Source organism: Geotrypetes seraphini, chromosome 10 (genome assembly GCF_902459505.1).
Source record: "Geotrypetes seraphini chromosome 10, aGeoSer1.1, whole genome shotgun sequence".
NCBI classification, from domain to species: Eukaryota; Metazoa; Chordata; class Amphibia; order Gymnophiona; family Dermophiidae; genus Geotrypetes; species Geotrypetes seraphini.
The window spans coordinates 140,062,707-140,302,145 of record NC_047093.1 but is presented as its reverse complement, the minus strand read 5'-3'; the positions used below and the strand labels follow the sequence as shown (position 1 = coordinate 140,302,145).

The 239,439-nt window shown below is 45.8% G+C and overlaps 7 protein-coding genes across 15 annotated transcripts; 5 read left to right on the top strand and 2 right to left on the bottom strand.

The window, feature by feature from the left end:
- The first annotated feature begins 27,324 nt into the window (after positions 1-27,324).
- Positions 27,325-52,415, top strand: SPHK2 (sphingosine kinase 2). Of its 5 annotated transcripts, none has more exons than XM_033959992.1 (7): positions 27,325-27,343; positions 32,612-32,691; positions 46,296-47,043; positions 49,145-49,294; positions 50,080-50,174; positions 50,752-50,867; positions 51,061-52,415. In XM_033959992.1, exons 3-7 carry the CDS (start codon positions 46,608-46,610, stop codon positions 52,052-52,054), a joined length of 1,791 nt encoding a protein of 596 aa, XP_033815883.1. In that variant the 5' UTR covers positions 27,325-27,343; positions 32,612-32,691; positions 46,296-46,607; the 3' UTR covers positions 52,055-52,415. The 5 variants fall into 5 exon arrangements, with proteins under 5 accessions (XP_033815883.1, XP_033815882.1, XP_033815884.1 ...); XM_033959991.1 differs by lacking the exon at positions 27,325-27,343 and adding an exon at positions 31,140-31,347; XM_033959990.1 differs by lacking the exon at positions 27,325-27,343 and adding an exon at positions 31,370-31,435.
- A 5,687-nt stretch (positions 52,416-58,102) lies between these two features.
- Positions 58,103-81,169, bottom strand: DBP (D-box binding PAR bZIP transcription factor). The gene is made up of 4 exons (XM_033959988.1): positions 80,749-81,169; positions 77,836-78,162; positions 68,620-68,840; positions 58,103-60,351 (listed from the first exon to the last, which is right to left on the bottom strand). The coding sequence occupies exons 1-4, from the start codon at positions 80,879-80,881 to the stop codon at positions 60,136-60,138; spliced, it is 897 nt and encodes a 298-aa protein (XP_033815879.1). The 5' UTR covers positions 80,882-81,169; the 3' UTR covers positions 58,103-60,135.
- A 5,925-nt stretch (positions 81,170-87,094) lies between these two features.
- CA11 (carbonic anhydrase 11) lies at positions 87,095-126,818 on the bottom strand. 3 transcript variants are annotated; one of them, XM_033962093.1, is made up of 9 exons: positions 126,715-126,818; positions 116,507-116,581; positions 107,230-107,372; positions 106,966-107,151; positions 106,511-106,606; positions 106,282-106,354; positions 105,539-105,693; positions 98,110-98,275; positions 87,095-88,586 (listed from the first exon to the last, which is right to left on the bottom strand). In XM_033962093.1, exons 1-9 carry the CDS (start codon positions 126,779-126,781, stop codon positions 88,552-88,554), a joined length of 996 nt encoding a protein of 331 aa, XP_033817984.1. In that variant the 5' UTR covers positions 126,782-126,818; the 3' UTR covers positions 87,095-88,551. The 3 variants fall into 3 exon arrangements, with proteins under 3 accessions (XP_033817984.1, XP_033817982.1, XP_033817983.1); XM_033962091.1 differs by lacking the exon at positions 87,095-88,586 and adding an exon at positions 94,711-94,899; XM_033962092.1 differs by lacking the exons at positions 87,095-88,586; positions 106,511-106,606 and adding an exon at positions 94,711-94,899.
- On the top strand, positions 119,033-157,591 carry LOC117368437 (sulfotransferase 2B1-like). 3 transcript variants are annotated; one of them, XM_033962094.1, is made up of 7 exons: positions 119,033-119,135; positions 150,468-150,606; positions 150,897-151,105; positions 155,949-156,075; positions 156,175-156,269; positions 156,386-156,566; positions 157,087-157,591. In XM_033962094.1, exons 1-7 carry the CDS (start codon positions 119,034-119,036, stop codon positions 157,200-157,202), a joined length of 969 nt encoding a protein of 322 aa, XP_033817985.1. In that variant the 5' UTR covers position 119,033; the 3' UTR covers positions 157,203-157,591. The 3 variants fall into 3 exon arrangements, with proteins under 3 accessions (XP_033817985.1, XP_033817987.1, XP_033817986.1); XM_033962096.1 differs by having other exon boundaries at positions 119,035-119,126; XM_033962095.1 differs by lacking the exon at positions 119,033-119,135 and adding an exon at positions 131,816-131,938.
- A 22,770-nt stretch (positions 157,592-180,361) lies between these two features.
- Positions 180,362-187,360, top strand: LOC117368669 (sulfotransferase 2B1-like). Its single transcript, XM_033962393.1, has 6 exons — positions 180,362-180,500; positions 180,795-181,003; positions 185,834-185,960; positions 186,060-186,154; positions 186,271-186,451; positions 186,972-187,360. Exons 1-6 carry the CDS (start codon positions 180,362-180,364, stop codon positions 187,085-187,087), a joined length of 867 nt encoding a protein of 288 aa, XP_033818284.1. The 3' UTR covers positions 187,088-187,360.
- Positions 187,361-207,418: 20,058 nt separating this feature from the next.
- Positions 207,419-208,450, top strand: LOC117368667 (galactoside 2-alpha-L-fucosyltransferase 2-like). Its single transcript, XM_033962392.1, has one exon. It carries the CDS (start codon positions 207,419-207,421, stop codon positions 208,448-208,450), a length of 1,032 nt encoding a protein of 343 aa, XP_033818283.1.
- Positions 208,451-224,973: 16,523 nt separating this feature from the next.
- Positions 224,974-239,239, top strand: LOC117368057 (sulfotransferase 2B1-like). The gene is made up of 7 exons (XM_033961324.1): positions 224,974-225,249; positions 231,660-231,798; positions 232,092-232,300; positions 237,534-237,660; positions 237,760-237,854; positions 237,971-238,151; positions 238,889-239,239. Exons 2-7 carry the CDS (start codon positions 231,660-231,662, stop codon positions 239,002-239,004), a joined length of 867 nt encoding a protein of 288 aa, XP_033817215.1. The 5' UTR covers positions 224,974-225,249; the 3' UTR covers positions 239,005-239,239.
- Positions 239,240-239,439: the final 200 nt, after the last annotated feature.

Here is a 239,439-nt window from a genome sequence, read left to right as displayed (position 1 = left end):
TGCAGGGAACAACACAAGGGGAATTTCTCCTTTTAAAAGAACCAGCGTCCGGGACAACTGTGCTTAAGGGACAGCAAGGCACAGGGGAGGTAAAGCATTCAACTGAACAAAATAGTATTGCACAAGTACCTTCTTTTGTTCCTATTAGGCCCCCAGAGGTTACACTGGATTCGCTTTGGGATTTGGTTTCCAGTTTGGGAAATTCCCTCAATCCTCAGATAAAGGATTTAGAAAAGGAAATAGAAGTCCAGAAAGAAGAAATTAAAACCGTGAAACAAGACATTGTAGTAATAAAAACTGAAATGCAGGAAGAAAAGGACTTAAAAATGGTTAAGAGCAACCAAGATTTAATTGTGAAAGATAACCTGATTATGAGAAGAAAATTGGAAGTACTTGAAAATAATAGTCGATTTAACTACTTGCGTTTGATTAATTTTCCAAAGGTATTGTCAATTTCTCCAGGAGAAATGATAAAACGTTACTTTCTGGAAATCCTAAAAATTCCTGAGAACTCTTTGCCACCATTGTCAAGAGTGTATTATTTGCCTAAAAAAAAATCAGGATTCTCAAAAAAAAGATGAGGATGGAAAACCACAGGAAAATTCTTTGGATGTTATAGCTTTATTGGAACAATCTGATAGAGAGGTGGCTAGTCCAGCCACTCTCTTACTGACTGTGGCTTTGGCTCCGGACTAGAGAGTTGCGCGGGGACAGAAATCCCACCCGTCCCCGCCAAAGTCCCACCCATCCCCACCCATTCCCGTGAGGAATCCCACCCGTCCCCACCCGTCCCCGTGAGGAATCCCTCCGTCCCCACCCATCCCCGCGAGGAATCCCACCCGTCCCCATGAGGAATCCCTTCCGTCCCCGCCCGTCCCTATAAACTTCAGAAATAGTTATTTCATTTAATTATGCTACTGAATTAAAGGCTCTGGTAGAAACCCATTTACAAATAAGCAAAAAGACTTTATTAATTTGAAAATATTAATTGGGAAGAATACATACTTTGTAAACGGGTTTCTACCAGAGCCTCTAATGTTTATAAATTTTTATCAACACAACTAATATACTACTTTATCCTGAAGCAAAAAAAAAAAGAAATAGAATTATTTTCCTACCTTTGTTGCCTGGTTTCTGCTTTCCTCATGTTCTCATTCAATTCCTTCCATCCATTGTCTCTCTTCCTTCTGCATCTTCCATTTGCTCTGTTACTGTGCCTCTCCCTTTCTTCCCCCTTCCAAATTGGTCCGGCACCCATCTTCTTCTCTCCGCTCCCCCCATAGTCTGGCATCTGTCTTCTTCCCTGCCAGCGTCTTCTCCCTACTCTCTCTTCCCCATTTCCTTTCAGCGTCCTTCTCCCCCCCAATCTTCCCCATGTCCTGTCAGCGTCCTTCTCCCCCCTCTGTCTTCCACATGTGCTTTCAGTGTCCTTCTCCCCCCCTGCTTCCCCATGTCCTTTCAGCATCCTTCTCCCCCCCCATGTTCCCCATGTCCTTTCAGCATCCTTCTCCCCCCTCTGTCTTCCACAAGTGCTTTCAGAGTCCTTCCCCCCCGCCCTTCCCATGGCCTTTCAGCATCCTTCTCCACCCCTTTGTCTTCCCCATGTGCTTTCAGCATCCTTCTCCTTCCTCTGTCTTCAAGTGCTTTCAGAGTCCTTCCCCCCCCCACTCCGCCCGTCTTCCCCATGGCCTTTCAGCGTCCTTCTCCACCCCTTTGTCTTCAGTGCTTTCAGCGTCCTTCTCCCCCCTCCTTCTCTACCGCCCCGGGTGCAGCACAGCCGGCCAGGTCCCCTTACTTTTGTGGCACTTCCCCGACCGACCGACAACAGCCCCGGTCCGACAAACCTCCCTGCCCTTAACCGCGAATCTAAATTACCTTCTTACAGCTGCTATAAGAAGGTAATTTAGATTCGCGGCTACAGGGCAGGGAGGATTGTCGGACCGGGGCTGTTGTCGGTCGGTCGGGGAAGTGCCACAAAAGTAAGGGGACCTGGCCGGCTGTGCTGCAACCAGGGTGGACCGCCCCCTCCCTTGGTAGCCACTCGAACCGCGAGGCTACTCTCCTTCTCCTTACCTGCCCTGCCTGCAGCACAGAGCCGAACAGAAGTCTTCCCGACGTCAGCGCTGACGTCGGGAAGACTTCCTTTCGGCTCTGTGCTGCAAGCAGAGCAGGTAGGGAGAAGAAGAGCCGCGCGACTGAGTACATCCAGCCCCGCAGGAACCCCGCGACCCTCGGAGGCGTCCCCACGGGATCCCCGTGACCCTAGGGGGCGTCCCCACGGGATCCCCGTGACCCGAAGGGGGAACCCGCGGGATGCCAGCGGGTCCCGCGGGATTCCCGTCGTCCCCGTTCCCGTGCAGCTCTCTACTCCGGACAGAGATTGGATCCTCAAACTTTTCTTTCAAAATAAATCTAGAGACTTCCTTGGCTTCCATATTCAAGTTTTTCCTGATGTTTCAAGAGAAACTCAAAAGAGAAGGAGGGAATTTTTATTATTGAAATCAGGTGTGACCCAGATAGGGGGTTTATTTTTTCTTAGATATCCCTGTAAGTGTGTAATCAGATATAATACCTTTAAATACGTTTTCTTTGAACCGTCTCATTTGACGGCTTTCTTCTCTATGAAGCGCCTTGAAAAAGGAGGAACATCAGTGTCTTAATAATTAATTTAAGCTCTCTTTCAGCAACAGATAATGTGATTTGGTTTAATTTGTTATTGTATTATATTCACTCCTAATTTTTTAATCTTGGATCCAATGTTGAGGACTAGTGTGGGATTAAGTTGGAAATTTTATTACCTTCTATGTAATATTGGTTTATTTTCAAGTTTGGAAATAATTAATGATATGTTTTCTTGATCGCACTTTTCTGTACAAGATTATATGCTTGTTAAATAACTTGAAAAAGTTATAAATAAATAAATTAAAAAAATACAGAATAAATTAATAATTTTACAATATAGATCACTTAAAATTTTCAAATATTCATGCTTATTAATACCCTCCCCTCCCCCCACCAAAACTTTTCCAACAATTTCTCCAACCTTATTTACTTCCCATCCCTCCCCCCTCCCTGGATGTGCATATTATCTAATAACAAACCATAAGTATAGAGATTCTACAAAGGACGTCAATGGGCCCCATATGTTTTTAATAATCTTCAATGTTACAAGAGTGCCATCTACTGGATGCCATTTGTGACCCCTGAGGCAGGCTTTTTAAGCCGAAACATGAACCGTGTTAGGTGTGTTACCTAGATAATTTTGATGTTTTAATTTCCCACACAGAATACAACCTCCCCCCCTTATACTAAACTGCGATAGTGGGTATTAACGCAGAGAGCTGCGCTGAATGCTCCGTGCTGCTCCCGACACTCATAGAGTTCCTATAAGCGTTGGGAGCAGCGTGGAGCATTCAGCACAGCCCCCTGCGCTAATAACCGCTATCGCAGCTTAGTAAAAAAGGGAGTGTTTTATTTGTTGGAATAAATTTTCATTGTTTTATCTCTGGTTGATGTGTACAGTTCCTTCCCCACTTATTTTCTTTATTTTTACATTACAATTTGAGCATTTTAATAGACAACATAGGGTGTAAGCAAAGGAATATATAGAGAGGATTGTCCTGGTTTTTTAAATTTTTATTTTAACCTAATTTTTAACTAAATGTAAATCGCATTGGATTTGGATTTTGCGATCAAATCAAATATTCTAAATAAACTTGAAACTTAAACTTGAAGATAAAGTAACAGAGGTAAGAAAATAAGGGCCCAATTCTAAAAATGGCGCCTTAAGTTAGACGGTGGTAGGCGCGCTACTGCCACTTAACTTAATTCTTTTTAATTGGTTTAATTAGCGCACTAATTGGCTGTGCCAATTACAAACCAATTAAGCTATTTTAAAAATGGAGGCACCTCCAAAAAAGGCACCATATCATGTTTATGCTGTCACCTTAAGAACATAAGAACATAAGCAGTGCCTCCGCCGGGTCAGACCATAGGTCCATCCTGCCCGGCAGTCTGCTCCCGCGGCGGCCCAAACAGGTCACGACCTGTCTGAATCACCAGAAGGGGCCCCCTTGCCACCTTGGTTTCTCATTGAAGTCCTATCTTCTCATCAAAGTCCTAACCCTCCAGTCTTGCACATGCACAACCTGGTTGGCTTTCTATTCTTATTACCTGGTTAGCTTTCTATACTTGTGTTACATCCCAGCTCCTCCCTCAGTATCCCACGATCCCTTTATCCCTCAGGAATCCGTCCAATCCCTGTTTGAATCCCTGTACCGTACTCTGCCTGATCACTTCCTCCAGTAGCGCATTCCAAGTGTCCACGACCCTTTGGGTGAAAAAAAACTTCCTTGCATTTGTTTTGAACCTATCTCCCTTCAGTTTCTCCGAATGCCCCCTCGTACTTGTTGTCCCCTTCAGTCTGAAGAATCTGTCCCTATCCACCCTCTCTATGCCCCTCATGATCTTGAAGGTCTCTATCATATCTCCCCTGAGCCTCCTTTTTTCCAGAGAGAAGAGCCCCAGCCTATCCAACCTCTCGGCGTATGGGCAGTGTTCCAGCCCTTGTACCAGTTTCGTTGCTCTCCTTTGGACTCTCTCAAGTACCGCCATGTCCTTCTTGAGGTGCGGCGACCAATACTGAACGCAGTATTCCAGATGTGGACGCATCATCGCTCGATACAATGGCATGATGACTTCCCGCGTCCTGGTTGTTATGCCCCTCTTTATGATGCCCAGCATCCTGTTGGCTTTTTTCGAGGCTGCTGCGCACTGTGCAGATGGCTTCAGTGATGCATCCACCAACACACCCAAGTCTCTCTCAAGTCTGCTGTCTCCCAACAATGCCCCCCCCAATTTGTAGTTGAACAACGGGTTCTTTTTCCCTATATGCATGACCTTGCATTTTTCCACGTTAAAGCGCATTTGCCATTTGTTTGCCCAGTCTTCCATCTTGTCCAGGTCCCTTTGCAGGTCCTCACACTCCTCCCTGGACCTAACTCTGCCGCACAGTTTGGTATCATCTGCACATTTTATAACCTCGCACTTTGCCTCCTTTTCCAGGTCATTGATAAATATGTTGAAGAGTAACGGCCCCAGCACCGATCCCTGTGGCACACCGCTTGTGACTCCCCGCCAGTCAGAATATTGGCCCTTCACTCCGACCCTCTGCAGACTACCCGACAACCAGTGCTTGATCCATCTGTGCACATCCCCTCCCACCCCGTGCACATCCCCTCCCACCTTATGAAGCCTAACGCTACTGTAGGCGTGGTTTATGCCGGAAGTGAAGTTAGGCGTTGTAAGGTATCTCTGTGGATGCTATTCTGATGAAAAGTAGGCACCGGAATGGTAGATCTTGAAAACCTTGGCATACATTTCCAGCGCCCGCCTTTCATGTAGCCACGCGTCTGTAAACGGCACTGTTGCGTGATTGACATGTGATCGGCGCCCGTTTTTTAGGCAGCCACCGATAACAATGTCGTTTACAGAATCCAGCCCCAAGGACTAATCTGAAGAAAGTTGCACATGAGGCCAGACAGGTGCTTGAAAATTATCTAGGGTAAGAGTTAATAAACATGTCCTGCTATAGTATATGTAGCCGGTGTCACTTGTGTGTGTGTGTGTTTTCTGCATTTGTTCTATTAGCTCTGTTTTGGATTTCTGTTCTGTTCATGATTTCTTGCATCGATTATTGCAATTCTGTTTGCTGTGGAATCACTACATCTCTACTTCGACATCTACAAACTCTATAGAACTCAGCTGCTCGTTTTCTGTGTAAGGCCAAATGTCATGATTATGTTACTCCACTTCTGATCCAATTGCATTGATTACCGGTTCAATACAGATGTCTGTTTAAAATCCTTTGTTTAGCTTTTAAGGCCATCCTATTTGTACACTGTCACTATTCCTTACAAACCTTTACACAGTTTACGTTCAATGGATTCCTATAGCTTGGTCCGTCCTTCCTCAAGATGGCTCATTATGAATCTACCTGTTCTGCAGCCTATCTTTTTCTTGTCCCCTTCTCTAGAATGATCTCCTACCATAACTTTGTTCTAAATTGGCTTTCCCTAAATTTAAAGCAGTTAAAATCTTAATTTTTGTAACAGGCATTTAAAAGTACCTTGCCTTGAGCTGTTCCCTTCTTTATATGGAGCCAGTGGCTGGTGAGGGCCAGTTGCTTGCAGTGTATGCCATCCTATGCTTCGGTCTTTTATCCTGTCAAATCTTCCTAGAATAGAACTCTAGGCGGTTTACATATATTTTGTGTTACATATGGCTTTGCATATAGATAAAATCTCGATCAGATTGTTGCTTTCACAAACTTGTAACATGTTAGGTTGCTTATATTATTTCATAAAAGGAACATAATTTTCAAGATCCTACATGGCATTCTTCCGCCTCTAATCCCACTATCCTGAAATTCTTCGAGACCTGACACTAGATCCGCCCACATATTCAAACTTATCTTTCCTCTCATTAAAAGGTGTCATGTCACTGAGCTTTGGAACAACCTCCCTGCCCCGCTGCGGAACCTAGGCTCATTCCAATTATTCCGAAAGCATCTGAAAACCTGGCTTTTCACCAAAATGTAAAGCTATCTATTTAAAATGTAAAGCTAGCTATCCTCTTCATAACCTCTAATTTCTTATTATGTCCTGCCCTCATTGAATTTACCTGTAAATCGTGCCGAGCTCTATCTTTATGGAGATGATGCGGTATACAAACTTAAGGTTTAGTTTAGTTTCTGTTCCTCTTTTTTTTTCTCTCTCTTTCTCTTCCTCTCTCTTTTTGTCTCTTTTTTTTTTCTCTCCTTCTCTCTCTTCTCTTTTTTCTCTCTCTCTCTTTTTCCTCTCTCCCTCTCTTTTTTTTTTTTTTTTTCTCTCTCTCTTCCTCTCTTTTTGTCTCTCCTCTCTTTTTCTCTTTTCTTTCTTCTCTGCTCTTTTCTTTTTCTCTCTATCTTCTCTCCTCTCTTTTTCTCTTTCCTTTCTTCTCTGTCCTTTTCTTCTTTTTTTTCTCTCTCTCCTCTCTTTTTCTCTTTTCTTTCTTCTCTGTTTTTTCTCTCTCTTCTCCTCTCTTTTTCTATTTTTCTGACACTACCCGTTACGCCCACATACTCAAACTATCTTTCCCCTCGTTAAAAGGCGTCATGCATGCAGGTAAATTAGGGAAATCCCCTTTCTTCACATTCACTGAGCTTTGGAATAACCTCCCTGCCCTGCTGCGGAACCTAGGCTCATTCCAATTATTCCGAAAGCATCTGAAAACCTGGCTTTTCTTCAAAACGTAAAGCTATCTATTTAAAATGTAAAGCTAGAGAAGGATCACGTGACGCCATGCTGCGGGACAGACGCTAGTCTGTGTCTCTCCCGCGGCCCTCCGCAGATTCCCCTCCCTCTTCGGGCACTCTTCGGATTTTGAGGCGCCGGCCCGGACCCTCCGATACCTCCCCTCCTCCGGACGCGGTGGGCGAGTTTCGGGCCGATTTCGTCGTGGCGTGTAGCAGGAATCGGCCCGCAAAGAAACGGACCGCGGCAAGCAGGGGGAGGTCAAGATGGCGGCGCTGCCGTGCCCTGGAACGGCTACGGAATCCTGTCTGCGGCTGGCTGTAAGGAAGCATGTCCGTCCCTGAACCGAGGGGAACTTAGGAGAGGGGAGGTTTGCAGCTGCATCCAGCTTTACTAAAACGAAAATAACAGGAGCCACGTGGAGAAGGGTGCTGCACTGGGGTTGGACTCGCTGGTAAGGATTTCCCAGTGTACTTCTGAGAGAGATCGTGCTTGGTCACAGAGAGCTAGGATCACAGAATTTAATCGCCTCTCCAGTGAGCAGTCTTGGATCCGTGAAGTTGTGCAGCGAGACGGACGCTAGTCTGTGTCTCTCTCTCCCGCGGCCCTACGCAGCTTCCCCTCCCTTTTTGGGCATTCTCCGGCTCTTGAGCCTTTGGACCGGACCCTCCGATATCTCCCCCCCTTCGGACTCTGTGAGTGAGTCTCGGGCCGCTTTTGCGGTGGTATGTCGCTGAAGTCGGCCCGCAGGGAAAAGGACCGCGGCAAGCAAGGGGAACTCAAGATGGCGGCGCCGCCGAGTCCTGGAGCAGCTACGGGGGGGCCGGCTTGGATAGCTGAAATCACGGCCGGAGTTACGGCGGCGATGGAGCTCGTGTTGGAACAAAAGCTCCTGCCGTTGGATCACAAGCTGGCGGTGGTCCAGGCTTCGCTGGATGCTATGGGCCAGGAGACGGCGGCGTTCCGGCAGCGGGTGAGCGATGTGGAGGATAGCCTGCAGCACGTGGAGGATGTCCAGACAACACAGCAGCGCCTTATTTCTGCTCTCGAGGATCGCATTGAGGACCTGGAAAATAGATCACGCCGGTCCAATTTGCGTTTTATCGGATTTCCAGAGGCTGTAGCGGAGCGGGACTTGAGAGGCACGCTGGAAGCCTGGTTAGCTGCCTCCGTTACCTTTCCTGCGGATCTCGGCCCGCTTCGTATCGAGAGGGCGCATCGCCTGGGTCTCAGTTCAGCTCATCAGGCCCGGCCACGGGTGGTAATAGCAAAGATCTTGAACTATGCTCACAAACAGTCTATTCTTCAGGCGGCTCGGGGCGAGCGCGTTCTCACCTATCAAAACGGCAGGGTGCTCTGTTTTCAGGACTATTCTACGAAAGTGGCTCAGCAACGGCGGGCATTTGCTCCGGTGTGCTCTACACTGGCGGCTCGCCATGTTCGCTTCGCCCTCCTCTACCCGGCGAGGTTGAGGGTCCATCACAATGGCACTACTCAGTTTTGTTCTACCGTAGCGGAGGCGCAGAGCATGTTGGATGCGTGGAATGTGGACCTGCCTTCTACTAGTGCCGCTGGTGTGATCTCCTCTACTGCTGGTCCGGCTTGATGGCTGCCGGTCTTCAGAGACTCTCTTTCTTCTGGAGTTGGTGCAACTCTGGTCTCCTTCTTGGATCTTTGTCAGTCCTTGGATGGCCCTGTGCGGCTATGTCTTTGATGGTGGCGCCGCTCGGATTTTGTGCTTCCAGATGCCACGGTGTCCCTGGACTTTTGCTGGATTTCTCTCTTCGGAGCTCCTCATTCTTCTGGCTCGACTACAACTTGGGACTCCTTCTTGGATTTGGCTGGGACCTTGGTTGGACTTCGGTCTTTGACTGGGGCGCTGCTCAGCTTCTGTGCTTTTGACTTTCAGCGGTCTCCAGGCCCTTGGATGTGTGGGGCTTTCTTGTTTATTACGGGTGGCCGGGGCCTCTCTCTACCCCTACGCGGCCCAGGCTGTGTTGGGTGGACGGTGGCCTGGATTCATCTTTTGGAGCGGGTGTTGTTGAGCTTGTTGACTGGGGTGAGGGGCGTGCATGGGGACGAGTGGTTGGCGGCGTGTCTGATGCGATGGGTGCGGAGGGGGGGAGGAGAGTTAGAGTGGGGGTCTTGGGGTTCCTGTTGAGTATGAGTTTTGGGGTTCTTGGTTTTCATTCTCAAGGGATATTAGGGGGTGGATAGGGTCTGGGATTAGGTTCCTTTGGGTCGGGGGGCCCTTCCTGGGGCACTGAGGCATTATATGAGGCTGTCTTGAGATTGGGAGATGGGTTCTAATTCTGCAAGGTTGCTCTTGGGGGTTTGTCCAGTTCTCTTCGCTATTTTGGGGGGGGTTTCTGTGGAGGGGGCGTCTGTAGTGATTGGGTTCCTGTGGGGACCAGAAGGGTTGGGGTGGATGGGATGGGAGGAGTTTAGTGGGGTAGGATTGGTCTGGTTGGGTTTGGGGGTTGGGTTGGGGTGGGTGGTGGGTGGGGGTGGGTTGGTGTTGGGGGGGAGGGGAGGGTGGGGAGGGGAGGGTTGTTGTTCTTGTTCCATGGTGACCGCAGGCACTGGCTTCCGCAGGACTGTGGCCTTAGGAGGGGGGCTTGCTGGGACGCCTCTTCCTAGGCTTTTGAATTTTTTGATTCCTTGTTGGGTATTTTTGTTTCATTTTTATGTCCCTTAAGTTATTATCTTGGAATGTGGGGGGCATTCATTCCCCAATAAAGCGACAGAAGGTGCTTCGACAGCTGCGGAGGAGCCGGGCGGACGTGGCCTTTTTGCAGGAGACGCATTTGACAGCTGCGGAGCATGCCAAACTGCGAACCTGGTGGGTGGGGGATGTCCTGGATTCCCCGGCGTTGGGTAAGAGGGCTGGAGTGGCTATTTTGGTGGGTAAACATCTTCATTTGGAGGTACAGACTGTCCTTAGGGACCCGGAGGGTAGGTATGTGATAGCCTCGGTTAGTTTGAACTCTAAACCTTACATTCTCTGCAACCTTTATGCTCCCAATAGCCCGGGCGTGGGTTTTTTTCATCATTTAGCAGACCTTTTGTCGGTCTATGGAGATGTTCCTCTGTTGGTGGGGGGGGATTTCAATGAGGTGGCGGATCCTCTTTGGGATAGATCGTCGGGGGTGGGGAGGGAATCTCGGAAATCTGCTACTGGAATTGAGATTTTTTGTGCTTCCCTTGACTTGGTGGACGCCTGGAGGGTCTTGCATCCCTTGGAGAAGGATTTCACTCACGTTTCTCGGGCCCATGCTTCCTTATCTCGTATAGACTATATTCTCTGTTCCCGCTCTGTGTTTGCAGAGATCGTAGAGTCTACGCTGGGGCCTATTGAGGTATCGGACCATGCTTGGGTGGCGTTGGTATGGCAGTTATCTCGGACGCCGGGGACCCCTCGGGGTTGGCGCTTTCCTTGCCACCTTTATCGTGATAGTAAATTTCACGAACATCTGGTAGCCCGGTGGCGCTCTTTTCAGGATACCAATGCAGCTCATTTTGGTACTCCTTCGTTGGCTTGGGAGACGGCAAAGGCGGTCCTTCGGGGTGAGATTATTTCCTATGCTAGTTTTCAGCGGAAAGCGCGCACGCGAGAGCTGCTTCGGCTGGAGAGACTGGTTTCTTCTCTCCGTCGACGCTACGGCACCACTCGGGCACTCCCGGATAGGGCTAGATTGCTGGAGGCTCAGTGTTCGCTTAATTCTCTGTTACACCAATACGCTCGTCGGTCTATGGAGCATTATAGGTATCATCTTTATCGCTTTGCGAATAAGAGTAGTACGTTTCTTGCAAAGCTAGTTCGACAGCAGCGGGGTAGTTCGCGTATTGCTTCTCTGCAGACGCGGAACTCGGAGATAGTGCATACTGATGGAGACATCAACCGGGAGTTGCGGGATTTCTTTGAGAACTTGTATTCTGCTCCCTCTGACCCTCTGCTAGATGGGGAGGTATATTTGGCTGGTCGGGATCTCCCGACTCTTTCAGCTTCCTCTCGGGAGCAGTTGGAGGCGGAGGTTACTGCAGGGGAGATTGAGCGGGAGATCCAGGCTAGCGCTTTGGGTAAGTCTCCTGGCCCGGACGGGCTACGTAGCGAGTTTTATAAGATATTGCGAGCTGAGGTGGCGCCTTTGTTGGCTTCGGTGTTTAACGAGGCGGTCGGCTTGGGGGAGCTCCCTCGCCATTTGAATGTAGCGCAGATTATTGTTCTGTTGAAACCGGGGAAGGATTCGACAAGACCCGAGTCGTACAGACCGATCTCTTTATTGAATTTTGAGGCTAAGCTTTTTGCTAAAGTTTTGGCCACCCGTCTTGCCTTGGTACTCCCGAGTCTTATTTCTGATCAGCAAGTGGGTTTTGTGAAGGGCCGTGCGATTGCTAAAAATGTCCGCCGTATATTGGCGGCTTTGGAGCGGACGGCACAGGATCAGGTGCCTTCTTTGATGATCAGCTTTGACGCCGAGAAGGCCTTTGACCAGGTAGATTGGGGCTTTATGTTTGAGGTCCTGCGAGTGTACGGTCTCGGCCCCTGGTTCATTCAGGCGGTGCGGACTCTTTATGAAAACCCGGTGGCCCGTGTGTGGGCCAATGATACCCTTTCTGATCCTTTTCCAATTTGTAGGGGTACTCGCCAGGGATGCCCCCTTTCACCTTTGTTGTTTATCCTGACTCTGGATCCTCTCATTCGGGATGTGCAGGGTAACCCGGACATTATGGGAATGGTCGTGGGGGCTCATCATTTTAAACTGGCGGCTTTTGCCGATGACCTCTTGGTTTATTTGACGGATCCTCGGGCCTCCCTCCCTGCTCTTTTGGAGTGTTTTCGTGAATATGGGGATTTTTCTGGTTTCCGTTTAAATAAGCAGAAGTCGGAGGCTATGGCGTCTCCGGAATCTTTGCGGGTGGAATGGGGGCCGGATTTTCCTTTGCGCTGGGCGGGATCCTCTTTTCGATACCTTGGTATTTTGTTGTCTATGGATGTCTCCGTGCTTTACCGTTTGAATGTTGATCATTTGTTGCAGGGAACTAAGGGGCTTTTACGGCGCTGGTTGAATCTCCCTCTTTCCTTGATGGGCCGTGTTCATCTTTTTCGCATGATTATCTTCCCGAAATGGTTATTTGTCATGCAAACGCTTCCATTCTTTCTTTTGGAAAAAGATATCTTGGGTCTTCAGAGACTGGTGATTTCATTTTGCTGGGGGGGTAAGAAAGGTAAAATGCATCGTTCTTTCCTTCAGGGGTCCTGGGCACAGGGAGGATTGGGTCTTCCCTCGATTCGTTTGTATAATTTGGCATGCTTGCTTCGGCATGTCCAGGATTGGCTTTTTCTTGGCTCTCAGCATACTGATCGGGAGTTGGAGGTTGATTATTTCTTTCCGTGGGCTCTGCCTTATCTTTTACAGTGGGACGGGAAGGTGCGATTGGGGCCGGGGGCCCGTAGCTGCTTGGTGGAGCCGCTTCGTCGGGCTTGGAGATGTGTTTCGCGGATGTGGGGTCACTCGCCTTTTAGTTCTGTTCTGCTGCCCATAGTGGGCAATGCGGCCTTCAGTCCGGGTCAGGACAATGTTGTTTTCAAACGGTGGGCGAGGAAGGGACTCCGAACTTTGGAGCAGTTTCTACAGATGGATGGTAGCGCTGTTCCTTTTTTGACTCTCCAGGCGTCCTGGTCTTTGGGGGCGACGGATCGGTTTGCTTATATGCAGCTCTCCCATTATGCAGCCTCCTTGCCCAGGGACTCATTGACCCAGTCTTTTGCTATCACTGTACGCGATTTTTTCTTTGATGCTCAGTGGGATTGGCTTTCTATCTCTCAATATCATCGCAGATTGGTGGCTCTGCAGCCTCGGCGGGATTATCAGCGGCTTTTGGCATCTTGGGCCCTGGACCTGGGATGTCGCCCGCGGGTGGCGTCCTTGGCTCCTCTGGTGCGCCGGATCCCTCGGGTGGTGCAGAGCGCCGAGCTCCGGGAATGTCACTTTCGGGTTTTACATCGGGGATATGTCTCTCAGCAGCGGGCCTTTCATTTCGGATGTGCCCCTACGGCTATTTGTCTGAAATGTCACCGGGTTGATAATTCTTTGGTACATGGGGTGTGGCTGTGTATTTCAATTTCTGCTTTTTGGATGGAGGTACGCTGTTATTTGGAATCTTTGGTTGGTTATCGGCTCCCCTCCTCGGTGGAAGGGACTATTTTTTTGGCGGAGGGCTATTTAGGCGGCCTTTCTGCAGGGGATAGCCAGCTCATTCGTAAGGGATATATTGTGGGAATGAAATGTATTCTTACTCATTGGCTTCAGGACTCCCCGCCCACCATCTGGTATTGGCGCAATAAATTGCATCTTTTAATGGTCTGGGAGTCTATGTCCGCTCGGTTCTCTGGATCTCGGAGCAAGCTTTTTCTGTCTGTTTGGGCTTCTTATTTGGATACTCTGCCCCCTGTGATAAAGAGCCAGGTGGTCAATCGCTTGCGGAAGCCAGTTGCCCCCGTCTTGCCAGTGGGTTGAGGGTGGGGTTTTGGGGGTGGGGGGTGTTGGGATGGAGCGGTTGGGGGGTTGTGTCTAGTATAGATTTGGAGGGCTCCAGGCTATCAGAGTACAGGCCTGGACTCTCGCTGATATCTGAGATTTCTAGTTGGGTGTTACCTTGTTAATCTGTATTGTGGCATTGTACTGAGAAAATAATTGTGTTCTCTCTGTTCTGTGTATATCTTTCATGTTGGTGAATAAAAAAGTTTATACTAAAATGTAAAGCTAGCTATCCTCTCCATAACCTCTAAGTTCTTATTATGTCCTTCACTCATGTATTGAATGACCTGTAAACCGTGTAAAGCTCTATCTTTATGGAGATGATGTGGTATACAAACTTAAGGCTTAGTTTAATTTAGCAACACAGGTTCCACACAAAACTGTGATTCGCTAAACAAGAGGAAAAGACCTCAGAAGCCTGCTCCACCTAGAATATGAAATTCACACCGTGGTTAACAGCAGGACAGGTTCTCTATCATAGGTCTGAAAAACCTCTTGTGGCCGATTGAAAAAAAATATTTTAACTCGTGTATTTAAGCACTTAAACTATAAACATAACAATCAGCATAAAGTGCACTTATCTCGAAAGTAGATCAGAGCCCGACGGGACCCGTTTTGCCAGAGTTTTGGCTTCGTCGGGGGACTTTTTTGAAAAACTGTGAAACAGAACAGATAAGTGACACAGGATGTATTAAAAATATTTGCATGCATTTTTTAAATACAGTTGTTAACACATTCAACCGAAGTAGTACTCACTGCATTCAGTATAAACTCCCATGCATATCAAAAATGGCGCTGGTGGTTGTAAAAACGCCACGCATGCGTATTAGTAGTGGAGCAAAATGACGTCACACTTACTATTAACTTTATTTAAACAAAATGTCAAGGTTGGCAAAAGACCAACGTTAGAAAAAAGAATGGCAACCTACGTTGCTATTTAAGCCAAAGGGTTTTACGGTGTTAAGCTGGAATATCCACCTTGCTTCCCGCTGTAATAACTTCATGTGGCGATCACCACCCCGCTCATGTTTAGTTTCTTTGTCAATGCACAGACATTTCAGCTGTTTAAACTCATGTTGGAATTCAAGACAGTGTTCTACTATTGGAGCGCTCAATTTCTTTAATTTTAGATTGGATTTATGTTCACTCATTCTTATTTTGAAGGGGCGAATTGATTTGCCAACCTACAGTTTTGCACAAGGACAGATGATGACACATATGACAAAATCCGTATTGCATGTCAAAAAATGACGGCTATAGTAAACTTTTTTATCCACCGGGTTTGTGAAAGTATGACCTTGCTGAGTAACTGCACAAATACTGCACGAGCCGCACTTAAAAAAACCTTTAGGTAAAATGGTTTTGTTTGTTGACAAAGTGCGGTACGTGGACGGACGGTCTTTTGCCAACCTTGACATTTTGTTTAAATAAAGTTAATAGTAAGTGTGATGTCATTTTGCTCCACTACTAATATGCATGCGTGGCGTTTTTACAACCACCGGCGTCACTTATCTGTTCTGTTTTACAGTTTTTCAAAAAAAGTCCCCCGACGAAGCCAAAACTCTGGCGAAACAGGTCCCGTCGGGCTCTTATCTACTTTCGAGATAAGTGCACTTTATGCTGATTGTTATGATTATAGTTCAAGTGCTTAAATACACGAGTTAAAATATTTTTTTCAATCGGCTACAAGAGGTTTTTCAGACCTATGATAGAGAACCTGTCCTGCTGTTAACCACGGTGTGAATTTCATATTCTATGTGGAGCAGGCTTCTGAGGTCTTTTCCTCTTATTTAGCGAATCACAGTTGTGTGTGGAACCTGTGTTGTTGATTTGTCATTCACATTTTGGAGGTTTCCTTCCATTTTTGTTGTTTAGTTTAATTTAGAACATGTTACAACAGGTGTTTTCAGTTTTATGGGCTGCGTCTCTCATTGAGGTGTCTGAAGAGGCATGTTTTCAGACGTTTTCTGAACATGGCATATTCAGTAATAATAATAATAATAATTTCAGTTTATATACCGCAATACCGTTAAGTTCTATGCGGTTTACAATAGATTAAGCGAGGTACAAATTGATTGAATTTAAGAGGGGGAAGAGGAGAGTTAATAGGACCGGAAATGCGTTGTTGATGAGAAAGAAATTAATAGGACAGAGGAATCACTATGGAGGAGAAAGAAGATGAGTGGGTCAGTTGTCTAGATATTTTAGGAACAGTACAGTAATGAGGATGAGCTACTGGGGTCAGTAGCATGGAATGTTGCTACTTTTTGGGTTTCTGCCTGGTGGTTGGCCACTATTGGAAACAGGATTCTGGGCTTGATGGACCTTCGGTCTGTCACAGTAAAGCAGCTCTTATGTGAGCCAAGTATAGGACAATCAAACCATTGTGACATCACTGATGAGGTTGGCTCTTAGGCATTGGTGGAATGAGGCATTATGACATCACAATCTCAGCTCTGGATTGTTGATACTCTTTGGGTTTCTGCTAGGTACTAGTGACCTGGATTGGCCACCATGAGGAGGGGCTACTGGGCTAGATGGACCATTTGGTCTGACCCAGTAAGGCTTTTCTTTTTTATATATATTAAATTTTTATTAAAGTTTTGCAAAAACAATACAAGTACCATACTCAATACAACGCAACTGACAAAGCATGATGCTCCAGAACCCCCACAATCACTACCTAGTACAGTAAAGTCCTGACTAGCGAAGGAACATCACCCCAGCACAAACCCCCCCAAAACCAAAACAGGCCCCTACCTGCATATCACAGCAAGGACCACTCCCCCTACCCATTCCCCCAATATTACAAAAAGGGGGCAGATTTTTGGATCAAAGGAAAGCAAAAATTTTTTTCCAAGCCACTCCTGGTATACATAATATCCCAAATGCTGGGCAGCTAATCGCTCCATTTGCGCCAACTTACACAACTGAAGAAGCCAGTCCTTTCCCATCGGCGCTAAGCTGCAGTTCCATGATCTAGCAATCAGACATTTAGCAGCCGCCAATCCCATACGAATCAACTTGGTTCGCCAAAGCATTGATTTTTCACTATGCAGCCCGAAAAGACCAGTAAGGCTATTCTTATGTAGCTTGGGTCTCGTTAGGAAGAGAGTTCCAGACTTTGGCTATTTTATAGTTAAAAGACTTGCTGTGAAAACTCTTATACTTTATATCTTTTAGTGATGGAAATGACTGAGTTAAGTGGTTGGAATTATGACATTTAGCAGAGATACCTAGTCGTGTAGCACTTGCTTATCTTCTTATCTGTTAATTTTAGTTTGAATGAGTGACTCTTTTCTTTCCTGTCATCCAATAGCATTCTTTTCTTTTTATGTTTTTATATTTTCTTTTATTGTAAACTGCTTAGACCTTTTTAGCTTTAGCAGGAAATCAAATATTTTAATGAACATAAACATAATCCAGTGGAAGGGAAGGAGGACAAAAATGTGTCTGAAAGAAGTGTGAAGGAGCAGGGTGCTGGGGGCTTAGGAATATTGAAAAAGGACTGGAAAGAAGTTGAAGAGTGGGCATGAGAATCTGGGTAGGGGATAAGATAAAGAAGAAATGGCCTATGTGCCAAGAAGGGATGGGTAACAAGTGAGGAAATGAGAGTCAGAGAAAGATAGATGAGGGCTTGGGAGGAGTCAATGCAGAGGATGGAAATGGGAGAGACTAGACTGGGAAAGGGGACAGAGGACAGATTCAGAACCAATGCTAGGAAGTTCTTCTTCACCCAATGGGTGGTGGACACCTGGAATTAGAGAATGACACGGTGACAAAATTCATCACCGTTTCCCGCTGATAACCGCGGGAAATAATCCCATGTCATTTTCTAGTGTCTATTTCAACCTCAGTCCTTCTACACCAGCATTCTTCAAAGCAAAGCTTGTGGGTCAGTGGTTGTGGCCATTCATACTCTGATTCTTCCCTCTCTCCTTAAAGAATGACATGAAGATGGTTTCCCGCGGTTATCTGCGGGGACGGGAACGGTGATGAATTTTGTCACCGTGTCATTTTCTACCTGGAATGTGCTTCCAGATGGCGTGATAGGACAGGAAGGGATTGGACAGTTTCATGAAGGAAAAGGGGATAGAAGGGTATAGATAGAGGGTTACTATACAGGTCCTGGACCTGATGGGCCGCCACGTGAGCGGACTGCTGGGCGTGATGGACCCTTGGTCTGACCCAGCTTATGTTCTTATGTTAAAGGAAAAGATACAGAAAAAAAAAATTTAGGAGAAGAATCACACAACAGAAGTAGAAAAGGGAGACTGGAACAAATAATTTAGAGCAGTGAATTGCAAACTGTGTGCATTGGAGGATTCAAGGTGTGTCCCGAGAAGCTTGCAAGGAAGACTGCTTACGGGATGTGCCTTTTGTAATGTAATGTTTGTGGCAAAAGGCATGTCCTGTAGTCAGTCAGCCGGCACCTCTGCTCCTTCTCCTCACCTCTTCTTCTGCAGCAGACCTCCCTCCCTCCCCCAGGCGGTAATAGGAGGCTCACAGCCGCAGCTGGAGAACATCCACGCATGCGTGGATGTCAACAAGATGATGTTATGCAAGTGTGCGATGTCATCGCGTCAACACATTTCCGGGTGCCCTCCAGGTATCTCATTGCACATAGATGTTTCTTCTAGAGCAGACGTGTCAAACTCTGGCCCGCAGTGTAATCAAATTTGACCTGCGAGACAACTGAAAATTCGCAATGAAGCTGGCCCGCCGATGGGGGAAAGCAGAGGAAGGCGCGGTGGGAGCACAGTGTGGAGTCTCAAAGCGTGGCAGCCACGAGACTTCCTCTGCTTTCCCCCATCGACACTCGTGGTCGCCTGCACAACGAGGGCGACTACGGCACCATGTGTGATCACGCCGTGCTCGCCCTCTTTGCCGTGGACTATGTGCTGGTTCCCGGAGACCCGCGGCGGCGTGCACTGCCCATGCGGGCTGATGACCGCCTTCGTTGAGTACGGTAGATCTTGCCATTTGAGGAATACACAGAGATATAAACTATATTTCCCTTCTTTTAGGGGTATTAAATCTATAGGAAAGCTTAGTCAATCTTTGCCTTCAAGCTGGTAGCACTAAATATTAAAAAAACTAAATTAATGCTTTTTACCTGGAAAAAGGACACAATTCTTAGTACCCCTTTTGTCATTAATACCACTATTTTAGAGCTGGTGCCATCTTTAAAAATCTTAGGTGTCATCGTTGATGACAAACTTTCGTACCACGACCAGATTAGTAATATAGTCAAATCATGTTTCTTTAAATTACGTTTGATACGTTCGATATCTAAATTCCTTGAGCCCAAATCCATTAGCATACTAATTCACTCTCTGGTAATAGCCAAAATTGACTATTGCAATTCCCTTTTACTTAACATTTCTCAAAAAGAAAAAAGAAGGCTTCAGTTAATACAAAATACGGCCGTTAAACTGATCCATAATGCTAAAAACTACGAACACGTCATGCCCTTTATGATCAATTCCCATTGGCTCAACCATCGCATCACTTTTAAAATTCTATTTTTAGTTTTTAAATCTTTTAAGTTTTAACGAACCTCAATTTGTCACCAGGATGCTTATCCCTTATAACTCCTCTCGGTCTCTCCGTTCGACTACTCAGAACCTCCTTACTGTTCCATCCCTGAAAATTATAGGCACCAGAAGACACGACATGTTCTCGGTTATGGCCCCTCAACTGTGGAACTCATTACCACAGTATATTAGAGAAGAAAAATACTTTTTATCTTTTTAAAATTTTTTAAAAACTTACCTTTTTAAAGACGCATTCAACCTTTTATCTTCTGTCTAATGATCAGAGGTTTCAAGTCTTGAAACTATTTTACCCTTCCTCTCGTCCATTCCCTATTTTGTGTTTTTCTCTCTAACAACGAATTGTAACTTCCCCCCCCTTTCCTCCACGACTCATGTAAGTTTTTCCCAACAAGTCTGAAGTTACTTTGTTTGTTTTCACACCCTATTTTAATAAGTTGTACATCGCTTAGTAAACTAAATAAGCGATCCATCAAAAACAAATAAAACTTGAAACTCCGTTAGACTGATAAGCCAGCGACAACAATTTCGTAAAGCCCTGAAAACTCTGCTGTTTACACAAAACTTAAATGGCTTAACTATAGAACTGACGATAATCCAGCTTTTTTTCTTCTATGCTCCCTTTCTTTTTTTTTCCTTTCAAAAGTATAACATCACTTAGCTATACAAACTAAGCACCAAGAAATAGAACAATGTAATAGTTATCATTTACAGTCCACAATCTGATAAGAAGAAGCAAGATTAAGGAAAACCCCTCGGGAAAAGGGGATTCATATACAATGAAATAAAAAGAAAAGAAAAAGGGAGCAGCACTAGTTGTTAACCTACCGTACTCTATAAAATAATCACCGCACTACTTAATTTTTCATTCTGGCTGAGTCGATACACCTTTCCCCTCAAGAAAAAACCCTAATTGGGCAGGTTATATTTACTCCCCTGATGGGAAACAACATTTACAAGGAAATCTCAATTGAAACACTGCCCCATGCTCCCTTTCTTATGCACTCTAGTCTTAATTACTTGTGAACCGAGTCGAGCTGTGTTGGGAGATGACCCGATATATAAATTGAAAACTAGATTAGATTAGTATACCGCAGCTTAAAAAGTTTGTGCCACACTGATTTAAAGAAATGAAATTGCCAGGACAACAAAGGTAGAAAATTATAATCGCGTCAGAGGGAACGTGCTCCATGTGGAGAGCGGCCTGCGAGGTTCGCTACAGCCGGCCGCAAACCTCAGCGGGCCGCTTCAAACAGGAGCAGAAGCAGTTGATGCGGGAGGGGGGACTCGTGGACGTGTTTCCTACTGGACACTGCCGCCGCCAGCGCTGCTCCGCATCCCCTTCATCTTGCCCTCTGGTGCGCCAAGCCAGCGCATGCGCGTAAGCCGCTGGCCATCCGCCTCGGGGGGGGAGGAAGAGAGAGAGCGGAGAGGCGGCGACGGCAAAGTTAGTGTAAGAAAGACGCTGCGTCTTTCAACAGGGAGCAGGACAGAGCGTAAGCCATGCATGCGCACTTCCTATGTGTCGCTACAGCTCACGGAAAACCGGCACACACATAGGAAGTGCGCATGGGCGGCCTAGCGTTTTATTATATTAGATATATATATATATATATTTTATATATATATATATATATATATATATACAGTGGTACCTCGGTTTACGAGTGCACCAGTTTGCGAGTGTTTTGCAAAACGAGCAAAACATTTGCAAAATCGGCACCTCTGAAACCGAGCGCGCTTCGATTTGCGAGCGCCCCCCTGCGAACAGGCACCCCCTCCCCGCCGCCATCGGGCACCCCCCCCGCCGCGACCTGAGGTCCCCCCAACCCACCCGAACCCTCTTCTTACTTTTCTGTAGCCTCCGCAGCGGCACCGGCACCAGCATGTCCTGTGCGTGGTGCCGGTGCCTGAAGATCTGCTTCCTGTGCAAGGCCTGAGAGTTCACGTCGAACGTGAACTCTCAAGGCCCAGCACAGGAAGCAGATCTTCGGGCACCAGCACCATGCACAGGACATGCTGGTGCCGGTGCCGCTGCGGAGGCTACAGAAAAGTAAGAAGAGGGTTCGGGTGGGTTGGGGGGACCTCAGGTCGCGGCAGGGGGGTGCCGGATCGCGGGGGGGGGGGTGCTGGTTCGCGGGGGGGGCCTTCGGGGGGAGCAATGCCGGTTCTCGTGGGGGGAGAGCAGCGCTGCTGGCCTCGGGGGGGGGAAGGTGGAGGGTGGAAACATATCAAAGCAAGTTTCCCTTACTTCCTATGGGGAAACTTGCTTTGATATACGAGCATTTTGGATTACGAGCATGCTCCTGAAACGGATTATGCTCGTAATCCAAGGTACCACTGTATATATTTTACATTTTTGGGAACCAGAATGTGCTAGCTTTGGGAAAAGTGCATTGTTTTATTTTTGTGGTGTAGAGAAGGAAATGCAACTTTGTTTCTTTGCATATCAGTATATCACTTTCTGCAATTTTATTCAATCTCTATATGACCACCTTGAATATTTTCAAGCTGTCATTTTGGGAAACTCTATTCACTTATGCGAACGATATTTTTATTTTGATAGAGATAGATCCGGACATTACTGACCTATCATCTAAAGTAAATCTTTGTATTTCAAAACTTCAAGCCTGGGCTCAGATGAAGCTTAATACAACAAAAACCAAATTATTATGGTTAGGCCCAAAATTGGACTGTATTCCTCTTTCTGTAGCTTTAGTTTCTGGATCCTCTCTACAGATTGAGTTCTCTGCCAAGGTATTGGGAGTTTTTATAGACTTCTCTCTCCGTGGTCAAGAAATGTTTTTTTAATCTACATATGCTGAGGAAGGTTAGACATCTCTTTCATCATTGTCACTTTTCCACCTTAGTTCAGTCAATTATTTTATCTCGTCTCGACTATTGCAATGTTATTTACCTTGGTGTTACAAAAACTTGCCTCTACAGCAGGGGTAGGCAACTCCGGTCCTCGAGGGCCGGAATCCAGTCGGCTTTTCAGGATTTTCCCCAATGAATATGCATGAGATCTGTGTGCATGCACTGCTTTCGATGCATATTCATTGGGGAAATCCTGAAAACCCGACTGGATGTTGGCCCTCGAGGACCGGAGTTGCCCACCCCTGCTCTACAGATTGCAATTAATTCAAAACACTGCTGCGAAATTGATTTTGGGCAAACGTAAATCTGATCAGGTGATGACATTGCTTCAGACTCTTCATTGGCTCCCAGTTTGTTTTAGAGTTCAATGTAAACTAAACTAAACTAAACCTTAGGTTTGTATATCGCGCCATCTCCACAAGCGTAGAGCTTGGCACGGTTTACAGGGTTAGGTTGAAAAGGAGCTACAATGAAGGGTTACAGGAAAGTGTGCCTGTGTTGTTTTTAAAATTTTACATGTCTTTTTATGGAGGTTTGGGATCAAGTTTCAAGTTTAATAATAATTTGATGAATCGCTTAATTTAAATTCTAAGCGATGTACATGTTAATAAAATTACAATGTAAGGGGGATAATACAATAAATAAGACTAACAAGATTATTGACAAAATTTGATAAGACTAGGGAGGAGATGGGTAAGAATTACAATTTATATAAAAGTTGAAGAAACAAATAAGGAAAGGGAAAAAGGAAAAAATTAAATTAAATTAAATTAAATAAAATAGAATAGAATAAAAAAAAAATAAGTATGGTTATCAATGATTTATTATGAAAATTAGGTTTAATAATTACATTCCAGTTATTTATTTTAATTCTTTATTTTTGTCAACTTTCATCCAGGGTGAGGGATTTCATTTAGGGGAAGATAGTGGGTAGGGGATGGAATTAAGGGGGGTGTAGATAAGATTGAATTAGTTCATATGGAAATTAAATTTGAAAGAATGATTTAAATTTGTATGAAATATTATTGTAACTCTTATTGCATTGAATGTATTTTTGTATTATCCTATTGTACTGATTATTTGATTCTTTCAATAAAACTTGTTATACAAAAAATTTGACATGGTATTTTTACTCCTCTCCTTCCTCGATCCTGGAATGTTTATAGATTTTCTTTGGCAAGAGGTGATCAACAATTCAACTGATCTCTTCCTTCCAAAAAAGGGATTAAGGGAGTTAAGTTTTTCAGTCACACTCTGATTTTTGAGCTCTCTCAACTGTGGAACGACCTTCCACTTCTTTTAAGACGTTCCGGCTCGCGTCAACCTTTCTGCAAATCCTTAAAAACTACTTTATTTGCTAAACACTTTGGAAAAATGAACTTTACCAAACTTAGGGCTCCTTTTACGAAGGTGTGCTAGCGTTTTTTAGTGCACGCACAAGATTAGCGCGTGCTTGACGAAAAACTACCGCTTGCTTAAAAGGAGGCGGTAGCGGCTAGCGTGAGCTAAAACCGCTAGCGCACCTAAAAGGAGCCCGTTTCTGTTTTTTTCCTTCAATAACAACTATTGTAAACCGAGTCGAGCTTACCTTGAATGATGACTCGGTATTTAAAGTCATAAGAACATAAGCAGTGCCTCTGCCGGGTCAGACCATAGGTCCATCCTGCTCGGCAGTCCGCTCCCGCGGCGGCCCAAACAGGTCACGACCTGTCTGAATCACCAGAAGGGGCTCCCTTGCCACCTTGGTTTCTCATTGAAGTCCTATCTTCCCATCGAAGTCCTAACCCTCCGGTCTTGCACATGCACGACCTGGTTGGGTTTCTATACTTATTACCGGTGACAGGTCAAAAACGCGCAAGACAATTGCGCGCAGACAAAATAGCGCAGACAAATAAGCGCAAAGACAAAAGCTTTCAATACTTGTGTTACATCCCAGCTCCTCCCTCAGTATCCCACGATCCCTTTATCCCTCAGGAATCCATCCAATCCCTGTTTGAATCCCTGTACCGTACTCTGCCTGATCACTTTCTCCGGTAGCGCATTCCAAGTGTCCACGACCCTTTGGGTGAAAAAAAACTTCCTTGCATTTGTTTTGAACCTATCTCCCTTCAGTTTCTCCGAATGCCCCCTCGTACTTGTTGTCCCCTTCAGTCTGAAGAATCTGTCCCTATCCACCCTCTCTATGCCCCTCATGATCTTGAAGGTCTCTATCATATCTCCCCTGAGCCTCCTTTTTTCCAGAGAGAAGAGCCAGAGAGTCAAGCATTAGATTAGTACTGCGCTGCTCGTAGAATCTGGCTTCCTTACAGGTTTCTGTTTTTTTGTTTTGTTTTTTTTTTTAACATCATTTTTATTAAAGAGGCCACAAGAGAAAACAAGCATGGGTCCAAAATAACGCAGTAAAAGTGTAAACACTGGCAAGCAGTACAAAGGCGCAACAGTCGGCAACAAAAGTGCAAGATATTCCAACAAAACCCAAGACTGGTGAAGAGCAAAAACAGCCTGTCTCTCCTGATAGCCTCATAAAGTTTTGATGTTTCATCCCACCCCTAGAATATCCCACACATGAAACCACACACATACCAGGTTTCTGTTTTTATCTGCTTGTTTCTTTCTAACTTATGCTCTTTTATTTTGGGTTGGATGAGGATTTGGCCATATTCTGGGAGTGCAACTGAGACAATGTTGCCAAGCTTGTAGTTCTTGTTTAGGGATCGGAACAATCCTGTTTGTTTTAGTTTCCCAAGAATAGCTGTACTGGAGCTCTAAGGTCTGTGTAATATTTAATGTTGTCCTATTTCCTAAGGCAAGGACAGTGACTGAAAGGGAAGCCAAGTCAAACGAAGAGTTAGAGACCAGGAGAACAACAAATAATCACGAGGGGATAAAATTATTTAGCTACGCAGATGACTTCACGATCATTATCCCATTCACTAAATTTGATGGAGCAATGGATGACAGGATTCAGACTGAAACTTAACTCAGAAAAAAACAAAATTTTTTGTTGCTTTACCACACCCGCTTGATACCAAAACATCACTGTGCATCAATAAACTCAGTTATCCTATTCAATCTACTATGAAGGTATGGGGTGTAACACTGGACCAGAGCCTAACCATGAAAGACCAGGTGGCCTCCATAATCAGAAAGGGTTTCTTCACTCCCTGGAAGCTTCGCTCCATTAGAGCATATTTTGATGTGTCATCATTCAGAATTCTGGTACAATCCCTCATACTGAGTCAACTTGATTACTGTAATATCTGTAATAAGTTACACTGTAATACTTGGCAATTTCCCTGAAGAATATGCGGCGACTACAACTAGTGCAAAATACAGCAATCAGACTGATCTTTGGATTGAAGAAGTTCGATCATTTAACATCTTCCGATGGAGGCACGTGTGAAGTTCAAGTTTGGTTGTTTCTGTTTTGTACTATTCGGTTTAGCCCCTAAATATATAACTGACCTTTTCTCTTTCTCAACCAACAGACATAAGAGAAGCTCACACTTGAATTTTGTTTCCCCTCTGGTTAAAGGATGTAAATTTAAAAAACATCATCAACATCTTATCTCACATAAGGCAGCATTATGAGGTAAAGATCTTTCTAGAACAATTGCTTACGCCTACTACTTATGGGGAATTTAGGAAACACCTAAAAACATATCTGTTCCTGAAGTATTTAGGCAACTAACCTGCACAATCTCATTCCACAATAACTGATCCCTAGAGCTGTTAATCACTAGCTTTTAACTTTGTTAAATCCACTCAATCTGTAGCATCTTTTAATCATTGTAAACCGCATAGAACTTCACGGTCCAGCGGTATATAAACAGTTGTTATTATTAGATAGACATGCCCTCTTTTTGTCCTGGTGTTTGAGGGCATGCAAGCATGCATGGATGTGATGATGTCGTATGCATATCACATCACTGTGTCGCATTCGTGCATACTCAGAGGCCTTCCAGATGTGGCCCAACCTCGGGGAAGAAGAGATGAGGTTTGGGGGGGGGGGGGGGGTGCTGAACGAGGTGGGGCCATTTGTCCTCTTTTTTTTTTCATGAAGAAATCTGGTAACCCTAATTGTCATGTGGGTAAATAAAAGGCTTTTTTTTTTTTTGGAATGGCGCTGGGATAGTGGTGGAGCCAGGAGGCAGATGGGACAGGTCTGGGAGGTGTGTACGAAAAGTCTCCTTCTCAAATATTGGTCCTTTTTGGCAGCTCTGCATACCTAGGACTGCAAGTAATTTCATGTCCAAAAAAGAATGGCTTATCCAATTTCCTAGCTTTATTCTCTTTAATGGACACTTTGCGATTGGAGATGGGCCAACATATGACATTTTGTCTTGTGTCGCTGGACATATCAAGAGCATTTGATTCGGTTGATTTCTATAGATTGTTACTGAGATGTTGTTTTCAAATGTACCTTACTGGACATTTCTTCCAAGTGAGAAATGGACGTAAGATCTCAGGAGAATATTTAGCTAGGACTGGAGTACCATAGGGTTTGGTGCTTTCTGCGCTTGTATTTAATATTTACATGGCTGCTATAGATCAACTATTTGAATCTCTGGGAGTTGAATATCGACTATATGCAGACGATATTATTTTTTTTTTCCAGTGAGTGGATGGGTATAAATCTTGAAGATTTATTGAGCAACTACATGTGCAAAATCGAGGAGTGGATGGGAGAGCAAGGTTTGAAATTAAACGTAGATAAAACGGAAATAATGTTTGTAGGAAAGCCTAATTATCAGAGGCCTGAAGAAGTGAAAGTAATTGATAATATACTTCCAGTAAATGAGTCTATGACCATTTTAGGTGTAAGGCTGGATTCTGATCTTATAATGATTTGCAAGTAACTAAGACAGTGCAAGCATGCTTTGGTCAAATGCATTTGTTGCATCAAATAAAACCTATGCTGTCACCTTTTGTTTTTCACGCAATCGAGACTTGATTACTGCAATGCCCTGTACCTTGGAATAACAAAAGCGAGGTTGCAGGTTGTTCAAAATAATAATAATAATAACTTTATTTTTGTATACCGCAGTACCAGAAATGCAGCGGCAAGACTGATAAGGTGAGATGTGATCATATTTCGATAATCCCATTATCTCCAACCATTGCACTGGCTACCAGTTGTTTTCAGAATCTAATATAATAAAACGGTAAGCCGCGCATGCGCAGTTCCTATGCGTGCATCCATTTTCTGTGAGCTGTAGCTAGGAAGTGTGCATGCGCGGCTTATGGTCTTCTTCCTCCACACACCCCTCCCCCGCCGGAGTGAGGGGCTGAAACTTAGGGGAAGGAGAGCAGGCCCAGGATTCGAACGGACACGGCCAGGCAAGACCCTCCTTCCCCGCTGCACCCAGCCCCCGGCGGTCCCTGTCGGCAGAGAAGGAAAGACAGCTCGGCGGCGGGTTGCCATGACAGCGCTAAGGCGGCTTGAGGCGCCGCCGCGGCTGTCGGCATCACTCTAAACTCCCGTGCAGCTGACCATGGAATTGCGCCCCGCCCGCCTCCTCCAGGCCGACGCTGCGCTCGGGCCTAAGTCAGCCACCCAAACTAAAGGATCCGACACTGCAAAAACGGCCGATCACCCATTGCGCACGGGAGCACCGCCCCGAACGGCTCCTCCAGGCCAACTATGCCTTTAATAAAGGCGGAGGGAATGCTGCTGCACAGGGAAGCGGGGTGGGGGTAGGTAAATGTTGCTTCACAAGGAAGTGGAGTTGGAGGACATGATGCTGCTGCACGGGGGGGGGGGGGGGAGAGACAAAGGGGGCCAGGGAGAAAACGTGCTTTGCTTTGGGGAGAGGGTTGTGCTGGGGGGGGCCAGGGAGCAATCTTGGATTGCTTTGGGGAGGATAAAGAAGGGGGCCATAGAGAAAGACAAAGAAAGGCAGGCAGGCAAGGGGCCACAGAAAGATAGAAAGACAGCGGACAGGGAGAGAGACAGAAAGAAAGAAAGACAAACAGTGGGAGGGAGAGAGATAGAAATAAAGAAAGATAGACAGTGGGAAGGAGAGAGACAGAAATAAAAAAAAGAAAGAGACGGGCAGGGAGAAGCACAGACAGAAAGAAAGACAGACATACATATATTCTAGCATCCGTTAATGTAACGGGCTAAAATACTAGTACAATATAAAGCAGTAATGATTTGCCATCAGTTTTTGTATGGAACCATACCCAAATAGTTTAAGAGCAATATGTCTAATTATTTACCAAATACTGTAGATCATTACGTTCTGAGAACTTAGCTCTACTGAAAACAAATGTTAACCTGAAGCTTGTGGAGACTGTTGTGCAGGAGTTAAAATATGGAACTCGCTTGTGGGCCAAATACGAAAATGCCGTGAAAAGGGTAGTTTTAGAAAATTACGTAAGACGCAATTATTTGTAGATGCCATTTTCTAGTCAATTTTTTTTTATTGTTGTTGATGAATCATTCATGACCTTCGTATAAGCCTTTGGTGTTACTTTGTAGATATGTTCTCTGAGAATTATTTGTTTGTCTAATTGTTTTTTTTTTACAATTTTATGTATGTAAATTACGGTATTTTTCGTGTCATAAGACGCACCTGACCATAAGACGCACCCTAGATTTAGAGGAGGAAAACAAGAAAAAAAACATTCTGAACCAAATTCTCCCTGCCAGGCTCTGCACCCAACCCCACACTCCTTGCCAAGCTCTGCATCCTGATCCCCTCCCTGCCAGGCTCTGTCCCCCCTCCCCCCCCCCCCCCGGTGGTCTAGTGGTAGGCCGGGACAGGGCGGGCAGGCAGGAGCCCTGTACCTGGTTGTTTTTTTTTGTTTGTTTTTAGAGGAAAGTTGATATCTTTATTCCAATATACAACAAAGCAATGGAAGGAGAAGCTTACATCTGAATGACATGGCATTTTCTTTTCTTGTCACCTCCTAGCTCAAAATGCTTGCATCTCTTAATAGCCAGCATCCTTTTAGACCTGCAGTTTGGCTCCACACACTCGAGCTTCAAGACAATCTTTTTGGTGATCTTAGCCTTCTTACGGAAAAGAGGCTTTGTTTGATCAACATAGCCACTTTGCTTATGATCATATCCCCCCTTACCGTTTTAATCACGGCAGAGACTCAGCAACTCGCACAGCACTCCCACCACAAGCCCATTACTGAACCTCCACCCTGCCTTCAATTAAGCTAGGTCCCCTGGAGGAGGTGCCAACCCCAACAGCAGGTGTAAGGACACCCAATAAGATCCTGTGAAAGCCACATGCCGCACCTTTACAGTACCAGCGGTCAGGAAATGGCAGGAACCATACTCCATGAGCCGGACTGTGTTCAACACTCTCCACCCGACTCCAGGGACTTCTCCCTCGAACCCCAGCTCCCCGTCGCTTGATGCACAGCTCCGAACGCTGACCCAGGAGCCGTCACCTACTGGGCTGCCGATCCACTCTGTTACGTTCCCCACCGGCCGCTAACGCAGGCCAGGCAGCCATGGCCCCGTCCAACACACGGCAGCAGAGTCAGGCCCACATGCAGCATGCAACGCCTGTCCGATCCACCCCCGAAGACAGCCCTGACCGCAATTACCCATGGAGGCACCGCGGGCCACACTTTTAGCAGCCGCCCCCACGCCATCCGGCACCCAAACGCACCATAAGCCGCAGCCAAAAGCCGCCTCCGAGGGGAACAGGGCTGCCGGGATTAAAAACAGGTACCGGGGGGGGGGGGGGGTGCATCTTATGGTCCAAAAAAATACAGTATGTAAACTGTTTAGTTTTGAATGGTATAGAAATTTTAAAAATAAATAAAACAGAAAAGAAAATGATATTTTTTATTGGACTAACTTAATACTTTTTGATTAGCTTTTGAAGGCAAAATTTCTTCTTCAGATAAGAAATTAGCCAAAACAAGAAAAAAAATGATGTCATTTTATTTTCAATGTTTTTATTTTACTACCTTTAAAAGTGGACTAACATTGTGCAGCAACCAAAAAAGTTGATCTCCTTTGAATCCACAGAAGAGTAGATGTCCAGAACATCATTCTATAGCAATTAGTCTGAGGAGAACTTTCACTTACGCTGGGCGTAGGTTGACATATCCACCAAAACCTTTGGAGAGACCAGTTTCGGACCCCTGAGGAAGACCTTTTTGGTCAAAACACAGACCATGTTGGGTCTTCTCCAATTTATTTATTTATTCAATTTTCTATATCATTCTCCCAGGGGGAACTCAGAACGGTTTACATTAATTTATTCAGGTACTCAAACATTTTTCCCTGTCTGTTCCAGCAGGCTTACAATCTACCTGGGGTAATGGGGGGATTAAGTGACTTGCCCAGGGTCACAAGGAGCAGCGTGGATTTGAACCCACAACCCCAGGGTGCTGAGGCTGTAGCTTTAACCACTGCGCCACACGCCAAAGTTGTGGATGAACTGTACTATTTTTAAGGTTGAATACACTTCTGAATCCTAATAAAGCCTGTATCGGTAAACTTTGGACTCCCCAACATTGTGCAACCACACTGACTCAGTCACTGTGTGCATGAAATTGCAACAGCAGTGTTCTTAGCAATACTACCACTACCCATGAACTTCCATGCGACAGAACAAAGCCAGAGATTGATGAGTCCCCCATTTCTTCCCTTCTTAGGTGATCATAACCCCTACAGCATGCTGTTTGTGTTCATTCTCTTTAATAAAGTTAAGAAGAGAAAAAAAAAAACATATGGTTGTGGTCCAGCCAATCAGATTTTACTAAGTCACGACGTGCCCTCACTAAAGATGGCCGCCCTCTTAAGCCAGCCGTTCGAACACAGTTCTACTTCCCAACTACTGTCCCGACGAAGCACCCTCAAAAAAGAAGGGGCGCTGTGCCTCTCGGAAGACGCCCCAAACGCCAGTCGCCTTCTGCCCCGCGGCCCCAGGACGCGTCGCCGTGCCCGTAGCAAAGATGGCGATCCTAGGTCTCGTGAGACCCCCCTTCGCACCAAGGCAACGCGGCTAAACAAAGTGCGGGTTGAGGCGGCGCTGCGTGGCCAGCGGAGCGGCTCGAGACGGCTGATGATTGGACGACGCGCTGCGAGGGGCGGAGCCAGAGAAGGTGAGAGAACGTTCACTTCCGGCTTAGACTGGAGGCAGTCCTGAGAGAGCAGAGAAGAGAGAACACGAAAGAAGAGGAAGAGAGGAGGGTGAGCCGGATTCCAACAGAGACAGAGAAGGGAGGTAGGAAAGAGTGGGGATTATATCGGCAAGAGACAGCCAGGGAGAGAGAAAGATGGGCAATCAGACCCAGTACATAAGAATAGCCTTTCTGAATCAGACCAATGGACTTCTAGCCCAGCATCCTGTTTCCAACAGTGGCCAATCCAGGTCCCAAGAACCTGGTAGCAACAGTCCAGAATCTGAAGCACCACAATCCCCAAAAGCAGCAACATTCCGTGTGGAATCCCCAAAGAAAAGCAAGATTCTGGAATCCCAAAGAATAGTGACATTCCATATGAAATCCCCCAAAGTAGTAACATTCCACGCGGAATCCCCAAAGAGTAGTGACATTCCATATGAAATCCCCCAAAGTAGTAACATTCCATGCGGAATCCCCAAAGAGTAGCGACATTCCATTCTACCGATCTCAGGGCAAGTAGTGGCTTTCCCCCACGCCTGGCTCCATAGCAGATTATGGACTTTTCCTCCAGGAATTTGCCCAAACCTTTTTTTTTAAACCAGCTGTTAGCTACTCTTACTGCATACAATTGCTCAGCAGGTAGCTAAGCTTTCCTGTTAAAGAACCTTCGTATGTTAATGTGTTTAAAGCCTTCTGTTTCCCATTCCACTGCCTACAAAGATAATCAGAGAGGGGGGTTGTACAGGGGAGAGATAGCCAGAGAGAAAGAGAGAGGAAAAGCCAAAAAGCAGGTGAGTCCCATTCAAAAAGTACAGAGACAGAGAAGATTGGTAGGAAACAGGGGGATTATACTGGGGAGAGAGAAAGGAAGAGCAAACATGAGATAGGGTGGGGAGAAGAAAGAAAGTAAGAGGCTGAGCCAAGGAAAACCAAAACGGGGAAGAGAGAGAAAGAGGAGGTAGAGCCAGATCCAACAGGTACAGTCAAAGAGGCAAATGAATCTGAAGAGAAACACCCAGAGAAAAGGGGATAGAGAGAGGCGGATGAAAACACAGGAGAGGAGGAGGAAATGTTAAAAACTGGAGAGAGAGAGGAGGGTGGCTCAGACTAACAGGCAGTGAAACACCTGTGCCTCAGGGAGGCAAGAAAGGAAACTTGAACCTGAGAGCAGGCTGAGGAAAAAGGAGGTTACAGCAGGCTCGGCAAATGTATCCAGTTTATTTTTGTGTCTTTTTTTTTTAAGGAAATCATCAACATTATGTCTGTAGAATCTGGGGCCCCTCCCTGGGATGGTGGCATCTGAGTAACGCTTGGGGAAAATTGGTAAGTGGGTCTGTGAGGAGGGAGGCAAAATCTCATCTGTTACTGGAAAAGTCAAGTGCTGATGTTAAGAGCGTTCCCTTTCTCTCTGATCTTATGGGTTACAGTACATCGTTCTGGGATAATGCTTGGCATAAGATGCCATGCTTTTTATCTTGGGAGGACAGGGAAAGAGGTGAGAGCGGGTTGACAAGATGGGCCATTTGGAACTTTCTCAATTGCAACTGACCACCTCCCCATATTCTAAAACTTAGCAAAAAATGGCACGGTAGCGGGTGGTCACTTGTAGACTAATCAGATTATTGAGCTGTGATGTTTCAATTACAATGGTTGCTGTCATGTAATGTTAATCGTAAGCAGGGGTTCCCCACCCATCCACTCTAGAGAAATTCAGAGAAGAGGACACTTCTGTTGTCTTCAGAAACGAACCTTGGTGTAGGACCAGTATCGGAGAGATTCTGGCTTGTGTTAGTTAGAACAGAGGAGGAAGTGGCATACTTTGAAATAGATCATGGCCACTATTACTCAACAGGGCCTGCCCATGATTAACCACGGTGAAAAGGCTTCAGTCAAGTTGCTGAGAAAGTTCTTTTGACCTTAGTGCAAAAGTTTAACTTTAATTCATCACTATCGTAAATGGAGCTCAGAGTGTTCAGTGCTGGGGTATTTATCTCGCAGGGGCATTCGGGAGCCTCAAAATGTTTTATTTAGGTCTCCAAAGTAGAGACCTGCACAGGGACCACGAGAATCCTGTGGGGACCCCTTCTACACTTTGGGGGGGAACGTTTTGTATGAGAATTACAGTAATCTGCCTTTGGAGATGGGTAATTACTGAAAACCTTTTTAATAAAAATGTATTGGTAACATATAAACTTGTTATATCGCTAGTGAATTATGAGGAGTTGCAGGAGTTGTCTGGCTAAACCAGGGGACATCTAAACAGTAGAAACATTAATGTGCAAGATAAGAACATATTATTGCCAACCTGGAACAGACCGAAGTTCAGCAAGCTCAGTATCCTGTTTCCAACCGTGGCCAACTCAAATCATAAGCACCTGGCAAGATCCCAAGCAGTACGACATGTTTTCTTCTGCTTTATCCTAGGAATAAGCAGTGGATTTGTTTTCCTAGCTCCGTCTTAAATAATGATACACACGGGGAAAAATAATCCTAGCTAGGAACACCATACTGGTTTCTGTAGTAAGATTCGCCTCTCCAGGAAAAGGACCTTGGAAGCCACTGTGGATATTATGTTGCAACCCTCAATTCAGTGTACGGTGATGATCAGAAAAGCAAGTAGAATGCGAAGAGTTATTCAGAAAGGAATGTAGGACATTCTCGCGGTGCGAGGGGCCGCTGAAAAGGTCTCAGCCCAACCGAGAAGAGAATGATGTGGAGCCATAAAACTTACAAGAGACTCCCCCACTTTTCTTGATACTTGCCCCCTCTTTTACTAAGGTGCGAATATGCTTTTTAGTGCGCGCTAATCACGCACTAAACACTAACGCGGGCATATTGTCCTATGGATGCGTTAGCGGTTAGCGCACGCGTTGATTTAGTGCAAGCTAAATGTGCATTAAAACGCTTAGCGGGCCTTAGTTTCAAGGAGGCAAATGTATCTAGTAAATGGGCACAAGTATAGGACAATGAAGCCTTTGTGACATCACTGATAAGGTTGGCTCTTAGGCACTGGTCGAATGAGGCATTATGACATCATAATCCGAGGGGGCCACTTGAAAGTTCTTAGCCCAGCCAAGAAGCGAATGATGTGGAGCCATGAAACTTACAAGTTATTCCACACTTTTCAGTGGCCCTTCACATTGTGATGTCATAATGCCTCATTCCACCAATGCCTATGAGCCAATCTTATCAGGACGGGAAAATGAGTTCCCGTGGGGACGGGGGAAAATTTGTCCCCGTGTCATTCTCCAGTATAGACCGGCTCCCGAAGGAAATGTCCACAAATCACCAGCCAGGTGGACTTAGAAAAGCCACTGGGCCCGAGCAGCACGGGCTCGAGGGACTGCATCTCACAGTCTTAGCTAGGCAAAGCAAAGGGTTTCTATTGATGACCTCTTGTTCGAATGCCAGCTATAGCGCTTCGATTTCTTTTCATCTTTTGTGAAAAGGTGTGGTGTGATGTCCGCTCTTCAAAAATAAAAACATAAAAGGGGGGAAAAAAATACCTTTTTTATTGGACTAACTTATCTCCCCCTTTTATGAAGCCACGTTATGCTTTTTTTTATTGCCGGCATAGGAATTCTATAAATGTCAGAGCTAATACCACCACAGCTGGCGATAAAAACACCTAATACAGCTTCGTAAAAAGGGTGGGGGGGGGGGGGTTAATGTCATTTCTGATTAGCTTTCAAAGGTAACCCCTTCTTCCTGATCTGAGGAAGAAGGGGTTACCTTCGAAAGCTAATCAGAAACTACATTGAGTTAATCCAGTAAATAAGGTATTTTTTTTTCTTTTATGGATTTTTTTTATTTTTTTTATTTCTACATACAAATATTACCTTTTCATATTATAACGGTGCCCCTCTCAGGCTTTGCCCCCCTCAGTGGGATTTGAACCCTGGTCTTGCTGGCATCTCTAACCCCCGACCTGTCCCTCCACTGAGGATCTTCTGTCTTCATCTGAGGCTTTACTGCTGGCAGTCAAATTCTGGTTTCCATCCCTTTTGCTGAGAAGTCTGTTAAATGCATCCATCAGCCTCTATGTGAAGAAATATTTTCTTATATAACTCCCTCGAGTCTCGCATCATGGCCTCTTGTTCCAGAAATCTACACTGGAAATTGTTTACTGTGTTTCCCTTAGAAACACTTGAATAGCTGAAAGACATAAATATCACTTCTCCTGTATCTCAGGAACTGGTCCTCCTCCTCCTCCACTGAGAAAACAGGAAGCCATGGACTTAAATCACAGAAGGGAAGATGTTAGGCTAGAAAAGCTAATGAGAGAGTAGGTAGGATCTCCGTCATTGCTGGAGGGATTTTAGAGTGGCTCTGGCATGAATCTGCCCAGAAGCAGGGAATGCACTAGAACAGCGGTTCTCAAACTTGTTCAGGGGGATCACAAGCCAGTTGGGTTTTTAGGATGCATGCAAATCTCTTAGCTCATGAATTTTCATAGTGGATATCCTGAAAACCAGACTCGCTGGGGTTCCCCCAGGACAGGTTTGGAAGTTTCTGTCCTAACGAGTATGCATGAGAGAGTTTTGCATTCCAGTCAGTTCTATTATATGTAAATCTGTCTCATGCATATTCATTAGGGATATCCTGAAAACCCAATTGACTGGTGGTCCCTCAGGACAAGGTTGAAATCTAGACCATTGTTTATCAATTCAGTCCTGGAGTACCCCCTTGCCAGTCAGGTTTACAGGATTTCCACAATGACTATGCGTGAAATAAATTTGCATATAATGGAGGCAGTACAGGTCCTCGTTGACTTACGACCTATGCAACTTACGATGGTTTGACTTTACGACGCGTTTCCCCCATCTCCCATCCTAGCCCATACTATTTTTTACCCCTCACCGCTGGACCACCAGGGAAAAGGTACGTGGGGAGGAGTAAAAAATACTGTAGTTAGTATAGACCGACTTATGTCCAGATCGACTTGCGACCTGTCAATGGAATCAATTGTGGTCGTAAGTCGACGAGGACCTGTATATGCAAACCAAGTTCATGCATAGTCATTGTGGAGATCCTGACAACCTGACTGGCAAGGGGGTACTCCAGGACCGACTTGGGAAATACTAGTCTAGCTGACCCCGAAGGTCCTTCCAGCCCAGGGGTGTCCAACCTCGATCCATGAAGGCCACAACTTAGTTGGGTTTTCAGGATATCCCTAATGAATATCAATGAGAGAGATTTGCATATAACGGAGGCAACAGACATTCAAATCTTTCATGCATATTCATTAGGGATATCCTGAAAAGCTGATGGTTGATGATTACCCAGGACAGGTGTGAGAACCACTGAACTACATAAGAACATAAGAATAGCCTTACTGGGTCAGACCAGTGGTCCATCAAGCCCAGTAGCTCGTTCTCACGATGGCCAATCCAGCTCCCTAGTATCTGGCCCAAACCCAAAGAGTAGTAACATTCCAGAATCCCAAAGAGTATCAAGATTCCAGGGAGATTCTCAAAGAATAGCAAGATTCCAGAACCTCAAATAGTAACAACATGCTACTGATCCAGGGCAAGCAGTGGCTTCCCCATGTCTTTCTCAATAACAGACTATGGACTTTTCCTCCAGGAACTTGTCCAAACCTTTCTTAAAACTAGCTATGCTATCCGCTCTTACCACAACCTCTGGCAATGTGTTCCAGAGCTTAACTATTCTCTGAGTGAAAATAAATTTCCTCCTATTGGTCTTAAAAGTATTTCCTTGTAACTTCGAGTGTCCCCTAGTCTTTGCAATTTTTGACGGAGTGAAAAATCGATCCACTTGTACCTGTTCTAATCCACTCAGGATTTTGTAGACTTCAATCATATCTCCCATCAGCCATCTCTTTTCCAATGACTGCCCAGGTCCTTCCAGCCCCTTCCTCCTTGGATTTAATGCCAGAGGAATTGGTGGATAAGATGCTTCCGAATCAGCTGACCTTGAAAGAGTAGTCAGGTCGAATTTGTACCAGTCAGAGCCTGTATTGGGGTCACTGATAACTAGGTTAAAGTTCAGGACTGATTTTTTACTTGATCTTCCTTGGTTGTTGATCTAGCAGACCATGAGCTGATTCGAATAGAGAACTTGTAATTGGAGTATTGGGGGGGGGGGGAAGACAGTGGATTGGGCCATTTTTAGATGAGAGATCACAGTCATGTATGTGGAGTTTTCGCAAGATTTGTGGCCACTGCTTTTCAGGACACCTCTTTCCCCTTTGGGAGCCTTTGTTTAGGAAGTTTTGAAGTTGAGTCATCTGTTTGTACCAGTGGATCTCCACCCAGAATTCGGGACACACACAGCCAGTTTGAATATGTACGATTTAAATCTGCGTGCAACACCTCCCATTGCGTGCAGGTCTCTGTCTTGCGTATTTATTATGGATATCATGAAAACCTGACTGGCTAGGTGTGTCCCAAGGAATCTCTTGAGAATCCCTGGTTTATAGGGAAAGAAGAGGGACTTGACATACTGCCTTTCACTGGTTACAATCAAAGCAGTTTATATATTATATACTGGTAAGTACCGTATTTTCACGCATATAACGCGCGCGTTGTACACGGTTTTACAAACCGTGCATATCGGTGCGCGTTATACATGTGAGCGCATTTTACAACTTTTTTTTTTTTCATTCCGACCCGGCTTCCCCCCTGTGAACCGGCATCCTTCCCCCCGCTCGCGTCACCCCCCCCCTCCCCCGTGATCCTACAACCCCCCCAGCACCGCAAAACATCTCTTACCCAATTGGGCACCAGCACCAATGCACAGGATGTGCCAGTGCCAGTGCCCGAAGATGCTTCCTCGTTGGGCTGGGCTGTGCGGTGCAGGGAGATCCTCCTTCTTCCCTGTGCCGGGCTGGACTGGGCTTTGAGCATTTGCGCATGCTCAAAGCCTTCTGATCTCGCTCTCTCCGAGATTCTCGAGAGCGAGATCAGAAGGCTTTGAGCATGCGCAAATGCTCAAAGCCCAGTCCAGCCCGGCACAGGGAAGAAGGAGGATCTCCCTGCACCGCACAGCCCAGCCCAGCCCAACGAGGGAGGATCTTCGGGCACTGGCACTGGCACGTCCTGTGCATTGGTGCTGGTGCCGGTGCCCAATCGGGTAAGAGATGTTTTGCGGTGCTGGGGGGGGTTGTAGGATCGCGGGGGAGGGGGGTGACGCGAGCGGGTGGGAGGATGCCGGTTCGAGGTCAGAAGAGTAAACGGGAGTGGTAGGAGGTTATAGCAGCATGCGCGGTATACGCGTGTGCGTGCTATATAAAAAAATTTTTTTAAGACATGCTTTGGACCCGCGCGCTATACGCGTATGCGTGTTATATGCGTGAAAATACAGTACTTATTTTGTACCTGAGGCAATACTGATGGCAGCCAGCTTAGTGGCAGCACTCAGTCCCTCTAGCAGCAATGGCATATCCGAACCTCTGTATCTAGACTGGTGATTAGAAAGTTAAGAATATAAGAATTGCCATACTGGGACAGACCGAAGGTCCATCAAGCCCAGTATCCTGTTTTCAACAGTGGCCAACCCACTGAGGTTGTGATGTCATAATGCCTCATTCCACCAATGCCTAAGAGCCAACCTCATCAATGATGTCACAATGGCTCGATTGTCCTATACTTGGCTCACATAAGAGTTGTACTGGTACAGACCGAAGGTCCATCAAGCCAAGTATCCTGTTTCCAACAGTGGCCAAACTAGGTCCCAAGTACCTGACGGAAAACCAAAGAGTAGCAACATTCCAAAACTGAGATTGTGATGTCATAATGCCTCATTCCACCAATGCCTAAGAGCCAACCTCATCAATGATGTCACAATGGTTCGATTGTCCTATACTTGGCTCACATAAGAGTTGTACTGGTACAGACCGAAGGTCCATCAAGCCCAGTATCCTGTTTTCAACAGTGGCCAACCCAGGTCCCAAGTACCTGACAGAAAACCAAAGAGTAGCAACATTCCAAAACTGAGATTGTGATGTCATAATGCCTCATTCCACCAATGCCTAAGAGCCAACCTCATCAATGATGTCACAATGGCTCGATTGTCCTATACTTGGCTCACATAAGAGTTGTACTGGTACAGACCGAAGGTCCATCAAGCCAAGTATCCTGTTTCCAATAGTGGCCAAACTAGGTCCCAAGTACCTAGCTAGATCCCAAGTTGTGTTTCTTATCCTAGGAATAAGCAGTAGATTTCCCCAAGCCATCTCAATAATGCCCTATGGACTTCTCTTTTAGGAAATTATCCAAGCCTTTTTTAAACCCCATTTAGCTAACTGATTTCACCACATTCTCTGGCAATGAATTCCAGAGTTTAATTTACATGTTGTGTGAAGAAATAGTTTCTGGTTTGTTTTAAATTTACTACTTAATAGCTTTATCATGTGCCACCTAGTCCTAGTATTTTTAGAAAGAGTAAACAAGTGATTCACATTTAATAACCAGCCCTCTGAGATTCTGAAAGTAGGGCCCACTGGCTAAATGTATTAAAACTTGTGAATTCCTTCAGAAGGTTTCTGTGAGAGAAAAGCCCCTGGGCCAGCAGGTTTCCAGATAGTAAAGCCACATTTTCAGAGAATCAAATGAGAGGGGAAATAGGCAGGGAGAACCAAGGCAAGAGATCAGCGGATGGTCTGGACTCCTGGCATTGACACAGGAACAGGCATCAGAGAGCCACACATCTGGCGGTCTTGACTGTCCTTCAACACTGTGACTGCTCTTTAGATGTATTAATGAGCAGTTTTGGGGGACCTTCATGTGAGCTGGTTTTGATTTGTCTAAAGCTAGAGTAGGTAACCACAGTCTTTGAGGGCAAGAACCCCTAACAGCTGAGTGGCAGGAGGCTGCTTTGGGGCATCCCCTGCCGCTCAGCTGTTCGGGCTTCCCCAAACCGGCTCTGGTTTCTAAGCGAGCGATCTGATGGGATTATGACTGCCCTCCGCAAAACTCATTTGCATGGGAAGTCATTTGAACATTGATCACTGTTTAGAAATTGGCCAAAAATCAGCCCACAGCAACCCGCACGCTTTTTTTTTTCTTTTTATTACATTTTTTTATTTCATTTTATTACAATTTTAAGCATTATTATCAGGGGTCCTTGAGCCAGCTTTGCCTTCCAAAAAGAATTGTAGTTGATCTGGTTCATAGCACACACATCTATTATTTTGGTAAAGAACATAATAGCCTTACTGGGTCAGATTAGTGGTCCATCAAGCCCAGTAGCCTGTTCTCATGGTAGCCAATATAACATAGTAACATAGTAGATGACGGCAGATAAAGACCCGAATGGTCCATCCAGTCTGCCCAACCTGATTCAATTTAAATTTTTTTTTTTAATTTAATTTAATTTTTTTTTAATTTTTCTTCTTAGCTATTTCTGGGCAAGAATCCAAAGCTTTACCCGGTACTGTGCTTGGGTTCCAACTGCCGAAATCTCTGTTAAGACTTACTCCAGCCCATCTACACCCTCCGAGCCATTGAAGCCCTCCCCTGCCCATCCTCCACCAAACGGCCATACACAGACACAGACCGTGCAAGTCTGCCCAGTACTGGCCTTAGTTCAATATTTAATATTATTTTCTGATTCTAAATCTTCTGTGTTCATCCCACGCTTCTTTGAACTCAGTCACAGTTTTACTCTCCACCACCTCTCTTGGGAGCGCATTCCAGGCATCCACTACCCTCTCCGTAAAGTAGAATTTCCTAACATTGCCCCTGAATCTACCACCATTCAACCTCAAATTATGTCCTCTGGTTTTACCATTTTCCTTTCTCTGGAAAAGATTTTGTTCTACGTTAATACCCTTCAAGTATTTGAATGTCTGAATCATATCTCCCCTGTCTCTCCTTTCCTCTAGGGTATACATATTCAGGGCTTCCAGTCTCTCCTCATATGTCTTCTGGCGCAAGCCTCCTATCATTTTCGTCGCCCTCCTCTGGACCGCCTCAAGTCTTCTTACGTCTTTCGCCAGATACGGTCTCCAAAACTGAACACAATACTCCAATCTAGGTCACTAGTACCTGGCCAAATCCCAAAGAGTAGCAACAGTCCATGCTACTGATCCAGGACAAGCAGTGGCTTCCCCCTTGTCTTAATAACAGGCTATGGACTTTTCCTCCAGGAATTTGTCCGAACTTTTCTTAAAACCAGCTACGCTATCAGCTTTCACCATAACCTCTGGCAACGCGTTCCAGAGCTTAACTATTCTCTTAGTGAAAAAATATTTCCTTCTATTGCTTTTAAAAGTATTTGCCTGTAGCTTCACCGAGTGTCCCCCTAGTCTTTGTAATTTTTGACAGAGTGAAAAATCGATCCACTTGTACCTGTTCTACTCCTCTCAGGATTTTGTAGACTTCAATCATATCTCCCCTCAGCCATCTCTTTTCCAAGCTGAAGAGCCCTAACCTTTTTAGTCTTTCCTCGTATGAGAAAGCGCAGTTGAAAGGTAGCTCCCAAATTCAAAACAGATTGACGTAAAGGCAAAAGTGTAGTTACTTACCTGTAACGTAGGTTCTCCGTGGACAGCAGGATAGTCAGCCACATATGGGTGTTGTCCCAACAGCTCCCAATTTGCGGATAAGCTCTCCAATAGCTCAGAGAGATATATATATTTTTTTTCTCTCTGAGCACGTGCAGTGCCCGGGCCCCACTGGACATGCCCGAGCCCTACCCATTTCCCCCTGCTTCCCCCTAATCCCCAGTCTTTAGTTTCCGCCCGTTCCCATCGGTCGGATTTTTCTACAGCTCTCCATTACAACTTTTCTACTCATCAACTTGAAGATGCCTGAATCATCTAAAGAAACGACTGGGATGCAGGAGAAGGATGAATACACTGGATCCTCATGAATTGTGCGTCCACTGATTGGATGTCTGGATTTAGAGACGTCAGGAAATATTGCAATTATAAGTCCAAAGAAAATTATAGAATCATAATTTTAAGTCCAAAGAAATAATTATAGAATCAGGACCTGCACGGTCTTAACGATTGCTTTTAGTGCATCTGACTCTTAAGTCGGGTTGTTAATTTCCACGAGGAATATGTGTGTGATTGATTTTTCCATGTACTGCTTCCACTATATGCAAATTGATCTCATACATATTCATTGTGGAAATCTGGGTTTTGGCCCTCGGAGTGTGGCTGCCCACCCCTGGTCTAGAAGTACTCGGCAGAGGCTTAAGGAGTTCTTGGCCCCTTGGCTCAGGACCACGCTCCTGGAGGGAAGGATTTTTTTTGTGTTAATTTCCTTGTAAAAATCTGGATTTCTGTGACCTTAGCTCAAGGAACTGTGATTGTCAGAAGAATTTCAAGGTAGTGTGTCATTTGTGTACGTGAGCGAGTAACATATAGTTTAGTTTATAATTTATTAATTTGTATCCCGCTTTATACAAAGCAGGTCCCAACAAATACATACATAATCTAATCTAATCCTTAGGTTTGTATACCGCATCATCTCCACGTTCGTAGAGCTCGACACGGTTTACAGTAGGAGAAATAGGAAGGAACTACAACAGAGGGTTAGAGGTAGAAGTGTGAAGAAAATTTAGAGGACTTGGGATGTCAGATATAAGAGTTTCCTTGATTCCTAAGTTGAAGGGAGACTTACATTTTTTGAGAAAAGCCAGGTTTTCAGATGTTTACGGAAAACTTGGAGAGAGACTAAACACAAACAGAAGACATGTCCGCGCTCAAATATACCACATAGGGCTCAGTTCTCATACTTCATCTTGCAAAATAAGTGCCTCTTCAATAATCTCTTAAATTTGTGCTAATTTTAATGCTGGCCTATGTACATTGGAATCTCATTCCATTCTCGAAGGCCTATACAGGAAAACATGCTTGTTCTAGACCAGTGTCTCGCAAACTTTTTGGCCGGAAGGCATACTAAACCTAGTGCCCCAGCTGGAAGGCACCCAGAAGTGCGTGGACGTTGATGCGATGATGTCTTGCACATGCATGGAGACCCATCTGGCTGTGACCCCGAGCCCGTCACTTCGGTGGGGAATCCAGAAGGAGGAGAGGCGCGGAGAGATGCCAGCAAGGAGAAGAGTCGTTGGCACGGGCTGACTGCCTACAGGACATGCCTTTCGTTGTAAGAGGCACATCCTATAAGCAGCCAGCGCTTCTCCTCCTTAACAGCGACTCATCGGGGCACACCTGGAGTCTGACGCAGCAAACAATTGCAGCCTCAAGTGCTGACCGGCAGAATATACAGATCAGCACGATTCACAGAACGCAATTTTTTGTAGCGGCATGTAGGACAGAAATACTATCCACCAAACACTTCGGCGATAATCCATGCACACATATTCATAGGGGATCTGACTCAAGGGCTTCAAGGTAAAATAACACTATTCGCCGATGACGCCAAACTATGTAATATAGTAAGTGAATGCAGTTTACAGAATTATATGGCGCAGGACCTGCTTACATTGGAAAGTTGGTCCTCAACCTGGCAGCTAGGCTTCAATGCTAAGAAATGTAAGGTCATGCACCTCGGAAGCGGAAATCCATGCAGGACGTACTTCTTGAACGGAGAAACTTTAACTAGGACTTCAGCAGAACGAGATTTAGGAATAATCATCAGTGCAGACATGAAAACTGCCAATCAAGTGGAGAAGGCTTCATCTAAGGCAAGGCAGATATTGGGTTGTATCAATAGAAGTTTCGTCAGCCGAAAGCCTGAAGTCATAATGCCGTTGTACAGGGCCATGGTGAGACCTCATCTGGAGTACTGTGTGCAATTCTGGAGGCCACATTACAGTAAAGATGTGCGCAGAATTGAATCGGTTCAGCGGACGGCCACCAGGATGATCTCGGGGCTCAAGGGTCTCTCGTATGAAGAGAGACTAAACAAATTGCAGCTCTACACTCGAGGAACATAGGGAGAGGGGAGACATGATCGAAACATTTAAGTACCTCACGGGACATGTCGAAGTGGAAGATGATATTTTCTTTCTCAAGGGACCCTCGGCCACAAGAGGGCACCCGCTCAAACTCAGGAGCGGAAAATTTCATGGCGACACCAGAAAGTATTTCTTCACAGAGAAAGTGGTTGATCATTGGAACAAGCTTCCAGTGCAGGTGATCGAGGCAGACAGTGTGCCAGACTTTAAGAATAAATGGGATACCCATGTGGGATCCCTACGAGGGTCAAGATAAGAATACTGGGTCATTAGGGCATAGACAGGGGGTGGATAAGCAGAGTGGGCAGATTTGATGGGCTGTAGCCCTTTTCTGCCGTCATCTTCTATGTTTCTATGAGATAAACCATCAACAACAGTGCAGTGTGGGGAATGGCCCCTACCTATCTCTTACCACATTTCGAGCTACATATCCCCGCTAGGACAACCAGAAATTGCAATCTTTTTGCCTATCCAAGGATCACTGATTGCAAATACAGGTCCTTTCTGGACAGAACTTTCAAATTTCAAGCTAGCAAACGGCAGACCTGGCTAGGCAATTACATCAACAGAGCCAGGTTGACCTAAGGCGCATTTCGGAAAAGAAATTAAGACAGCACTGTTCGATAGATTTATCTCCTAATCAGACACCATTTTAAAACTATTAACACCCTGCTGATAACTTTGAGAAATATGTGTATTTTTACTAATTGTATTCTATAATTCGCTAACTGTTCAGTGACATCTTCGCTATTTGCATTCTGTAATTCGCTGATTGTCCAGCCCTCTTCACTAGAAGTCGCAAGATTGTGGCGGTATAGAAAAAAATTAAGTTAACGTATCCGATACTCCATTTTCAGCCGATATAATTTTACATAGTATTCTGACACATGTTCACGCTTCCCTAATCTGAAGTGTCCTGACAACTGAATTTTGCGCAACCCACAAAGCACATAGCGTTGACGCAGATATGCCTAAAAGAACCACATTACAATAATCAAGACCTGAAATTTTAAGTCGCTTCTGTTCTATTTTCATTCCTAGTCGTTTAAAACTGAGCGCGTTTCTCTCTCCCTTTCGATTTTGTGATCAGTAACTGTGAAGGGAATCGTTTTGTTTTGCTTAATTTCAACTCTTTCGTCCCCATCGGGCTTCCAAAAGGCAGATGACGTGTAATGTGAGCCGTTCAAAGTGATGCGTAAGGGAAGAGGAACCCAAGCTATAGCTACACGATGTTAGGTTTCACATTTGGAGCCTCTACCCAGAAAAAGGATCTGGGTGTTATCGTTGACGGTATGTTGAAACCCTCAGCTTAGTATGCAGTGGAGGCTAAGAAAGCAAATAGAATGTTAGGAATTATCAGAAAAGGAATTTTAAAAATGTTTATAATGTAGCAGAATTAGAAAAGGTACAGAAAGGGGTGATGAAAATGATAAAAGGGATGGAACCTCCCTATGAGGAAAGGCTAAAGGGGTTAGGGCTCTACAGCCTGGAGAAGAGAAGGCTCAGGGGGTGATATGATAGAGATCTATAAAATACTGACTGGAGTGGAAAAGGGTAGATGTGAATCGCTTGTTTACTCTTTCCAAAAATACTAAGACTAGGGGACATGCGATGAAGATACTAACAAACCGGAGAAAATATTTCTTCACACAATGTGTACTAATTAAACTTTGGAATTCGTTGCCGGACAATGTGGTGAAAGCAGTTAGCTTAGCAGGCTTTAAAAAAAGGTTTGGATAATTTCCTAAAAGAGAAGTCCATAGGCCATTATTGAGAAATCCACTGCTTTTTCCTAGGATAAGCAGCATAAAATCTGTTTTACTTCTTGGGAATTTAGCTAGATACTTGGGACCTGGGTTGGCCACTGTTAGAAGTAGGATACTGGGCCAAATGGACCTTCGGCCTGCCTCAGTACAGCAGTTCTCTTATTTGTATGATATGATATGTTATGTTTTGCCAATGGGGGAAGTTCCCTGCTTCCTCTTCCCAACCCAAAGAAATTAACCCAATTTTTCAATATCTCTGTTCATCAGGTCTCTCCCAACTCTCTGTATCGAAGCTCGACAGCTGAAGACATAACAAGGTCACGTCTGGCCAGGAGGCGGCTCCAAATAGAATCAACAGCCTTAGAGGGGGAAAAAAAAAAAGAAGGTCACGAACAAGATAAGATTAAACAAGAAAATGTCACATAATGGTTTGATGCAGACGCTGAGCCCAGCACAAAAGCAGTTCAGACCTCAAGTTTAGAAACTGCTGTCTGATGAGACTGCTTCTGAGGAAGTGAAAGCTCAGGCATGCCCTCGTTACCTCATTAAGACAGACTGATCGAATTCTGAAAGTGAATCATGTCTGTCAAGCACAGCATGCGCCAGGAGAGGTTGGCGGCGGAGACCCTGCTGCACGACGAGGTGGGGGTCTACCCCTCCAAAGGTGAGCGTTACGCCCTGAGCCTGACCCGCACTGCCTTGCACATCCAGAGATTGATGCCCAAGCCGGAGGGGGAAGACCAGCGTACTGTGGTAGCCCTGCGGGATGTGGCGGGGTGTCACGCCCCGAGGGGCTGCATTACCTCGGACACCCACGCAGCCTATTTCTCCATCTACGCCTACCCACGGAAGAAGAGAAAAGTGGCTGTGGGGTCGAGCCGGACCAGGCAGAGGCTGGTGCGCACGTTCCAGGTTGACGGGGAGGCCGATTACGCGCAGAACCGGGCTGTGGCTGAGAAGTGGGCTGTAGCGATCAAGTGCCTGCTTCTAGGTATCCCCGTTGGCAGCGAGACCGGTAAGGACATAGAAACCAGACATCTGCTGGTCTGAGGCCTATTAATGTAGCAGCATTTAGCCACAGGGAATTTCGAAAATCTTAGGAGTCGATGCAGAAAGTCATAGGAGATGTAACTTCTGCCATGAGTGTGATACCATGGCATGTGAAAAGCCAAGTCCTTGCAAATTCTGTGTGTGCAGAACTTGCATACAAATTGTGAGCCCACCGGACAGGTGTTAAAGCTTTGTGCGCAGCTTCTTGCGCGCGGTGGAACAAAACTGGGAGCTTCTGCACACCCCAGTGCCCCGTTCTGCGTAGAAATATCAGCCTCGCGAGAATTTCTACCACACAGACATTTTGCGAGGCTGATTTAGGCGCACAAAGTTTTCTCCTGTCAGTCTTTTAAACTCGATGGCACTTCTGGCTCCAAATGCAGACAAAATTGGCAGTCAATCATCAAACCTGGTGTTAAATCTTCTCCATAAATCTTTCTATGCTGCCCACGACCTGGCCAAAATACTTGCGCGGTCTGAGCAGCAAAAGCCACTGCTCCCTTCTCTGCCTGTCAAGGAATATTCAGCGCAATGTTCTTCAGCCACACATGCGTCAGGCCCGAGACCGTGTTCTTCGGTGCGATCGATACGGCGTTATCTTCGGGCCGGCTCCCTCTCCGCCTCAGCGCACAAAAGCGCGGGCAGCGGCTCCTCGCGCGCCTGAACCCGAAGCCTCTCTGACATCGCAGCGTCAGAGGGAAGCTTCCAGATGAGGCGCGTGAGGAGCCACTGCCCGCGCTTTTGTGCACTGAGGCGGAGAGGGAGCCGGCCGAAGATAACGCTGGGGGCGGCATGAAACGGCCAGACGGGAGTAGGCCAGAAGGTGAGGCACAGCATGGAGGGAGGGAGACAACAAAGGTAGGGGGAATGGTTTTACTTTTAAATGTAGTGTTTGAATTGTGTCAGTTTTGAGAATTTTGCACTGTTCAGGAAGAAATGCATTTGTTTCTATTTCTCTGGGGTTGTACTGCATGCAGAGTCTTGAATCTTAGGGTTTCCTTTGAGTATTTTAGTTTTTGGTCCCGTATTTACATAGGAGCTATCTGTGTTCTGGTAGGAATGAATGTTGAGAAGCATACAGTGTGCTTTGTGTAGTTTAATTTTGTGGTTATCCATTATGTGTTGTTAATAAGATTATATTGTGTGTATCTATGAAAAATGAATGGAAAAAATGATGTTACAATTAGTACTATCATGGGAGTGGGATCTGGGGCGGAGACTGGGCCACGACTTAGCCCGGTATTCTTCAACCGCCGGTCCGCAAAATAATTCTTTTATTTCTGCCGATCCATAGGTGTCACAAGGTTGAAGAACACTGATTTAGCAGGCTCATTACCAGACAATTTAATGCAACATGTGGCTATGTCTTCTGTACTAAAAGTTACCACTCATACCCAACCTTCTCTGTGCATTGCCTGTTTTTTAACACACATGTACAGGAACCCAAAAGCTAGACCTGCCGCAAGTTTTCTGCATCGACCCCCTTAATGTGTTTGTTTGGGGGTTTTTTTTTTAAATCTGTTTGCGTCTTTCAGAATCCAACTCTTCCCCTTCCTCAGCTTTCTATCTATAATTAGAAAATGATACGGGGACAGATTTTTTCCACGTCTCTTCAGGAACTTAACTTCCCTGTCCCCGCAAGTGTTGACGCTGTCCCATTCCTGTAAGCTCAGCCTTAACCGCACAAATCTCAAACACTTATGGCTTGAGGCTTGTACGCTTGAGGCTTGTACAGATGAGACCGAGCTTCCATGAATAGGGCAGGGACAAGAAAAGAACTTGCCAAGACAGGGAAAATTTGTCCCCGTGTCATTCTCTATATTCAACTTGACCTAAGCAATAAATTATCAATCTCTCCCAGGTGAAACTGTTCTTATCTAGTCAAAGGGCCAAAGGAAGGCTAAAGGGTGACTTAATTTTCTGATAAGATTCTGCTGTGATAGTTTATGGTGGGGGTGGGGGGAGGAATGAGGTGGCAATAGCCCTGCTGCCCTCATTCTGGGATGCTGCGTCATCTTGTTTTTTTCCCCCCAGCATCTACTGATCCTCCCCCTCCTCTGTTCCAGAGATTAGCCCTGGCCTTTTGCCTCGGCCCCGTCGGCTGCTGCTGCTGGTGAACCCCCAGGGTGGCAGGGGCCTGGCGCTGCAGCACACTCACGCCCACATCCTGCCCATGATTTCCGACGCCGACATTAGCTTCAACCTCGTCCAAACAGGTGAGAGCGGGGGGAAGGAGGAGGGGTGGTGTCCTGTGGAACCACAGAAAGGGGATTGGAAGCAGATCACTCGCTCTTTGACTGGCCTGATTTTTAGCAGACCATAAAATCCCTGGCGCCTTTTTAAGACCAAGCTCGTTCCTTCTGTGGGTGGAGTTGCTCTTGTCCCACGCAGCTTTGGCTGCCTTGGACCAGGACTTCTGCTCTGGTAGACACAAAGGGGGTAGTTCTGTAAATGGGTACCGCCACTTTAGTGCCAAAGTGCCAGACGGTGATCTGGAACAGCACCCGGACGCCCATAGTGGTGCAGGGGAGGATGGATAGTCCAGTGGCGTGCACAGGGGGCCTGAGAACCAGGGAATTTGGGTTAGATTCCCACCGCAGCTCCTTGTGACTCTGGGCAAGTCACTTAACCCCTCCATTACCCCCCAGGTACAAAAAGAAGAACCAGCATGTAATATGTCAACCTCTTTGATTGTAACCATCTCCGAGTCCGTTCTGGAATACTAGGCGTAGCCCGGCATTGGCGCCTGTTACGTTTACACGCCCACAGCTCGTCACACCCACCACAGAGCTGCCATAACGTAGCAAAGGCGCACAGAACATACTGTTTTCTGTAAGTTGTGCACACGAGTGGCAGCCCCCTGCATTACGCCACTTAACACATGCTCTTACAGAATGTTGCCTGCCCACATGTGGCAGATAAATGTGGGTCCACTGTTATAGAATGGCTCTTAAAGCACCCCACCCCCGCCGCCTCACTGTAAATCTCTTCTCACCATCAGAGAGACAGAACCATGCCCGGGAGCTGGTGCAAGATCTCAGCTTAGATGAATGGGACGGGATCGTCGTCATCTCCGGAGATGGACTCTTGTATGAGGTGATTACACGCCGCACTGCGTTGCCTCCTCTGCTCTTGTTTCCCCCCCTCCCCTCCCCTCCCCCCCCCACTCGTCCTTGCTCCCATTGTGACTCTGTGCATGGCATACAGCGATAAAACAGCTGTCTATCTCGTCCCTCTGTGAGAACCAGCTATGACCTTCTCTCTCTGATGTCTTCTCAAACCCTGGCCTGCACTCTGACTCTCCGAGGCCCCCAGCTTTTGCTGATAACGGCCTGCTGTCTTCTTGCCTGTCTTCCCTTCTGTGATAGCTTGGCACTTCCAGCCTCTGATCCCTGCTTTGAAGCCAGAGCCAGCCTGATAGGTTGGGGTGATGACCGTGGAAGGAAAAATTATCTGACCCTCGGAAGCCTCTGTTTTTGACGTTTTTGCTGTAGACATATAGAAACATTTGTTTGCCTTTTTATGTGATTTGTTTCTGACTTCTTATGGCACTTTGTACATTGGCAGCATCTCTCTTTCTCTTTCCCCTAGTCTCTCGGTCTTTCACCTGCTGCACTGTCTCTTTCCCCCTCTGTCTGACACGCGTGACCACTTTGTTATCCCCCTGGTGCAGGTCATTAATGGTCTCATGGAGCGTCCGGATTGGAAAGAAGCCATCCAAAAGCCGGTGGGGATCCTTCCATGTGGGTCTGGAAACGCCCTTGCGGGAGCCATCAACTTTAGTGGGGGGTAAGAGAGCTGAAAGTTACTTAAACTCCTGTGTACTCGCTCTGATTCCCAGTAACAGGTTGTGATGGAGGAGGGCAAGCTGGTGCAGGGCTTGGAAGCATGCTGTCATCGTACAGGGAGAGTTCTGGCATGCGGGCATCTATATTGGGGTTTTGGGAGAGTCATCCTAATCCCTTGCATTCTTACTCCCCAGGTTTGAGCAGGCCCTGACGGTGGAGCTCCTCCTTAACTGCACTCTGCTGCTGTGCCACGGCGCCGTGGAGCCCATGGACCTGGTCTCCGTCACCACCTGCTCCGGCACCCGTTCCTTCTCCTTCCTGAGCGTGGCTTGGGGCTTCATCTCCGACGTGGACCTAGAGAGCGAGAAGTACCGCCACATGGGTTCAGCCCGCTTCACCCTAGGCACCGCCGTGAGGCTGGCTTCGCTCCGCACCTACCGCGGCCGCCTCTCCTACCTGCCAGCCACCGATGGCCACCGTCCTATCTCCCGTAGCATCACGCTGGCCGCCAACGGGAGCCTGGCCAACATCCGGCAGCACGCACCATTGCACCGAACCATCTCCGACATGGGCTTGTGCGAGGAGCGGAACGTAGTGACCAAACGCAATTCGCCCACCTCTGTAACTGACACTGGCGAGCTGCCCAGTTTCGAAGCCTCGCCTTCCCCAGCCTTCCTGGACTCAGACAGTTTCACCTTTGACACAGCACCTGGTGCCCCTCCTTCCGCTACACATTCCGCAGAATTCACAAACACCCGGCAGATGTATGGACCTCTGGACAATCTCTTGGTGCCCTTGGATGAACCGGTCCCCCAGGACTGGGTGACTCTAGAGGGGGACTTTGTGTTGGTGTTAGCTATATACCAAACCCACTTGGGTGCTGACCTCTTTATGGCACCCTTCGCCTCTTTTGGCGAGGGTCTGATCCATCTCTTCTTCGTTAAGGCCGGCATCTCACGGGCAGCTATGGTTCGCCTTTTCCTGGCCATGGAGCGCGGGAGCCACTTTGAGTACCCGCACTTCACCCACATGCCCGTGCGGGCATTCCGACTGGAGCCCCTCACCCACAAAGGGGTCATGACAGTAGATGGAGAGCGGGTGGAGTACGGCCCCATCCAAGGACAAATCCACCGCCGGCTGTGCAACCTCATCACAGGGACTCCGAAGGTCAAGATGTCCACAATCTAGAACGTCATCCAGACCTCTCCTCTTGCGTGTTATGATTCCGAGTCATTCCCCCCAGGGGCTGGAGAGTGATAAGGAGAAGGATTCCAGCTCTGCTGTGACCTAAGGCCTGGGATCAGTAGGGAGCGAGGTGTGGGTGGCTCCCAGGTGAGATGATAAAATGTGACATATGAGCTGGATTAGTGGAGAAAAGAGTTTCCATAATCATTGAACTGTGCCTTTACCTCCCTCCCAATGCTTGCAAAGATTTCATTGTCTTGCTTAGAGATTTGGGGGCTCTGGATGCCTCTTCTTTTGTTGTTTTTTCCTCTAATTCGGTAACAGAGCTCTGGGAGAGAATTAAAGCAACAGGTTACCATTTACAGACCTGGGTTTTAGATATAATTACTTGCTTTGTCCAGCTCTTAGCGTAAGATGATCTGCATATTTAGGCCTAAGAGGGCTTAAAAATAAAGTTGTACCTGAGGTAGGGTTACGGTATTTTTCTCTGGGACACCCTGGACATATGACTGCGCTCTGTTCCACCTCACCCCCACAAAGCCTCCTCTCTTCCGGACGAGCTCCAGCTGCATCAGGAGGGCCAGGTGCGTGCACGGCTGTGTGTGACGTCATCCACGCATGCTCAGAGGCCCTCCAGATGCGGCCGGAGCTCGTCGGGGCTTTCCAAAACCTGGACAAATGCCGGGTTTTGGAAAGTCCATCCGGGAGCCTGGACAATCCTCTAAAAAGAGGACATGACTGGGTTTTCTCCGGACACCTGGTAACCTTAATTTGAGGCAAGGAAAGGTAAAAAGCCTTAGCAAATAGCAGAGGTGGTGTTGGTGCATGAAGCAGGATTTGAACCCAGGCTTGCCTACTCTCTGTCCCTGGTCTAAACACTGACATGCTCCTGTTCCCTCTCACCTTCCTCATGGGTTATGTAAGTAAAGAGGTAACGGAGGGCTTCCTGTCGGTTTGGTTCACAGTGTGAAAGCACCCTTTTGAGCCTGGAGCCAGAGCAAGATATCACGGTGGATATTCTACCACTGAAGCATCCATCCTCTCCTCCGCTGACACTGTTCTATGTCCTTAATCGAGATGTTTCGCTCAGCCTCTGGTGGAAATATCAACTTCTCTTTCCCCTGTGTTCTTGGTATGCATTAGAGTGCAATTTGGAATAAAAGCCAAGCTGGGGGGGGAGGCTAACCTGAGGTTCGGGTTGTGTGTTTTTATAGCATGGGGTGAGGAGCAGACCCCGTGTGACCTCAACAAATGACAGATCGCTCCAAAGCAGCCCCCACCCCTTCTCTCCTGCTTGGCTAGGGATGGCTGAAAAATCCAGGAAATGTTTTCTCAAGATTCCTGGAGGTCGGAGAAAGGAGTGATCATGGCCAAATGCCAGAGAGAGGTAGGGGGAGCCCTTCTCATCCTCTCCCGGGCACACCGTCTATCCTGTGTCAGAATAGGGTGCACTGAGAGCCTCGCAGGGTTTTTATGTGGGAGGTGTCCCCCCTCTCATCCTGGAATATAAATACACGTAGCTTCCAGTTTATCCCTGGAAACAGCTGCTTCCCAGAGCGGTGGAGAGGGAACAATGTCCGTGTTCTCAGTTTTTTTAGTACCAGTGAATTTTGGCAGCATTTCAAACATGTAGCCGAGTGCAGGCATTGCCTTTCCCAAACTGCCCGCAGCCGAGATGGGGAAGAGCTAGTGGGCCTAGGTTGTAGGCTGGAAATCGGACAGCTTGGCGTGTGATGTGTTGTGGGGCACTTTGGAGAAGGGAAGGCGAGAGGCCATAGAGCCCCCCCAGCTGCAAAACAAAGGTCTAATATATTAGTTTCCTTTTCCCTTGCCCCCACCCCATCTAAGGCATTTAGGGAGCGCAGTGCCAGTCCAAGGCTGACACAGGGTGAGAGACCAATTCCCTGGGTGTATTTAGGGGACCGGTGCAGAGAGGCAGCCGGCAGCTGAAAAGGGACCAAGGATCCGCTTGAGCCACACCAGCTCCCCGCCTGCTGACTGGCAATTTGCACTACAGCGCTTGGCCTGACATTCCACCTGTGACGAGAAGGGGATTGCACAGGTCCCTAGCCCGACCTTTGAACCCTGCTGCTGATTGTGTAAGGCCGGGGAGGAGAGGACACAGAATTATTTCACATGCTAGGGACTGTGCTCAGGCGGCTTTAAACACATTAATATGTTAGGAAAGCTTAGTTACCTGCTGTGTAATTGTCCACTTCGTGTTTTTACACGTGTGTATTTTTCAATGGAAGGGTTTACACTGGCTCCCCCTCCCCCTAGGCCCTATTGTCCCTCCCTATTGCCTCCCAGCTAACATGTTGCACCACCCACTGATCAGTGAAAGAGGCCCCAAAAGATTTCCCACAAGTCTGCCACATGTACTGATGGCCTCAGCCGCTTCTCTTTTGCTTTTGGCAGGGGGGGGAAGAGGGTTATTTACATGGGAGGTGCTGATGAGCAGCCCAGCAGCACCCTTGTCCAGTGGCATAGCAAGGGTGAGCGGCGCTAGGGGCATGGTCTCTTCCCTGCCCCCCTGCTGCACACACCCTTTTTAGCTTTGGCGCGGTCAGCCGCCAATTTGCTGCATGCATTGGCTTCGGCACGCTCCCTGGCGTGGGTCCTGGAAGTGATGTCAGAGAGAGCACCGAAGCCAAGACGGGGGGGGGGGGGGGGGGGGGGGCTGCTTGCGGCAAGTTAAAAAGGTGCGGGGGAAAGGGAAGGGGCGCGCACACAGCAGGGGGAGGAGTGGGAAGGGTGCTGGCCGCCCTCTCCCCCTTGCTAGGCCACTGCCCTTATCAGTAATGTGCCTGAATCTTTCTGTATGGGCCTGTTTTCGACAAAGAAAATTCCTAGATGCAAAACTGCACGTTTGTTTTCAAATGTTAAACCCAACTCCCCACATCTCCTTGCATGTACCGCCCCCTTCTGGTCTCCCTAGAGAAGGGCGAGCAGGTAGGGGAAGAGAGACGGGTGAGGAGGCTATTGGTTGGTACTTTACCTGCAGTCAAATTTTGTGCATAACTACTGTGTCTCTTCTCTTCCCCCCTCCCCCCCAATACCACATCAGCTACATCCAGTAATGCTTTAGTCTAATTAAAAATGAACAAAACTTACTACTGAAACTTTAAAGGCTCACTGCCAAGACCTGCTGCAGTCCTAGTTCTTTGTAATTTAAAAGAAAATAAATTCTGTCTTTGTAATTTACAAGAACAAAACAATAAACCATTGAGGATGTGTGACTCATGTAACAACAGGTTGGTGTGTGGAGGGGGCAGGGGCATTGGGTGTGTGCTTTTGTCTCTGCACCAATGATGAGGGCGATCTTTGAAGGAAAAGTGCTCGTGTCTGTCTGGCTGCTGCCCCTTTCGTACGCTCCTGGTTCAAGCACTGGATGATGGACCGGCAAATCCAGTTTGACGAAGGGGGTCTTTACAGGTGAGCTGTGTTGATCCCAGTTAAAATTCCACCCTGCTTCCTTGCATGGAGAAGAGTACATTTCCTTAGGGTTACCATATTTTAGTCCACAAAACCTCTAGATGCGTGTCCCTGCCTAGTTCCGCCCCCATAAAACCTCCTCTCTTCTTCCCTGATGAGCTCCAGCCGCGTCTGTCGAACCTGGAGAATGCGCGGAAGTGTGTGATGTCATCCACGCATGCTCAGAGGCCCTCCAGATGCAGCCGGGGCTCTCCAAAACCCGGACAAACTGCCAGGTTTTGGAAAGTCCATCCAAGCAGCTTGAGTCCTTGAGAACATGTCCGGGTTTTCCCAGACATCTGGTAACCCTACATTTCCTGCATAGAAGGAATCAGGACTACAGGTCCCAGCATGCATTGGGGTAAAAGGAGGCCAGGATCCAGTCTCCAGCTACCACCTTATGCACACAGGATCCTCCTAATTCTAGAAACTTGCCTGCCCGGTTTTACTTAGTGTGCATTTGCGGGTGTAGCTTTGGAATAATTAGTATTTGGCACTAATTAGTAGTTGTGTGCCTGTCAATTGTGCACACAACCAACTGCAAAGGGGCGGGGGATATAGGAGGGGTGTGCCCAGAACTTACACCCACGTGACAGAATATTAGCAGATACACATTTAACTGTGTAAACATTTACGCTAGCTGTTGAGCTACTGTAAGCGCTTATGCCCAAAGTGGGTCGCTTAATTGCGTCTTACAACCCTTTTTTTTTTAAACCCTGCTGATCTGTTTTTATCTTGGCCAATGAATGCCAGACATTAATTACAAGTTTGTGAAGACATATTTTCTCAGATTTGCTTTACATTTTTTGCTTTGTAGCTTCATTGTGTGCGCCCCCCCCTCCCCATTGAAAGAGTAAATAAAGCAAGTCACGTCTCCTCGTTCCACTTCCTTAACAGTAACTTAAAATCCCCCCTCCCTGCCACAGAATGGATAAGAATCAGACATGCAGAGTGTAATTCTTTTGTAATTTTATCATATCTCTTTAATAGATATATAATTTTTTTGTCTTTATTTGAACAACTGTAAACAGGATTTTAAAAAAATCTCCATTAGACAGACTGCAAGGTGCCAAACCATACAAACCCGGTGGCGTAACTATGATAGCAAAACAGGCATAACAGAATTGCTTTAAAACAGAGCTGGACTATTTCTTTTTTCAAAAATAAATTTTATTTTCCACAGTACCACACCATCGAGGCGAAGGCTCTGTGTTTGCACAAAATCTAATAACACCAGTCAACAGTGTTAAAACAGGAAAAACACCATGGGGAAAGTATTTTACAAAAAGGAAAACCATAGTGAACCATCCACCTTTTTAGTGCAAAATCCGCTTTAATACAGGTGTCGATAGCACCAGGATGATGAAAATGGCCAATCACCCTATCCTCAACCCCCAAATGAGCATCGCTTCGGACTGATGACGCGTCCCACTGCCTTAGGGAAGGGTGGGGTGGGGAGGGCAGCTTAAGAAAGCAACACCATAAATCATCAAGCCAACGAGGCCTTGCGGCCGAAAGACTTCTCCCCTTGCTTCTTGTACGGGAAAATTATTTAGGCCCGTATTCTCTAAATGGCGTCTTTGTCCAAAACACTGTTTAAAACAGTACTTAAAAAGAAATGTCAAGGCACCTAAAAATATGGCGCCTGCCACTGTATGCATAGCTAATGCTGGAAGTGGCCCTGGTAGATGCCTCCAGAGGCGCGATTCATGGCAAAGGTAAGCTCTGGAAAGGTAGGCCTTGAAAACGCTGGCCTAGATTTCTGGCGCCTATCTTTGGCGGAGGCGTGATTCTCCAAACAGTGCCGTTGCATGATTGACATGCGATCGACGGCTGCAGTCAGCAGCGCCATTTAGAGAATCTAAAGCCATTTGGGGCCAGATTCTCTAAAGGACACGTAAAGTTAGGTGCCTAACTTAGGCCCCCTTTTATGAAGCCGCATGAACTGTTTTTTATTGCCAGTTGCTGTGGTTAAAGCTCCAATGCTCATAGGAATTCTTTGCGCGCTGGAGCTTTTACCGCAGCAGCCGGCGATAAAAAACACTTAACGCGGCTTAATTGGGAAAATCCCTTCAATAGCTTCAATAATTGAAAAAATAAATTTTAATTGGGTGATTCTATAAAAGGTAGGCGCCTCTCGCATAGCACTTGTGGCATTTAGTGCCTAAGTGGGCATTTTTATGGGCAGAGCATGACTTAGGCGCGATTCTCCAAAAACTTAGGCGCCTGAAACGTAGGCCTTTAAAAGCCTGGCCTACATTTCCGGCACCTCTTTACATAGGTGCTGCTAGGCCCGATTCTATAAACGGTGCCAAAACGTGATTGTCGCATAGCTGGTGCCGTTTACAGAATTCGGCCCTTCCTGTTTCCCGCCGTAGCTCACGTCCTTTCGTTAAAGGTGATAACTCCAGCTCCAAAAGGCGGACCCTGCTCTCGCTGGCGGTGGAGGGGCGGGATGGTGGGAGAAAAGAGGTTGAATGGTTTTTACACTTCTGACCAAGTGGATTCACTGTTGGATAAGGGGAAGGTTTGGTGTGGCTCTAGCAACGGAGAATCTCAAAGAAGGAAAACCATAAATATATCTAGAATTTTATTTACATACACTTCTGCTCCATATCTCATATCACCAGAGGGAAAAGAGTTGGGGGAGGATATTAGAAAACCAATTTCCTGTTAGCTAAATACTTCTTTTCCTCTTCAAGGCCGTGGCTGTGCGCTTTTTTACTTTTTACATACCCTGTATCTTCCTTATTGCTGTGTAAAATTACAAAAAAAAAATCAGTAAAGAGGAAATAAATATATATTTATAGTCTAATGTATATTGTACTTTGCTTCCTTATAGAAACCTAACTTTAGCCAAGTATAAAACAAAGCTGTATTCTCACCCCCCACAAGAACAAAATCGTTTCCTCTGCCTGCATCTTTTCTGGTGCACCGCTGGTACTCCCTGAACGGATTCCGTTGTGTCTGAGACTGGTGTAGGAATTCATCCAGCACCTGCTAAAAGTATCTCGGAGGGTCCTTTAATGTTTATACAAGGGCAGAGCCCCTCCTGGTCATTGGGTCAGTACTGAGAGGGGCATGTCCCCTAACACCATGCTAGAGACATAGGGGTCACTGGCCCATTAACACTTCTTCCAAAGGTGCATGACCTATGGTCAAATAAAATGCGTTTATTTTCATCACAGCCACTGGGGGAGGGTGGTGGGGGGGTCTACATTCAGTACAGTTCATTGGCCAAACCTGTGCCTGTCATACTTTGATTGTCCTTAGCCACTGAGACAGCAAGAGTTTGGACAGAATTCTTGTAATGATTCATCCAAGCAGCAACGTTGACCAGGCCACAGAAATATCTAAGTGGAGATAACGTGACTGCTGTCAGTGGCTTGGTCCCTTGTGCCACGCGAATTACAGTCCTGATATCTCACCGTCCTAACTCTGTGCTCGTCACCCGGTTGGACTACTTTCAAACCTTTTTCTGTGGGTAAATACGTGTGATGGAGATCCTAACGGGACTAAGCTCTTCCGCTTTCCATCCTCTGGCTGACTCTTCCTCTCTGGTACCACCAGTCCTTAAGCTGTAGTGTGGACGGGAAGGGTGATGCATTGTAGTTTTCTCAGGAAAGCCGGTGATTGGGGACAGAATCAGAACCAAGAACCTGTCCAGGTGGCAAAACATGAAACACAGGGAGCCCTAGACCTATTCTCCCAGCATAACTCAGGATCCTGTTTCTGGTTTTCCAAATGAATCTGGTACCTCCATCAACACCAGTTTCCCCATCACCACCGGATGACATGTATTAGTCGGTTTCAGATTCTAACTGTCTTGATCCAGTTTACACGCAGAGAAATGTGGCAGTGGGAACCCCAATGATCGAGCAATGTTTGGGGGGGAAAGGATTCAACGTTGAAGCAGTTTAAATCTGTTATGATAGTCCCCATGGAAGTTTGGGTTTCATTGGGGTCAGTCTCCACTGGGAAGGAAAATGCGCTCTGAATTCTTGAGAGACGGTCCAGGAAAATAGCCATCCACTACGTATGGAGGGGGGGAGGGAGGAATTTTGTGGCATATGCTTCCCCTCCCCCACCGACCCATACTATATTCATCATACGTTCTTCCCAAATCCCCCTCTGAAATATCAACCACTCAGTCCCTTGACCCTCCAGCTCTTATGTCTCTCAATAAGCCACTGGGGAGAAGGTAGGTAAGAAAAGCCAAAGAGATGGGCTCCTGCGGGAGTTTCAAACCACCGCAAGTCAACTTTAAAGCCCTTATGATATAGGTACCTGGGGCAATATCCATTTTTGCACAGGTCTGCACCCCTCCCACCACCAGGGAAGATGTATAGATCACAATAAATAGGTGCTGGGTGACTTGAGATGGTATGGAGACGGGGAGTCCTTAAATAGAAACAAATCTTTTCCCCTTTTCATACTCATTCCCCACCGTCGCCGCAATCCCCTTCCTAAATTTTTTGCCAGCCCAGCGGTTGGCACAGTCACCAGAACAATGATGGCAGCTAGGGGTGGAGGGGGTTGTGCGTGTCCTTTCTCCCACCTTACCCTCCAAAGTCACTGGGGCGGCCCCGCCGCACCCCTTTCCCCCCCCCTCACAAGGCGCCATGCTGCGTCTCATATTTGGAAAGGATGGAGCGGTAGCGCAAGAGCTCCTGCCGGATGTGCGCCACCTCCTGCTTCAGGATGGCGTTCTCCTTCTCCAGGAAGGCTGCCCGCACGCTGATCTGGTTCTCCTTCAGGCGCCGGGCATCCCGCGACCTCTTGGCCGCCTCGTTGTTCTTGCTGCGCCGGCTCCAGTACCTTTCATCCTGGAGAAAAGGCAGAAAGAAAAATTGCAGGGAAACTTTTAGCTAGACCCTGCTTCCTATTTCTGTATTTGGTTGTAGAGAATGACACGGGGACAAATTTTCCCCTGTCCCCGCGAGTTTTGTCCCTGTCCCTGCCCCATTCCTGTAAGCTCTGCCTTAACCGCACAAGCCTTGAACACTTAGGATTTTAAAGTGTTTGAGGCTTGTGCAGATGAAGACTGGTTGCCTATTACACATCGCATAACCTATAAAATCATTCTGCTTACGTTTAAAATAAATCTTGCACACCAGCCTTTATATCTTTATAAGAAACTCATCCCCCATTACTCCCCACGTACTCTAAAATCAGCAGACCAAAAACTTTTACAAATTCCTTCAATCAAAGAATTCTATTATACCCGGAAAACAAACTTTACTGTTGTCGCCCCAACACTATGGAATGCTTTACCACAACAACTTAGAGAAGAACAACATCTAGATCAGTGATTCCCAACCCTGTCCTGGAGGAACACCAGGCCAATCGGGTTTTCAGGCTAGCCCTAATGAATATGCATGAGAGAGATTTGCATATGATGGAAGTGATAGGCATGCAAATTTGCTTCATGCATATTCATTAGGGCTAGCCTGAAAACCCGATTGGCCTGGTGTTCCTCCAGGACAGGGTTGGGAACCACTGATCTAGATAATTTCAAGACCAATTTGAAGACATTTTTATTCCGAGATGCTTTTGTCTGTTCTTAGTTCCACCTCTTTCTTTTTCCCTCTTTCTTTTTTTTTTTTTTTTTTTTTTCTTCTCTCTCTCCTAAATTCTCTCTTTTACTTACTCTACTTTTTCAATCTTTGCCTACCTTTTTCTCCTCTATTCCACCCTTTTCCTTATCTTTTTTTTTTTCTTCTTCAACTGATTCGTTTCAACTTATTTAGCCAACCGCTTTAATTAAAGCGATCCTACCCAATATGTTTTTCCCTACCCTCACTATTCCCCTCTCTTCTCCAGAATATGTAACTTCCCCCCCCCCTTCCCCTCATATCCTCACTCTCATGTTAGTCAAATTATGTCTTTAATGTTCACCCACCACATTTAATATTTTAAATTTTATCTTTTTTTTCCTTTGTATAAATTGTATTGTGAACCGGCCAGATACTTGGTGATGGTCGGTATATTAAAAAGTCAATAAACTTGAAACTTGAAGACGGAGCTTGCAGGAATGGGGCAGAGACAGGAAAAGAACGCACGGGGACGGGACGGGAAAATGAGTTCCCGCGGGGACGGGGAAAAATTTGTCCCCGTGTCATTCTCTAAATGGAATCTTCAGTTGGATTCTGAGTGATCTGATTGGTCGGCATCGTCCTTCCACGTTCCCAGGATTGTTCTATTGGTAATTAGAGAATAACACAGGGACAAATTTTTCCCCGTCCCTGCAGGAACTCAATTTTTCCCCGTCCCCACAAGTTTTGTCCCTGCCCCATTCCTGTAAGCTCTGCCCTAACCACAGAAGCCTTGAGCAGTTAGGATTTTAAAGTGTTCGAGTCTTGTGCAGATGAGGACGGAGCTTGCAGGAATGGGGCAGAGACAGGAAAAGAACGCACGGGGACGGGACGGGAAAATGAGTTCCCACGGGGACGGGGAAAAATTTGTCCCCGTGTCGTTCTGCATCTGGTTGCCTCTTTATCCCAGGACAAGCAGGCATGATATTCTCACACATGGGTGACGTCATCTACGGAGCCCCAGCGCGGACAGCTTTTTCAGCAAACTTGCTAGAAGTTTCAAGTTTGCACACTGCACCACGCATGTGCTAGCCTTCTCGCCACTAGAGGGCGCATCCCCACCTCGTGGTCCTCAGTTCTTTTTCATCCGCGGAGCCAGAAGCCCTGTGGATAAAATTGTGCTATTTTTGCCTTCTGTCGCCGCGGCTGTGTTCGGAATTTCGACGCGGTCGCTGCGCTAAAGTTATTTTCTTTCTTTATTTACCCTGTTTTTAAAAAAAAAAAAAAAAAAAAAATTAATCTTTTTTCTTTCGCTCCGGGGGCTCCCGGTAGCCGTGGCCGAGGAACCTCGTTTGTTCCCGGCCTTGTTTTGGGCCCATGTCCCGACCCGTTACGGGTTTTAAGAAGTGTGGTAAGTGTGAGAGGCTTTTGTCCATCACTGACCCTCACAGGTGCTGTATTCGGTGTTTGGGGCCCCATCACCCTACAGCATCGTGCCCTAAGTGTGCCACCTTCCAGAAACGGGCCCTTACTCGGCGCAAAGGCCGCATGGCGGATCTCTTTGCCGTCGATACCCCGACGGGGAAGGCCTCGAGCTCGGCCTCGGCTTCGGCCCCGGCCTCGACCTCGGCCTCGACGTCGGAACCCTCGGCTCCCGCGAAGCCGGTTGCCTCGCAGAAGCAAGCCCCGGGTAAGTCTCCACTTCCTTCCTCAGTTTCATCTGCCAGGAAGCCATCCTCGGGCTCGTCGTCGGCGGGACCGTCGACCTCGACCCAGCCCAAGATGTCGAAGGGGTTAGCCCCGAGGGAATACTCGATACCGAGGTCGCCCTCTGCGGAGCGTCCCCAGGTGTTACCTCAGGGTCTCACCGTCCCGGCGTTCCAGGAGTTGCTTCGCGCTTTGATCTCCTCGGAGCTTTCCGGAGCCATTGAGACCTTACAACAGGCTTCGGCCTCGTCTTCGGTCTCGGGGGCCCCGCAGGTGGTGACCTCGGCCTCGGGCACCGGCCTCTCTGCGGCCGAAGCCCCCTCGGCCTCGGCCTCGACCCTTCCCTCGGACCCGATCCGGGTGAGTCAGCCCGAGGTCAGTGTGCGATCCCGAGACAAGCAGCGCCGGGTACGCCGGATCTCCTCTTCCTCGTCCCCGAGGTCGTCACGGGGATCCTCGCCCTCGAGTAAGCCTCGGGCGAAGCACCGTCTTAAACGGTCGAAGCGGTCTCGAGCCTCGTCTCGGAGGAGTCGTCACTCGACTCCGCCCGAGACCGGAGCCTTGCGGGTCGAGGAACTCCGCCTCGACAACCCAGATCTTTTACGGTCCCCGATCAGGGAGAGTTCCCGTGCCTCCTCACCGAGGCGGAAGGGACGGGCCTCTATACCCCGTACCCCGGGGGGTTCCCCACGGGGGTCTCTTCGCCGGACGGTGTCCCCGACTCCTTCGAGGTCACGGGATCGTGCCTCTTGGGGTTCGGGGTCCGGGGGTCAGGTCGGGTATTCTCGCCAGGCCTCTCCTTTCGGCTCGGTTGAGAAGTCTCGGTCACCCTCCCCGCCTGCACGGACATCTTCTTTTTCCAAGTTTGTCCATGACATGGCGAAGGCTTTGGGGGTGGACCTGACGGCAGGGTCGCACTATACCTCAGACTTTTTGGAGGAACAAGATTCTCCTGTCCCTCAACGGGAATCTCCCCGCCTTCCACTTCACAAGGTCCTCCTTCATACCTTACTGCGGAACCTTGAGACCCCTCTTACAGTGGCGGTAGTGCCCACTAAGATGGAATCCAAATACCGGACCCTTCCCCCTAAGGGGTTTGACAAGGGGCAGCTCTCCCATCAGTCGCTCTTGGTGGAGTCGGCTCTTAAGCGCACGCAGCCTTCTAGAGTCTCGGCTGCTGTCCCCCCGGGGAGAGAGGGTCGGACCCTTGATAAATTCGGCCGTCGGCTGTACGCGAATTCCCAGATGGCCACAAGGGTCCTCAATTATGCTTTCGCCTACTCTTCCTACCTCAGGTCCATGATCAAGGATCTGCCGGATTTTCAGGGGGTGATTCCGGAGTCGCACAAGGTTAAATTTGCCGCCTTTGCGTCAAACCTGTCCCAACTCAGATTCTATCTGTTCCATGCGGTCTATGACGCTTTTGAGCTTGCCTCGAGGGTCTCGGCTTGTGCGGTAGCCATGCGCCGGCTGGCTTGGCTACGGACCCTCGAGATGGACCCCAACTTGCAGGAGCGCTTAGCCAATTTACCCTGCATCGGGTCGGAGTTATTTGACGACTCCCTGGATGCGGCCACCAAAAAGCTTTCGGAGCAGGAACGCTCTCTGGCGTCTCTGGTTCGTCCAAAGCCTAAGCCGCCGGCTCAGAGGCCTTTTAAACAGCCGCCTAGGCGGTACCCGCAAAAATCTACACCGGCCTTTTCCAGGCCTCCACCCCGGCGCCCTACCCAACAGGGTAGAGGGGGACCCGCCAAAGCAGCTGCGCAGGGGGTGTCCAAACCGGCGCCGTCTTTTTGACGGGATGAGCGGCCGGGGGCTGGCCCCCGCCGCGCGGTCGCTCAACCCCCTGCCCATCGGGGGTCGGCTCACGGCTTTTGCCGAGACTTGGTCTGGGATTACGTCAGACGCATGGGTGCTCCGGACCGTCTCAGAGGGCTATTCGTTAAACTTCTCCAAACAGCCTACAGACAGGCCCCCCGGGGCGTGCCCGTCCAATCGAAGCCGGTTGACCCTTCTTCGAGAGGAAGCCGGGGCCTTGTTGAGCCTTCGGGCGGTCGAACGGGTGCCTCCCGACCAGCGAGGCAGGGGATTTTATTCCCGTTACTTTTTGGTCCCCAAAAAGACCGGGGACCTGCGCCCCATTTTGGACCTTCGGAAGCTCAACAAGTTCCTGGTCCGGGAGAAGTTCCGTATGCTGTCGCTTCCGATCCTATATACCCTGTTGGACGAGGGGGACTGGATGTGCTCCCTCGATTTGAAAGAAGCGTACACCCATGTTCCGGTGCATCCCGCCTTTCGGAAGTTTTTGAGATTTCAGGTCGGGGATTTGCACCTTCAATACCGTGTACTACCCTTCGGTCTGGCTTCGTCCCCTCGGGTATTCACGAAATGCATGGTGGTAGTCGCGGCTGCTCTGCGTTCCCGGGGGTTGCAGGTCTTTCCCTATCTGGACGATTGGTTGATCAAGGCCCCGACAAGGGAGGGGGTTATTTCAGCGACCCAACAGACTATCACGATTCTTCAGGGTCTGGGGTTCGAGGTGAACTTTCCCAAGTCTCACTTGCAGCCGACCCAATCCCTACAGTTCATAGGGGCCGTGCTGGACACGGTTCTCCTCCGGGCTTTCCTTCCTTCCCCGCGACTGGAGGCCCTGATTCGCCTGGGCCGACAGGTTTCGCAACTGAAGGTAGTTTCGGCTCGACGCATGATGGTGCTTTTGGGGCACATGGCGTCGACGGTCCAGGTGACCCCCTTTGCTCGGTTGCACCTGAGGATCCCTCAGTGGACCCTGGCTTCCCAATGGCGTCAGGACCGCGACCCGCTGTCTCGACGCTTGACTGTGACTCCGTCTTTCAGACGCTCGCTCCGTTGGTGGACCAGCTCTACCAATCTGTCCGGGGGTTTGCTCTTTCGCGTCCCTCCGCATTGCAAGGTCCTAACCACGGACTCTTCGGAGTATGCGTGGGGGGCTCATCTGGACGGTTTACGAACGCAGGGCCTATGGTCGGCCACAGATCGTCTGTGTCACATCAACGTATTGGAACTTCGTGCCATTTATCTGGCCGCTCGGACCTTCAGTCACCTCCTGCACGATCGAGTAGTTCTCGTTCGAACGGACAACCAGGTGGCCATGTATTACGTCAACAAGCAAGGCGGGACGGGCTCTTGGCCTCTGTGCCAGGAAGCCATTCGGCTTTGGACGTGGGCCGTCTCTCAGAACATTTTCTTGCGGGCGGTTTACATTCAGGGGGAGCTGAATTGTCTGGCAGACAAGCTCAGTCGTCTCCTCCAGCCGCACGAGTGGTCTCTGAACTCCCGAGTTCTACGCGAGGTCTTCGACCGATGGGGGACTCCTCAGGTGGATCTGTTTGCTTCACCCGAGACTTGCAAGCTACCCCTCTACTGCTCTCGGATGTACTCCCAGGACCGTCTCGAGGCCGATGCTTTTCTTCTCGACTGGGAGGGGAGGTTCCTTTATGCATTCCCTCCTTTTCCTCTGATTTTGAGAACGCTGGTTCATCTAAAATCGACCAGAGCCACTATGATTCTCATTGCGCCTCGTTGGCCAAGACAACACTGGTTCTCCCTGCTCCTTCAACTCAGTGTCAGGGAACCTCTGCTTCTACCTGTCTTTCCCTCTCTGCTATCTCAGAGTCGGGGTTCGCTGTTACATCCAAATCTTCAGTCGTTACATCTGACCGCTTGGTTCCTTTCCACTTGACTTCGATTCCGGTGTCTCACTCAGTGCGGGAGATCTTAGAGGCCTCTCGCAAGGTCTCGACTAGGCTTTGTTATTCCCAGAAGTGGACCAGATTTTCTTCTTGGTGTTCCACCAACCACCTGGATCCAGATTCAGTCCCTGTGTCTTCGGTACTGGAATATCTGTTGCATCTGGCGAATTCTGGTCTGAAGACGACTTCTATTCGAGTGCATCTTAGTGCAATTGCTGCATTTCATCATCATCTAGAGGGTCGTTCCCTCTCCTTACATCCTCTGGTTTCTCGTTTCATGAGAGGTCTTGTGAATGTTCATCCCCCTCTCAAGCCTCCCCCTGTGGTATGGGATCTTAATGTGGTCTTGGCTCAACTGATGAAACCTCCTTTTGAGCCTATTGATAAAGCTCTTCTTAAATTTCTCACTTGGAAAGTAGTCTTTTTGATTGCGCTCACGTCCGCTCGTCGGATTAGCGAACTGCAGGCTTTGGTGGCGGACCCTCCTTTCACGGTGTTTCATCATGACAAGGTGGTTCTTCGCACCCATCCTAAATTTTTACCTAAGGTTGTGTCTGATTTCCACCTCAATCAGTCCATTGTTCTTCCGGTATTTTTTCCAAAGCCCCATTCTCATCATGGTGAATCGGCGCTTCACACGCTTGACTGTAAGAGGGCGTTGGCTTTTTATCTCCAACGTACTAAGTCTCATCGGAAGGTTCCTCAATTATTTTTGTCCTTTGATCCTAATCGGTTAGGACATCCGGTTTCCAAGCGTACCTTGTCCAATTGGTTAGCTGCTTGTATCTCTTTTTGCTACGCTCAGGCTGGTCTCCCGCTCTCGGGTCGAGTCACGGGTCATAAGGTCCGGGCGATGGCAGCTTCGGTTGCTTTCCTCCGTTCTACTCCTATGGAGGACATATGTAAGGCTGCCACCTGGTCTTCGGTTCATACGTTCACCTCCCACTACTGTTTGGACTCCTTGTCCAGGAGTGACGGCCGGTTTGGCCAGTCGGTGTTACGTAACTTGTTTTCTTAAATTGCCATCTTCCCACCTGCCCTTTGTCTGGTTGGCTTGGAGGTCACCCATGTGTGAGAATATCATGCCTGCTTGTCCTGGGATAAAGCACAGTTACTTACCGTAACAGGTGTTATCCAGGGACAGCAGGCATATATTCTCACAACCCGCCCACCTCCCCGGGGATGGCTTTTCTTTACTGGAATATGGAACTGAGGACCACGAGGTGGGGATGCGCCCTCTAGTGGCGAGAAGGCTAGCACATGCGTGGTGCAGTGTGCAAACTTGAAACTTCTAGCAAGTTTGCTGAAAAAGCTGTCCGCGCTGGGGCTCCGTAGATGACGTCACCCATGTGTGAGAATATATGCCTGCTGTCCCTGGATAACACCTGTTACGGTAAGTAACTGTGCTTTCTCTCTCATTCACTCTACCTGCCTCTGTGTCTCTCTGTACACCTATTTCCAGCTCTCTGTTTCTGTGCTTGTCTCACTGCCTAAGTGCATTTCTCGTCACTTCTTTCTCTGTCTGGTTTGTGGCGCTCTCTGCATCGCTAATCTCTCCATAATTCTGGGTAGCCTCTGTGTCTTTCTGCTTCTCCTAAAGTTCCAGTAGATTTCTTGGCCGGGTCATGTTTTTGTACTGCCAAAGTAAACCATAAGCTCCCCTGTTCACGAAGATGCACTTTGCCCGTATTTATCACAGGCCCCTTTAATTTCCAGTGGGGTCTCTATGCAGTTTCCGCGTGAAAAAAGTTAACTTGCCTTTGCGGACAAGGGCGGATGTAATTAAAGAATTTTAAAAAGTGAAAGGCATTATAATAAGTGCCAAAAAGGACAATTAAAGGGAGGGCAAGGCTGAGAAGGGCAGTCAGGGATAAAATGACCTGAGCATCTGCACACAGCAGGCATTTGATCTCCAAGTCTTTGATCCCAAGTCCTTTAATTTCTGTCTTGGATAATCTCTGCATGTGCATCTAACATTCAAAGTCAGGAAACTTTCCTGGCCTATTTAATTTGTACATGGGCTGCCATAGTTATAAAGTTGTTAAAATACAACCCCAAAAATTATAAAGTATAAAATACCAATGCAAGTGCCCCCCCCCCCCCTTGCTCCCTCACACCTCACCTTCTGGTTGTCCGGCACATGGATCTTTCGAGCCTTTTTAATGATGGGCTGTGGCTTCAGTTCTTCCTCGGAGAAGCGATGCTTCCTGGGGTCGAAAGTCTCGTGACCTGGAATGCTAGACAAAGCCAGGTCCGCTGGGTCAGGGTTGAAGTTCATCATCACCTCCACGGTGGCAGGGTCAACGGGGCTGGAAGCATCACGAGAGACTGGGGTCACTGGACCTAGAAGAGGCAATAGAACAAAAATCCATATAACCCAGTGTGGACGACAATCCCTCCCACAGCGGGCAAATAAAGAGGTTCTTTATTTCTAGTTATCCCATCGCAAAATCCCAAAATAAATCAATTGCGATCAATAACCCGACGGCTTTGTAAGACACAGGTAGGGACAGGATGATCGCAGGAATGAAAGGTATGTTGAGGAGAGAAGGAGGGAGACACTGGTTTGAGAATATGAGTGCCTGGGGGAGGGTGGAGGACCCAGCTGGAATATGTGGCGGAAGAGCTGGATGGGGGCCCAGCACATTCCTGAGAGAGGCAGGGACCGCATGTGCAGCTAGTAGTCTCGGGTGCCTGCATGCGGCAAGAGGCATGGTCACGCTCATAAGCACGCACACGGGAAAACGCTTCATACACACGCTGCAGGCACATGTAAATATATACACATGAACAGCTGTGTGAGTTTGTGTCTCCAAGATACATGAAGCCACAGGTGCTGGTGCAAAGGAGGACGCAACTAGGCCCTCCCCCCAAACTGATAACATGGTGCCTCGATCCCCTACCCACCCCCTCCTAAGCGTCTGTCATGCCCCCACTAACTACCACATCCGAAAGACTCTGATGCCCATTATTAGTGGGAGGAGTCAGCGTTCTGAAGCAGCTCCAACTTCAAAATTAGCCAGGACCACTGTCCTACAGGAATTAACTGGGCAGGACTAATGGGTCCTTTTCAGGGAAGGAAAGGCCCCTGACAGTAGAAGAGGCCGGGGGGGGGGGGAGGAGGGGTTGTAATGCCCTACAAACACATACACTTCCCAGAACTACACAGAAACACCCCTTTTCCCGCTCGAGATACAAAGAGACCCTATATTTAACCTTACACACATGTAAGAGACTCAAAGATAAGAACATAAGAATAGCCTTACTGGGTCAGGCTAATAGTCCATCAAGCCCAGTAGCCCGTTCTCATGGTGGCCAACCCAGGTCACAAGTACCTGGACAAAACCCAAGGAGTAGCAACATTCTAGAACCCCAAAGAGTAGTACGGTTCTGGAATCCCACTTAGTAGCAACCATGGGGAATCCCCAAAGAGTAGAGACATTCCATGCTACCAATCCAGGGCAAACAGTGGCTTCCCTCATGTCTTTCTCAATAACAGACTTTTCCTCCAGGAAATTATCCAAACCTTTCTGAAAACCAGCTACGCTATCCGCTCCTGGACACACATACTGCCAATACAGGGATACATATAAACTCCACAGGTACACAGACCCCCCCTTACAGAAATACACACCGCTATCACTCCCAAGATACATAAAGACACACAGAGATACCGCCCCCCCCCCCCCCTCCAAGAGACAAACAGATGCATACCAGAAGTGTTAAGCTGTCATCTGAAACAAATGTCTGCCGGTAATGATGTATCCTCTAGAATTTGGGGTGTTATTTTGGATTTGGCTTAAACAATGAAAGCCCAGATTAAACATTTATTTCAGAAAGCTTTCTTCAAGTTGAAACAACTTCAATTACATTGATCTTGTTTTATTCCTGATCATTTCAGGCTGTACCTCGAATTCCGTGTGCAGTTCTGTTCGCCGTATCTCAAAAAAGTAACGTAATTAGAAAAGGTACAGAGAAGGGCAATGAGAATGATAAAAGGGATGGGACGACTTCCCTATGAGTAAACGCTAAAGTGTCTAGGGCTCTCCAGCTTAGAGAAGAGACGGCTCAGGTGGGTGATATGATAGAGCTCTTTAAAATACTGAGTGGAGTGGAAAGGGTAGATGTGAATCGCTTGTTCACTCTTTCCAAAAATACTAGGACTAGGGGACATGCAATGAACCTACTAAACAAACCAGAGAAAATATTTCTTCACACAACAAATAATGAAATTCTGGAACTCATTGCCGAAGAATGTGGTAAAATCAGTTAGCTTAGCAGGGTTTATAAAAGGATTGGCTAATTTCCAAAAATATAAAAACCCATAAACCATTATTAAGATTGACTTAGGGAAATACACTGCTTATTCTTAGGATAAGCAGCATAGAATCTGTTTTATTCCTTGAGATCTTATCAGGTACTTGTGACCTGGGTTGACCACTGTTGGGAACAATATACTGGGCTTGAGGGACCTTCAGTCTGTCCCAGTATGGCAGCTCTTATGTGAGGCAAGTATTGTGACATCACTGATGAGGCTGGCTTTTAGGCATTGGTGGAATGAGGCATTATGACATCACAATCTCAGCTCTGGAATGTTGCTACTCGGGTTTCTTCCTGATACTTGGGACCTGGGTTGGCCACTGTTGAAAGCAGGATACTGGGCTTGATGGACCTTCAGTCTGTCCCAGTATGGCAGCTCTTATGTGAGGCAAGTATTGTGACATCACTGATGAGGCTGGCTTTTAGGCATTGGTGGAATGAGGCATTATGACATCACAATCTCAGCTCTGGAATGTTGCTACTCGGGTTTCTTCCTGGTACTTGGGACCTGGGTTGGCCACTGTTGGAAACAGGATACTGGGCTTGATGGACCTTCAGTCTGTCCCAGTATGGCAGCTCTTATGTTCTTATGTGAGCCAAGTCTAGGACAATGAAGCCATTGTGACATCACTGATGAGGTTGGCTCTTAGGCATTGGTGGAATGAGGCATTATGATATCATAATCACAGCTCTGGAATGTTGCTGCTCTTTGGGTTTCTGCCTGGTACTTGGGACCTGGGTTGGCCACTGTTGAAAGCAGGATACTGGGCTCGATGGACCTTCGGTCTGTCCCTGTACGGCAGCTCTTATGTTCTTAAGTTACATCATGTTTTTCCTACGCTCACTTTCTCAAACAACTGAAATCGTATCTGTCCTCAGAAGTTTTGTTCTGATAAGGAGTTCTTTAGTTGTGAGTTTTAATTTTGTTACAGTTTGTAACTGTTGTCCTTTTTTTCTTTGCCGTTAACTCGCTTCTCAAAGTCCCTCCTTGAGGGCCGCAATCCAGTCGGGTTTTCAGGATTTCCCCAATGAATATGCATTGAAAGCAGTGCATGCACATAGATCTCATGCATATTCATTGGGGAAATCCTGAAAACCCGACTGGATTGCGGCCCTCAAGGAGGGACTTTGAGACACCTGCTGTAAACTTAATTTTAGGGATCGGTGTGGTCTATAAGTATCCACCATCATCATTATCACAGGGTAGGACTCCTCTTCCCCTCGGGCACATCTTGTTGGGAACGAGTGCAAGCAAAGAAAGTAAACGGTATTCAAACTAAAAATTTTCCGGCTGCTCATCCCTGCACACAGGAACACCACACAGAGAGACAGATACCAAGAGACACCCCCCAAAAAATACAGAGACCAACACACATACACAGACACAATATTATAGACAGGAACCCACACAGACAGTGGCGTAGCGAGGGTGAGTGGCGCCTGGGATGGTAGCACCCCCCCCCGCCCTCTTGCCTGCCCCCCCACTCCTTCCCAACCCACCTGCCGCATGTGCAGCCCCTTTCCCTTCCCCATACCTCTTTAATTTTCCCAGTGTGAGCATCACAAACTTGCTGCCCGCGTCGTGTTGGCTGTCTCTGACGTCACTTCCTGGGCGCGAGACCCGGAAGTGACGATAGAGAGAGCCGGCACTGACACAGACAGCAAGTTTGCGATACTGCTCATGCCAGGAAAATTAAAGAGGTACGAGGGAAGGGGTGCACGGCAAGGGGGGTGGAGAGGAGGATGGGTGCCAGCGCCCCCACCAAAACTGCGCCTGGGATGGACCACCCCCCATTAATACGCCACTGTATGCAGACAATATACAAAGCCCAGTAGTAACAGTGATGCGTGCACACGCCCCCTAGGGGCACATAGATATACAGCAGGGGGGTCTCAAAGTCCCTCCTTGAGGCAGCAATTCAGTTGGGTTTTCAGGATTTCCCCAATGAATATGCATGAGATCTATGTGCATGCACTGCTGTCAATGCATATTCATTGGGGAAATCCTGAAAACCCAACTGGATTGCGGCCCTCAAGGAGGGACTTTGAGATCCCTGAAATACAGGGACCACAGATGGACTTACACAGAAACTCCTGAGATAGTCAACCTCCCCCCGACACACACACACATATATCTAAACCCCAGAGACACCCACCAGAAACACACAAATACAGACACACACACCTGCTTCCTGAAATATAAAAAGACGCAGGGCCACAGAGATATGCATGGACCCCCCCCCCCCATTAGCTAGGGTTACCCTATGGTTCCAGGAAAAGGAGGACAGATTGAGACATCCGGGTTTTACTTCCATTGCCTTCATTGGAAGTAAAGCCCAGAGGTCTCTCTATTTGAGTTCATAGTCAGTCGCGCACGAGACACCAGCGCGCCGACAATGGAGGGCAGACAATTCAGCCCAAGACACCAGCGCGCTGCGGGAAAACTTAGTTTTAAAGAGCTCCGAAGCAGGGTGTGAGTGGGGAAACCCTTCCCCCCACTTTACTTCATAGTGTTCGCGCTGCTGTTGGGGGGAGGGGGGTTGGAACCCTCCATTATAGAGAAAACGGAACTTTTTCTGATTTTGGGGGGGAAAAAGTTCCGTTTTCTCTATAATGTGGGGGGTTGCACCCCCCCCCCCAACGGCAGCGCGAACAGTATGCAGTAAAGTGTCTTGCGCCGAATTGTCAGCGCTCGATTGTCGGCGCGCTGGTGTCTGGCGCGCGATTGTTCCGTCGCCCTCTATCTGTCCTCCTTACTTCCATTGCTTTCAGTGGAAGTAAATGTAATGTAATATGGTAACCTTAGAGAAACATATACACATACCCTCTCTTCCTGATATAAACAAGAGACCTACACAGGTCCACATAACCTCCAGAAACAGAGACACACATAGTTATACACCCAGATCCTCACCCCCTTCCTGAAATATATAGGCCCACGAAGATTTACATACTACAGCCAGTCATAGAGCGATACATAAAGACACACAACTGTACCCAAACATCTTCACCCCAGAACACAGCTTTTGGGAAATCTCTGTGACTGGGGCGCCCCTTCTGGCAGGGTCCTTCCGTTACATATCCTCCCAAATGCCGCAATGGCCCCTGGCAGTGACAGGCAGAGTGACGTGCACGAAACTGTCTGTGCGGTTTAGAAATCCACCTGCTTGGGCGGCCCTCAGAAGCGGCACGTGGACTCGAGTGTGCAGCAGAGCATCAGCAGTCTCTACCCCTCCCACGGAGGCCTGGTTCAGCTCAGGAGGGGCCCTGATGTAACCAGTGGCTACATCCCAGAGCAACAAGGTGAGTCAGCCAGGGACTCTCAAGGCACAGAGGTGACTCACAGAAAGGCAAGCCCCCTCCACCCTCTTAATACAGCTGAAACCTCTCCTGATCTTATTCAGAAGTCCCCTATGTTTTTGATCCTAGGACCCCTCCTCCCCTTTAATATGTTTCAGTTCAAGTCTCCTTCCCTGAGGTGCTGAGGGCCTTTACATCAGAAAGGTAAACAGGGTAAGTGCCCTGGGCACCAAGCCTTGAAGGGGGCACGTTACCTATTTGAGTCGGGCAATGTATCTGAGCAAGCAGGAGTGCTCTGTGGTCCAGTGACTGCTATGTGCCTGAGATCTAATCCCCAACTCTGCCTAATTCTGTTTGTGTTCCTCAAGGCCAATTCCCAGCTATTTATATCTCTATAAACACCGCCCCCCCCCCCCCCCCCCATGTAGGGTTACCGTATGGCTCCAGAAAAGGAGGACGGAGCAAGACATCTGGGTTTTATTTCCATTGCTTTCAATGGAAGTAAAATCTGGATGTCTCAATCTGTCCTTTCTGGAGCCATATGGTAAACCCTTAATTTGTTTAGGAGATTTGCCTTCCCCTCTGCAGTTACCCCCTGCCCTCTCCAGTCACCTGTAGGCATGAGACAGGAAAAACATTTACTCCCTCCCCCTCCTGAAATATATACATACAGAGAGACCTGAGAGAGAAGGCCCCCCCCAACTCTCAGAAATACACTGAAACCTGCCCTCCCTACCCCAAGAGATCCAGAGAGACCCTCTATATGGAACACCCAAACCTTCCAAATCAACAGACCTTGTCCAGAGAGAGACCCCTGAGGGCTGGGGGCTATGACAGGAAGAGTGACCTGGTGCCATGTCAGAGAGGAGAAGATGAGATAAAACAGGGTGGGGGAGGCAGTTTGGGCAATGGGTCTGTGCTTCTTGCTTCCGCTGGTCCACTCTGCCCGTCTCAGTCTGGGTGGATGTAAGTCTTCCAGGAGATGAATCTATTTCTAAGGGCCGCAAGGCGTTCTCGCCCCCTTCTCTCGGAGTATGGGAGGGAAGGGCGGGCAAGTGTGTCAGCCAGGCCAGAGAGGGGACAGACAGACAGGAAAGGAGAGAGAGAGAGAAAAGCGAAGAAAACTTAGGGAGAGAGTTAGGGGCAAGAACGAGGTGGTTACTGAGAAGGTGAGAGAAAGAAGAACAGGAGAAGTTCATAGAAGCCCCCCTCCTCCTAATCCCTCTGGAACAACCACCTCTCACTGAACTGTACTGGAAGAGACTGATCCTGCGGGAAGGGGGGGGCAGGATTAATGAAGTCCATAAGCTCCCTTCCCTAGTGACCTAACATCTGACTGCCTCCAAAGCCCTAAGAAGTGCAGCATTCCTGTTCCTCCCACCCTGGGGATTTTCCTGACAGCGCTGCTAAGTCTTTCTGCCATCTGCTGACCAGTAAGATAAAACTGGCAGCAGGTTGGGCTTGACTGGCACGGGTGGACTTGCCCTGGAAGTCCAGGTCTGGACAACGGTGGGTTTGAGGCACTGGCATCTAGTGCAGTTTCCTGTCCCTCCCTCTCTGGACCAGTTAAAGACCCCCATCAACATTACCAGAGGTTGTGGTACGAGCAGATAGCGTAGCTGGTTTTAAGAAAGGTGTGGACAAGTTCCTGGAGGAAAAGTCCATAGTCTGTTATTGAGAAAGACATGGGGGAGGCCTCTGCTTGCCCTGGATCGGTAGCGTGGAATGTTGCTACTCTTTGGGATTCCAGAATCTTCCTATTCCTTGGGTTTCTGTACGCAATGTTTCTACTCTTTGGGTTTTGGCCAGGTACTAGGGACCTGGATTGGCCACCTTGAGGACGGGCTACCGGGCTTGATGGACCATTGGCTATTCTTATGTTCTTATGACACCACCATCGCAACCCTGCTCCGACCATTCCTCTCTCAGCCAAGTCCACACGTCCAGCCAGAACCATTGTAGCTGGGCCTCCAAAAACCATTATACAACACAAGATAGCAACGAAGATGAGGGAATGCAGATGGACAGATCAGCACAAGCAGTGGCGTAGAAAGGGTGAGTGGCGCCTGGGGCGGTGGCACCCCCTTCCTTATCCTCTTTTAAACTTCTCTGGTGCGAGCAGCATGCCCACGTTGATGTCGGCTCACCCTTTGACGTCACTTCCCAGGTGCGGGTCCTGAAAGTGGCATCAGAGAGAGCGCTGATGCCGACGCGGGCAGCAACCTCGCGCCGGAGAAGTAAACAAGGTAAGGGGAATGCAAGGGGCGCGCACAGCAAGGAGCTTGGGGGAGGCAGAGAGGAGGAGGGGTGCCACGCCCTTAGGAATACCACGCCTGCGGCAGACTGCCCCCACCGCACCACGCCATTGAGCACAGGTCAGATTTCAGGGTTCACTAGTATCTTGTGATGCACTAACTGCCCACAAAACCCAAACCCTTCACAGAAGCGGGATTTAAGCATTGGGGAGGCAGGTGAGAAACTCCACCATTGGAATTAGTAGCACATAATTAGAGTTAAAAGATGTCCGGGAAAACCCAGATAAAACGAACGGACGTGTCCTCTTTTTAGAGGACTGTCCTCATGAACTTTCCAAAACCCAGCCACGTCTGGAGGGACTCCGAGCATGTGCGGATGATGTCACAGGCATCCATGCACGCTCGGAAGTCCTCCAGATGCGGCCTGGAATTTGGAGAAGAATAGACAAGGTTTTGTGGGGGTGGGGCTGTGACAGGGCGGGGCCACATGTCTGGGTTTTTACGTCAATCCCTACACATAATGCCTTGGCAATTAAGAAGGGGATAGGTAAGGTCACAAAGGGGTCTACAAATATGGTGTCCTTAGTAACAGGACAGACTGACCATACAGAATGGATGACATGTGCAGGGTGGCGTATTCAGGATGCAAGGAATGAAGAAAACGTTATTTCCCCCACGGCCTACTTTACACTGTGCTCTAAACACTAGCATCCCACTCAGCTGCCATTTTGTTCAGGCCTGTTGGTCATTTTCCTGGAAGCATTAAACAGTGCGCCCTGGTTAACTCTTTACAGCCGGGATCATTTTTTTGCGCTTTCTCTTGGTGATACCAGGAGTTGGGGCCCACAGTTGCATTATCTATCACACTTCAATTTTCTCAGCAAAGCCTAAACAAAAGACCCTCGGCCACAGGCACAGAGAGTCACTGTAACTCAGAAAAGTGAACACGATTCCATAGCTCACCTAGATTAGAATCATAGACAGAGTCCGTACCAGAGGCGGAAATGGATCCCAGACCCTGGCAAGCAGACTTCCTCTGCAGCCCCTCAATATCTATCCACACTTATCTCCACCTATGCTCTCCCCTCTCCAACCATGAACTCTGTTCATCGGGCAAGTCCCTCCTGTCTGTACCCTTCTCCCCCCACTGCCAACTGCAGACTCCATCCCTTCTATCTTACTGCACTGTATGCCTGGAACAGACTGCCTGTGTCATTACGTCAGGCTCCATCTCTAGCAGTATTCAAATCCAAGCTAAAAGCTCACTTTTTCAAGGCTGCATCCTACCATTCCCTATGCAAGAAACTCCCCAACCCCAATGTGTCCTGTCTGTCCAAATTAGATTGCTAGCTCTTCCTAGCAGAGACCGTTTATTGTTTAATTATACATCACTGCGTACACCTTTCAGCACTATAGAAATAATAAATAGTACTAGCAGTTTAACATTCCAAATTGAACCTTACCTCCTTTTCTGCAGGTGGGCTCCGAATCGATTCCTGTCAGACACTGCGCCGGCGAGGAACAGGTCGAGATGGAGGAGGCACAGGATGCCGGCCGGCTAAGCTCCGCCTCCGACTGGTTCGAGCGGGGTGGCGTGAGGTTGGCTGAGGAGAAGGGCTGGTGGGATGGGCTCGGGGGCAGCCCGTTCTCTAGCAGAAATTCGTCCAGGTCCACGTATTCGATCTCATTAAAGGGGAGGGTGCGTTCCCAAAGCAGCGAGCCCAGGAATGCGCACTGTAAGGGTCGCAGGCTCCCTACGTCCTCCTCCAGCTTCCGTTCTTTCATGACACCTGCGGAGGGTGGCAGAAGAGAGAGAGACGCACACAGCGGTGTCAGGGCAGAGCCATACAAGAACTTCTGGGGATGCTGAAACAGGAGGTGTGCATGTGAAACACGAAATTATATTCCAACAATATTATATAAGCGTGTAGAGCTGTGGATCAGGACGGTAGATAAAAACTGTGTTTTTCATTCTTATAAATAATGAATATAACAAGTAGGCTAAGATGAGATTCCTCCCAGCATTTGGAAAGAGATACCTACTTGATATTCCATGAAAAAAAGGGAAAGCACTACATTTCCCAGCATGCACCGGGTGAAAAGCAGGCCTCAGTCTGGGTTCACCTGAGTTTGCAATTGTTGACCTCTCCCTCCCTATGGAAAGTCATGTCTGATGTAAGGACATCTTCCTGGAGGACTGAAATGGTCTAGGCCACTGTCCTTGGGTGGTGCTTAGGATACCTGAAACCCGCTCTCTGCTCTGTAATATTTTGATAAAAACCTTCCTGGCATTGGGCCCTCCCAGTGCCAGCCACACACCACCCTAATTGCATAAGCTAGGCACACGGCAACAGTGGCAGCCACACGTGGTTGATTCTGGAAGCCAGTGAAGCAATGCCTTAGCGTCTGTGAAATCCTGAGATCTGCGGAGTTCCTGTTCCCCCCCACCCTGGGGATTTTTTCTAAGAGACACCAAGGGAAAACTCGCCGAGTATCTTGGCTGGCCTGCAGAGCAAGGCTCCACATTCACTTCCTCCATGGCAGATTTTGGCAAGTGTCTAAATTTCATGTCACTGTACGCATGGGTATGACTCTCCTGTGGCCAAAGGTGATGAGGAAGGGTGCTTCAGCTCGCTCACTATCACAACTGCAGTTTTGCAACTGGCTTTGAAGATATCACAGTGGCACATATAAAGTGTGAATACAGCACAGACAGCTGAAGAAGGACTCTTCATCAGAGCCCCATGAAGGTTTCATATTGACACATGTAAAGTATGAATACAGCACAAACAGCTGAAGAGCAGATCTTCCTCAGAGCCCCATGCAGGAGTCACACTTATACCTGTAAAATATGAATACAGCACAGACAGCTGAAGAGCAGGTCTTCATTACAGCCCATGCAAGTGCCACCCTGATATACCTAAAGTATGAATACATCATAAATAAACTAATAAACAGCCAGCAAGCAGATCTTCATCAGAGCCCCATGCAGTCATCACACTGATACACATAAAGCATGAATACAGCACAGACAGCGGATACCAATATATGTAAAGGATGAATACAGCACGGATGACTGAAGCATGAGTATAGGGAAGGGGAGACTTTAAATCATGAGATATAGCCAACAAAAGCTGCATGCACATATTATCCCCCCCCAACCCCCATATTTATTCAGTCTGTGATAGCTTTCACTTGAGTCAGAGAGGAATTACATCCAAGATACCCAGAGATTCAGCAAAATTAAAATCTTCTCTTGGTCTATCAAAAGGAACTGCGGCCTTCTAAGAATGTGAAACACCACAGGAAGGGGGCGGGAAGCAGACCCAAAGGGGCAGACGCAAGGGCATTTAAGGATTTGAAAACTTGACAGGTCACCCAAAGCCACCCCTCTTCCCCAGTATCCTTTAGGTTTTATAGAACAATCTAAAATAAACCCCAACAAAACAGGGCTGCCATGATGGCATCTGAGGGTAGGGGAGCTCTAATCCCCAGCCCCCTGGCACTCTTTACAAACCCACCAACAGAACTGAAACTGGACAAGAGCTAAGTGAATGCACTCATTTCTGCAGTCTCTCAGCTTCTGTCTCCTTCCTCCCCCCCTTCCCAGCAGAGCATACCCTCAACAAACCATTAGGGAAACCTCTGCAAGTCCCTTTCCCTCCCACACCTCAGAATGAGAGATAGCTGCTGTCACATTAGCAAGAGAGACAGACTCCGTGAAAACCCCCAAGAAGGAGGTAGAGACCTACTGAGCCTGGCTTGGAGAAGAAAAAGCAGATCAGCTTAGAAAAAGCATGGGAGCGAGGCAGCCAGGGAGAGTGGGGGAAAGGAACCGGAGAGACAAATGCAGAAATAGGGAGATAGAAATGAAAGGGACATGCTTACAATGCAGGAAAAGAGACAGAGGGAGACACAAGTGAAATAAGAAGGAAAGAGACAGACACTTAGAACATAGGCAGCTCAGCCCACGCTGTGCCAGCCCCCTCTCCCATGTCACTTATTCCTGCCCTGGATCACCCTCACATGCCAGCCCCCCCTCCCCGGTGTCCCTCCTGTGCCAGCCATATGCCACCCTCATTGCAGTACCCATGTTCCTGCTGTGCCACCCTCTCATTGCAGCCCTGTGTCCCTCCTGTGCCAGCCCTGTGGCCCTCCTGTGCCACCCTCACATAGCCCCCCTGTGTCCCTCCTGTGCCAGCTCTATGCCACCCTCAAATATCACCCCCTTGCCAGCCCTATGCCACCCTCACATGCCAGCCCCTGTCCCTCTTGTGCCAGATCTATGCCACCCTCTCATTGCAGCCCCTCCAAGTCCCTCTTGTGCCACCCTCACATGCCAGCCCCACCACCAGTCGCCTTGCTGTAACACTCACCCACAGCCAGCTCCTTGGTCCTGCGTTCTTGGCCCTTCAGGGGGGGCCCCTGCAGCAGGTTTTTAAAATTCACCAGCCCTGCCCCCTGGGGCCTCTCTGCCCCTCCACTCATCTGGCCCTGCGGCCGGGCCATCTCCGAAACCCCTACCCCCCAAATCCCAAATTAGCGTGCAAAATCCCAGGACTCAGGCCAACAGACGGAGAATGGCCGAACCTGAGCTCGCAGGAGGCTCAGAAGGGGGGCAGCCAGCTGCCCAGATGCTGGCTAGCTCCAGGGCTCTCCATGGTGCTTCTGCAAAGTGGTCCAGGGGCCTGGGATGCTGCTCCCAGCTCCGATCTCAGCCAATCGGTAGCCAGCTGGCCCCCCCACCCCATCTGCATCCACCAGGGCTGAGTGCTGGAGCTGCCCCGCGTGCCACAGTCATGCGGCAGGGCCATGGAAGGAGAGGGGGGTGGGCCCTGACCTAGATTCCACCAGTGGAAGGAGGGCTGGGCGGGGCCTGGCCTGACAGCAGCCAATGGGCCGGCCGGGATTAGGGAGGGCGTAGCCTGGGAGGAGGGCTTGCAGCACATGGCTTGGCATGTGTCACCTGTCTGGGGAGGCTGAGAGGCAGGAAGAGCTGATCATGTGTGTGTGTGAGAGACACTGGGAGCTTTAAAACTGGCTAAAGAGGCTGCAAGACACTCCTCCAGGAGATTCAATCCATAAATCCTCTGGATGTGAGGTCTGGCGTCTGTCATTAACCCCAGGGGAACCCTGCACCCCCAGATCTGCAAGCAGGCACCCCCATATCCCACTCCCCCAGAACTAGCACACTCCCCATGCAAAAAAAAAATGGCCTCAGTAACTACTACTACTATTAATTATTTCTATATCGCAGCCAGACATATGCAGTCACAAAAAAGAAGACAGGAACATGACAAAAAAAACTGTCACACAACAGAAAATCCTACAAAAACTGGAACAGATCTGCCACTCTGTAACAACAGAAACAGCCAGGTCTCACTTAGCGACGACCCTGCCCAGGCAAAAGACAGGACTGGCCCTCAAAACCATCTGTAGGGAAAATGGAACCAGCCAAAAGCGTGACCGATGTAGGGTTACCCTATGGCTCCAGAAAAAAACAGGACGGATTGAAATATCCGGGTTTTACTTCCAAAGTAAGGCCGACACCTGGCTTTTACTTTCCTTGGAAGCAATGGACGTAAAATCCAGATGTCTCAATCCATCCTCCTTTTTCTGGAGCTGTATGTTAACCCTGTCTACACGGAAACTTCACGCCTGCAGTGTCTCCTTACTCAAACGCAGCACAGGGACTTTCGGCCTCTACAGAATGGAGCCACCTATTCGAGACAGAAACGCGCAGACGCAAACTGAGCTGGAAACCCTGAGATGTCAAAAGCCGAGAAAACATAGCAACAACAACAAAAACGTTTAATTTATAACATTTTTATCGAAGAAATCAGTAAATGTACAATAATATAATACAATAAAAGTCATTAAATTAAAATTAATCACATTAATTTCCATCAAATAGCTTTCATTTCTTCAAAATATATTTCCAAAATAACCATTATATCTCTCAATACCCTCCCCTAATTCCTACCCCCTTCCCTTTTCCCTATTCACCTCTCCCCCCCCCCCCCTAATGTTAGTTTACAACATTTTATTGAAGGAATCATACTAAACCCCCCAAACCCAATGAAAGTTGACAAAAATAAAGAATAATAAAAAATAAAGAAAGAACTGGAATTTTAGATAAACAGTCAGTGTAAATCATTAAGAATTAAACTTCTTGCCTTAGTTGAAAGATTCTGAATATGCGGATCCCAAATTACCATAAACATATGAATTTTCCTAGCTGAACTTCCCAAGTCTCAAATAACAATAGACGATGAAACTGATTCCTCCAATGCCAAAAACTAGGTGCTTCTTTTGATAACCAAAATTGCATAATACATTTATGTCCTATTATACACGCCTTTTGAAACAAGAGACATTTCTTTTTACAGAAACGTTTAAAAAGAGCTCCTTTACGCACCTGGGTTTATGTTTATTAAAATATTTGATAATGCTGCAAATACTAAAGCTCTAAGGGCCGGATTCTCAAAACCCGCCGTGCCTTTAAGAATGGTCGCTAATCCATTTCTAGCTGGTTTAGCGTGCCAGTAATTTACCTCCCGATTCTCAGAACGGTTCGCCGTGGCCTTTTCCGAGCTTCCTAGCAGCCTCCGACTCTGCCATGCAAATGTAGTACAAGGAGGTCATTAATATTAAAACGAGTACTCTGGGCGATTCTCCAAACGAAGCACCGGGTTTTAACGACCCAAAATCACTGACTGCTACTTATCACTTATATAGTACTGAAAGGCATACGTAGGGCTGTGCATTTTGACATTTATAGATGGTCTCTGCTTAGAAGAGCTTACAATCTAATTTGGACAGACAGACGTGATATGTAGATGTTGGGGATGCTGGTACTGTGAAAAGCACGTCTCTGGATGTGGCCTCCTGATAAAAATAAAAATAGCACAGACTATTCACATAAATTATAGTAATGGGCAAAAAAATTCAAAAGCACGTGTCTCTGGTGCCTGAATTAGAGGAGCATCTCGAGCACATATATTAAAGGCACGTCTTATGCGTGCGCTCGTTCAAAGTTGACGATTGACCCTGCCCTCCATCCAGTAGCACTGGCATGCCTATGATTGACATAATGATGTAGCATTTGCTGCTAGTTCTACGCCCCTTCTATCCACCCAGGCCTATGACATCTGTCCATAGAGCGCTACTATAAGGCACATGCGCACATTTGCACCTCTTTCCATGGACTATTCGCGTGTGCCAATTGCTAGCACCAATGACCGCTCTCATGGAAATTAGGCGGCCCTCCATGAGCCTCATTCGCTTGCGAGGTTCTTTGAGAATCGCTCTTTTCTGAATCGTTAGATTTACGGCCACTAGACTAGAGTGACCCGTCGGACTCTACCGGTGACTTTTGAGAATCCGGCCCTAAGTGGCTTGCAATCAAACAAGGCAAATCTAATACATGAAAGGAACGCCAGTTAAAATGGGAAAGAACCAATCAAACAAGAAGCAGTGACATGCTACGCTGAGAACGCCTGGCCCCGGCTGAACTAACATGGCAGGATTACAAATATATATATATATTTTTGCATAATATTGCTTGCCTTTACTGTTGTGTGTTTGATTAGGTCTTTCTTGTACATTGTGGGCAGTGGCGTAAATGGGGGGAGGGCAGACTGCCCCGGGTGCAGTCTTGGTGGGGGTGCTGGTTCCTGCTTGCTCTCCCACACCTGCACCCTCTCTTCACCACCCCCTTATACCTCTTTAAAATCTTCGCCAGCATGAGCAACTGCTCTAGCCTGCTGCTCATGCAGGCCTGACTCCCTCGGAAAACACTTCCGGGTCGCGGGGCCAGAAAGTGACGGAGGGAAAGCCAACACAAGCAGCAGGCTGGAGAACCTGCTCGCAACTGGCGAAGATTTAAAAAGGTACGGGGTGGGAAGGGAGGGTCTGAGTGTGGCGTGGCGGCACAGGAAGGACGGAGAGGAGTGCGCGGAGGTGCTGGCGCAGGAGCGGTGGGCAGAGAGGAGGGTGTAGGGGGTGCAGGGGGGAAGGAGCAGGGGGTGGAGAGGAAGGTGCCTCAGGTGCCTCTTACCCTCGCTGCGACACTGATTATGGGGTTCCTTTCTTTTTCAATTATGTTTTTTTGTTTTTTAATGTTAGCCGCTGAGAACTTTCATAAGCTTTGAATAAACATAATTTGAGAAAAAAAAAATGCTTTGAGTAATGATCTAAATTTAGGATAGGCCAATTCAGAACAAAGATAAGGGGAGGGGGGGAATCTATTTCAGAGGAAAGGAGACAAGAACATAGGCTTCAGAGCGAGTGGATTTGTAATGTGCTGTCTTAGGAGACAGAAGGACCAATCTATAAGACTCTGATGAACGTAAGATTCGGGAAGGTGTACATGGAATGGTGACAGAGGCCAAGTGCAGGGGCACACCTAAATGTAAGACCTTGAATGTTAAGCAAAGAATCTTAAGCTGACATTTATAAGGGACAGACAGCCAGTGAAGTCTAATTAAAAGTGATGTGATCATGTGATCGTAACATTTGGCCTTGCGTAGAAGTGTCCATATCCACATGTAAATGTCTACAGTACCCCCAAAGTGGGTGTGCAAAGATAGAAACAAGCCACTGAGAAGCTGATGTGATGTGAAGTGATGACGGTCAACTGCAGAAGGGAATATTTCCTGGAGGCGTCCCTGGAAAAATTAAAGCAAAAAAAAAAAGGCAACCATGAAGCTAGCTGAGTGCCACAATGCCAAAGAAAGAGAGAGCAATAAAGCAGGGACTGTGCATCAGGGCTGAGTGTTCCTGTAACAAGTCCTGACATGAGGCAGCAGGGATTGAGCAGGAGGACCGAGTTTTCCTGTAACACATCCTACTATGGGACAGCAAAATCTATGCAGGAGGATTGAGTGTTTCTATAGTACATCTTGCCATGAGATAGCAAAGACTCTGCAGGAGGACTGAGTGTTCTATTAATACATTTTGCCATGAGACAGCAAGGAATGTGCAGGAGTGCTAAATATTCCTGTAGCACATTCCACTACAAGACACAGAGACTGTGCAGGAAGACTGAGTATCATCGTAATATATCCTGCCATAAGACAGCAGAGACTGTGCAGGAGTACTGAGTGATCCCTAGATCTCTGATGTAAAAAAAAAAAATGTTCCTAGTCTGCTTCTGGAAGTGATTGGAGAGGCTGCCAATCCCTGTGGGATACTAGGACTCTTCCTGCCTCACCCTCCCTAAAACCTGAACATGTCCTCTGACAGGAATCATGTTGCCTGTGGCTCCCTCTGCTGGCCCTGAGATGGTAAAACATGCTTCCTTCGCATGTGGTGCTGGTTTCACACTCGCGTCTCTCCCTGGCATTTTTTTCTGCCTGCTCTCTTCCTTGGCAGACGTGGGCATTGCAGAAAGAGGGAACTGTTTCAGCCCTGCTGGTTCAGCCTCATTTCCTAATGATCCAGACATCTGCAGGTCCACGTGAGCTTGTGGGCTCCACGCCCAGGCAAGGCGGGAGGAGGAGGAGGAGGAGGATCGGCAGCGCCCACATGGCTGGTGAAGCATCTGAGGTCAACATCCCTGGCTGGCATCAGCTTGGCATAGATCCAGCTGCCAGGCCCAATTAAGCTGCTAATTAATGTTGGGAATGTTTTACAGAAGGCTGCCCTTGCTTCTCACCTTACTGAGTTCTTGCAGCTGTTTTGGTGGGCCCCAAGCCCATCTTGAGCACTGAGGTAGTAGAGGATAGTTATCTCATTATACACCCACCAAATAGGCTGATCCAGTCCTGGATTTTGCCACACAGCATGCTGGGAGTTGTAGTTCTAATTTTCATATGTAAAATAAATGAGAAAACATGGTCTGCGCTCTCCACCCCTTCCTGTGCTAGCAGTAGAGATAAGTGACCTGATGACTCCAAGTCATCAGGGACTTACTGAGCCAGGCCTGATTTTGCCCCACTGCATGTTGGAACTTGTAGTTCTGATTTTTTGAGAGGAAAACACAGTCTGCGCTCTCTATCCCTCTCTGCCCAGCTTACAGTAGCATTGGAGATAAACCGTTCATTGGCTCCAGGTCTTGAGGGGCAGGCTGAGGCAGGCCTGGTTTTGCCCCCTGCTGTGGCCTCTTTGGACTTGTCACTCCCAGACTCTGCTCCAGTCTTTGGTTTCCCTGCAAAGCTTCTTGCCAGGTCAGAAAGACTTTGTGATGGTCCTGGTTTATTTCAGCATAGCACCACCACCCCCTCCCCGACACACACACACATGGGATTGCAAACTGACTCCAGATTCACTCAACAGGGCTAATCCAGTCCAGGTTTTCCTCATCGCATGCAGGGAGTTGTAATCTTAATTTTTTTTTTTAAAGGAATAAAATGGAAATCAGAAGTACCAGTGCCTGCATGCACTAAAGTAAAACACAGAACTGAATCAACCCTATCAGGAGAATATGGAGCTAGTTGGCGTCCCTACACATAAGGTGCATTGTGGGATTCTTAGTCTCTGCTTCTGCTATTTTGAAATCAAAGGTGTTAGGTACCAGAGTGCAACAGGAGGGGGGTCATGCTAAATCCAGGACTGGCCTCAAATTTCGCTGCTTTGAACCAGGCCACTTGTCATCTTGACATTTCAGAGCTCTGGTCAAAGGCACAAAGTCCTGGAATGCAGCAGAAGGGCAGGTCTCCTTTGCTGTTACATACACAGATCACCAGGAAGTCCTTTATTATCACACACGGAGACTTATCGGAAAGTACAGGTGTCCTTTATTATCACACAGTGAATAAAGCAGGCCAAGCAGGTCTCCTTGACATAGACCCTTTCATAGGGTTACCATATGTAAGTAAAACATGGATGTCTCATACCATCCTTCTTTTTCCGGAGCCATATGGTAACCCTATGTTTCGGCCCATAATGAGACAATGCCCAGGGACCATGAGTGCACCCTCTGCCCATGAGTTCCAAACACAAATCAAATTCTTTCTTTGTAAAATATTTTGATTGCTTTAGAAAATGTAAAATTCACAAGCTGACTCCCCGCTGGGATGAGAGGGAGGTGTGTAGCTTGCCTACTGGAGCCCCCACACCCAACGCAAGGCCAGACGTGTCCTTGGAAATGTCACAACACTGGGTACTGGCACAGGACAAAGCCCGGGCTGACTCTCTCTCCTGGAAGAGACTTGCAGGGCTGCAGCAGGGTAGGGAAGGCAATGGGGGGGGGGGGGAGGGGGGCTCTGCTATTCGTCTTTTGAGAGACTGCCCCTTATCCAGAGCCCCAAATATTATATCTGAGAGGTTCATCGCTGAGGAAGATTTGGTGTGGATATTTGAAGAGGGGGACTCATCTAATATGCAGCATGGGGGGGTGCTCTGGCCAGTAGGGAGCCCTCTTTATGCTTTGAATGAAAAGTGCTATTTCTAAGATGGATGGAAGGAACATCTGGAATCAGCAGGTCAATAGACAGGATGAGGAAGGACAGTTGGGGGGGGGGTAGAGGATTGGACAGAGAAAGGTTCAGATCAGATGGTCTCTCTAGAGCTCTTTTTGGTGAGGGGAGGAGGTGTAGATGCTCTGTCTGTCCACACCATGGAGATCTTGGGATGCTACTGGTCATAGGATAGGGCTCCAACAGTCTCTAGTGGGAGGGAACACATGGGGTCTCTGCCCTTACAGGATGGAACTCTGAGGGGGTCACAGATAATTTGGGATCTCTTTTCAGCCTCTGAAATGCCTGGCAATAGAGTGGAGGTTAAGAGGTCTCTTTCTGAATTTTCTTTTGGCAGGAAACAGTTCTAACTGTCCTCTCTTAACAGTGTGAGGACCTGTGGTGACTCTCTTTAGAGAGCTGAGAGTCTCTCAGTTGCCAGACAGTGACCCTTTGGGCCCTATTGGTAGGTCAGGGCTCAGGCGAGGAAGTGCAGCAAGAGATGGGGGGGGGGGGAATCACCCAGAAAAACGCAGAGACTGGATGTGGCCCCAGATGCGCCAAAGTCCCTGAGGGCCCATCATGGAGAAATCTGTCTTATTCATCTCAGTAGGAAGACTGATACATCCTATTATTTCTCCCCCTCCCCCAAACCAAAATCCCAGGAGCTCCTCCAGCTGGAGACCACAAAGCATGGAACCACCTCAGAAACTCATCAGCGAGTCCACTCCGAAAGGTCGCCGGCCACATGCGTCTGCCTCCTTCCCCTCCAGAAATCCTTTAGCCTGCCGTCCTGGGTGATGTAGGATCCTCAACTGTAGGATGAGAAAGAGAAAAACCTGTGGTCAGTCTGTGCTGGACGGAGGTCCCTGAGCAAACCTATCCCATGGAATCCCGGGATATTGCCACAATTGCTCTTTCACTGTTAACATAACATAATTCCAGAATGCTGGAGCTGAGAATTCCAAAGGGAAACAAAGGAACTTGAAAAGAGAGATGGGGAGGGGAGGGAGGAAATAGCAAAACAGGATTCACAAGAACCTGGGATATGATTAGATTGCCACTTTATTCTAAACAAAAAAGTGAGGGGTAAAGCCTGGGATGGGCACAGAGGATCCTTAGCAGCATAAGCACTGGCAAGTTAGATGCAAAGCATTGATTAAAAAAAAGGCTAAACCAAGAATATGAAGAGAAAATTGCCACAGAGGCAACAATTCACAGTAACAGAATCTATGGGATTCTTAGATCTTGAAGAAGCAAAAGACGCACAAAACCATAGCGGAGAGACTGAATGAATTCTTTGCTTCGGCCTTTACAGCAGGAGATGTAAGAGATCTGCCTGACCCAGAAACTGTTTTCAAGGGTGATGATGAGGAGGAACTGAAAGTAATCCTGGCGAACCTGGAAGATGTACTGAGCCAATCAACAGATTAAAGAGCGTTAAATCACCTGGACCGGATGGCATTCACCCCAGGGTAATGAAAGAACTCAAACAAGAAATTGCTGACCTGCTGTTAGTGATCTATATATAACCTGTCGCTACATTCATCTTCTGTAGTACCTGAAGATTGGAGGGTGGCCAATGTTACACTGATTTTTAAAAAGGGTTCCAGGGTTGATCTGGGAAATTACAGACCGGTACATAGTCGTACATGGGAAAAGGTCCATTTTCAAAAAATATGTCCAACATTTTTTTTCCCCAAAAATCGTCTAACTGTACATCCAGCCGTCTGATTGTCCAGACCACTAAGTCGTCCATCTTTATACCCCATTTTTGTCCAAAAATTTATCCAAATAAAAAATGCCTAGAAAAAGACCTTTTGGACATGGGCGGGGTCAGCAAAGTGATGGACTGGACACCCAAACATTGCCCCAGAGTAATTGGGTACCTTACAAGGCACTGCTGTGAACTTCACAAAAAGGGGGCCACATACACATCTCACCACAACAACCTTATAGGTCATGTTGAGCCCCCCCAAAACACCCCCCAGAATCAACTAGACCCACCTGTCTACCACCCCAATAGCCCTTATGACTGCAGGTGCCACTTATATGGCAGTACATAAGGGTTAGGGGGGGTTTGGGGGTGCACATGTTTCGCCATGCATGATGTGGTTAGAGTGGCTTATGGGCCTGGGTCCTCCTCTCCATGGTTCACTAACCCATCCCCCCCATACCACTTAAGCCACCTCTGTGCAGCTCTACTAGGCTTTCCTATGCCAGGCTGCCAGGTGCTGATGTTCTGGAGGCAGATATGTAAAGTTGTTATTACAATTTTTATGACTGGGGGGGGGGGGTCAGTGATCACTGGGGGAGTGTGTAGGGGTCTGTACTTTGTCCCTACAGTGGTTATCTGGCCACTTTGGATAACTTCTTGTGACTTAGACCTGGTTTTAGATGGCCTAAGTCACAACATCCAAGTTTCGTCTAGGCAGTGTTGTAAAACATGGTTATACATGCAGTACGACTAAGATGGCCCATGTCCCGCCCAAATCCTGCCCTCACCACTCCTCCTAAAACACCCCTTTTAGCTCTGGGTGTGCTGCAGCACTGTGAAGGCCTAAGTCATTTATAGATACGTCTAAAACCCGGTTCGATTATTGGCACTTGGACGACTTGTCTCACTGATCGTCTATGTGCCGATTTAGGCCAGTTTTTAGACGTATTTACATTTCGATTATGAGCCCCACAGAATCAGCACGGGTTCATCCAAGGTAAATCTTGCCTCATCAATTTGCTTGACTTCTTTGAAGGTGTGAATAAACGTGGTTAAAGGTGAGACGGTTGATGTAGAGTATCTAGATTTTTAGAAAGCTTTGGATAAAGTTCCTCACGAGAAGCTCCAGGGAAAATTAAAGTGTCATGGGATAGGTGGCAAAATTCAGTTGTGGATTAGGAATTGTTTTATTGGACAGAAAACCGAGGGTAGGGTTAAATAGTCATTTTTCTCAAAGGAGAAGAGTAAACAGTGGAGTGCCACAGGGGTCTATACTGGGAATAGTGCTATTTAACTTATTTATAAATGATCTGGAAATTGGAACGATGAATGAGGTGGTTAAATTTGCAGATGACACTAAACTGTTCAAAGTTGCTAAAATGCATTCGGACTGAAAAACTGCAGGCGGACCTTAGGAAATTGGAAGACTGGGCATCCAAATGGTAGATGAAATTCAATGTGGACAAATGCAAAGTGGCGCACATTGGGAGGAATAACCCAAATCACAGTTACTGGATGCTAGGATCCACCTTAGGGGTCCGCGCTCAAGAAAAAGATCTGGGTGTCATCGTAAACAATATGCTGAAACCTTCTGCCCAATGTGCGGTGGCAGCTAAAAGAGCAAACAAGATGCTAGGAATTATTATAAAAGGGATGGTAAACAAGACTAACCCCTCCTTTTACTAAACTGTGATAGCGGTTATTACTGCAGGGAGCCGCGCTGAATGCTCCACGCTGCTCTTGACACTCATAGGAACTCTATGAGCGTCGGGAGCCATACGGAGCATTCAGCGTGGCTCTCTGCGCTAATAGCCGCTATCACGGTTTAGTGATAAGAGTGTTATAAAGCCTCTGTATCGCTCCATGGTGTGATCTCACCTTCAGTACTGCCCTCAATTCTGATTGCTGTATCTTAAAAAATACAGAGGCATATTTTCAAAGCACTGAGATACACAGAGTACCACAGGTTACTATGGTACTTTGTGTGTCTAAGTCAGGGGTAGGGAACTCCGGTCCTCGAGAGCCATATTCCAGTTGGGTTTTCAGGATTTCCCCAATGAATATGCATTGAAAGCAGTGCATGCAAATAGATCTGCCTGTTATCATTCCAGGCAGCTAGGCTGAACACATGGCTTGGAAAGCCCATACTTGAGGCCACTACGTACACGGACTTTAGAAAATCCCTGAAAACTCGACTATTTAACAAATTCTAAATTCCTATACCCAACTCTTCCTTGCCATGACCCTTCTACCTCGCCCCCTAAATCCAAGGCCCAAAACTAATTATACTTTCCACCTTGAATCTCATGTACTGACATAATGTATCTTTATTGTAACCCACCTGCACCCCATGTACTGACAAAACGTATCTTTATTGTAACCCATGTACTGACTAAATGTATCTTTATGGTGACCTACCTGTATCCCTTACACTGACAAAATGCACCTTGATAGTAAACCACTTGTATTGTAACCCACTTGCATCCCATGTACTGACAAAATATATCTTTACTGTAACCCACTTGTATCCCATGTACTGATTAAAGATATCTTTATTGTAAACCGTTTCTATCCCATGTACTGTCAAATGTATCTTTATTGTAAACCGTTTCGAACTTCACGGTATAGCGGTATATAAGAAATAAATTATTAAATTATTATTATCTCATGCATATTCATTGGGGGGAAATCCTGAAAATCCAACTGGAATACGGCTCTCGAGGACCGGAGTTCCCGACCCCTGTGCTGTAGAAATGATTAAAACATCCGCAGAATGCTCTGGATACTAAAGGGTTAAAGAGGGTAGGTGCTTGGACCCTTTAACTCATTGGACAATGGGTGACAGCCCCTTTCAAGAGAGAAGCCAATCAGAAGCAGGCTGGAGAAGTGAAGGGGTGGGCCTTAGAAGAAGGGTACTGGGTCCTTAAGGTGGTATTGCTCAGATCTCAAGTCCCTGTTCCCTAGAGCTGCTTTGAGGCATCCTCTGTGTTGTGGGAAGGTAGGGCTTCCTAAATTCACCCTAGTCGCAGGGGTAGGGAACTCCGGTCCTCGAGAGCCGTATTCCAGTCGGGTTTTCAGGATTTCCCCAATGAATATGCATTGAAAGCAGTGCATGCAAATAGATCTCATGCCCTACCCCTGGGACTCTAAGTGCTTTGAAAATTAGTTCCGTACTGGAATTATAAAAGGGTCAAAGAAGAGCGACCAAAATGATAAAGAGGATGGAACTCCTCTCAAATGAGGAAAGGCTAAAGAGGTTAAGGCTTTTCAACTTGGGAAAGAGATGGCTGAGAGAGGATATGATAGAAGTCTACAAAATCCTGAGTGCTGTAGAGAGCAGGTAAGAGTGAATCGGTTTTTTACTCTTTCAAAAATTACAGGGAAATACTTTTTTAAATAAATAGGAAGAAATATTTTTTCACTCAACAAATAGTTAAGCGCCAGGCACGTATTGCCAGAGGATGTGATAACAGCAGATAGCATAGCAGGTTTTAAAAAAGGTTTGGACAAATTCCTGGAGGAAAGTCCATAGTCTGCTTTGGAGACAAATAGTGGGGAAGTCAATGTTTACCCTGGGATCATTACTCCATTTCAACATGGATCTCGTTCTATTTTCAGCACCGAAACCTTATTGATACCTCTCCTTTCAAAAATTCAACAATTACAATGACAAAACAAATGTTCAATTTTGCTTCAATTCGATATATCTGCGGCATTTGATGTAGTAAATCACGACATTTTGCTTCATTTACTTTCAGACATTGGTCTCAATCAGGTTGTTCTTGATTGGTTTTCTACATTTCTACGGTCTCATTCTTATTTTGTTAACATTGAAGGTGATATTTCCAATTCCTGGCGGGCTCCTTGTGAGGTTCCCCAGGGTTCTCCACTTTCCCCAATTCTATTTAATCTTTATATGACTACATTGAATACTTATAAGTTGTCAACTTGGGAAACACTTTTCACCTATGCGGATGATATACTGATTGAGATTGACTCGGATATTTCCAATTTAGCTTTTTTTAAAAAATTAATCACATTTCAGTTATTTATTTTAATTCTTTATTTTTGTCAACTTTCATCCAGGGTGAGGGATTTCATTTAGGGGAAGATAGTGGGTAGGGGATGGAATTAAGGGGGGTGTAGATAAGATTGAATTAATTTATATGGAAATTAAATTTGAAAGAACGATTTAAATTTGTATGAAATATTATTGTAATTCTTATTGTATTGAATGTATTTTTGTATTATCCTATTGTACTGATTATTTGATTCTTTCAATAAAAATTGTTATACATTAAAAAAAAAAATTTAATCACTGTAAAGTGGTACCTTGGAATCCGAACTTAATCCGTTCCCGAACTCAGTTCGAGTTCCAAAACGTTTGAGTTCCAAGACAATTTTTCCCATTGAAAATAATAGAAATTGGATTAATCCGTTCGTTGGTCCCACAAACTCAGATTGACAGCACAATAGAATCACTTTGATCTTTTATTTTTTTTATTTTTTTACAGTCTAGCAATGAGATTTTGCTACTTTTACATGCCTGTAAAGGCAAGGGCCCCCAATTTTTTTGTTGTGTTTTGCTCTCTCAGATGGGGGAAGGGCAGAAATGAAACGGAGTAGGAAAATCTTGCAATGCGAAAAAGGAAGAGAAATAAGAAGCCCTCCCCTCCAAACAATTTGACAGATTTTCAGTCCAAGAGGTGGAATGAAGGTACAGCCCAAAAAAATAAGGATCGGACATCGGAAGTGCTTCAAAACAAACAGGGAGAACGGAGGGGTGGGTTAGAGATCGCCGGGGCGTTTGGGGGGGTTTCTAGAGACAGGAGGAGGAGGCATGGCGAGAAGGGGCTGGAGGAGCCCAATCGGCAGCTGCAGGGAGGGCCCCAGCCCCAACAGATCCAGTCTCCCTCACCACCCCACCTCCCACAAAACTTTTACCTTCCCCATCTTTCTGGCAGCATGGCTTACATAGGTGATCGGAGGGGTTGACTATTACCGGCGAATTAGCATCTGCAACTTTTTTTTTTTTTAAAGTTTGAAAGCTTTATTATAAATTAAAAATACAAGAGAAAATATACAATAATCCGGAAACAAATACAACCAGAAATCAGAAACCAGAACACATGATGAAAGAGTCTACCGCGTGGTATCTGCGTGGAGACAAATGAACCCAACCAAGAAACCAAGCACCAACCCCCCCACCCCTCTAAGCACTCGCATCTGCCACTTTTAATTTCTCCTTCGCCACCTGTAAAAACAGCACAGAGGAGCTGGCATTTCCCCTTGTGTACAGGTGATCGGGAGCTGCTGAGGAGTTTCGCGGAAAGGAAGCACCGAAATCTGCCGGTTCTCGCTCTGCTGTATTCTGGGTTCTCTCACAAGTTTGGATTCCAAGATAAAATTTACTAAAAAAAAAAAAAAAAAAGTTCGGATTCCAAGTTGTTCGTATTCCGAGGTACCACTGTATTTCTAAACTTCAAGCTTGGGCTATGTCTGTCCAGATGAAGCTAAAAGCGGCAAAAACTAAACTTTTGTGGTTAGGCCCAAAACTGGACTGCCTTCCTCCCATTCTATCTCTGGATTCTGGGGCCTCCCTGCAGATCGAGTTCTCCCCTAAGATATTGGGAGTTCTTTTTGAATCCTCTTACCTTTAAGGATCAAATAAATTCTCTGGTTAAAAAATGCCCTTCAGGCCTAACACCTGTGCAGTGGTCCCTGACTATTCCTATAATCTACTTCAACTCCTATCTGTACCCCTCAATCCCTTTATCCTCTAGGAACCTATCCAAACCTTCTTTGAAGCCCTGTAACGTGCTCTGGCCTATCACGGCCTCCGGAAGCGCGTTCCATGTGTCCACCACCCTCTGGGTAAAAAAGAACTTCCTAGTGTTTGTTCTACAGTTTACAAATGCTGAGGAAGGTTAGATCTCTCTTCCATCAACGACATTTTTCTGTTCTGGTTCAATCAATCATATTATCCCGGCTAGATTAACGCTATTTATTTCGGCATTACAAAGATCTGTCTCCAAAGATTACAATTGATTCAGAATACCGCTGCGAAGTTGATCTTTTGGAAAAAGCATATTTGACCATGTGACTCCTTTGCTTTTGAGCCTTCACTGGCTCCCGGTTCATAGACAACGGCGCGAAAGACAAAAGCGCGTGCCGCCGCGCCGCTCTAAATTACAGTTTTTAGGGGCTCCAACGGGGGGTTTTGTTGGGGAACCCCCCCAGTTTACTTAATAGACATCGCGCCGGCATTATGGGGGGTTTGGGGAGTTGTAACCCTCCACATTTTACTGTAAACTGAACTTTTTCCCTAAAAACAGGGAAAAAGTGAAGTTTTCAGTAAAACGTGGGGGGTTACAACCCCCCCACCCCCCACAACGCCCCCACAACGCGGCGCGATGTCTATTAAGTAAAGTGGGGGGTTCCCCCCCACGTTCCCCCGTCGGAGCGCTAAAAACAGTAACTTAGAGTGGTGCTGCAGCGCGCGCTGCGCTCAATTGTCTGGGCGCACCTTTGTCCCGGCGCGCTTTTGACCTGACACCCTGGCTCCCGGTTATTTTAGGATTCAATCTAAATGTGCATGCATCACTCCTCTTGTTCCTCTGCTATGGAACGTTTACAGATTTTTCCTATGCAAGAGGCATTCAACAATTCAAACTCTCCCTCCCTTCTAGAAAAGGGATGAAAGGAGTCAAGAACTTTAGCAATTCTTTGGTTTTCAAATTTTCTCAACTATGGAATGAACTCCCTCTAATTCTGAGAAGCCCTAGTTCTTTTCAATTCTTCCGCAAATCTTTTAAAAAACTTTTTTTATTTGCTAAACACTTTGAAAATTAACCCTTTGCAATTTCCTGTTGTTTTTCTCTTAGTATTCCTTTACAATTATTGTTAACTGAGTCAGAAACAAGAGGGCACTCAGAAAAGCTGAAAGGAGACAGATTCAAGACGAATGCTTGGAAGTACTTCTTCACTCAGAGGGTGGTGGACACCTGGAATGCACTTCCAGGAGAGGTGATAGGACAGAGTACAATAATGGGTTTCAAAAAGAGCTTGGATGACTTCTTGAAGGAGAAAGGGATTATAGGGTATAGACAGAGGGGTACTATACAAGGTACTTCAGGATTAGGGCATAAACAATTCAGGTGGTGGGAATTTAAAGGTCAAGGACCTGGAGGGATGCCGTGGGAGCGGGCTGCTGGGCGCAATGGACCCCTGGTCTGACCCAGCAGAGGCGATACTTATGTTTTTATTTTCTTAAGTCGAGCTTCCTTTGGTTGATGACCCGGTATATAATGCTAAGTTTTAGATTAGTTTAGTATGGAATGTTGCTACTATTTGGGTTTCTGCCTGGTACTTGGGACCTGGGTTGGCCACTGTTGAAAACAGGATACTAGGCTTGATGGACCTTCAGTCTGTCCCAGTATGGCAGCTCTTATGTTCTTATGTGAGCCAAGTTTAGGACAATGAAGCCATTGTAACATCACTGATAAGGTTGGCTCTTAGGCATTGGTGGAATGAGGCATTATGACATCATAATCACAGCTCTGGAATGTTGCTGCTCTTTGGGTTTCTGCCTGGTACTTGGGACCTGGGTTGGCCACTGTTCGAAACAAGGTACTGGGCTAAATGGATCTTTGATCTGCCCCAGTATGGCAGCTCTTATGTAAAGCCAAGTGTTGTGACATCACTGCTGAGGTTGGCTCTTAGGCATTGGTGGAATGAGGCATTATGACATCATAATCTCAGCTCTGGAATGTTGCTACTCGTTGGGTTTCTTCCTAGTACTTGGGACCTGGGTTGGCCACTGTTGAAAACAGGATACTAGGCTTGATGGACCTTCAGTCTGTCCCAGTATGGCAGCTCTTATGTTCTTATGTGAGCCAAGTTTAGGACAATGAAGCCATTGTAACATCACTGATAAGGTTGGCTCTTAGGCATTGGTGGAATGAGGCATTATGACATCATAATCACAGCTCTGGAATGTTGCTGCTCTTTGGGTTTCTGCCTGGTACTTGGGACCTGGGTTGGCCACTGTTCGAAACAGGGTACTGGGCTAAATGGATCTTTGATCTGCCCCAGTATGGCAGCTCTTATGTAAGCCAAGTGTTGTGACATCACTGCTGAGGTTGGCTCTTAGGCATTGGTGGAATGAGGCATTATGACATCATAATCTCAGCTCTGGAATGTTGCTACTCGTTGGGTTTCTTCCTAGTACTTGGGACCTGGGTTGGCCACTGTTGGAAACAGGATACTGGGCTTGATGGACCTTCGGTCTGTCCCAGTACGGCAGCTCATATGTTCAATGGTGGAGGAGTGCGGGGGTAAAGTTTGGAATGGGGAAAGGTTCTTCAGCTGTCTAGATTCTAATTATATTACACATATCCACTTTTAGTAAGAGCCTATGTTACAGATAAGTAACTGCACTTTATGCTCTCTCCATCCCCACCCCCCACCCCTAGCCTTCAGCAATTAAGGCTAGCTCAGCTAGAGAGGTGCTCTGTTAGCCTAGAAAAGACCCCTGCTGGGGCAGCTGTGAGTCCAGAGACATCCTTTGGGGCTCTAAAAAGATAGAATTTGGGAGTAAAAATCCTCGAGGGAGTACATACCCTGCAGCCTATAGGAGGGCCCTGTACAGCGCCGGCCTGGTCGGCGGTAGTCCAGGTTGCTTCTTAGCCCTCGCTGATAGAGCGGCTGCGCAGGTCGGACATTGTCACTCATGCTCTGGAAGATGTTCCGAGCCGGGTGCCGGCTCAAGAGGCGTAAAGAGTGCATCTGAGGGGGGGGGGGGGGATGAAAAGGGGAAGAAGGAGATAAAATGTTGCAGTGGTGATGGTTATGCACAGAGCAACGATACAGCGCGTGCACAGATACAATTTTTTTTTCTGTTTGCACCTGAGCAGAGAACCGTTACATCCCCCAAACACGGTGGCTACTGTTAACGCTCGCAGTAAAAAGAAGCAAGTGTTAAATCCTCACAGACGCTCCTGAAAAAGACTAGGCTAACATTTCTGCGCCTCGTCCAACATAGTCTTCAAGTTGTTTATTGAGAGCTTCTATACCGCTGCTAATGAATGGGGAGTCAATTCAGAGTGGTTTGCATGAGCCTCTGCAAAGGTGCTACAATACATGAGCTTCTGTAAAGGTGTTAAAAATAGAGGGTATAATTTGAGGTTGCAGGGAGGAAGACTCAGGAGCAATGTTAGGAAATTCTTCTTCACGGAGAGGGTGGTAGATGCCTGGAATGCCCTCCCGAGGGAAGTGGTGGAGAGTAGAGGTCTGCACGGGAACGGGGGATCGCGGGAATCCCGCAGGTCCTGCGGGGGTCCTGCTGGAATCCCCCCCCTAACCCACGGGACTCCCACGGGGACCCCCCTCTAGCCACGGGGATGGAAGACTTTGCAAGCAGGGTTCATCCATATAATATAATGGACACGTCAGCCTTAGTAAAAGAGGGGGGTTTAAAAGTTAATTACCTGAACAGAAAACAAAAAAAGGGTTCCACTAAAGAGATTCCACAAGGAAAACAGCAAAAGAAACTGTGGAATTGATGATCCTGTCAGAAGTAATTGCTGCTTTTTATGGGGACGGGCAGGGATGGAGGTAATTCCTTGCGGGGATGGGTGGGGACGGAGAGGATCCTGACGGGGATGGAGGTAATTCCTTACGGGGATGGGTGAGGACGGAGAGGATCCTGACAGGGACGGGTGGGGACAGAGAGGATACTGGCGGGGATGGGTAGTATTTCTGTCCCCGCGCAACTCTCTAGTGGAGAGGAAAATGGTGATGGAATTCAAAAAAGAATGGGATAAACACAGAGGATCTCTAATTAGAAAACAAATGGTATAAATTAAAGAACTAAGGCCGATATTGGACCGACTTGTACGGTTTGTGTAGGATGGGCTGGGGAGGGCATCAATGGGAACTCCACTAATATAGAACATGAGGATGTTACTGGCCAGACTTTATGGTAGATATCCTGCAAACAACGAGATGGTTGAATAGACTGGAGTGAGCCTGGACAGCAACTTCAGGATTTGGAACCTAGGACAGTGGCATACCAAGGGGGGAGCAGTCATCCCCAGGTGCACGCCCCAAGGGGGTGCACAACTGGCCACCCACAAGGGAATAGGCTGCTGCCGGGGAATAGGCTGCCACTGCCGCCATCGGGAACAAGCCGGCGCCGAGTTCTCCTTGCTTTTCTTCCCCGCAGAGCTGACCAACTCTCGCCACCTGACGTCAATTCTGACGTCGGAGAGGACGTTCTGGGCCAGCCAATCGTTGCCTGGCTGGCCCAGAACGTCCTCTCTGATTTTAGAATTGACGTCGGGCGGCGAGAGTTGGTCGGCCCCGCAGGGAAGAAAAGTAGGGAGGGAGAACTCGGCGCCGGCCTGTTCTTGATGGCAGCCTTTCACCGGCGGCGGTGGCAGCATGTTTTCCAATGGCGGTGGCATGGGGGAGGGCAGGGAGAAAGAAAGAAAGAAAGAAAGAAAGGGGGCAGGGTGAAACAAAGAAAGAAAGAAAAAAATGGGGCACGGAGAGAGAAAGCCAGGCATAGAGAAAGAAAGGGGGCATGGAGAGAGAAAGAAAGAAGGGGGCAGGGTGAAAGAAAGAAATGGGGCATGGAGAGAGAGAGAAAGACAGATATACAGAAAGAAAGGGGGCATGGAGAGAGAAAGAAAGAAGGTGGTAGGGTGAAAGAATGAAAGAAAGAAATGGAGCACGGAGAGAGAGAAAGACAGACAGAGAAAGAAAGGGGGCATGGAGAGAAAAAGAAAGAAGGGGGCAGGGTGAAAGAAAGAAATGGGGCACGGAAAGAGAGAGAAAGCCAGACATACAGAAAGAAAGGGGGCATGGAGTGAGAAAGAAAGAAGGGGGCAGGGTGAAAGAAAGAAATGAGCATGGAGAGAGAGAAAGACAGACAGAGAAAGAAAGAAGGGGGCAGGGTGAAAGAAAGAAAGAAAGAAATGGGGCACGGAGAGAGAGAGAAAGACAGATATACAGAAAGAAAGAGGGCATGGAGAGAGAAAAAGAAGGGAGCAGGATGAAACAAAGAAAAAGTTGGGGGAGGGGATGAGGTCTGGAGGAGAGGAAGCATACAGGAGGCTGAAAGAAGGGAAGAAATATTGGATGCACAGTCAGAAGAATAAAGTTTTGAGAATTTATATATGCTCTCTCTATTTTGCACTATGGCCCCTTTTACTAAACTGCAATAGCAGTTTTTAGCGCAGGGAGCCTATGAGCATCGAGAGGCAGCGTGGGGCATTCAGCGCAGCTCCCTGCGCTAAAAACCATTATCGCGGTTTAGTAAAAAGGGAGGGGGTATATTTGGCGGAGAGTTATTTGAGTGGGCAGACTTGCAGGGCCGAAGGCTCTTTTCTGCCGTCATATTCTATGTTTCTATGTTACTGAGGTGACTGCATAAAGTCATCTGCCTTGACCTCTTTGAAAACCCATGGAATATAAATGATAATTAACATTTTCTATGCATACAGTGTGCTTTGTGTTTTTAAAATTTTATTGTTGGTAGATCATTTTGACTTGGCCACAAAGGTAAGGGGAAGGGAGGGAGGGGAGCTGCTGAAAGACATCTAGTAATCCTTGCAGGCTTGACTGTACAGGGAATTATTTTTGTAGAATCATGTTTCATTATGTGACTGGCATTATTTAGACTTTAATTTCTATGAATGAATAGAATGAAAATGATATAAAATTACTTGCTTGTTTTTATGTGCATGCACTGAAGGAAAGTGGAGAGAGTGGGCTGAGGACGCTGAAGGGAAATGGGGAAGAGAGAGTGGGGTGAAGACGCTGATTTATAAATTGACAATTGTACAGAATATTGTTTCTTTTTATACTTTAATATAATAAGTTCAATATAAAACAATTCAAGGCTTGTGTGGATGGAATCAGGTGGTTTGCGGGGATGGGGACCGAGCTTATGGGGATTAGTCCAATAAAATGGTATTTTCTTATTTCTCATTATTTGTTTTATTTTTATTTGTTAATTTGTAAAGTGGTGATTGTTATGTATCAGTTTTTTCAAATTTACATCTACTGTCTTTATATTTTGCACAGTATTAGAGGACATGTGTTACAGTTTTTGTGGTGTTGCATTGTATGCAGAGTCTGGTTTCTTGGCGGTTCGGTTTAACTTTTGTCTACATATTTCTATTTTTAGTTTGTGATTATTCCATATTGGGCGAGGGTGTATCTCTGTTCTGTGTGTATAAAAAGGACATAGTTTTCAGTTGGCATTGACTGCAGGATCAATTGACTGTGCGGGATCTGGCTTACTTAGTTTTACAATATATGTGTTGGTGTTCTAGTGCTCACTGCATTGTTTAAGATGCTGCCTTTTCCTAGGTACACTCTTGTTGTGCGAAATGTGGATTGTTACTAAAAATCATATTTTTCATATAGATCGGGGAGGGGGTGTCACATATGCTAGGTACGCCACTGACTTAGGACAATACCAGATTTTACAGTCTATGACCCAGAAATATCAAAGAAGAGACAAGTTAATCTAATCATGCATTTTTTAATGAGTATAAATTATGGGCAGACTGGAAGACCGTTCAGGTCTTTATCTGCCGTCATTTACTATGTTACTATGTTATGATACATGAGCTTCTGTAGAGATGTTACCATAAGGAGTTGTGAGGTGTTACAATGCATGGGCTCTATACTGAAATACACATAGCTCTGTGGTGGTGTTACAGAGTTAATACCGGCATGATTATGCCATAATCCATCGTCCTATATATATTACTGGCACATTGATCATCCCACTTATATAACATGTTTATACCAAATCAATTGTCCTACATACATGTAATACTAGATTTACTATTGCAACTAAATATTCTATCCATTATATTTACACACCTCCTAAGGAGGTTAGCCATTTCAATGAAATATAATCTATTTACACGCATCCCTGAAAGTTCTAGTTTCGTCTCAGTTTCCTCTCTCTCAACTTCATAATTTCAGTTGAAGTAGTTTGAGAAAAGTTCCTGCACTGCGCTCGCCTCAGTCTTACTTTGCTCCCTGTGCAACTGCTGTCAGCCTCTGTATAGCGATGCTGCCATCAGCTTCCGCCCTCTGTGGAGCCCATTCGGGCCTAGTTATAGCGTGGGCTCAGTGGGAGACATGGGCTGATGATGCGATTTTATTCTCCGCAGTCTGGTTGTGACCCCAAGACTAGGGGGGGGGGACACTCGATGAAGTTACAGGGAAATACTTTTAAAACCAATTGGAGGAAACTTTTTTCACGCGGAGAATAGTTAAGCTCTGGAACGCGTTGCCAGAGGTTGTGGTAAGAGCGGATAGCTTAGCTGGTGTTAAGGAAGGATTGGACAAGTTCCTGGAGGAAAAGTCCATAGTCTGTTAATGAAAAAGACATGGGGGAAGCCACTGTTTGCCCTGGATTGGCAGCATGGAATGTTGCTACTCCTTGGGTTTTGGCCAGGTACTAGGGACCTGGATTGGCCACCATGAGAACGGGCTACTGGACTTGATGGACCATTGGTCTGACTCAGTAAGGCTATTCTTATGTTCTCATTACCACATAAGCAGTGCCCTGGTGTCTGACATGAGATTTTGCATCTGGTTTGCTCCTTTTGTGCGTATTGCGCCCTGAAAATGCTAAAAGTGTACTGCTGCCTGTGCAAACTTTTGCATTTATATTATAGATTTATATTCTGCGTTATCTAAAACTCTAAAGAGATTACAAAATATACATTTGAAAATCAACATCGTACAATATAATCAGCACAAAAACCATAAATAAATGACAACAATTTTTTTTTTAAAAAATTCAGTTTTCTATCCCGTTCTCCCAGGGGAGCTCAAAACGGTTTACATGAATTTATTCAGGTACTCAAGCACTTTTCCCTATCTGTCCTGGTAGGCTCACAATCTATCTAATGTACCTGGGGCAATGGGGGGATTAAGTGACTTGCCCAGGGTCACAAGACGTAAGAAGACTTGAGGCGGTCCAGAGGAGGGCGACGAAAATGATAGGAGGCTTGCGCCAGAAGACGTATGAGGAGAGACTGGAAGCCCTGAATATGTATACCCTAGAGGAAAGGAGAGACAGGGGAGATATGATTCAGACGTTCAAATACTTGAAGGGTATTAACGTAGAACAAAATCTTTTCCAGAGAAAGGAAAATGGTAAAACCAGAGGACATAATTTGAGGTTGAATGGTGGTAGATTCAGGGGCAATGTTAGGAAATTCTACTTTACGGAGAGGGTGGTGGATGCCTGGAATGCGCTCCCGAGAGAGGTGGTGGAGAGTAAAACTGTGACTGAGTTCAAAGAAGCGTGGGATGAACACAGAAGATTTAGAATCAGAAAATAATATTAAAGATTGAACTAGGCCAGTTACTGGGCAGACTTGCACGGTCTGTATCTGTGCATGGCCGTTTGGAGGAGGATGGGCAGGGGAGGGCTTCAATGGCTGGGAGGGTGTAGATGGGCTGGAGTAAGTCTTAACAGAGATTTCGGCAGTTGGAACCCAAGCACAGTACCGGGTAAAGCTTTGGATTCTTGCCCAGAAATAGCTAAGAAAAAAAAAATAAAAATTTAAATTGAATCAGGTTGGGCAGACTGGATGGACCATTCGGGTCTTTATCTGCCGTCATCTACTATGTTACTATGTTACAAGGAGCAGCGTGGGTTTGAACCCACTCCCGTACAAATAATCATTGAAATCAACTTAAAAATAAAAATCACTCATTTTGTATTTTATTATGCATGTAATCTTGTGGCCTGCCTTGTATAAAGGCGGAATATAAATTATAACCTGTGAAGGCCTGCTTAAAAGAAAATGTTTTAAAGCTATTAGGAAAAGTTAATAAAGAAGGAATAAACTTATCCCCCCTCCCCTTTTGTTTTTTTTTACAAAACTGTAGCATGGTGTTTAACGCGGGCTGCGGCAGTATTAGCTCCAACGCTCATAGAATTCCTATGAGCGCTGGAGCTGTTACTGTCATTGTTGGTGCTACAAACCGCGCTACGGTTTTGTAAAAAGGGGGGGGGGGAGGTTTAATTTTCTGTGGCAGTGAATTCCAGAGGCTTAGGCTGGCGGATTGCTGCCACATCTAACAAATCCTTATTCATTGATCAAAGTTGCCGAGAAGGCGGGTAGGCCTGTAAAGGAGCTTGACAAAATCCTTTTGTGTCGTGCAGTGGCGTAGCGAGGCTGAGAGGCGCACAGGGTAGTGGCACCCCTCCCTCTTCTCCTCCCCCCATCTGCTCCTTCCCTGCCCCCTCCTGTCGTGTCCACACATGCCCGAACCCCTTCCCTTTCCCCGTACCTCTTTAACATCCGGGGCACGCAAGCAGCAACCCTAACCTGCTGCTCGCGCCAGCATGGGCTCTTCCTCTGATGTCACTTCCTAGGCATGGATTCAGGAAGTGATGTCAGAGGAAGAGCTGACACTAGCATGAGCAGCAGGTTTGGGTTGCTGCTCACACCCCAAATGTTAAAGAGGTGCGTGTGCGTGGTAATGGGGGGTGGGGGGGAGGAGCTAGAGAGGCAGAGAGGAGGTGGGTACCAGCGACCCTATCAAGACAGCGCCTGGGGCGTACTGCCCCCTTACTATGCCACTGGTGTTGTGCATCCAGAAGACTGTGGGCACGCTGCCGTCTGCGCTAGCTTTCTGCATTGACCCTTTTGCGAGGAAAGTCCTGAAGAAATAAGTTCATGGCTTTCTTAGAACGGAACAGGTATCTGCTCGAGGAAACCAGTAGTGAAAGGCCACATTTTCTAAGGAGTGAGAAAGGCAACACTAAGTCATTTGGATGACTCAAATCCCGAGAGAGATCTCATGATATGAAAATCTATAATGTATAAGGTGTAGGAAGGGAACTGTGTTGGACTTTGACAAGTTGACATCTCTAGAATTTCTCTCTTGCCTATGGTGCGTCTCTCCTTATACAGTTCCCCCCCCTAACTGAAATTGAATACAGATGTCCAGGCTCCCTTGAGAGTTCCCATAATGCATCTTATTATCCCCTATGGCAAGTACCTGCATGGATGTGATGTTCAGGGGCTGGTCGATGATGATCCAGGTGACGGTCTCGTAACAGGGGGGCGAAGTCGTTGACCCCTGGTAGGTCACAAAAGCAAAGGTGTCTGGGAACAGCTGGTCCAGGGCCAGATCCTGTAGGGAAGTGCTGTCACCTAAAGCAGAAGCAAAGATGTGGAATGTGAGAGAGAGAAAATGCAGAGCCCAAATTACAACCTTTTCAAGATCCTGTGCCCTCCTGGCTTTACCCCTCACTCTCTCACCACTGAGGATCCTCTGTGCCCATCCCAGGCTTTAATCCTCTCTTCCCCACCACTGAGGATCCTCTGTGCCCTTCCCAGGGTTTACCCCTCACTCCCCCACCACTGATGATCTTCTGTGCCCCTTCCAGCCTTTATGCCTTATTACCCCCAACACTTAGATCCATCTAGAAATGTGCCTCATGCGTCCACAAAGCAATATGTTTGACTTGCTACTCCCACATCTATCCCCTCAGTGCCTGACGCATTGACCTTTCTTTTTGAAACAAATGTTTCCAGTGTCTGATTTATTTTTGAGGTGCTTGAATATCTCTCAGATCTCCCCATCTCATGGGGTATATATTCATGTCTGGCTGGAACCTCCTTTGGTGAAGGGAAAACAGATCTAGGATGTCTTCAGAAGCTGATACTCTGCTAGCAACACCTGCCTTCATGTAGACGTTCTCTGTAATTGCCACCTATCCATGACCCCAGACCTCTTACCCTTGAAGGAGATTCTTGTGGTCGTTTCTCTATTCAACATCCGGCTGAGGAAGGAGTTGGAATTATTCGCTACCTGCTCAGGAAGAAAGGAGGCTGTCAGAGGATATGGGGTGGGGACAGAGGGGGGCTGGGGATGTGTCTGTTGTGGATCTAGACGGTATGTCAGGGTTGTGAGGGGCTTGAGTATGAGGAGAATGTGCTTGGGAGAGATGAAGTGGTCTGGACTCACGTTGATGAGTAAGGAGACAATTGCCAGTCCGTTGGGGTTTGAAGCGGCTTCGCTCATGTTTTTGTAAAGTTCCTGGTTATAGTGGATCAGCTGCACCTGGGGGAGGGGGGAATAGAAAGAAGAGCTTCAGAGAGCACCAAGGGGAGAGAGCGAGGAAGGGATGGGATGAGCAGGAGAAGAGATAGAGAGGGGAGAGTGGAAGAGGAGGATGAAAGGGGAGGGAATGAGCAGGAGGAGAGGGAGTAGAGATAGGGGAAGAAAGGAAGAAAGGGCTAGTGGAGGGAGGGGGAAATGGAGACAGTGGGGAGAATGATGGGGAGATGTTGGTTCTGGTGTTTGATGGAAGGGTGGGATAGTGTCTGCCGGTGCCTAGGGAAGGGGAGATACTGGGCTTGACTCTTGAGGGAAGGAGAAAGGACTGTGCCAGAAGGGAGGAGACATTGGACTGCGCTCACTTCTGCAGAGAATGCCCTCTTGTTCATGAAATGCTCGGACCCTGCATCATCTTCACTGCCGAAGTGCAGCCGCACCTCCTCCAGCCGATGGGTGTAGAGGAGAGGACCCCCTGACATGTTCACCGCCCGGTGCCTCTCGGGCAGAAAGGAGACATGCCGGCCTGTGTTACACAGCATCCCACTGACCTGAGAGGGAAGAGAGGTCACCCATGTTACATGCCTTCTCTTTGCTCGCCTGAGTTCACCACCACCTTAGTCACATACCGTCTTGCCTCCCAAGCTGAGTCGGAGGGGGTGCAGGAAGGGATCGAAGACCACCTGGCTGGTGTCAATGTCAACGGGAGACTGACGCTTGCCAATGGCGCAGAGATTCCAGGCAGCATTTACCAGGCCCCAGAATGCCGGACCTAAACCAAAAGAGAGAAACAAAATACAGTGGAGGGGCTATGCAAGCATTTACTATCAGTGCCCCAAGGAGGGAAAGACCTATTCCAAGAACTTATGATGCAGAATGCAGCCTGAACTTCATCTGCCATTTCCACTTTGCAGCAACCAAGTCAAAGAATTCAAATATATGAACGCTTGTTAATTATTCTTTTATTCACTGCTCTCTCCACTATCCTCCACAATTGGAAGGATACCACTAAATTACATGTCACTCAATGGTGGAACTCTATATGTCTCCTTGTGAAATATGAATGTCATTTTGCTGAATGCAATAATTCCATGTCCACTTATGTAAAAATCTGGTCTCCCGTACTAGAATATTGTAAAGCAGATCCTTGACGTCTATGTTTATATATTAATATGTTCTGTATCTTACCTTACCCTTTATCATCTGATTTCAGGCATTTCTCCGGCTGTCACATATCTCATGCTGTATATACCATTTTCTTTTATTTTACATTCTATGTTTGGATCAGCTTGACTGATTACTCTGACTCATTATTAGAACTTATCACCTAATGGGTTTACACCCTTTTTTTTTTTTTTTTTAACAAATGTCTTCTCATCTTTTTCTTTCTTAAGCATTTATTCATTTGTGATTACTCTTTCATTGGGGATTCACTTCACATTTGTTAATGCTATTGTTATTCTGTGTTCCTTATTAGAACACCCATATTGTTGGCTTTGTATTTCTTCTCATATATAAAATCAATAAAACTCTTTGAACTAAAAAAAAAAAAAATATATATATATATATATATATATATATATATATATATATATATATATATATATATATATATATTTTTAAACATTGAACTGAGGCAGGCATGAGCTGGGGTCAGGCAGCAGAGACAGGGACAGGGACACACAAAAGCAAACAGGATGCTAGGAATTATTTAAAAAGGGATGGTTAAAAAGACTAGGAGTGTCATAATGCCCCTGTATCACTCCATTGTGCAACCTCACCTGGAGTATTGCGTTCAATTCTGGTCTCCTTATCTCAAGAAAGATATAGCAGCACTAAAAAAGGTTCAAAGAAGAGCGACCAAGATGGTAAAGGGAATGGAACTCCTCTCATATGAGGAAAGACTGAAACGGGTAGGACTCTTCAGCTTAGAAAAGAGACGGCTGAGGGGAGATATGATTGAAGTCTACAAAATCCTGAATGGAGTAGAACGGGTTTTCACTCCGTCAAAAATTACAAAGACTAGGGGACACTCAAAGAAGTTATAGGGAAATACTTTTAAAACCAATAGGTAGAAATATTTTCCTTTACCCATTGGAGGTCTTCTCCATCATTTTTACCAACGATGGGAGCTAATCACATCTTACCTCTGGGTTCTCTCAATCATCAGGGAAGGCTGATTCCCTCTCTTCATGTGATGGAACAATGGATGACTGAATTTAAACTGAAACTAAACTCAGAAAAAACAAAATTCTTCGTAGCCTCGCTACACCCACTTGATGCTAAAACATCGCTGTGCATCAGTTACCCTATCCAATCTACTATGAAGGTACTGGGTGTAATATTAAACCAGGGCCTAACTATGAAATACCAGGTGGACTCTTTGGTCAGAAAAGGCTTTTTTACTCTCTGGAAGCTTCGGTCCATTAGAGCATATTTTGATGCTTCATCATTCAGAATTCTGGTACAATCTCTTATACTGAACCAACTTGACTACTGTAATATCGCCTATCTGGCAATTTCCCAGAAGAACTTGCAGTGATTACAACTGGTGAAAAATGCGGCGGTCAGGCTGATTCTTGGGCTGAAGAAGTTCGATCATGTAACTCCTTCCTACCGACTCCTGCATTGGCTGCCAATGGAGGCACGTGTGAAGTTTAAGTTTGGGTGTTTCTGCTTTAAGGTATTTTTCGGCCTAGCCCCCAGATATATAACCGACCTTTTCTCTTTCTCAACCAATCGACTTAAGAGAAGCTCAGACTTGAATTTTGTTTCTCCACAGGTTAAAGGATGTAAATTTAAAAGACATCATCAACATCTCTTCTTATATCAGGCAGCATTATGGGGTAAAGATCTGAAACAATTACTCATGCTTGCTAATACTTTGGGGGAATTTAGGAGACATCTAAAAACATATTTGTTCTTAAAGTACTTAGGTAGCTGCACTGCAGAATCTTTCCCCACAATAACTGACCGCTAAACCTTAACTCTGTTAGTACTACTCAAGTCTGTAATATTTTTTAATCATTGTAAATCGCATAGAACTTTACGGACCTGTGGTATATAAACTGTTATTATTATTATTATTCATTTCACCCAGATTCCTTCAGATCTACCTCCAAGAGAGTATCCTTCAAATCCATCGCAAACCACCCTTCTTCTCCAGGAAGCCCAGGCTCTGCTCCATCTCTGTGCCATTGAGGAGGTTCCTCTGGAACAGCAGAGAAGGGTTTTTTACTCCTGTTACTTCCTAGTGCCGAAGAAGACGGGTGATCTGCGACCGATCTTGGACCTCAGAGCACTCAACAAATTTCTTGTCAGAGAGAAATTTTGCATGTTGTCTCTGGCATCCCTTTATCCTCTTCTAAATCAGAATGATTGGTTATGTTCTCTAGATCTCAAAGAGGCTTACACTCACATTCCCATTCATCCAGCCTCTCGCAAGTTCCTCAGATTACGGGTGGGAAATCTTCATTTTCAATACAGAGTGCTACCATTTGGCCTGGCATCATCTCCCAGAGTGTTCACCAAGTGCCTCGTTGTGGTAGAAGCAGCTCTGTGCAACCATGGGCTCCAGGTGTTTCCTACCTGGATGACTGGCTCATCAAAGATTCAACATCTTAGGGGGTTATTGTAGTGACCCAACGAACTACGTGGCTCCTCCAAAGTTTGAGCTTCAAAATCAACTTTCCCAAATTCCAGCTACAACCCTCTCAGACTTTGCATTTCATTGGAGCTGTACTGGATACTGTGCAACTCAGAGCATTTCTTCCTCAACAGCGTCAAGATGCTCTCATTCAACTCTGCTGGAAAGTGTCTTCCCTATCTTCAATATCAGCCAGACACATGATGGTTCTCCTCGGTCACGTGGCCTCTACAGTTCACGTGACTCCTTTTGCCAGATTTCACCTCAGAATTCCTCAGTGGACCCTGGCATCTCAGTGGGCTCAGGCTTTCAACCCACTCTCTCAACACATTACAGTGACTCCTTCATTGAGACAGTCTCTCCACCAGTGGATGCTCTCTTCCAATCTCTTCAGAGGTTTACTGTTTCAAACACCCCTCATCAGAAAGTCCTCACTACAGATTCCTTGACCTAGGCTTGGGAGGCTCATCTCGATAGTCTCTGTACTCAAGGCCATTGGTCCAGCATAGATCATCGCTGTCCCATCAATCTGTTGGAACTCAGAGCGATCTTCAATGCTCTCAAAGCTTTTCAACATCTCCACGGTCAAGTCGTCCTCATTCAGACAGACAATCACGTTGTCATGTACTACGTCAACAAGCAGGGAGGTACAGGATCTCTCCCTCTTTGTCAGGAAGCTCAAAAGGTGTGGAACTGGCAATCAATCACAACACCTTTCTGAAAGCAGTCTAAATTCAAGGGGAGAAAAACTGTTTGGCAGACAAATTGAGTCGTCTTCTCCAACCTCATGAATGGACACTCAATTCTTTGCCTCTACATCACATTTTTTCTCAGTGGGGAACCCCTCAGATAGACCTCTTTGCGTCTCCCCACAACCACAAACTGTCTCTGTTTTGCTCCAGGATCTACTCTCCTCATCGCCTTGAGGCAGATGATTTTCTTCTGGAATGGACGAATCAGTTCCCTCCATTCCCTCTCATTCTCAAGACTCTTGTCAAACTCAAACAAGACCATGCCACCATGATTCTGATAGCTCCTCGATGGCCCAAGCAACCTTGGTTCTCCCTTTTACTTCAACTCAGCAGCAGGGAGCCATTTCTTCTACCAGTTTTTCAGTCTCTGCTTACACAGAGTCAGGGGTCTCTGCTTCATCCCAACCTGCAGTCTCTACACCTAACAGCTTGGTACCTCTCAACCTAACTGCCACTCTACAGTTTTCTCAATCTGTACAGGACATTCTAGAAGCTTCTAGGAAGCCTACTACTCGGCAATGTTATAACCAGAAATGGACTAGATTTTCTGCTTGGTGAATCATTCATCACAAGGAGCCTCAATCTACCTCCTTGTCTTCAATTTTGGATTATCTGTTGCATTTGTCTCAATCTGGCCTCAAAGCCACATCCATTCGAATCCATCTCAGTGCAATTGCTGCTTTTCATCAGCTTATCGAAGGGAAACCCCTCTCTACTCATCCTGTGGTTTACATATTTATGAAATGACTTTTCAATGTCAAACCACCTCTCAAACTGCCTCCAGTGGTTTGAGATCTCAATGCTGTCCTTGCTCAATTGATAAAGCCTCCTTTTGAACCAATGGCTTCGGCTCATCTCAAATATCTCACTTGCTCTCACATCTGCTCACAGAGTCAGTGAGCTTTATTAGCTGACCCACCTTTCACAGTCTTCCATCATGACAAGGTGGTTCTCCGTACTCATAATAAATTCTTACCTAAAGTGGTGTCACCTCAATCAATCCATTGTACTTCCAGTGTTTTTTTCCAAAGCATTCTCACCCTGGAGAATCAGCTCTTCATACTCTGGACTGTAAGCGTGCTTTGGCTTTCTACTTGCAAAGGACTCAACCACATAGATCTGCACCTCATTTTGTCTCCTTTGATCCAAATAAGTTGGGACATCCAATTTCCAAGCGCACCATCTCCAACTGGTTAGCTGCTTGCATTTCTTTCTGCTATGCTCAGGCTGGACTGCATCTACAGAGTCGAGTCACAGCCCATAAAGTCAGAGCTATGGCAGTATCAGTACAGTGGCGTACCAAGGGGGGGCGGTCCACCACGGGTGCACGTTCCAAGGGGGTGCACAGCTGGCCGGATCCGGAACCTCCCGCGCTGCTGCAAACGGCACCTCAGTGTGGCTGCCATACTTAGAGCAAAGTCGGCAGCCGCGCTGAAGTAAACGAAAGTCCCGCAATGACTGCGCCGTCTACCGCCTTCATAATCAAAACAAAAAAAAATCTAAAAAGTAGCCTAAATCTTGGACAATCAAAAAGCCAGATTGTCCAAGTACCGATAATCAAAGCTGGTTTTAGACGTATCTAAAACCAGCTTAGGCGTTTCCCCCACCTCTAAACGCATAGAGCAAAAAGAGGCGTTTTTAGAGGAGGGGAAAGGCCAACCTAGACTTAGTCGTACAGCAGGTATAGCCAAAAGGTTTACCAGGTTGCCTAGTCGGCACTTATACGTTTTGACTTAGACCAAGTCAAAACAGGTATAAGTGCCGAAAAGGGGCCGCTATCTCTCCTGCCGCGATAGCGATTCCCCAAACTGCCACAAACCGTGGCACTTCAGGAGGGAGGATCGCGTCAGGGGAAATGCCTCATCTCTCCTGCCGTGATCCTTACCCTGAAGTGCCGCGGTTGGCGGCAGTTCAGGCGATCGCCATCGTGTCTGGGGAGATGAGCCATCTCTCCTGCCGCGATCGTTGCTGTGGGGGGGGGGGGGGAGTGTGTGGATTCTGTAACTGGGTGTTCTTTTTGACAGATACTGGTTACAGAATCCAGCTTTTAAGCGAAGGACTGGCCCCTTCTTCATCTAAAAGGTCTGGTTTTGGGCGTTTGGGACTTAGGCTGTTTTTTTGGTTGGTAATGTGTTGTAAGTGTAGATGTAGTGGTAGTCTGAGCGTTTAAACAGCTGAGCCTAGAGGTAGGCCATTCTCAAAAAAAACCTCATTTTGGATGTTTTTTTTGAGAAAGGACATTTTCCCTGTTTCTACTTTCAGCGTTTAGGGCCTAGGACTAAAGGGGACTTAGATGGGTTTTTTTATTATCCCCCCTCCACGTCTCTTTAAACCTGCATTGTGAGGTCATAAGAGCTTTATGGTTATAGAAACATGATGGAAGATAAAGGCTAAATGACCCATCCAGCCTGCCCTTCCGCAGCATCCACTATCTCCTCCTCTCCCTATTGGCTAAGGCTCTTGACATTTGCATCTCCTCTTCCTATTGGCTAAGGCTCTTTACACCTGCATTGTGAGGTCATAAGAGCTTTATGGTTATAGAAACATGATGGAAGATAAAGGCTAAATGACCCATCCAGCCTGCCCTTCCGCAGCATCCACTATCTCCTCCTCTCCCTATTGGCTAAGGCTCTTGACATTTGCATCTCCTCTTCCTATTGGCTAAGGCTCTTTACACCTGCATTGTGAGGTCATAAGAGCTTTATGGTTATAGAAACATGATGGAAGATAAAGGCTAAATGACCCATCCAGCCTGCCCTTCCGCAGCATCCACTATCTCTTCCTCTCCCTATTGGCTAAGGCTCTTGACATTTGCATCTCCTCTTCCTATTGGCTAAGGCTCTTTACACCTGCATTGTGAGGTCATAAGAGCTTTATGGTTATAGAAACATGATGGAAGATAAAGGCTAAATGACCCATCCAGCCTGCCCTTCCGCAGCATCCACTATCTCCTCCTCTCCCTATTGGCTAAGGCTCTTGACATTTGCATCTCCTCTTCCTATTGGCTAAGGCTCTTTACGCCTGCATTGTGAGGTCATAAGAGCTTTATGGTTATAGAAACATGATGGAAGATAAAGGCTAAATGTCCCATCCAGTCTGCCCTTCCGCAGCATCCACTATCTCCTCCTCTCACTATTGGCTAAGGCTCTTAACATTTGCATCTCCTTTTCCTGTTGGCTAAGCTCTTTACACCTGCATTGTGAGGTCATAGAGCATTATTGTTATAGGCTCTTAACAACTCCATTGTAATGTCATAAAGCTTTATGGTTATAGAAATATCATGGCAGATAAAGGCCAAATGGCCCATCCAGTTTGTCCATCCGCAGCATCCACTATCTCCTCCTCTCCCTAAAAGATACCACGTACCTTTCCCATGCTTTCTTGAATTCAGACACAGTCTTAGTCTCCACCACCTCTACCGGAAGACTATTCCATGAATTTACCACCCTTTCTGTAAAAATGTATTGCGTGTTTATTTTTTAACTTCCACTTCTCATGCAATTGTCAGCCCCAGACCTGCTGGTATACGCTTTTAACACACGCTGTTCAATCATACCAGCGCCTCCAGTCCAGCACTTCATTCTGGGCATTGCAGGGAGCACTCATTTTAACATTAATGAGCTCGTTGCACTATATTTCCATAGTTCTCAGAAGCTGCTACGAAGCATGGAAAAGACTGCGCAGAGCCATTTTGCTCATTGAAAGTGGTTGTACGCTAAACCGGTTAGAACTGGTTTAGCGTCGAACATTAAAGGAACGGTAAGTTTTAAGCATCAGGGCTATGGTATGTTACATTTTTCATGGACTTTAATGCCTTATTATTAATAATTAAATTTTTCTATCCAGTAGAGGAAGAGAGAGCAGAGGAAGCGGAGGAGGGGAGCAGATTAAAGAGCTGTCTGGAGAAATTTCCCTGGGGTGCTGCAACTCCATGAATCTTTATGTGCCTGCTGGTGAATGAGAGGAGGTTGGCAATGCGGTGGGGCGGGGGGGATGATGTAGAGCAGGTGTAAGTACTTCAAGGAGGCAGCCCAGTATATACAGTTAGAAAGAAAACCTTCTCCCTTTTCCTGGGGGTGGATCAAGAGCCACAGTCACACACACAGTTTTGCCAATGCACCTCACTCCTGCCCTGCTGCCCCCCTGCTATTCCAGTACCGAGACCCTCACACGTAGCTCATCCAATACACCTCACCCCTGTCCTGAGTCACCCACTGCTATTCCAGTACTGAGACCCTCACACAGAGCTCTGTCAATGCACCTCACTCCTGCCCTGCAGCACTCTCCGCTATTCTAGTACTGAGAAACTTACACACAGCTCTGCCAATGCACCTCACTCCTGTCCTGAAGCACGCTCTGATATTCCAGTACTGAAACCCTAACACACAGCTCTACCAATGCACCTTATGCCCTGAAGCACTCTCTGATATTCCAGTACTGAGAAACTCACACATAGCTCTGCCAATGCACCTCACTCCTGCCCTGCAGCACTCCCTGCTACTCTGGTACTGAGACCCTCACACAGAGCTCCGCCAAAGCACCTCACTCCTGCCATGCAGCACCTTCTGCTATTCTAGTACTGAGACCCTAACACACAGCTCTGTCAATCCACCTAGTACTGAGACCCTAACACTCAGCTATCAATGCACCTCACTCCTGCCCAAAAGCACTCTCTGATATTCCAGTACTGAGAAACTCACACATAGCTCTGCCAATGCACCTCACTCCTGCTCTGCAGCACCCTCTGCTATTCTAGTACTGAGACCCTAACACACAGCTCTGCCAATGCACCTCACTCCTGCCCTGCAGCACCCTCTGCTATTCTAGTACTGAGACCCTAACACACAGCTCTGCCAATGCACCTCACTCCTGCCCTGCAGCATCCCTTGGTATTCCAGTACTGAGACCCTCGCACACAGCTCTGCCAATGCACCTCATTCCTGCCTTCAGCACCCCTTGCTATTCCAGTACTGAGACCCTTACATACTACTCTGCCAATGCACCTCATTCCTGCCCTACAGCACCACCTGCTACTCTGGTACTGAGACCCTCACACAGAGCTCCGCCAATGCATCTTACTCCTGCCCTGCAGCACCCCCTGCTATTCCAGTACTGAGACCCTTACACACAGCTCTACCAATGTACCTCACACCTGCCCTGCAGCACCCCCTGTTATTCTAGGCCTGCACATAGACATCTCTATTTGTAAAGTGCTTGCAGGGATTCTCTCATTAGCAGGGTGTGTTATAGTGAGGGCTGACAGCTTTTCATGCAATATTTATTTCTGCTTATGGAAAAATTTCTTTTCTGTGGTCGCAGACACCCACTCGCTGCTCAGAAATGCGCATTTCTAATGAACACCTGTCCTAGAGTCTGGTGGCTTTCCTAATAGGGGTGGGTGTGAAGGCAGCCATCACCAGGATGCACCTGTCTGGTCACCCAAGACAGGGCTTCTATCTGCAGATAAGACAGACAGACAGTGGGCAGACACAGGGAAGTGAGCCTTACCTGGTACAAAGGTGCCCTGAATGGATTCCTTGTAAGCCCACCAGTCATCATACGACTTTGCCATGCTGAAAGGTGCTGAGGTAAGGAAGGGGGAAGAAAAGCAGAAACAAGATGAATTCAAATAAAATCTAGACCCTCCCCACCCCTCCCAATGCTACCAGCCCACATACACACTCCCCAACCTGTTCTAACTACTAGAAAGACTTAGATCTGGAATTTGAAATAACATTTCAGTCCCCCTGCACAGTCCCTGTACTGCCTAGCTGCATTTAGAACTGAACTGTAAGCTCTCTGGGTCAGGAACTGCTTCACTATAGCAGTCTGTTTGGTGGCACGCTAAGACTGTCTACACTTCTGCTCCTGGATTGCAGCAGGCCACTTTTAGCAAGCAGACAGGTGGTCGATACACGGCATAACATCCCCTCTGGAGTTCTGATATTAATAAAGAATTTGGAATGGGGGGGGGGGGGGAGAGGAGCCTAACATGTCTGGCCTCTTAATCACTGCAGAACTATTTGAAATTCTGAAACAGTACTGCCTTGCTTGCATTGCATTATTTAACTTCCTGAATAACTGAGGTGGTGTTGCTTGGCTGGTGGAAGCGCCAAATCAGAATTCCAGAGCTCCTGGGATAGGAGTTCAAATCCTGCTCTCTCTCTGCTTCCATGTACCCGTACGAATAAGGATGGATGTGTTCCTCCACTATTTTGAAATGCGCACATTATTGTCTTGCTGGCAGACATGGGCTAACACAGCCTCATCTGCCAGCCGTCAAAGCTTTGCCACTTGGAGAACATTGCCCGTTATCCCAGACCACTTGAGTTGCCTTAATCTTTCTTTCTCTACCTGTCTGGGTAGAAAAGTTAACAAAATTGCAAGCTTCCTGCCCAAAATCTGGCCCTCTACATCTCCCTGGCCTCACTGGGAATCAACAGCCTATCAGCACTGACCCTTTTGGGTTCTGGGGAGTTCTAATCTATTGGTTTGCACCCCCATACTGCTGTTGGGTTTCCTCTATTACAGGGGACTCAAAGTCCCTCCTTGAGGACCGGAATCCAGTCGGGTTTTCAGGATTTCCCCAATGAATATGCACGAGATCTATTTGCATGCACTGCTTTCAATGCATATTCATTGGGGAAATTCTGAAAACCCAACTGGATTCCGGCCCTCAAGGAGGGACTTTGAGATCCCTGCTCTATTACCACTTAACATTTCTATAGCATTGCTAGATGCATGCAGTGTTGTACATTAAAGCATTCAAAAGACAGTCCCTGCTCAGTAGAGCTTACAATCTAATCAAACAGGACAAGTACGGAGATAGGGAGTTTCTCTGGCAGGCATGGATGCTTTACAGGTGAGTGGGAGTTAGGAGTTAAAAGCGACCTCGAAAAAGTGGGCTTTTAGCCTGGATTTGAATATCGCCAGGGACAGAGCTTGACGTAGTGACTAAGGCAGTCTGTTCCAGGCCTATGGTGCAGCAAGAGAGAACGGATGCAGCCTGGAGTTGGCAGTAGAGGAGAGTGGTACAGTTAAGAGAGGCTTACCCGATGAATAGAGTTCCCACCTCTTGATGTAAACATATACCCTTGCCCCCCCCCCCCCCCAAATCACCTTTATAATAATAATAATAATTTATTTTTATACCGCCCTATCGCAAAGTTCTAGGCGGTTTATATACGTTAATAACTTTATATAAACAATGATTAAAAATACAGTTCTCTGAATAGTACTAAAATTATACAAGAAAAATACTAAAAATTATGCTATAAAATTCTAAAATTATACAATAAAATAAGATACAATTTGCTAAAATACAGTGAAAAACCTCAAGAACCTTCTGGCTTTAAGATCAATATACTATGTAGGCCCCAAAAACCCTGGCCTATATTTCTGGCACCTATGAAGGGCAGAGGGCTGTGGCCACTGAATGCCAGCCTGAGGGGCCACCAAAATCTCAAAAGAGAAAGATGGGGCCTTTGTGATATGGTGTGTGTTGGGATGGGTGGGAGTTGGGGGGGAGGGTTGCTGAAGACGCCTGGTTCAGCACAGAGGAATGGGGGAAGGGAGTATGTACCACTGCTTCTCAAGCCTGCCCTCTCCACATCTGATGCCAGGTTCCTACAGAGTGAAGCCTACAGGAAATATGTAACAGACATCACATTCAGATAACTTAATTGACATGACATTTTGACACATGTTGCCAAATTAATACATTAGAGGTTAGGCATGGTATAAAGCACCCCCCCCCCCCAGGAAAAAATGACATTAAAATAAAATTAGAACGTGGAGAGAGGAACGGTACCCGGGTTTTGCTGCTAGTTTTTAGCCCATTAAAGCTTGTATTACAGGTTCACTACTGATTGTGGCTGGTTCCACTAGATAGAAGATAAGTGTTGCCTTCTTTGGTTTTTGTTATGGTAACATCTTATGCAAGAAACCAATGCTCAAATAACATTTATAGTAACATAGTAAATGACATCATTTAAAGGTTTTGCTTGTCTTAGGACCCTTCCTGGTGCATCCCAGAATGCACCGGGAAGGGGAAGGCCCACCATTTTGGAAGAGGCGGACCTGCCGGCAGGAGGGAGTGGGTATCCCTCTTTCCAGCCATCTCCTAAAGGTACAGGAGGTAGGTTCAGGAGGTGTCAGAGGTGATGTTGGGGTGTGAAGGAGCATCGGGGGGGGGGGGGGTGAGGGGGGTTGGGGAGTGTTATGGAGTCCCAGGAGAATGTCAGGGAGTGTCGGGTGGGTTTGGGGAATGTTGGAGACTGTTGGGTGGGTGTTGGGGAGTGTTATGGAGTCCCAGGAGAATGTCGGGGAGTGTCGGGTGGGTGTTGGGGAATATTGGAGACTGTCGGGTGGGTGTTAAAGAGTCTCAGGAGAATGTCGGGGAGTGTCGGGTGGGTGTTGAGAAATGTCGGGTGGGTGTTGGGGAGTGTTATGGAGTCCCAGGAGAATGTTGGGGAGTGTCGGGTGGGTTTGGGGAATGTCGGAGACTGTTGGGTGGGTGTTGGGAAGTGTTATGGAGTCCCAGGAGAATGTCGGGGAGTGTCGGGTGGGTGTTGGGGAGTGTTTTGGAGTCCCAGGAGAATGTCGGGGAGTGTCGGGTGGGTGTTGAGAAATGTCGGGTGGGTGTTGGGGAGTGTTATGGAGTCCCAGGAGAATGTTGGGGAGTGTCGGGTGGGTTTGGGGAATGTCGGAGACTGTTGGGTGGGTGTTGGGAAGTGTTATGGAGTCCCAGGAGAATGTCGGGGAGTGTCGGGTGGGTGTTGGGGAGTGTTTTGGAGTCCCAGGAGAATGTCGGGGAGTGTCGGGTGGGTGTTGGGGTGTCTCAGGGGTTTAAAGATTTTTGCATCAGGAACACTTTAGAAACCAAATTAACATTTATTTATTTATTTATTTGGATTTTTATCCCGTCCTTTTAGCTAGCACTTACAACTTATGTAAAAGATAGGGAGGGTGGAGTGAGCATATATGATTAAAAATTGGAGCACAGGATGTGGACTTGGAATGATATCTAAAATTTAAATTTTTTCCGCATTGGCCGGAAAAAATGTTTCTGGGGCCATACAAACGCGCAAATGCTGCAGCAAGACAGAGGAGAGAGCCAGCAAGACAGTAAACACCCAGGGGCAGCAGAGGAAAACACTGCATCTCCCTCGACCGGGGCCGCACAAAATACTTCACGGGGCCACAGGTTGGACACCCTGATCTAAATCATAGGAGGTCCTATGACTGGAGTTCTTGAACTTTATGATATTCTCATCTCCAATAGTATATTTTATGTTTAATGAGATTTTTTCTAGTAAATCAAGGTGAAGGAACATAAAGTTTTCTAGGTATTGAAATCGGGTTATGAAATCAGCAATGTTTGGCGATTATCATCATCTTTTGAAATAATGAAAATATGACACATTTTTTATGATCACCTTTTTCTCTAGCAATCTTTAGATATGGGTAGGAAGTTAGTTTGAAAGCCTCCATCTGATCACTTCAGTTTTTAGCCCAATGGCAGGACACCATAGATTTGGTGGCTTTGGCCGCTCTTCCTCTTGTACAGGTTTTCCTGCTCATTCTTCGATTTTCCCTCTCTTCTCTCTGGGTTTTGCTCTGTACAGGAGGAAATGCATTTCTGCTTCTCCTTCTCTGCTCGTCCACTACAGACACGCTAAGATATCTCAGGGTTTCTAGCTCAGTTTGTGTCAGGGTTTATCATGCAGGTATTAGTATTGTTCACTTTAGATTTTTGCAATATAGTTTATCTAGGCCAGTGGTCTCAAACTCAAACCCTTTGCAGGGCCACATTTTGGATTTGTAGGTACTTGGAGGGCCTCAGAAAAAAATAGTTAATGTCTTATTAAACAAATGACAATTTTGCATGAGGTAAAACTCTTCATAGTTTATAAATCTTTCTTTTTGGCTAAGTCTTAATAATATTGTCATTTATAGCTAAAGAGACATACGATCAAGAAACTGTTTTATTTTACTTTTGTGATTATGATAAACATACTGAGGGCCTCAAAATAGTACCTGGCGGGCCACATGTGGCCCCTGGGCCGCGAGTTTGAGACCACGGATCTAGGACTACCGAAAAAGCTTGTATTAAGACTTTGATTGGTTCAAAATACCGCTGTTCGTTTAATTTTTGGTCTTAAAAAATATGATCACATAAGTCCTTTTTATGCCAAACTACACTGGCTGCCGTTTGGGGCCAGAGTATTTTTAAAATTAGGGTGTGTTTATTATAAAGCCCTTTTTGGACTACTACCCTCTTATTTGGTATCATATCTGAAATTGTTTAATTCAAAAAATCATACCAGAAATTCAGGCATGTTTATTTTCCCCACCCCTAGGGGTTGTCGCTATAAAACATTCTTTTATAGGACTTTAGAATATCAGGCGGGGAAAGCGGATTCCTGGATAAGCCCGCTGATTGCTCAGGTGTATTCTTATCCTATACAGTGGTACCTTGGTTTACGAGCATAATCCGTTCCAGGATCATGCTCGTAATCCAAAACGCTCGTTTAACAAAGCAAAGTTCCCCATAGGCCTTAATGCAAACTCAGAAGATTCATTCCACAACCAAAGTTTGCAATGGTGGCCCAGGGATGAGTACCTGCCTGCGGGTGCTGCAGCGATTCCAAAGTGGTGCCTTCCTTCCCTCGGGGTCCTCGTGCGGCCGCCCTCCCGCTTTGGCCGATGCCGATGCCGTCCGTCAGCGCCTCCCGGCTCCCGATCCAAGCCGGCTGCCATCCCGAACGAGCATGCGCGCAGCTTCACCTCTCCTCTCCTCTCCTAAGTCAGCCGCTGCCCCGACAACATGCTCACCACGTACAAGCATGCTGACGGACGGCAGAGGCATCGGCTGAAGCGGGAGGGCAGCCGCACGGGGACCCCGAGGGAAGGAAGGCACCACTTTGGAATCGCTGCAGCACCCGCAGGCAGGTCCTCACCCCTGGGCCACCATTGCTGAGTGCTCGTTTATCGGGGCAGTGCTCGGTTTACGAGACAAAAGTTCGCCGAGTGATTTGCTCGTCTTGCCAAACACTCGCAAACCGGTGCACTCGTAAACCGAGGTACCACTGTATTTAGGAAATTATTAAAACTCATCTCTTTGATAACCAAGAATGTTGATCTTCAAGCTTCTTAATGATTTTATCATGCCGTGTTTGTAATTTTTTTTTTTTTTTAATTAGGTTATATTTTTAATTGAGATATTAATACTAGCATGTTTAAGTTGTCTTTTAACCATGATGTATAATTCTGCCCATAAAAATGTGTATACGATTGTATTTATCTACTGTTGTGAACCGCCTAGAACTAATGGCAGGGCGGTATACAAGAAATAAAATTATTATTATTATTATTATCAAGCATTTAATGCACCTCAATCCTGCCCTGCAGACCCCCCTTCCCCCGAGTACTGAGACCCTCACACACAGGCCTGACAATCAAAGGCGTAAGCAGAAGCCCCTTTATGGGGGTTCTCAAAATGGACTGGGGGGGAATCGATATTCTTTCCTGCCCCCTGCCAGACGCAATATTTCTTTTACTAAGCTCCACCAGCCGAAGACATCTCCCATTTGGGTCAGACCTACTCAGGTGTACTTCGGCCACTAATGCCAGCTCACCTGCGCAAGCTCAATTAGACCTGAAGTAACCATATGGGAGAGAGTCGCGCCTGAGGGAATTACATGTTGCTGCAGGAGGAAGCCATGAAAGCAAAGGGGGCCCAGGCCCCTGAGGCCCCTCTGTGGCCATTGCTATCAATGCACCTAAGTCCTGCACTGCAGAACCTCAAACTATTCCCCAAGCTATGATTCACCTCTAGCACACCATAAGAGACATCGTTCTTAGTGCCTATGACACACTAGAAGAGACTTTACTCCCTGCACCTATTACACATTATAAGAGACATCATTCCTACTACTGATATACACCATGCGATATCACTTCCAGGACCTATTACACACAGTAAGAGACTTTTCCCACCACTTATTACACACCATATGAGACACCACCTCTACACCTATTTAACACCATGATACATCACTCCCAGAACTTATTACGCACATAAGAGACATCACTCCCTCAACTTATTACGCACTGTAAGAGACATCACTCCCAGAGCCTATTATACACCATAAGGGACATCACTCCCTCAACTTATTATGCATCATAAGAGACATCAATCCCGCAGCCTTATTATACACAAAAAGAGATATCACTGCCTTCACTTATTACACACCATTAGAAACATCTCTTATACCCCATAAAGATATATCATTTCCATCACTTATCACACATCATAAAAGACACCACCCCTACACCTATTTAACACCATGATACATCACACCCAGGACTTATTATGCACAATAAGAGACATCATTCCAAGAGCCTATTATACACCATAAGAGGCATCATTCCCTCCTCTTATTACGCATCATAAGAGACATCACTCCAAGTACCTATTACACACCATAAAATTCACTGACTAAAATCGGCCCCTCCCGCACTAGGACTCCCCTCCCTCTAAACGCCTTTCTTTCTTTCTCAAGATGCCCCGCATGTATTCAGATATTCGCTATCCATAGTACTCCAATTCAAATGGAAGTTCTAAAGAAATACTCAGTTGGCGATCCAAGATGGCTGCCGCTTGCTGCTGCTGAGTAGACGCGTACGAGTGTCTCTCTTACCTTTGGAACATGCCTAAGAGAAGGGGAAGAAGCGTCGGTGGTGCCTCCCGACGCTCGGAGACCCCTCTGCCTGCAGTGGATGCCATTTTTAGGCGTCTGTTGAGTGAGCAGGTATCGTCGGGGAATCGCCCGCTGGGAGCGCCGGCAGAGAGTAGTGCCGCGGTGAACTCCCTTGGGCTAGAAGTTTCTCTGAGCCCCGACGTAAGGTCACCGCCCCTGCAGCCGTTGCCGCTGGGAGCAAGCTCACCGCGAGAGGAGAGCACGCCGGAGGAGGAAGTGTTTTCCTCTCGAGAGGCCAGCATGTCGGAGGGCTTGCAATTGAAGAAAGCTGAAAGTGAGTTACTCCTTTTAGAAAAACCGGCGGTAGGAACAACTCCAGCTAAAGGGGATCAAGGCTCCGGAGAGGTAAAACAGCCGAGTGAACACTTATTAATGACACAACCAATTTTTGTTTCTCCTGTTAGACCTTCTGAAGTCACTCTAAACTCTCTCTGGGACTTAGTGTCCAATTTCGGAAATGCCCTTAACTTACAGGTAAAAAATTTGGACAAAGAAATACAAATCCAGAAAGAAGAGATAAAAACTTTAAAGGAAGAGACTGTATCACTGAAATTAGATATCCAAGAAGAAAAGAAGAACTTAAAAACAATTAAGAGTAACCAAGATTTATTTGTTAAAGACAATATGATTATGCAGAGAAAATTGGAAGCTTTAGATAACAATATTCGGATTAATAATTTACGATTAATTAATTTTCCTAAAGTATTATCAATTTCTCCACGAGATATGATAAAGCGATACTTTCTGGAAATTCTTAAAATACCTGAAAATGCTTTACCACCTCTTACAAAGGTTTATTATTTACCTATAAGAAATCAGGATCCTCAAAAGAAAGAAGATGAAGAAATACCACAGAAAGAATCCTTGGACGTTTCCACTTTGTTAGAGCAATCAGATAGAGAACTGGCTATTCCAGCCACTCTCTTATTGACTGTGACTTTGGCCCCAGACAAGGATTGGATTCTTAAACTTTTCTTTAAAAATAGGGCCAAGGACTTTTTGGGGTTTCATATCCAGATATTTTCTGATGTCTCGAGAGAGACTCAGAAGAGAAGAAGGGAATTCTTAATGTTAAAACCAGGAGTGACTCAAATAGGGGGTTTATTTTTTCTTAGGTATCCTTGTAAATGTGTCATAAGATACCGTTCCTTGAAATATGTATTTGTAGATCCAGCTCACTTGACTACTTTCCTTTCTGCGAAACGTCTTGAGTCTGTAGAACCATCTGTACCATTGTGATAATAATAATTAGCTCACTTCTCAGTAGTAGCTTAAGTGATTTTTCTTGTTAAAACGTTTTACTTTAATTCAATTTCTACTCTTATCGTTAATCTTGGATCTTAATTTGAGGACTAGTGTGTGATTAAGTTAGGATGTATACTTTCTTTATTATTTTGAATTGCTTTCAGGTTTGAGAGTAAATAATATTATTATGTTTTCTTGATCTCACTTTCTGTACAAGATGATATGCTTGACAATAAATGTGTAAATTTTATAAATAAATAAAAAAAAAAAAAAGAAATACTCAGTTACTCATTACCCATTGAACCCCAATCTGTAACTTTCCCCTCTTCACTATTGTATTATATTTAGACTCATTGTACGATACTGTATTAGACTTATGTATGGTGTTATCTTTAGACTTATTGTATTGTATTATATTTAGACTCGTTGTATTATATTGTACTGTGTTGTATACACTCATTGTATTGTATTGTATTGTTTTGTCTTGTATTGTATGTTGACTTATTGTATTGTATTGTGACCTTGTTATTCGCTGAATGTCCAGCCTTCTTACAGTGTGAACCGCCTAGAAGTCACCTGACTATGGCGGTATAGAAAAATAAAGTTATTATTATTATTATTATTATAAGAGATATCAACTTCCTCAGCTTATTATATAACATAAGAGACATCACTCGTTCAACTTATTATTATTAATAAGAAACATCACTCCCAGAGCCTATTATATACCATAAGAGACATAACTCTCTCAACTTATTATGCACCATAAGAGACATCATTATACCATCATCATCACCCTATTGTACACTATAAGAGTCATCACTACCAAGACTTAATACACACCATGAGAAACATCACTCCCACCTTCTATTACAGACCATTAGAGACATCACTCCCAGAACCTATAATATACCATAAGAGACATCACTTTCTCTGCTTATTACAAATAATTAAAGACATCACCCATACATCTATTAGGTGACATTATTTCTAGGACTTATTAAGCAACATAAGAGATATCACTCCCTCCCCTATTACATATCCTAAGAGACATCACACCCAGGATCTATTATACACCATAAGAGACATCACCCCTACATCTATTATACACCATGAGACACCACTCCCAGGACTTATTAAGCAACATAAGAGACATCACCTCCTCCCCTTATATATAATAAGAGACATCACTCCTCCCCTTATTACATATCATAAGAGACATCATGCCTAGGATCTATTATACACCATAAGAGACATCACCCCTACATCTATTATACACCATGCGACACCACTCCCAGGACTTATTAAACAACATAAGAGACATCACCCACTCCCCTTATTATATATCATAAGAGACATCACCCATACACCTATTATACACAATGTGACATCACTCCCATTACTTATTACACACCATAAGAGACATGACTCCCACTATTTATTACATCACTCCCAGAGCCTATTGCACACTGTACCACCCACCCACCCCTACCACCACCATTATCCTATATCTTTATCCACCTTAAGAGATGTTATAGTTCTTTGTTCATTAAAACCTTTCCACTGGTGCCATCCCTGCACATCCCCCTGTGAGACCCCTCTAGACATTCTCACGGTCCCCTTATTCTCCCAAGGAGCCCCTGGCCTATTCCATAGGGCAGGACACAGCCCCTGAAGCTGACAGCAGCTCTGCAACATGGCACTCACCTGCAGCATGCCTGACTGCTGCGCCAGCATGGAGGAATACCAGCAGTGTGCAGGTGAATCCCGCCATCCTATCCAGGCACCTGCTCCATGCCCTGGATGCCCAGTTCATCACAGAGAGACACCTCCTCTAGGAAATGAGGAAACTGCTCAGTGACAGAGGAAAGGTAAGAGCATGTCTCTCTCTCTCTCTCTCTCCACACTCTTTTTTTTCTTGGCTTTTACAATCACGCTCTGTCTGTCTCTTCCCTGAGATTCCTCCTCTTCCCTCCTCTCTTCTTTGTCCCTCCCTCAGAATCACTCTGTTCTCTTTTCTCTCTTCTCAGATTCACTATCCCCTTCCTCTCTTTTACTTAAGATTCAATCTCGTCTCCTCAGTCTCTCTCACTGAGATTCACTCTCATTTGTCTGTCCCATCAGATTCACTCTCTCTTCTCAGTCTCTCTCCTCTCCCTCACGTTCAGTTTCTCCCCTCCTCTCTGCTTCTCTCCTCTCAAATTCACTCTCTCTTCTCCAGTTTCTCCTCCACACTCACTCTCCAGTCTCTGTCTTTCTCCTGGGATTCTACTAGCAGGGAAAAAGGCTATAAGATGGTAACAAAAATTCAGCACTTTCCACCTAGCAAGATTATCAGAAAAGTAGGAAATCTGTGCTCCCTCCCAAGTGGTGCAGAATGAAAGATTGGGCATTATATTTTTATGAAAACCTTGGCAGATCGGGAGTGGGGAGGGGGGGGGAAATCCAGCCTGCCACAGAAAAATGTAATAATTCCAGAGCCTCCCAGGAGGGCTCTCTATCTTACATCAGCTGATATGAATATAGGGGGGGGGATCCACCATGCAATCTCTCCCCCCCCCTTAGGGGGGACCTGTTAAGGCTTCTTCCTTTAGCAGATAAGTAGCACAGCTAAGAGAAATGACCCCCACCCCCACAGAGGTGGATGGAGGACTTTTTTAAGGTAGATCCCAGATACCAAATCCTCCAAACACTTCCAGAGCCTCCTATCCTGATGCCTCGCTACCCTTCTATCCTAGCCCCCCTTTGAGTCTTAAGCCCTCCAAAATGAATATGTATGAGGTCTATTTGCATTTTCTGTTTTTCTTCTGCTGCCAATTCATCCTGGATGTCCTGAAAACTCAAAACAGCTGCTGGGATATGTGGGCTATAGAAATGATTAATACATCAGCAGAATGCTCTGGATACTAAAGGGTTAAAGAGGGTGGGTGCTTGGACCCTTTAACTCATTGGACAATGGGTGACAGCCCCTTTCAAGAGAGGAGCCAATCAGAAGCAGGGTGGAGAAGTGAAGGGGTGGGCCTTAGAAGAAGGGTGCTGGGTCCTTAAGGTGGTATTGCTCAGATCTCAAGTCCCTGTTCCCTAGAGCTGCTTTGGGGCATCCTCTATGTTGCTGGAAGGCAGGGCCTCCTCAATTTATATTCCTTTGCCTCGGTTCTAATCCCTGGCTCTGTCACTGGGGATGAGTCGTATCTCTCAGGAGGGCTCTATCCACCCCACTGTTAGAAAGGTCATACAGAGAATGGAAGAGAGAAAGAGATGATTAAGAGTTTCTGTGCCAATGAGAAAGGACCAGAGGGAGTTTTATAGGGTTGTGTTTTTTTTTAGATAAGGGGATAGCCCAGCACACCCCTTGAGGGTGTTTCTTGGGTTGCCGTTCAAAGGTCCATCCTAGAAAAATCCTTGGAAATCAGTCCTGAATTCTTTTTCACATTGATCATCTCAAAGGTGAAACCCCCACATTTAGTGTTGAGGAGGTGGGAGAGACTTGCAGTGCTGGGACTGAAGCCCTTTGGATGGGGGGAGGGTGGTCGGGGGGGGGGGGGTCTGTGTACTTGTGTGTTAATATTCAATGTGGTTGTGTCTCCTAATGTCTTTTTCTAATTTCCTGGAGCATCGTGGTTGGCTTTGTCCGTCCATGCTATATAATACAGAAAGATTGGAATACCTCTGCAATAAGTTCCAGGTCCGGGATCAGGACGTCTTCAGCATCACCAGATCTCCTGAGAGGGGGCGATGGGAAAATAGGGTGGAGGTGTGGGGGTCTGCAGGTAGTGGATCAGCAGCTCTATGGGGGTTTTCTTGTGGTCTTGTTTTTTTTTTTTTTTTTTCATCTTTTTTCCTCCCTGCAGTTGCTTAGCAGAATTCAGCTCCCACCCCCCTGCAATCTACATCTAACTTCCCCCTTTGGATTTCAGGGTCCATATGGGTACAGGAGATTCTCAGTCTCATTAAAAACGATGGGGACACTACTATCTCCCACAGTGTGCCTAGCTGGGAGAATGTACCTTGGCTGGAGTCATACTTATTTTCCAAGAAAGAGGAAAGCCTACCCTCACCACATTTCCTGGCATCCCACCTCCCTGTCCATCTCTTCCCCAAATCATTTTTCACATCTAAGGCCAAGGTAAGGAGCAGTAGGGTTCACTCTCAAGACAAACTTCCACTCTTCGTCTGTCTGTGCTGTATTATGTGCATGGGTTCTAATGAAGATCCTCTGTTCAGCTGTCTGTGCTGTATTCATGCCTTATGTGTATCAGTGTGATGCCTGCATGAAATCCCCTCTTCACCTCTTTGTGCTCATACTTTTCTGTATCAGTCTGATAGTTTTAAGGGGTGCTAATGAAGAAATGCTCTTTAGCTGTCTGTGCTGTGTTCATGATAGACTTATGATTGTGTGATGCTGGCAAGTGCTTGAAATTATGGACTTCTATCCCTCCTCTCTCTTGGTTTTTACCGCCTTCTCCTTTTTAGTTTTGGTTTACTTGTTACATTATTGTGTCTTGTCTTTTGTTTTATCCCCATAGCATATGATATAGATGTAAACCACTCAGACCGTGTTATATGACAGTCAGTGTCGAAGTGTTTGCTTTTAAACCCTGTCTCTCCTGATTTCTCCATATCCTAAATGCCACATCTGCAAATCCAGTGTGGACAGAGTATTTTTCCTAAATTTATGTTCTCAAATTTTAGGGGTACAAATAGATAATTCCCGTACTATGTGTTATTTTGTTCAATCTGTAGTTAAACATTTATTTTAGATAGCTAGTCCTTAAGCCCGTTACATTAACGGGTGCTAGAGATGTCTGTCTGTCTGGGTTTTTTTCTTTGTCTCTCTCTCCTTGGACGCTGTCTGTGTCTCTCCCTGGCCCCTTGCCTACCTGTATTTCTCTGTTGCGCCATGCCTGCCTGTATCTCCGTGGCCCCCTTCTGTGTCCCCCCCTTCCCAGAGCAAAGCATGATTGTTTTGTGCCCCCCAGCACACCCCTCCCCCCAGCAGCCCCCTTTCCCTCTCCCCTTGTTGTGCCATGCTTGCGTGCTCCATGGCCCCCTTCTTTCCCCCCCCCCGATGATTTCTGTCTGCCCACAGCACACCCCTCCCCCCAAAGCAGCCCCCTTTCCTCTCCCCTGGTCCCCTGTTCTACCATGCCTGCGTGCTCCATGGCCCCTTCCCCCCCAAAGCAGCCCCCTTTCCCTCTCCCCTAGTCCCCTGTTCTACCATGCCTGCATGCTACATGGCCCCCTTCCCCCCCAAAGCAACCCCCCTTTCCCTCTCCTCTGGTCCCCTGTTCTACCATGCCTGTGTGCTCCATGGCTCCCTTCCCCCCAAAGCAGCCCCCTTTCCCTCTCCCCTGGTCTCCTGTTCTACCATGCCTGCGTGCTCCGTGGCCCCCTTCCCCCCAAAGCAGCTCCCTTTCCCTCTCCCCCTGGTCCCCTGTTGTGCAATGCCTGCCTACTCTGTGGCCCCCTTCCATTTCCACCCCCCCTCTCCCATTCTTACCCTCCCTCCATGCCTCCAACTGGAGCTGGTCCTCTCGGCGCAGATCTTCGTGCAGCAGGCCCGGCGTCCTGGCCCGGTACTGCTCGCCATCGGGAAGGTGGAGAGCGGCCTGCAAGATTCGCTACAGCGGCTGGAGAACCTCAGCAGGCTGCTTTGAAGAGGAGCGGCAGCGGGAGGGAGGAGTCGCTGGCACACGCGCCTCCAGCTAGCGCAGGCGCCGTGAGACTGGCACAGAAGCACTTCTCACGCCACCAGGACTCATGGACTTTCAACAGCGCATGCGCGCTCTAGGGTTTTATTATTATAGATGAGAAAAGTCAGATCTGTCAGAAAATACTTTGACCTCGAGTCTTTTTGGATCAGATTTGATTATTGTAATCGTGTTCCAAATCTCTTATAAATCATTAAAATTCAACAGTTACATTGTAAGGAAATTTGATCCTCTCCAACCTTAATATATGGGGAACTTCACTGGCTACTTGAGTCAGCAAGAAGGAGGGTTAAATTGAGAGTTACGGTTTATATAATTTTAACAGGCAATGCCTCTATGTATGTATAGCAAACATGATAACATTGTTACGTTGCTCTTCTACTAAAATCAATAAAAATTTCCAGTGTGGAGTTTGTGTGGGGTTCTGATCCGTTTGTAATCCATCCTTGAACTATATAGGTAAAGGCAGAATAGAAGAATCTGAGAAACATAACATAACATTTCAGACAAATGTTTAACCTCTTCCTTAGTGGTGTTTTGCCTCAAAGAATTTACTGATTTTGTGGGGTCCTGGGGTGGCCCCCACTGCTCTTCCTTTGCAGGCTATTTACACGGTCCGGAATCCGCGGGATGTCCTGGTTTCCCTTCACTATTTCTCCAAGGGAGCAGGATTCCTGGACGAGCTTGAGAATATAGAAGAGTTGTTACCCAAGTTCCTGAGAGGAGAGGGTGAGTGGACCCCGTACTCTATAACCGCACCCCATCAAAACTCACCCTCCCCTCCTCCCACAGCCTTTAACCATGTCTCTCCTGTTTATTTCCTGGCAGTATTCGGTGGATCCTGGTTTGATCATGTCCGAGGGTGGCTAGGAGTGAAGGATCAGGTGAATTTACTTATCGTAACATATGAAGAACTGTTACAAGTAAGTTGAAATCCATCTGAACTTGGTCACAGTGGACCCAAAAGGTTTCATCTCCTGATGGGTGGATGAATGAGTGATCTTGGTGTTAGATATTTCCCTGTCTCCATCCTTCTCAGGACCTGCGGGACAGCGTGGTGAGGATCTCCAACTTCCTGGGGAAAGAGCTGAACGAGGCGGCCATTGACTCCGTGGTGGAGAATGTGACCTTCAAAAACATGAAGGACAGCAAAATGTCCAATTGTAGCACCTTTCGTAAAGATATTCTGGATTTACAGAAAGGTCCCTTCTTGAGGAAAGGTGAGAGAAGATAGTGACAGATGACACATAGAGAATGGTTGAGGAGTGCTGGATGAGGAACATAAGAGTCGCCATACAGGGGCAGACCGAAGGACCAGCAAGCCCAGTATCCTGTTTTAAACAGTGGCCAACCCAACTCCCAAGTATCTGGCAAGATCCCAACGAGTAAAACAGATGTTATGCTGCTTATCCTAGGAATAAGCTGTGGGTTTAATAATGGCTTATGGGCTTTTCTTTGAAGAAATTTTTACAACCACTTAAAAAAAAATTTTAAAACCATTTTTAAAAAATTCTATTTTATTAATTTTACAAGAAAATAACACAGAACATCAACACAAATGAATGGGTACATAGTTCAGCCTAATTTCACTCTCGTCCCTTGTCCCCACCCACCCCCATCTCCCCAAAACAAAAAAAAATCACAAAGTACAAAATATATATTCCATTCCAGTGTGTCTTATACCGGTGGAGATCATACATTCAATAAATGACTATGAGCTCTGGGTGTCAAAGTACACCAACAGTGCTCCCAACGAGTACAATACGTTCGCCCCAGCGTTGTGTCCAAGCACGAAAGTTGTAGGCGTTCCATGGCGGCCAGCTGTAACCTCAGAGTACACCAATGTGCAAGTGTAGGAGAGTCTGAAGAAATCCAACAATGAAGTATCACTTTCTTCCCCAACATCACCGTGTGATCCAGGAAACTCCAGAAACCCTTCGGAGAGGATCTAGGAAGGGACCCCAAGATAAACAACATGACTGGGTGAACTGTGGAAGTAGAGTGCCACATAACCATGATATGCTGATGCACGAGTTGCCATAACTTCCGCGCCCTCACACAGGACCAAAACTGGTGTCCAAGAGTGGCAGGAGAATATTGACATTTAAGGCAGCGGTCCGAGGCGCACATTTTCGCACGATACATATAAGAGGGAGATCTATAGAGGCATAGCAAAAATTTATAATTCATTTCAATCAGTATCACTTGCGATGTCAATTGTGCCACTCTGTGAAGCCCTTGTTTAATCATGGGAGCTGTGACCACACAAGGCAGGTCCGCGGACCATTTGGATGCATAAGAGTCATAAGAGAGTTCGCCCAGACACTCCTGAAGATGACGATGATGAAATCTCAGAGGAATCGGTACCTGTGCAGACAGACTTAATGCCTCTGAAAGTAACTCCATTCTCCTGTCTGTGAGACAGTCCTGTGGCAAAGAGCGAATATAGGAGTGTAAGAATACCAGTTTTGAGATGTCCAACCATGTTCCCGCTGAAGTGTTTCCAAGGATATTAAGGTTTCATTAGAATGGACCAGTTGAAAGACATAACGATTAGTGTCATGTGTCCATACTGAAGAAGGTACCGTAGACATTCCGGGGAGAAAGTCTCCGCTTCCCGGCAAAGGCAAATATGGTGTTGCATAAGAATAAATGTGAAGTTGCTGACAAATAGTTCTCCATAATCATCTCAGAAGTAGGTGCTTAGTATGAAGTAAGTAACTGAAGTGAAAGGAGTACAAAGAGAGAGTTCTTGACTGGTAGCTGGAAAGTGTCGAGTCCCCCGAAACCAGTCGTTAAGATGTCTCATCTGGCAAACTTGAGATAACAGTTTAAGACTATGCAAACCCAAGCCCCCTCTGTCTTTTGGCCTGGCCAAATGAGACAAGGACATCCTAGCCTATCCTAGCCTATTCCATAAATAAAGTTGTAAACATTTGCCAATTTCCTTGTCATGTTTAGTAGATAATAGTACAGGTATCATTTGAAATACATAAAGCCACTGAGGCACCAACACCGGAGGCTGTGGTAGGCAGGAGCACGTTACAGGGCTTCAAAGAAGGTTTGGATAGGTTCCTAGAGGACAAAGGGATTGAGGGGTACAGATAGGAGTAGAGGTAGGTTATAGGGATAGGAGTAGAGGTAGGTTATAGAAATAGTCAGGGACCACTGATGGGCCTGATGGGCCGCCGCGGGAGTGGACCGCTGGGCGAGATGGACCTCTAGTCTGCCTCAGTGGAGGCAACTTCTTATGTTCAATCTTCCCCATTAAGGAAAGCGGGTATACCCTCCATTTCTGCAGTTTTTGCTTCATGGCGGTCAAAAGGGGATCTACATTTAAAGGGTACAGTTTGGAAAGGTCAGGGGAGATAAGGATGCTCAAATATTTCAGATGACCCGGGGCCCAAGCAAGAGGAAAGTCACCCCTCCAGCTATTCGGTATCTCTGGAGATAAGGGCAATACTATCAATTTCTGTTTATTTAATACCAGGCTGGAGTACATACTATATTCATCTAGCAATTCTAAGGCTCGAGTAAGAGATCTCTGCGGTTCTCCTAAAGTCAATAATAGGCCATCTGCGAAGGCCAGTACCCTCAGCTGTGATGTACCTTTGGGTAGACCCTGCAGTTCGTCATTGAGCATGAGTGTGCGCAAGAAAGGGTCCAAATAGAGGAGGAAGAGAAGAGGTGACAACGGACTCCCCTATCTAGTACCTCTAGCTATCGGAAATGTGGATGTACAGGTGTCATTTACCAAAAAACAAGATGTAAGGTCTTTATATAACAAATGAACCATCTCATAAAACCAACCAGTAAAGCCCATATAAGTGAGCACCATAAAAAGATATTGCCAATTAACTTGATCGAAATCCTTAGCTGCATCCAGGCCAACCAAAATCCTTTTAAGGTCTGTATCCTTCACTCTTTGCATTGCAGTTAATAATCTACGGACATTCAGGTCAGAGTGACGATGTTGTACGAAGCCAACCTATTCCATGACAATCAATTTGGGCAATAATAATGCCAGTCGATTGGCCAGGATTTTATCCAGGATCTTAATGTCCACATTAATGAGAGAGATCGGACGATAAGACTCTGTCTGCTTCCGGTTTTCCCGGTTTAGGTATTAGAGTTATATTTGCATGGTTAGCTCTCAAGGGGAACCCACCCTTCTCCAGGGCCGCCGTGTAATAGGCCACTAAAGGATCACAAAGCGAAGGGAATAAAAGTTTGTAAAACTCAGGTGAGAATCCGTCCGGACCCGGGGACATACAATTTTTGAGTTGTTTAACTGCCCCCTGAAGCTCCTTCCCCTGTATAGGCCGGTTCAAATGCAATCGATCTGGTGAGGACAACCTGGGTACCCCCGCATCCGCCAAGAAATCACTGGCATCGGGTCCTGCAGAGTGTTCCTTTGCGGAGTAAAAAGCGGCATAATATTTGTGAAAGCTATCTGCTATGTCAGGTGGTTTGGTCACCGCCACTCCCGATTTCAGTAGGAGGCGTGGGATATATCGATTGGGGCTCCGGGGTCTAGTCACGGTCGCCAACAATCTACCAGGCTTATTACCATATTTATAGTAGTGGAATCTAGAATAGTAAAGATATCGCTGCGCACGCTCATGCAAAAGAGTTTTCAGGGCAACTTGTGCCCCCGTCATGGCCTCTCCGTATTGAGGAGAGGGGTGCGTGATGTACGCACGCTTCAGTGTTCTGTAGTCCCATTCCAAGCGAAAAGCCCCCTAAGAGTCTTTTTCTCTGGGCTGCTACGTAGGAGATAATGTCCCCCCGAAGGACTGACTTGGCCACCTCCCAAAATAATAACGGGGTATCCGTATGTTGAGAGTTAAATGTAACATAATCCTCCCACTTCGTGGTGAGATACTGAGTAAAATCATAATTGTTAACTAGATAGGATGGAAATCTCCAAGTCCCTAGAGAAGGAAGGCTATCACTACTTAAAATATCAAACCAAATGGGACAATGATCCGACACAGAGAGGGGGCCCACCTCAGAGGAATGAACCTGGGAGAAGTAAGCTGTAGAAAGCAGTATGTAATCTATGTACCCGCGATTGAGTAAAATCTCTGTCGGTGGGATGTAGTAGGTGCCACGGGTCTATCAAATCTAAGGTATAACAAAGATATGGAATACCCCTAGTTATGCTAGGTTGTTGGGAGGAACCCGGTCCTGTTCTATCTATTTCTTGGTCCAACACCTGGTTAAAATCCCCCAACAGTATCAACAGAGTCATCTGATCTCTAAGACCAAGTCGAACCAATGATGAAAAGAAAGTGTGGTCATAGTGATTAGGTGCGTATATTGCCAGAATATTAAAGGATTGACCAGACATTGTAACTTTACACAAAAGGATTCTCCTGGTGTCATCCCCATACAAGCGCTCCACCCTTCCTGGGAACGCCTTCCGTACTAAAAGGGCCACTCCTGCTTTTTTATTAGGCGAAGAAGCTGATATCACCTGATCCACCCACCCTCTCTGTAATTTGGCATGTTCTGCATCCGTGAGTTTCCTGCAAGCATGCCGAATCCGCTTTATGATATTTAATGCATTGAAGAAGCTTTGCTCATTTTACTGGGGGAGGGGATGCCACCCACATTCCAAGACAATATTCGAAAGGTCTTACCGCTCACTTCCTATAGAAAAAGCACATACAAGCAGGCCCACATTAAAGTCCCCCCGGTTGCCCAGCCCTCGCCCGAGAGGCAGAATACAAATCCCCACTACAAAATTCTGAAATAATCCAACAAGCTGATAGACATTGACACCTGGAATATACAAAGTGCAAACCCCCAACACCCCTCCCCACCCCTACTCCCAAAACCAACCCACTCCCCTCCCAACCATCCCCCATATCCCTCACCCCCACCCATCCCACCAAATACAGAGCTTTCTCAAAGCCAACTAGGCAGTAGGAAAGGAGATCATGACAAAGAAGCCTTCAGAGCCCCGTCCCCTAAAATGAGCTAGTAAACAAGTAAGGAGAAAATCATACTAGCAATGGTCACAACAAACAATGAACCACCATTACTTTCAGCAACTATGTAAAACAAATTAAGTAGAAGCATTCAGGTGGGAGGTGAGGGAGAGGGCTCCAAACAGTTAATAAACTCTCCCGCAAGATCTGCAGAGTCAAAAATATGCCACTTTCCATTCTGCTGAATTTTTAACACTGCCGGGTAGAGAAGCATAAAAGTGTAGTTACTTACCTGTAACGTAGGTTCTCCGTGGACAGCAGGATAGTCAGCCACATATGGGTATTGTCCCAACAGCTCCCAATTTGCGGATAAGCTCTCCAATAGCTCAGAGAGATTTTTTTTTTTTCTCTCTGAGCACGTGCAGTGCCCGGGCCCCACTGGGCATGCCCGAGCCCTACCCATTTCCCCCTGCTTCCCCCTAATCCCCAGGATGTTCCTAGCTGTGGCCGGGTCGGCCGTATGGGGAGGCGGGTGGGTTGTGTGGCTGACTATCCTGCTGTCCACGGAGAACCTACGTTACAGGTAAGTAACTACACTTTCTCCTAGGACAAGCAGGATGAGTCAGCCACATATGGGTGACTCCCTAGCCGAGGGATGTACCGACTGGACCTGCGCCTTAGCGCTTTGTGCATCCCTCGCCTGGCTGTGGAGGCCGAGCCGGGCAGGGTAATCAGGCAAAGCAGGTAAAGTTGTGGAAACAAGGTTTTAGATAAAGTGCTGTGTTAACTGAGCAATAATACTCACAGAACAATGAACTGGTCAATGACAATCAATGAACAGTGAGAAACCAACTGGTCAACAGTGACCATTCGTACTTGCATGTGAGAATTCATACTTGCCTATTCCACGTTCAGTCTAGACAGGAGTGCTGGAAGACCTACTTAACTCACAGAACAGCGAAAACTGGTCAATGACAATCAATGAACAGTGAGAAAACCAACTGGTCAACGGTGACAATTCATAACTGGTCAATAGTGACAATTCGTACTTGCATGTGAGAATTCATACTTGCCTATTCCACATTCAGACTAGACAGGATTGCTGGAAGACCTACTTAACTCACAGAACAGTGAAATTGGTCAATGACAATCAATGAACAGTGAGAAACCAACTGGTCAACAGTGACAAATCGTACTTGCATGTGAGAATTCATACTTGCCTATTCCACATTCAGTCTAGGAAGGAGTGCTGGAAGACCTACTTAATCAATATCTATAACACCCTACTTGAACAGTGTTTGTTGATATTTATAACCCCCTACTTGATCAGTGTTTGTCAAGGCTGTGCTAGTGGTTGCTGTCCCTCCCGGGAGGGAAGAGCCACTTCCAAGACTGCTTGGCCGAATGCATTTGGAGCGTGGAATGCTATGTCGAGGCAGTAGTGCTTGGTGAAGGTGTGCATGGAGGACCAAGTGGCTGCATCGCAGATGTCCCCTATTGGTGTGTGGTGCAGAAGTGCCGTTGTGTTGGCTATGGTTCTGCGCTGGTGGGCGTTGGCTCCCACCTGCAGTTGATGCTGTGCTTTTCTATAGGTGAAGGGGATGCACTCTTATATCCAGCGCGAGTGCCTGCGTTTGGTGGCCGGAAGTCCTGGTCTGTTTTGGTCGTAGGAGACGAACAATTGAGGCTTGTCTAATCTGTGCCAGATCAGGATCCCACACAATGCACCAGCTCAAAATATGCTGGGCCTAAAGAATAAGGCATCAGCAACTTGCTGGCCAACTAAGATTCCACCACGGAAAGGAGCACAGAGTCAACAATAGTTTCTGGCAATCCAATAAACCTCAAGTTTGCACGGTGTGATCTGTTTTCTAAATCTTCAAGTTTCTCTTGGCAAGTACGCAACTGGGTCGTGAGCGTCGCAACATCTGACACCATCGAGGTGGCCTCATCCTCCAATGTTGAGACTGTGTTCTCTAGTTCAGTTACTCGAGTAGAGTTGTCTTCCAGGAGCGATTCTAGTTTGGGAAGTTGGGAAGAGATTTGCTCCATATGAAGACCAAGAGCTTGTAATATAACTTGTTGAAGTTCCACCTGCATCTCGGGGTAAATGCCGGGCTAGCTGCACTAGGCACTTCCGCCATTTTTTCCTCTCCAGGTTTCCCCTTCTCTCGATCTTTTTAGTAGTTTTTGAAGACATAGCTGGTTGCGATTTGTCCATATAACAACAAACAGTTGCGCTGAAAGAGGTGGTCAAATTGCTCAAAAAGATTCTCGCAGGATGACTAAATGAGGAGCAGGGCTCTGGAGCCAGCGCAAGGTGCTGCTAACCAGCTCACAGCATCACATGGTCTCTCCTCCAAACCATTTTTAAACCATGCTAAGCTGACTGCTTTTACTACATTTTCTGGCAATGAATTCCAGAGTTTAATTACACATTGAGTGAAGAAATATTTTTCCTGCAATTTTAGTATCTCCCACAAGGAGATGCTGTAAGGAATGGTGCAAGAGGTCTAGATGTGGTAAAAGGTCACAGCCTCTGCAGTCTCAGCCTCTCCCTGCAGGAGGTGCTGTAGGGAATGATACAGGAACCCTAGGTTAGGAAGGGGTTCACAGCTCCTCCAGCCTCAGCCTTTTCTCTGGGATTTCAGTGGTTCTCACTTGGTTGTTTTTTTTTTGTGACATTCTTTCAGGAATCTCTGGTGACTGGAAAAATCACTTTACTCCTGGGATGAGTGACTCCTTCAATGCAGCCTACAAGGCAGCGATGAAAGATATAAACTTTAAGTTCATCTGGGACCAATGCTGAAACCATTTAACAAACTTCAGGAAGGAAAGAGGAATCCTTCATATAACTATCACTCACAACTGCTCTGTAACTTCCTCCAGCCCCGCTCTCTTCAGTACACTGTAAGGCAGGCCTGCACAACTCAAAAATGATCTGAGGCCGCAACGAAGTCAGAAAATGTAGCGAGGGCCACAAGAAGGAAGTGCGCGGATGTTGCTGTGATGACATCACATGCATGCATGACATCATTACATTGGCATCCGCGCATGTGCAGAGGCCTTCCAGACGTACCCTGAGACGCCATGTCCAGCATTTGTTCTCCTTTCTTCCAGGTCTTTCTCTGCCTCACTCTCTCTCCTTCCTTCCTTCCTTCCTCCCTCCCTCCCTCCTTGGTCCAGAATCTTTCCACTTCTCTGCAGTCTCTTTCTCTCTCTTCCTTCTAGAGACCCCCAAGTCCAACATCTGCCCCCCTCTCTTCTGCCTCCCCTTTGTTTCAGGTCTTTCTGTTTCTCTCACTCTGTCTTCCCCCTCCACAGGGCCTGGCATCTCTTCCTTTCTTTCAGTCACCCCGTCCGTGGCCCGACTTCTCTCCCTCATTCTTAAATGCTCCATCTCTGCGTCCTACCTGCATCTCTGAAGTTTCCAACAACACCCAAAGCCAAAACTTTACTTCTCGCAATATCCCGCTCCCTCTGCCGAAACTTCTTTCCATTTGCACCATCCCGCCCTGCCAGAAACAGGAAATTGCAGCAGAGGAAGTGAAACGTAGCTGCTGGAAAGCTTTGGGGCTGGTTCCTGGCAACAGAGAGATGCTAGATAGAGGAGGAGGGGTGTTCGGTTTGGGTTTGATGGGAAAGAGGGGAGATGTTGAGTTGGGAGGGGTTTGGAGATGAGGTTGAATTAGGTTGGGTTTTGGTTTGAGAGGAGGTGGAAGATGCCAGATCAGGGAGTGAGAGCCATTTCGGGCCGAATGCAGGCCATATGTTGTGCAGGGCTGCTGCAAAGGGAAACTGTCTTCCTAAGCACAGGCTTCTGTCTGACAAGTCTTTTCTTGGAGGCCTGGGAGGTTGGAGATTTGGAGAGGGACTCACAGGCTTGGAATTTTTAAGGAGTAAAAGCTACCTCCAGCCTAAACCTTGTGTCTCAGTGTCTGTCTGCTCTGTAGTGGGAGAGAAGCTCCATGCCTCTGAAGAGTACACAGTGTTGAAGTCAGATCTTCCCTCTTCCCCAGGGAAACTTAGATGCCCTCCTTTCTTCCAAAGAATGACAGAACAAATTGGTTCTTTCAACTCTTTTTGTGGTGTGGCCCACTGTGACACCCACCACGGGCCCTGTGTAGTTATGGCTTACCTGAGGTTCCCTCCCAGCCCTCCAGTTGGAATTCTGTTGTAGGAAGCAGGATTTATCCTAGCCCCAGACAGAGACAAGAGGAGAGAGAGTACAGCAATGCCAAGCTCCTACCTGGCTTGGGACAGGAGTGGAGGAAGTAAGATCTATGGCCTGGATGCACTAAGAGGATCGGTAAGACCGTATGGATCTGTTCCGTCTGATTCACGCAGAGGTTTGTCATAATCCCTGACTCTCTCATCCAATTGATTGCTGTGAGAGCGATTCTCACATATGTGCAGAGCTAGCAGAGGAAGACCAAACAGTTGAGAAGCAGGGGAAAGCCTCCTGCCACTCAGCTCTTTGGGGCAGGAAACTTTTCTTTTTATGGGCACAGATGCTGTGCATGTTACACATGCACAATATCTGCCCCATTAAAAAAAAGCACCCCCCCTCTGATGATGGCCTGTCCCCGAAGAACCGGCACTGGGACTGCGAACTACCCCCCCCCCCCCCCCCACTACTGTAGCGAAAACAGCAGGAGGAATGACCACTTTCTCCTGCCATTCTGACACCTCCTCTCCCTACCGCAAAAGAAAATTGGCAGGAGGGAAGCCCACTCTCTCCTGCCAATGAAGGCTCACCCAAAAACATCCCCTACCCTCACCCTCCTCCTTCCCCCCTCCCCCCAAAAGGCAGGAAGGATACCCACTCCCTCCTGCTACCAGATGATTCCCCGAACTCCCTCCGTACCTTTGTCCGTGGGATAGAAGAGGAAAGCATGGTCCCTCCTCATTCAAGGCCCCAGATCCTAAATGGAAGGCCTTCTCTCCTTGGTGCATCATGTGTAGGGGCCCAAGTGTAGGGGCCTTAGGCATCTGAGTCAACCAGGGCTTTAGGTCTATCCCCGTGCATCACATGGGATACAGAGGGAGGAGCATAAAACCCAGATTGGCTCAGATTTTTAAGGCACCTCCTCTTGGGAGAGAAGGTAGGGGATGGTTTGAGATCACTGGGGCTGTGTATGGGGGTCTGTACTTTGTGTCTGCAGTGCTTATCAGGTCACTTTGGATACCTTTTGTTGACTTAGACCTGGCTTTAGATGGCCTAAGTCACAACGTCCAAGTTCCGTCTAGGCAGTGTTGCAAAACCTTCGGTTATACATGCAGTACGATTAAGTCTAGGACGGCCCACGTCCCGCCCAAATCCCGCCCTCACCACTCCTCCTAAAACTCCCCTTTTAGCTCTGGTCGTTCAGCAGCATTGTGAAGGCCTACGTCGTTTTTAAATATGTCTAACACCCTGTTCGATTGTTGGCACTTGGACGACTTTTGTTACTGATCGTCCAAGTGCCGATTTAGGCCAGTTTTTAGACGTTTTTCTGTTTCGATTATGAGCCCAATAAGATGTAAGATTTTTTAAAACAACAATATTGTGACATACAAAATGAATACAGCAAAAAAAAAGATCTAATCTAATCTATTTGTGCGTCGCTCATACCTATACAGGTTCAAGGCGACTGTAAAGAGAGGCAAGAGGGGAGAGAAAGAGGAGGGAGAGAGGGGAGGTGGACAGGTAGGAGGGAGAGGAGGGTGAAGGGACACGTATCATGTATCTTGTAGTTTTCCTTAGGCTGTGTTTGAAGCTGTAAATCCAGACACTGTTTGCCTTCTCTTGCTGATATCCTACAAGGCCATTTTATGTTTGAGAGATGTGTTCTCTTATCTTGTTGTGAAATGAATTCAATTGTCTTTCGTAGCTGTATTAGTAAGAAGCCTTAGATAACAAAAAGTATCTGCTATGCAGAGCACCCTTTGGACTTCAGCCTTTAGATAGTAAGGGTTTGTTATTTCTTTTAAAGTTTCATGTGACCTGCCACCATATATGGTTTGTATTTACATCATATGCTGACAACACCGAACCATGTAAAATGATATAAAAAGAGTTGTAAAGCTAACAATAAATTGAACATGTTTGGGAGATCTGTTGTCTTTAAGATATTGTCCCCAGATGCATCTGACTTGCTAATGACAGAGTGTGTGAGGCAGTAATTGGGACCTAATCCTTTCAGAGGGGAGAGAAAAAGAGGGGAGAGTGGAGGAAGGGAGGAAGGGGAAAGGGAGAGAGGAGAAGGTAAAGGAGATTAAGTATCGAACAGATGGGTTTTCAGTTTTCTTCGGAAAATGATGTGGCAAGGTTCAATTCTGGTCCTTTCTGTAAGGCCATTCCAAGTTTTTATTCCTAGAAAGGTAAGCATGGAGTGGAAAACTCGTTTATAGTGAAGATTTTTGGTGTATGGGAGATTTAGTAGTATCCGGTTGAGGGTTCTGTGGGAAGTAGACCATGCTATTGCGAAGAGCTGGATGAGTGGGGCCACAGAGTTTCCATAAAGTATGCAGTGAATGATGCAAGATATTTTGAATGTTATTCGTGATGGTATGGGTAGCCAGTGCATTTGTTTGATGAAGGTTGTGACAGAGTCGTATTTTCTCAGGTTGAAGATAAGTAAGAGCATAAAAACATAAGAATTGCCACTGCTGGGTCAGACCAGTGGTCCATCTTACCCAGCAGTCCGCTCACGTGGCGGCCCTCTGGTCAAAGACCAGCACCCTAACTGAGACTAGCCCTACCAGCGCCCGTTCTTCTTCAGCAGGAACTTGTCTAACTTTGTCTTGAATCCCTGGAGGGTGTTGTCCCCTATAATAGCCTCCGGAAGAGCATTCCAGCTTTCTACCACTCTCTGGGTGAAGAAGAACTTTCTTATGTTTGTACGGAATCTATCCCCTTTAACTTTAGAGAGTACCCTTTCGTTCTCCCTACCTTGGAGAGGATGAACAACCTGTCCTTATCTACTAAGTCTATCCCCTTCAGTACTTTGAATGTTTTGATCATGTCCCCTCTCAATCTCCTCTGTTTGAGGGATTAGAGGCCCAGTTTCTCTAATCTTTTGCTGTATGGCAGCTCCTCCAACCCCTTAACCATCTTAGTCGCTCTTCTCTGGACCCTTTCGAGTAGTGCCGTGTCCTTCTTCATGTACGGCGACCAGTGTTGGATGCAGTACTCCAGGTGAGGGCGTACCATGGCCCGGTACAGCGGCATGATAACCTTCTCTGATGTGTTCGTGATCCCCTTCTTTATCATTCCCAGCATTCTGTTTGCCCTTTTTGCCGCCACCACACATTGCATGAACGGCTTCATCGACTTATCGATCAGAACTTCCAAGTCCCTTTCCCGGGAGGTCTCTCCAAGTACCACCCCGGACATCCTGTATTTGTACATGAGATTTTTGTTACCGACATGCATCACTTTACACTTATCTACGTTGAACCTCATCTGCCATGTCGATGCCCATTCCTCGAACCTGATCATGTCACGTTGGAGATCTTCGCAATCCCCCTGCATCTTCACTACTCTGAATAACTTTGTATCATCCGCAAATTTAATCACCTGGCTCGTCGTACCTATGTCCAGATCGTTTATAAAGATGTTAAAGAGAACGGGTCCAAGCACCGAGCCCTGCGGCACCCATTGGTGACGCTCTTCCAGTCCGAGTATTATCCATTTACCCCCACTCTCTGTTTCCTATGCTCCAGCCAGTTTTTAATCCACGTGAGTATTTCACCATCGATTCCATGGCTCGCAATTTTCCGAAGTAGTCGTTCATGCAGAACCTTGTGAAAAGCCTTCTGAAAATCCAGATATAGAATGTCGACCGGATCGCCCTTGTCTAACTGTCTGTTTACTCCCTCAAAGAAGTGCAGCAAGTTCGTCAAACACGATCTGCTTTTGCTAAAACCGTGCTGACAGGTCTTCATCAGCCCGTGTCTGCCAGGTGATTAATGATGCTGTCCTTTATCAGTGACTCTACCATCTTTCCCGGTACCGAGATCAGACTCACAGGTCTGTAGTTTCCCAGTTCTCCCCTCGAACCTTTCTTGAACATCGGCGTAACATTCGCCACCTTCCAGTCTTCTGGAATCTTTCCTGATTTGATTGACAAATTGGCTATTAGTTGAAGCAGTTCTGCTATGGTCCCTTTCAGTTCCTTGATGACCCTTTCAGTTCCTTGATGGGTGGCGCCCACCTCTGAGGAAAGAAGAAGTTGCATCATCAGAGGCGGGCCGCAACTCAGCAAAAACCCCAAGGCTGCCTAAGTGAATCACTGCACTGGCAAGTACTGAGAATTGCTGGGAGGGGAGTGGATGGGAGGAAGCCACTCTCGGAGGTTCCCCATGATCTCGCCAGCCCTGCATGGACCGGCAGGAAATTTTCGGCAGCCCGGATTAAAACAGTAAATGGGCCGGATATGGCCCGCGGGCCATAGTTTGCCCATGTCTGGCCTAGATTCTTAAAAAGCATGTTAAAAAATGACGGCCTGCTATTGCTGCCGTTCTGGTAGTGAATTAAAAAAAGCGAGTCATTCTCCAAAAAACGCTCATGCAAATGAGGGTGGCGGAGAGTAGTGAAGACTCGCTAAATTTGCATGTGCCCATCGCTGGTGATAGCAATGGGCACATGTGCAGAATAAATGCAAAAAGAAAACAACAGCAGGAGAGATGTTCAATCTCTCCCGCTGCCAATCAACACTCTCCCCACTCCCACAGCAGAAGTGATGCCCACTCTCTCTCACCACAAACAACATCCCTCCTGCAGCGGCGACCTCCCCCCCCAATAAGTGGGAGAGATGCCCACTCTCTCCCAGCGCCAAGCGACCACCCTCCCAGAAGCGGAAGAGATGCCCATTCCCTCCCACTGCCACCCCTCTCCTCCTTACCTTGAATTAGCTGGCTGACTCTCCGGTTGCCTACTCCTTGCAGCCAGCTGGCCTGCCTGTTCAAAATGGGCCTTCCCCACCCCGGTACATCCTGGGATACACCGGGGAGGGGCCTGGGGCTCTGATTGAACCAAGTTGTTTAAGGTCCATCGCACAGGAGGGGCCTTATACAACCTGGGTCAATCAGAGCTTCAGGACTCTCCTCAGATGCACCGGGAAGGAGCTGCCCCATAGGAGGGGTTTTAGGCATCTGGGCAAATCAGAACCTTAGGCCCCTTTCTGCTGCATCTGGGGAGGGCCTGAGGCTCTGATGGGCCAAGGTTGTTTAAGGCCTTTCCAACCTGGGTCAGTCAGAGCCTCAGGCCCCTTCCCGGTGCATCCCAGGATGCACCGGGGAGGGGAAGGCCCATTTTGATGCACTGGGGAGAAGGCCCATTTTGAAGAGGTGGGCCAGCTGACCACAGGGAGAAGGCATCTCCCCAGTTAGCCAACTAATTCAAGGTAAGGGGGAGAGGGGTTGGAGGCGAGGGGGGGGGGAGGGTGTTGTGTGGCAGTGGGAGAGAATGGGCATCTCTTCAGCTGCTGGGGGGTGTCATTTGGTGCCAGGAGAGAATGGGCATCTCTCCCTCACTGCTGCAGGGGGGTGTTGTTTATGACGGGAGAGAGTGGTCACCTTTCCCGCTGCTGGGGAGGGGGTCACAGATGCAAAGGGGGGGGTGTTGTTTGTGGCGGTGGGCATCTCTCCTAATGCTGGGGAGGGGGGGGGGTCAATTGACTTTCTAGCAGTGTCCGACAGAGCCATGTCAGGGTTTTAAAACAGTGCTGTCACTCAGTGGCGTACCAAGGGGGGGGCGGGAGGGGCGGTCCGCCCCGGGTGCCAGCCCTGAAGGGGTGCTCCCGGCCTTGCCGTTCAGTCCCCCCACACCCCTGAAGGACCGCTCGCTCCACTGACCTTCCTGCACCACCTGTGAAGCAGCAAGCAGCAGGATCGCGAGGTCAGCTATCCCTAAGCTGCTTGGGCACTGCTTCCTGCGCTGCGGTCCCGCCCCTCCTCTGATGTCAGAGGAGGGGCGGGAACGCGGCGCAGGAAGCAGCGCAGGGATAGCTGACGTCGCGATCCTGCTGCGGCTGCTTCATAGGTGGTGCAGGAAGGTCAGTGGGGCGAGCGGTCCTTCGGGGGTGGTGGTGGTGGTGGGGACTGAACGGCAAGGCCGGGAGCATAGGTAGTGCTGCTTCATAGGTGGTGCGGGGAGGCCAGGGGGGCAAGCGGTCCTTCAGGGTGGGGCGGATGGGCTGGCAGGCAGGCATTCAAGGGGGAGGGGGGTGACAGGCAGGCAGGCCTTCAAGGGGGGGAACAGGCCTTCGGGGGAGGGGTGTGTGCAGACCTTCAAGGGGGAGGGACAGGCCTTCAAGGGGGGGGCAGGCAGTCCTTCAAGGGGGGACAGGCCTACAAGGGGGTGGGCAGGCCTACAAGGGGGTGGGACAGGCCTTCAGGGGGGGTGCAGGCCTTCAGGGGGGGTGCAGGACTTCGGGGGGGGTGCAGGCCTTCAAGGGGGGGGCAGGCCTTCAAGGGGGGACAGGCCTTCAAGGGGGGGGCAGGCAGGCAGGCCTTCAAGGGGGGGACAGGCCTACAAGGGGGTGGGACAGGCCTTCAAGGGGGGGACAGGCCTTCGGAGGGGGTGCAGGCCTTCGGGGGGGTGCAGACCTTCAAGGGGGGGGGACAGGCCTTCAAGGGGGGGGACAGGCCTTCGGGGGGGGTGCAGGCCTTCGGGGGGGTGCAGACCTTCAAGGGGGGGACAGGCCTTCAAGGGGGGGACAGGCAGGCAGGTCTTCAAGGTGGGGGGACAGGCCTACAAGGGGGAGGGACAGGAATTCAAGGGGGGGGACAGGCCTACAAGGGGGTGGGACATGACTTCAAGGGGGGTGCAGGCCTTCAAGGGGGGACAGGCAGACCTTTAAGGGGGGACAGGCCTTTGGGGGGGGACCCTGGTTTAGAAGTACACAGAGGGAAGGGGGTGTTCAAAGAGACGTGCATATGCCAAACTTTGGGGGGGGATGAAGAAATAATGGGTCTGAAAATAAAGGAGAGGGAGAGAAATGATGGACCATGGGATTTAGGGAGGGAAGGAACTGAAAGGGAGAGAAATTGGACACAAGGGATGGTGTGGAGGAGGGATAGAGATACTGGATAGGAGGGTAATTGGGAAAAGAAAGGGAGAGATGGTGGACTCTGGGGTGGTGGGGAAGGAGGGAGAGATGCCGGATGAAAGGGTAGTTAAGAAAAGGTGGATCTGTGGAGGGAGATGAAAAAAAGGAAAGATACCAGACTTCCTGGGGAGGGAAGGGAAATGGAAAGGGAGGACAGAGTTGGCAGATGGATGGTTAGCACGCAGAAAGAAGAAAGAAGGAGACCCTGGCAAGCAAGTTATCAGAAGAAAACCAGAGCCTTGGACCAACAAGATTTGAAATATAACCAGACAACAAAAGGTAGAAAAATTAATTTTATTTTCTGTTTTGTGATTATAATATGTCAGATTTGAAATGTATATCCTGACAGAGCTGGTGTTGGACTGCAAACGTGAGCTAGGATTTAACAGAGAGAGGAAAAGTCCTTTTTGTTTCTTTATTTTATTTACACCACAGCGCCAGTGTGGTTAGGAGAAGCCAAAGGGGGTGAAAAAGCTATAAAACCCACCAGGAGTTTTGAAAAAAATCACCCAACTGGGCAGGAAAATTGAATTGAAAAACCAATTCAATAGGCTGAATCGAATCGAAATTTTTTTTCCTGAATCTGGCAGCATTAGTTTGCGCTACTGTCTTAGACTTTAGGACCTGGGATTGGGGAGAGATGGCATCCTCAGTACTTTATAATGCAAATGAAACGAGGATTTGGTCAGACTTTTGAAGGGTCTGCAGAAAAAAAATATTGTATAGGCCGGGGACATGAAACAGCAGGAAATGGGAACTTTTCTTCCTTCTATTTTTGTGAATGGAAAGGCTGAGGATGTCAGAGAGTTCAGTTAAAATATGTGCTTTATAAGAAAATATAATAATGTGTTTTATAAAGTTTATAGCATAGCTGGCCTACCCACTGAGGTGTTTCTAGTGGTGGTGGTGGCAGCGTGTCAATGTGTTGAGAGGAAGAGATGGTCTGGGAAATTCTGCTGAGCAAACTCCGGGCCCATTTCCACCCCCCAGTTAGTCCACTCCACTCAACTGGTTCACACACTGAGTGGGTCATTGGGTGTTGTGTTGGGATCTCTTCCAGTGGTTTATCAGTATCTCCTTCTGGTCCAAGGAAGGAAACTTTGTTATCCTTAGCATTGACCTACAGAATATGTTTGTAACAGCGCTGCTTGTGTGGCATTAGGCTATGTAGTGATCGAAAGAAAAAAACAGACCTTTGCACATTTTTGCACTATATGGTGGGTGTATGAGGAGATTCACATTTCCTGCACAGCTAAGTCCATGTGAAGTTACCTTGTGCTGTATTTGACATCTAGGAAGGTCTCTGTTTGAAAGGAAAGATCTAAACTTAAAAATGAAGTGGCCAGAAGTTATGGTAAAAGCAGATAGTGTAGCTGGTTTTAAGAAAGATTTGGACAAATTCCTGGAGGAAAAGTCCATAATCTGTTATTAAGACATGGGGGAAGTGTCTGCTTGCCCTGGATCGGTAGCATGGAATGTTGCTACTCTTTGGGTTTTGACCAAGTATTAGTGACCTGGATTGGCTACCATGAGAATGGGCTACTGGGCATGATGGACCATTGGTCTGACCCAGTTAGGCTATTCTTATGTTATGTTCTCATCTGTAGGGGCCTTTGTTTTCACTTCTTATTTTAATGTATTTTTTTTCTGGGAACTTATCAGTGTTTTTTATAATGGGAACAAAAATGGAAGAGAATTAATGTGTGTGGAATGGGGGGGGTAACTAATTTCTTCAGCTAAATAATTCAATCCACTTCAAACAGACATAGGAGAACTCACGCACCATTCACACACCCTCCAACCAAAAACGTCAAAAGAAAAAAACTGTTTGACAACCTCCTAGCCATTCGAGCTGCAACACTCGACCCCCAACCTACAACCAATTGACATCGACCACAGACTGCAAAACCTTCAAAAAGAAATAAAAACCCTTCTATTCAAAAAACACATAAAACCGAACTAACACAATCAGAACTGTCCCAAGCATCACCTGCAACTACTCCATATGTACTTCTGATGTCATGACAATTCAGACATAATTTATGTTATGTTATGTTATGTTATGTTTGGAATATAAGAAAATTTTCACTGCCTGTTTCTATTCTGACCATTTATTCCGTTTCATGGTCATTGCAAAAAATATTTTTTTACATGGGGGGGGGGGTGTCAAAAAATGATGGGCCCCGGGTGCCACATACCCTAGGTACGCCACTGCACTGTCACTGTACAGCTGACGCTGCTCTTAGGAAATGGTTTGGAAATTATTAAGAATTCACCGGAGTGTTCATTTCAATGTTGAAGAACCCATTTGCATGTCAGTATCGGAGGCTACTAGAAATGTCGCTAAAGACAGCGATAAACCATTTTGCAGGCTAAACTGTTTCTGTGCCGATGAGAAAGGACCAGAGTGAGTTTTGGAGGCGTTGGGTTTTTTTTTTTTAGAGATAAGGGGATGGCCCATCACGCCCCTTGAGGGTGTTTCTCGCGTTGCCGTTCAAAGGTCCATCCTAGATAAATCCTTGAAAACCAGTCCTGAATTCTGATCACCCCATAGGTAAAATCCCAGAGGCAGTGCTGTGGAGGTAGCTGAGACTGGTAGTGCTGGAACTGACCCCCCTGTGTACCCCAGGACAGAGACACTGTTGGAGATTGAAAACCTTTTGGGGGGGAGGGTGTATATAGCTGTGTGTTACCTTTCATTTTGGTTTTGTTTCCAGATGTCCTCTTCTAATTTCCTGGAGCACCATGGTTTTCTCATGCCCTCCAAATACTTTGATAAAGACAAGTTGGAATACATCTGCAATGAGTTCCAGGTCCGGGATCAGGACGTCTTCAGCATCACCTACCCCAAATCTGGTGAGACGGGGGCGTTGGGAAAATAGGGTGAAGGTGTGGGGGGTCTGCAGGTAGCGGAATTTTTTCTTCACCCAGACAAAAGAGGGCACTGTGTGATCAGCAACACTGTGGGGGTTTTCTTGGTGGTCTTCTTCCTAGATCCCCTTTCTTTTTGTTCTTTTAGGTTATTTGTATATCTTCATTTCCTTGTTTTTCTGTATTTTCATCTTCTTCCCTCCCTGCAGTTGATTAGCAGAATTCTCTCTCCCCACACCCCCATCTAAGCTATAGCTTCCCCCTTTGGATTTCAGGGACCACATGGATGCAGGAGATTCTCACTCTCATTCAAAGCGATGGGGATACAACTATCTCCCACACCGTGCCTAACTGGGAGCGCGTGCCTTGGCTGGAGCCAACCCTATTTTCCACGAATCTGGAGAGTCTGCCCTCACCACGTTTCATGTCATCTCATCTCCCTGTCCATCTCTTCCCCAAATCATTTTTCACATCGAAGGCCAAGGTAAGGAACAGTGGGGTTCACTCTCAAGACAAGGGTCCACTCTTCGCCTGTCCGTGCTGTATTATGTGCATGGGGTTCTAATGAAGATCCTCTGTTCAGCTGTCTGTGCTGTATTCATGCCTTATGTGTATCAGTGTGATGCCTGCATGAAATCCCCTCTTCACCTCTTTGTGCTGTATTCATACTTTTCTGTATCAGTCTGATAGCTTTATTTATTTATTTAGATTTCTATCTTGTCCTCCCGTGAGCTCAGAATGGGTAACATAAGCACATCCACAGTAGATTACAGTAGACACATAGCTATATTATTTTGAAGTTTATTATGTCCTGGTATATTACTTTTACATACCAAAGTGGTTTACATCTTTACAGTGTTAAAAATTGAATTAATTAAAAATCGGGGGAATAAACAAACAAACTAAAAGTAACTATAGAGACAAAAATTGAAATGAAGGGAGAAAAGTGCAAGGATATAATATTAAAAATAAAAGCAAAAGGTACAGGAAAAACCATCAGGGAAGTGGGGTTGTCTGGAGCAAGCATCTCCGCCTTTTTTTTTTTCCATTGTCAATCGTAAATCTCATAGGCGTCTTTGAAGAGAAAAGTTTCAAGATTGGTTTTAAAGTTATTTCAACTATTGTCTTGCCGTAGAGTTGGGGGGAAGAACGTTCCATAGTTGTTGGCACAACCACCGAGTAAATGGTTTTTCGTGTTGTGCTGTAGAAAAGCTGTCGGACTGAGGGAATAGTCAGATGTTGCTGAGAGGATTCGTAAGGAATTAAAAGCCTGTCAATGAACACGGGGGAGTGATTGAGTTGAACTTTAAATGCTAGTAAGAGTTTTGAATGAGATTCTGTGAGTGATGGGTAACCAATGGGCTTTTTTAAGAAGAGGGGAAACATGTATTTTGAATTATTTGTAATCTGATCTGTTTCTGGGTGATTCCCTGATCGAGGGAATTGCAGTAGTCTAAGATGGAAATGATTGGGGGGGGGGGGGGCCTGCATTGCCGATCGATGCTGGAGGGTCCCATTGCCGTTTGGAAAAAAACAATGTTGATGCCCTCATTTATCAGGCCCCTCTGATCATTTCGGGCCCTAGACACGTGCTTACTGGGCCTATTGGTTAATCCTGCCCTGATCTGATCTATTTCTGGGTGATTCTCTGATCGAGGGAATTGCAGTAGTCTAAGCTGGAAATGACTAAAGAATGGATTAGAATATTGAGGGATTTGGGGTCTAGAAGGGATGAAATAGAGCGTATCATCCACAATACATTACATAGGACAATCATGGTAGCTTAGGACATGAAAGGTTGCAGAGAGATGTTCATAGCAATCACAGGAGATGTTTCTTGTTAATTAAGGGCATGACTGATTGTATAATAGCATTCTTTGGAAGAAGAGAGTATCGGGGAACTCTTTGCTGGAAGTAGGTCAGTTGAAAAGGAAGGTTTTCACTGCTCTTTGGAAGCTCATCAATGCATTCAGCAATCTGATCTGTGCAGGCAGTTCTTTCCATAGCCGTAGGACAAAATGCCTATAGGAGCACTTAAGGGCGGTTTCCATCTGGAGGGATCTCCCAGGAGGAATGCATAGCCACCTCTGCCTCGGAGCGGAGAGGGCGGGTGGGGGTGTACTGCTGTAGTTTGGAGGTAATGTAGGCTGATGTGGTGAGGTGGAATCGTTTGTAGGCTATTACCAGGGCCTTGAATATGTAGCATTTATTGATCGGTAGCCAGTGTTCTGCCTGGAAGGCTGGAGAGGATAACTGAGGCTGCACAGGAAGCGGATTGCCGAGTTTTGAACCCACTGGAGGCGTTTGAGTTCCTTGGCGGTCAGTCCATGTATAATTCAGTTGTCGGTTACAGCGGCAGTAAGCTTAACAAAGGGATATGAGCCTTGGAAAAAAAACCCTTTGGGTGAAACATGTTGGCGGTAAAACTCCTGAAAGGAAGACTACAGTTTTAAGCTAAGTACTTAAACTATATACACACTACAAGGTGGTTAAAGTAATTTATATATTTATAGAATAAAAGCTTTAAGATCCGGTGAGAAAGTTGTGCATAGACCCTGGGACAATGAATATGCTTGAGTCCTAGGTGGCACTTCTGAGGATCTCTGAATATACCAGACCTAATGTGAAGAGGTGTTTTATTTACACACTCTGGCTAATGGTTTGACTGATTACTCTCACAGAAGATCTTCACTTTAGTTTAAATAGAGGGCTGTTTGGTAAACTAATTTAACAGAGTGGCATTTTTATACATGATGTCTCCCAGTGAGCTCACTTTTAAAAGAATACATTTTTATACAACTCCTTACATTCTTTATTGGGTTTGATGTTTATTAAATAGAAGAGGGAACAGCAGGGGACCCTGGGGGTTCTAATGGACAAATGCTGTTTAGTTGTCTGTGCTGTGTTCATGATTTATGTGTATGAGCGTGATGCCTGCATGGAATCTCCTTTTCACCTCTTTGTGCTGTATTCATACTTTTCTGAATCAATTTGATAGCTGCAAGGGGTTCTAATGCCTAGGCTGTGTTTTTTCTGTTTTTCTAATTTAATTGTTTGTCGTTTGCTGATTTTGTATGTTTGTATTGTTCCGCGCCTATATTTATAGATAGGCGGGTTACAAATAATTTTAAATAAATAAAATAAATAGCTGTCTGTGCTGTGTTCATGATAGACTTATGATAGTGTGATGCTGGCAAGTGCTAGAAATTATGGCATAGACAGGGGGTGGGTAAGCAGAGTGGGCAGACTTGATGGGCTGTAGCCCTTTTCTGCCGTCATCTTCTATGTTTCTACCCCTCCTCCCTCTTGGTTTTTACCTCCTTCTCCTTTTTAATTTCGGTTTACTTGTTACGTTATTGTGTCTTGTCTTTTGTTTTATCCCCATAGCATATGATATAGATCAGCGGTCTTAAACACGCGACCCGCGGGCCGCATGTGGCTCTCCAGGTTTTATTTGCGGCCCGCAGTCTGGACTGGATCATTGTCTTCCTTTTGGAGCAGCAGTGTGTCTGGCCGGCTCGTTCCGTTCAAAGCCGCAGGTTGGCGGCTCCTTGCGCTATCCACGGAAGACCCGGCCAGACACGCTGCTGCTCCAGTGGCGTACCAAGGGGGGGCGGTCCACTGTTCTCCCTAGAGTGCGGCTCGTCTAGAACAGTGGTGCCCAACCTGCTTCCCTTCCCTTCTCAGGCCGGCATCGTGTTATTTGATCTCCCTGCTTCTCTTCGGGGCCGACCAACTCTCGCCGCCCAACGTCAATTCTGACGTTGAGAGGATGTTCTAGCTAGTCAATCGCTGCCTGGCTGCCCGGAACGTCCTTTCCGACGTTAGAATTGACGTCGGGCGGCGAGAGTTGGTCGGCCCCGTAGAGAAGCGAAAGAGGGAGATCTCGGCCTGTTCCCGATGGCGGCAGCGGCAGCAGCCTATTCCCCGGCGGCGGTGGCGTGGGGGAGGGCAGGAAGGAAGGAAGAAAGAAAGAAAGAAGGGGGGGACAGGGAGCCAGAAACAAAGCAAAAAATGGGACACGGAATCAAAGAAAGACAGACATAGAGAAAGAAAGAAAAAGTTGGGGGAGGGAATGAGGTCTGGAGGAGAGGAAGCATACAGGAGGCTGAAAGAAGAGAAGAAATATTGGATGCATAGTCAGAGACTGATGAAATTACCAAACAAAGGTAGGAAAATGATTTTATTTTCAATTTAGTGATTGAAATGTGCCAGTTTTGAGAAAGAAAAGATATTAAACTTTAAATGTGAGGGCTGCAGAAAAAATAGAGCACTTGGAGGGCCGCAGAAAAAATAGTTAATGTCTTATTAAAGAAATGACAATTTTGCATGAGGTAAAACTCTTTATAGTTTATATATCTTTCCTTTTAACTGTTAAAGGAAAGTTTTATAAACTATAAAGAGTTTAACCTCATGCAAAATTGTCATTTCTTTAATAAGACATTAACTATTTTTTTCTGCAGCCCTCCAAGTACCTACAAATCCAAAATGTGGCCCCTCAAAGGGTTTGAGTTTGAGACCACTGATACAGATGTAAATCACTCAGACCGTGTTATATGACAGTCAGTGTCGAAGTGTTTGCTTTTAAACCCTGTCTCTCCTGATTTCTCCATATCCCAAATGCCACATCTGCAAATCCAGTGTGGACAGAGTGTTTCACCTAAATTTATGTTCTCAAATTTTAGGGGTACAAATAGATAATTGCTGTACTATGTGTTATTTTGTTCAATCTGTAGTTAAATGTTTATTTTAGATAATGAGAAAAGTCAGATCTGTCAGAAAATACTTTGACCTCAGTCTTTTTAGATTAGATCTGATTATTGCAATCGTGTTCCAAATCACTTATAAATCATTTGCAATTTGTTTAAAATTCAACAGTTACATTGATATACTGTATATGTTGTGTGGAAATTTGAGCCTCTACAACCTTAATATATGGAACTTCACTAACAAGAATAAGGTTTATATTGGGAGTTACGGTTTATATGATTTTAACAGGCAATGCCCCCATCTATATAGCAAACATGATAATATTGTTGTGTTGCTCTTCTACCAAAATCAATGAAAATTTCCAGTGTAAAGTTTGAGTGGGGTTCTGATCCGTTCATTGTGATTTCCAGACAATGTAGTTTGGCTTCTTGGTTTGTAATCCGTCCTTGGAACTATATAGGTAAAGGTGGAATAGAAGAATCTGAGAAACATAACATAACATTTCAGACAAATGTTTAGCCTCCTTCCTTACTGGTGTTTTGTGGAGTCTCTGGATCTCAAAGAATTTATTGATTTTGTGGGGTCCTTGGGTGGCCTCCATTGCTTTTTTCTGGCAGGCTATTTACACGGTCCGGAATCCGCGGGACATCCTGGTTTCCCTTCACTATTTCTCCAAGACAGCAGGATTCCTGGACGAGCTTGATAATATAGAAGAGTTGTTACCCAAGTTCCTGAAAGGAGAGGGTGAGTGGACCCCAAACTCTATAACCTCACCCCATCAAAACTCACCCTCCCCTCCTCCTACAGCCTTTAACCATGTCTCTCCTGTTTATTTCCTGGCAGTATTGGGTGGATCCTGGTTTGATCATGTCCGAGGGTGGCTAGGAGTGAAGGATCAGGTGAATTTACTTATCGTAACATATGAGGAACTGTTACAGGTAAGTTGAAATCCATCTGAACTTAGTCACAGTGGACCCAAAAGGCTTCATCTCCTGATAGGTGGATGAATGAGTGATCTCGGTGTTAGATATTTCCTTGTCTCCATCCTTCTCAGGACCTGCGAGGCAGTGTGGTGAGGATCTGCAACTTTCTGGGGAAAGAGCTGAATGAGGCGGCCATTGACTCTGTGGTGGAGAATGTGTCCTTCAAAAACATGAAAGACAACAAAATGTCCAATTACAGCACCTTTCCTAAAGATATTCTGGATATACAGAAAAGTCCCTTCATCAGGAAAGGTGAGAACAAATATGGACAGGTGACATCGTGGATGCTACTGTAGAGAGTGATTGAGGAGTGTTGTATGTGGAATGTAAGAGATTACATATTGGGACAGACTGAAGGTCCATCAAGCTCAGTATCCCGTTTCCAACAGTGGCCATCCCAAGTCGCAAGTATCTGGCAAAATCTTAAGGAGTAGAACATAATTTTATGTTACTTATCCTAGGAACAAGCTGTGGATTTCCCCAAGCCACCTTAATAATGGCTTATGGGCTTTTAATTTAAGAAATTTTCCAAACCCTTTTTAAACCATGCTAAGCTAACTGCTTTTACTACATTTTCTGGCAATGACTTCCTGACTTTAATTACTCACTGAGAAAAATATTTTTCCTGCAGTTCCAGTATCTCCCAGCAGGAAGTGCTGTAGAAAATGATGCAGGAACCTGGAGGGGGGAAGGGGTTCATAGCTCCTGCAACATTAGCCTCTTACCAGAGATTTCAGTGGTTCTCACTTGGGGTTTTTGTGATATTTTTCAGGAATCTCTGGCGAGTGGAAAAATCACTTTACTCCTGCGATGAGTGAATCCTTCGATGCAGCCTACAAGGAAGCGATGAAAGATATAAATTTTAAGTTCATCTGGGACCAATGCTGAAATCGTTAAACTTCAGGAAAGAAAAAGGAATTCTTCATATAACTGTCACTCACAACTGTTCTGTGGCTTCCTTCATCCCCTCTCAAACTCAAGACTTTTCCATTTAAAGATGCCTAAACTCTTTAATCCCAGCTCTCTTTAACAATTCACTTTCACTCTTAGAAGCGAGTCCTACCCTAATGTATTTCCCTTCTCCACTTACCTCCCTTTATTTTTCTATCTTGATGTATTTACAAATTTCCCTTCTCCTATTTTCCCCTCGTTTCATATACATCAGTGTGTAATTGCTTCCGTACGTTTAGCTTTAGATACGATATTTCTTTTATTTTTAAATCTCATTTTATTGTTAACTGTTTAGATACCTGCTGGATAAACAGTATATCAAAAATAAAGAAAACTTGAAATAAAGAGAAACTGTCTTCCTAAGCACAGGCTGTATTCTATATGACAAGTCTGTTCTTGGAGGCCTGGGAATGTAGCTCACTGACAATGGTCAGCCCATCTGTTTTGAACCGAAAGGCTTTTGCAGTATATCAATAAAAATTTATGTTATGTTATTTGGAGAGGGGGACTCACAGGCTTTGAATTTTTAAGGAGTAAAAGCTACCTCCATCCTAATCCTTTTGGCTCAGTGTGTGTCTGCTCTGTAGTGGGAGAGAAGCACTCTGCCTTTGAGGAGTGCAGAGTGTTGAATTCAGATCTGCCCTCTTCTGGGAAACTTAGATGCCCTCCTCTCTTTCAAAGAAAGACAGAATAAATCGGTTCTTCCCAATTCTTTTTTTTTGTGGTTGTGAGACCCACTGGCCCTGTGCGGTTCTGACTTCAGAGAGAGGCTGGCAGAGGAGAGACAGGAGGAAGAGAGAGAGATCAGTCCTTTGCTTCTGGCAGCCTGCCCCATCTCCTGTCTGCACAATCAATATTTTTTTGGTTCACCTGAGGTGCCCTCTCAACCCTCCAGTTGGAATTCTGTTGTAGGAAGCAGGATTTGTCCTAGGCTAGCCCCAGACAGAGACAAGAGGAGAGAGAGTAGAGCAAAGCCAAGCTCTTTCCTGGCAGTCAATTGGTGGTGAATTGGGGACAGGAGTGGAGGGAGTAAGGTCATTGTGTTAGGTAACAAGTGCCAGAGCAGGAGGGCTAAGGGGGGGTAATAGAAGATAGGTGTCCTCTTCCCTACCTCTACAGATGAACATCTCTGAGCTCCCATGAGCATTGACTCCTCTCCTATTTAAATTGTCAGCAAAGTAAAACTCTTTGGCGTTATCCTCGATAAAGATCTTACATTCCATCAACAAATCAGTGCCGTAACACAAAAATGCTTTCATAAACTACGACTCATCCGCTCCATCTCATCTCTTCTTGATCCTCCCTCAATCAATATACTGATTCATTCCCTTGTTATTTCAACCATAGACTACTGAAACGCTTTCTACCAAGGCATAAGCCAGAAAGAAATTTGTCACATCCAATTAATACAAAACACTGTTGTGAAACTAATCTAATTTGACCTCGTTACTCCTCTCCGCCGTAAAGCACACTGGCTGCCAATCACACATCGTCTTACCTATAAAATACTACTACAGTGGTACCTCGGTTTACGAGTGCACCGGTTTGCGAGTGTTTTGCAAGACGAACAAAACATTTGCAAAATCGGTGCCTCGGAAACCGAGCATGGCTCGATTTACGAGCACCCCCCTCCCCCCGCAATCCGGCACCCCCCCTGTGATCCGGCACTCCCCCTGCCTTGAACCGGCACCCCCCGCCATGATCCGACCCCCCCCCCCCGACACGATTGGGCACCCCCCCGCCACGATCCGACCCCCCGACACGATTGGGCACCCCCACAATACGATCCGACATCCCCCCGACACAATTGGGCACCCCCCCCCGCCGCTTCTTACCCTCATCTGGGCACTCTTGAAAATCGGCCTTCTTCTCTGCTGGGCCTTGAGCATCTGAACATGCTCAAGGCCTGCGAGTTCACGTTCTGAACGTGAACTGAGCATGCTCAAAGCCCAGCAGAGGAGGAAGCCGATTTTCAAGAGTGCCCAGATGAGGGTAAGAAGCGGTGGGGGGGTGCCCAATTGTGTCAGGGGCGATGTCGGATCGTGTCGGGGGGTGCCCAATCGTGTCGGGGGGGTCGGATCGTGGCGGTGGGTTGCCCAATCGTTTCGGGGGGGGGGGGGTTGGATCGTGGCGGGGGGAGTGCTGGTTAGAGGCAGGGGGGGTGCCGGATCGCAGGGGGGGTGCCTGATCGCGGGGAGGAGGCCTTCGAGGGGAGCAATGCCGATTCTCGGGGGTGGGGGAACGCATCAAAGCGAGTTTCCATTATTTCCTATGGGGAAACTCGCTTTGATAAACGAGCATTTTGGATTACGAGCATGCTCCTGGAACGGATTATGCTCGTAATCCAAGGTACCACTGTACTTGCTTTCAAAAACAAAACATTCCCACCAACCAGCTTTCATTGATAAACTAATTCCATATGCATCTTGCAGGACTCTTCAATCTAGTACAGTGTTCTTCAACTTTTGTACACCTATGGACCGGCGGTAATAAAAGAATTATTTTGTGGACCGGCAAACTACTAAGACTGAAATTTAAAAAAAAACATCTCCGCTCTGTCCCTGCGAGCTCGGTCCCTGCCAACCATTTGATCCCATCTGCACAAGCCTCAAATAGTTATGATTTTATATTGAACGTATTTTATTAAAGTATGAAGAGAAACAATATTCTGTACAATTGTCATTTTATAAATACAAATAATACAGGGCATGGATCAACACAACCCCTGTCTCCCCTGAAAAGGATTTTGGTCCCAATTCCTGCCCCATACTTTCTCTGTCTCTGTCATTTGGAAGTCAGGTACCTGGGGACACATCTTAAAGACCAGAAATCGTCTTCCAAAACATGTCCAAAGTTTATTATGAGTTTCACATCTTTTATACGAATCAGGTTTGCCAGCATGTGTCAGCATGTGACGTAAATACAAACCATATATGGACACAGGTCACATGAAACTTTAAACACATCAGCATTTTTCCTATCTGGAGATTGAAGTCCACAGAGGGTCAGAAAGGGAGTGATACTCTAGATATGTCTCTCAAGGAGGGGTTTTTTAGGAGCTGTAATACGAATAACACAGTACATGAGCAGTCAAGACAAGAGTGCAAATAATAAGAGATTATGCATTCAACTAAAGTGCTGATCCCAAGAATTAGATAAATCAGAGTTACATTTAAGCTCAGCAAAGAGGTCTGCTAATTTCTGAATGTCCATAAGAGGACCTATATTGTCAGAAAGAAAAGTACAACAGCATAAAATACTGAGGAGAATTTAACAGAATTCTCAGCTAGAATCATATCTAGGGCCATATGATTTTGAGAACCATCTGAGAAGTGGAGCCTAATTGATCAGTAATACCTTGCAAGGCGTCCCTAGAATAGTTCAAAAAGCGTTGCTGATTATAATAATTTTAATTAATCCGATCAACATTCTTATTAATAGTAATAAAGGGAATAAGGGACTCAAACCCAGCCTTAACCTAAGCTCGGGCCTTAAAGTCATCTGGGACCCCTCTTGGGACCCCTATAATATACATGTGATCAGATTTATATCAAGACAAATAAAAGGAAAAACCATGTGAATAGGAAGGATGCCTTTCAGAAAGAATATGCAGAAGCATGGTAACCTTAACTAAAGTGCACTGGCCTATCCACTGGCTGGGTAGCTTAACAGGGAGCCAAAAGTCTCCATAAAGCCAGTAAATATCAAATCTGATGCAGCAACAATGGGGCATACCTATGAGCCAAGACAGAACAATAACCTGGGGGTAAATTACCTACAAAACTACTCTGTGTCAGATTAGAAACATGACATGTGTAATTGCCCTTATAGATGGTAACGGAAATATCAAGCTTTTGCTGTCCTGGCAACAAAGGGTATTTAGAACACTGCAGTACACAAAGGGGATAGGTAAAATTAGAGGAGATACTGGTAAATAACCCAAAAAGGCATGGTTGGATACCAGGAGGGAGGTCCAGAGGTACGGTTCCTAGATGGGGTCTAGCTTGAGCACATATGTAACAATTACTCTTATTATGTTGATCAGCAGTGAATTTCATCCATTCTAACCAAAGGTTACGTTCTGAAAACCCTACCTTAACAGCCACAATATCTTCAAAAGTGGGATTGGCAATAGCCATCATGTCAGTAAGTTTATTGAATGTAGGGGCCAGTGGGTTAGTATTTTTGGGGCCCCCACAAAATGGCGGGAGAGGATGAGTGGAGGTAGATAGATCCCATAAGAAAACTGATGGGTCGGATAGCTAGACCCACCCTTAAACCACATGTCCATAATGTACATACCTTCATCAGTAGGTCTAGGGTTGTCAATAGTAAGAGAAAGCTTAATAATTTGTGCAGGAACACTTTTCCTATAACAGTGTCCAACCTTATGAAGGGTCATACAAGTAAGCAGTGATTTACCATTTTGTTCCACTGTTTTTCAGAGTATTTTCTAGTTTATAAACCCAGTCAGTATAAATATTCCACCCTACCACTCCCCAGAATGCACACTTAACCCCCAACGTGAGTCAGTAACATATATGTATATATATATATGTCTTTAGTTTTAGGAATTTCTGAGGACCAATGGCACAGCCTTGGGATATCAATTGATGAACAGTCCGCAATGTCACAATACTCAAAGGAGAAGGTGGCAACTTGCACACTGCTGGAATTATACCAAAGGGTAGCATACTATCGGTCTTTTCTGGATTCCAATTAAAGGACAGCCTTTGCGAGGGAGTAGTCCAGCTTGACGTCGTGTTCGCAAAGAGGTGTCGGGGGTGCTGTTTACAGCAGGAGTGTCATTTACAGATGGGTATGGGCAGAAAGTGTCGTGGACCCAGAACACATCATCCCTGTAGACCCAGTTAGAAATGATCCATACAGGGAGAAAAACGAGCAGCAGCGGTGCCAGTAAGAGAATGATAAAGTTGGTAGAATGCTGCAATGAGATCATTATGTTGTTCCACTGGAGGAGGTGAAATCTGCGCAGGGAAGACTTGCTTCTGGGGTTTTAGGTTAACCCTCTTCAAGCGACTTGCGTGGATCCAAACAGGAAACTCCTCAGTGAGTGCAGCGGGCCTGGGCACAGCGATCACAGTAGTGGGAAGGCCAAAGGGGAAATCTGTCTGCTTCCGATCCTTGGAAAGCTTCTGGACAATCACCAGGCTGGAAAAAATGGGTAGGAATCTGTGGAGAGAAAGGAGAAGTGCAAGACACGTTTCTTTGAACAAGCCCTAATATTTCAATTAGCTTTTGGACTTATTCCTCCTGTATCAAGGGAAAATCTACCCATGGGGCGGGGAAAGGTCATCCCGTGAGAATCTCAAAGGGAGAGTAGCCAGATGTCTGTGCATACAGATAGAGATACTTGAAAAGAGATGCTTGAAAAGCATTCCAAATATCATTCAGCAGCTGTACTCCAATGTGATCCAAATAAGAGATAGAAAACAAGAGAAACCATGTTGCCTGTAACATGCAACATGTAACAATACCAATTCATGTATTTGATATAGCTATGGCAAAAGAGAGACAATACTCAGTTACTTAAGGTTCTTAATTGAACAATCCAAAAAGATATGTTTTATCGTGCTGCATATAACTATTATGCACTTCAGAGAGACCATACTGATGTACTGAATGTATTCAGAAATGTATGGATCATATGTAGGGAACACCACGAAATAAATGCTGTATAAAATAAAGCTTTTTCTTATAACCCCTAACTAAACTATATTCAGAATATAAAAGCTAAAAGTAAAAGAACATTGCGCAGTTAGGCTAGTAAGAAGTGGAAAAAGAGCTCTAAAAATGGCCAATGTTATGTATCCTGGGGTACCCACTAAACTAAACTAAAACAAGTAGACATGACACAGACAAAACATAAAGTTTTAAGCGTGGAGCTATTACTCCATCTGTCAAGTGTGCAGGGCTGAATTTAACTCTGCAAATAAACACATTGATATAAAAAAACCAAAACTACAAATAATGTATATCATAACCATCTCATATTTGGAAAAAGGCATAAAGCTAATGTCTCTTTGGAGCGTCTCTATCTCTGCAGTGATAAAGAGGACCCATGGAAAACATTAGAAATATCTGTGCCAAAACTGATCTGGGATGGCTATGTATAAATCCGGAAAAAACATTTTAAATTAGCAACATCCTAATTTCAGCTAAAACAATAAAGGAATTGTATTTTCCAATTTATTTTCAATTCACAACCGTGCCAGCTGTAATTATTGAGCTATATATATATATGTATCAAGGAGCAAAAGGTCAAGAATGAAAATATCTACTAGCAAGAAGTTAAAATGTCGAGCGAGCACTACGATAACCAATACCATGATATTGGGCAATGAATAAGGGAGAGCTAGCAGCTAGTATCCAGGGTTTCCCCTCTTTGCACCAAAGTCCGTGTAAAAGGGCGGCTTTGGGCACCTGCCAAACGCCAGGCATCAAATTCAGAGGAAGCTGTGAAAAAAGAGAGGAAGAGAATCCTGTTCACCCGTGAGACCCAAAAGCCCATTTAAAAGAAGGGCTTGAACATCGTGAAGAGTATGAAGGGTAATGGGGTGACCTAGGGTCAGAGAAGTAACCATCTCTACCACCATAGCACAAGCAGCCAGGGCTTTCTTGAACAGGAGTGACTATAAAAAAGGCAACAGAGCGTAACTTACCGCCATGTTCTCCCTTCATGGTGTTACAATAGTCCCAAACAAAGAGATAAAACATGTGGGCATAAGCAGGAAACCCCAAACTTGAGCTAGAAACCAAAGCACATCTTAAATGTCCAACATTTCATGAGTCATAAGAACATAAGAACATAAGAACATAAGAACTGCCATCTCCGGATCAGACCTTTGGTCCATCAAGTCCGGCGATCCGCGCACGCGGAGGCCCTGCCAGGTGTACCCTGGCGTAATTTATAGTCCATCATATCTTTATATGCCTCTCTTAAGGAGATATGCATCTAGTTTGCTCTTGAAGCCTAGGACGGTCGATTCCGCAATAATCTCCTCTGGGAGGGCATTCCAGGCGTCAACCACTCTCTGAGTGAAGCAGAACTTCCTGACATTAGTCCTGAACCTGTCCCCCCTTAGCTTCATTTCATGTCCTCTAGTCCGTGTCAAATTGGACAATGTAAATAATCTTCTCTGCTCTATTTTGTCGATTCCTTTCAGTATTTTGAAGGTCTCGATCATATCCCCACGCAGTCTCCTTTTCTCTAGGGAGAACAATCCTAGTGTTATAAGTCTATCCTCGTATTCCAGTTTCTCCATACCCTTCACCAGTTTTGTTGCTCGTCTCTGCACCCTCTCCAGCAGTTTTATATCCTTCTTTAGGTAGGGAGACCAATGTTGGACGCAGTATTCCAAGTGTGGTCTGACCATTGCCCTATAAAGCGGCATTATAACTTTCTCCGATCTACTCGAGATTCCTTTCTTTATCATGCCCAACATTCTATTTGCCTTCTTCGCCGCTGCCGCGCATTGTGCCGACGGCTTCAGGGTCCTATCTATCAGTACACCCAGGTCCTTTTCTTGTTCACTCTTCCCCAGAGTTGCACCTGACATTGTATACTCGTATTCCGCATTCTTATTGCCTAAATGCATTACCTTGCATTTCTCCACATTGAACTTCATCTGCCATTTCTCCGCCCATGTTTCTAACCGACACAAGTCGCTCTGGAGTTCCTCTCTATCCTCCTGCGATCTGATTGCCCGGCATAGTTTTGTATCATCTGCAAACTTGATGATCTCACTGGTTGTTCCTTCCTCCAGGTCATTGATATAAATATTAAAAAGGATCGGCCCAAGTACCGAGCCCTGTGGTACACCACTAGTCACTTTCTCCCAGTCGGAGAACTTCCCATTTATGCCCACTCTCTGCTTTCGGTTTTCCAGCCATTTGCCTATCCACCTTTGTATATCCCCCTCTATGCCATGGCTTTGTAGTTTCCCGAGAAGTCTTTCATGTGGAACTTTGTCGAACGCTTTCTGGAAGTCCAAGTATATTATGTCCACCGGCTTCCCACTATCAATTTGCTCGTTCACAGTCTCAAAAAATTGGAGTAAATTCGTCAAACATGATTTCCCTTTCCTGAATCCATGTTGACTGGGTTTCATCAAGTCGTGTGCGTCCAAGTGCCAGACTATGCTATCCTTGATCAGTGCTTCAACCATCTTGCCGGGGACAGACGTAAGACTCACAGGCCTATAGTTGCCCGGTTCCCCTCTCGATCCTTTTTTCTTCTATTTCTCCTGCAAACACTTTCTCCGCTTCAGGTATTGTTGAGGTGTCCTCCTTCGTAAAGACGGACGCAAAGAAGGAATTTAGTTTGTCTGCGATTTGTTTATCTTCCTTGATGTACCCTTTTCTTCCCTGGTCGTCCAGGGGTCCCACTGCCTCTTTTGCAGGTTTTTTCCCTTTCACGTATCTAAAGAAGGGCTTGAAGTTTTTGGCCTCCTGGGCTATTTTTTCCTCATACTCCTGTTTGGCATCCCTCACCGCCTTGTGACATTTCTTCTGATCATCTTTATGTTTGTTCCAGGCTTCGGTTGTCTTTATGCATTTCCATTTTTTGAAAGAGTCCTTCTTTTCTTTTATGGCTTCCTTCACCTGTATGGTAAGCCATGCCGGTTCTCTTTTGCTCTTTGTTCTCCGATCTTTGGAAATCCTCGGAATGTAGAGATCTTGTGCTTCTGTGATAGTATTTTTCAGTAGGGACCATCTGATAAGAGCAGTCATTTCAGAAACCAGGGTCTGTCTCAAAATCTGGTCATAGAAGGAACAAGCAGAGATCCATTGGCGGCAGTGACCAAACATAGCAAGAAAAGTAAGCATGTCTTTCTTGGTAGCTGGGCGGGGCAAACCCAGAATAGCAGCAATATTCCCTCTACTATCAAGAAACCTGAATAAGCCAAATTATTACAGAATGGTACACAGAAATATCATGCTAACAGAAGACCGCAGTCACACATGACAGGAATAGTGTTAGGGAAGAGCAAATAGGGCAACTGCCCCTGGTCAGAGAGAGCCCTAAGCTAGCTGTAAGCTAAAGAAGCACTGCTTGGGCTTTGCAGTCTTCAGTTATGTCGAACACCAGCTTTAGCAGGATACGTATTTCAAATCTGATATATTCTAATCACAAAATAGAAATAAAATTATTTTTTTCTACCTTTTGTTTTCTCTGGTTTCTGCTTTCATCTTCTTTTCACTCTCTTCCTTCCAGCGTCTGCCCTCTCTGTCTCTTCAATCCAGCATCTCCCCCTTCCATATGGTATCTGTCTTCTTTCTATGCCCCTCTCCCCTTTCCATCCAACCCCTCTCTCCTTTCCAGCTTCACTGCTGTCTTCATCATTTTTATCTCTCCTACACCAGATCTAGCACCTTTGTCCTTCTCTCCTTATTTCTCAGCTGACCCTCTTCCCAAAATCAATCTCTCTTTACTCTCTCATTCCTCTCTCCCCTTTCTCTCATCTGATCTCAATTCCATCCTGACCCCTTCCCCTCCTCTAATCTCCCTGCTGTTTCCTTCTTATTTTCCTCCTCCCCTGTCCAGGAGTATCCCTTCTCCTTTCCCTCCTTCCCTCTCCAGCACATTTTTCCTCTCTCTAGCCTAGCAGCAGCTCTGTGTGATTTTAACTTTGCCACACAGCTGCCCCTAGCAGTAGTTTAGATGTGGTTTCATCAGGTAGCCTCGGGGCCTTTGCTAGGCCAGTCCGCCTAGCAAAGGCCCCGAGGCTGCCTGATGAAACCGCGACTAACTAGCGGCAGCTGTGTGGCGAAGTTAAAAGAACACAGAGCTGCCGCTACTGGTCTGGGGGGGGCGGAGACAAGATAAAGGCAGGAGGCACACGCGACAGGAGTCCCTGCGAAGGCAGGAGTCCCCGCAAAGGCAGTAGGCGTCCCGGCAAAGGCAGGAGGCATACGCGGCAGAAGTCCCGGCATCCGTGACAGCAACAGGAAGTTGCAATCAGCTGACGCACCGGAGCCTCTCTTCCTGCCAAGTATGCAGTTTGTGGAGGGGACCCGAATCCTTCACAGATCTTCACGGACAGAAAATTTTTGCGGAACAACACCGGTCCGCTAACCGGCAGTTGAAGAACACTGATCTAGTCATCAAAATCTGCTCATCATCTCCTCGATAAGAGAACTCTTCTACGACACTACTCGTAAATCCATCTTCTATGTTACAGTTCCCACCTTGTGGAATGCCCTTCCTGCCGACCTTTGTTTAGAAAACTCTTTAGATAAATTTAAAATCTAACTCAAAACTTTCCTTTTTAAAGACACTTATACCTTGTAAACCCTGATTTCCACAACTATTGTTCCTCTTTTGTAGAACCTCTTTGATAATCAAAATGCTTCTTTAGAAGCAACCCCCCTTACCCAAATGTACTTCCCTTTCCATTTTGCCTCCCTTTATTTTTATTTTCCATTTCGATGTATTTAATAATTTTCCTCCCCCCATTGTTTCCCTTTCGTATCATGTACTTCAATGCGTAAGTGCTTCCCTCCTTTTAGTTTAGCCATGTTTTTATTTTATTTTTTAATTTTTATATTCTATTTTATTGTTAACCATTTAGATACCTGTATGATAAACGGTATATCAAAAATAAATAAATTTAATGTGTGCATTAAATAAAAAGAAACCAAAGGTCCATCAAGCCCAGTATCCTGCTTCCATCAGCGGCCAACCCAGGTCCCAAGTACCAGGAAGAAACCCAAAGAGTAGCAACATTCTAGAGCTGAGATGTCATAATGCCTCATTCCACCAATGCCTAAGAGCCAACCTCATCAGTAATGTCACAATGGCTTCATTGTCCTATACAGTACTTGGTTCACAAAAGAACATAAGAGCTGCCATGAAGTCAAGCTCCTCCCTGGCAGTCAGTTGGGGTCAATTGAGGACAGGAGTGGAGGGAGTAAGGTCATTGTGTTAGGTAACAGGTGCCAGAGCAGTAGCCAACCCAGGTCCCAAGTACCTAGCTAGATTCCAAGGAGTAAAACTGATTTAATGCTGCTTATCCTAGAAATAAGTAGTGAATTTTCCCAAGTCCATCTTAATAATGGCTTATAGAATATTTTTTTTTAAAGACATTAGCCAAACCTTTTTAAAACCCTGCTAAGCTAACTGCTTTTACCACATTCTCTAGCAATGAATACCAGAGTTTAATTACATGTCGAGTGAAAAAATATTTTCTCCTGTTTGTTTTAAATCTATATTAGAGAACTAGTCTTTAAGCCCATTACATTAACGGATGCTAGAATAGGTGTGTGTGTCTGTCTGTCTTTCTTTCTTTCTTTCTCTCTCCTTGGCTGTTTTCTGTCTGTCTTTCTTTCTTTCTTTCTCTCCCTCTCCTTGGCCGCTTTCTGTCTGTCTTTCTTTCTTTCTTTCTCTCTATTTTTTCAGCTGTCCACCACCACCCCTTGCCTGCTCCCCCTGTCCAGCAATAGCCCTTCTCCCTTCGTTTTACCTCCCCCTGTCCAGCAGCACCCCTTCACTGCTTCCCCTGTCCAGCAGTAGGACTTCCCCCTTCCTTTTATCTCCCCCCCTGTCCAGCAGCACCCCTTTCCCTGCTCCCCCCCGTCCAGCATCCGGTATGAAAACTTTGGCAGATGGTGGGGGAGGTATCCAGCCTGCCACAGAAAACTGTAATAATTCTAGGCCCTCCCAGGGAGGGCTCTATATCTTACATCAGCTGATAGGAATATTGGGGGGGGGGCGGAATCCACCTTGCAATCTCTCCTCTCCTTAGGGGGAACCTGTTAAGGCTTCTTCCTTTAGCAGATAAGCAGCACTGCTGGTTCTCTAGGGAAAATGACACCCCACCCCCACTGCAGAGGTGGGTGAAGGACTTTTAAGGTAGATCCCAGATCTCTCATCCACCAAACACATCCAGAGCCTGCTATACGGTGCCCCGCTCCCCTATCATACCAGCCCCCATTTGGGTCTTAAGCTCTCCAGAATGAATACTGTCACAGTGAGCACTAGAGTATGTCTGGAGAGACCAGCAGTAGGTGAAATACCCGCTGATCCGTATTTGTGAAGCCATAAAAGAGGACACATGGCCCGAACTTTGCCCCACTCCTCGCCTAGGCGGTTGCCTGCTGTGAGCAGTCAGGGTCGTAGCAAGCTATAATTGCATTCATAAGAACATAAGAAGTTGCCTCCGCTGAGGCAGACCAGAGGTCCATCTTGCCCAGCGGTCCGCTCCCGCGGCGGACCATCAGGTCTAATTGCCTGAACAGTGTCCCTGACTGATTTTGTAACTGCCTCTAATTCTCTAATCCTATCCCTATAACCCTATAGTCCATGCGACTTGCCCTCCATGGCGCCCCCCACCCTTTCTCGTGCTGCACCGATATAGCAGACTTTCAGTTGTCAGTCTATAAAATACTGAGTGGAGTGGACCAACCCTTGAATTGATAACCATATGGAAATAACATTAATCAATCCTCCAGCTGTAAACAGATCCGAAGCATCGAGGCAATTGAAGACATCAACCAAACACCAAAATAGCAGGCTCTGTAGGCTTTATTTCAAAGCCTAGCCAGGGAAACTAGCATTCTTTCCTAACCATAGCCAGGTTCAGTATCTCACCCTCCCAACTTTTTAAAAACATTCAGCAAATGGTCACATGTAGCAAACAGCCCTAGGGGGGTTTCAGTAACACATGCAGAGCACAAGTTACAGATTGTCAAGCCAGCCTCTCCCCCCCCAAAAAAAATAAATCCTTTACTTATCTTAAATCCATGGAGGGGCATAATTAAAAGAAACGTCTAAGTCCGATTTGGACGTAGAGCACTAGTCGCCAAAAGTCGGCAGCGGCAAAATGTCCATTCTCGAAAAATACGTCCAAAATATTTTTTTTTCTAAAATCGTCTATCTATATGTCCAGACATTTGATCGTCCAAGACCACCACTACGTCTATCTTTATACCACATTCTCGACCCAAAATTCCTCGAATTCGCGGGAGGCAATAAGGAAGCTGCTCAGCGCCGAGAAGCAGTGCCAAATTGCGCTGCTGCTCGTGCCGCTCAGATGAGGAAATTCAATCACGCAGCTGGTTAGCAGCAAGGCGGGAGTTTGAAAAGCTTGCTCCTGCCCGCTGCACCTCCACCGTGGATCGGCAGAGGACCCGCTGCACCTGCACTTCCACCACGGATCGGAAGAGGTATGATAGGGCAGGGAGGAGAAGGGGGGCAGAGCCTGACGGCGGTCTTAAAAAAAAGTTCTGGGGAGGGGGCATTGACCCGAATATAAACCAGGACCCCCATTTTTGGGCCCATTTTTGGGCCCAAAAATCCCGATTTATATTAGAGTATATACGGTACGTCTATAAAAGCTATTTCGATTATGAGCATTTGGATGACCTGTCTTTTAGATCATCCAAGTGTCAACTTGGGCAGGTTTTTTAGACATATTTCAGTTTCGATTCTGAGCCCTATAGCTTCCATTCCTTTTGGAGTTTATTTCGTGACGACCTGGCAATTGGGAGGAACTTCCTGATACATCCTCCTTTAGGACAGAGAGCATTATTTCATTTTGTCCCAACTTCAGGCTAACTTAGGCAGCAGAACACTAGTAAACCTGCACTGTCTGTGCAGTAAGTCTCTCCCAGATCCCGGCTGGCCTCTCGAATCTTTCCTTCTCTCCTCGGGCCTTGGCAGCTGCCAACTACGTGCACTGATGGGACCTGAGCTGGCCTCTACTGGTGCATGCTGTTCATCTGCGATAACCGTCGGCGATGACCGCTGCGGCCTCGGGTCTGGAACTCCGAGTCCAGCCGTCAGTGGCATACGGTGTCATGTCAAAAGCGCGCCGGGACAAAGGCGCGGCCAGACAATTGAGCGCAGCGCGTGCCGCTGCGCCGCTCTAAATTACAGTTTTAAGGGGCTCCGACGGGGGGGGGGGTTTGTTGGGGAACCCCCCCACTTTACTTAATAGACATCGCGCCGCGTTGTGGGGGGTGGGGGGGTTGTAACCCCCACATTTTACTGAAAACTTCATTTTTTCCCTGTTTTTAGGGAAAAAGTTCAGTTTACAGTAAAATGTGGAGGGTTACAAACCCCCCATAACGCCGGCGCGATGTCTATTAAGTAAACTGGGGGGGTTCCCCAACAAACCCCCCCCCCGTCGGAGCCCCTTAAAACTGTAATTTAGAGCGGCGCGGCGGCGCGCACTGCGCTCAATTGTCGGTGCGCGCTTTTGTCTTTCGCGCCGTTGTCTATGAACCGTGGCATGTCTAGCATATCTGACACCTGGGGGGGTCAATCATTTTTAAACACCCTCTCTGTATGAAAAAAAATATTTTTAGTCATAATCCACGAGTCACACCTGGGAATTGGCAGAATCTTAACCTTTGCAGCGAGCACTAGAACATGAGTACACCCATTGTAAAACTAAACAAGCCAGATTAGAGCAGATCAATTCTGCAGTCAGTGCAAACAGAAAAGCACGTCTTATTTTTCGCATGCACAGAACAGAGAAACACTCTCACTCAGTATAGAATAAGTAACGGCAAACTAAAAGTAGAATATGTAGACAGCAATGAAACTGTTTCCTAAGAAGCCAGAAATATGCGTAGAATACAGCACCACAAACAGTGATGCATGTTCCCAGGGCCGGATTAAAGAATATTTATTTATTCAATTTTCTATACCGTTCTCCCAGGGGAGCTCAAAATGATTTACATGCATTTATTCAGGTACTCAAGCGGTTTTCCCTCTCTGTCCCAGCGGTCTCACAATCTATCTACTGTACCTGGGGCAATGGGGGGATTAAGTGAATTGCCCAGGGTCATAAGGAGCAGCGTGGGTTTGAACCCACAACCTCAGGGTGCTGAGGCTGTAGCTTTAACCACTGCGCCACATTCTCCCTTGAATAGGCCCAATAGACACGTGCCCAGGGCCCGAAATGGTCAAGGGGGCCCGATGAAGGAGGGTATCAACGGAAATTTATTACCTTTTTCAAATGGCGATGGCCCCCCCCCCCCCAGCATCAATCGACAATGCGGCCCCCCTGATCGGCAACGCAGGCCCCCACATCACAAGACCAATCGGCAACGGGCCCTCCCCCCCCCCTATCGACGGAAAGTAAGATAAGTAAGGAACACGGGTAAGAAAGGCAACAGCAACTGTAATTGCAAGTGGTGGTGCTTAATCAAAGCTTCCCTCTGACGCAGCTTCCTGTTTCCACCTGGGCGCGTCAGAGGGAAGCTTTGGGCAAGCAGCACCACTTGCAAAATTACAGTTAATGTTGCCTTTCTTACCCGCATTCCTTGCTTATCTTACTTTTCGTCGATGGGGGAGGGGGGTCCGTTGCCGATCATTCCGTCGATGGAGGGGGGCACGTTGCTGATTGATGTTAGGGGGGCCGTTGCCGTTTGAAAAAAAAAAAAAATCAGAGTGAAAGGTGAGTGATGAGATGGGCCTAGGGTGCAGGGAGAGAGAGAAGGGGGAAGAGCAGGGCAGATGATGAATGTGGGAAGAAAGGGGCAGAGCAGATGATGGATATGGGAAGAAAGGGGCAGATGATGGAAGTGGGAAGAAGGGAGACAGAAGAGGGCAGGGCAGATGATGGAAGTGGGGAGAACTTGTGCCCAGCCTTCACCTCCTCACCACTGCTGCTGGTTTCCCACATGCTGGATGGGGGGGAAGAAGATAGTTAGTGAAATAGTAGAGGGGTGAAGGAAAGGGGTGGCAAGCTGTGAGTAGACACAGTGAAAAGAGGGAAACTGTGGGCTGAATAGTGAAAAGGCTTAGGTCCCAATTCCTGCCCCTTACTTTCTGTGTCTCTGTCATTTGAAAGACAGATGCACCTGGGGACATATCTTAAAGACCATAAATCATCTTCCAAAACATGTCCGCTTTAATATCAGCTTCACATTCCTTTTATATCTTTTACATGAATCAGTGTTGTCAGCATGTGTCAGCATGTGACGTAAACACAAACCATATATGGACACAGGTCACATGAAACTTTAAACACATCAGCATTTTTTCTAGCTGGAGATTGGAGTCCAAAAGGTCAGAAAAAGCCTTGACCAGCAGAGCCCCTAATCTAAATCTGTTTGCAAATACGGCTTATAAAAACAATTGAATTCACTTCACAACATTTCTGTTCAAACATAAATGTCCTTGTACTCTCTTCAAAGAAAGAAAGACAAACAGGGTCTGGCTTTCTTACAGCTGGAAAACATGGCCTAAGGACTTGATACGTGTCCCTTCAATCCCCTCTTACGTCATGAAAATGACATCATAAATACACAGCATGAGCTGGAAGGGAGTGATACTCTAGATATGTCTCTCAAGGAGGGGTTTTTTAGGAGCTGTAATAGGAATAACACAGTACATGAGCAGTCAGAAACAAGAGTGCAGATAATAATAGAGATTATAACAATAAAAAGGTCTTTTACCCAACCCTGCATTAAACTAAAGTGCTGATCCCAAGAATTAGATAAATCAGAGTTACATTTGAGCTCAGCAAAGAGGTCTGCTAATTTCTGAATGGCCATAGTAGGACCTATATTGTCAGGAATAAAAGTACAACACCATAAAGTACTGGGAAGAATTTTACAGAATTCTTAGCTAGAATCATATCTAGGGCCATACGATTTTGAAAACCATCTGAGAAGTGGAGCCTAATTGATCAGTAATACCTTGTAAGGCGTCCCTAGAGTAGTTCACAAAGCGTTGCTGATTATAATACATTTTAATTAATCCGATCAACATTCTTATTAATAGTAATAAAGGGAATAAGGAACTCAAACCCAGCCTTAACCTGAGCTCGGGCCTTAAATTCATCTGGGACCCCTCTTGGGACCCCTATAGCATCTATGTATACATGTGGATCAAATTTATATCAAGACAAATAAAAGGAAAAACCATGTGAATAGGAAGGATGCTGTTCAGAAAAATATGCAAGAGCATGGTAACCTTAACTAAAGTGCACTGGCCTATCCACTGGCTGGGTAGCTTAACACGGAGCCAAAAGTCTCCATAAAGCCAGTAAATATCAAATCTGATGTAGCAACAATAGGGCATACCTATGAGCCAAGACAGAACAATAACCTGGGGGTAAATTACCTACAAAACTACCCTGTGTCAGATTAGAAACATGACATGTGTAATTGCCCTTATAGATGGTAACGGCAATATCAAGCTTTTGCTGTCCTGGCAGCAAAAGGTATTTAGAACACCACAGTGCACAAAGGGGATAGGTAAAATTAGAGGAGATATTGGTAAATAACCCAAAAAGCATGGTTGGATACCAGGAGGGAGGTCCAGAGGTACGGTTCCTAGATGGGGGTCTAGCTTGAGCACATATGTAACAATTACTCTTATTATGTTGATCAGCAGTGAATTTCATCCATTCTAACCAAAGGTTACGTTCTGAAAACCCTACCTCAACAGCCACAGTATCTTCAAAAGTGGGATTGGCAATAGCCATCATGTCAGTAAGTTTATTGAATGTAGGGGCCAGTGGGTTAGTATTTTTGGGGCCCCCACAAAATGGCGGGAGAGGATGAGTGGAGGTAGATAGATCCCGTAAGAAAACTGATGGGTCGGATAGCTAGACCCACCCTTAAACCACATGTCCATAATGTACATACCTTCATCAGTAGGTCTAGGGTTGTCAATAGTAAGAGAAAGCTTAATAATTTGTGCAGGAACACTTTTCCTATAACAGTGTCCAACCTTATGAAGGGTCATACAAGTAACCAATGATTTACCATTTTGGTCCACTGTTTTTCAGAGTATTTTCTAGTTTATAAGCCCAGTCAGTATCAATATTCCACCCTACCGCTCCCCAGAATGCACACTTATCCCCCAACATGAGTCAGTAACATATATATATACATATGTCTTTAGTTTTTAGGAATCTCTGAGGACCAAAGGCACAGCCTTGGGATATCAATTGATGAACAGTCCACAATGTCACAATACTCAAAGGAGAAGGTGGCAACTTGCACACTGCTGGAATTATACCAAAGGGTAGCATACTGTCTGTCTTTCTGGATTCCAATTGAAGGACAGCCTTTGCGAGGGAGTAGTCCAGCTTAACGTGTGTTCGCAAAGAGATGCCGGGGGTGCTGTTTACAGCAGGAGTGTCATTTACAGATGGGTATGGGCAGAAAGTGTCGTGGACCCAGAACACATCATCCCTGTAGACCCAGTTAGAAATGATCCATACAGGGAGAAAAACTAGCAGCAGCGTTGCCAGTAAGAGAATAATAAAGTTGGTAGAATGCTGCAATGAGATCATCATGTTGTTCCACTGGAGGAGGTGAAATCTGCGCAGGGAAGACTTGCTTCTGGGGTTTTAGGTTAACCCTCTTCAAGCGACTTGCGTGGATCCAAACAGGACACTCCTCAGTGAGTGCAGCGGGCCTGGTCACAGTGATCACAGTAGAGGGAAGGCCAAAGGGGAAATCTGTCTGCTTCCGATCCTTGGAAAGCTTCTGGACAATCACCAGGCTGGAAAAAATGGGTAGGAATCTGTGGAGAGAAAGGAGAAGTGCAAGACACGTTTCTTTGAACAAGCCCTAATATTTCAATTAGCTTTTGGACGTATTCCTCCTGTATCAAGGGAAAATCTACCCATGGGGAACTACAAGTACAAGGGGGCACTCAGAGAAATTGAAAGGGGAAAGGTCATCCCGTGAGAATCTCAAAGGGAGAGCAGCCAGATGTCTGTGCATACAGAAAGAGATACTTGAAAAGCATTCCAAATATCATTCAGCAGCTGTACTCCAATGTGATCCAAATAAGAGATAGAAAACAAGAGAAACCATGTTGCCTGTACTGAATGTGGCAACATGTAACAATACCAATTCATTTACTTAGCATAGCTATGGCAAAAGAGAGACAATACTCAGTTACTTAAGGTTCTTAATTGAACAATCCAAAAGGATATGTTTTTTTTTCGTGCTGCATATAACTTATTATGCACTTCAGAGAGACCATACTGATGTACTGAATGTATTCAGAAATGTATATTGAATGGATCATATGTAGGGAACACCACGAAATAAACGCTGTATAAAGTAAAACTTTTTCTTAAACATATAACCCCTAACTAAACTATATTCAGAATATAAAAGCTATAAGTAAAAGAACATTGTGCAGTTAGGCTAGTAAGAAGTGGAGAAAGAGCTCTAGAAATGGCCAATGTTATATATTTTGGGGTACCCACTAAACTAAAACAAGTAGACATGACACAGACAAAACATAAAGTTTTAAGCGTGGAGCTATTACTCCATCTGTCAAGTGTGCAGGGCTGAATTTAACTCTGCAAATAAACACATTGATATAAAAAAACCAAAACAACAAATAATGTATATCATAACCATCTCATATTTGAAAAAAGGCATAAAGCTAATGTCTCTTTGGAGCGTCTCTATCTCTGCAGTGATAAAGAGGACCCGTGGAAAACATTAGAAATATCTGTGCCAAAACTGATCTGGGATGGCTATGTATACATCCGGAAAAAACATTTTAAATTAGCAACATCCTAATTTCAGCTAAAACAATAGAAAGGAATTGTATTTTCCAATTTGTTTTTCAAGTCACAAACGTGCCAGCTGTAATTATCAAGCTATATATATCTGTATCAAGGAGCAAAAGGTCAAGAATGAAATATCACTAGCAAGAAGTTAAAATGTCGAGCGAGCACTACAATAACCAATACCATGATATTGGGCAATGAATAAGGGAGAGCTAGCAGCTGGTATCCAGGGTTTCCCCTCTTTGCTCCAAAGTCCGTCCAAAAGGGCGGCTTTGGGCACCTGCCTAACGCCAGGCATCAAGTTCAGAGGGGGGGGGGGGGTAAAAAAGGACTAGAAGGGAAGAGAATCCTGTTCACCCGTGAGACCCAGAAGCCCATTTAAAAGAAGGGCTTGTACATCGTGAAGAGTGTGAAGGGTAGTGGGGTGACCAAGGGTCAGAAGAGTAACCATCTCTACCACCATAGCACATGCAGCCAGGGAACTTGAACAGGAGTGACTATAGAAAAAAAGGCAACAGAGCATAACAAAGACAAAGAAACAACAAACCCCAATGGTTCACTGAAGAGATCTCTCACCTCATTAAGGAGAAGAAAAAAGCATTTCTTTCCTACAAACGTACGCAGAGAAAAGAAACTAAAGTAGAATATAAGACCAGATCTGCAGCGGTCAAAAGAGCAGTTAGGGAGGCCAAACTTCGAGTGGAAGAAACTCTGGCAAAAAACATTAAAAAAGGGGACAAATCCTTCTTTAGGTATATCAGTGACAGGAAAAGGAACACAGACGGTATAGTACGCCTTAGACAATCGGACGGAAACTACGCGATGGCGGATTCAGAAAAAGCAGAACTACTAAATGAATATTTCTGCTCAGTCTTCACCCGCGAAGCACCGGGACACGGACCACAGTTGATGATAAAACAAGACATGGATGACCCGTTTCAGAATTTTGAATTCACACCTGGGGACGTCTACAACGAACTGGCAAAGCTAAAGGCCATGGGTCCGGACAATTTACACCCAAGAGTGCTCAGAGAATTGAGAGATGTTCTGGCGGAACCGTTGACAATGCTATTCAATCTCTCACTAAGTACGGGGATAGTTCCGTTGGACTGGAAAACAGCCAATGTCGTTCCTCTACATAAAAAGGGTTGCAAGTCTGAGGCTGCGAACTATAGACCGGTAAGCCTCACCTCAATAGTGTGTAAACTCATGGAAACACTAGTCAAATATAAATTAGATACGATCCTGAACGAGGGAAATCTCCGCGATCCCAGCCAACATGGATTCACCAAGGGTAGGTCATGCCAGTCCAATCTAATCAGCTTCTTTGACTGGGTAACAAGAAGACTGGACTCAGGAGAGTCCTTGGACGTCGTGTACCTGGACTTCAGCAAAGCGTTTGACAGCGTCCCACACTGCAGGCTGCTGAACAAGATGAAATCGATGGGATTAGGAGAGACTCTAACTGCATGGGTTAAAGATTGGCTTAGTGGCAGACTTCAGAGGGTGGTGGTTAACGGTACCTTCTCTAAAATGTCAGAGGTGACTAGCGGAGTGCCACAGGGTTCAGTCCTGGGCCCACTCCTCTTCAACATATTCATTGGGGATCTAACTCAAGGGCTTCAAGGCAAGGTAACCTTATTCGCTGATGACGCCAAACTATGCAATATAGTAAATGGCTATAATCTACAGGATGCTATGGAGCAAGACCTGCGTACTTTAGAAAAATGGTCCTTGATCTGGCAGCTGGGCTTCAACACCAAGAAATGTAAGGTCATGCATCTCGGTAACGGAAATCCTTGCAGAACCTACACCCTGAATGGAGAAACTTTAACAAGGACTACGGAAGAACGAGACTTGGGAGTAATCATCAGTGCTGACATGAAAGCAGCCACTCAAGTGGAGAAGGCTTCATCTAAAGCACGGCAGATGATAGGTTGTATCAAGAGAAGTAGTGAAGACTCGCTAAATTTGCATGTGCCCATCGCTGGTGATAGCAATGGGCACATGTGCAGAATAAATGCAAAAAGAAAACAACAGCAGGAGAGATTTTCAATCTCTCCCGCTGCCAATCAACACTCTCCCCACTCCCACAGCAGAAGTGATGCCCACTCTCTCTCACCACAAACAACATCCCTCCTGCAGCGGCGACCTCCCCCCCCAATAAGTGGGAGAGATGCCCACTCTCTCCCAGCGCCAAGCGACCACCCTCCCAGAAGCGGAAGAGATGCCCATTCCCTCCCACTGCCACCCCTCTCCTCCTTACCTTGAATTAGCTGGCTGACTCTCCGGTTGCCTACTCCTTGCAGCCAGCTGGCCTGCCTGTTCAAAATGGGCCTTCCCCACCTCGGTACATCCTGGGATACACCGGGGAGGGGCTTGGGGCTCTGATTGAACCAAGTTGTTTAAGGTCCATCGCACAGGAGGGGCCTTATACAACCTGTGTCAATCAGAGCTTCAGGACTCTCCTCAGATGCACCGGGAAGGAGCTGCCCCATAGGAGGGGTTTTAGGCATCTGGGCAAATCAGAACCTTAGGCCCCTTTCTGCTGCATCTGGGGAGGGCCTGAGGCTCTGATGGGCCAAGGTTGTTTAAGGCCTTTCCAACCTGGGTCAGTCAGAGCCTCAGGCCCCTTCCCGGTGCATCCCAGGATGCACCAGGGAGGGGAAGGCCCATTTTGATGCACTGGGGAGGAGAAGGCCCAATGTGAAGAGGTGGGCCAGCTGACCACAGGGAGAAGGCATCTCCCCAGTTAGCCAACTAATTCAAGGTAAGGGGGAGAGGGGTTGGAGGCGAGGGGGGGGGGGGGGTGTTGTGTGGCAGTGGGAGAGAATGGGCATCTCTTCAGCTGCTGGGGGGTGTCATTTGGTGCCAGGAGAGAATGGGCATCTCTCCCTCACTGCTGCAGGGGGGTGTTGTTTATGACGGGAGAGAGTGGTCACCTTTCCCGCTGCTGGGGAGGGGGTCACAGATGCAAAGGGGGGGGGCATCTCTCCTAATGCTGGGGAGGGGGGGGGGTCAGTTGACTTTCTAGCAGTGTCCGACAGAGCCATGTCAGGGTTTTAAAACAGTGCTGTCACTGTACAGCTGACGCTGCTCTTAGGAAATGGTTTGGAAATTATTAAGAATTCACCGGAGTGTTCATTTCAATGTTGAAGAACCCATTTGCATGTCAGTATCAGAGGCTACTAGAAATGTCGCTAAAGACAGCGATAAACCATTTTGCAGGCTAAACTGTTTCTGTGCCGATGAGAAAGGACCAGAGTGAGTTTTGGAGGCGTTGGGTTGTTTTTTTTTAGAGATAAGGGGATAGCCCATCACGCCCCTTGAGGGTGTTTCTCGCGTTGCCGTTCAAAGGTCCATCCTAGATAAATCCTTGAAAACCAGTCCTGAATTCTGATCACCCCATAGGTAGAATCCCAGAGGCAGTGCTGTGGAGGTAGCTGAGACTGGTAGTGCTGGAACTGACCCCCTGTGTACCCCAGGACAGAGACACTGCTGGAGATTGAAAACCTTTTTGGGGGGAGGGTGTATATAGCTGTGTGTTACCTTTCATTTTGGTTTTGTTTCCAGATGTCCTCTTCTAATTTCCTGGAGCACCGTGGTTTTCTCATGCCCTCCAAATACTATGATAAAGACAAGTTGGAATACATCTGCAATGAGTTCCAGGTCCGGGATCATGACGCCTTCAGCATCACCTACCCCAAATCTGGTGAGACGGGGGCGTTGGGAAAATAGGGTGGAGGTGTGGGGGGGGGGTCTGCAGGGAGCGGAATTTTTTCTTCACCCAGACAAAAGAGGGCACTGGGTGATCAGCAACACGGTGGGGGTTTTCTTGGTGGTCTTCTTCCTAGATCCCCTTTCTTTTTGTTCTTTTAGGTTATTTGCATATCTTCATTTCCTTGTTTTTCTGTATTTTCATCTTCTTCCCTCCCTGCAGTTGATTAGCAGAATTCTCTCTCCCCACACCCCCATCTAACCTATAGCTTCCCCCTTTGGATTTCAGGGACCACATGGATGCAGGAGATTCTCACTCTCATTCAAAGCGATGGGGATACAACTATCTCCCACACCGTGCCTAACTGGGAACGCGTGCCTTGGCTGGAGCCAACCCTATTTTCCACGAATCTGGAGAGTCTGCCCTCACCACGTTTCATGTCATCTCATCTCCCTGTCCATCTCTTCCCCAAATCATTTTTCACATCGAAGGCCAAGGTAAGGAACAGTGGGGTTCACTCTCAAGACAAGGGTCCACTCTTCGCCTGTCCGTGCTGTATTATGTGCATGGGGTTCTAATGAAGATCCTCTGTTCAGCTGTCTGTGCTGTATTCATGCCTTATGTGTATCAGTGTGATGCCTGCATGAAATCCCCTCTTCACCTCTTTGTGCTGTATTCATACTTTTCTGTATCAGTCTGATAGCTTTATTTATTTATTTAGATTTCTATCTTGTCCTCCCGTGAGCTCAGAATGGGTAACATAAGCACATCCACAGTAGATTACAGTAGACACATAGCTATATTATTTTGAAGTTTATTATGTCCTGGTATATTACTTTTACATACCAAAGTGGTTTACATCTTTACAGTGTTAAAAATTGAATTAATTAAAAATCGGGGGAATAAACAAACAAACTAAAAGTAACTATAGAGACAAAAATTGAAATGAAGGGAGAAAAGTGTAAGGATATAATATTAAAAATAAAAGCAAAAGGTACAGGAAAAACCATCAGGGAAGTGGGGTTGTCTGGAGCAAGCATCTCCGCCTTTTTTTTTTCCATTGTCAATCGTAAATCTCATAGGCGTCTTTGAAGAGAAAAGTTTCAAGATTGGTTTTAAAGTTATTTCAACTATTGTCTTGCCGTAGAGTTGGGGGGAAGAACGTTCCATAGTTGTTGGCACAACCACCGAGTAAATGGTTTTTCGTGTTGTGCTGTAGAAAAGCTGTCGGACTGAGGGAATAGTCAGATGTTGCTGAGAGGATTCGTAAGGAATTAAAAGCCTGTCAATGAACACAGGGGAGTGATTGAGTTGAACTTTAAATGCTAGTAAGAGTTTTGAATGAGATTCTGTGAGTGATGGGTAACCAATGGGCTTTTTTAAGAAGAGGGGAAACGTGTATTTTGAATTATTTGTAATCTGATCTGTTTCTGGGTGATTCCCTGATCGAGGGAATTGCAGTAGTCTAAGATGGAAATGATTGGGGGGGGGGGCCTGCATTGCCGATCGATGCTGGAGGGTCCCATTGCCGTTTGGAAAAAAACAATGTTGATGCCCTCATTTATCAGGCCCCTCTGATCATTTCGGGCCCTAGACACGTGCTTACTGGGCCTATTGGTTAATCCTGCCCTGATCTGATCTATTTCTGGGTGATTCTCTGATCGAGGGAATTGCAGTAGTCTAAGCTGGAAATGACTAAAGAATGGATTAGAATATTGAGGGATTTGGGGTCTAGAAGGGATGAAATAGAGCGTATCATCCACAATACATTACATAGGACAATCATGGTAGCTTAGGACATGAAAGGTTGCAGAGAGATGTTCATAGCAATCACAGGAGATGTTTCTTGTTAATTAAGGGCATGACTGATTGTATAATAGCATTCTTTGGAAGAAGAGAGTATCGGGGAACTCTTTGCTGGAAGTAGGTCAGTTGAAAAGGAAGGTTTTCACTGCTCTTTGGAAGCTCATCAATGCATTCAGCAATCTGATCTGTGCAGGCAGTTCTTTCCATAGCCGTAGGACAAAATGCCTATAGGAGCACTTAAGGGCGGTTTCCATCTGGAGGGATCTCCCAGGAGGAATGCATAGCCACCTCTGCCTCGGAGCGGAGAGGGCGGGTGGGGGTGTACTGCTGTAGTTTGGAGGTAATGTAGGCTGATGTGGTGAGGTGGAATCGTTTGTAGGCTATTACCAGGGCCTTGAATATGTAGCATTTATTGATCGGTAGCCAGTGTTCTGCCTGGAAGGCTGGAGAGGATAACTGAGGCTGCACAGGAAGCGGATTGCCGAGTTTTGAACCCACTGGAGGCGTTTGAGTTCCTTGGCGGTCAGTCCATGTATAATTCAGTTGTCGGTTACAGCGGCAGTAAGCTTAACAAAGGGATATGAGCCTTGGAAAAAAAACCCTTTGGGTGAAACATGTTGGCGGTAAAACTCCTGAAAGGAAGACTACAGTTTTAAGCTAAGTCCTTAAACTATATACACACTACAAGGTGGTTAAAGTAATTTATATATTTATAGAATAAAAGCTTTAAGATCCGGTGAGAAAGTTGTGCATAGACCCTGGGACAATGAATATGCTTGAGTCCTAGGTGGCACTTCTGAGGATCTCTGAATATACCAGACCTAATGTGAAGAGGTGTTTTATTTACACACTCTGGCTAATGGTTTGACTGATTACTCTCACAGAAGATCTTCACTTTAGTTTAAATAGAGGGCTGTTTGGTAAACTAATTTAACAGAGTGGCATTTTTATACATGATGTCTCCCAGTGAGCTCACTTTTAAAAGAATACATTTTTATACAACTCCTTACATTCTTTATTGGGTTTGATGTTTATTAAATAGAAGAGGGAACAGCAGGGGACCCTGGGGGTTCTAATGGACAAATGCTGTTTAGTTGTCTGTGCTGTGTTCATGATTTATGTGTATGAGCGTGATGCCTGCATGGAATCTCCTTTTCACCTCTTTGTGCTGTATTCATACTTTTCTGAATCAATTTGATAGCTGCAAGGGGTTCTAATGCCTAGGCTGTGTTTTTTCTGTTTTTCTAATTTAATTGTTTGTCGTTTGCTGATTTTGTATGTTTGTATTGTTCCGCGCCTATATTTATAGATAGGCGGGTTACAAATAATTTTAAATAAATAAAATAAATAGCTGTCTGTGCTGTGTTCATGATAGACTTATGATAGTGTGATGCTGGCAAGTGCTAGAAATTATGGCATAGACAGGGGGTGGGTAAGCAGAGTGGGCAGACTTGATGGGCTGTAGCCCTTTTCTGCCGTCATCTTCTATGTTTCTACCCCTCCTCCCTCTTGGTTTTTACCTCCTTCTCCTTTTTAATTTCGGTTTACTTGTTACGTTATTGTGCCTTGTCTTTTGTTTTATCCCCATAGCATATGATATAGATCAGCGGTCTTAAACACGCGACCCGCGGGCCGCATGTGGCTCTCCAGGTTTTATTTGCGGCCCGCAGTCTGGACTGGATCATTGTCTTCCTTTTGGAGCAACAGTGTGTCTGGCCGGCTCGTTCCGTTCAAAGCCGCAGGTTGGCGGCTCCTTGCGCTATCCATGGAAGACCCGGCCAGACACGCTGCTGCTCCAGTGGCGTACCAAGGGGGGGCGGTCCACTGTTCTCCCTAGAGTGCGGCTCGTCTAGAACAGTGGTGCCCAACCTGCTTCCCTTCCCTTCTCAGGCCGGCATCGTGTTATTTGATCTCCCTGCTTCTCTTCGGGGCCGACCAACTCTCGCCGCCCAACGTCAATTCTGACGTTGAGAGGACGTTCTAGCTAGTCAATCGCTGCCTGACTGCCCGGAACGTCCTTTCCGACGTTAGAATTGACGTCGGGCGGCGAGAGTTGGTCGGCCCCGTAGAGAAGAGAAAGAGGGAGATCTCGGCCTGTTCCCGATGGCGGCAGCGGCAGCAGCCTATTCCCCGGCGGCGGTGGCGTGGGGGAGGGCAGGAAGGAAGGAAGAAAGAAAGAAAGAAGGGGGGGACAGGGAGCCAGAAACAAAGCAAAAAATGGGACACGGAATCAAAGAAAGACAGACATAGAGAAAGAAAGAAAAAGTTGGGGGAGGGAATGAGGTCTGGAGGAGAGGAAGCATACAGGAGGCTGAAAGAAGAGAAGAAATATTGGATGCATAGTCAGAGACTGATGAAATTACCAAACAAAGGTAGGAAAATGATTTTATTTTCAATTTAGTGATTGAAATGTGCCAGTTTTGAGAAAGAAAAGATATTAAACTTTAAATGTGAGGGCTGCAGAAAAAATAGAGCACTTGGAGGGCCGCAGAAAAAATAGTTAATGTCTTATTAAAGAAATGACAATTTTGCATGAGGTAAAACTCTTTATAGTTTATATATCTTTCCTTTTAACTGTTAAAGGAAAGTTTTATAAACTATAAAGAGTTTAACCTCATGCAAAATTGTCATTTCTTTAATAAGACATTAACTATTTTTTTCTGCAGCCCTCCAAGTACCTACAAATCCAAAATGTGGCCCCTCAAAGGGTTTGAGTTTGAGACCACTGATATAGATGTAAATCACTCAGACCGTGTTATATGACAGTCAGTGTCGAAGTGTTTGCTTTTAAACCCTGTCTCTCCTGATTTCTCCATATCTCAAATGCCACATCTGCAAATCCAGTGTGGACAGAGTGTTTCACCTAAATTTATGTTCTCAAATTTTAGGGGTACAAATAGATAATTGCTGTACTATGTGTTATTTTGTTCAATCTGTAGTTAAATGTTTATTTTAGATAATGAGAAAAGTCAGATCTGTCAGAAAATACTTTGACCTCGAGTCTTTTTGGATTAGATCTGATTATTGCAATCGTGTTCCAAATCACTTTGCAATTTGTTTAAAATTCAACAGTTACATTGATATACTGTAAATGTTGTGTGGACATTTGAGCCTCTACAACCTTAATATATGGAACTTCACTAGCAAGAATAAGGTTTATATTGGGAGTTACGGTTTATATAATTTTAACAGGCAATGCCCCCATCTATATAGCAAACATGATAATATTGTTGTGTTGCTCTTCTACCAAAATCAATGAAAATTTCCAGTGTAAAGTTTGAGTGGGGTTCTGATCCGTTCATTGTGATTTCCAGACAATGTAGTTTGGCTTCTTGGTTTGTAATCCGTCCTTGGAACTATATAGGTAAAGGTGGAATAGAAGAATCTGAGAAACATAACATAACATTTCAGACAAATGATTAGCCTCCTTCCTTACTGGTGTTTTGTGGAGTCTCTGGATCTCAAAGAATTTATTGATTTTGTGGGGTCCTTGGGTGGCCTCCATTGCTTTTTTCTGGCAGGTTATTTACACGGTCCGGAATCCGCGGGACGTCCTGGTTTCCCTTCACTATTTCTCCAAGACAGCAGGATTCCTGGACGAGCTTGATAATATAGAAGAGTTGTTACCCAAGTTCCTGAAAGGAGAGGGTGAGTGGACCCCAAACTCTATAACCTCACCCCATCAAAACTCACCCTCCCCTCCTCCTACAGCCTTTAACCATGTCTCTCCTGTTTATTTCCTGGCAGTATTGGGTGGATCCTGGTTTGATCATGTCCGAGGGTGGCTAGGAGTGAAGGATCAGGTGAATTTACTTATCGTAACATATGAGGAACTGTTACAGGTAAGTTGAAATCCATCTGAACTTAGTCACAGTGGACCCAAAAGGCTTCATCTCCTGATGGGTGGATGAATGAGTGATCTCGGTGTTAGATATTTCCTTGTCTCCATCCTTCTCAGGACCTGCGAGGCAGTGTGGTGAGGATCTGCAACTTTCTGGGGAAAGAGCTGAATGAGGCGGCCATTGACTCTGTGGTGGAGAATGTGTCCTTCAAAAACATGAAAGACAACAAAATGTCCAATTACAGCACCTTTCCTAAAGATATTCTGGATATACAGAAAAGTCCCTTCATCAGGAAAGGTGAGAGCAAATATGGACAGGTGACATCGTGGAAGCTACTGTAGAGAGTGATTGAGGAGTGCTGTATGTGGAATGTAAGAGATTACATATTGGGACAGACTGAAGGTCCATCAAGCTCAGTATCCCGTTTCCAACAGTGGCCATCCCAAGTCGCAAGTATCTGGCAAAATCTTAAGGAGTAGAACATAATTTTATGTTACTTATCCTAGGAACAAGCTGTGGATTTCCCCAAGCCACCTTAATAATGGCTTATGGGCTTTTAATTTAAGAAATTTTCCAAACCCTTTTTAAACCCTGCTAAGCTAACTGCTTTTACTACATTTTCTGGCAATGACTTCCTGACTTTAATTACTCACTGAGAAAAATATTTTTTCTGCAGTTCCAGTATCTCCCAGCAGGAAGTGCTGTAGAAAATGATGCAGGAACCTGGAGGGGGGAAGGGGTTCATAGCTCCTGCAACTTTAGCCTCTTACCAGAGATTTCAGTGGTTCTCACTTGGGGTTTTTGTGATATTTTTCAGGAATCTCTGGCGAGTGGAAAAATCACTTTACTCCTGCAATGAGTGAATCCTTCGATGCAGCCTACAAGGAAGCAATGAATGATATAAATTTTAAGTTCATCTGGGACCAATGCTGAAATCGTTAAACTTCAGGAAAGAAAAAGGAATTCTTCATATAACTGTCACTCACAACTGTTCTGTGGCTTCCTTCATCCCCTCTCAAACTCAAGACTTTTCCATTTAAAGATGCCTAAACTCTTTAATCCCAGCTCTCTTTAACAATTCACTTTCACTCTTAGAAGCGAGTCCTACCCTAATGTATTTCCCTTCTCCACTTACCTCCCTTTATTTTTCTATCTTGATGTATTTACAAATTTCCCTTCTCCTATTTTCCTCTCGTTTCATATACATCAGTGCGTAATTACTTCCGTACGTTTAGCTTTAGATACGATATTTCTTTTATTTTTAAATCTCATTTTATTGTTAACTGTTTAGATACCTGCTGGATAAACAGTATATCAAAAATAAAGAAAACTTGAAATAAAGAGAAACTGTCTTCCTAAGCACAGGCTGTATTCTATATGACAAGTCTGTTCTTGGAGGCCTGGGAATGTAGCTCACTGACAATGGTCAGCCCATCTGTTTTGAACCGAAAGGCTTTTGCAGTATATCAATAAAAATTTATGTTATGTTATTTGGAGAGGGGGACTCACAGGCTTTGAAATTTTAAGGAGTAAAAGCTACCTCCATCCTAATCCTTTTGACTCAGTGTGTGTCTGCTCTGTAGTGGGAGAGAAGCACTCTGCCTTTGAGGAGTACAGAGTGTTGAATTCAGATCTGCCCTCTTCTGGGAAACTTAGATGCCCTCCTCTCTTTCAAAGAAAGACAGAATAAATCGGTTCTTCCCAATTCTTTTTTTTTGTGGTTGTGAGACCCACTGGCCCTGTGCGGTTCTGACTTCAGAGAGAGGCCGGCAGAGGAGAGACAGGGGGAAGAGAGAGAGATCAGTCCTTTGCTTCTGGCAGCCTGCCCCATCTCCTGTCTGCACAATCAATATTTTTTTGGTTCACCTGAGGTGCCCTCTCAGCCCTCCAGTTGGAATTCTGTTGTAGGAAGCAGGATTTGTCCTAGGCTAGCCCCAGACAGAGACAAGAGGAGAGAGAGTAAAGCAAAGCCAAGCTCTTTCCTGGCAGTCAATTGGTGGTGAATTGGGGACAGGAGTGGAGGGAGTAAGGTCATTGTGTTAGGTAACAAGTGCCAGAGCAGGAGGGCTAAGGTGGGGGTAATAGAAGATAGGTGTCCTCTTCCTTACCTCTACAGATGAACATTTCTGAGCTCCCATGAGCATTGACTCCTCTCCTATTTAAATTGTCAGCAAAGTAAAACTCTTTGGCGTTATCCTCGATAAAGATCTTACATTCCATCAACAAATCAGTGCCGTAACACAAAAATGCTTTCATAAACTACGACTCATCCGCTCCATCTCATCTCTTCTTGATCCTCCCTCAATCAATATACTGATTCATTCCCTTGTTATTTCAACCATAGACTACTGAAACGCTTTCTACCAAGGCATAAGCCAGAAAGAAATTTGTCACATCCAATTAAACAAAACACTGTTGTGAAACTAATCTAATTTGACCTCGTTACTCCTCTCCGCCGTAAAGCACACTGGCTGCCAATCACACATCGTCTTACCTATAAAATACTACTACAGTGGTACCTCGGTTTACGAGTGCACCCGTTTGCGAGTGTTTTGCAAGACGAGCAAAACATTTGCAAAATCGGTGCCTCGGAAACCGAGCATGGCTCGATTTACGAGCACCCCCCCCCCCCGCAATCCGGCACCCCCCCTGTGATCCGGCACTCCCCCTGCCTTGAACCGGCACCCCCCGCCATGATCCGACCCCCCCCCGACACGATTGGGCACCCCCCCGCCACGATCCGACCCCCCCGCCACGATTGGGCACCCCCCCAATACGATCCGACATCCCCCCGACACAATTGGGCACCCCCCCCACCGCTTCTTACCCTCATCTGGGCACTCTTGAAAATCGGCTTTCTTCTCTGCTGGGCCTTGAGCATCTGAACATGCTCAAGGCCTGCGAGTTCACGTTCTGATCGGGCGGTGGGTTGCCCAATCGTTTCGCGGGGGGGGGGGTCGGATCGTGGCGGGGGGAGTGCCGGTTAGAGGCAGGGGGGGGTGCCGGATCGCAGGGGGGGTGCCTGATCGCGGGGAGGAGGCCTTCGAGGGGAGCAATGCCGATTCTCGGGGGTGGGGGAACGCATCAAAGCGAGTTTCCATTATTTCCTATGGGGAAACTCGCTTTGATAAACGAGCATTTTGGATTACGAGCATGCTCCTGGAACGGATTATGCTCGTAATCCAAGGTACCACTGTACTTGCTTTCAAAAACAAAACATTCCCACCAACCAGCTTTCATTGATAAACTAATTCCATATGCATCTTGCAGGACTCTTCAATCTAGTACAGTGTTCTTCAACTTTTGTACACCTATGGACCGGTGGTAATAAAAGAATTATTTTGTGGACCGGCAAACTACTAAGACTGAAATTTAAAAAAAAACATCTCCGCTCTGTCCCTGCGAGCTCGGTCCCTGCCAACCATTTGATCCCATCTGCACAAGCCTCAAATAGTTATGATTTTATATTGAACGTATTTTATTAAAGTATGAAGAGAAACAATATTCTGTACAATTGTCATTTTATAAATACAAATAATACAGGGCATGGATCAACACAACCCCTGTCTCCCCTGAAAAGGATTTTGGTCCCAATTCCTGCCCCATACTTTCTCTGTCTCTGTCATTTGGAAGTCAGGTACCTGGGGACACATCTTAAAGACCAGAAATCGTCTTCCAAAACATGTCCAAATTTTATTATGAGTTTCACATCTTTTATACGAATCAGGTTTGCCAGCATGTGTCAGCATGTGACGTAAATACAAACCATATATGGACACAGGTCACATGAAACTTTAAACACATCAGCATTTTTCCTATCTGGAGATTGAAGTCCACAGAGGGTCAGAAAGGGAGTGATACTCTAGGTATGTCTCTCAAGGAGGGGTTTTTTAGGAGCTGTAATACGAATAACACAGTACATGAGCAGTCAAGACAAGAGTGCAAATAATAAGAGATTATAACAATTACCCAACCCTGCATTCAACTAAAGTGCTGATCCCAAGAATTAGATAAATCAGAGTTACATTTAAGCTCAGCAAAGAGGTCTGCTAATTTCTGAATGTCCATAAGAGGACCTATATTGTCAGAAAGAAAAGTACAACAGCATAAAATACTGAGGAGAATTTAACAGAATTCTCAGCTAGAATCATATCTAGGGCCATATGATTTTGAGAACCATCTGAGAAGTGGAGCCTAATTGATCAGTAATACCTTGCAAGGCGTCCCTAGAATAGTTCACAAAGCGTTGCTGATTATAATAATTTTAATTAATCCGATCAACATTCTTATTAATAGTAATAAAGGGAATAAGGGACTCAAACCCAGCCTTAACCTAAGCTCGGGCCTTAAAGTCATCTGGGACCCCTCTTGGGACCCCTATAATATACATGTGATCAGATTTATATCAAGACAAATAAAAGGAAAAACCATGTGAATAGGAAGGATGCCTTTCAGAAAGAATATGCAGAAGCATGGTAACCTTAACTAAAGTGCACTGGCCTATCTACTGGCTGGGTAGCTTAACAGGGAGCCAAAAGTCTCCATAAAGCCAGTAAATATCAAATCTGATGCAGCAACAATGGGGCATACCTATGAGCCAAGACAATAACCTGGGGGTAAATTACCTACAAAACTACTCTGTGTCAGATTAGAAACATGACATGTGTAATTGCCCTTATAGATGGTAACGGAAATATCAAGCTTTTGCTGTCCTGGCAACAAAGGGTATTTAGAACACTGCAGTACACAAAGGGGATAGGTAAAATTAGAGGAGATACTGGTAAATAACCCAAAAAGGCATGGTTGGATACCAGGAGGGAGGTCCAGAGGTACGGTTCCTAGATGGGGTCTAGCTTGAGCACATATGTAACAATTACTCTTATTATGTTGATCAGCAGTGAATTTCATCCATTCTAACCAAAGGTTACGTTCTGAAAACCCTACCTCAACAGCCACAGTATCTTCAAAAGTGGGATTGGCAATAGCCATCATGTCAGTAAGTTTATTGAATGTAGGGGCCAGTGGGTTAGTATTTTTTGGGGCCCCCACAAAATGGCAGGAGAAGATGAGTGGAGGTAGATAGATCCCATAAGAAAACTGATGGGTCGGATAGCTAGACCCACCCTTAAACCACATGTCCATAATGTACATACCTTCATCAGTAGGTCTAGGGTTGTCAATAGTAAGAGAAAGCTTAATAATTTGTGCAGGAACACTTTTCCTATAACAGTGTCCAACCTTATGAAGGGTCATACAAGTAAGCAGTGATTTACCATTTTGTTCCACTGTTTTTCAGAGTATTTTCTAGTTTATAAACCCAGTCAGTATAAATATTCCACCCTACCACTCCCCAGAATGTACACTTAACCCTCAACGTGAGTCAGTAACATATATATATATATATATATGTCTTTAGTTTTAGGAATTTCTGAGGACCAATGGCACAGCCTTGGGATATCAATTGATGAACAGTCCGCAATGTCACAATACTCAAAGGAGAAGGTGGCAACTTGCACACTGCTGGAATTATACCAAAGGGTAGCATACTATCAGTCTTTTCTGGATTCCAATTGAAGGACAGCCTTTGCGAGGGAGTAGTCCAGCTTGATGTCGTGTTCGCAAAGAGGTGTCGGGTGTGCTGTTTACAGCAGGAGTGTCATTTACAGATGGGTATGGGCAGAAAGTGTCGTGGACCCAGAACACATCATCCCTGTAGACCCAGTTAGAAATGATCCATACAGGGAGAAAAACGAGCAGCAGCGGTGCCAGTAAGAGAATGATAAAGTTGGTAGAATGCTGCAATGAGATCATTATGTTGTTCCACTGGAGGAGGTGAAATCTGCGCAGGGAAGACTTGCTTCTGGGGTTTTAGGTTAACCCTCTTCAAGCGACTTGCGTGGATCCAAACAGGAAACTCCTCAGTGAGTGCAGCGGGCCTGGGCACAGCGATCACAGTAGTGGGAAGGCCAAAGGGGAAATCCGTCTGCTTCCGATCCTTGGAAAGCTTCTGGACAATCACCAGGCTGGAAAAAATGGGTAGGAATCTGTGGAGAGAAAGGAGAAGTGCAAGACACGTTTCTTTGAACAAGCCCTAATATTTCAATTAGCTTTTGGACGTATTCCTCCTGTATCAAGGGAAAATCTACCCATGGGGCGGGGAAAGGTCATCCCGTGAGAATCTCAAAGGGAGAGCAGCCAGATGTCTGTGCATACAGAAAGAGATACTTGAAAAGAGATGCTTGAAAAGCATTCCAAATATCATTCAGCAGCTGTACTCCAATGTGATCCAAATAAGAGATAGAAAACAAGAGAAACCATGTTGCCTGTAACATGCAACATGTAACAATACCAATTCATGTATTTGATATAGCTATGGCAAAAGAGAGACAATACTCAGTTACTTAAGGTTCTTAATTGAACAATCCAAAAAGATATGTTTTATCGTGCTGCATATAACTATTATGCACTTCAGAGAGACCATACTGATGTACTGAATGTATTCAGAAATGTATGGATCATATGTAGGGAACACCACGAAATAAATGCTGTATAAAATAAAGCTTTTTCTTATAACCCCTAACTAAACTATATTCAGAATATAAAAGCTAAAAGTAAAAGAACATTGCGCAGTTAGGCTAGTAAGAAGTGGAAAAAGAGCTCTAAAAATGGCCAATGTTATGTATCCTGGGGTACCCACTAAACTAAACTAAAACAAGTAGACATGACACAGACAAAACATAAAGTTTTAAGCGTGGAGCTATTACTCCATCTGTCAAGTGTGCAGGGCTGAATTTAACTCTGCAAATAAACACATTGATATAAAAAAACCAAAACTACAAATAATGTATATCATAACCATCTCATATTTGGAAAAAGGCATAAAGCTAATGTTTTTGGAGCGTCTCTATCTCTGCAGTGATAAAGAGGACCCATGGAAAACATTAGAAATATCTGTGCCAAAACTGATCTGGGATGGCTATGTATAAATCCGGAAAAAACATTTTAAATTAGCAACATCCTAATTTCAGCTAAAACAATAAAGGAATTGTATTTTCCAATTTATTTTCAATTCACAACCGTGCCAGCTGTAATTATTGAGCTATATATATATATGTATCAAGGAGCAAAAGGTCAAGAATGAAAATATCACTAGCAAGAAGTTAAAATGTCGAGCGAGCACTACGATAACCAATACCATGATATTGGGCAATGAATAAGGGAGAGCTAGCAGCTAGTATCCAGGGTTTCCCCTCTTTGCACCAAAGTCCGTCTAAAAGGGCGGCTTTGGGCACCTGCCAAACGCCAGGCATCAAATTCAGAGGAAGCTGTGAAAAAAGAGAGGAAGAGAATCCTGTTCACCCGTGAGACCCAAAAGCCCATTTAAAAGAAGGGCTTGAACATCGTGAAGAGTATGAAGGGTAATGGGGTGACCTAGGGTCAGAGAAGTAACCATCTCTACCACCATAGCACAAGCAGCCAGGGCTTTCTTGAACAGGAGTGACTATAAAAAAGGCAACAGAGCGTAACTTACTGCCATGTTCTCCCTTCATGGTGTTACAATAGTCCCAAACAAAGAGATAAAACATGTGGGCATAAGCAGGAAACCCCAAACTTGAGCTAGAAACCAAAGCACATCTTAAATGTCCAACATTTCATGAGTCCATCTGATAAGAGCAGTCATTTCAGAAACCAGGGTCTGTCTCAAAATCTGGTCATAGAAGGAACAAGCAGAGATCCATTGGCGGCAGTGACCAAACATAGCAAGAAAAGTAAGCATGTCTTTCTTGGTAGCTGGGCGGGGCAAACCCAGAATAGCAGCAATATTCCCTCTACTATCAAGAAACCTGAATAAGCCAAATTATTACAGAATGGTACACAGAAATATCATGCTAACAGAAGACCGCAGTCACACATGACAGGAATAGTGTTAGGGAAGAGCAAATAGGGCAACTGCCCCTGGTCAGAGAGAGCCCTAAGCTAGCTGTAAGCTAAAGAAGCACTGCTTGGGCTTTGCAGTCTTCAGTTATGTCGAACACCAGCTTTAGCAGGATACGTATTTCAAATCTGATATATTCTAATCACAAAATAGAAATAAAATTATTTTTTTCTACCTTTTGTTTTCTCTGGTTTCTGCTTTCATCTTCTTTTCACTCTCTTCCTTCCAGCGTCTGCCCTCTCTGTCTCTTCAATCCAGCATCTCCCCCTTCCATATGGTATCTGTCTTCTTTCTATGCCCCTCTCCCCTTTCCATCCAACCCCTCTCTCCTTTCCAGCTTCACTGCTGTCTTCATCATTTTTATCTCTCCTACACCAGATCTAGCACCTTTGTCCTTCTCTCCTTATTTCTCAGCTGACCCCCTTCCCAAAATCAATCTCTCTTTACTCTCTCATTCCTCTCTCCCCTTTCTCTCATCTGATCTCAATTCCATCCTGACCCCTTCCCCTCCTCTAATCTCCCTGCTGTTTCCTTCTTATTTTCCTCCTCCCCTGTCCAGGAGTATCCCTTCTCCTTTCCCTCCTTCCCTCTCCAGCACATTTTTCCTCTCTCTAGCCTAGCAGCAGCTCTGTGTGATTTTAACTTTGCCACACAGCTGCCCCTAGCAGTAGTTTAGATGTGGTTTCATCAGGTAGCCTCGGGGCCTTTGCTAGGCCAGTCCGCCTAGCAAAGGCCCCGAGGCTGCCTGATGAAACCGCGACTAACTAGCGGCAGCTGTGTGGCGAAGTTAAAAGAACACAGAGCTGCCGCTACTGGTCTGGGGGGGGGCGGAGACAAGATAAAGGCAGGAGGCACACGCGACAGGAGTCCCTGCGAAGGCAGGAGTCCCCGCGAAGGCAGTAGGCGTCCCGGCAAAGGCAGGAGGCATACGCGGCAGAAGTCCCGGCATCCGTGACAGCAACAGGAAGTTGCAATCAGCTGACGCACCGGAGCCTCTCTTCCTGCCAAGTATGCAGTTTGTGGAGGGGACCCGAATCCTTCACAGATCTTCACGGACAGAAAATTTTTACGGAACAATACCGGTCCGCTAACCGGCAGTTGAAGAACACTGATCTAGTAATCAAAATCTACTCATCATCTCCTCGATAAGAGAACTCTTCTACGACACTACTCGTAAATCCATCTTCTATGTTACAGTTCCCACCTTGTGGAATGCCCTTCCTGCCGACCTTTGTTTAGAAAACTCTTTAGATAAATTTAAAATCTAACTCAAAACTTTCCTTTTTAAAGACACTTATACCTTGTAAACCCTGATTTCCACAACTATTGTTCCTCTTTTGTAGAACCTCTTTGATAATCAAAATGCTTCTTTAGAAGCAACCCCCCTTACCCAAATGTACTTCCCTTTCCATTTTGCCTCCCTTTATTTTTATTTTCCATTTCGATGTATTTAATAATTTTCCTCTCCCCATTGTTTCCCTTTCGTATCATGTACTTCAATGCGTAAGTGCTTCCCTCCTTTTAGTTTAGCCATGTTTTTATTTTATTTTTTAATTTTTATATTCTATTTTATTGTTAACCATTTAGATACCTGTATGATAAACGGTATATCAAAAATAAAGTGTGTGCATTAAATAAAAAGAAACATATGCCTTGCCTACTGGGATAGACCAAAGGTTTCCATCAGCAGCCAACCCAGGTCCCAAGTACCAGGAAGAAACCCAAAGAGTAGCGCCGCTCTAAATTACTGTTTTTAGCGCTCCGACGGGGGGGGGCGTGGGGGGAACCCCCCCACTTTACTTAATAGACATTGCGCCGCATTGTGGGGGCGTTGTGGGGGGGGGGTGGGGGGGTTGTAACCCCTTCATTTTACTGAAAACTTCACTTTTTCCCTGTTTTTAGTTCAGTTTACAGTAAAATGTGGAGGGTTACAAACCCCCCATAACGCCGGCGCGATGTCTATTAAGTAAACTGGGGGGGTTCCCCAACAAACCCCCCCCCCGTCGGAGCCCCTTAAAACTGTAATTTAGAGCGGCGCGGCGGCGCGCACTGCGCTCAATTGTCGGTGCGCGCTTTTGTCTTTCGCGCCGTTGTCTATGAACCGTGGCATGTCTAGCATATCTGACACCTGGGGGGGTCAATCATTTTTAAACACCCTCTCTGTATGAAAAAAAATATTTTTAGTCATAATCCACGAGTCACACCTGGGAATTGGCAGAATCTTAACCTTTGCAGCGAGCACTAGAACATGAGTACACCCATTGTAAAACTAAACAAGCCAGATTAGAGCAGATCAATTCTGCAGTCAGTGCAAACAGAAAAGCACATCTTATTTTTCGCATGCACAGAACAGAGAAACACTCTCACTCAGTATAGAATAAGTAACGGCAAACTAAAAGTAGAATATGTAGACAGCAATGAAACTGTTTCCTAAGAAGCCAGAAATCTGCGTAGAATACAGCACCACAAACAGTGATGCATGTTCCCAGGGCCGGATTAAAGAATATTTATTTATTCAATTTTCTATACCGTTCTCCCTGGGGAGCTCAGAACGATTTACATGCATTTATTCAGGTACTCAAGCAGTTTTCCCTCTCTGTCCCAGCGGTCTCACAATCTATATAATGTACCTGGGGCAATGGGGGGATTAAGTGAATTGCCCAGGGTCATAAGGAGCAGCGTGGGTTTGAACCCACAACCTCAGGGTGCTGAGGCTGTAGCTTTAACCACTGCGCCACATTCTCCCTTGAATAGGCCCAATAGACACGTGCCCAGGGCCCGAAATGGTCAAGGGGGCCCGATGAAGGAGGGTATCAACGGAAATTTATTACCTTTTTCAAATGGCGATGGCCCCCCCCCCCCCCCAGCATCAATCGACAATGCGGCCCCCCTGATCGGCAACGCAGGCCCCCACATCACAAGACCAATCGGCAACGGGCCCTCCCCCCCCCATCGACGGAAAGTAAGATAAGTAAGGAACGCGGGTAAGAAAGGCAACAGCAACTGTAATTGCAAGTGGTGGTGCTTGCTCAAAGCTTCCCTCTGACGCAGCTTCCTGTTTCCACCTGGGCGCGTCAGAGGGAAGCTTTGGGCAAGCAGCACCGTTTGCAAAATTACAGTTAATGTTGCCTTTCTTACCCGCATTCCTTGCTTATCTTACTTTTCGTCGATGGGGGAGGGGGGTCCGTTGCCGATCATTCCGTCGATGGAGGGGGGCACGTTGCTGATTGATGTTTGGGGGGGCCGTTGCCATTTGAAAAAAAAAAAAAAAATCAGAGTGAAAGGTGAGTGATGAGATGGGCCTAGGGTGCAGGGAGAGAGAGCAGGGGGCAGAGCAGGGCAGATGATGAATGTGGGAAGAAAGGGGCAGGGCAGATGATGGATATGGGAAGAAAGGGGCAGATGATGGAAGTGGGAAGAAGGGAGACAGAAGAGGGCAGGGCAGATGATGGAAGTGGGGAGAACTTGTGCCCAGCCTTCACCTCCTCACCACTGCTGCTGGTTTCCCACATGCTGGATGGGGGGGGGGGGGGAAGAAGATAGTTAGTGAAATAGTAGAGGGGTGAAGGAAAGGGGTGGCAAGCTGTGAGTAGACACAGTGAAAAGAGGGAAACTGTGGGCTGAATAATGAAAAGGCTTAGGTCCCAATTCCTGCCCCTTACTTTCTGTGTCTCTGTCATTTGAAAGACAGATGCACCTGGGGACATATCTTAAAGACCAGAAATCATCTTCCAAAACATGTCCGCTTTAATATCAGCTTCACATTCCTTTTATATCTTTTACATGAATCAGTGTTGTCAGCATGTGTCAGCATGTGACGTAAACACAAACCATATATGGACACAGGTCACATGAAACTTTAAACACATCAGCATTTTTTCTAGCTGGAGATTGGAGTCCAAAAGGTCAGAAAAAGCCTTGACCAGCAGAGCCCCTAATCTAAATCTGTTTGCAAATACGGCTTATAAAAACAATTGAATTCACTTCACAACATTTCTGTTCAAACATAAATGTCCTTGTACTCTCTTCAAAGAAAGAAAAACAAACAGGGTCTGGCTTTCTTTCAGCTGGAAAACATGGCCTAAGGACTTGATACGTGTCCCTTCAATCCCCTCTTATGTCATGAAAATGACATCATAAATACACAGCATGAGCTGGAAGGGAGTTATACTCTAGATATGTCTCTCAAGGAGGGGTTTTTTAGGAGCTGTAATACGAATAACACAGTACATGAGCAGTCAAAAACAAGAGTGCAGATAATAATAGAGATTATAACAATAAAAAGGTCTTTTACCCAACCCTGCATTAAACTAAAGTGCTGATCCCAAGAATTAGATAAATCAGAGTTACATTTGAGCTCAGCAAAGAGGTCTGCTAATTTCTGAATGGCCATAGTAGGACCTATATTGTCAGGAATAAAAGTACAACACCATAAAGTACTGGGAAGAATTTTACAGAATTCTTAGCTAGAATCATATCTAGGGCCATACGATTTTGAAAACCATCTGAGAAGTGGAGCCTAATTGATCAGTAATACCTTGTAAGGCGTCCCTAGAGTAGTTCACAAAGCGTTGCTGATTATAATAAATTTTAATTAATCCGATCAACATTCTTATTAATAGTAATAAAGGGAATAAGGAACTCAAACCCAGCCTTAACCTGAGCTCGGGCCTTAAATTCATCTGGGACCCCTCTTGGGACCCCTATAGCATCTATGTATACATGTGGATCAAATTTATATCAAGACAAATAAAAGGAAAAACCATGTGAATAGGAAGGATGCTGTTCAGAAAAATATGCAAGAGCATGGTAACCTTAACTAAAGTGCACTGGCCTATCCACTGGCTGGGTAGCTTAACACGGAGCCAAAAGTCTCCATAAAGCCAGTAAATATCAAATCTGATGTAGCAACAATAGGGTATACCTATGAGCCAAGACAGAACAATAACCTGGGGGTAAATTACCTACAAAACTACCCTGTGTCAGATTAGAAACATGACATGTGTAATTGCCCTTATAGATGGTAACGGCAATATCAAGCTTTTGCTGTCCTGGCAGCAAAAGGTATTTAGAACACCACAGTGCACAAAGGGGATAGGTAAAATTAGAGGAGATATTGGTAAATAACCCAAAAAGCATGGTTGGATACCAGGAGGGAGGTCCAGAGGTACGGTTCCTAGATGGGGTCTAGCTTGAGCACATATGTAACAATTACTCTTATTATGTTGATCAGCAGTGAATTTCATCCATTCTAACCAAAGGTTACGTTCTGAAAACCCTACCTCAACAGCCACAGTATCTTCAAAAGTGGGATTGGCAATAGCCATCATGTCAGTAAGTTTATTGAATGTAGGGGCCAGTGGGTTAGTATTTTTGGGGCCCCCACAAAATGGCGGGATAGGATGAGTGGAGGTAGATAGATCCCGTAAGAAAACTGATGGGTCGGATAGCTAGACCCACCCTTAAACCACATGTCCATAATGTACATACCTTCATCAGTAGGTCTAGGGTTGTCAATAGTAAGAGAAAGCTTAATAATTTGTGCAGGAACACTTTTCCTATAACAGTGTCCAACCTTATGAAGGGTCATACAAGTAACCAATGATTTACCATTTTGGTCCACTGTTTTTCAGAGTATTTTCTAGTTTATAATCCCAGTCAGTATCAATATTCCACCCTACCGCTCCCCAGAATGCACACTTATCCCCCAACGTGAGTCAGTAACATATATATATACATATGTCTTTAGTTTTTAGGAATCTCTGAGGACCAATGGCACAGCCTTGGGATATCAATTGATGAACAGTCCACAATGTCACAATACTCAAAGGAGAAGGTGGCAACTTGCACACTGCTGGAATTATACCAAAGGGTAGCATACTGTCTGTCTTTCTGGATTCCAATTGAAGGACAGCCTTTGCGAGGGAGTAGTCCAGCTTAACGTATGTTCGCAAAGAGATGCCGGGGGTGCTGTTTACAGCAGGAGTGTCATTTACAGATGGGTATGGGCAGAAAGTGTCGTGGACCCAGAACACATCATCCCTGTAGACCCAGTTAGAAATGATCCATACAGGGAGAAAAACTAGCAGCAGCGTTGCCAGTAAGAGAATGATAAAGTTGGTAGAATGCTGCAATGAGATCATCATGTTGTTCCACTGGAGGAGGTGAAATCTGCGCAGGGAAGACTTGCTTCTGGGGTTTTAGGTTAACCCTCTTCAAGCGACTTGCGTGGATCCAAACAGGACACTCCTCAGTGAGTGCAGCGGGCCTGGTCACAGTGATCACAGTAGTGGGAAGGCCAAAGGGGAAATCTGTCTGCTTCCGATCCTTGGAAAGCTTCTGGACAATCACCAGGCTGGAAAAAATGGGTAGGAATCTGTGGAGAGAAAGGAGAAGTGCAAGACACGTTTCTTTGAACAAGCCCTAATATTTCAATTAGCTTTTGGACGTATTCCTCCTGTATCAAGGGAAAATCACTACTCAACTATTGAGGGTTTGTCCACCCATGGGGCGGGGAAAGGTCATCCTGTGAGAATCTCAAAGGGAGAGCAGCCAGATGTCTGTGCATACAGAAAGAGATACTTGAAAAGCATTCCAAATATCATTCAGCAGCTGTACTCCAATGTGATCCAAATAAGAGATAGAAAACAAGAAAGAGACCATGTTGCCTGTACTGAATGTGGCAACATGTAACAATACCAATTCATTTACTTAGCATAGCTATGGCAAAAGAGAGACAATATTCAGGTACTTAAGGTTCTTAATCAGACATTCCAAAAGGATATGTTTTTTTCGTGCTGCATATAACTTATTATGCACTTCAGAGAGACCATACTGATGTACTGAATGTATTCAGAAATGTATATTGAATGGATCATATGTAGGGAACACCACGAAATAAACGCTGTATAAAGTAAAACTTTTTCTTAAACATATAACCCTTAACTAAACTATATTCAGAATATAAAAGCTATAAGTAAAAGAACATTGTGCAGTTAGGCTAGTAAGAAGTGGAGAAAGAGCTCTAGAAATGGCCAATATTATGTATCCTGGGATACCCACTAAACTAAAACAAGTAGACATGACACAGACAAAACATAAAGTTTTAAGCGTGGAGCTATTACTCCATCTGTCAAGTGTGCAGGGCTGAATTTAACTCTGCAAATAAACACATTGATATAAAAAACCAAAACTACAAATAATGTATATCATAACCATCTCATATTTGAAAAAAGGCATAAAGCTAATGTCTCTTTGGAGCGTCTCTATCTCTGCAGTGATAAAGAGGACCCTTGGAAAACATTAGAAATATCTGTGCCAAAACTGTTTAAATTAGCAACATCCTAATTTCAGCTAAAACAATAGAAAGGAATTGTATTTTCCAATTTGTTTTTCAAGTCACAAATGTGCCAGTTGTAATTATCGAGCTATATATATCTGTATCAAGGAGCAAAAGGTCAAGAATGAAAATATCACTAGCAAGAAGTTAAAATGTCGAGCGAGCACTACGATAACCAATACCATGATATTGGGCAATGAATAAGGGAGAGCTAGCAGCTGGTATCCAGGGTTTCCCCTCTTTGCACCAAAGTCCGTCCAAAAGGGCGGCTTTGGGCACCTGCCAAACGCCAGGCATCAAGTTCAGAGGGGGGGGGGGGGGTAAAAAAGGACTAGAAGGGAAGAGAATCCTGTTCACCCGTGAGACCCAGAAGCCCATTTAAAAGAAGGGCTTGTACATCGTGAAGAGTGTGAAGGGTAGTGGGGTGACCAAGGGTCAGAAGAGTAACCATCTCTACCACCATAGCACATGCAGCCAGGGAACTTGAACAGGAGTGACTATAGAAAAAAGGCAACAGAGCGTAACTTACTGCCATGTTCTCCCTTCATGGTGTTACAATAGTCCCAAACAAAGAGATAAAACATGTGGGCATAAGCAGGAAAACCCAAACCTGAGCTAGAAACCAAAGCACATTGCATGAGTCCATCTGATAAGAGCAGTCATTTCAGAAACCAGGGTCTGTCTCAAAATCTGGTCATAGAAGGAACAAGCAGAGATCCATTGGCGGCAGTAACCAATCATATCAAGAAAAGTAAGCATGTCTTTCTTGGTAACTGGGCGGGGCAGACCCAGAACAGCAGCAGTGCGGAAAGTGCAGATTTTCCTCTGACCATGAGACCATAAAACCCAGGTATTTCACTTCAGATGTACACCAGTGCAGTTTATTTCGTGACACCTTGTGACCACACACAGACAACCATTATAAAAGGTGCAAACTATCAGCCTGACAGGTCTCCTGAATTATGGAACACAAAAAGATGTACAAAATGAGAATTAGGACCATGAGGGGCAGTGCATGACTGTAGAATAGCCCGAAGGACAATGGAGTCAACATAGCCCTGGGGCATTCCACACCAGGTATACTGTTGCGTAAAGGTGAAGGCAAAAAAAAGAGCTGAAAAGCCTCACCAATAGGGACAAAAATAAAACATTCTTTAGGACAATGACAGAAAAAAAAATCATTGGCTGCCGGTGGAATGGTGGAAGAAACATAAGTGCAATGAGAATTACCAAAACACTAACAGCCCTAAAGTCTAGGACGAAACGGGGAATGCCATCAGCTTAGACAACAGTAACAAGCAGTGGAATCATGATTCTCACCGTACTGCTTGATAAAAACAAGAATGAGTAACTTCAAAGAAGCACTATAGGGGGTCAGTGGAAGCCCAAACAGAGAAGTCTAGGGGAAGGGGCAAAAGCATTCATGCATGGGCCCTGATAATGAAAGCTGCTTGTATACAAGCTGCGAAGGAAAGATCTTAGACTGATTCAAACAGCGCTTGCAATTCATTCCACATAACAGCACGTCCTACCTCAGTGTTAAACATTGGTGGAGCTGAAGGAAGAATGTCATACACACACAGCCGTACAAGTCTCATTTGTCTAGGAGAATCCTAAGTGCCTTTATGACTCATTACAAAAACAATATAACAATGCAAAAATATTCGCTTATCTTACCTTATAAGCGAGGTACAGTAATAAGAGACAATAAAATCTTATACTCTATAAAAGTTTTAACCTTACAAATGACAGAGTGGGCAGGGGGGTTCTATAAATAATTTCATTCTTCCCGAAAGAATGGCAGCTGCTTATATTCACGAGGGGCGCTTACCGAAAGTACCCCGAGAATTTTCCCCAAAAAAACCTCCATAATAGAACCCAAAGCTTGAACTTAAAATAAGGGGTGGGTACAGGTCACCACTACCCAGTGAGTATTAAAGAACAGAAAAAATTCAGAAATACTCACAAAATATTGGTGATATCATCTGCCCATCGCGGACGTGCCCCCAACTGAAAAGGCTTAGGTCCCAATTCCTGCCCCATATTTTCTGTGTCTCTGTCATTTGAAAGTCAGATGCACCTGGGGACATATCTTAAAGACCAGAAATCATCTTCCAAAACATGTCCGCTTTAATATCAGCTTCACATTCCTTTTATATCTTTTACATGAATCAGTGTTGTCAGCATGTGTCAGCATATGACGTAAACACAAACCATATATGGACACAGGTCACATGAAACTTTAAACACATCAGCATTTTTTCTAGCTGGAGATTGGAGTCCAAAAGGTCAGAAAAAGCCTTGACCAGCAGAGCCCCTAATCTAAATCTGTTTGCAAATACGGCTTATAAAAACAATTGAATTCACTTCACAACATTTCTGTTCAAACATAAATGTCCTTGTACTCTATTCAAAGAAAGAAAGACAAACAGGGTCTGGCTTTCTTACAGCTGGAAAACATGGCCTAAGGACTTGATACGTGTCCCTTCAAATAGTAACAAAAAATTTAATTTAGACAGAGGCAGAAAATAGAGATGGAAGACCAGAGAAGAAAAGGAAAGGAAAGGGAAGAGAGAGGAGAGAGATGCCAAAGAACAGGGAAGGAGACAGAGATATCAGTTCTGAGTGGAGGAAATGAGAAGAGAGAGAGGTTAAAAACCACAGGGGGGGGAGGGAAGGAGAGATGGAAGGAGAAATATGCCAGACCATGAGGGGAACAAAGGGAAGATGATGGATGCCAGACCAAGGGGAGGAGGGGGGGCAGGAGGAGAGATGGCAGAAGGAGGCAGACATTTTCTGGAAGGGGCAGACAGTGGATAGAAGGAAGAGAATGACAAGAAGATGAGGAAAGCAGAAACCATATAACAAAGGTAGAAAAAAAATCTATTTTTTAATTTTTTTGCTTTAGGATAAAGTGGCATTGTAGGTGTATTGATAAATGTTTAGAAATAGAAATAGTAATTCTTTTATTGGACTAATTTTAATACATTTTTGACTAACTTTCAGAGACCAAATTCTTCCTCAGGTCAGGACAGGATATTGTAACAGCAGTATACTTTACTGACCTAAGGAAAGAGGTTTTGACCTCTGAAAGCTAATTTAGAAAAATGTATTAGTCCAATAAAATGGTATTATCTTATTTTCCATTTTTTTGTTTTATTTTTATTTGTTAATTTGTAAAGCGCTTTCTTATTTCTCTTTTTTCTAATTTACGTCTGCTCTCTTTATATTTTGTTCAGTATTGGAGGATATGCACCGCTGTTTCTTCACCCCCTAAACTATACCGTTCCTTTGGTTTGTAGCACAAGCCAGCATGCTGAATGCTCTGCACTGCCCCGATGGTCATAGAATTCTTATGATCGTCAGAGCAGCGCAGAACATTCAGCCCGCCAGCCAGTGCTAAAATCCTCTTCTGTGCTTTTGTAAAAAAAAAAAAAAAAAGGGTGGGGGGTTAGTTTGTGATTACTTATTCCATACTGGGTGAGGGTGACTTTGTGTCCTGTGTGTATGAAAGACATGGTTTTCTGTTAGCACTGACCAGCCTTGTTTGGCGAAATGCAACATAAGAACATAAGCAATGCCTCTGCTGGGTCAGACCTGAGGTCCATCATGCCCAGCAGTCCGCTCACGCGGCGGCCCAACAGGTCCAGGACCTGTGCAGTAATCCTCTATTTATACCCCTCTATCCCCTTTTCCAGCAGGAAATTGTCCAATCCTTTCTTAAACCCCTGTACTGTACTCTGCCCTATTACTCCCTCTGGAAGCGCATTCCAGGTGTCCACCACTCGTTGGGTAAAGAAGAACTTCCTAGCATTCGTTTTAAATCTGTCCCCTTTCAACTTTTCCAAGTGTCCTCTTGTTCTTTTATTTTTCGAAAGTTTGAAGAATCTGTCCTTCTCTACTCTCTCTATGCCCTTCATGATCTTATAAGTCTCTATCATATCCCCTCTAAGTCTCCTCTTCTCCAGGGAAAAGAGACCCAGTTTCTCCAATCTCTCAGCGTATGAGAGGTTTTCCATCCCTTTTATCAAGCGTGTCGCTCTCCTCTGAACCCTCTCGAGTAACGCCATATCCTTCCTAAGGTACGGAGACCAATATTGGACGCAGTATTCCAGATGCGGGCGCACCATCGCCCGATACAATGGCAGGATAACTTCTTTTGTCCTTGTTGTAATACCCTTCTTGATTATGCCTAGCATTCTATTTGCTTTCTTAGCGGCTGTTGCGCACTGTGCCGTCGGCTTCATTGTCATGTCCACCATTACCCCCAAGTCCCTTTCTTGGTTGCTCTCATTCAATAATATCCCTCCCATCGTATAGTTGTACCTCGGGTTTCTGTTTCCAACATGCAATACTTTACATTTCTCAACGTTGAACTTCATCTGCCATCTCGCCGCCCATTCCCCCAATTTGTTCAAGTCCCTTTGCAATTCTTCGCATTCCTCTTTAGTCCCAGCTCCACTAAATAGTTTTGTATCGTCGGCAAATTTTATTATCTCACACTTCGTGCAACAGAAATGGTTCCTGGAAGCACCTTGAAAAATAAACCTGATTTGAATCTCCTTATTGTCTGCCGATCTTCTTTTGTTCCACGTTAGATTCTGTGGTGGACCACTTGCCTTGTTTTTTTTTGTTACAAATTAACATATATGGAGTGGAACGTACCAGAGGAATTACAGATTTGGTTGTTTATACATACGGGTTAAAGTTGGATGACATAGAGTGAGGCAGTTCAGAGGAGTTGCAAACTTTCTTATTAATATAGACTTATATTTCGGATAGTATTACTGCGGTAAAATGCATTTGAACAGTTTTATATACATTTGGAAAGGGTTCTAACTTAAAGTCCTGGGCAAGTAGGTGGGAAGGGAAGGAACTTTTATCTACCTTGGTTGTCTCTGGGTTTCTGCTTTCCTCGTCTTCTCTTCATTCTCTCATTCTTTCCAATATCTGTCCTCTTTCTGTGCCCCTTCCATATGGCTTGGCCCTCTTTCTCCCCATTCCATCCAGCCTGAGCCCCCATCTCTCCTTGATCCAGCATCACTCTTCTGTGTGTCCATCTCACCTATATCCCTATCTCACCTCTTTTTCAGAATCTTCATTTGTCCCTGTCCTTGTCTTTCCCCCATGTTCACCATTTGCCCCTTCAATGTCCTTGTCTTCCCCCCTTTTTTTCAGCAATACTTATGTGTCTCTATTTCACCTCCTTTTTTTCAGCATTGATCCCTATCTCCTCCTGTTCCCTTTTTCAGCATTGCCCCATCTGTATCCCTATCAACCCTCCATTTCAGTATTATCCCCCTTTGTGTGCCAATCTAGACGTTCTCAGCAAGAATGGGCTACTGGGCTTGATGAACCTTTGGTCTGACCCAGTAAGGCTATTCTTATGTTCTGGTTTTTACTTTCAAGATCCAGAAAGTCAGGCACTGTTGGCATTTTCCACCGTATAAGGATTTTGGGCAAGGAAGAAGCACAGGGCTGGCCCAACCTACAGTCAAGTCCAAGCAGGTCACCTAGAGTTGTAGCTATGAAAGTGGGGGGGGGGGGGCAAAAAGAGCAGCTGCACTCAGAGCAAAACAACTGATCTCGACATCCACACATAATTAACCCACATTTTTATATGATGTTTGTGTGACAGTCATGATTATTGAGTTTAATTACCAAAGTATTGGAGGTAGGCTACAGACTAGGGGCCCCAAAATATAATTGAGAGTTGGGGGTGTAACTCTGAAAGTCTTCCCACTGGCTCTGACTGAGCACCAACCAAAGCTATTGCACAAATATATCCCTTTCCTTTCCAAAGTGCAGTGTGGGGAGAAGGTTTGAAGCGCTGCTGAGCTGAATTTATTAAACACTGTAATGGCTATATCTTGTTTCTTTTCTATCTCTCTCTCTCTAGGGGCAGGAGAGGTGGTATTTGACTCTCCATGACTGAAGTGGCAGAACTGCTTGAATGGAGACGTTTTACCGGAAATGGAGGATCTTCTTCATGGCGGTGACAGGTCTTTTATTGCTCTACAGCTTCTGGCTGAAGCATAGCCTACAGCTGTCTGTGACCTGTGATCAGCTGCTTAGACTTCAATTCATGGCACAGAAGCGCAATCTAACAACAGTCAATTGTCAAGACCCTAAGGTATGGACTATCAAATCTAAAGGGAGGCTAGGCAACCAGATGGGTGAGTACGCCACTCTATATGCGTTGGCCAAGCTCACAGGCAACCAAGCATACATCATGCCAGAGATGTATGATTGGCTGTCCCCTATCTTCAAGATTAACTTACCCGTCTTGAGTAAATATATGATAGTCAAGTTGCCCTGGAGGAACTATGAGCTCCATGACTGGATGTCTGAAGAATACAAATACATTGAGGGGAAATACGTGAAACTCAGTGGCTTCCCTTGCTCATGGACCTTCTACCACCACATCCGAGAGGAGATCCTCCGGGAGTTCACCTTCCATGACTTCATCAGAGATGAGACCAACAAGTATTTAGAGCAAGTGAAAGGGACAAGGAAGAATGCTACCTTCATTGGGGTTCATGTGCGAAGGGGGGACTACGTCAACGTAATGCCCAATATATGGAAAGGAGTAGTGGCAGACAAGACCTACCTGGAGAAGGCAATGAGCTATTTCCGTAATAAGTATCAGGAACCCGTCTTTGTGGTGACCAGTAATGGAATGGAGTGGTGTAAGAAGAGCATTGATGCGTCTAGTGGAGATGTCTACTTTTCCGAGGATGGGGTGGAGTCCTCACCTGGGAAGGACTTTGCCATCCTTGCTCATTGTAACCACACTATCATGACCATTGGCACCTTTGGTTACTGGGCGGGCTATCTGGCAGGAGGGGAGACCATTTACCTCACCAATTTCACTCTACCAGACTCCTGGTTCTTGAAACTGTTCCACTATGATGCTGCCTTTCTACCTGAGTGGATTGGGATCCCCGCTGACCTTTCACTGCTCAGGAATGATTTGCCTTGGAATAAGAAGAAGGCAAAATATTGGCATAATATTAATTAGTAGAACAGTGCATGCCTTTGTTGACATGGAACTGATGACGACCAGTGTAAAAATCAATGAGTCATTATATTTTTTCATGCACTCATAAGATGATCTAGGTGTGCATAGATAGCCAATGTTTCACTAGTCCTTAAGGGATCCCACCCTGAAGGGAACCTAGGGTGTATAAAGGATAAGGCAAAAAAAAAAAAAAGTAACCTCCCTAGGTTTTTGCATTTTTCTCAGCAACCGCTTGGAATTTCAACTTGTTATTACTGCAAAAAAATCAAAATTTTAAATGGTTATCTATTAATTAAATAAATATACAAAAAACCCATTTAAGAAATCAAAAAGGTCTGAAGACTATAGTGATACTTAATTTAAATTGAATTGAAAGTTATATTAGGGACAAGCCTCAGATAGTGGAGTATATCCTTCCATACTGGGATATCTTTAAGAGAAAGAAAACATCTTTCTTCAACTCCTATAACATCACCGGCTTAGTCCCACCTCCCTACCAGATTAATTAATTACCAATAATTAAATTGCTTTCTATAATTCATCTATTTTATTATCAAATTTTATTTCATCCTTATTTAATATCTATTTAATAATAATTTATTATATAAAAAATTTCAGCTCTATGATATATATGGTATTGGCTTGTTGACTTTTAGAGAAATATGAAATATGAATCCCATACCATATATATCATAGAGCTGAAATTTTTTATATAATAAAATATTATTAAATAAATATTAAATAAGGATGAAATAAAATTTGATAATAAGATAGATGAATTATACTATCACCTCTCCTCTTCAACCTCTATATCAAACCAGTACTGGACATAGCAGGAAAACATTGAATCAGAATCCACTCCTTCGCTGACGACCTACAACTCTATCTTCCCCTAGGCCGTCACCGAGACACACAAATCTACAACCTCCAATCTTGTTTAACTAAAATAAAGACTTGGATGACTGGGAACAAGTTACAGTTAAATGAAACCTAGACAGAACTTCTCTGAATCCACAAAGATCTATGTGTATACCACCGTCCGTCCTTTTCCTGGGCCACAAGCACCCTTACACCCAAAGACAACGTCCGCAGCCTAGGAGTACGGTAACTCTTGACTCTAACTTATCAATGATAGATTACGTATCCAAACTAGTATCATCCTCCTTCTACTACCTCCGCCAGCTAAAAACTATACATGCATATTTCTCAGAACCCGAATTTGCCCAACTACTCTACGCTTTTGTACTATCCCGTGTAGACTATAGTAACACTCTACTAGTGGGCCTGCCTACCAAAACTCTCTCCCGCCTCCAAAGGGTGCAAAACGCTGCAATCTGCCTTCTGAAAAACCTAGGCATCCATGACCATGTTACCCCTGCATCAGCTGCCCATTCAAAAACGCTGCACCTTCAAGGCCCTGGTCCTCGCTTTCAAAACCTTCCATGAAATGATTCCATACTACATGAAAACTAAACTACAAATCTACTTCCCAAAGTGACCACTGAGGTCCCAAGGAGAAAAACGACTGACCATAACTTCTGGCCGCTCCCTCAAAACTAAAACAGCCCGCAAACACTACTACTCACATTTCATACCTAAACTTTGGCACACAATCCCTCCATCTGTCAGATCACTAGATGGACTCTGGAACTTCAGGAGGGCTTTGAAAACCTTCCTCTTTATTAACCCAGCGCCTTAAAGTCATTCACCCAGAAATGCCACTCAGTCAACGCACCTACGCCACCTAATCTCACCAGATGCTACTTAGTGCATATGTTTTATGGTTAACTCTGTTTATTAATTTTGAAGTGCAGTAAAACATCAACCAGACACAGTCAGAAAATTCCAACAAAACCCCACCTACCCAACTCCCCCCCTCCCCCCATGGGAACAGCAACGCTATAGTCCAGCATACCAGCAAAAGGGTAACCAACACTTGAGGTACAACGTGCCACTTCTGGAATTCATATCCGAAATGTCCAATCGCTCGCACCCTGCAAGTTGGATCATCTGGGTCCGCCATTGCGAGACAGTAGGTGTGTGAGGTGATAACCATTGCTGAAGGATAGACTTGATGCCCATCAGGATGGCCTTCCGAGCAAATTCAGCTGCTCCAGGACGAATCGGTTGCAAAGATAACTTCAAAGTAAAGAGAAAAGTGTTCGTAGGTGTCCAAGTACAGTTCCAGAAAGAAGCAATATATAGGCAAAGACGTTTCCAAAAGGCCCGAATACCGGGACACAGCCAAAACATATGACCTAAGGAAGCTTGAGGGGTCACACATTTAGGGCAAACATCAGTTGTACAAATGCGGGCATGAAAGGCTCTAACAGGAGCAAAATAGGCCCTAACTAAAAATTTATAATAACGTTCCCGTTCAGTCACTGCAACCAATGATTTTGTCCCTCGAAGAATGCTTCTCTTTACCATATCCGCAGGAATGAAAAACTGTAAGTCTGCAGACCACTTAGCGGCCAGTGTTGCATAGTCCAACTCTCCAGCCAACTCCTGCAAGGAATGATGGTGAAACCGCAAAGGGATGCGCACCTGAGCAGTAAGACTTAAGGTTTCAGATAACTTCTCCTGGACATCCTCTCGTAAAGCCAAGCCAGGGAGTGAGTGAACATAGTGTTGCAATTGTCCATAAGAAAACCAATCCCCAGCCACCAAAGCGGAAGAATCATATAATGTTTGGAAAGATTGAAGAGTACCATCAGATTGGAGGACATGAAACAAGTAGTGCATGCCCCTCCCCGGCCACCTGGGATGAGCGTCCAAGCCCATATCAGGGAGAAAGTCTCCATTGCCAGTAATAGGTAAGCATGGTGTCACATCAAACTGAAGATTCAATTGAGAGCAGATTTGTTTCCAAATTTTCCGTAGAGGAAGGAGAAATAAATCCCCATATAATTGTGTTCGGGGGGGCAGGCACTTCACATGGAGCAAGTAACTAAAATGATAAGGAGCAAAAGAGCTACATTCCACCCCTGTAGCAGAGAAATAGGATGTAGCACAGAACCAATCATTCAAGTGTCTAAGCTGACAAGCCACATTAAACCTACCTATGTGTAACAGTCCAAGTCCCCCCTGAGTTCTAGGTAAAAATAAAGAGTGTAAGGGAATACGAGACCTCTTGCCACCCCATAAAAAAGAACGGAGAGAGCGATGATGCTGTCGCAAATGGCAGCGCTGTAAAAGAATAGGTAAAGTTTGAAAAAGGTAGAGCCACTGTGGGACCATCATCATGTTGTATAAAGCAATTTTCCCCAGGAGAGATAGCGGATATGCATACCAAGCTCGCAGTCGGCATTCTGCGCCAGTCAACATAAGAAGGACATTGATAGAGTAGAGCGTAGTCAGGTCTCTAGGTATAAGAACACCTAAGTACCGAATCGAAGAATCAGCCCATACCAAAGGAAAGGGACCCATCCAAGTTTCACGAACAGAGAGTTGTAAAGGGAGCACTAAGGACTTCTGCTTATTTAAAGTCAACCCAGAAAACAAGTGAAACTCGTCGAAGAGGTCCATAGCACGTGGCAGAGAACGGTGTGGACGAGCCAGGGTAAGCAATAAATCATCGGCAAATGCCAGAACACGTAATTGAGAAGAGCCCTCAGGTAAACCAACCAGTTCATCATCCCGTTGGATCGTACGCAGTAGGGGTTCTAGATAAAGAAGGAAAAGCAATGGGGAGAGAGGGCAACCCTGACGAGTTCCTCGGCTCACTTCAAAAGAATTACAGTGGTGCCTCGCATAACGAACGCCTCGCACAACGAACGCTGCACACAACGAACTTCATGTCTTGATTCACACAACGAACTTCGTTTCACACAACGAACTTCACACAATGAACTTCGTTTCACACAACGAACTTCGTTTCACACAACGAAGTCGCCCGAGCTGCCGATGTATTGCATCCTTCCGCGCAGGCACTGCAGGCAGTCGTTAGTCACTGCGCTTAACTGCCCTCTCTCACTGTATACAGTCGTCCTTTTAAGATAAACTCAATATTTTTTATATATCATGGCTTCTAAAAAAAGCAGGAAGGTGATTTCTGTTGAAATGAAACGGGAAATAATTAGAAGGAGTGAATGTGGGGTCAAACAGTGTGACCTCGTCAAAGAGTTTGGCCTCAGCAAGACCACCATTTTCACCATTTTGACAAATTTATCTTTTTTTATGTCATCTTAGCATATTTTATGCTGCAGAACGAATTATTTTTTTTAACATGTATTGTTATGGGAAAACGCGTTTCACATAACAAACTTTTCGCATAACAAACTTGCTCCTGGAACGAATTAAGTTCGTTGTGTGAGGCACCACTGTAGTTAGAATCCCATTAACTAAAACTGAGGCTGATGGTGCTGAATAAAGCGCACGTAAAGCAGATCCAAACCAACTCCCCAAACCTACATATTCTAAGACCTGGAAAAGATACGGCCAACGAACTTGATCAAAAGCCTTGGCTGCATCCAGGCTCGCTAAGAGACCAAACGTAGAAGTCGCTTGAGCTCTGGATACAGCCAACAGCACCCTGCGAACGTTGACCACAGAGTGTCGGCCCTGCACAAATCCCACCTGCGCCGGAGATATTACATGAGGCAATAGGGGGGTCAGCCGATCCGCCAGTAAACGAGCTAATATTTTCAAATCAACATTTATGAGTGAAATGGGACGATAAGACTCAAGTTCGTCTCGCGATTTGCCCGGTTTTGGCAGTAGAGTGATAGTGGCAGAGTTAGCATATAAAGGAAACCCTCCCTGTTCCAGCGCCTTAGTAAAATAACCTAACAAAGGTCCACACACCTGCAAAGAGAACATCTTATAAAATTTGGAGGAGAACCCGTCGGGGCCCGGAGCTGTACAAGAGCGCAAATTTTTAATCGCTTTCTGAAGCTCCGTGCCCCGAAAGGGTCCACTCAAAACAGACCGTTGCAGGTCCGTGAACTTAGGCATACCAGCATCCTCTAGATAGTCAAGAATATCGGGACCACAATGAGGTCCTGGGCTGGCATAAAAGGTAGAGAAATGCCGGTAAAAGGCGTCCGCTATATCTGCTGTTTTGGTAGTATAAACACCATTTGGTAGCCGAATTTTAGAAATATAACGATCATCCTGCCATTTCTTAGTCAGGGTAGCTAACATTTTCCCAGTTCGGTTGCCATACCGATAGAATCGATATTTCCTATAAAAGAGTGAATGTTTGGTACGGTCATGCAAGAGAGCGTTAAGGGCTATCTGTACCGCATGGAGTTCCTCCCGCAACATATAGTAGGGTGGAGTAGAAACTGAGCTTTCAAGTGGGAGTATTGTTTTTCTAATCGAAGGATGCCAGATGAGATACGCTTACGACGAGCAGTAACGTACGAGATAATGTCCCCCCGGAGGACTACCTTAGCCGTCTCCCAAAAGAGGTCTGGAGTAGATAGATGTTGACCGTTAGTAATCAGAAATTCGTCCCAGCGTTTACTGAGGTAAATCATAAAGTCAGGATCATCCTGTAAGTAGGATGGAAAGCGCCACCGAAAGGAACCCAAGGGAGGAACACCCCAAGCCACATCAATCCACACAGGGCAATGATCAGATACCTCTAGGGGCCCAATAGTAGCCTCAGAGACACGGGAGAAGAGATGTTCCGAGACCAAAAGATAATCTAAGCGAGAAAAAGACCCGTGCGTTCTGGACTGGTGAGTATAGTCTCTCTCAAAAGGATGGAGAAGGCGCCAAGGATCAACCAAACCCAGGGACTTACATAGAAATGGCACTCCCTTAGTAGAAGCAGTAGTCGGCGAGGGTGAAACAGTAGAGCGATCCAGAGAAGGATCCAACACTTGATTAAGGTCCCCAGCCACAATAAGAGGAAAAGAAGAATCCAATAGGCCCAACGAGATTAGAGTAGCAAAATAGGAGGAAGAATAGAAATTAGGCCCATAAGTAATCAGTAGTCGAAAGTCCATACCCTGTAAGGATACATGCAACAATAAGTTTCTACCCTGGGGGTCCTGGTGACAGACCGTAACAGCACATTTCAGACCTTTACGAATCAACAAGCAAACCCCAGCCCTTTTGCCCGAAGAGGATACATAAAACATTGAGCCAACCCAGCTCCTTTGTAGTTTTTTATGTTCCTCATTAGTCAATTTGGTTTCCTGCAAGCACGCCAAGTCAGCGCGATGGTGTTTCAACTGCTTAAGCAGCTTAGAACGTTTCACCGGGGATGTAATCCCAGACACATTCCAGGAAACAATGCGTAGTATACTATCACCCAGGATCCACTAACCTAATTAACATACAGCAGATAGTAAGCAAAGTGTGCACCCAGGTGCCCAGCTTCACCCAAGTGCCATCCAAATGGTACTCCAGATTACTCCCAGAAAGTGACAGATGAACTAACAGTGGTAACATAAGACAAAAAACCAATAATATCAAGAAAATAACAGCAGCCAGTAAAGCATTCCTATAGACAGTTCCCATCCAAACAGTAACCCCTCACTCCTATCCCCCAAATAACCCACACAGCATATTCCTAGGAATATGCTCGAGGACTGTGAAGACACCTCACGGTGCCCCGATCCACCCAAGCCCAATAAACATGGAAGTGCAAGTTAAGCCTCAACACAATAAACAAACAGCTATTAAGGGTCAGCAAAGATCACCCTGGCCCTAAATGGCCAGACAAATATGTAAAAAGTCAAGGCGGGTCCGCAGGAGAGCCAAGATGTTGATTAATGAAGTCTGCAGCCTCCGTAGACACAGAGAAGAAGTGCCATGCTCCACCATGCTGGATCTTTAGTAGAGCAGGGTATACAAAAAGAAATCGTTGCTTCAGCTCCACCAATTTCATACAAAGAGGATAAAAGGTCTTACGCCGATCAGTCAGGGCCGATGAATAGTCCTGACTGAGACGTATGACAGAGCCCCTTAGTTTAAGAGAGTCCTTCCGGGCCCGGGATTGCCTCAGTATGTCCATCTTGTGTCGATAGTGAAGGGATTTTGCAATGACCACACGTGGTCTAGATTTGCGAGTAGGCCGCACGCCCAAACGATGGGCCCGATCCAGGCAAAGAGATCCAGGCACTACGGTATCAGTGAACTCCATCTCAAGCCAACCCTCCAGCTCAGCCAATAGGCGCGCATCCGGAATCGTCTCAGGTACACCCAGGAATCGTAAGTTATTTCGGCGTGACCGGTTCTCCAGATCATCCAATTTGTCAGCCTGCGTGCGTACCGTTTCTTGTAGTGCCGCTATGTCCAGCTCGTGTGAGTTTATAGTGTCTTCCGTGGCAGACACTCGTTATTCCAGTTCTGTAGTGCGCGCCGCATTGTCCGAAAAAAGTTGCTCCAGGCGATTCATTTTAGAAGTGATGTGATCCAATTGCGGCCCAAGCACCTGAGCTACAGCCTTTTTAATATCTTCAATGGCCGTGTCAGCGAGCACAGACACGGCCGCGATCGGGGCCGCCGCCATTTTGGCCTCGCCGGATTTCGGGCGTGCCGGAGTTTTGCGGGTGGTGGGAGGGCGAGTCGCGTCTTGCGATTGGGTTAGATACCTGTCCATCTGATCCCGATCTTGCGCGCTGCAAAGTGGAGCGGCCAGGGTGCCGGTGAACTGCTGAGAACTCAGGTTTGTGGATCGGGGCCCCGGAGCTGCACGGAAACGCATCCTCAGCAGCTCATAGCGTCACGTGACCTAGTGCATATGTTTTATTGTCATGTCTATGTTGTAAATTATTGTCATGTCTACATTGTAATTTATGTAAATTATGTCATCTCTGTTCTGTCTGGATTATTATGGATGTATTTTGTAACCCATTCTGGGCTCCTTTGGGAGGACGGGCTAAAAAAATTGAATAAATAAATAAAAACTCTCATACAACTCTTGATAGAAACATAGAATATGATGGCAGAAAAGGGCTGACGGCCCAACAAGTCTGCCCAATCATGATCCCTTCCACCCTCGAGAAACTATCCTCTACCATACCTTTGTAGCGACCCCACATGTTTGTCCCATCGTCTCTTGAAGTCGAGCGTGCTACTAGCCTCGACTACCTGACTTGGAAGACCATTCCATATATCAATCTCCCTCTCGGTAAAGAAGTATTTCCTGGTGTCCCCATGAAATCGTCCTCCCCTAAGTTTTAGCAGATGTCCTCTTGTCACCGTGGGACCCGTAAGGGTGAAGATTTCCTCCTCCTCCTCGATGCGGCCCGTTATGTACTTGAAAGTTTCTATCATGTCCACCCTTTCTCGGCGCTCCTCGAGCGAGTATAAGCGCAGACTACTCAGACGATCTTCATATGAAAGATCTTTAAGTCCTGAGACCAACCTTGTGGCCATTCTCTGAACCGACTCAATTCTCTTCACATCCTCCAAAACTGGACACAGTACTCCAGGTGCGGTCTCACCATAGATCTGTATAATGGCAATATAACTTCGGGTTTTCGGCTGATAAAGCTTCTTCTTATGCAGCCAAGCATTTGTCTAGCCTTTGTTGAGGCTTTCTCCACCTGATTTGCAGCCTTCATGTCTTCACGGATGATTACTCCCAAGTCCCTTTCTACTTCAGTTTTTGTTAAGTTTTCTCCATTTAGGGTGTATGTAGTGCAAGGATTCCCGCTGCCAAGATGCATCACCTTACATTTTTTGGCATTAAAGTTTAGTTGCCAAGTACGGGACCATTGTTCTAGCAAAAGTAGGTCTTGTTCCATAGTGTTTTGCGCGGTTGCATAGTTTAGCATCGTCGGCAAATAACGCAATTTTGCCTTGAAGTCCTTGAGTCAGATCCCTTACAAAGATATTAAATAGCATTGGGCCCAAGACCGAGCCCTGCGGCACTCCACTGGTCACTTTTGACGATTTTGAGAGAGTACCGTACTTGTTCAATAACCTGCGGTGTGGAACACTATCAAAAGCTTTACTAAAGTCCAAGTTACCCAGTCAAAAAAACTTATCAGGTTGGATTGGCAAGACCTTCCCTTCGTAAAACCATGTTGGTGGGGGTCCCTTAAGTTTTCCTTGTCTAGAAACGTGTAAAATTACTGCCTCAACTGTGTCTCACCAGGGTCTAATTTGGTGAGTTCAGGGACCAAGGAAGAACGATTCAATCTTCTGCCTAAACTTTTTTTTATCCTCTCATTGCCATCTTAGTCTAACTTTCTCTGCTACCTCCCTGTGGACTTCTGGACCTCACAATTTTCTCTCTTCTCTTTGGAATATGTGTCTCTCATCTATTTGAATTTTGCTCAGTACAAGAGGAAATGCATTTCAGTTTCTCTTTCTCTGCTGTGGCACCTCAGGGTTTCCAGCTCAAGTTCTTCATCTCCCTTCTTTTTGGGAAATGTGTCTCTTTTCTCTTTGGATTTTGCTCAGTACTGGAAGAAATGCATTTTTGTTTCTCATTCTCTGCTCTTGTGCTGCAGACAGGCTCTGACATCTCAGGCTTTCCAGCTCAGTTTATCTCTGCACTTTCCTAATTTCTGACCACCCCCATCCTGCTCCATTATGGGACCTGTGGCACTGATTTCAAAGGCCAGGATCAGACACTACATAACCCATAATCCTTAGGGATGTAAGTTCAAAACCAGACTGGCCAAAAAGTCTAGACCTAGGTAGCATTGCATATATGAATTTGAGAGTGAGCCCTGCTTACCCCCACCTAGGGTTACCAGACGTCTGGATTTACCCAGACATGTCCTCTTTTTAGAGGACGGTCAAGGGCGGCATCCAGATGGCTTTTCAAAATACAGCATTGAGATTGGGACTGCGTCTAGAGGGCATCTGCACATGTGGAACAGGGTGGGGACACATGCCCTCTTTTTCTAGACCAAAAATCTGGTACCCCCACCCCCAATCCTTCCAAGGTGACTACAGCTAATGAAAGCCAAACAGCTGGATGGCAGCTGGTGAGCCAAAATATCAAGATGGCTGCCTCTAGCAGTGAGCAGGGCTCATGTAACCATTAGGCAAGACTAAGCAATCACCTATGGCAAAGAGCAGGTACAGTCAAAGCAAAACAATAAAAATATAAGAATAGCCTTACTGGGTCAGTCCAATGGTCCATCTAGCCCAGCATCCTGTCTTCACAATGGCCGATCCAGTTCGTAAGTACCAGGCAGAAACCCAAAGAGTAGCAACATTCCAGAGATGAGATTGTGATGTCATAATGCCTCATTCCACCAATGCCAATCTCATCAGTGACTTCACAATGGCTCAATTAACATAAGAACATAGGAATAGCTTTACTGGGTCAGACCAATGGTCCATCTAGCCCAGTATCCCGTCTTCACGGTGGCCAATCTTGGTCACAAGTACCTGGTAGAAATCCAAATAGTAGCTACAATCCATGCTATCGATCCAGGGCAATTAGTGGCTTCCTCCATGTCTTTCTGAATAAAAGACTATGGACTTTTCCTCCAGGAAATTGTCCAAACCCTTAAAACCAGCTACGTTATCCACTCTTACCACAATCTCTGGCAATGCGTTCCAGAGCTTAACTATTCTCTGAGTGAAAAAAAATTTTCTCCTATTGGTTTTTAAAGTATTTCCCTGTAACTTCATCGAGTGTCCCCTAGTCTTTGTAATTTTTGATAGAGTGAAAAATTGATCCACTTGTACCCGTTCTACTCCACTCAGGATTTTGTAGACTTCAATCATATCTCCCCTCAACCATATCTTTTCCAAGCTGAAGAGCCCTAACCTTTTTAGTCTTTCCTCGTACGAGAGGAGTTCCGTCCAGGTCACAAGAACCCACACTCTCATACAACCATCAGTGCATATTTTGAAAACTGCTCACCCCCCTCCTCAGCCCATTTATCTGGGTGAAAGACTTTTATACATATATGAAGGAATACTTAATAGGTAAAAACAGGAAGTCTGAGAGGGATGTTAGCCAATCATGATTGTGGAGTTAATGATAAAACTCTGGGGCTGGGGAAGAGGGTCTTGGACACTTTGAAACAGCCCTGATAATGAGACCAGCTTAGCTCCTAAATGGATCTAAAGTGTCCTGCCCCTTATCAGCCTGGATGATCAGCTACTTCTTGTTTTGTAAAGAGCGCAACTCACTGCCGAGATCGGTTTGGCCAAGCTGGTGATTAGCAAACGTGCTTCCTGGGGAATTATGAAATAATATTCTATTATTGGAGATAATCTCTATGAAGTGGTACTTGTTTATTTGAAAATAAATATTTTTAGAAACTGAATCCTGACAAAACAAAATTCCTCCTCCTCGAAAATAACAAAACCCCAACCATAACAAACCTAGTAATAAACTCAATCACATACCCCATTCAACCCACTCTAAAACTTCTAAGAATGCTGATAGAGGCTGTACCATACAGCCACAAATCAACAAAACAATACAGAAATTATTCGCAGTCATGAGAAACCTATGGCAAGTTTGAAAATTCTTCGACAGAAAACAATTCCAGCTCTTGGTCCAGTCCCTAGTCCTGGGTCTTCTAGACTACTGCAATATCTTCTATCTCCCCTGCCCCGCAACCATGATAAAACAACTACAAACAGTACAAAACACAGCTCTGAGACTTATCTATTCAAATAAACAAGAGATATTGATAAAGAAATGGATGCCGAGATGAAGCGAGAATGCAAAAGAGGTTACACGGTTGTTATGGGAGACTTCAACTACCCCGGGATAGACTGGAGTCTTGGAAGCTCAAGATGCGCCAGGGAGACAGAATTCCTGGAGGCTATACAAGATTGCTTCATGGAGCAGCTTGTTAGAGAACCGACGAGAGGAAATGCAACTTTGGATCTAATCCTAAATGGGCTAATGGGACCTGCAAAGGAAGTGGAAATAGTGGGACCGTTGGGAAATAGCGATCATAATATGATCAAGTTCAAGGTTGAAGTAGGAATACCGAACGGAAAGAGAACCATAGCGACAACTTTCAACTTCAGGAAAGGAAACTATGAAGCAATGAGGGAAATGGTAAGGAAGAAAATTAGGAACACTTCCAAGAAATGGCAAACGGTAGAACATGCCTGGTCTTTTTTCAAGGACATGGTGAGCGAGGCGCAAAATCTGTACATCCCCAGATTCAGAAAGGGGTGCAAAAAGAGTCGAACAAAATACCCGGTATGGATGACTAAAATAGTGAAGGAAGCGATAGCCAATAAGAAAAATTCATTCAGGAAATGGAAGAAGGACAAAACTGAGGAGAACTGGAAAGAGCATAGGAAGTATCAAAAAGAATGTCACAGTGTGGTTCGAAAAGCCAAAAGAGAGTACGAAGAGAGGCTAGCCAGGGAGGCACAAAATTTCAAACCGTTCTTCAGATATGTTAAAGGGAAACAGCCAGCTAGGGAGGAGGTGGGACCGCTGGACGAAGGAGACAGGAAGGGAGCGGTGAAGGAGGAGAAAGAAGTCGCGGAAAGACTTAACATGTTCTTTTCATCTGTATTTACAAACGAAGACACAACCAACATACCGGAACCTGAGCAAATCTTCAATGGAAATCAAGCAGAAAAATTAACATCCATGGAAGTGAGCCTTGATGATGTACACAGGCAGATAGAAAAACTTAAAACTGACAAATCCCCTGGTCCGGATGGAATCCATCCAAGGGTTTTGAAAGAATTAAAGGAGGAGATAGCTGAACTACTGCAGCAAATTTGCAACCTATCCTTGAAAACAGGCATGATCCCGGAGGATTGGAAGATAGCCAACGTCACGCCCATCTTTAAAAAGGGATCAAGAGGTGACCCGGGAAACTACAGACCGGTGAGTCTGACCTCGGTTCCGGGGAAAATGGCGGAAGCACTGATAAAAGAAAACATCGATGAACATTTGGATAGAAACGAACTTCTGAAAACAAGCCAACATGGTTTCTGCAGGGGGAGATCGTGCCTAACTAACTTATTGCACTTCTTCGAAGGAATTAACAAAAGGATGGACAGGGGAGACCCCATAGACATCATATACCTTGATTTCCAAAAAGCCTTTGACAAGGTGCCTCACGAACGTCTACTCCGGAAACTGAAGAATCATGGGGTGGATGGAGACGTACATAGATGGATTAGAAACTGGTTGGCAGGTAGGAAACAGAGGGTAGGAGTGAAGGGCCACTACTCGGACTGGATGAGGGTCACGAGTGGTGTTCTGCAGGGCTCGGTGCTCGGGCCGCTGCTATTTAATATATTCATAAATGATCTAGAAACAGGGACGAAATGTGAGAGAATAAAATTTGCGGACGATACAAAAATATTTAGTGGAGCTGGAACTAAAGAGGAATGCGAAGAATTGCAAAGGGACTTGAACAAACTGGGGGAATGGGCGGCGAGATGGCAGATGAAGTTCAACGTTGAGAAATGTAAAGTATTGCATGTGGGAAGCAGAAACCCAAGGTACAACTATACGATGGGAGGGATGTTATTGAATGAGAGTACCCAAGAAAGGGACTTGGGGGTAATGGTGGACATGACAATGAAGCCGACGGCACAGTGCGCAGCAGCCGCTAAGAAAGCAAATAGAATGCTAGGTATAATCAAGAAGGGTATTACAACCAGGACAAAAGAAGTTATCCTGCCGTTGTATCGGGCGATGGTGCGTCCGCATCTGGAATACTGCGTCCAATATTGGTCGCCGTACCTTAAGAAGGATATGGCGTTACTCGAGAGGGTTCAGAGGAGAGCGACACGTCTGATAAAAGGGATGGAAAACCTTTCATACGCTGAGAGATTGGAGAAACTGGGTCTCTTTTCCCTGGAGAAGAGGAGACTTAGAGGGGATATGATAGAGACTTATAAGATCATGAAGGGCATAGAGAGAGTAGAGAGGGACAGATTCTTCAAACTTTCTAAAAATAAAAGAACAAGAGGGCACTCGGAAAAGTTGAAAGGGGACAGATTCAAAACGAATGCTAGGAAGTTCTTCTTTACCCAAAGAGTGGTGGACTACTGGAATGCGCTTCCAGAGGGCGTAATAGGGCAGAGTACAGTACTGGGGTTTAAGAAAGGATTGGACAATTTCCTGCTGGAAAAGGGGATAGAAGGGTATAAATAGAGGATTACTGCACAGGTCCTGGACCTGTTGTGCCGCCGCGTGAGCGGACTTCTGGGCATGATGGACCTCAGGTCTGACCCAGGAGAGGCATTGCTTATGTTCTTATGTTCTTATGTTCTTATGCACTGAGGAAACACAACCACATCACAGCAGCTTACCTCAATTCACACTGGCTCCCAATACAAGCAAGAATGCTATTCAAATTCTACTGTCTACTATTGAAAACCATAAACGGAGATTGCCTAGCCTACTTGAACAACCGACTAATCCAAACAACCACAACCAGTTCCTGCTTGCCCCTTCTCTATGTCACTGTCTCCTTTTTAGCATATCTTCCCTCTTCATTTTTTCCTGCAATACAATACAACAAATGTGATAAATCAATTTCTAGACCACATAACCAGGGAGTTCAATGCAGTTTACAAAAGATTAGTAATACTTACAGGATGAAATAGTTAAAGAATTAGTTGCCTATGAATTTTTTGAAAATATGAGTTTTCAACTGCTTTCTAAATTGAAGATAAGAGTAAGAGGTTAGGAACAGATTCTTAAAGTCACTATCATGCAATGCAACTTGAAAAGAAAGTTGTTGCTCATGAAATTTTTTGGACTTGCATCCACTAACTCAGGGGTAGGCAATTCCAGTCCTCGAGAGCTGGAACCAGGTCAGGTTTTCAGGATATCCACAATAAATATGCACGAGATAGATTTGCATCTCAAGGAGGCAGTACATGCATATCCATCTCATACATATTCATTGTGGATATCTTGAAAACCTGGTCTGGCTCTCGAGGACCGGAATTGCCTACCACTGCACTAACTGAAGGGAAAACAAATAAAGTGTGAGTTTTTATTGGATTTTTCTGAGTTTAAAAGACAAATGAATCATAGAAACATAGAAGATGACGGCAGATAAGGGCCATAGCCCTTCAGGTCTGCCAACTCTACTGACCCACTCCCAAGTCTACTATCCTAGGGATCCCACTCCTGGTGACAGGTTCCCTTGGTTTAACCCTCTAAGGGATCCCACATGGGCATCCCATTTGCTCTTAAATTCTTGCACGCTGTTTGCCTCGATCGCCTGCACTGGGAGCTCGTTCCAAGGATCAACCACTCTCTCGGTGAAGAAATATTTCCTGGTGTCGCCATGAAATTTCCCGCCCCTGAGTTTGAGCAGATGCCCTCTTGTGGCTGAGGGCAGTAGCAACTTTATAATAGAAACAGCCCAGCTAAAATACAATATGCGCCTCCACTGGGAGCCATTGCAGCTCTCGATACAGTGGCCGGCATCTTTCCACCCTCCCTCCACTCCGGCCCAGCCCGGTATTTCCTTTTGATTCCCTCCCCTCTCTCTTTCTCTCTCTCGTTCTCCTCCCTCACCCACGAGTCCTGCATCTGACCCTCTCCCTTCCACTTGCACCCGGCCGCACCCCCCCTTCCCCGTGGCCCTCTTTGGCGATTCATCAGCGGCAGCGATCAAGATAGGCTGCCGATGTCAGGAACTTCCCTCTACAAGTCCCACCTTTGCAGAAACTGGAAGTTGAAACAAAGTAGGTGGGACTCACGGAAGGAAGGCCTCGACATTGGCAGCCTGTCTTGATTGCCGCCGCTGACGAGTCACCGAAGAGGGCCGCGGGGATGGAGGGGGGAGGGTGCAGGTGGAAGGGAGAGGTAGGAGAAGAGGTAGGAGCTCTGGAGCACAATGCCGACCCCTGCCGATATGATTTCTTTTTCAGGCTGCTGCTGCTGTCCCTCCACGAAATGGTGAAAACCAGACTAAAGTGGCGTTTAGACCTCTTCAGAAAGGGTCCCCATTTCCTATTGTTCTATCGTTACCTGTCTTACTTTCCTATTGAATTAATGGAGTTCTCCCCCAACCCTCTTATGTATTGTTTATTAGTCTTTTGTATGTACTTTGTTTATAATTGTATGTATATATATATATAACTCTATTTTTTATGATACTTGTACACCGCTTAGAATTACAATATGTGCTATAACAAAATTTTAAAGAAACTTGGAATTGAAAAATCTGCTCGGATTCCCAGTGGAGTCCTCAAAAAGAGGACATGTCCGTTCCAACACATTTAAACATATACCACAGCCTAGAGCTGGGAAGAGGGAAGGGACACCCTTGGGAAACCCTAAGGAAAATGCAAGCAAGTACCCATTTATCCTCGCCAAGTCCAGGGTCCAGAGTAGGGTTTGGAAAATCTGGACCCCTAGACCCACCCCCCAGGCCTGCCCAGTTCCACACATTCCCGCCCTGTCACGCCCCACTCCCGCCCCAATCCCAACATAGCCTCATCCCCTGCTGCCTGCTCTCGTCGGGCAGGGCATGCACGAATGCCCTCCTGGCCGAAGCGATGTGAAGGAAAGCTTTTCAAAACCCGGGCAAAATGCCGGATTTTGAAAAGCCGTCTGGGAAAATCCAGACGTCGGATAACCCTAGTCCAGAGAGAAAACATTAGCAGCAGCAGGAACATTGAAGAGAAAGGACAGAAATACAGAGAACAGTTTTAAGCAGAATACACCATTCTTTTAGTAGGGAACTAGTTTGGACCGGCCTACAGCTTTCACAAGGAGACAGGTGATTAGGGAAACGCCTGCACCTTCCACTAGTCCCCACAACCCAAGTAAAGGGAAGCAAAGAGGAGGAGCAGAGAGCAGCAGTGCGAGGAGGAGCAGAGAGCAGCAGTGCGAGGCAGACACAGCAGCTGAAGCCTGAAGTCAAGCCACGTTTGCTGAGGAAAGGCACAACTCCACAGGAAATCAGGTCAGCCAGTTACAAGAACATGCATGTGAATAATAATAATAATAATTTTATTTTTTCTATACCGCCATAATCTTACGACTTCTAGGCGGCTCACAGTGAAGAGAGCTGTACAATCGGCGAATTACAATGTACAGATATATCCTGATATAGAGATGCAGGAAGATTTCCTGGCAGAGTTTTCTGAAGCCAGTGAGTTATTGAGTCAGGATGAGCATAAGAATAACTTTACTGGGTCAGGCCAATGGTCCATCAAGCCCAGTAGCCTGTACTCACGGTGGCCAATCCAGGTCACTAGTACCTGGCCAAAACCCAAAGAGTAGCAACATTCCATGCTAACGATCCAGGGCAAGCAAAGGCATCCCCCATGTCTTAATAATAGAATGTACTGAAGCCACTTTGGAACAATTGTCTTTTGAGAGTCAAATGGAAACTGCCTGAGTGAATGTGGAGAAGTTTGATAAAAGTAAAGCTTTGTGGCAATTATAAAGGGTGTGTCTCACCAGCATTGCTGGAAGCAGCAGCTTAAAGTTTAGGAGTTTGGTCAGGCATGCCCTATGCCAGGGGTCTCAAAGTCCCTCCTTGAGGGCCGCAATCCAGTCGGGTTTTCAAGATTTCCCCAATGAATATGCATGAGATCGTTTTGCATGCACTGCTTTCATTGTATGCTAATAGATCTCATGCATATATTCATTGGGGAAATCCTGAAAACCTGACTGGATTGCGGCCCTCGAGGAGGGACTTTGAGACCCCTGCCCTATGCCATAATAGAGACTGTGTTTGCTGACCTTTTTGCAAAGCTGCTCATGGAAGAAAAGTGTGTGTGATTTGTGCAAAAGTTAGTGTAGCAGAGCAAAGAATGTCGTTAGAAAGACCTGTGTATTATGACGATCCTGTTATATGGAAGAATAACATTTTTCAAAAGCTTTAAACTATTAAGAACATAAGAAAATAAGAATTTGCCTCCACTGGGTCAGACCAGAGGTCCATCCTGCCCAGCGGTCCGCTCCCGCGGCGGCCCATCAGGTCCGCGACCCGTGAAGTGGTTTCTGACCACTTCTATAACCTACCTCAAGTTCTATCTGTACCCCTCTATCCCCCTTTCCTCCAGGAACCTATCTAAACCTTCCTTGAACCCCTGTACAGAGTTCTGGCTTATCACCTCCTCCGGAAGCTTGTTCCATGTGTCCACCACCCTCTGAGTAAAAAAGAACTTCCTGGCATTTGTACTAAACCTGTCCCCTTTCAATTTCTCCGAGTGACCCCTAGTGCTTGAGGCTCCCCACAGTTTGAAGAATCTGTTCTTATTCACTTTCTCTATGCCCTTTAGGATTTTGAAGGTTTCTATCATGTCCCCTCTAAGTCTCCTCTTCTCCAGAGAGAACAGCCCCAGTGTTTTTAACCTGTCAGCGTAAGAGAAATTTTCCATACCTTTTATCAGTTTTGTCGCCCTCCTCTGCACTCCCTCGAGTACCGCCATGTCCTTTCTGAGGTACGGCGACCAATATTGAACACAGTACTCCAGGTGCGGGCGCACCATTGCGCGATACAGCGGCATGATGACTTCCTTCGTCCTGAATGGGATCCTTTATTTGGGGAGGGATCACAATATCTGGTCTTAGAGGGTGGATGATCCCAGTGCCATTGAGTTTGGCCATAAACATAAAAAAACTCAATGGTACTTAAGGTGCAGTTCTGCATTAAAGCTTTAAAGGAGTGAAAGAAGGCAGAGGTCTTTTGGACACTGTTTTGCCTAGTTTAAGAGGAAAGGAGAGTTTGGCACAGCATGTGAAGGCCAAACTAGAAACCTGCCTAACTGGTAGGGTGTTTGTAGAAGCCAAAAAAAAAGTTTTGTTTTTGTGCTGAACTGAAATCTGTTTTGATGCTTTAAAAGGGACTAAAGCAGTACTGTAATAGAACCCAGTTGGGAAGAAGGTGTTTTGTTGGTTTGGATTGATAGTTGCTTTTCAAAACAGGTCTATGTGCCAATAAAGAAATATATATTTCAGGAAGCATTGGTACAACTGAAACTGCTTATTATTTTCATTGTGCCATATCTTTACCAACTCCTATGATAATCTGCTCGGTTAAGGTCTGTGTACTGGGTATTTACAGGCCTGATCCTTATTGGCCAGGCCCACGCCCAGTCACAATATTTATGAGGTCTATTTGCATAACCTGTTTTTCTCCTGCTGTCAATTCACCCTGGATGTACTGAAAACTCAATACAGCTGCTGGGATATGTGGGTGAATTCACCAGGGTGAATTTAGGAGGCCCTGCCTTCCCCCAACATAGAGGATGCTCCAGAGCAGCTCTAGGGAGCAGGAACTTGAGATCTGAGCAATACCACCGAGCCCAGCACCCTTCTTCTAAGACCTGCCCCTTCTCTCACCCAAGCCTGCTTCTGATTGGCTCCTCTCCTGAAAGGGGCTGTCACTCATTGTCCAATGAGTTAAAGGGTCCAAGCATCCACCCTCTGTATCCAGATCTTCCTGCTGATGTGTAAATTATTTCTATAGCACTGCCTGGAGCCAGTCACTACCTACAGGGTTTCTGTTAAACTATGATGTCAGGGCTGGGAAAAGCTAAAGAAGGTGGTGTCAGCTCTAAACCCCAATCTGCCCTGGGGTCTCACACATTGAGACTCAATTCATCTGTATCTCCTCTTACCAGTGGCATACCTAGGGTATGTGGCACCCGGGGCCCATCATTTTTTGACACCCCCCCATGTAAAAAAATATTTTTTGTAATGACCATGAAACGGAATAAATGGTCAGAATAGAAACAGGCAGTGAAAATTTTCTTATATTCCAAACATAACATAACATAAATTATGTCTGAATTGTCATGACATCAGAAGTACATATGGAGTAGTTGCAGGTGATGCTTGGGACAGTTCTGATTGTGTTAGTTCGGTTTTATGTGTTTTTTGAATAGAAGGGTTTTTATTTCTTTTTGAAGGTTTTGCAGTCTGTGGTCAATGTCAATTGGTTGTAGAGTTGGGGGTCGAGTGTTGCAGCTCGAATGGCTAGGAGGTTGTCGAACAGTTTTTTTCTTTTGACGTTTTTGGTTGGAGGGTGTGTGAATGGTGCGTGAGTACTCCTATGTCTGTTTGAAGTGGATTGAATTATTTAGCTGAAGAAATTAGTTACCCCCTCATCCCACACACATTAATTCTCTTCCATTTTTGTTCCCATTATAAAAAACACTGATAAGTTCCCAGAAAAAAAATACATTAAAATAAGAAGTGAAAACAAAGGCCCCTACAGATGAGAACATAACATAAGAATAGCCTAACTGGGTCAGACCAATGGTCCATCATGCCCAGTAGCCCATTCTCATGGTAGCCAATCCAGGATACTAATACCTGGTCAAAACCCAAAGAGTAGCAACATTCCATGCTACCGATCCAGGGCAAGCAGACACTTCCCCCATGTCCTAATAACAGATTATGGACTTTTCCTCCAGGAATTTGTCCAAATCTTTCTTAAAACCAGCTACACTATCTGCTTTTACCATAACTTCTGGCCACTTCATTTTTAAGTTTAGATCTTTCCTTTCAAACAGAGACCTTGCTAGATGTCAAATATAGCACAAGGTAACTTCACATGGACTTAGCTGTGCAGGAAATGTGAATCTCCTCATACACCCACCATATAGTGCAAAAATGTGCAAAGGTCTGTTTTTTTCTTTCGATCACTACATAGCCTAATGCCACACAAGCAGCGCTGTTACAAACATATTCTGTAGGTCAATGCTAAGGAAAACAAAGTTTCCTTCCTTGGACCAGAAGGAGATACTGATAAACCACTGGAAGAGATCCCAACACAACACTCAAAGATCCACTCAGTGTGTGAACCAATTGAGTGGAGTGGACTAACTGGAGGGTGGAAATGGGCCCGGAGTTTGCTCAGCAGAATTTCCCAGACCACCTCTTCCTCTCAACACATTGACACGCTGCCACCACCACCACTAGAAACACCTCACTGGGTAGGCCAGCTATGCTATAAACTTTATAAAACACATTATTATATTTTATTATAAAGCACATATTTTAACTGAACTCTCTGACATCCTCAGCCTTTCCATTCACAAAAATAGAAGGAAGAAAAGTTCCCATTTCCTGCTGTTTCATGTCCCCGGCCTATACAATATTTTTTTTCTGCAGACCCTTCAAAAGTCTGACCAAATCCTCGTTTCACTTGCATTATAAAGTACTGAGGATGCCATCTCTCCCCAATCCCAGGTCCTAAAGTCTAAGACAGTAGCGCAAACTAATGCTGCCAGATTCAAGAAAAAAAATTTTGATTCGATTCAGCCTATTGAATTGGTTTTTCAATTCGATTTTCCTGCCCAGTTGGGTGATTTTTTTCAAAACTCCTGGTGGGTTTTATAGCTTTTTCACCCCCTTTGGCTTCTCCTAACCACATTGGCGCTGTGGAGTAAATAAAATAAAGAAACAAAAAGGACTTTTCCTCTCTCTCTTAAATCCTAGCTCACGTTTGCAGTCTAACACCAGCTCTGGCAGGATACACATTTCAAATCTGACATATTGTAATCACAAAACAGAAAATAAAATTAATTTTTCTACCTTTTGTTGTCTGGTTATATTTCAAATCTTGTTGGTCCAAGGCTCTGGTTTTCTTCTGATAACTTGCTTGCCAGGGTCTCCTTCTTTCTTCTTTCTGCATGCTAACCATCCATCTGCCAACTCTGTCCTCCCTTTCCATTTCCCTTCCCTCCCCAGGAAGTCTGGTATCTTTCCTTTTTTTCATCTCCCTCCACAGATCCACCTTTTTATTAACTACCCTTTCATCCGGCATCTCTCCCTCCTTCCCCACCACCCCAGAGTCCACCATCTCTCCCTTTCTTTTCCCAATTACCCTCCTATCCAGTATCTCTATCCCTCCTCCACACCATCCCTTGTGTCCAATTTCTCTCCCTTTCAGTTCCTTCCCTCCCTAAATCCCATGGTCCATCATTTCTCTCCCTCTCCTCTATTTTCAGACCCATTATTTCTTCATCCCCCCCCAAAGTTTGGCATATGCACGTCTCTTTGAACACCCCCTTCCCTCCGTGTACTTCTAAACCAGGGTCCCCCCCCAAAGGCCTGTCCCCCCTTAAAGGTCTGCCTGTCCCCCCTTGAAGGCCTGCACCCCCCTTGAAGGCCTGTCCCACCCCCTTGTAGGCCTGTCCCCCCCTTGAAGGCCTGTCCCTCCCCCTTGTAGGCCTGTCCCCCCCTTGAAGGCATGCCTGCCTGTCCCCCCCTTGAAGGCCTGTCCCCCCCTTGAAGGCCTGCACCCCCCCCTGAAGTCCTGCACCCCCCCTGAAGGCCTGCACCCCCCCGAAGGCCTGTCCCACCCCCTTGTAGGCCTGCCCACCCCCTTGTAGACCTGTCCCCCCATGAAGGCCTGCCTGCCCCCCCCTTGAAGGCCTGTCCCTCCCCCTTGAAGGTCTGCACACCCCCCCGAAGGCCTGTCCCCCCCCATTGAAGGCCTGCCTGGCTGTCACCCCCCTCCCCCTTGAATGCCTGCCTGCCTGCCCACCCGCCCCACCCTGAAGGACCCGCTCGCCCCCCTGGCCTCCCCGCACCACCTATGAAGCAGCACTACCTATGCTCCCGGCCTTGCCGTTCAGTCCCCACCACCCCCGAAGGACCGCTCGCCCCACTGACCTTCCTGCACCACCTATGAAGCAGCCGCAGCAGGATCGCGACGTCAGCTATCCCTGCGCTGCTTAGGCGCTGCTTCCTGCGCCGCGTTCCCGCCCCTCCTCTAACGTCAGGTGTGGGGGGACTGATCGGCAAGGCCGGGAGCACCCCTTCAGGGCTGGCACCCGGGGCGGACCGCCCCTCCCGCCCCCCCCTTGGTACGCCACTGCCTCTTACCTCAAAGACTCTCAAGCTGTCTCTCTGGGTGTGACCTTAGGAGAACTCACTAAATCTCTGTGTGACCCTCCTGGAGGAGTCACTTTTTCTCCCTGTGCCTCAGTTCTAATCCCTGGCTCTGTCACTGACTCTGTGTGTCCCTGTGGTGTCACTTTATCTCTCTGTGCCTCGGTTCTAACTCCCGGCTCAGTCACTGGGGATGAGTGTATCTCTCCGGACTCTCTATCCACCCCACTGTTAGAAAGGCCATACAGAGAATGGCAGAGAGAAAGGTGCAGGGTTAATAAGTGACAGAAATGATTAAAGGTTCCTGTGCTAATAAGAAAGGACCAGAGTGAATTATGATGGTTTGTTTTATTTTTTTTTTGAGATAAGGGGATGGTCCAGCACGCCCCTTGAGGGTGTATCTTGGGTTTCAGTTCAATGGTCCATCCTAGATAAATTCCTGAAAATCAGTCCCGAACCCTTTGGATAGGGGGAGTGTATGTAGTTGTGTGTTAACTGTCACTGGCGTTTTGTCTCCAGATGGCCTGCTCTAATTTACTGGAGTATCGTGGTTGGGTTTATCCCTCCCAGATATATGATAGAGACAAATTGGAATACATCTACAATGAGTTCCAGGTCCGGGATCAGGACGTCTTCAGCATCACCTACCCCAAATCTGGTGAGATGGGCGTGTTGGGAAAATAGGGTGGAGGTGTGGGGGGGTCTGCAGGTAGTGGAATTTCTTCTCAACCCAGACAAATGAGGGCACTGGGTGATCAGCAGCTTTGTGGGGGTTTTCTTGGTGGTATTCTTCCTAGATCCCCTTTCTTTTTGTCATAATTTAAGTTATTTGCATATCTTTCATCTCCTTGTTTTTCTGTATTTTCATCTTCTTCCCTCCCTGCAGTTGATTAGCAGAATTCTCTCCCCCTTGCCCCCAATCTACATCTAACTTGCCTTTTTGGATTTCAGGGTCCACATGGATACAGGAGATTCTCACTCTCATTCAAAATGATGGGGACACAACTATCTCCCAAACCGTGCCTATCTGGGAGCGTGTGAATTGGCTGGAGCCATCCATATTTTCTTTAGATCTGGACAGCCTGCCCTCTCCACGTTTCCTCTCATCGCACCTCCCTGTCAATCTCTTCCCCAAATCATTTTTCACATCCAAGGCCAAGGTAAGGAACAGTGGGGTTCACTCTTTAACATTAGATTTAGGACCTCTTTTAAATGGCCTAAAAAAGATAGAAGAATGGTTGAATGAACACAAATTAGTATTAGCTATGTCAAAAACAGTAGCATTGGTACTTCCTTATCTCAGGAGATAAGGAAGTACCAATGTTAGATCTTTCATTTCATCAGTATAGTATAAAGATTGTGAATAGTTTTAAGTACTTGGGAATTATAATTGATTGTCATTTGACTTTTGAAGAGCAGATCTTGTCAGTAGTCGCTAAAGGATTTGGGGCACTAAAACTGCTTAGAGCAGTGGTCTCAATCTCACGGCCCGGGGGGGGCCTCATGCAGCTCGCCAGGTACTATTTTGAGGCCCTCGGTATTATAAAGAATGATTCTTTATGGAAAACTTGCACCTTAAGGGTCCGGCAGTCGCATTCTAGAACGTTGCCCGCCTCACTGCTGTAACCTCACGCAAGCGCTTTCCTGCGTCTTGTACACGATTGTCCTCTCCACTCACCTCACAATTGCGTACGGACGCAGGAAAGCGCTTGTGTGAGTTTACAGCAGTGAGGCGGGCAACGTTCCAGAACGTAAGATAACCATTAGAGGCAGTGCAGCATGTGCGTGTGTCCGGTGCGGGAGGAGGTGAGAGCTGAAGGCGGTTGCAGACACGACCGCCGGACATTTAAGGCACAAGTTTTCCCTAAAGCAGGCCTGCACAACTTCAGCCCTCGCCAGGCCAGGTTTTCCCAAATGAATATGCATGAAATCTATTTGCATGCACTGCTTTCAATGCATATTCAGAGGAAATCCCTACTGGATTCAGCCCTCGAGATGTGCAGGCCTGCCCTAAAGAATCATTCTTTATATTACCGAGGGCCTCAAAATAGCTGGTCCAAAATCTTGTCTCTTGCAGTTGGTACTTTGATAGTTTTTCACTTTCTGCATGTTGCACCTCGAAACGGCCCGTGAGATATTTGAACGTCTCAATCAGAGGGGAGACATGATCGAGACGTTCAAATATCTCATGGGCCGTATCGAGATGGAAGAGGATATCTTCTTTTTCAAAGGTCCCACCGCAACAAGAGGGCATCCGTGGAAAATCAGGGGCGGGAAACTGCACGGTGGCACCAGGAAATACTTCTTCACTGAAAGGGTGGTTGATCGCTGGAATAGCCTTCCACTACAGGTAATGGAGGCCAGCAGTGTGCCTGATTTTAAGACAAAATGGGATCGTCACCTGGGATCTCTTCACAGAGAAAGGTAGGGGAGGGCTATTGGGGTGGGCAGACTGGATGGGCCGTGGCCCTTATCTGCTGTCTGTTTCTATGTTTCTATGTATTATCAGAAGCAATTAAGGAAAGATTTATAAACTATAGTTTCTAAATATTTCCTTAATTGCTTCTGATAATTTCAGAATTCAGATAATCCACATTTTGGATTTGTAGGTACTTACCTCATGCAAAGCTGTCATTTCTTTAATAAGACATGAACTATTTTTTCTGCAGCCCTCCAAGTACCTACAAATCCAAAATGTGGCCCTGCAAAGGGTTTGAGTTTGAGACCACTGGCGTAGAGCTATTCGAGGTTTTTTGGATGAGAAATCATTACATACTCCTATTCATGCTTTTGTTTTATCTAAGTTGGACTATGGTAATTTAGTATATGCAGGAATAACGGCAGGGCAATTAAAGCGCCCGCAAACAGTACAAAATGCAGCGATTTGGTTGTTAGGCCGTGATCAGGAAACTCCTTTATACTTGAAATTTCATTGGTTACCCATGGAATGTAGGATAAAATTTAAGAACTTAATGTTAGCACATAGAGCAGTGTATGAGTTACAACCATTATATCTTTCTAATCTGGTACTGTTCTATGCACATAGGCGTATATTAAGGTCCTTGAATGATAACAGAGTAGGTGTTCCCCATATCTCAAAGGCTCACCTTGCCTCAACAAGAAAAGGTGCATTTTTCTATTTAGTTACAATATTGTGGAACAGTTTACCTATGGAACTGAGGAAGGAAGAATCATATCCAAATTTTAAAAGACAGCTAAATGCATATTTCTTTCAAATGGCCTTTTTAAATGATTAATATGAATTCTGAGACCTCTCATATACTGACAGACTGAAGAAGCTGGGGCTTTTCTCCCTGGAAAAGCGGAGACTTAGAGGAGACATGATAGAAACCTTCAAGATCATGAAGGGCATAGAAAGAGTAGACAGGGACAGAGTTTTCAAATTACGGGGAACCACAAGTACAAGGGGGCACTCAGAGAAATTGAGAGGGGAAAGGTTTAGAACAAACGCCAGGAAGTTCTTTTTCACCCAGAGGGTGGTGGATACATGGAACGCGCTACCGGAGGATGTGATAGGCAGAAGCACGCTACAGGGCTTCAAAAAGGGTCTGGACACGTACCTGGAGGACAAAGGGATTGAGGGGTACAGATAGGAGTAGAGGTAGGTAATAGGGATAAGATTAGAGGCAGTTACAAAATTAGTCAGGGACACTGTTCAGGCAATTAGGCCTGATGGGCCGCCGCGGGAGCAGACCGCTGGTCAGGATGGACCTCTGGTCTGACTCAGCGGAGGCAACTTCTTATGTTCTTATGTTCTGGGACTATTAAGTAACAGTTTTTAATTTTATCTAATATTGAATGCTATAGGATATGATGTACTAGAAATTTTGTTTTTTTATATTTTCCTCTTTCTTTCTATCTTAAATGGAGTTCTTGTCATTTGATTAAGTTGTATTGTAAACCGCTCTGATCCTTTTTTGGCTTTATGGGCGGTATAGAAAGATTTTAATAAACATAAACTCTCCAGACAGGCTTCCACTCTTCGCCTCTCTGTGCTGTATGATGTGCATGGGGTTCTAATGAAGATCCTCTGTTCAGCTGTCCGTGCTGTGTTCATAATAGACTTATGTTAGTGTCATATTTGCAAGTGCTTGAAATGACAGAGTTCTAGCCCTCCTCCCTCTTGGTTTATTACTTCCCCCTCCTTTTTAATTTTGGCTTACTCATTACATTATTGTGTCTTGTGTTTTGTTTTATCCCCATAGCATATGATATGGTAAATGTAAGCCATTTAGGCCATTTGATATTAAACTAGCTGATGCCCCGACGTTGCACGGGTATTTAATTATAGCAATAACACTGTAAATGGATTCAAATAAAGATACTTTATAGTGGTGAATGAAATTATTTTTTTACAGCTTAATAAAAAGTACAATATTCAAATTATAATGTGAAATATTTGACAAAATGAATACAATACAACTAACGCAAAACGTGATTATAAACAACATTTTTAGTTTCACCTCCAGGAGAAAGAACATATAAATTGTTGGGTGAACCCACCCTTGAGCAAGCAACATGGAGTTGTGGGCTGAGAGGCCCCCAGAACATATCACCCCAGGTAGTGAGGGATCTGCATACCAAGTTTCGTTCAAATCGGTCAAGCTGTTTTTGAATTACAGTGAGAATGGCAGCTTTTTACATTTTTTCCATTGACATGAATGGGTGAAATCTGATTTTCTGTTTGTAGCTCCGCCCACGTGTGCAGGCGGGCCGCGAGACCCCCAGAACATATCACCCCAGGTAGTGAGGGATCTGCATACCAAGTTTCGTTCAAATCGGTCAAGCCGTTTTTGAATTACAGTGAGAATGGCAGCTTTTTACATTTTTTCCATTGACATGAATGGGTGAAATCTGATTTTCTGTTTGTAGCTCCGCCCACGTGTGCAGGTGGGCCGCGAGACCCCCAGAACATATCATCCCAGGTAGTGAGGGATCTGCATACCAAGTTTCGTTCAAATCGGTCAAGCCGTTTTTGAATTACAGTGAGAATGGCAGCTTTTTACATTTTTTCCATTGACATGAATGGGTGAAATCTGATTTTCTGTTTGTAGCTCCGCCCACGTGTGCAGGTGGGCCGCGAGACCCCTAGAACATATCACCCCAGTTAGTGAGGGATCTGCATACCAAGTTTCGTTCAAATCGGTCAAGCCGTTTTTGAATTACTGTGAGAATGGCAGCTTTTTACATTTTTTCCATTGACATGAATGGGTGAAATCTGATTTTCTGTTTGTAGCTCCGCCCACGTGTGCAGGCGGGCCGCGAGACCCCCAGAACATATCACCCCAGGTAGTGAGGGATCTGCATACCAAGTTTCGTTCAAATCGGTCAAGCCGTTTTTGAATTACAGTGAGAATGGCAGCTTTTTACATTTTTTCCATTGACATGAATGGGTGAAATCTGATTTTCTGTTTGTAGCTCCGCCCACGTGTGCAGGTGGCCCGCGAGACCCCCAGAACATATCATCCCAGGTAGTGAGGGATCTGCATACCAAGTTTCGTTCAAATCGGTCAAGCCGTTTTTGCGTGATCGCGGCACATACACACATACATACCTCCGATTTTATATATATAGATTTTCAATAAACTTGAATGACAATCAGTGTCAAAATGTCTACTTTTAAACCCTGTCTCTCCTGATTTCTCCATATCCTAAATGCCACATCTGCAAATCCAGTGTGGACAAAGTGTTTCCTCTAAATGTATGTTCTCAAATTTTAGGGGTGCCAATAGATACTGTACTATGTGTTATTTTGTTCAATTTGTAGTTAAACATTTATTTTAGATAATGAGAAAAGTCAGATCTGTCAGAAAATACTTTGAACTCGAGTCCTTTTGGAGCTTGGTAGAGTCTGATTCTGTCCAGATCAAATTATTGCAGTCTTGTTCCAAATCCCTTATAAATCATTTGCAGCTGGTTCAAAATTCAACAGTTACATTGATATGTGGTGTAGGGAAATTTGAGCCTCTACCACTTTATTACATGGAACTTCACTGGCTACCTGAGTCAACAAGAAGGAGAGTTAAATTGGGAGTTACACTTTTTAAAATTTTAATAGGCAATGCCTCTATGCATATAGCAAACATGATAACATTGTTACGTTGCTCTTCGACCACAATCAATTAAAATTTCCAGTGTGGAGTTTGAGTGGGGTTCTGATCCGTTCATCGTAATTTCCAGACAACGTAGTCTGGCTTCTTGGTTTGTAATCTGTCCTTGAACTACATGGGTTAAGGCGGAATAGAAGAATCTGAGTAACATAACATAACATTTCAGACAAATGTTTAACCTCTTCCTTAATGGTGTTTTGCCTCAAAGAATTTACTGATTTTGTGGGGTCCTGGGGTGGCCCCCACTGCTCTTCCTTTGCAGGCTATTTACACAGTCCGAAATCCGCGGGACGTCCTGGTTTCCCTTCACTATTTCTCCAAGGTAGCAGGCTTCCTGGACGAGCTTGATAATATAGAAGAGTTGTTACCCAAGTTCCTGAGAGGAGAGGGTGAGTGGACCCCGTACTCTATAACCTCACCCCATCAAAACATACCCTCCTCTCCTCCTACAACCTTTAACCATGTCTCTCCTGTTTATTTCCTGGCAGTATTCGGTGGATCCTGGTTTGATCATGTCCGAGGGTGGCTTGGAGTGAGGGATCAGGTGAATTTACTTATCCTAACATATGAGGAACTGTTACAGGTAAGTTGAAATCCGTCTGAACTTGGTCACAGTGGACCCAAAAGGTTTCATCTCCTGATGGGTGGATGAATGAGTGATCTTGGTGTTAGATATTTCCCTGTCTCCATCCTTCTCAGGATCTGCGGGGCAGCGTGGTGAGGATCTCCAACTTCCTGGGGAAAGAGCTGAACGAGGCGGCCATTGACTCCGTGGTAGAGAATGCATCCTTCAAGATCATGAAGAACAACAGCATGTCCAATTACAGCACCTTTCGTAAAGATATTCTGGATGTACAGAAAGGTTCCTTCATGAGGAAAGGTGAGAGAAGATATCGACAGGCGACACAAAGAAGCTACCGTAGAGAATGGTTGAGGAGGGCTCGATGAGGAACATAAAAATCTCCATACAGGGACAGACCGAAAGACCAGCAAGCCCAGAATACCATTTTCAACAGTAGCCAACCCAGGTCCCAAGTACCTGTCATGATCCCAAAGAGTAAAACAGATTTTATGTTGCTTATCCTAAGAATAAGCCATGGATTTCCCCAAGCCATCTCAATAATGGTTTATGGACGCCTCTTATAGGAAATTAACCAAGCCTTTTTAAAAACCATGCTAAACTAACTGCTTTCACTACATTTTATTTCACTGAATTGAGTTTAATTACACATTTAGTGAAGAAATATTTTTCCTTCAGTTCCAGTATCTCCCAGAAGGAGATGCTGTAGGGAATGGTGTAAGAGATCTAGATGTGGTAAAATATGTCCTCCCCTGCAGTCCCAGCTTCTCCCTGTACGGGCACTGTAAGAAAATGTACAGGAACATGGGGCGTAGGGAATTTCACAGCCCCTGCAGTCTCAGCCTCTCCCTGCAGGAGGTGCTGTAGGGTGGGGACCTGGGATCACAGCTCCTACAGCTTCAGCCTCTTCCCTGGGAATTCAGTGGTTACTACAATTAATTATTTCTATGGCGCTACCAAATGCACGCAGCTCTCCACAGAGTCACAAAGAGTAAGAAAACAGTTCTCACTTGGGTTTTTTTTATGACATTTTTCAGGAATCTCTGGTGAGTGGAAAGACCACTTTACTCCTGCGATGAGTGAATCCTTTGACGCAGCCTACAAGGAAGAGATGAAAGATATAAACTTTAAGTTCATCTGGGACCAATGCTGAAACCATTTAACAAACTTCAGGAAAGAAAGAGGAATCCTTCATATAACTGTCACTCACAACTGCTCAGTGGCTTCCTGCAACCCCTCTCTCTTCAGTATACTGTAAAGGGAAACTGTCTTACTAAGCACAGGCTGTATTCTGTCTGACTTTTCTTGGAGGCTTGGGAGGGGGAGGTTTGGAAGGGGGATTCACAGCCTTGCAATTTTTAAGGAGTAAAAGCTACCTCCAGCCTAAACATTGTGGCTCAGTGTGTGTCTGCTCTGTAGTGGGAGAGCAGCTCCCTGCCTTTGAGGAATACACAATGTTCAATTCAGATCTTCCCTCTTCCCCAGGGAAATTTAGATGCTCTTGTCTCTTCCAGAGAATGACAGAATAAGTTGGTTCTTCCCATGTCGTTTTCTGTTGTGAATTCAAAGTTTAATTACATGTGAAGGG

What these genes read in the sequence shown, in the direction of transcription:
- LOC117368437 (XM_033962094.1), top strand. Translation starts at nt 119,034, where the DNA reads ATGCACCGGGAAGGGGAAGGCCCACCATTTTGGAAGAGGCGGACCTGC. An exon ending in CATCACCTACCCCAAATCTG is followed by an intron (nt 150,607 to 150,896) that starts GTGAGACGGGGG and finishes TTTGGATTTCAG; the next exon opens with GGACCACATGGATGCAGGAG. An exon ending in CAAGTTCCTGAAAGGAGAGG is followed by an intron (nt 156,076 to 156,174) that starts GTGAGTGGACCC and finishes ATTTCCTGGCAG; the next exon opens with TATTGGGTGGATCCTGGTTT.
- LOC117368669 (XM_033962393.1), top strand. Translation starts at nt 180,362, where the DNA reads ATGTCCTCTTCTAATTTCCTGGAGCACCGTGGTTTTCTCATGCCCTCC. An exon ending in CAAGTTCCTGAAAGGAGAGG is followed by an intron (nt 185,961 to 186,059) that starts GTGAGTGGACCC and finishes ATTTCCTGGCAG; the next exon opens with TATTGGGTGGATCCTGGTTT. An exon ending in AAGTCCCTTCATCAGGAAAG is followed by an intron (nt 186,452 to 186,971) that starts GTGAGAGCAAAT and finishes GATATTTTTCAG; the next exon opens with GAATCTCTGGCGAGTGGAAA.
- LOC117368667 (XM_033962392.1), top strand. Translation starts at nt 207,419, where the DNA reads ATGGCGGTGACAGGTCTTTTATTGCTCTACAGCTTCTGGCTGAAGCAT.
- CA11 (XM_033962091.1), bottom strand. Translation starts at nt 126,781, where the DNA reads ATGGCGGGATTCACCTGCACACTGCTGGTATTCCTCCATGCTGGCGCA. An exon ending in AGAGGGCATTCTCTGCAGAA is followed by an intron (nt 106,607 to 106,965) that starts GTGAGCGCAGTC and finishes CCCCTCCCCCAG; the next exon opens with GTGCAGCTGATCCACTATAA. An exon ending in GCCCTCCTATAGGCTGCAGG is followed by an intron (nt 94,900 to 98,109) that starts GTATGTACTCCC and finishes TTTTTTTTTTAG; the next exon opens with TAAATTTTATCTTGGAATCC.
- DBP (XM_033959988.1), bottom strand. Translation starts at nt 80,881, where the DNA reads ATGGCCCGGCCGCAGGGCCAGATGAGTGGAGGGGCAGAGAGGCCCCAG. An exon ending in GACCAAGGAGCTGGCTGTGG is followed by an intron (nt 78,163 to 80,748) that starts GTGAGTGTTACA and finishes CACCCTCCGCAG; the next exon opens with GTGTCATGAAAGAACGGAAG. An exon ending in GCCCACCTGCAGAAAAGGAG is followed by an intron (nt 68,841 to 77,835) that starts GTAAGGTTCAAT and finishes TGCCTCTTCTAG; the next exon opens with GTCCAGTGACCCCAGTCTCT.
- LOC117368057 (XM_033961324.1), top strand. Translation starts at nt 231,660, where the DNA reads ATGGCCTGCTCTAATTTACTGGAGTATCGTGGTTGGGTTTATCCCTCC. An exon ending in CATCACCTACCCCAAATCTG is followed by an intron (nt 231,799 to 232,091) that starts GTGAGATGGGCG and finishes TTTGGATTTCAG; the next exon opens with GGTCCACATGGATACAGGAG. An exon ending in AGGTTCCTTCATGAGGAAAG is followed by an intron (nt 238,152 to 238,888) that starts GTGAGAGAAGAT and finishes GACATTTTTCAG; the next exon opens with GAATCTCTGGTGAGTGGAAA.
- SPHK2 (XM_033959992.1), top strand. Translation starts at nt 46,608, where the DNA reads ATGTCTGTCAAGCACAGCATGCGCCAGGAGAGGTTGGCGGCGGAGACC. An exon ending in CTTCAACCTCGTCCAAACAG is followed by an intron (nt 49,295 to 50,079) that starts GTGAGAGCGGGG and finishes TCTCACCATCAG; the next exon opens with AGAGACAGAACCATGCCCGG. An exon ending in GCCATCAACTTTAGTGGGGG is followed by an intron (nt 50,868 to 51,060) that starts GTAAGAGAGCTG and finishes CTTACTCCCCAG; the next exon opens with GTTTGAGCAGGCCCTGACGG.